The sequence below is a fragment of the Ranitomeya imitator genome, chromosome 6, assembly GCF_032444005.1.
Source record: "Ranitomeya imitator isolate aRanImi1 chromosome 6, aRanImi1.pri, whole genome shotgun sequence".
Taxonomy (NCBI): Eukaryota; Metazoa; Chordata; class Amphibia; order Anura; family Dendrobatidae; genus Ranitomeya; species Ranitomeya imitator.
Window position 1 is genome coordinate 294,375,651 of NC_091287.1, and position 288,358 is coordinate 294,664,008.

A 288,358-nucleotide genomic window follows, 5' to 3' on the forward strand; every position below is an offset into this window, starting at 1 on the left:
GCCCTGCCAGCCTCCCATGACTATTATACAACATGCAAAATATCTGTGAGACTATAGGTCCCAGAACACCACATCGCTTCAGGCTGGCAGCGCAGAGACTTCTCCTCTGCGACACACATATTGGCCGTTCATCACAATGCTGGACTTTGTCTTATTACTGCAGCCATGCATGCAACTGCAATGCACTCTCATGGCCTCCATACACCTCTGTGTGCATACTGGGAAGACCATGCAGCGCCCCCTACCTGTTACAGGGGTCACTGCATCACATACCCCCCCTCTGTTCAAACTTGTAGGGTTGAACATTTGTTTTAACCCAGGGGCCTCGAGACCGGGTACCCAAGTCACCTTGCCCTACTAGTCGAGATGGCCCTCTTAGTCGGGTTTAATAATCCCTCATCAACACACCTGTGTTAAGATTTTCCCGCACCCAGCGGAAGAGTGCCTGACGCCATCTGTCAAGCATGGTTTAGGTAATGTGATGGTCTGGGGTTGCTTTGGTGCTGGTAAAGTGGGAGATTTGTACAAGGTAAAAGGGATTTTGAATAAGGAAGGCTATCAATCCATTTTGCAATGCCATACCCTGTGGACAGCGCTTGATTGGAGCCAATTTCATCCTACAACAGGACAGTGACTCACAGCACACCTCCAAATTATGAAAGAATAATATAGGGAAGAAGCAGGCAGCTGGTATTCTTTCTGTAATGGAGTGGCCAGCGCAGTCACCAGATCTCAACCCCATTGAGCTGTTGTGGGAGCAGCTTGACCGTATGGTACGCAAAAAGTGGACATCAAGCCAAACCAACCTGTGGGAAGGGCTTCTGGAAGCATGGGGTGAAATTTCTCCAGATTACCTCAGCAAATTAACTGCTAGAATGCCAAAGGTTTGCAATGCTGTAATTGCTGCAAAGGGAGCATTCTTTGACGAAAGCAAAGTTTGAAGGAGAAAATTATTATTTCAAATAAAAATCTTTTTTTTCAAACCTTGTCAATGTCTGAACTAGATTTTCAATTCATTTGACAACTCATTTGATTAATAGAAGTATGACTTTTCATGGAAAACACAAAATTGTCTGGGTGATCCTAAACTTTGGAACGGTAGTAGTTGGAGCGCCCCAGACACAGGGCCGCGGGGTACTCAGTACCGGTCCTCTCCGCCTCGGTCCTGTGGTTGGCACGGTGGCTGGACCCGGTCCGTGACCCTGCTAAGGGGCGTCCAATGAAAGGTGATGAAAGTCTGTAAAGGGTTCGTGACGCCACCTGTGGTGTTCGGTCAGGGTGACCGACGCTGCTTGGGGTCCACTGGGGTGGTGTTATGGCAGTTAGATGGTATACCTTCCCACAGGTAAAGTGCTTCCCCAGGGCTTCCCAGTAGTGTAGGTGGCGATGATGTGAGGCGCGGTTAATAACGAGGACACAGGGGTGCAGTCTCTTTACCTTTTTACTGAAGACTTCGGGATCCACAATCCAGAGCACTTCTAACAGGGCTGGCTGAGACCGGCCAGTCTGAAGGCACATCCAGAGTTCCCTTTGTAGGTGGAAATCAGTACCTACCAACTAGCGCCTGTGTGTTGTAGTCCTTCCCTGCTGAGCACCACGGGATAGTCCTCTCAACTTTCGTATTCGTTCGTTCTCTCTCTCCGTCCCCCAGTTTATCTGGCTAGGATGCACCCATATGACGGGAAGGCCTGGAGTTATTCTGGGACCCTAGAGATGCCCCTCTCCCACAATTGCCCCCTATGTCTGCTTAGGTGATTTAAGGTAGACAGCCAACCTATAATCAACTGTCCTGCCGCTGTTTGAAGTAATGCTTGAAGTCTGTTACTTCCTCGGCGTTCCGGCCACGGCTACGCGCCTCAGTAGGATGTTGCTGTTCTCGGGGCACGACTCCTACTGGTTCTATCTCTTTTGTGCTGCGATCTCGTTTCTTACTTCTCCACAATATACTTCGCTTCATGTCCTTCCTTAGGATGCCGCCGCAAGGTAGTGCAGGTGCGGCTCCGTAACGATCTGTCCTTTCTGCTAGGTACCTGCCAGGAACCCACCCCTGACAGGTCCTCCCTGGAGCTCTGCCAGGCTGCTTTCTGTCTCACTTCCTATCCAACCCCCAGTTTTACCAGAGTGTGAGAAGTGGCCTAATACATAGTGCCTTTTGCTCCCCCTGGTGGCCGGAGTGTGAAGTGTAATGTGTTACTGTGATACCTGGTCAGGTGAACTCCTTTAGTGCAATCAGACATAACATCACTCCCCTTAGTGGCAGAGCGACATTACTGCAACGACCAGGACTCTGGGGCGCTGCACTCCCCCCTCCCCCCCCGGTTAAATGCAGTACTCCCGGACTGGGAAAAGAAGAACAACAATACATGTTAGAAAAAGACATACAAAATTTTCGAATGCTATGAACAAGTAAATATTATAATGCTTCCCTTTATGGGAGGTGAGGTTACTTGAACGTTACAAACAGAAACATATTGAAATCTTTTAAATAACATTCTAATCTACTGACTATAAATAATTTCCTTTACCCAGCCGGGTATTCTACTAAGTGCAAATTTTTGAACAATAATTTAACTTTTCCTTTAAGGGCGTATAAGCTGAACCCACTAAAGGCTTACTATAAAACGCTATAGTACAAATTTATTTCTCTGACTTCACATATACAGGACCGCCTAGCTTCTTATCTGGGCCTACTGCATCTCTTCTTCTCGGTTCACAACATGAGACCTATCAACCATCTCTCTATGGTTTTCAGGAGGACTCACTAACCCCTATGGGTTCACTTACTAGCTTTCTAGCTACATGTTATCCGCTAAGTAAACATCATTGCTATCTTACTACTTAAGGCAACATTATCAAAAGGCAACAAGTAACATTCCCTTTAAGAGGAAAAATCAGTCTTCGCTGAGGTAGTGCAAACAATCACCAAGTCACTAATAAACTTTAAGACACAAGAAACATTCACGTCGTCATCAGGAATAGTTTCTTCGCAAAGTCTTCTTTCTTTGTAAAACCAGTAGAGAGCACCTTTAAGAAGGTGCGAACTATTTACAGGACCAATTTGTGAATCATTCACCGTCCATGATTCGGCAGTCTCTTGAAACAATGATGAACGTGTGCAAAAAACGTAATACAATAGGGATCCCGGGTCAACAAAGGGATCCCTTTAGGAATTAACCCTAAATGGGTTTTAAGCATCAATGAGCAGGAAACAGTTAACTATGTACATATTCGGGGTTTCGAGGTTTTTTAGTGCTGTAACTCAGAGGGTAGCACCGGTCGGGGTAGCCCAGCTGGATACTGGCGGCTACCAGGTGCCACATAAGGGGCTCCCTCACTCCACACAGGGGCTGGGTACCCACAGTTCTTGTTTAGGAGCAGCTGGAGCACCGGTCGTCACGGCAGTCAACTCCTTGGCAACTACGGTGGTAGTGGTGGCGACAGTGCAGGTGGTGGTCCTGACAATTGTACATGTCGGGGTGATTATGGTGGTCTTTGTAACCGCAGAAGCCTGGCCACACGGGGACACTGTCACTACAGGAGACGGTTGGGCTGGGGCCTTGGCCTGGTGCGCTACCGGACCCCTTTTCTTATGTACATTTAAGGCAAACCAGCCCTTCTCCCCAAAGTGTCTGGTATACATGACGATGTCTCCCGGGTAAATATCTCGGTCTGGGTGTCCCTCCAGTAGCTGCGCCTCTACATCCCGGCGGTTGATGAACACCTCCGCGTACAGTCCGGGCTCCTTAATAAAGCCCCAACCTCCACGGAGCCGGAAGGCTATGACTTGGCCCTGCTTCCGCGGGGCCGGGTGCGTGCTGCGGTCCTTGAGGGCTTTAGCCTTGACTGCCAGGTCTCTCCGGTCATAGGCCTGATGCTGGGCCTGGTATTCGGCCTCCTTCTCTTCCTACTTCTGGGCAAGTTGGGCCTGGTACCTTTCCCAGCTGAGGACCTCCACTTTCTCTCCCTCCTTCTTTTCGGCCCCGGGGAACCCCATGAAATCTGACCCGGGGTTTACCCTGTGGTATACAGTCCGCTCGGAGTAGAATTCACCCGGCAGGGTAGTGGGCGCAATCGGGGCCTTGAGGAACCGCTCCATACCCATGGCCTGGTCCCAAGGGTCGAGGCGCTGGAGGCGGTGAGTACCACGGGGAGGTGGCGCTGCGACCGGACCCACCAACAGATCCTCCATCACCGGGACAGGGTCAGTGTACTCACCTGCCACCACGGTGTCCTGGGGGCTGGCTGGCTCTGCCGGCGGCGGGCTCTGCGATGGTGTCAGCAGGGGTTCCAGTCGTGGCACAAGGGGTGACATCAGTGTCGATGGATCTTCCGTAGGCACCACCTGGTGTGAGGACTAAGTCTCCACCTGCAGCTGCAGGAGTTGATCGATCAGCTCCTCCATTCCAAGCTGCATGGAGTCAGTATCAGCAGTGAAGGCTCTGCCACGGTGCTCCTCCGGATAGTTGGGGGAGTCTCCGGCTTCGACCCCACACTCCGGCTCCAGGTGACTTGTCATGGCGTCCTCCACGTGACTGCTGTCCTCCTTGTCCTTTTCCCGCTCTCCTCTCCGTGGGCAGTTTCGTTTCCTTGGTCTCTGCCCACCATTGAGGATCAGGAGACGGATCACGGCTGCTGACGGACACGTCCTCAAGGTACAGAAATATTTAGACTGGGTGGCCATTACATTTCACGCTTCTCAGTTCATTCACGCCCACAACTCCACGCCCTTCTTCTTCTCGTGGCGCTATAATGGCGGCAGTTTTGGCGGGAATCTTGGCGGCAAATAGCAATACACAGTCTTTGCAATAAGTCACAGTTCAAGCACAATTCTAACACAGTTCCAAGCCACACGTGACCTGATTCTTCAGTCTTAAGCACATCCTGTTTGTGACACCAAGTTGGAGTGCCCCCAGACGCAGGGCCGCGGTGTACTCGGTACCGGTCCTCTCTGTCTCGGTCCTGGGGTTGTCACGGTGGCTGGACCCGGTCCGTGACCCTGCTAAGGGGCGTCCAAAGAAAGGTGATGAAAGTCTGTCAAGGGTTCGTGACGCCACCTGTGGTGTTCGGTCAGGGTGACCGACGCTGCTTGGGGTCCACTGGGGTGGTGTTATGGCCGCTAGATGGTATACCTTCCCACAGGTGAAGTGCTTCCCCAGGGCTTCCCAATAGTGTAGGTGGCGGTGATGTGAGGTGCGGGTAATAACGAGGACGCAGGGGTGCAGTCTCTTTACCTTTTTACTGAAGACTTTGGGATCCGCAATCCAGAGCACTGCCAACAGGGCTGGCTGAGACCGGCCGGTCCGAAGTCACATCCAGAGTTCCCTTTGCAGGTGGAAATCAGTGCCTACCAACTAGCGCCTGTGTGTTGTAGTCCTTCCCTGCTGAGCACCACAAGATAGTCCTCACAACTTTCGTATTCGTTCGTTCTCTCTCTCTCCGTCCCCCAGTTTATCTGGCTAGGATGCACCCGTATGACGGGAAGGCCTGGAGTTATTCTGGGACCCTAGGGACGCCCCTCTCCCACAATTGCCCCCTATGTCTGCTTAGGAGATTTAAGGTAGACAGCCAACCTATAATCAACTGTCCTGCCGCTGTTTGAAGTAATGCTTGAAATCTGTAACTTCCTCGGCATTCCGGCCACGGCTACGCGCCTCAGTAGGATGTTGCCGTTCTCGGGGCACGACTCCTACTGGTTCTATCTCCTTTGTGCTGCGATCTCGTTTCTCACTTCTCCACAATATACTTCGCTTCGTGTCCTTCCTTAGGATGCCGCCGCAAGGTAGTGCAGGCGTGGCTCCGTAACGATCTGTCCTTTCTGCTAGGTACCTGCCAGGAACCCACCCCTGACAGGTCCTCCCTGGAGCTCTCCCAGGCTGCTTTCTGTCTCACTTCCTATCCAACCCCCAGTTTTACCAGAGTGTGAGGAGTGGCCTAATACATAGTGCCTTTTGTTCCCCCTGGTCGCCGGAGTGTGAAGTGTAATGTGTGACTGTGATACCTAGTTAGGTGAACTCCTTTAGTGCAATCAGACATAACATCACTCCCCTTAGTGGCAGAGCGACATTACTGCAACGACCCGGACTCTGGGGCGCTGCACGTACATCTATAAGATACCCTCATTACTAACTTCATAGTCAAATGTAATAACGAAAGAGACAGAGGAAAGTCCTTTAATTTAAATAAACACCCAGAACTCCTTTATTTGAAATAAAAACTTGCCAACCCTTTTTTACTCATTTATTTACCAAAAACTAAAATAAAAAACAACATTCTACTCACCTTTCCCCCGATAATCCATTAATGGCCATGTCCCATGATGTTCTGGGTGGTTTGGAGAATGGTCACATCGGTGATGCAACCGCTCTACATGCCAGCCAGAAAACACTGAGCAGAGAGTGAGAAGTTCTGCATGTGACTGGCAGTAACCTTAATGACGTCACCACCAGTGACAAGCAGCTGCATTCTCACACTCAGCTCAGTGGATTATCGGGGAAAGGTGAGAATAACTTTGCTTTTTGATGTCATAAAACAGCTGGCATCAACCCCACAAATATTACCCCACTTGCCACCACACCAGGGCAAGTGGGAACAGTGAGGACAAAAGCCAGAATTTGTGCATCTTATGGATGCGCCATTTCTGGGGCAGTTGAAGCCTGATGTGTTTTGGCTGTGAGGAGGCCAATATCCATGACCCCCTCCTAAGCTATTAATATCAGCCTACAGCTGTCTTCTTTAGCCTGTGCTAGTTAGTAATTATAGGGGGGATGCCTTGTCATTTTGTTGGGGGGTGGTCTTTCCTATAATGACCAGTAAAAGCTAAGCTAACAGCTGATATTAATAGCCTGGGAACTTTTATGGCTATTGGCCCCTTCATAAAATTTTAACCCCTTAATCCCATATGACGTACTATCCCGTCGAGGTGGGGTGGGCCTTAATTCCCACTGACGGGATAGTACGTCATAGCAATCGGCCGCGCTCACGGGGGGAGCGCGGCCGATCGCGGCCGGGTGTCAGCTGCCTATCGCAGCTGACATCCGGCACTATGTGCCAGGATTGGTCACGGACCGCTCCCGGCACATTAACCCCCGGCACACCGCGATCAAACATGATCGCGATGTGCCGGCGGTACAGGGAAGCATCGTGCAGGGAGGGGGCTCCCTGCGTGCTTCCCTGAGACGATCGGTACAAGGCGATGTGCTCAACTTGTACCGAGCGTCTTCTCCCTGCAGTCCCCGGATCCAAAATGGCCGCGGGGCTGCATCCGGGTCCTGCAGGGAGTACTTCCGGGTCAGGAACAGGCTGCAGCTGCAGCTCTAATCCTGCACGGCTGTTTGTCAGATCACCGATCTGACAGAGTGCTATGCACACTGTCAGATCAGTGATCTGTGATGTCCCCCCCTGGGACAAAGTAAAAGAGTAAAAAAAAAAATTTCCACATGTGTAAAAAAAAAAAAAAACCTAAATAAAGAAGAAAAGAAAATATTATTCCCATAAATACATTTCTTTATAAAAAAAAACACAAAAAAACAATATAAGTACACATATTTAGTATCGCCGCATCCGTAACGACCCAACCTATAAAACTATCCCACTAGTTAACCCCTTCAGTGAACACCGTAAGAAAAAAAAAACAAAAAACGAACCAAAAAACAACGCTTTATTATCATACCGCCGAACAAAAAGTGGAATAACACGCGATCAAAAAGACGGATATAAATAATCATGATACCGCTGAAAACGTCATCTTGTCCCGCAAAAATAAAGCCACCATATAGCATCATAACCAAAAAAATAAAAAAGTTATAGTCCTCAGAATAAAGCAATGCCAAAATAGTTATTTTTTCTATAAAAGAGCTTTTATCGTATAAAAGCGCCAAAACATAAAAATATGATATAAATGAGATATCGCTGTAATCGTACTGACCCGAAGAATAAAATTGCTTTATCAATTTTACCAAACGCAGAACAGTGTAAACGCCTCCCCCAAAAGAAATTCATGAATAGCTGGTTTTTGGTCATTCTGCCTCACAAAAATCGTAATAAAAAGCGATCAAAAAATGTCACATGTCCGAAAATGTTACCAATAAAAACGTCAACTCGTCCCGCAAAAAAACAAGACCTCATATGACTCTGTGGACCAAAATATGGAAAAATTATAGGTCTCAAAATGTGGAGACGCAAAAACTTTTTTTGCTATAAAAAGCGTCTTTTAGTGTGTGACGGCTGCCAATCATAAAAATCCGATATAAAAAACGCTATAAAAGTAAATCAAACCCCCCTTCATCACTCCCTTAGTTAAGCTAGGTTCACATTGCGTTAATGGGTTAACGCTAACGGACAGCGTTGCACGGCGAAAATGTCGCAATTAACGCCGTGCAACGGGTCCGTTAGCGCACCCATTGACAGCAATGTAATTTTCGGGTGTAGCGCATCGCTAGCGCTTGCAAGGTGCCGTTCTTTTGTGGCGCGCCTCGGACGCTGCTTGCAGCGTCTGCGGCGCGCCCGAGGTCCGATCCCCGATCTGCCAGAGTGGGGACGTTAACGCGACCACTAAACGCGACACCTAAAAAGACAATGCGTTAGCGCAATCCGCTAGCGCTAAACGGATTGCCTTAACGCAATGTGAACCTAGCCTTAGGGAAAAATAATACAATTATAAAAAATGTATTTATTTCCATTTTCCCATTAGGGTTAGGGCTAGGTTTAGGATTAGGGTTAGGGCTAGGGTTAGGGCTAGGCTTAGGGCTAGGGTTAGGGCTAGGGTTAGGGTTAGGATTACATTTACGGTTGGGATTAGGGTTGGGATTAGAATTAGGGGTGTGTCAGGGTTAGGTGTGTGGTTAGGGTTACAGTTGGGATTAGGGTTAGGGGTGTGTTTGGATTTGGGTTTCAGGTAGAATTGGGGGTTTCCACTGTTTAGGCACATCATGGGCTCTCCAAACGCGACATGGCGTCCGATCTCAATTCCAGCCAATTCTCCATTGAAAAAGTAAAACAGTGCTCCTTCACTTCCGAGCTCTCCCGTGCGCCCAAACAGGGGTTTACCCCAACATATGGGGTATCAGCGTACTCAGGACAAATTGGACAACAACTTTTGCGGTCCAATTTATCATGTTACCCTTGTGAAAATACAAAACTGGGGGCTAAAAAATAATTTTTGCAAAAAAAAAAATATATATTTTCACGGCTCTGCGTTATAAACTGTAGTGAAACACTTGGGGGTTCAAAGCTCTCAAAACACATCTAGATAAGTTCCTTAGGGGGTCTAGTTTCCAAAATGGTGTCACTTGTAGGGGGTTTTAATGTTTAGGCACATCAGGGGCTCTCCAAACCAACATGGCGTCCCATCTTAATTCCAGTCAATTTTGCATTGAAAAGTCAAATGGCGCTCCTTCCCTTCCGAGCTCTGCTATGCGCCCAAAAAGTGGTTTACCCCCACATATGGGGTATCGTCGCACTCAGGACAAATTGCACAACAACTTTTGTGGTCTAATTTCTTCTCTTACCCTTGGGAAAATAAAAAATTGGGGGCGAAAAGATCATTTTTGTGAAAAAATATGATTTTTTATTTTTACGGCTCTGCATTATAAACTTCTGTGAAGCACTTGTTGGGTCAAAGTGCTCACCACACATCTAGATAAGTTCCTTAAGGTGTCTACTTTCCAAAATGGTGTCACTTGTGAGGGGTTTCAATGTTTAGGCACATCAGGGGCTCTCCAAACGCAACATGGCGTCCCATCTTAATTCCAGTCAATTTTGCATTGAAAAGTCAAATGGCGCTCCTTCCCTTCAGAGCTCTGCCATGCGCACAAACAGTGGTTTACCCCCACATATGGGGTATCGTCGCACTCAGGACAAATTGCACAACAGCATTTGTGGTCTAATTTCTTCTCTTACCCTTGGGAAAATAAAAAATTGGGGGTGAAAAGATCATTTTTGTGAAAAAATATGATTTTTTATTTTTACGGCTCTGCATTATAAACGTCTGTGAAGCACTTGTTGGGTCAACGTGCTCACCACACATCTAGATAAGTTCCTTAAGGGGTCTACTTTCCAAAATGGTGTCACTTGTGGGGGTTTCAATGTTTAGGCACATCAGGGGCTCTCTAAACCCAACATGGCATCCCATCTCAATTCCAGTCAATTTTGCATTGAAAAGTAAAATGGCGCTCCTTCCCTTCCAAGCTCTGCCATATGCCCAAACAATGGTTTACACCCATATATGGGGTATCAGTGTACTCAGGACAAATTGGACAACATTTTTTGAGGTCCAATTTCTTCTCTTACTCTTGGGAAAATAAAAAAATTGGGGGCGAAAAGATCATTTTTGTGAAAAAATATTATTTTTTATTTTTACGGCTCTGCATTATAAACTTCTGTGAAGCACTTGGTGGGTCAAAGTGGTCACCACACATCTAGATAAGTTCCTTAGGGTGTCTACTTTCCAAAATGGTGTCACTTGTGGGGGGTTTCAATGTTTTGGCACATGAGGGGCTTTCCAAACGCAACATGGCGTCCCATCTCAATTCCAGTCAATTTTGCATTGAAAAGTCAAATGGCGCTCCTTTCCTTCCGAACTCTGCCATGCGCCCAAACAGTGGTTTACCCCCACATATGGGGTATCAGCATACTCAGGACAGATTGTACAACAACTTTTGTCATCCATTTTATCCTGTTATCCTTGGTAAAATAAAACAAATTGGAGCTGAAATCAATTTTGTGTGAAAAAAAGTTAAATATTCATTTTTATTTAAACATTCCAAAAATTCCTGTGAAACACCTGAAGGGTTAATAAACTTCTTGAATGTGGTTTTGAGCACCTTGAGGGGTGCAGTTTTTAGAATGGTGTCACACTTGGGTATTTTCTATCATATAGACCCCTCAAAATGACTTCAAATGAGATGTGGTCCCTAAAAAAAAATGGTGTTGTAAGAATGAGAAATTGCTGGTCAACTTTTCACCCTTATAACTCCCTAACAAAAAAAATATTTTGGTTCCAAAATTGTGCTGATGTAAAGTAGACATGTGGGAAATGTTACTTACCGTATTAAGTATTTTGCGTGACATATCTCTGTGATTTAAGGGCATAAAAATTCAAAGTTGGAAAATTGCGAAATATTCAAAATTTTCGCCAAATTTCCGTTTTTTTCACAAATAAACGCAAGTTATATCGAATAAATTTTACCACTAACATGAAGTACAATATGTCATGAGAAAACAATGTCAGAATCGCCTAGATCCGTTAAAGCGTTCCAGAGTTATAACCTCATAAAGGGACAGTGGTCAGAATTGTAAAAATTGGCCCGGTCATTAACGTGCAAACCACCCTTGGGGCTTAAGGGGTTACCATCAGCCCCTAGCCATGGACTTTACCTCAGCTGGTTATGAAAATTATGTGGGCCTCCTCGCCAATTTTTTTAATTTAATTATTTATTTAAAAAAAAATACAAGTTCAAAAAGCATGCAAAGTACTGATTCAAAATCACACTGACATATTTCTATCTATCATGTTCCTCATCACTATCTATCTCTATCTGTGAACATTTTTAATACATAAAACTCAGAATTTTCTATGCTGCATTTCATTCTATACATGTCACACTGACAGCACATGGACACGGAAACACGCATGTCACACCGTTGCACAAAGATGTCACATACGTACACACAGGTGTCACACGGACACAGAACACGGATTTCACTAGTACTGGTTTTTGCAGTACAGGAACCACCAGGATATGTGACGGAAGCATTCAATTGAGCTTCTACAGTTTATGTGCCCACTACATCATCATAATATACATGTACATGTCAGTTTTCATGAACTCTTTACAAGTTACCTGTCTGCATGAAAACGCATTCTAATCTGCAGATATCATATTAGACATCATGTTATAAAGAAGGCATAGCTCAGTAGATTGATATATAGTTTTGTGAGAAAATATTCAGTAGAACTTGAATATTAATAATTTAAACCTCTGATCTTTCTGGAGTTTTCAGTCCAGTGGGCGGTCCTATCAGTGACTGACAGATTTCTCTCAGTGCATTGTTATATAACGAAAGCTGCCAGTCACTGATAGGCCCGCCCACTGGACCAAAAATCCAGGAAAGAGCAAATGTTTAAATGATTAAAGCACAGCTTACACTTAATCTTTTCTCACAAAACTTTATAAATCTACTCAGCTCCCCCTGCTCTATAGCATGATGCCCACAGATAACATTGTTTCCTGGGTGATGGGTTCCCTTTAAGTATCATGGTATACATGTGCCTTCAATGGTTAAATCTAATCCACAGTCAATTAGTGTTTTTTTCAGAATTTGGACAACGTGTTTTGGTTTTACAGCAAAACGGTTGAATTCTGTGAGATCAATAAAATGATGGTCCTGTAAGTTCCTTCTTAAAGAGGTGATGAAGCATGGATACATGTAATTGTGCAGGTTTAGGTGTAAACATCTGTTCTTTGCAGGAAAACAAGGTGATTAACCTTGTGTAATCAAATAGGTACACACCGTGCCAGCATAACCCCTGACTTATGAGCCTTTTAAGTATACATGACGTGTGGCAAAGTATCATTTATCTCTTCTAAGTTACAGCGTATAAATAAAGCTAAACCTGTTAGCCATTTCTAATTAGCCTGTTTTAGATTATGAAAAGCAAAGATGTTTAAATGGAGTCTGCCGCCCCAAATGACACTGGAGCTGAGCGCATATCCGCTGTATTAAAATCATACCTTTAGTTTATTTCATGCTGTTAAGAATAAAATAAGCTTTATTTCATATATTAATTAGGGTGCTTGGTGTGCCATTTTCCTGGGCGGGCACTTGAGTGCCCTCATCCACCCACTGGTTTAGCATATGCACATGTAGCGTTTGACAGCGCTCATTTTCCCAGTTTGAGTGTCCTCAGAGAAAGATTGTAGGCTTTGTAACTCCTTTTTTAGAATGGCATCTCAATAAAATTGCCCATATAGTAGGTTGCATCTTTTAAGGAATCCCATTAATCAGCTGTAATCTGCAGCAGGTCATGACGTTTTGCAAGATCACCGCAAGGCAGTGACTGTTGTGGAGAGTCGAACCAAGAGGCTTAAATTAATTCTGTTCAACATTAATATCAACATACCGTATTTTGAGGTTTATATGATGCACTTTTTCCCCCCAAGTTGGGGAGGCAAATGGGGGTGCGTCTTATAGTCTGAGATCTCAATTTGCACATGCGTCGCTTCTGAAACGCACCACCTGGAGATCAATGTGCAGGGCGAGGACTCTGCTCCTGCCTGCTCTGCTGACATTTTCTTGAAGCCCACTGCCGGGAGATAAATGGCTCCGGCCTCGCACCGCTCGGACACCCCCTCCTCCCTTCCCAGAGCTCGCAGTATTGCCCCGCTCTACCGCCATTGCCCATCTCCGGTAGGCTAAATTCACCTTCGCCATTTTACATATTAAAATTGTTTTCCTATTTTTCTTCTAAAAATTTGGGGTGTATTATACTCTGCAAAATACTGTATTAAGTATAATTATTTTATATTAATATTAACCTCTTCATGACTCTGGATATTTTCATTTTTTCATTTTCCCCTCCTTCCCAGAGCCATAACTTTTTTATTTTTCCATCAATATGGCCATGTGGGGCCTACTTTCTTTGTGGGACAAGTTGTACTTTTGAACTACATCATTGGTTTTTTGCATGTCATGTACTAGAAAACAGGAAAAAAATTCCACATGCCGTGAAATTGCAAACAAAGTGCAATCCCACACTTGTTTTTTGTTTGGATTTTTTGCTAGATTCACTAAATGCTAAAACTGACCTGCCATTATGATTCTCCAGGTCATTACGAGTTCATAGACACTAAACATGTCTAGGTTCTTTAGTATCTAAGTGGTAAAAATTCCAAACTTTGCTAAAAAAAAATACCTGTAGCGTCTCCATTTTTCGTGATCTTGGGTCGGGTGTGGGCTTATTTTTTGCGTGCCGAGCTAACATTTTTAATGATACCATTTTGGTGCAGATACATTATTGCATTTTAATGCAATGTCGCGGTGACCAAAAAAACGTAATTCTTGCATTTCAAATTTTTTTCTCGCTACGCAGTTTAGCGATCACATTAATCCTTTTATTTAATTGATAGATCAGGTGATTCTGAATGTGGTGATACCAAATATGTGTAGGTTTGATTTTTTTTATTGTTTTATTTTGAATGGGGCGAAAGGGGGGTGATTTAAACTTTTATATTTTTTTTAATCTTTTTCATATTTTTTAAAACATTTGTTTTACTTTTGCCATGCTTCAATAGCCTACATGGGAGGCTAGAAGCTGGAATAGCCTGATCGGCTCTACTACATAGGAGCGAATCTCAGATCGCTCTTATGTAGTAGAATTGCTGCATTTCTATGAGCGCCGACCACAGGGTGGCACTCACAGCAATCCGACATCAAGAGCCATAGAGGTCTTCAATAGACCTCTGGTTGTCATGCCGATGCATCGCTGACGGGGGTCAGCGATGCACTAATTTCCAGCCCGATGGCCGGAAGCGGTAGTTAGATGCCGCTGTCAGCGTTTGACAGCGCATTTAACTAGTTAATAGCAGCGTGTGAATCGCCGTTCCACCCGCCGCTATTGCGGGCACATGTCAGTTGTACAAAACAGCTGACATGTCTCGACTTCGATGCGGGCTCACCACCGGAGCCCGCATCAAAGCGGGGGTTCTGACCTCGGACATACTATCCCGTTCGAGGTCAGAAAGGGGTTAATATTAGTTGTATCACTTAATGTTCAGCAGAATTAAAAATGCATGCCTGTGTCCCACCCGAACATCAAAACCACAAAAAAAGGACTTGAAAATCCTCCAAAAAGGGACCTGTAGCGTGGGTTGTGAGCTTCCGTGTTTTGGCCAGGATATCAACTAATACCTCACATATATTGCTATGTGTTTTTTGCACTTTATATCTTTTCAGGGTGCAGTTGGGCCCAGATGGCTCTGTAAACTGTGGCCTCTGTTCAAACAGGATGCATTTTTGTTAGCACTGGGCAGCCCGCCTGATCTAAGAGTATGGGCGTCATTAATAGGCTGTGAGCCAGATGCTCTGCATCTCCTGTGTGTGAACGTTGCAGACTGTATCTTTTTGTGCACTGGTGTACCAAACGGCTAATCCCTGATTGTAGGCTGGCTGTCTCATCGGTATTACTGCAGCTGTGCAGCCACCATCTTTAATTGGGTTCACTGCACCATGTTAATGCATTTGTTTTGAGGCCTGGGCAGGTGAGCGTATCTGCCTTTTTCTTATGCAGGTCTACAATTCTGTCCCTGGTGTCCTTAGACAGCTCTTTGGTCTTGGCCATGGTGGAGATGCTGGAGTGTGATTGATTGAGTGTGTGTACAGGTGTCTTTTATAAAGGTAACAAATTCAACCAGGTGCAATTAATACAGGCAATGAGTGCAGAGTAGGAGGTCTTCTTAAAGAAAAACTAACAGGTCTGTGAGAGCTAGAATTTTTGCTGGGTGGTAGATGATCAAATACTTATTCCATGCAATAAAATGCGATTTAATTAATTAAAAACCATTCAATGTGATTTTCTGGTATTTATTTTTAGATTCTGTCTCTCAGGCCGGCGTCACACTAGCGTATTGCATCCGATGCGAGAGCATCAGATGCGATATGCTAATGACCCTCGGCTCCTGCTCGCAGCAGAGCAGGAGCCGAGTGTCATCCGTCTGTGCTCCGATTCTCTCGCACAGGGAGGATCAGAGCACAGCTGCGGAGGAGGCGGAGAAATGACTTTCTCCATCTCCTCCATTGCTGGTGTCCGCTTATAGCGCACATCACTCGGATGTTATCCGAGTGGTGTGCGCTGTCTCACTCGCACCCATAGGCTTATATGGGTGCGAGTGAGCCGCGAGTTTTCCTCGGTCCGAGACAATCGCAGCATGCTGCGATTGTCTCGGACCGAGAAAAACGGCCGACAAAAAGTCGGCTGCTGGGAGCGGCCCCATAGCTTAACATTGGTCCGAGTGCAATGCGATTTTTTATCGCATTGCACTCGGCCGTTTTAAACGCCAGTGTGACGCCGGCCTCACAGTTGAAGTGTACCTACAATAAAAATTACATATCTGTCATTTATTTGTGCATGGGAAAACTTGCAAAATCAGATTCACTTTAACTGTAGACATGAACTCATTTACTGGCCATCAATGAGTCCAATGACCTTTGTATAGGCCAACAAACAGACGCCTGTTTTCTGTTTGTACGTTGAAGACAGAATTGACATAAATGTGAAAAAATATTATAGACTAAAGATTTATTGTATGTTATAATAGCATAAGAAAAGCCATCATAATGATGAAACCATTGTTCTGATCTAGGACATGGAGAAACAGGTTAATTGCTGATTTTGTATAGTTTACAGAGATCATTGCATTGGATCAGATTACCAACAGTAATTCAATACACAACATATGATATTACAAGAATTATTACAGAACAAATGGGCAGTTGAAAAAAGAGGAAGTTCTCATACTACAGACATTCTTCAGCCACTGTACTTTCATAATCATTTCTAACAGAGTCATGGTAACCTTGTAATTCACGTTATCAGTAAAAAGGAGAAAATGCAGATAGGGAGTTAACTGCACAGGAAATTGAGGCTTAACTGATATTTCAACCAAACAGTAATTATTCTTCAAGAATGTATAGAATTACTACATGGGTTTGCATAGGGTTCAACGTTAGTACTATATACTCTTCACTAGAGATGAGCAAACTTGTTCGGAAAACATTCGGCAATCTCAAATTCAGCACGAACATCTCAGATTCCGATTTGTGTTCAGGTTCCCAAGCATTTTTCCTAAAAGGTCTGCAACATTCGGTCAAAGAACGGTACATGATCGCGTTTCCACAAATGCTTTTGTTTTGAGTTAGTCTAGGATATTGGTGCTGGGGGGATGTGTTTTATGGAGGGAAGGGGGTGTGTTTAGGTCAGAGGACCGACGGAGTGTAATTTTTTTCTCTTTAATAACTTAATGTGTGTACTTTCCGACAGCCACTCAGGGCTCAGAAACCATCCTCAACATCATGACACAAGGGCTTCTGTGATTGGCTGCTGACGTCACATGTTCCATATAAAAAGTGGACATCTTGCTTTGATGGCGCCATTTTCTGACTGGAACAGTGCAGAGACACTGCTCCTGCTGTTGCAAGTGAACTTGTCATTTAGTTAGCTAGGATCCTGTCCTGTGTGAAATCGATCTTCCAGCATCTAACTAGATTGTGTTAAAACTGTGTTGCAGTCAGGAGGCCCCATGTACTAATCCAAATTGTTTCGGCAAAAACTGTGCTGCAGTGAGGAATCAAGAGTCCACATTTGCTAATCAAATTTGTTAGCCCTAATATTGGGGTTCAGCCAGGAGGCTCTATTTGTTAATCTAAATAGCTTGAGATAAAACTGTGTTGCAGTCAGGAATAAGGAGGCTTCAATTGCTAATTAAATCGTTAGGCCTAATATTGGGGTTCAGCCAAGAGGCCCAATTTGCAAATCCAAATCGTTTGTGCTAAAACTGTGTTGCAGTCAGGAGGCCATATTTGCTAATCAAAATTACTTGGGCTAAAACTGTGTTGTAGTAAGGCAGTTCCTCAACTCCGGTTCTCAAGAGCCACCAACAGTTCACGTTTTCAGTATTTCCTTAGTATTGCACAAGGGATAATTGCATCACCTGCACAAGTAATAATTCACCACCTGTGCAATACTAAGGAAATCCTAAAAACATGACCTGTTGGTGGCTCTTGAGGACTGGAGTTGGGGAACACTGCAGTAAGGTATCAGGAGGCCCCATTTGCTAATCAAAATCATCAGGCCTAATATTGATATTCAGCCAGAAGGCCCTATTTGCTAATCCAAATCATTTGTGCTAAAACTGTGTGGCAGTCAGCAGTCCCTATTTGCTAATCCAAATTATTTGTACTTAAACTGTGTTGCAGTAAGGTATCAGGAGGCCCCATTTGCTAATGAAAATCATTAGGCCTTATATTGGGATTCAGCCAGGAGGCCCTATTTGCTAATCCAAATCATTTGTGCTAAAACTGTGTTGCAGACAGGAGGCCATGTTTGCTAATCCAAATCATTTTGGCTAAAACTGTGTTGCAGTAAGCTATCTGGAGGCCCCATTTGCTAATCAAAATCATTAGGCCTAATATTTGGATTCAGCCAGAAGGCCCTATTTCCTAATCCAAATCATTTGTGCTCAAAAAGTGTTTTGCTTTCAGGAGGCCATATTTGCTAATCCAAATTACTTGGGTTAAAACTGTGTTGCGGTAAGGTATCAGGAGGCCCCATTTGCTAATCAAAATCATTAGGCCTAATATTGGGATTCAGCCAGGAGGCCCTATTTGCTAATCCAAATCATTTGTGCTAAAACTGTGTTGCAGTCAGGAGGCCATGTTTGCTTATCCAAATCATTTGGGCTAAAACTGTGTTGCAGTAAGGTATCTGAAGGCCCCATTTGCTAATCAAAATCATTAGGCCTAATATTGGGATACAGCCAGGAGGCTCTATTTTGTAATCCAAATTATTTGTGCTAAAACTGTGTTGCAGTCAGGAATCAGGAAGCCCTATTTTCTAATCTAAATAATCTAATCTAAATAATTAGGCTTAATTTTGGGGTTCAGTCAGGAGGCCCTACTTGTTAATCCAAATTGTTTGAGTTAAAACTGTGTTGCAGTCAAGAAGCCCCATTTGCTAACCAAAATCATTAGGCCTAATATTGGGGTTCAGCCAGGAGGCCCTATTTGCTCATCCAAATTGTTTGTAAAAAAAAACTGTGTTGCAGTTAGGAGGCCCCATTTGCTAATACAAATTGTTTGAGCTAAAACTATGTTGCAGTCAAGAATTAGGAGGCCCCATTTGCTATCTAAGAAAATAAATACTGATTGTTCATTTAGTGACAGGTCTGGGCCTAAGGTTGTGAAACAGCAGGTTAAAAGAGCGGAAGTGTACATACAACATGAGTGGGGAAAAAGCAAGGTCAAGGTGGAAGGGGGAATAAGCTTGGTGTTCAACATGTACATCGGTTAGGTGTTAATGAAAGATCAGCTGAACAAACACGGGCTACTCGACTCCCTTTCTTTGGCAGCCACACAGAGGTATACCTTGTAGATGAAGGTCAGAAAGAGCATGTGCTCCAGTGGATGGCACGTTCTGCATCAAGTGGCCTCTCCTTCTCTTCCTCCACCTTAACATCACACACAGTACAATCCTCAGAAGTGGCACCGCAATCACCCCTCTTTCCCCTTGTGTCAAAAATTTCCAACCGCCCAACTGACTGTGGGGAACCACAGATGGACCAGGTGCAGAGCTGTTCACACCTTCTATTCTATGAGCATCAGAGGACTGCTCCAAAGATTCACAGAATCCAGAGGAGAAACGCATTTGCACCAATGCCCAAAATTTTTTCATGTTAGATGCGGAGTCGGACGAAGTAGGCTCCAAGCAGAATCCAGACCCTTGTCACCATACGTTAATCCCCAGGGATGGAGTTGATACTGATGAGACTCAGATACCAGATGCTAACGCTGACTGTACTGTGGTGTCAGGGCAGGAAGAGACGGAGGGTAACTCTCGGGGCAAAGAGTGGGAGAACAGAGAGGATGAAGATGAGGTTGTAGATCCCACTTGGTGTGAATCCAGAGGCACGCAGCTGAGTAGCTCAGCAGAGGTGGTGGTGGAGGAGGAAGATGAGGTTACATTGTGGCTTGCCGCACACAAAGTTATGTAACCACAGCAAGCACTGCATCCTCAGCCACAACTGTGACTGTGGCCAGCACCAGTCAAGAGTCAGTCTTGACTGGTCAGCACCAGTCAAGGCAGTTCGCAGGGGGCAAGGGTTGCCTAACCGGAGCCTTCTTTGAGATCGCAAAGGATGGCCCAACTCATGCTAACTGCCAAATTTGCAAAAAAAGACTCAGTAGAAGCAAAAATTGTAATACGTTGACTATTACATATATGAACCGGCACATGCATGATCAACTTGCCTTAGTTTGTGAATCTCACTGTGCTAAAATGTGGACAAGTGGGCCTCGCCAAGCACCAGCCATCATATCAACAACATCTGCTGCTTCTTCCTCCAACATCACCGTGCCAAATGTTCTCACACAGGTCTCCAGCCACAGAAACTCCACTTGTTTACCCCCTACAGTCAGTGTGAGTGAAAGCTTTCAGCTGTTATGGAAGTGGGCATGCCTGCTGTTTTTGTTTCACAAGCACAATACATCTTTCTCAATCCACCATAACATCTATGCCTGCAAATCACTCACAGTTCAGCAGTTTGTCCTGTTCACTCCATGCCCCCCACCCTCTCTCAGCACAGCAGCCAGATCTCAGTCATGCAGTTGTGGTCACGTAAAAGAATGTTTCCTCCTACAGATGCCAAAGCTTAGAGTTTCAAGTCCACCATCTCCAACATGTTGGCCACGGAAATGCCGCCTTTCCGCCTGGTGGATACAGACAGTTTCTGAAAGTTGATAGCCGTTGCAGTTTCCTAGTACCAGCTGCCTAGCCACCATTACTTCTCTAAGAAAGCTGTGCCTGCGCTACGCCAGCATGTCGCAGACAACATCACCTATTCCCTGAAAAAATCAATGTCTGCCAGGGTGCATTTCTCCACTGACACCTCGACGAGCAAACATGGGCAGGGGTGTTACATCTTATTGACTAGGCACTGGGTGACTATGGTGGCTGTGGTATCAGGCGGTCAAGGAGCTGCTGCACAAGTTTTGGAGTCCCCTAGGCTTGCTGGAGAAACCTATGTACGTATACATCACTTTCTCCACTACTTCTGGCTCCTCCACCTACTCTAGGGCCTTCACCTATGCCCTCCACCTCTCCCTTAATGAGACACGCATTCCAACAGTGTAGAGAGAAAACCCCACCTTCATACTGCGCAGCCATGGCTCACTGCAATCAAACAGTGCTTAAATAATTGTGCCTTGGTGATCACAGTCACACTACTCAAGAGTTGCCGGGGGAACCTCACACATGTGCCTTGCATGGCTCACTTCCTCAACCTGGTGGTACAGCAATTTCTCTGCCAGTATCCCCCCGGCCTGGATGCGCTGCTTCAGAAAGCCCGGTCGCTGTGTGCTGACTTCTGATGATCGCACCCCACAGATCATCGACTTGAATTGCAACAGAGATATTTCAGCCTATCAGTTAACCATTTGATTTGTGATGTTCCGACAAAGTGAAATTTCACTCTGCACATGTTGTAGCAACTGTGGCAGCAGTGACGAGCCCTAGTGCAGTATGTCCTTTTGTATAGCCTGGGCCAATGCAGTACAGACGTGGTGCAAATCACACTAGCGGAGTTTGCACAGATGAAGGACCTCTGCACCCTTCTGCACAGTTTCTAAATGGCTACTAAGATGGTTAGTGCTGACAATGCCGTCATCAGCATCACTATTCCGAATAGCTACATGCTGAATCACACTTTGAGTAGTCTGTGTGCGCTAGTGGTGGTCCCAGAAGAAGTGGTGGAAGCAGAGATGGATGCATAAGGGATAACAATATCTAAGTTCCGGACTGTCGTTGCACAAGCGGGTGCCATGGGAGGGTGGTTTACAGCGATTGAGGGGGGCTCATGGTACTAGAAAAGCTGTTAGCTCCACGGTACAAGACTAAATTTTGCCAGATGCTATCTCCCCCTACTCATGCTGGAGTATCAAAACACATATTATAATAGACAATCTTAAGTGTAGTTTTCCCAAAGACATCAGTCAGGCACTCAGCATGCATTGTAGTTATAGACTTCCAACCCTAAGAATGTTGAGTCGTCAACGCAAAAACATTAGCAGCAGTAATAGTGTAAATGGCAGAAGCAATTTCTATGACTCATTTCACACATTTTTTTTGACCAGCACTTGCACCAGCAGAACAGAGAACAAGTCTGACACACATTGTGAATCAAATAAATAAGGCGGCACTCTGTAGCGCCATAGCTTGCAAACATGAAATATGAAAATTGAATTGTATTACTGCACTAGAAATCTGAAAAATTGAGAAAGCTTAGCACATAAATTGGCCAATTCATGTGTACCTGGTAGCCATGGTAAGGCTTTTCTCGTTACCAGGACCTAACAATGCCAATCCTCGCTTAGAATAAAGTCTTCATCTGCATGAGAACCTGTGAGTCCTCTCTTAGACTAAAATCTATATCTCTGTGGAGGGGTAGAGTCCTGCTTTGATTAAAAATGCCTGAAGCTAAGAGAAAGTGCTCAGTCAGAAGGCTAACAAATACAAATTTCAAAAAACTGACCATCACATCGAAACATAGACTAGGAGTGAACAGGTGCTAACCTAAAGTCACCAACTCATATACAATCAAATAAATAAGGCGGCACTCTGTAGCGCCATAGATTGCAACCATGAAATATGAAAATTAAATTGCAAGAAATATGAAAAATTTAGAAAGCTTAGTGCATAAATTGGCCAATTCATGTGTACCTGGTAGCCATGGTAAGGCGTTTCTCGTTACCAGGACCCAACAATGCCAATCCTCTCTTAAAATAAAGTCTTCATCTGTATGGGAAGCTGTGAGTCCTGTCTTAGACTGAAATATGAAAGAAAAAAGGTCCTCCAAACAGGAATCATAAAATGACATCATCTTCATTTAAATTTATAATAAAAAAACAACTTCAAAAACATTTTTGGTTGGAGATGGAAGGGTTGCACCCCTTCTGAGGTAGATGATTATCGAAACGTGCATCAAGGGGTACGCTGGACTATTTCTGAATTTCAGGTATGACTGCCCCTAGCTTTCACCACATTATATAGACAGACTATGTGGTCTTAAAGCTATGGTGTGCATTATTTGTTCCTGATTTCCTCTGTGACTTGTTACTTATCTTCTCGAATCACACTTGTGTTCTATTATGCTTACAAGGAGTTAAATACCCAAAATTAAAGACCAAAAACAGAATGATTCGGTACACTTCCTAAAGTAAGACTACCCAAAAAAAGGGAAGTACAAGACTAAAAGTAAAACTAAACGAAGTTTTTTCAAAATTGATTAAAAGGAACCTGTCACACATCCCCCCCCCAGGCGTTTTTAACTAAAAGAGCCACCTTGTGCAGCAATAATGCTGCATTCTGCCAAGGTGACTCTTTTAGTTCGGGTCTCTTCCACCACTGAAAGAATTGTTTTTATAATTTGTCCCTCATACCTTTAGTTTGTCAGGGGGGCAGGTCTTTCCCCCCTGACACAGACGCCTTACAGCCATCAGTCATTTCCTCCTTTCTTCTGGGCACCGCCTCCTCAGCGTTCAATTATTTACCCGGCGCTGTAATCTTTTTTCTTGGGCATGCGCAGTTAGCGCTGCCCGTCCACTGACATCACATGATGTCTTACTTCTTGCACCTGCGTGAATGCGCGGCCCGCTATCTCACCCCGCAGTCTCTTCTGATTTATTCACACTGCGGGGCTGGGAATCTTGGGCAGTAGTTCCCTGCGGCTCTCCTTCATCCCTTTCCTACTGTGCAGCGTCATAGGAATCATCAGATATCGTCAGATTCCTATGATGCTGCACAGTAGGAAAGAGGCAGAGGGAGATGAGAGAGAGCCGCAGACATCTACTGCGCATGTCCAAGATTCCCAGCCCCGCAGTGTGAATAAATCAGAAGAGACTGTGGGGCGGGATCTTGGGCCACGCGTCCACACAGGCGCAAGAAGGAAGACATCATGTGATGTCAGTGGACGGGTAGCGCTAACTGCGCATGCCCAAGAAAAAAGATTACAGCGAAGGTGCCGGGTAAATAACTGAACGCTGAGGAGGCGGCGCCCAGAAGAAAGGAGGAAATGACTGATGGCTGTGAGGCGTCTGTGTCAGGGGGGAAAGACCTGCCCCCCTGACAAACTAGAGGTATGAGGGACAAATTAAAAACATGATTCCTTCAGCGGTGGAAGAGACCCGAACTAAAAGAGCCACCTTGGCAGAATGCAGCATTAGTGCTGCACAAGATGGCTCTTTTAGTTAAAAACGCCTGGGGGGTGACAGGTTCCCTTTAAAATCAAGGATCATCAGTATAAATAAGGGAGATAAACAAGGCAGAGTGAGCTCCAAAGAACCCACAAAAAATAGTATTAAAAACCACAATAGAGTCATAGAGGCCAATGTGTCTCAAATAAGTCAAAATATTTTGTGGTGTTAGTGTATAAAAATACAGGTACAACAGCAGGCTCTGGGGTATAAAGATAATCTAAACTTCAGAAATACCAATGTAAAGACTAAAGTGCAAGTGCATAGCTAGTAAATATGTCTAAATATCAAGGTCAAAAGAAAAATATCCCAGAAGAGCTAAGAGTGGCTAGTGCCATACAGGGCCGGTTTTAGACAAAGTGGGGCCTTAGGCAAAAATTTAAAGTGGGGCCCCAAATGCTAACATTGTAAAATCACACAAACATTTAAGTTACAATACATGAGTAGGATGCGAATACAGTTGGTGGAGGGGCCTGAAGCCAGTGCTCACACTGTGGCCCCCATATTTAGGTGCCTTATATCGGCCAACAGGTCTGCCACTATTAGCTGTATGCAGGGGTGTTGCTAGGGTCAGAAAAGATTGGGGACCCAAGCCCCAAGACAAAGAGTTACCCCCAACCCCCTCTTAATTTTTTTTTAACACCACAGATAATACAGTGATAACTCTCTGAGTACAGATAATTTAGTATATATCACATGCAGTCCTATGTAACACCACAGATAGTCTTACTCTGAAATGCTATGTCTATGTTCACATGCAGCATTTTTTTCAGTAGCCAAAACCTTTTCTATTAGCAGTAAAAACGTTGCGTTCAAAACACCTGTTTTTCAGCTTGTTCTGTGGTGTTCTTCACACTTTTTTCAGCTTTTTTTTTGGAGTGAGGATGTTTGCTTTGTCTACAGTATGTTTTTAAGACCACATTCATATGATCAGTATTTGGTCAGTATTGGGTCAGTATTTCACATCAGCATATGTAAGCCAAAACCAGGAGGGTGATAAATACAGAAGTGGTGACATGTTTCTCAGGGTATGTGCACACGCTGCGGATTTTGCTGTGGATCTGCAGCAGTTTTCCATGCGTTGTACAGCACCATGTAAACATATGGAAAACAAAATCCGCCATACACATGCTGCGGAAAATACCATGCAGAAACGCTGCGTTGTATTTTCTGCAGCATGTCAATTCTTTGTGCAGATTCTGCAACGTTTTACACCTGCTCCATAATAGGAATCCGCAGGTGTAAAAACGCTGTTGAAAACCGCACAAAAAAAGTGTTAATTCCACCGTAAATCTGCAGGTAAAATGCAGGGCGTTTTACCTGCAGATTTTTAGGAAACTGTGGAAAAATCCGTGGCAGATTCCGCAACGTGTGCACATAGCCTCATTGTTCCACTGCTGTTTCTGCATTACAAATACTGATGTGAAATACTGAACATGTGAACGAGACCTAATTCATCAAAACCACTTAAATTGCAGTGAGAAATGCCTTTGCAATATCTGCAGCTTTTTTATTCTTTCATTGCTTTCTACAGGTGAAAACACACTGAAAGAAGTGACACGCTACAGATTTATAAAGCGCTACAGTTCTGAAATCCAGTCAGAAAACAAACAAGCGCCTGCAGGAGATTTCGGAAATCTCATATGTTTTGCTGGCAATTTGAAAAGCAGCTTTTTGCCATGTTCATATGCAGAATTTTTGCAGCATTTTCTTCTGCAAGTAAGAAGTTTACAGCATTTTACAGCACAAGCAAAAACTGAGATTTTCAGAAATCTCCTGCACACCCTTTTATTTTCCCCTGACTGAATTTCACAACTGCAGTGTTTTTTAAATCTGCAGCATGTCACTTTCAGCAATTTGTTTCACCCGTAGAAAGCAATAAAAAGTTTAAAAAATGCTGCAAACGTTGCAACGTTGTTTTTCGCTGCGTTTTTTGTGAATCACACTAACTTTATTAAACATGTACTAGACAAAATGCATACTGTAAAAAACAAACAGCAAAAGCTCTAAAGGTGTGTGCCCACAATCAGTAAACGCTGCGGGTCGGCTGCTGTGTACTTGTGCAGCGTCCAACCCGCAGCGGCCAGATGTTACAGCATAGGGGATGGGATTTCAAGAAATTCCATCTCTACTATGCGCGCACTGACACCCGCACCTCACCTGCGTAGACGGACATGGGGCGCGTCTCTCCAGACTGCAGCATGCCAATTTATATGGCGTAGACGCGAGTTTCCACCAGAGAAATCTTACCCCTGCAATATATAGGATGCGGTGATTCTGCACGGTGCAATGAACACACACGGAATCACCTGTGTTCAATACATGGCAGCACTTTGGACGCAGCATGATGTCCACTGCGTACAGAGGTTGCCATTTCCGGATACTCTGCACATACCCTAAATAAAGGGTGCTTTGAAAGCAGTGTTTTTACTGCCAAGAGAGCAGACTTTGGCTGCAAAAAAATGCACCAAAAACGCTGATTCCTATGCACACCTGTACTATATGTGTATAGTTTACTCTTATTATTTCACGTGGGAATTTATTTATTTATTTCTATATAATAAATACCCTGATTCAGCAGACAATATTCCTGCCTTGTGTCATCCAGGCAGTAGTGACAGGAGCTCGCCCTGTCAGATTACAAGCAATGATTTAGTGACTGGTCAGAGCCTATGCTACAGAGGTTGCCATTTCCGGACACTCTGCACATACCCTAAGTAAACGGTGCTTTGAAAGCAGTGTTTTTACTGCCAAGAGAGCAGGCTTTGGCTGCAAAAAAATGCACCAAAAACGCTGATTCCTATGCACACCTGTACTATATGTGTATAGTTTACCATTATTATTTCACGTGGGAATTTATTTATTTGTAAATAATAAATACCCTGATTCAGCAGACAATATTCCTGCCTTGTGTCATCCAGGCAGTAGTGACAGGAGGTCGCCCTGTCAGATTACAAGCAATGATTTAGTGACTGGTCAGAGCCTATGCCATTCCCTGCTGTATGTGACTGTGAAACCTGATCCTACAACAATCAGCACAGAACTCCAGGACCACATGAGTAAATCACTGCATTGAGGGGGTCTCAAGGGGGGTTTGGAAGACATGCTCTGGGACTACAGAACAATGCACTGCATTATTCACTGCTGAAAGGGTTGCAGATGCAGGGGGCCCCCTTGTAGGTGGGGGCCCCAGGCATCTGCCAGGTCTGCCTGTGCCAAACGCCGGCCCTGGTGCCATATTGCAAGTGCCTGATGCTAAACAAGTCGTAACACCATGCTGTTTTTACCTGCAGTGTGGAGATTGTAGGGAGATAGAAACCCCGATGTGCGTTTCGCTTGTCGCTTCTTCCTGGGGGGTCGTAGTCGTGCCTGATGAAGACAGGACCGAAATGCGCATTGGGGAGGGCGCGGGAGGACGCACCCCCCCCCCCGGTTCCCTATCTCTAGCTGTGCACTCTGCACTTTAGAGTAAGTATTTGACTTAGAATATACGTGTTGCTTATAGGGAATAATTAACTAAGTGATGGCACATGAGTGCTGGGACATGCAACTTGAGGCATGGTGCAGTGTATAGACTATGGGGGGAATGGACCCTGTGGTGATGTTATTAGATATATTGTGATACCATATCTGGTAATTGGTGTGGAATTTTAGGGGGGTGTTTTGCCTTCATAGTTATAATTTTCATAGTTGTAAAATAACACACACCTGTCAATTTTTTCTTTTTTACTATTTTCAATAAAGATTATATAAATTTTATTAGGACTAGTACATCATTATTTTCTAGTGGAATTGGGCTATGTTTGTAAGCTGTGCAAATTGATGCCACTTTAGTGGTGTGTGGGAATATTTTTTTAAATGTGGAGAATCCAAGTTGGGTCTACCTTCATGTGTGTTGCCTTTAGCATCGGGGCTCCTAGACCGGCAGGTCAGCACTTACTTTCAGTCAACTACCTGTATTACAATTCAAAGCTGTAAATGCTGGCCCAGACCCTGATACCTTATGCATGGCCCAAGGCTGACTGCTTCTGTGTCATTACCAAATTTTTACTGTGGGTCAATTGATTAGTCAACTTCCTGTTTTACTATCCTTACACTTTTCTACCAATAGTAGTCTATGAAACTGATGTAAATTGTTAATTGCGCTCTCCCCACTACAATAATGCCAAATATGTGGCCACTTACTGTGGTTCAATTACAGTGTGGCTCAGAAGGAAAGGGGCATTTGGATTTAGGAGCGCAGATTTCACTGGATTTTATTTGTGGGGGTTGGAGATGTCTCTTTTCCAGATTCTTTGTTCTTCATGTAACGTGGGATTCTCTATATTTTCAGTGACGGACCTGAGTGGGGGCTGGTTTTGTGTAGGATAAGTTAAGGCTTTTGTCGGAAACGTTGTGGAGTACATATATGTTTTGATCATTTCCAGTATAAAGCTGGGATCACATTCTTGTGTTCTATGCTGAGCATTTTTGTTGGACTTTCTGTGTAAACCTCACAAAATTGTGAGTCAGACGAAACCACTGACAGAAACACTCACTCTAATGAGGAAGATGGAGACACTTTGGACTTCATTTGGCATCTGCTCCAGAGGTGTCCATCTTTTTATGAGTGCACAAAATTGTGGTCGTTCACACTTGTGCACTGTAAAGGCTACTTTCCTTAACCCATTATGTGTCATCTTTTTATGAGTGCACAGACTTGTGATCGTTCACACTTGTGCACTAAAAAAACATCTTTCCTTAACCCCTTAACAACCGCTGATATGCATTAAACCTGCGGCCTGATGGCCCCGGGGTATGGTGGCATGCAATGCTGGAGATCTCTCAGTGTCTCACTGACTCAGCATGTTAAGGTACCTTCACACTAAACGATATCGCTAGCGATCCGTGACGTTGCAGCGTCCTGGCTAGCGATATCGTTCAGTGTGACACACAGCAGCGATCAGAATCCTGCTGTGATGTCGTTGGTCGGGGCTAGAGGGCCAGCACTTTCTTTGGTCGCTGGCTCTCCCGCTGACATCGCTGAATCGGCGTGTGTGACACCGATTCTGCGATGTCTTCGCTGGTAACCAGGGTAAACATCGGGTTACTAAGCGCAGGGCCGTGCTTAGTATCCCGATGTTTACCCTGGATACCATCCTAAAAGTAAAAAAAACAAACGCTTCATACTTACCTTCGGCTGTCTGTCCCTCAGCACTGTGCTTTCCTGCACTCACTGTGAGCACAGCGGCCGGAAAGCAGAGCGGTGACGTCACCGCTCTGCTTTCCGGACGCTGTGCTCACAGCCAGTACAGAGAAGCAGAGCGTCGGGGACAGACAGCCGAAGGTAAGTATGAAGCGTTTGTTTTTTTTACTTTTAGGATGGTATCCAGGGTAAACATCGGGTTACTAAGCGCAGCCCTGCGCTTAGTAACCCGATGTTTACCCTGGTTACCGGCATCGTTGGTCGCTGGAGAGCGGTCTGTGTGACAGCTCTCCAGCGACCAAACAGCGACGCTGCAGCGATCCGGATCGTTGTCTGGATCGCTGCAGCGTCGTTTAGTGTGAAGGTACCTTTAGACTCTGAGTAAGTGAGACACTAACAGGTCTCAGGCACTGCAGTACATGAGTAATACAATGCATGAGACCAACAATCAAAGTCAAAAATATACATGTCCCAAAGTGAGACAAAGTCAAAAAGTAAAAAAGTTACGTAAAATATGTAAAAAAGTAAATCACAAAAAAAGCACACAAAAATCCCGAAAAGACAATTTGCCATTAAAAATACAGCCTTTGCAGTAAAACAAAAATAAACAAAAATCTATATATATAATTCGTATTGCTGCTTTCACAATGACCCAAACTATAAATCTGTCATGTCATTTATTCCATACTTCAAAGACCGTAAAAAAAAATTAATAAAATGGCAAAAATGACATTTTTTCATCATACTGACAAACAATAAAATTGAATAAAAAGTTATCAAGTCATATGTAATAAAAATGTCAGAAATGAAAATGACAAATTATCACGCAAAAATCAAGCCCTAATATGTCGCATTCAGCAAAAAAAATTAAAAAACTACTGCTCCATGTCTGCTCCCATCAGCTCAACACGATCGCATCACGTGCTGAGAGTCTCAATGGTGGCCCTATGCCAGAAGATTGCCACAGGGTCTTCTTCAGGGAAGGTGGCATGCTGCACTGATATGCCTCCTTGCCTGTCAGATGCTATGATGCCCTGAAGTGCAGAAGCATTGCAGAGTATCAGATCAGTGTAACGATCATGTCCCATAATGGGACAATGTAAAAAAGCAAAAAAAAAAGTTATTAAAAATTGTAAAAATGTTTAAAAACAAACCAAATAAAGTAAAAAAATAAAAAATATTATTCCAATAAATACCGTATATACTTGAGTATAAGCCGACCCAAGTATAAGCCGACCCCCCTAATTTTGCCACAAAAATCTGGGAAAACTTAATGACTCGAGTATAAGCCTAGGGTGGGAAATGCAGCAGCTACCGGTAAATGTCAAAAGTAAAACTAGATACCAATAAAAGTAAAATTAATTCAGACATCAGTAGGTTAAGTGTTTTTGAATATCCATATTGAATCAGAAGCACATATAATGATCCATAAAGTTTATGATGGGCCCCATAAGATGCTCCATATTAAAATATGCCCCATATAATCCTGCATAAAGGTTAATAATGGCCCCAAAAGATGCTCCATAGACACATTTGCCAATATAATGCTGCACAAATGTTGATTATGGCACCATAAGATGCTCCATAAAGATATTTGCCCCACATAGTGCTGCACAAACGTTGATTATGGCCCCATACAGACACTTGCCCCATATAGTGCTGCACAAACGTTATGGTCCCATAAGATGCTCCATACAGACACTTGCCCCATTATAGTGCTGCATAAACGTTATGGCCCCATAAGATGCTCTATACAGACACTTGCCCCATTATAGTGCTGCACAAACGTTATGGTCCCATAAGATGCTCTATACAGACACTTGCCCCATATAGTGCTGCACAAACATTATGGACCCATAAGATGCTCCATACAGACACTTGCCCCATTATAGTGCTGCACAAACGTTATGGCCCCATAAGATGCTCCATACAGACATTTGCCCCATTATAGTGCTGCACAAACGTTATGGCCCCATAAGATGCTCTATACAGACACTTGCCCCATTTGCTGTTGCTGCAATAAAAAAAAAATCACATACTCACCTTTCCATCACTTAGGCCCCCGGCACTTTCAATATTCACCTGACTTCATTCCGGCGCTGCTCCATCTTCAGCACTGACGTTCAGGCAGAGGGCGTGCACTAACTACGTCACCGTGCCCTCTGACCTGAGTGTCACTGCTGATGATGGAGCGGCGGTGGCTGGAACGAGGAGCAGGTGAATATCATGCAGCGCTCCCCTCCACGTTATACTTACCTGCTTCTGCCGCTGTGCAGTCCCTGCTTCTCGGCGCTGCTGCTTCTTCCTCTACTGAGTGGTCACCGTTACCGCTCATTACAGTAATGAATATGCGGCTCCACCCTTATGGGAGGTGGAGCCGCATATTCATTACTGTAATGAGCGGTACCATGTGACCGCTCACTACAGGAATACGCTGTCGGCTCCAGGGAAAAGACGTGCAGGGACCGTGCCAGGAGCAGGTGAGTATAATTAGACAGCCCCCGCTCACCCTCCCCTGCTGACCCCTGGATATGACTCGAGTATAAGCCGAGAGGGGGACTTTCAGCCCCTCAAAATGGGCTGAAAATCTTGGCTTATACTCGAATATATACGGTACATTTATTTATTTTTAAAAGTACCGTATATACTCGAGTATAAGCCAAGATTTTCAGCCCATTTTTTTAGGCTGAAAGTGCCCCTCTCGGCATATTCTTGAGTCATTGTCCCTGGGGGTCAGCGGGGGAGGGGGAGCGACAGTTGCCACATCATACTCACGTGCTCCCGGCGCGTCTTTGCCTGTCCCTGCTTCTCCGGTGCCCGCAGCTCTTCCTGTGTTCGGCAGTCATGTGGTACCGTTTATTAAAGTAATGAATATGGACGCGACTCCACTCCCATAGGGGTGGAGCGCATATTCATTACTTTAGTGACCGCTGAACACAGGAACAAGCTGCCGGCGCCAGAGACCATCGCAGAGAAGCTGCCAGGGACCACGCCAGGAGGGTGAGTATGACAGGGGAGAGTCATGCAATATTCAACTGTCCCCGCTCCATCTTCCGCGTCCTCTGCCTGTGACATTCAGGTCAGAGGGCACGATGACATGTTTAGTGTGAGCCGTGGTGGAACGGGGACAGGTGAATATCGCAAGTAGCGGTGTCCCCGACTGCTCAGCACAAGAGGTGAGTATGTCATTTTTTTTCATCGCAGCAGCTGCATGGGGGGGCAAATGTTTTTATGGAGCATCTTATGGGGTCATAATCAACTTTTATGCAGCATTATATGGGGCACATTTTCAATGGAGCATCTTATGGGGCCATAATCAACCTTTATGCAGCATTATATTGGGCAAATGTTTCTATGGAGCATCTTGTGGGGCCATAATTAACCTTTGTGCAGCATTATATGGGGCAAATATTTTTATAGAGCATCTTATGGGGCCATAATCAACCTTTGTGCAGGATTATATGGGGCCAACGTTTCTATGGAGCATCTTATGGAGCCATAATCAACTTTTGTGCAGCATTATATGGGGCATATTTTTGCATGAAGCATCTTATGGGGCCCATCATAAACTTTATGGAGCATTATATGGGGCATATTTTATTATGGAGCATCTTATAGGGCCCATCAGGAACTTTATGGAGCATTACATGGGGCGTATTTTGCATGGAGCATCTTATGGAGCCCATAATGAACTTTATGGAGCTTTATATGGGGCTGCTGATTCAATATGGATATTCAAAAGAACTTAACCTACTGATGTCTCAATTAATTTTACTTTTATTGGTAATTGGTATCTATTTTAATTTTTGAAATTTACCAGTAGCTGCTGCATTTCCCACCCTAAGCTTATACTCAAGTCATTACGTTTTTCGAGTTTTTGGTGGCAAAATTAGAGGTCACTGCTTATACTCTGGTCGGCTTATACTCAAGTATATACGGTGCGCATATTTGGTATCGCTGCTTCCGGAAAGACCAAGCCAATAAAACTGTCCCACTATTTAACCCATTCAGTGTAAAAAAAAAATTAGGCAAAAAAGTGCAATAAAAACGCGATAAAAAAGCTAATGTAAATAAAAATGGTACCGCTGAAAACATCATCTTGTCCCGCAATAGTAAAGCTGCCATACAGCTCCATCAACGGAAAAATAAGAAAGCTATAGCTTTCTGAATATAGCAATGCAAAAATAATTATTTTTTTTATAAAATAGTTTTTATTATGTAAAAGTGACAAAATATAAAAAAATGATAAAAATGTGTATCGCTGTAATAATACTGACTCGTAGAATAAAGCTGCCTTATCAATTTTATCATATGCGGAACGGTGTACAAAAAATCCCCAGAAAACAAAGCCTGAATTGGTGTTTTTGTTTTTTTCTGCTTCCTAAAAATCCGAATAGATAGTGGTCAAAAAATGATGTGCGCCAGTAAATGGTACCAATAAAAACATTAACTCGTCAAACAAAAACTAAGCTGTCACATGACTCTGTCAGCCGAAATATGGAAAACTTATTCCTGTCTAAATATGGGGATGCATAAACTAGTTTTGCAATAAAAAGCATCTTTTAGTGTATGACAGCAGCCAAACATAAAAACCCAATATAAACCTAGTATATCTGTAATAGCACTGACCCGAACAATAAAGTCGTCTTCACTTATCACTTATACTACAAGAGGAATTATGTAAAAAAAATAAAACCAATTCTGCTTGTTTCTGGAAAACAACCATGGATTCAAAATCGTCAATACTGTAGATACATTCCCAAGGGGTATAATTTCCAAAATGCGGTCACTTGAGGGTGGAAATCTGCTTTTCTAGCACTTAGGGACTCTGTATATGTAGGTCGCAAACTATTCTAGGAAAATCTGCTCTCCAGGAGGATAACGCTCCGCCCCTCCGAGTCTGGCTGTGTGGCTAAGCAATACTGTACAGCCACATATGGGGTTTTTCTACAGGGTGGTCCATTTATATGGATACACCTAAATAAAATGGGAATGGTTGATGATATCAATTTTCTGTTTGTGGCCCGAAGTGACCTGTGAAGTGACCATTTCCGGTGACTACCTCTTGAAGCTCATCAATAGAATGCCAAGAGACTTCAAAGCAGTCATCAAAGCAAAAGGTGGCTACTTTGAAGCACCTAGAATATAAGACATAATTTCAGTTGTTTCACACTTTTTTGTTGAGTATATAATTCCACATGTGTTAATTCATAGTTTTGATGCCTTCAGTGTGAATGTACAATTTTCATACTCATGAAAATACAGAAAAATCTTTAAATGAGAAGGTGTGTCCAAACTTTTGCTCTGTACTGTATATAGCAAACATATTCAATTTACCCCAAGTAGAACTCACAGTGTTCTATAAATATTTTCCAGGCAATTGGAGGTGTTTTAATTAAGCGATTTATGCAAATTTATTCAATGAGAATCAATCTTTTGGGGAAAATTCAGCAAAGACTTCAAATTTTAAAAAGTGATCTATTTTTTATATTTTTAGTTTACTGGTGAACCTTTTTATCAAGTCCATAGGATAAGTGATAACTGTAATTGGTGGAAGTCCGACTTCTGTGATCACTAGTGATGTGACGTTCATGAAGGAGCCGACTCAACGAGCCGGCTCTTCACTGTGAACGAACGATAAGAGCCGGCACCTATCAGTGAGCCGCTTGTTATCTAGTGGCTCTCTGCTCTCCTCCCTTCCCTGTGCTGCTGACGTCAGCCTGGTGGTGGAGGGGGAGGAGAGGAGCCAGGAGAGACTGTGTGCTGGAGGGGGAGAGAGGAAAGCTGCTGCTGAAAGTACAGAAGCAGGATGTAAATGAAGGCAGAACATGTGACCACAGAGCAGCCAGTCACAGCTCAAGTTTCACTTGTCCTCATGCACTGTCTTCTTACATCTTTGGCTACTTTCACACTAGCATTAACCCCTTCAAGACCCAGCCTATTTTGACCTTAAAGACCTTGCCGTTTTTTGCAATTCTGACCAGTGTCCCTTTATGAGGTAATAACTCAGGAACGCTTCAACGGATCCTAGCGGTTCTGAGATTGTTTTTTCGTGACATATTGGGCTTCATGTTAGTGGTAAATTTAGGTCAATAAATTCTGCATTTGTTTGTGATAAACACGGAAATTTGGCGAAAATTTTGAAAATTTCGCAATTTTCACATTTTGAATTTTTATTCTGTTAAACCAGAGAGATATGTGACACAAAATAGTTAATAAATAACATTTCCCACATGTTTACTTTACATCAGCACAATTTTGGAAACAAAATTTTTTTTTGTTAGGAAGTTATAAGGGTTAAAATTCGACCAGCGATTTGTCATTTTTACAACGAAATTTACAAAACCATTTTTTTTAGGGACCACCTCACATTTGAAGTCAGTTTGAGGGGTCTATATGGCCGAAAATACCCAAAAGTGACACCATTCTAAAAACTGCACCCCTCAAGGTACTCAAAACCACATTCAAGAAGTTTATTAACCCTTCAGGTGCTTCACAGCAGCAGAAGCAACATGGAAGGAAAAAATGAACATTTAACTTTTTAGTCACAAAAATTATCTTTTAGCAACAATTTTTTTATTTTCCCAATGGTAAAAGGAGAAACTGAACCACGAAAGTTGTTGTCCAATTTGTCCTGAGTACGCTGATACCTCATATGTGGGGGTAAACCACTGTTTTGGCGCACGGCAGGGCTTGGAAGGGAAGGAGCGCCATTTGACTTTTTGAATCAAAAATTGGCTCCACTCTTTAGCGGACACCATGTCACGTTTGGAGAGCCCCCGTGTGCCTAAAAATTGGAGCTCCCCCACAAGTGACCCCATTTTGGAAACTAGACGCCCCAAGGAACTTATCTAGATGCATAGTGAGCACTTTGAACCCCCAGGTGCTTCACAAATTGATCCGTAAAAATGAAAAAGTACTTTTTTTTCACAAAAAAATTCTTTTAGCCTCAATTTTTTCATTTTCACATGGGCAACAGGATAAAATGGATCCTAAAATGTGTTGGGCAATTTCTCCTGAGTACACCAATACCTCACATGTGGAGGTAAACCACTGTTTGGGCACATGGTAAGGCTCGGAAGGGAAGGAGCGCCATTTGACTTTTTGAATGAAAAATTATTTCCATCGTTAGCGGACACCATGTCGCGTTTGGATAGCTCCTGTGTGCCTAAACATTGGCGCTCCCCCACAAGTGACCCCATTTTGGAAACTATACTCCCCAAGGAACTAATTTAGATGCCTAGTGAGCACTTTAAACCCTCAGGTGCTTCACAAATTGATCTGTAAAAATGAAAAAGTAATTTTTTTTCACAAAAAAATTATTTTCGCCTCAATTTTTTCATTTTCACATGGGCAGTAGGATAAAATGGATCATAAAATTTGTTGGGCAATTTCTCCCGAGTACGCCGATACCTCATATGTGGGGGTAAACCACTGTTTGGGCACTCGGCAGGGCTCGGAAGAGAAGGCGCGCCATTTGACTTTTTGAATGGAAAATTAGCTCCAATTGTTAGCGGACACCATGTCGCGTTTGGAGAGCCCCTGTGTGCCTAAACATTGGAGCTCCCCCACAAGTGACCCCATTTTGGAAACTAGACCCCCCAAGGAACTTATCTAGATGCATATTGAGCACTTTAAACCCCCAGGTGCTTCACAGAAGTTTATAACGCAGAGCCATGAAAATAAAAAATAATTTTTCTTTCCTCAAAAATGATTTTTTAGCCTGGAATTTCCTATTTTGCCAAGGATAATAGGAGAAATTGGACCCCAAATATTGTTGTCCAGTTTGTCCTGAGTACGCTGATACCCCATATGTGGGGGTAAACCACTGTTTGGGCGCACGGCAGGGCTCGGAAGGGATGGCACGCCATTTGGCTTTTTAAATGGAAAATTAGCTCCAATCATTAGCGGACACCATGTCACGTTTGGAGAGCCCCTGTGTGCCTAAACATTGGAGATCCCCCAGAAATGACACCATTTTAGAAACTAGACCCCCAAAGGAACTAATCTAGATGTGTGGTGAGGACTTTGAACCCCCAAGTGCTTCACAGAAGTTTATAACGCAGAGCCATGAAAAAAAAAAAAAATTATTTTCTCAAAAATGATCTTTTAGCCTGCAATTTTTTATTTTCCCAAGGGTAACAGGAGAAATTTGACCCCAAAAGTTGTTGTCCAGTTTCTCCTGAGTACGCTGATACCCCATATGTGGGGGTAAATCACTGTTTGGGCACATGCCGGGGCTCGGAAGTGAAGTAGTGACGTTTTGAAATGCAGACTTTGATGGAATGCTCTGTGGGCGTCACGTTGCGTTTGCAGAGCCCCTGATGTGGCTTAACAGTAGAAACCCCCCACAAGTGACCCCATTTTGGAAACTAGACCCCCAAAGGAACTTATCTAGATGTGTGGTGAGCACTTTGAACCCCCAAGTGCTTCATAGAAGTTTATAATGCAGAGCCGTGAAAATAATAAATACGTTTTCTTTCCTCAAAAATAATTATTTAGCCCAGAATTTTTTAATTTTCCAAAGGGTAACAGGAGAAATTTGACCCCAATATTTGTTGTCCAGTTTCTCCTGAGTACGGTGATACCCCATATGTGGGGGTAAACTACTGTTTGGGCACATGCCGGGGCTTGGAATTGAAGTAGTGACGTTTTGAAATGCAGACTTTGATGGAATGCTCTGCGGGCGTCACGTTGCGTTTGCAGAGCCCCTGATGTGCCTAAACAGTAGAAACCCCCCACAAGTGACCCCATTTTGGAAACTAGACCCTGAAAGGAACTTATCTAGATGTGTGGTGAGCACTTTGAACCCCCAAGTGCTTCATAGAAGTTTATAATGCAGAGCCGTGAAAATAATAAATACGTTTTCTTTCCTCAAAAATAATTATTTAGCCCAGAATTTCTTATTTTCCCAAGGGTTACAGGAGAAATTGGACCCCAAAAGTTGTTGTCCAGTTTCTCCTGAGTACGCTGATACCCCATATGTGGGGGTAAACCACTGTTTGGGCACACGTCGGGGCTCAGAAGGGAAGTAGTGACTTTTGAAATGCAGACTTTGATGGAATGGTCTGCGGGTGTCACGTTGCGTTTGCAGAGCCCCTGGTGTGCCTAAACAGTAGAAACCCCCCACAAGTGACCCCATTTTAGAAACTAGACCCCCCAAGGAACTTATCTAGATATGTGGTGAGCACTTTGAACCCCCAAGTGCTTCACAGACGTTTACAACGCAGAGCCGTGAAAATAAAAAATCATTTTTCTTTCCTCAAAAATTATGTTTTAGCAAGCATTTTTTTAGATTCACAAGGGTAACAGGAGAAATTGGACCCCAGTAATTGTTGCGCAGTTTGTCCTGAGTATGCTGGTACCCCATATGTGGGGGTAAACCACTGTTTGGGCACACGTCAGGGCTCGGAAGTGAGGGAGCACCATTTGACTTTTTGAATACGAGATTGGCTGGAATCAATGGTGGCGCCATGTTGCGTTTGGAGACCCCTGATGTGCCTAAACAGTGGTAACCCCTCAATTCTAACTCCAACACTAACCCCAACACACCCCTAACCCTAATCCCAACTGTAGCCATAATCCTAATCACAACCCTAACCCCAACACACCCCTAACCACAACATTAACCCCAACACACCCCTAACCCTAACCACAACCCTAATTCCAACCCTAACCCTAAGGCTATGTGCCCACGTTGCGGATTCGTGTGAGATATTTCCGCATCATTTTTGAAAAATCTGCGGGTAAAAGGCACTGTGTTTTACCTGCGGATTTTCCGCGGATTTCCAGTGTTTTTTGTGCGGATTTCACCTGCGGATTCCTATTGAGGAACAGGTGTAAAACGCTGCGGAATCCGCACAAAGAATTGACATGCTGCGGAAAATACAACGCAGCGTTCCCGCGCGGTATTTTCCGCACCATGGGCACAGCGGATTTGGTTTTTCATATGTTTACATGGTACTGTAAACCTGATGGAACACTGCTGCGAATCCGCAGCCAAATCCGCACCGTGTGCACATAGCCTAATTCTAAAGGTATGTGCACACGCTGCGGAAAACGCTGCGGATCCGCAGCAGTTTCCCATGAGTGTACAGTTCAATGTAAACCTATGGGAAACAAAAATCGCTGTACACATGCTGCGGAAAAACTGCACGGAAACGCAGCGGTTTACATTCCGCAGCATGTCACTTCTTTGTGCGGATTCCGCAGCGGTTTTACAACTGCTCCAATAGAAAATCGCAATTGTAAAACCGCAGTGAAATGCGCAGAAAAAAACGCGGTAAATCCGCCATAAATCCGCAGCGGTTTAGCACTGCGGATTTATCAAATCCGCAGCGGAAAAATCCGCAGAGGACCAGAATACGTGTGCACATTCCTAACCCTAACCCTAGCCCTAACCCTAGCCCTAACCCTACCCCTAACCCTAACCCTAACCCTACCCCTAACCCTAACCCTACCCCTAGCCCTACCCCTAACCCTACCCCTAACGCTACCCCTAACCCTACCCCTAACCCTAACCCTATTCTAACATTAGTGGAAAAAAAAAATTTCTTTATTTTTTTATTGTCCCTACCTATGGGGGTGACAAAGGGGGGGGGGGGTCATTTATTATTTTTTTTATTTTGATCACTGAGATAGATTATATCTCAGTGATCAAAATGCACTTTGGAACGAATCTGCCGGCCGGCAGATTCGGCGGGCGCACTGCGCATGCGCCCGCCATTTTGGAAGATGGCGGCGCCCGGGAGAAGACGGACGGGACCACGGCTGGATCGGTAAGTATGATAGGGTGGGGGGGGACCACGGGGGGGGGATCGGAGCACGGGGGGGGGAATCGGAGCGCGGGAGGGGTGGAACGGAGCGCGGGGGGCGTGGAACGGAGCACGGGGGGGCTGGAATGGAGCACGGGGGGGTGGAACGGAGCACTGGGGGGGGGGATCGGAGTGCAGGGGGGGTGATTGGAGCACGGGGGGTGATCGGAGCACGGGGGGAGCGGACACGAGCACGGGGGGGAGCGGAGCACAGGGCGGAGGGGAGCCGGAGCAGTGTACCGGCCAGATCGGGAAGGTGGGGGGGCGATCGGAGGGGTGGGGTGGGGGCACACTAGTATTTCCAGCCATGGCCGATGATATTTCAGCATCGGCCATGGCTGGATTGTAATATTTCACCCGTTATAATGGGTGAAATATTACAAATCGCTCTGATTGGCAGTTTCACTTTCAACAGCCAATCAGAGCGATCGTAGCCACGAGGGGGTGAAGCCACCCCCCCTGGGCTAAACTACCACTCCCCCTGTCCCTGCAGATCGGGTGAAATGGGAGTTAACCCTTTCACCCGATCTGCAGGGACGCGATCTTTCCATGACGCCGCATAGGCGTCATGGGTCGGAATGGCACCGACTTTCATGACGCCTACGTGGCGTCATGGGTCGGGAAGGGGTTAACTGCAATCCATCACAATGCGTCATTTTGCAGAAAAAACGCATCTTGCAAAAGTGTTTGCAGGATGCGTTTTTTCTCCATTGACTAACATTACGCGACGGATTGCCACACGTCGCAACCGTCGCGCGACGGTTGCGCCGTGTTGTGGCGGACCGTCGGCCGCAAAAAAACGTTCCATGTAACGTTTTTTGCAGCCGACGGATCGTCTTTCCGACCGCGCATGAACGGCCAGAACTCCGCCCCCACCTCCCCGCACCTCACAATGGGGCAGCGGATGCGCTGAAAAGCAGCATCTGCTGCACCCGTTGTGCGGCGGAGACAACGCTAGCGTCGGTAACCTCGGCCCGACGCACTGCGACGGGCCGAGCCCGACGCTAGTGTGAAAGAAGCCTTTATTGGCATCCTGCCCTGTGTTCAGTAGCAACATCAGTCCCTTCAGAGAGAATTTTCTCCAAAACAGGGCAGATAATCACAGAGAGAAGAAACCGGATCAGCCCGTCCAAACTGAGGCACTTAGTGTTTCTTAATGCCAATTTGTCCTAATGACCTTCTAAAAATGTTTCACTGTTAAGTTATCCTGCTGTTTTGCACATTTTTTGCATTTGTTTGATGTTCTTATAATGAAAAATAATATAAACAATGTTAATCTGTTAACTAGAAGGTTTTGTGTCATTATATTGGTGAGATTACTGAAGAGCCGATTCAAGAGCCGAAAGAGTCGGCTCTTCTTGCTGAGCCGAGCCGAAAGAGCCGATTCCCAAAAAAAACCCCGAAGTCCCATCACTAGTGATCACTATCTATGGGCAATTTGGGGAACTAATTTATCCTCCCTGGAAAGGAGACTTTGTTCTACCACCATTTTATATATTCCCTATATAACTGCGAGCTTTGTGTTCGTTTTGGGTTTTTTTTTTTGCAGCCCCTTAGAGAATGATTGAAGTGGCAATCAGTCATCCGACCTGTCATTCCATTTTGAAATAGGAAAAAGTGTCGTATCCAGGAGAAAAGTTCCTCATTCCTCTGATTAATGCAGGTCCCAATGGTCGGACACCCACCAGCCACTTGCGTATAGATGATAACTTGTTTTCGCCAAAAAGCCATTTTAACCCTTTACATCATAGGCATTTTCTGCTTTTTCTTTCTCGTGTTTTCCTCCCCTTCTTCCAAGAGCCATAACTTTTTTTATTTTTATGTCAATTTAGCCATAGGAGGGCATGATTTTTGCAGGACAAGTTGTAGTTTTGAATGGCGTCATTCATTTTACCATGTGGTGCACTGGAAAGCAGAAAAAAGTTCCAAATGCATTGAAATGTAAAAGAGTGCAATTTCACAATTGTTTTTTTTAATTTACCTTGTTACTACATGAATTTTTTTTTATTTAAGTGGTGGAAAAAAAATTGGAAATGCGTAAAAAAAAGTTCTCCTGTTGCCATTTTCCGAGACCCATGACTTACTAATTTTTCAGGATATGGAGCTGTGTGAGGGCTTAATCTGAACAGACATTTTTACTTATATCGTTTTGGGGTAGATACAACGTTTTAATCGAATCTTATTGCACATTATTGTAATGTTTTGTGGCTGCCAAAAAAACATAATTCTGGTGTTTTGTTTTTTCTTTTCTCATTAGCTGTTTACTAGTGATAAGCGAGTATAATACTCGTTGCTCAGGTTTTCCCGAGTATTTGTGACTGCTCGGAGATTTTGTTTTTCTTGCCGCAGCTGCATGCTTTGTAACTGTTAGACAGCTTGATTACATGTGGGGATTTCCTAGCAACCAGCCAACCCCGACATGTACTCAGGCTGGCTAGCAGCAGTAAATCATGCAGCTGCTTCAACAAAAACTAAATCTCCAAGCAGTCACAAATACTCGGAGATCACCCTAGCGTGCTAGGAAAAACCCGAGCAACGAGTACACTCGCTCATCACTTGTCACGATCCAATTTTGAATTTGTGGCAGATCTGCTTTCCCTCAGTTTAAGACCTTTTTTCCTTTCTGGTGATTGAGGGTTAATGCAGTTCCCCCCTCCCCCCCCCGGAGGCCGTTGGTGTTATTGCATTGCATTGCTGCTGGGTCAGCTGATGTTGGTGGTGACCACTCCTACCATCCTTTAAGAGGTCACCTGGTACATCAGCTGACTGTCAGTGTTAGTTCATTCTGCAGCGACCAAGCTGGGAGAAGGAGCTTGCTGGGAACAGTTGTTCTTCTGCTTAGTCCGGTGAATCTGGTGTTTCTTCCCGCTGTGCTGTGCTTTGCAGCAATAAGCTAAGTGTTGTTTGCCTATACCTTGTCTGTCTTTCCTTACCCCTTGTTGTATTAGTGCAGCGGTGGGACCAGTGCTCTCATCTGCCAGTTCCCTATGTAGGGATAGGTGCAGGGCAACTGAGGGACTAGGTATCCTGGTCAGCGATGAGGTGAAAGAACCTTTATATGGACAATAGCAAGACCAGGGCACATCTGCAGGCCAGTGCAGGAGGTGCCCATTCCCCCAGTCCCTACCGACAGGGCCCACCGTTGTAATTGTGTTCCCGGTGTTCCTTTGTTTGTTGTGCTGTTTGTGACAGACCTATGGTTGGGTCGTTTCATACTGGGTCAGTCACATCGTGACATTAACACCGACCGTCAAATTTTTTCTGGTGAGCCATGGCTCAAATGCAGGCCTTTGCCCAACTGCTCCAGACTCTCACCACTGAGCTTAAGGATCTGCATGGTGAGGTCGTGCAGCAGCTGCAGCAGTTGTTGGGGTTCTGGGCCTCTCCCTGACAGGTTCTCTGGAGGGAGAGATACAGTTTTGTTTTTTAAGGAGGCCTGCAAGCTATACTTCAGCCTCCACCCTTGTTCATCAGGGAGTGAGGAACAACAGGTGAAAATGTGAAGGAACAAATTATGAAAGATTGTCCATTTTGTGCTTTGACTCCATTTTGTGCTTTGACTCCATTTTCTTGTTGGTTAAAGATAAATTCTGTTATTTAATTAAGTAGAAGGTTACAGCTGCCATGAAGTAATTTTATCTTGTTTTTCACAAGCCTGTTATTCAACTAGGCTATGGTTCATAATTGGTATAAAGACCTTGAGTGTTCTAACTCGAGCCGAGCCAGATAAGAGCCTCGGGGGTGTATCGCTATACAAGACTGAGGCATCTGTTAATATGTTTTTTATGCCAAAAAGACATGATCATATCTGTAGTTTCCATTTTTCCTGTATCCTCATGGGTTAAGTTTTTCCTGCATTCTTATAGGTTAAGAACTGTGAGCGTATTCTTATGCTGATTGGTTGAAGTATAATTTCTATGACTATGAAAACTCATACACAGTAAACGGGGGCCCAGAGATCTGCTCGATCCCCCATACAGAGGCATGCGTCTCCGTCTGGTCATTTTCAGTTGCCGGCAACACCCTGTAGATTAATTTGGAAGTCACTGAGTCAACCGTGAAGGATCAATTTAGATTCTCCCTCAACAAGATAATCATTTCCCTTCTTAAGGATGATCCTTAATCCTGGGCCTTCTCTCTGCCGACCAGTTCTCCATCTCAACGGTCAGTGGACGAGTTTTTTGTGGCTCTGGCGCTGGTATATGGTGATCCAGATGGTGTCTCCTTAGTGGAATCCCTACTCCGGAAGATCAAGCGGGGGGCCGGCTGGCTGAGGAGTACTGTTCAGAGTTCAGGAGGTGGGCCACTGACACACAGTGGAATGACCCTGCCCTTAGGAGCCATTTTGTGCAAGGTCTGTCCCCTAGGTTGCAAGATACTCTGGTGCATTACACCGCCCCCAGGTCATTGGAGGCTGCCATGTCACTTGCCATCTGGGTGGATAGACGCTTGAGTGAGAGGCATACACCAAATGTGCCCCCTGTAGTCCTTGCTAGGGAGGAGGACACACCTGTCCAGGCTGGTGAACCCATGTAGGTGGGAGGAGTTGGTTCTCAAATGGGATTGTCTGTGGTTCACCGTGGTGTGGGGGCATGTTTTTACTCTGGGCAGACTGGTCATTTTATCAATGTCTGCCCAGCTCGCACCAAAATACCTGTTCCACCTAAGAAGCCGCGTCCCCCTGGTCGTGTGGACGGAAGAGACCAGGGAGTGTATATTTCCTCCATTTTCTCATCTGAGTGTACCTTACCTGCTGAGGTGGTTGTTGGTGGGGTAACTGAGGATATTCCGGTGCTTGAGGACAGTAGAGCAGGAGTCAATTTGGTGGATGCTCATTTTGTCCAGACCCATGGCCTGATGAGTAGGGTGCTAGCAAGACCCCTAAGCGTCCAGACCATTGACTCTGCCCCACTTAGCCAGTGGAGCATTATCCAAGTCGTAGACAATATACATCTGCGTACAGGGGCTTGTCATGAAGAGTCCAGGTCATGCTATGTCTTGGAGAGCATACCAACTCCCATGGTCTTCGGACTCCCTTGGTTGAAAAAACACAACCCGGTCATAGACTGGGGGTCCAGGGAAGTAGTCAGCTGGGGGTCAGTCGTGTGAGGACTGCTGCCCGAGAGCTATGATCTCGGCTATGATCTCGGCTGTCCTTCTACAACCTACCCCTTCTTCTCCAGTGGGGGCAGTAGAGGTGCTGCCAGGGAGTAGGGGTAAGACTCTACCCTCACTACATGCTAACCCGGTATGTTAGAGGCCTCTTAGGAGGAGGGATCAGAGGAGGGTTGTGGTTCCCTTGGTGCATAGTGGGGGGGTGAGTTTGGTAACACAGGGGGACGCCTCTGTTGTTTGTTCTGTAAAGATTTCACCATCTTGTGGCAGATGCATGCGTGAAAATAAACGTTCTGGACCTGTGTGCGAATGAATACGTATGGGTGTCCACCAAAAATATCAGGTGGAAGTGTGGTACTGGAATCTGGAGGTCGAGGGTAATCGGGCCATATCGGGTGTCAGCCATTGTCAGCCCAGGGACTTACCAGTTGGAGGTACCCTCAGTAATGCCTATACACAACTCATTCCACAGGTCGGTGCTCTGGAGATTTGTGCCGCCTACATTGTAATCTCCATCGTGCTGTGTCCACCGTAAACCTGAGGGTCAGGTGACTGACGAGGTGAACTCTGGTGATTCGAGACATCCTCACTGTAGCTTGTTTACTGGTGAGGTCCAGTGTTGAGGGTCCAGATGCCCCTCATTGAAAATGGGGTACTGTCACGATCCAATTTTGGATTTGTGGCAGATCTGGTTTCCCTCAGTTTAAAACCTTTTTTCCTTTCTGGTCATTGGGGGTTAATGCAGTTCCCCCCGGTGGCCGCTGGTGTAATTGCATTGCATTGCTCCTGGGTCAGCTGATGTTGGTGGTGACCACTCCCACCATCCTTTAAGAGGTCACCTGGTGCATCAGCTGACTGTTGGTGTTAGTTCATTCTGCAGCGACCAAGCTGGGAGAAGGAGCTTGCTGGGAACAGTTGTTCTTCTGCTTAGTCCAGTGAATCTGGTGTTTCTTCCCTCTGTGCTGTGCTTTGCAGCAATAAGCTAAGTGTTGTTTGCATATACCTTGTCTGTCTTTCCTTACCCCTTGTTGTATTAGTGCAGCGGTTTGACCAGTGCTCTCACCTGCCAGTTCCCAATGTAGGGATAGGTGCAGGGCATGTGAGGGACTAGTTATCCTGGCTGGCGATGGGGTGAAAGAACCCATATAGGGACGATAGCAAGACTAGGGCACATCTGCAGGCCAGTGCAGAAGGTGCCCATTCCCCCAGTCCCTACCGACAGGGCCTACCATTGTAATTGTGTCCCCGGTGTTCCCTTGTTTGTTGTGTTGACAGACCTACTGTTGGGTCGTTTCACACTGGGTCAGTCACATCATGACATCACTACTGTTTACTGATCCGAATAATTTATTTTATATTTTGATAGATCAGACTTTCAAGAACACTAGGATACCAAATATGTGTATTTTTTTATTGTTTTATTTTTAATGGGGCAACCACGGCTGCCTTTTGCAGGAAAATCGCAATGACAGGTACGAGGGCTTTCAGCAAATCCTCAGCTGTCATGACATCCTAACGGTGCACCATGATCATGTCACGGGTGTGTCAATGTGTGGGTGGAATGATGTGCCCGCTTCCCCTGCCAGCGCATGATAAATGCCATAGTCAGAGATTTAGAGTGGGATTTACCATCTTAAAAGTTGTGGATAATTATCATATTATCACACCTCCAAACTGTTCTGGATCCATGGGACAATCCTGAGCTTGGGGAGCTGTCGCTCTGTCCCAGGAAATCAGGGTTATAGCTCAACCCCGGTCGGAACAAGGGGTGGGCAGGGTAGGCACCTGCCTACAGCGTGGAATCCTGCCTACCCGAGGGGGGAACACTTTGATAAAAGAGAATTGCGGACTGTGGCCGCATGGCGCCTTTCTACAGGTGCAGACATTAAGCACAGTGACGGCTGGGTGCAGGCACAGAGGTGAGCGATGTCAGTCACTGTCACTGCTCCACCTTCTCCCTGCCTGCACCCTGGCTGTTGCTCCCTCCCTACTCTCAACTGTCAGACTCAAATTTAATTGCTGTGTGCGCCGCTGTGTGCATAGGAGCAGAGGAGCTGTAATCTCCCCTGCTCCACCGGGGTCTCCAGCAACACAGAGGCCACTTCAGGCCTGCGCCTTGTTGGAGAAAGCACACGCAGAGGACGTTGGATGGCACGACCTACTTTGTCATCGCACTGTCCAGCGTCCACTGCTGCACTAATTATTCTTATATTATTGTGCAGTGTTGCATAAAATGAGGGCTTGTGCTGATAGGGGGGGGGAAATAAAATGATAGGCTTTGCAGAGGGGAGATAGAATAAGGGCTGTGCAGATTGAAGGGAATGAACTGAGGGGCTGTGCAGAGAGGAAGAATTAAATGAGGGGCTATGCAGAAGGGGGAATAAAATGACGGGAATAAACTGAGGGGCTGTGCAGAGGGGGGAATAAAGCGAGGGGCTGTGTAGATGAGGGGGAATAACATGAAGGACTTTGCAAATGGGGTCCCTGCTTCTCCGGTGCCCGCAGCTCTTCCTGTGTTCGGCAGTCATGTGGTACCGTTTATTAAAGTAATGAATATGGACGCGGCTCCACTCCCATAGGGGTGGAGCGCATATTCATTACTTTAGTGACCGCTGAACACAGGAACAAGCTGCCGGCGCCAGAGACCATCGCAGAGAAGCTGCCAAGGACCACGCCAGGAGGGTGAGTATGACAGGGGAGAGTCATGCAATATTCAACTGTCCCCGCTCCGTCTTCCGCGTCCTCTGCCTGTGACATTCAGGTCAGAGGGCACGATGACATGTTTAGTGTGAGCCGTGGTGGAACGGGGACAGGTGAATATCGCAAGTAGCGGTGTCCCCGCCTGCTCAGCACAAGAGGTGAGTATGTCATTTTTTTTCATCGCAGCAGCTGCATGGGGGGGCAAATGTTTTTATGGAGCATCTTATGGGGCCATAATCAACTTTTATGCAGCATTATATGGGGCACATTTTCAATGGAGCATCTTATGGGGCCATAATCAACCTTTATGCAGCATTATATGGGGCAAATGTTTCTATGGAGCATCTTGTGGGGCCATAATTAACCTTTGTGCAGCATTATATGGGGCAAATATTTTTATAGAGCATCTTTTGGGGCCATAATCAACCTTTGTGCAGGATTATATGGGGCCAACGTTTCTATGGAGCATCTTATGGAGCCATAATCAACTTTTGTGCAGCATTATATGGGGCATATTTTTGCATGAAGCATCTTATGGGGCCCATCATAAACTTTATGGAGCATTATATGGGGCATATTTTATTATGGAGCATCTTATAGGGCCCATCAGGAACTTTATGGAGCATTACATGGGGCGTATTTTGCATGGAGCATCTTATGGAGCCCATAATGAACTTTATGGAGCTTTATATGGGGCTGCTGATTCAATATGGATATTCAAAAGAACTTAACCTACTGATGTCTCAATTAATTTTACTTTTATTGGTAATTGGTATCTATTTTAATTTTTGAAATTTACCAGTAGCTGCTGCATTTCCCACCCTAAGCTTATACTCAAGTCATTACGTTTTTCGAGTTTTTGGTGGCAAAATTAGAGGTCACTGCTTATACTCTGGTCGGCTTATACTCAAGTATATACGGTGCGCATATTTGGTATCGCTGCTTCCGGAAAGACCAAGCCAATAAAACTGTCCCACTATTTAACCCATTCAGTGTAAAAAAAAAATTAGGCAAAAAAGTGCAATAAAAACGCGATAAAAAAGCTAATGTAAATAAAAATGGTACCGCTGAAAACATCATCTTGTCCCGCAATAGTAAAGCTGCCATACAGCTCCATCAACGGAAAAATAAGAAAGCTATAGCTTTCTGAATATAGCAATGCAAAAATAATTATTTTTTTTATAAAATAGTTTTTATTATGTAAAAGTGACAAAATATAAAAAAATGATAAAAATGTGTATCGCTGTAATAATACTGACTCGTAGAATAAAGCTGCCTTATCAATTTTATCATATGCGGAACGGTGTACAAAAAATCCCCAGAAAACAAAGCCTGAATTGGTGTTTTTGTTTTTTTCTGCTTCCTAAAAATCCGAATAGATAGTGGTCAAAAAATGATGTGCGCCCGTAAATGGTACCAATAAAAACATTAACTCGTCAAACAAAAACTAAGCTGTCACATGACTCTGTCAGCCGAAATATGGAAAACTTATTCCTGTCTAAATATGGGGATGCATAAACTAGTTTTGCAATAAAAAGCATCTTTTAGTGTATGACAGCAGCCAAACATAAAAACCCAATATAAACCTAGTATATCTGTAATAGCACTGACCCGAACAATAAAGTCGTCTTCACTTATCACTTATACTACAAGAGGAATTATGTAAAAAAAATAAAACCAATTCTGCTTGTTTCTGGAAAACAACCATGGATTCAAAATCGTCAATACTGTAGATACATTCCCAAGGGGTATAATTTCCAAAATGCGGTCACTTGAGGGTGGAAATCTGCTTTTCTAGCACTTAGGGACTCTGTATATGTAGGTCGCAAACTATTCTAGGAAAATCTGCTCTCCAGGAGGATAACGCTCCGCCCCTCCGAGTCTGGCTGTGTGGCTAAGCAATACTGTACAGCCACATATGGGGTTTTTCTACAGGGTGGTCCATTTATATGGATACACCTAAATAAAATGGGAATGGTTGATGTTGAGTCCTCTTCCGTCCCTGGCTTCCTGGATTGAGGAATCCAAGTAAATGACACGCAGCACAAAGGTTGTGTGTTCATAAACAGGGGTAGCCCCGGAGCACGCCTGCCTCACTGGGCGCTGCCCCTTCTTTATATAGTAAGAAGTTAGGCATTTACAGACATGCGCACAATATTTCATAATCACTTACAAAGCAAATCTATACTAGTGAAAAGTTACAATATCTGGTATGTGGGTGAAAGGCTACAATATCAAGGAGAAATGCGCACGTGATTACTTCTATAAAAGGAAATGTCAAGTTTGCTGTGCAGAAGCAGATTTCATCTGGGAGACAAAATGGATCCTTTGGTTCAGTCTGGTCTCCACAATTCCCCCCTTTGACATATTCTTTTATAATTTGTCATAAATTTTTGCATGAAGCTTGTGCATTTTCTTCTTTATGCGGCAGTATACTAAAATATAAAAGAAAATTAGTACGGCAATAATAAACTTTATACTCTTGCATCTATTACACAAAATTTATTTGTGCATACTGAGATACCCTTGAGTACAATCTTGAATAACACATATATGATTACAATAATCATAACTATATGTATTATGCTCTGCATAATCCCGGCAACCCACCCACCGATCCCTCTGAACCAGTTGGCTGGGTTAGGCGTCCTAATGTACAAGTACCCTTTATACCTACGGGAAGCCATTTATATGCTCCTTCTCCACATATCCAAAATGTACCTTCAGGCAGATCCCATAGAGCTGAGTGCTGCAATACCAATCTGTGAGCCAAATCCACAAAACTAGATACATTTTGAAGCATACACCAAGAGGGTTTTTGTCCCAAGGGGCTACAGTACCCGGCTGCGGGATTCCCACACACATGCATTCCGTTGACATACTCATTGGATTCATTACAAACCAGGTTCCCCGGCTTACTTGTACAACTGTTATCTTCACCTTGGGGGAACAACTCAGAATGTTCCCATTTTCTATTATGTATGTATCTTTCCAATACTACAGGTTTGAAAGCATCAGAGGGAGGGGCGGTTGTACTGAAACTGAGCTGTAGATTTTCTGTGGGGACCTGTCCTAAATTAGTTAATCCAGTCTTATTCCTAGGGACCCAGGCTCCACCCTTATAGGCCAAATATTGTAGATGTGTACTACTCCCTGAGAGATTACCCTGCCACCAAGGAAATTCTACCCATCCCACAATTGGTATGGCCATTGTAGTATTCCATAGCCTAGTATTACCAGTTTGGTTGTTGGCCAGGTTGTCTGAACAATTAGGCCAAGCGAATATTTCTTCTGCTGATACGGGAACTGCTAGAAAAGGTATACTTGTGGCTGATACCGGCGAATGGGTACAGATCCAACAATCTGTCAGGGTTTGTGTATTGTTTAACAAGTCGTGCACTAATTTTCTATGATGTTGTACGAATCTATTGTTCAAAGGGGCTAAAGAATTTAGTCTTTCCCATGCCTTCGTTGTGGTTAACATTATTAACATCAATATCATGAGTTTTATACTGCTTTTTTGCAATGGCTTGCATGTATCCATGATGCCTTTCCTTCAAGCTTGACTGATGTAGGTGTTGTCAACAGGACTTGGAAGGGTCCGTCAAATCTTGGTTCAAGAGCCTTTCTGGTGTGTCTTTTTATATAGACTTGATCACCTGGTTCCAACTTGTGACTTCCTTCAGTGTTATCAGGATCTGGAAGGGAAGCAAAAACTTGTGCATGCACCTTAGTTAATTGTTTCTGAAGATTTTGCACATAGGAAGTCAGTGATTCAATATTTAACACAAGTTGCTGTGGAAAGTAACATCCTAAATTGGCAGTCCTGCCAAACAAAATTTCATGTGGAGACAGTTTAGTCTTACCCCTTGGGGTATTGCGTATTGAGTAAAGGGCCAGTGGAAGGCATTCTGTCCAAGGCTTTCCTGTTTCAGCCATGGCTTTCTGTATTTTTAATTTTAAAGTTCCATTCATGCGTTCCACCTTACCAGAACTTTGAGGATGATACGGAGTGTGTAACTGACTTTCAACACCCAACATTTTCAGTACATTTTGAAATATTTCTCCAGTGAAATGAGTACCCCTATCTGACTCGATCACTTCAGGGAGACCATAACGGGGCACCAGTTCGGTAACTAGCTTTACAGCAGTGTTTTTAGCTGAAGCCTTCCGAACTGGATAGGCCTCTGGCCACCCCGAGAACATGTCCACACACACCAACACATACTCATACCCATTACTCTTTGGCAGCTGGATAAAGTCTATCTGCAACCGTTGAAACGGGTAGAGAGGTCGGACGTGGTGCTTCATAGGGGTCTTTGCTGTCTGTCCGGGATTATGTGTCAGGCATATAGCGCATGCAGCACAATAGTCTCTTGCGTAGTTGCCAAAACCTGGAGCCAACCAGACTTGCTTTGCCAGTAGTGTCATTGCATTTGCAGACACATGCGTAGGGTGATGTAATCCACCAACTACTATCGGGTACCAGGCTCTAGGTAGACATATTAGTCCATCTTTCTTCCAAATTCCCTCTTGTTCTTCTGCCCCTTCCTTTTTCCACCTGTCCCTCTCCTCTTCTCCTGCATCTTCCTGTGCTTGTCTCAGTCTATCTTCAGTATTTTCTGTGAGGTTTACAGTATGGACCTGTTGTAAGGGTTTGACTGCTGCTGCTTTGGCTGCTTTATCAGCCCTATCATTTCCCCTAGATTCCCTAGTGTCGAGTCTCACATGTGCAGCTACCTTGATTACTGCTACTTCTTTTGTTTCTTGTGCAGCCTCTAAGATCTGTTTGATCAGAGAAGCATGTTTTACAGGTTGTCCTGATGCTGTCATGTAACCTCTAGCTCTCCAGATTACTCCAAAATCAAACACAATACCATGTGCATACCTAGAATCAGTGTATATATTAGCTGTCTGATTCTCAGCTATTTTTAGAGCTTCAATCAATGCTGTTAGTTCTGCTTCTTGTGCAGATTGTTTCGGTGGAAGCGGTTCTGCTTTGAGAGTTTCAGATTCTGACACAACTGCATACCCTGTATGGAAGTTACCTGTGTCATCTGCAAACCTACTACCATCTATAAACAGCTCTAAATCTGGATTTTGAAGTGGTGTTTCGGATACATTGGGTAAGCCTACCGTTTCTTGTAAAATGAGCTCTGTACAATCATGTGTATCTGTAGGGAAAAAATTTGCGTATGGATCAGTGTCCTTATTCCCCCCTTCAGACTCGAGAGGTAGCAGTGTAGCTAAATTGAGAGTCTGAAGCCTTGCAAATGTGGTAGTAGAGGGGAGCAGCAAAGAACACTGCAGCCGCAAATGTCTGGCCATGGAGATGTGTTTTGGTTGGACCTGGTTTAATATCCCATAAACATCATGTGTAGTTTGAACTGTGAGTGGATGCTCTAGGACAATTTCTGATGCTTTGTCCAACAATAGTGAGACAGCAACAACTACACGTACACAGGTTGGCGCTGCTCTAGCTACGGGATCTAACCTTGCTGAAAGATATGCAATTGGTCTTTGTTTCCCTGCATGCTTCTGGGTAAGAACTCCTGTAGCATGGGAATCAACTTCTGCAGCCATAAGCTGAAATGGTTTGGTGTAGTCTGGTAGCCCTAACGCTGGAGCTGAAACAAGGGCATCTTTTAATTGTTGGAACGAAATCTGACCTTCTTTTGTCAACATGTAAGGTTCACTTTGTACACAGTCATACAGTGGTTGCATTAGTTGACTGGCATGTATAATCCATTGTCTACAATGAGACACTATTCCTAAAAATGCTCGTAGCTGTTTATGATTTCTAGGCTCATTCATCTGTCTTATTGCTTCAGTTCTTTGAGGTGTAAGATGCTTTTTACCTTGAGAAATGCAATGACCTAGAAAGACCACTTTGGTCTGACAAACTTGTAGCTTTTGTCTATTCACTTTACACCCTTCTTTTTCTAGAAAACATAGTAAACTCACAGTGGACCTTTCTGCAGTTTCTAGATCTGGGCAGCAAAGTAGTAGGTCATCCACATACTGCAAAATTACTACCTGTGGTTCGGGTTCAAACCTCTGAAGGACTGTTTGTAGGGCATTTGAATAAAGAGTAGGGGAGTGTATCATTCCCTGTGGAAGGCGTGTCCACGCCAACTGTTTGCCCTTAAATGTAAATGCAAACAAATGCCAACTGTCTTGGTGTAAAGGAACCGAGAAAAATGCATTTGAAAGATCTATTACAGTAAACACTTGAGAACTGGCTGGTATCTGTGATAGTAACGTATGAGGATTGGGTACAACTGGGGTGATTGGATCTAGAACTTTGTTTATTTCTCTTAGATCATGTACCATACGATATTTGGGCATAGAACCCTTATCAAGAGTTCTCTTCTTGACTGGATACAGAGGAGTGTTAGCAGGTGATTGTATCTCTACCAAAACCCCTTTCTCTCTATATCCCTCTATCTGTTTTGTAATCGCTAGTTCCTGCTGGGCACTCACAGGGTATTGTCTGAGCTGTGGGAGAACAGTTCCTGGTTGCACAGATAGTTTTACAGGAGAGATATGCAATAATCCCACATCAGTGTCACCCTGTGCCCACAGTGTTTCTGGGACCGTTGAGAGGTCTAGATCTGTGGTGTACTCTTTTTCTTCAGTATAATCCTCAAAAGCCTGAATTCTGACATATTGTTCTAATGTTTCTGCATCATCAGGGATAGTCAGCATGACTGTGCCATCTTCCCTAAAATTGATGTTAGCTTCTAATTTCTTCAAGACATCAGTTCCCAACAAACATGTTGGGGCACCTCTGGCATACAAAAATCTGGATGCAAAACATTTAGGTCCTAATGAGACCTCTAGGGGCACAGTGTATGGTAGTGTTTGAATTACCCCATCATAACCCTCAGCAAAAGTTGTTTGTTGTGAAATATCTTCCGGGTTTGGAAGAAAATCTTGATTCAAAATTGAGGAAGTTGCACCTGTATCTATCAAGAATGGAATCTCTCTCCCCCCTACATTCACCTGTATTATAGGTCTTCTAGCTGGTAGGGAAGTTTGTAACACATTGAGTCAATCTGAATCTGGTATGGGACCATCCACTATGGATGTCTGTTGGATGTCTGAGGGCTTATTCTTTGGTACAAATTTTCCTGATTTTATGTCTGCCTGCTTCTTTCTACATTCTCTCTGGAAATGTCCTGGTTTCTTGCAGTAATGACAGGGAAAATTATGTCTTGCCCTTCCACCTGTTGTGTTTGCTTGCGCTATTCTGACAGGCTTATGATTTTCTCTTAAATCCAACTCTATCCCTACGGCTTTTTGCCTGGCCAAGTGTGGGTCTTCCAAGGTTCTCCAATCAGGAGTTGCAGCCTTAAGTTTTTCCTTTACTTTTGGAGACAATCCATCTATAAAGGTTTTTGTAATTAACCTCATCATTCCTGGAGTGGTTAGATCTATTCCTTCATCTCTAAAATTATTCTCTACCCCTAGATAATATTCATCTACCGATTGTCCAGGTCTCTGAGCCACCACTCCCGTTGTTCCTCTCTGCCTCTGTTTCTGCCTCATGAAAACTATTAAATGGTCTACAAATTGTGTTCCTGATTCTATCGTTTGTAAGGCACCTTGTCCCGCTTGTCCCTCTTGTAGCTCCTGTCCCACCTGTGGCCTGTGTCCCTGTAGATGTGTTAGCAGTTCCTGGAAGAGACCAGGAGTCATTTTCATTCTACATAATTCCTCTCCATCTGCCCAGACTCCTGCATGAGTCTGCATAATTTGCTGTATATACTGTGCGAATCTAACTGGGTACTGGGTAGGATCTGGTGCATTATGTAGAAGAGACATTCCTTCAGCGGGGGACCAAGGGAAGTATTGTCGGGTTTGGTGATATCTAGTTGCCATTGCTCCATCTACACCAGTTTCTCTGAAGGGTTTCGGTACTATCCTAACAGGAGCTAACAATTGATGACCTCTGGGGGCCCCACAGGCAGAACATTCAGTTCTCCAGTCTGGATTCTGCTGGCCACAATTTTTGCACACCCATCCTTCCACCCCATTTAACCCAGGATATAAATTTGGTTTGGTTTGTCCTCCTTCAGAAGGTACAAATGGTTGAACATTCGGATCTAGGTAAGGAGGAGGAACTGAATGAGTCGTGGCACAACATTTTCCCGTACCCATACTCCATTTGGAAGTGTCTGGATCATACTTCCAATTCTCCTCTTTAGCTGTTTTTGAGACCTTTATCATACAGTGTATGATTTCTTCCCACCCATTGTCTTTGATAATTCCACCTCGTTCTTTACTCAGTCTTTCCCATTCAGTGCTAAACATAAGTGCTTCTGAAATTCCCAATTTTTCTCTTACCCTTCTGATCTGCCTTCTGACTGTCTTTCCACATCTTTCCTGTATGATATCTTTTGCTTCTACTTGTCCTAAGACGGATTTTGTCTGTATATTTCCCATTTTTCTTTTCAATAATAGCTGTATCTACCCTAGGTGACGTTTGGACAACCACCTCTCTGGAGTGATGTCTCGTTGCCTTCTCTCCTAGGGAGCTAAGATATTGAAGGGCTGATCTGCTCCGTTCTTTCTAATGTGCAGAATAAACTTGATTCCTACAATGCACGCAAACAGGATCAGCAACACCAAACAGATCACCAAACTCTCCGTCTCTGTTATCATACTTGTCCCAGGCTCATGGACTCGTGTCCTGGGCTCATTCTATCAAACTCTTATCCAAAAATGAAGGAACAAGTTTCTCAAAGAGAGTCAAGCATGGGCGGAGGTCTCCCCGAAAGGACGCAACCACATTACCCAGTTAGGCTGACTTCACTAATAAGACTTGTCCTAACAATTTCGGCTTATTGTTCTATGTACTTTTATCCTTCTTTCATAACATGCCACAACCTTCACACTTGTTCACACACTGCCAGGGACAGGACTCATAAATCTATACAATATGGTAACCCGAGTTTTATAGGTATCTACTCACTACTAGACTAACCCAGCGTGACACGGCTCGTAGAGATCTTTCGGATAATACAGGGCAGATAAAAGAGAACTAATAATGTCTCTTACCTGGCAAGGTTTTTCAATTCATTTGCCGTCCATTATCCCAGATCTCCGTTGTCCGTATCCGTAGGTGAATCTCGAGTAGACACTCTCGCCTCGGGTCCCTGTTTCGGGCGCCAAGAAATGTTGAGTCCTCTTCCGTCCCTGGCTTCCTGGATTGAGGAATCCAAGTAAATGACACGCAGCACAAAGGTTGTGTGTTCATAAACAGGGGTAGCCCCGGAGCACGCCTGCCTCACTGGGCGCTGCCCCTTCTTTATATAGTAAGAAGTTAGGCATTTACAGACATGCGCACAAGCGCTCATATTTCATAATCACTTACAAAGCAAATCTATACTAGTGAAAAGTTACAATATCTGGTATGTGGGTGAAAGGCTACAATATCAAGGAGAAATGCGCGCGTGATTACTTTTATAAAAGGAAATGTCAAGTTTGCTGTGCAGAAGCAGATTTCATCTGGGAGACAAAATGGATCCTTTGGTTCAGTCTGGTCTCCACAGTTGATGATATCAATTTTCTGTTTGTGGCCCGAAGTGACCTGTGAAGTGACCATTTCCGGTGACTACCTCTTGAAGCTCATCAATAGAATGCCAAGAGACTTCAAAGCAGTCATCAAAGCAAAAGGTGGCTACTTTGAAGAACCTAGAATATAAGACATAATTTCAGTTGTTTCACACTTTTTTGTTGAGTATATAATTCCACATGTGTTAATTCATAGTTTTGATGCCTTCAGTGTGAATTTACAATTTTCATACTCATGAAAATACAGAAAAATCTTTAAATGAGAAGGTGTGTCCAAACTTTTGCTCTGTACTGTATATAGCAAACATATTCAATTTACCCCAAGTAGAACTCACAGTGTTCTATAAATATTTTCCAGGCAATTGGAGGTGTTTTAATTAAGCGATTTATGCAAATTTATTCAATGAGAATCAATCTTTTGGGGAAAATTCAGCAAAGACTTCAAATTTTAAAAAGTGATCTATTTTTTATATTTTTAGTTTACTGGTGAACCTTTTTATCAAGTCCATAGGATAAGTGATAACTGTAATTGGTGGAAGTCCGACTTCTGTGATCACTAGTGATGTGACGTTCATGAAGGAGCCGACTCAACGAGCCGGCTCTTCACTGTGAACGAACGATAAGAGCCGGCACCTATCAGTGAGCCGCTTGTTATCTAGTGGCTCTCTGCTCTCCTCCCTTCCCTGTGCTGCTGACGTCAGCCTGGTGGTGGAGGGGGAGGAGAGGAGCCAGGAGAGACTGTGTGCTGGAGGGGGAGAGAGGAAAGCTGCTGCTGAAAGTACAGAAGCAGGATGTAAATGAAGGCAGAACATGTGACCACAGAGCAGCCAGTCACAGCTCAAGTTTCACTTGTCCTCATGCACTGTCTTCTTACATCTTTGGCTACTTTCACACTAGCATTAACTGCAATCCATCACAATGCGTCATTTTGCAGAAAAAACGCATCCTGCAAAAGTGTTTGCAGGATGCGTTTTTTCTCCATTGACTAACATTACGCGACGGATTGCCACACGTCGCAACCGTCGCGCGACGGTTGCGCCGTGTTGTGGCGGACCGTCGGCCGCAAAAAAACGTTCCATGTAACGTTTTTTGCAGCCGACGGATCGTCTTTCCGACCGCGCATGAACGGCCAGAACTCCGCCCCCACCTCCCCGCACCTCACAATGGGGCAGCGGATGCGCTGAAAAGCAGCATCTGCTGCACCCGTTGTGCGGCGGAGACAACGCTAGCGTCGGTAACCTCGGCCCGACGCACTGCGACGGGCCGAGCCCGACGCTAGTGTGAAAGAAGCCTTTATTGGCATCCTGCCCTGTGTTCAGTAGCAACATCAGTCCCTTCAGAGAGAATTTTCTCCAAAACAGGGCAGATAATCACAGAGAGAAGAAACCGGATCAGCCCGTCCAAACTGAGGCACTTAGTGTTTCTTAATGCCAATTTGTCCTAATGACCTTCTAAAAATGTTTCACTGTTAAGTTATCCTGCTGTTTTGCACATTTTTTGCATTTGTTTGATGTTCTTATAATGAAAAATAATATAAACAATGTTAATCTGTTAACTAGAAGGTTTTGTGTCATTATATTGGTGAGATTACTGAAGAGCCGATTCAAGAGCCGAAAGAGTCGGCTCTTCTTGCTGAGCCGAGCCGAAAGAGCCGATTCCCAAAAAAAACCCCGAAGTCCCATCACTAGTGATCACTATCTATGGGCAATTTGGGGAACTAATTTATCCTCCCTGGAAAGGAGACTTTGTTCTACCACCATTTTATATATTCCCTATATAACTGCGAGCTTTGTGTTCGTTTTGGGTTTTTTTTTTTGCAGCCCCTTAGAGAATGATTGAAGTGGCAATCAGTCATCCGACCTGTCATTCCATTTTGAAATAGGAAAAAGTGTCGTATCCAGGAGAAAAGTTCCTCATTCCTCTGATTAATGCAGGTCCCAATGGTCGGACACCCACCAGCCACTTGCGTATAGATGATAACTTGTTTTCGCCAAAAAGCCATTTTAACCCTTTACATCATAGGCATTTTCTGCTTTTTCTTTCTCGTGTTTTCCTCCCCTTCTTCCAAGAGCCATAACTTTTTTTATTTTTATGTCAATTTAGCCATAGGAGGGCATGATTTTTGCAGGACAAGTTGTAGTTTTGAATGGCGTCATTCATTTTACCATGTGGTGCACTGGAAAGCAGAAAAAAGTTCCAAATGCATTGAAATGTAAAAGAGTGCAATTTCACAATTGTTTTTTTTAATTTACCTTGTTACTATATGAATTTTTTTTTATTTAAGTGGTGAAAAAAAAATTGGAAATGCGTAAAAAAAAGTTCTCCTGTTGCCATTTTCCGAGACCCATGACTTACTAATTTTTCAGGATATGGAGCTGTGTGAGGGCTTAATCTGAACAGACATTTTTACTTATATCGTTTTGGGGTAGATACAACGTTTTAATCGAATCTTATTGCACATTATTGTAATGTTTTGTGGCTGCCAAAAAAACATAATTCTGGTGTTTTGTTTTTTCTTTTCTCATTAGCTGTTTACTAGTGATAAGCGAGTATAATACTCGTTGCTCAGGTTTTCCCGAGTATTTGTGACTGCTCGGAGATTTTGTTTTTCTTGCCGCAGCTGCATGCTTTGTAACTGTTAGACAGCTTGATTACATGTGGGGATTTCCTAGCAACCAGCCAACCCCGACATGTACTCAGGCTGGCTAGCAGCAGTAAATCATGCAGCTGCTTCAACAAAAACTAAATCTCCAAGCAGTCACAAATACTCGGAGATCACCCTAGCGTGCTAGGAAAAACCCGAGCAACGAGTACACTCGCTCATCACTTGTCACGATCCAATTTTGAATTTGTGGCAGATCTGCTTTCCCTCAGTTTAAGACCTTTTTTCCTTTCTGGTGATTGAGGGTTAATGCAGTTCCCCCCTCCCCCCCCCGGAGGCCGTTGGTGTTATTGCATTGCATTGCTGCTGGGTCAGCTGATGTTGGTGGTGACCACTCCTACCATCCTTTAAGAGGTCACCTGGTACATCAGCTGACTGTCAGTGTTAGTTCATTCTGCAGCGACCAAGCTGGGAGAAGGAGCTTGCTGGGAACAGTTGTTCTTCTGCTTAGTCCGGTGAATCTGGTGTTTCTTCCCGCTGTGCTGTGCTTTGCAGCAATAAGCTAAGTGTTGTTTGCCTATACCTTGTCTGTCTTTCCTTACCCCTTGTTGTATTAGTGCAGCGGTGGGACCAGTGCTCTCATCTGCCAGTTCCCTATGTAGGGATAGGTGCAGGGCAACTGAGGGACTAGGTATCCTGGTCAGCGATGAGGTGAAAGAACCTTTATATGGACAATAGCAAGACCAGGGCACATCTGCAGGCCAGTGCAGGAGGTGCCCATTCTCCCAGTCCCTACCGACAGGGCCCACCATTGTAATTGTGTTCCCGGTGTTCCTTTGTTTGTTGTGCTGTTTGTGACAGACCTACGGTTGGGTCGTTTCATACTGGGTCAGTCACATCGTGACATTAACACCGACCGTCAAATTTTTTCTGGTGAGCCATGGCTCAAATGCAGGCCTTTGCCCAACTGCTCCAGACTCTCACCACTGAGCTTAAGGATCTGCATGGTGAGGTCGTGCAGCAGCTGCAGCAGTTGTTGGGGTTCTGGGCCTCTCCCTGACAGGTTCTCTGGAGGGAGAGATACAGTTTTGTTTTTTAAGGAGGCCTGCAAGCTATACTTCAGCCTCCACCCTTGTTCATCAGGGAGTGAGGAACAACAGGTGAGAATGTGAAGGAACAAATTATGAAAGATTGTCCATTTTGTGCTTTGACTCCATTTTGTGCTTTGACTCCATTTTCTTGTTGGTTAAAGATAAATTCTGTTATTTAATTAGGTAGAAGGTTACAGCTGCCATGAAGTAATTTTATCTTGTTTTTCACAAGCCTGTTATTCAACTAGGCTATGGTTCATAATTGGTATAAAGACCTTGAGTGTTCTAACTCGAGCCGAGCCAGATAAGAGCCTCGGGGGTGTATCGCTATACAAGACTGAGGCATCTGTTAATATGTTTTTTATGCCAAAAAGACATGATCATATCTGTAGTTTCCATTTTTCCTGTATCCTCATGGGTTAAGTTTTTCCTGCATTCTTATAGGTTAAGAACTGTGAGCGTATTCTTATGCTGATTGGTTGAAGTATAATTTCTATGACTATGAAAACTCATACACAGTAAACGGGGGCCCAGAGATCTGCTCGATCCCCCATACAGAGGCATGCGTCTCCGTCTGGTCATTTTCAGTTGCCGGCAACACCCTGTAGATTAATTTGGAAGTCACTGAGTCAACCGTGAAGGATCAATTTAGATTCTCCCTCAACAAGATAATCATTTCCCTTCTTAAGGATGATCCTTAATCCTGGGCCTTCTCTCTGCCGACCAGTTCTCCATCTCAACGGTCAGTGGACGAGTTTTTTGTGGCTCTGGCGCTGGTATATGGTGATCCAGATGGTGTCTCCTTGGTGGAATCCCTACTCCGGAAGATCAAGCGGGGGGCCGGCTGGCTGAGGAGTACTGTTCAGAGTTCAGGAGGTGGGTCACTGACACACAGTGGAATGACCCTGCCCTTAGGAGCCATTTTGTGCAAGGTCTGTCCCCTAGGTTGCAAGATACTCTGGTGCATTACACCGCCCCCAGGTCATTGGAGGCTGCCATGTCACTTGCCATCTGGGTGGATAGACGCTTGAGTGAGAGGCATACACCAAATGTGCCCCCTGTAGTCCTTGCTAGGGAGGAGGACACACCTGTCCAGGCTGGTGAACCCATGTAGGTGGGAGGAGTTGGTTCTCAAATGGGATTGTCTGTGGTTCACCGTGGTGTGGGGGCATGTTTTTACTCTGGGCAGACTGGTCATTTTATCAATGTCTGCCCAGCTCGCACCAAAATACCTGTTCCACCTAAGAAGCCGCGTCCCCCTGGTCGTGTGGACGGAAGAGACCAGGGAGTGTATATATCCTCCATTTTCTCATCTGAGTGTACCTTACCTGCTGAGGTGGTTGTTGGTGGGGTAACTGAGGATATTCCGGTGCTTGAGGACAGTAGAGCAGGAGTCAATTTGGTGGATGCTCATTTTGTCCAGACCCATGGCCTGATGAGTAGGGTGCTAGCAAGACCCCTAAGCGTCCAGACCATTGACTCTGCCCCGCTTAGCCAGTGGAGCATTATCCAAGTCGTAGACAATATACATCTGCGTACAGGGGCTTGTCATGAAGAGTCCAGGTCATGCTATGTCTTGGAGAGCATACCAACTCCCATGGTCTTCGGACTCCCTTGGTTGAAAAAACACAACCCGGTCATAGACTGGGGGTCCAGGGAAGTAGTCAGCTGGGGGTCAGTCGTGTGAGGACTGCTGCCCGAGAGCTATGATCTCGGCTATGATCTCGGCTGTCCTTCTACAACCTACCCCTTCTTCTCCAGTGGGGGCAGTAGAGGTGCTGCCAGGGAGTAGGGGTAAGACTCTACCCTCACTACATGCTAACCCGGTATGTTAGAGGCCTCTTAGGAGGAGGGATCAGAGGAGGGTTGTGGTTCCCTTGGTGCATAGTGGGGGGGTGAGTTTGGTAACACAGGGGGACGCCTCTGTTGTTTGTTCTGTAAAGATTTCACCATCTTGTGGCAGATGCATGCGTGAAAATAAACGTTCTGGACCTGTGTGCGAATGAATACGTATGGGTGTCCACCAAAAATATCAGGTGGAAGTGTGGTACTGGAATCTGGAGGTCGAGGGTAATCGGGCCATATCGGGTGTCAGCCATTGTCAGCCCAGGGACTTACCAGTTGGAGTTACCCTCAGTAATGCCTATACACAACTCATTCCACAGGTCGGTGCTCTGGAGATTTGTGCCGCCTACGTTGTAATCTCCATCGTGCTGTGTCCACCGTAAACCTGAGGGTCAGGTGACTGACGAGGTGAACTCTGGTGATTCGAGACATCCTCACTGTAGCTTGTTTACTGGTGAGGTCCAGTGTTGAGGGTCCAGATGCCCCTCATTAAAAATGGGGTACTGTCACGATCCAATTTTGGATTTGTGGCAGATCTGGTTTCCCTCAGTTTAAAACCTTTTTCCCTTTCTGGTCATTGGGGGTTAATGCAGTTCCCCCCGGTGGCCGCTGGTGTAATTGCATTGCATTGCTCCTGGGTCAGCTGATGGTGGTGGTGACCACTCCCACCATCCTTTAAGAGGTCACCTGGTGCATCAGCTGACTGTTGGTGTTAGTTCATTCTGCAGCGACCAAGCTGGGAGAAGGAGCTTGCTGGGAACAGTTGTTCTTCTGCTTAGTCCAGTGAATCTGGTGTTTCTTCCCTCTGTGCTGTGCTTTGCAGCAATAAGCTAAGTGTTGTTTGCATATACCTTGTCTGTCTTTCCTTACCCCTTGTTGTATTAGTGCAGCGGTTTGACCAGTGCTCTCACCTGCCAGTTCCCAATGTAAGGATAGGTGCAGGGCATGTGAGGGACTAGGTATCCTGGCTGGCGATGGGGTGAAAGAACCCATATAGGGACGATAGCAAGACTAGGGCACATCTGCAGGCCAGTGCAGAAGGTGCCCATTCCCCCAGTCCCTACCGACAGGGCCTACCATTGTAATTGTGTCCCCGGTGTTCCCTTGTTTGTTGTGTTGACAGACCTACTGTTGGGTCGTTTCACACTGGGTCAGTCACATCATGACATCACTACTGTTTACTGATCCGAATAATTTATTTTATATTTTGATAGATCAGACTTTCAAGAACACTAGGATACCAAATATGTGTATTTTTTTATTGTTTTATTTTTAATGGGGCAACCACGGCTGCCTTTTGCAGGAAAATCGCAATGACAGGTACGAGGGCTTTCAGCAAATCCTCAGCTGTCATGACATCCTAACGGTGCACCATGATCATGTCACGGGTGTGTCAATGTGTGGGTGGAATGATGTGCCCGCTTCCCCTGCCAGCGCATGATAAATGCCATAGTCAGAGATTTAGAGTGGGATTTACCATCTTAAAAGTTGTGGATAATTATCATATTATCACACCTCCAAACTGTTCTGGATCCATGGGACAATCCTGAGCTTGGGGAGCTGTCGCTCTGTCCCAGGAAATCAGGGTTATAGCTCAACCCCAGTTGGAACAAGGGGTGGGCAGGGTAGGCACCTGCCTACAGCGTGGAATCCTGCCTACCCGAGGGGGGAACACTTTGATAAAAGAGAATTGCGGACTGTGGCCGCATGGTGCCTTTCTACAGGTGCAGACATTAAGCACAGTGACGGCTGGGTGCAGGCACAGAGGTGAGCGATGTCAGTCACTGTCACTGCTCCACCTTCTCCCTGCCTGCATCCTGGCTGTTGCTCCCTCCCTACTCTCAACTGTCAGACTCAAATTTAATTGCTGTGTGCGCCGCTGTGTGCATAGGAGCAGAGGAGCTGTAATCTCCCCTGCTCCACCGGGGTCTCCAGCAACACAGAGGCCACTTCAGGCCTGCGCCTTGTTGGAGAAAGCACACGCAGAGGACGTTGGATGGCACGACCTACTTTGTCATCGCACTGTCCAGCGTCCACTGCTGCACTAATTATTCTTATATTATTGTGCAGTGTTGCATAAAATGAGGGCTTGTGCTGATAGGGGGGGAAATAAAATGATAGGCTTTGCAGAGGGGAGATAGAATAAGGGCTGTGCAGATTGAAGGGAATGAACTGAGGGGCTGTGCAGAGAGGAAGAATTAAATGAGGGGCTATGCAGAAGGGGGAATAAAATGACGGGAATAAACTGAGGGGCTGTGCAGAGGGGGGAATAAAGCGAGGGGCTGTGTAGATGAGGGGGAATAACATGAAGGGCTTTGCAAATGGGGAGAATTAAATGAGCAGCTGTGCAGCTAAGGGGTGAATAAAATGAGGTGCTGTGCAGATGAGGGGGATAAACTGAGAGGCTGTGCAGATGGGGGAATAAAATGACGGGCTGTGCAGATGAGGGAGTAATAAAGTGAGGGGTTATGCAGATGGGGAGGAATAAACTGAAGAGCTGTGCAGAGGGGGATAAAATGTGCGTCTGTGCAGAGGGGCATGAAATGAGAGGCAGTGCGTAGGGCCAGGAAATGAAGGGCTGTGTGGGGGCCATGAAATGAGGAGCTGTGCGGGGGGGCCACGAAATCAGGGGCTGTGCGGGGGTCATGAAATGAGGGGCTGTGCATTTAGGCATTAAATGAGGGGCTGTGTGTGGGACAAAAAATATATGAGAAGCTGTGTTGACAATACTGTATATGGATCTGTTTAGAACATTATGCTGGGGTTGTGGTGACCATACTGGCTATAGGGCTGTGGTGCATGTCATACTGTTTGAGGTGCTGTTTGTGGGCCATAATAAATAATGTATGGGATGCTGTAGGGGCCATCACGGTATACATGGGGGCTGTTTTGGACATCATACTATTTTTGAGCTTCTGTGGTAAATATCATACTGTATATGGGGGCTGTGGTGGTGACCATACTGGCAGCTTGTTGTGAATATCATACCATATGTTCGGCTGTGGTGACTATCATACTGTGTAGGGGGACAGTGTGATGAGTGTTTACAGTTTGAAAAGGGCAGCGTTGTGGGCAATATGATTCCATAGTGTGAAAAGAGGCACAGAATGGATATAGAGAGGGGACAACATGAAATAGAGGCAAAATATGGAGAGGGGTTAGCATTGTGGGGGTACAGTGTCGATATATAGAAAGTGTTCTAGAAAATTAGAGAGGGGACAGCCATGGTATATGCAGTGGTTCATAAGGGCGGATGGTGTGGCAGTTATAGCTGATAATGGTAGACAGTGGTGGGGCCATATACTATAAGAGGCTTATTTAGGTCATAATATCAACAGATATTTTTATGCAGAGAGCATTTTAGTAACACTCTTATTTTAAAGGTCACTGTGTAGAATGTACTGCAAAAGACCAGAGAAGAGGAAGGTCTGCAGATACCAGCTGTGGCTGTGAAAGTCACCATGTGATCTAGATAAGATGGAGATGAAAAGAGATGACTCCAGAGAAGATGTAATCTGTATAGTACCTGGTTGTAAATGTTTATTTGTGATACTGACTAATTCTTATCAGTACAGTGGTTCCCGTATGGTCCACAGTCTGAAGATGGCTGTTAATAACAACTCCCGTATCTCCTTACCAATGTTAAGGACATACTGGGAATTGTTGGCTCATGTGATACAATTGTTTATGGGGCTGACTTGATATTACAGTTGATCGTTATACTAAGCTTAGTTCTTGTATTCAAGTACTCTTGGTTCTGGTCATGTATTCAAGTATTTATGGTGGTTCTGGTGTTGTTTTCATGTATTGATGGAAGTTCTTGTGAAGTATTAATTCACTGATGGTGGTTCTAGTGACGTAGTCAAGTACTGATGGTGGGTCTGTTGATGTATTCATGTACTGATAGTGGATCGAGTGATGTATTCATGTACTAATGGTAATTCCGGCGACGTATTCACGTACTAATGGTGCTACTGGTGACATATTCATGTACTGATGGTGGTTCTGGTGATGTATTTAGTTACTGATGATGTTTCTGGTGTCATATTCATGTACTATTGATAACGCTAGTGCTTTCATTATGTACTGATGATGATTTTGGCTTTGTATTTATGTACTGACTAGCTGAAGACTAGCCGTGCCCATATACCCATCATACATAATCTCCATCCCATAGTCCTGTGCCCATATACCCATCATACACATCCTCCATCCAATAGTCCCATGCCCATATACCCATCATACACATCCTCCATGCCATAGTTCCGTGCCCATATACCCATTATGACATCATCTTCACCATGGCAACTATTCTGACATCATCATCGCCATGGCAATTTATTATGACATCATCACCAAGGCAACCATTATGACATAACCGTCACCATGGCAACCCATTATGACATCATCATCACCATGGCAACCATTATGACACCACCAACACCATTGCAACCTATTATGACATCATCATCGCCATGGCAACCATTATGACATCATCTTCGCCATGGCAGCCTTTTTGATATCATCGTCGATACACACATACACACACATACACACTTTTATATATATATATATATATATATATATTGTGGTTCTGATGACGAATATATCATATAATAAAATGGAGTTACCCAGGCAGGGTAAGTGGTGGTAATAAGTACAAATAGAATAATAAAAGAGACCTCACTCCTCTCATAAATGTTAAGAGCTGAATATACAGATATTAGATGTGTTAATGCACAAAACAATGGATACCAGCGTATATATATCAGACAACAACAGGGCCAGACTGGCCATCTGGCAATTCTGGCAAATGCCAGAAAGGCCTGTCTGGTTGTGGGCCACCTTGTCTGCTACGTTGTTAACAGAGTCGGTGTTCTCAAGACACCCATACTGTTAAGAGTTGTGACGATCACAAAGTCGCTGACTCCGTCACTTACCCCAGCAGGCCACGGGTATCATTAGAAATATTGGTCTTGTAGTAAATCTTGCTTTCCTCCATCCAGGGTAATATTAGTAATGTATCCCATGGGGTGCTTGGGGACGGGGACAGCATGGGCCTGTGTGATTTCAAATGCCAGGGCTGAATTTCAACCACAGTCCGTACCTGGACAACAATAACCAGTTCTGTAGATAATTGACTGGATCTATCTCCGCAAACTCACAAGACACACAAGAGAGACAGCAAGTGACAGCAACACAGGGTATATTGAATACAGATAAATTCACAGTGTTCAAAAAATCATGAAAAGTACAACCCTACTGGAATCACTACATATCAAAAAGTTGCATATGTGAATGCAGGATATAATGAGCATATATTGTGCATATAAGTCCACCCAAATATAACCAAAAATATTAAAATGAAGTGGTCTCACATCTGACCCTTACAATGGAAGCCCTTCACTGTCCCTGTGCTCCCAACGTGTTTCATCAAATGAGATTCTTCAGCTACCAGGGGGTCACAAGGTATAGTCAACCCCAGTGTGATGACATCATCACATCACTCTGCCCTAACTTACCACTGTCTGCTGCTGAACTCGCTGGGTAACGGGCATATATGATGTTTTTTTACTTTAAAATTATGTGATCGCCATTATGTGTGTGGGTTACCAAGGAGGCCCTCATAAATAGAGGGAGCTATTGGGGGTTATTAATGGGCCCTGAAAAAATAGTGGGGGCTACTAAGGAGGCCCTCATAAATATTGGAGACTACAAAGGGGAGGCCATCATACATTGTCAGGGCTACTAATGGAAGGCCATCATACTCATACTTAGTGGGAACTACTAAGGGGGCCATGATACAGTGTGGGGGCTACTATTGGGGCCATGAAATAGTGTGGTGCTACTAAAGGGACCATGTTACAGAGTGGGGGGCGATGTAGGGGGCCACGATACAGTGTGGTGGCTGCTTAGGGGGCCATTATACAGTGTGGGGAGTAGGGACTACTGTGGAAGCTATCATACACTGTGGGGACTACTGTGAGGGCCATTATACTATGAGGGGGGCATCATACAGTATGGGAGCTAATGTGGGGCTATCATACTGTGTGAGGGCATGATACGGTGTGGCAGCTACACTGGGGGCAATCACATGATGGGGCCATCATACAGTGTGGGGGCTGTCATACAGTGTTAAGACCATCAAACAGTTTGGGTGCTACTAAGAGGCCAGTATACTGTGTGGGTGCTACAAAGGGACAATTACACAGTGCGGGGGCCATTATGCTGTGCATTACACTGCGCAGAGGTTAGCTGTGAGGGCATCATATTTTGTATATGGGAGCTGAGCAAAAGAGAGACCCAGGACATTGTTAAATGTTAAGTGGACACGTAATGTTGTAGGGGCACTTAGGGTATTGTGACTGTAACCACACAGAGTGTATTGTTATTTTCTAAGGGGAAAAAAGTGGCCCCTGTTTTTTAGGGCACTTGCACAGGGCATTCATAGACAGGGTGGTCCAAAAGTAGATGGACAGAAAATAATAACATTTATTTTGATTTATATATAAAATTATATTTACTAACACAAGCATAACATTGACAATTAAATTTTATTCTGAACAATAATACAAAAGCCCTTACATTTTATCAATGCAGGTGCTCAAACTGTTTTCCATCACAATTTGCACAGCTTTGAAGTCTGCCTCTTACGCTTCGACAAACAGTTTTGCACAAGTCTCTTTGGGTATTAATTTCTTGAAACGCATCTCTTATGTAATTTTTCAAATCACTGACACTTTTTGGTTTTCAACTATAAACTTTGTCCTTGAGTACTCCCCAAAAGAAAAAATCCATTGGGGTGAAGTCTGGTGAACGTGCCGGCCAATCAAGTGGGCCTCTTCGGCCAATCCATTTATTAGGAAATGTTTCATCAAGATACTTGCGGACTACTCTTGAATAATGTGGAGGGGCCCCATCTTGTTGGATTTGCATTAGGCTGTTGCTGTAACTGGGGAACAACTTGATTCATTAGAATTTCGAGATACTTATCTCCTGTGACTGTTCCATCAAAAAAAAAAAAAAATGGTCCCAAAACACCAAAACTTGAAATATCACCCCAAACATTGACACCAGGCTCATTTAGTTGTTGCTCTAATGTTAAATGCAAGTTCTCATTATACCAGTAAATACAATTATATCTGTTAATATGGCCAGATAATTTGAAAGAAGCTTCATCACTCCACATAATGTTATCTAAAATTACTGGATTTTCTTCAATTTCGTTAAGCATAATCTCACTAAATTGCAGCCGCCTGTCTGGATCATCCTCCAATAAACCATGAACTAGACGTGGATGATAAGCTTTCCACCTAATAGATTTCAGGATTCGCATGATGGAAGCTCATGAAATTTCCAACTCTAAAGATACTCTTCTGGTGACTTTTTTAGACTTTGAACAAATGTTTCAGCAACAAGTTGTTTATTATTTTCTGTGCAGGCTGTTTTGGGTCGACCTGTTTTTGGAGCATTAAGTATTGAGCCAGTGGCATCAAATTTGTCACGAATGCGGTAAATGGTTTGTCTCTTTGGGGCTTCAGTACCAAATGTTTCAACCCAATTTGCTCTAACTCTTTCAGCATTTTGAGATTTCCAATACTCTTTTAAAATCCATTTTATTTGATCTCTATTTAAATTATTTGCCATTATGGGTTATCTGAATTATCTGAAAAGAAAACAGATTTGGGCGAGATTTATCTGTGAAAACTGGATCTGTGAAACTTACTCAGTTGCCCTTAGCAAGCAATCAGATTCCACCTTTAATTTTCCAAAGAGTCTGTGAAGAATGAAAAGTGGAATCTGATTGGTTGCTAAGGGCAACTGAGTCAGTTTCACTTTACACCATGTTTGATAAATCTCCCCCTTCATAACCCTATTACACATACTGTCCACTGACTTTTGAACCACCCTGTATTCTAGAGGTTTGTTTTACCATCTAGAGTGGACAAAGGAGGCATTAATACTATGTAAGGGGCCTAGTGGTGTACATTTCTATGCGGGGCACTAAGAGGAGCTCTGTTTTTGTACCACATAGCAGGTGCAGTAATAGGGATGCATACGGCAGCAGCTCAGTATTGGGGTGACAGCAGGATAAGGAGTAGTGATGAGCGAGTAGCATTGTTGCTAACAAACAGGCATTCCTCACATGTATTCAGCCTGCCTAGTAGCCGTAAATCATGCAGCTGAGGCCACGAAAGCTAATTCTTCGAGCACTGACAAATACTCGGAGACCACCCAAGCAACGAGTATACTTGCTCATCACTAATAAGGAGTTTGTGCAGGTTGGGAATAGATGGTTGGAAATGTGAGAAGTTAGATGTTTCTTTGATGTAATCTCTGCAGACGAGTTATGGCTGAAAGAAATTGTCGGTCTGGGCCAGATGGAAAATACAAGAAAAATGAATGACTTCATCAGAAAGAATGTCACTATCTATAACTGTACTGTAATCTGTTGTATGGTCTGCAGGACTAGTAACTACCACTATATGGTCACCATATGGCGCTAATATCAGTGTTGGTCTTTGTGTAGAGATTGTTTTTTTAGTAACAGCGTGGTAATCTGCTTAGGTTCACCTACATCCATTATTGGGGTGCACCATCGTAGTTGTAATCAAGGTTACTTGGTTAGGGGTCCACTAAGAAATTGTGCTCTCCCTGAACTAAACCCCAAGCTATACCTCTGGTTGTAGGGCATTATGGAAAAGCCCACCCAGTTCTAAGAATTTCAGGAAAATAAACTCCAACTTGATCCTCTTAGGATTAGTCCGCCTATCTCTAATAAGCAATGTGGTTGTGATTTTTCCACATGGAACCTTAACTAGAACTTAATCAGAAGATCATTGTCTAAGTTCCTGTAAAACCTAGCAACCATAGAGGCATTTTACCACTGGATGCCCGCAACTAGTGAGACAATATAATAACTGTTCATGTGCATGCTGGAAAAATGCCATCCAGACATAGTTGACCGGTTTCCGGCATATAGGTACCTTCACACTAAGCGACTCTGTAGCGATACCGACAACGATGTCGATCGCTGCAGCGTCGCTGTTTGGTCGCTGGAGAGCTGTCACACAGACAGCTCTCCAGCGACCAACGATGCCGGTAACCAGGGTAAACATCGGGTTACTAAGCGCAGGGCCGCGCTTAGTAACCTGATGTTTACCATGGTTACCATCGTAAAAGTAAAAAAACCAAACACTACATACTTACCTTCAGCTGTCTGTCCCTGGCGCTCTGCTTTCCTGCACTGACTGTGAGCACAGCGGCCGGAAAGCAGAGCGGTGACGTCACTGCTCTGCTTTCCGGCTGGCCGACGCTGACACAGGATGCAGGAGGAGTGCAGAGAAGCAGAGCGCCGGGGACAGACAGCAGAAGGTAAGTATGTAGTGTTTGTTTTTTTTACTTTTACGATGGTAACCAGGGTAAACATCGGGTTACTAAGCGCGGCCCTGCGCTTAGTAACCCGATGTTAACCCTGGTTACCAGTGAAGACATCGCTGAATCGGCATCACACACGCCGATTCAGCGATGTCTGCAGGGAGTCCAGCGACGAAATAAAGTTCTGGACTTTCTGCAGCGACCAACGATGGCACAGCAGGATCCTGATCGCTGCTGCCTGTCAAACACAACGATATCGCTAGCCAGGACGCTGCAACGTCACGGATCGCTAGCGATATCGTTGTGAAGTTGTTTAGTGTGAAGGTACCTTAAAGCTAAACAAGCAACCATTGGTAACGAAATTACAACAAATGTTGTGCAAGATAGTGGTCTCAGTCACCTAGATACAAGCATCTATAATGTATACCTGAAGTTTTTGATCTATTTATCCCACTCACTTCCTCATTGTGCAGCTCGGAGACAGTCACACTTTAAGCTACCTTGTGCACTCTAGTGGAAGATGTGACAAAATACATTTAGGTTATGAAATTACAATTAAATGGACCTGGAAATCCAGGTATAATCATGTCCCAAAAGCAACACCTGAACTGACCCCTGTATTCAGATGAAGTGTGTGCACATCTAATATTGGACAATTTATGAGCGAGGACAGTACTCAAATTAACCTACAGGTCCCTCTCAAAAAATTTGCATATAGTGTTAAATTTCATTATTTACCATAATGTAATGATTACAATTAAACTTTCATATATTATAGATTCATTATCCACCAACTGAAATTTGTCAGGTCTTTTATTGTTTTAATACTGATGATTTTGGCATACAACTCCTGATAACCCAAAAAACCTGTCTCAATAAATTAGCATATCAAGAAAAGGTTCTCTAAACGACCTATTACCCTAATCTTCTGAATCAACTAATTAACTCTAAACACATGCAAAAGATACCTGAGGCTTTTATAAACTCCCTGCCTGGTTCATTACTCAAAACCCCCATCAAGGGTAAGACTAGCGACCTGACAGATGTCAAGAAGGCCATCATTGACACCCTCAAGCAAGAGGGTAAGACCCAGAAAGAAATTTCTCAACAAATAGGCTGTTCCCAGAGTGCTGTATCAAGGCACCTCAATGGTAAGTCTGTTGGAAGGAAACAATGTGGCAGAAAACGCTGTACAACGAGAAGAGGAGACCGGACCCTGAGGAAGATTGTGGAGAAGGACCGATTCCAGACCTTGGGGAACCTGAGGAAGCAGTGGACTGAGTCTGGTGTGGAAACATCCAGAGCCACCGTGCACAGGCGTGTGCAGGAAATGGGCTACAGGTGCCGCATTCCCCAGGTAAAGCCACTTTTGAACCATAAACAGCGGCAGAGGCGCCTGACCTGGGCTACAGAGAAGCAGCACTGGACTGTTGCTAAGTGGTCCCAAGTACTTTTTTCTGATGAAAGCAAATTTTGCATGTCATTCGGAAATCAAGGTGCCAGAGTCTGGAGGAAGACTGGGGAGAAGGAAATGCCAAAATGCCTGAAGTCCAGTGTCAAGTACCCACAGTCAGTGATGGTGTGGGGTGCCATGTCAGCTGCTGGTGTTGGTCCACTGTGTTTCATCAAGGGCAGGGTCAATGCAGCTAGCTATCAGGAGATTTTGGAGCACTTCATGCTTCCATCGGCTGAAATGCTTTATGGAGATGAAGATTTCATTTTTCAGCACGACCTGGCACCTGCTCACAGTGCCAAAACCACTGGTAAATGGTTTACTGACCATGGTATTACTGTGCTCAATTGGCCTGCCAACTCTCCTGACCTGAGCCCCATAGAGAATCTGGGGGATATTGTGAAGAGAAAGTTGAGAGACGCAAGACCCAACACTCTGGATGAGCTTAAGGCCGCTATTGAAGCATCCTGGGCCTCCATAACATCTCAGCAGTGTCACAGGCTGATTGCCTCCATGCCACGCCGCATTGAAGCAGTCATTTCTGCCAAAGGATTCCCGACCAAGTATTGAGTGCATAACTGAACATTATTATTTGTTGTTTTTTTTGTTTGTTATTAAAAAACACTTTTATTTGATTGGATGGGTGAAATATGCTAATTTATTGAGACAGGTTTTTTGGGTTATCAGGAGTTGTATGCCAAAATCATCAGTATTAAAACAATAAAAGACCTGACAAATTTCAGTTGGTGGATAATGAATCTATAATATATGAAAGTTTAATTGTAATCATTACATTATGGTAAATAATGAAATTTAACACTATATGCTAATTTTTTGAGAAGGACCTGCATATGTTCTTAAATATTCACAGCTGGTTAAAAAATGTTGATAAAACTTAACTTTTCATACTATTCACAAAAATCTCAAAAGTGACCACAAGTGCATAAAGTGCCAGTGCTTTAAACCAAAAAGAATGTGCAGGTAAAAACCAATAGTGCAGTATTTGTAAACCACACGTATGCTTCTACCAGGGCGTAGTCAATAGTACCTCCCCCAGGGAAGAGAGTATACAGGTATGGCAGTTTGCAGAGACCACTCAAATTTATGTTTTGATCCCCCTAACCTCTGCCTATATCCTTAATGGGGTATTAATCAGTACCTTTCCCTTGACAGGGCAACATCCCTCATTATATATACCCCGCGTATACTTAGATGCCGCAGCGAAATCCGTCTGATGGAACCAACAGGAATACGTCCTATTCTAACAGTTGGTGTTCATATAAACAGCGGACCTACCCTCTGTCATCTTAAACGCATATGGTGTTACAATTCGGCAGCAAGCTCAACATAACAAAGAGAGGTCCAGATAGGAGAAAAAGCAGCAGCACTCACCAGTCTTGACAGCAGGTAATCCTTTATTGACACATAGTCTTCAAGGCTCGGGGGTGCATATTTACAGATGAGTGTACAGGTGTGTCGGCTCTGACGTCCTGGTGGTGCGGTCAGCTGTATCTGGATCTACGGGATAACAAAGAGAGGGCAAACCCCATCTCATTATACCTTGCCCATAAGATCCACCAGAATACATATATGCCTCCCAAATAGGGCTGCACACACAGGCATATGTTCAATCAGTGTATCAAATGGGTATTCTCTTTAAACATCAAGGTTTATACTCATCCATGGAACTGGATCTATCAGCGTTGCCTTCTTAGAGAGTTCAGGATCTTATACTCGGCAATGAATCATAGCATTCCGTCCTCTGATCCTTTCTAGTGCTTATGTCTCCCGACGCGTTTCATCTTAACATTCATCAGGGGGGGCATCGACATACATACAGCAGCATATACGAGCATTGCTCGTAAAGAGAATACCCATTTGATACACTGATTGAACATATGCCTGTGTGTGCAGCCCTATTTGGGAGGCATATATGTATTCTGGTGGATCTTATGGACATAATGAGATGGGGATTTGCCCTCTCTTTGTTATGTTGAGCTTGCTGCCGAATTGTAACACCATATGCGTTTAAGATGACAGAGGGTAGGTCTGCTGTTTATATGAACACCAACTGTTAGAATAGGACGTATTCCTGTTGGTTCAATCAGACGGACTTCGCTGCGGCATCTAAGTATACGCGGGGTATATATAATGAGGGATGTTGCCCTGTCAAGGAAAAGGTACTGATTAATACCCCACCAAGGATATAGGCAGAGGTTAGGGGGATCAACACATAAATTTGAGTGGTCTCTACAAACTGCCATATCCGTATACTCTCTTCCCTGGGGGTGGTACTATTGACTATGCCCTGGTAGAAGCATATGTGTGGTTTACAAATACTGCACTATTGGTTTTTACCTGCACATTCTTTTTGGTTTCAAGCACTGGCACTTTATGCACTTGTGGTCACTTTTTGAGATTTTAGTGAATAGTATTAAAAGTTAAGTTTTATCAACATTTTTTAACCAGCTGTGAATATTTAATATTAGACTATTAGAGCAATGGCGTGAACTAAAAATATTTTATCCAGTGCTCACACTTTGGCAGGTAAGCACTTTTAGGATTATGACAATTTCTTGGGAAAAAAATCACTTGCATTTCTCAAAATACAGGAATCACGCTTTCAGTGACACACAAGTTTTGAATTCAAAATTTGGTTCTAGTTGCACAATTAGCAATGAGGGGTTTTATACAGAACCATCTGCTTGTATTGTGCGGACATTGAAAAACAAATTTAGCTAATAATGTACCGTACTTCCACTGCAGTAAATCACAGATTAATCAACTCAACCGCACTGACTGTAAACCCACAGTATAACCCTATAAATAAATTGACTCTCGGATTCCCATTCATAGACTGAAATTCTCTCTCATTTTCAATCTGGTCCATCAGCACTATAGTACACCACAATCACATTAGATCTTTTTCCATTCCTGTTTTCTATGAGCTCTTATCTCTACACAGTACAAATATAAAATGATGTTCCCTGGTTGGCCCCTATCTTTTATAGTTGCTGTGATATATTCACCCTTTTAGTTAGGCTAGGCAATGTAAAGTGATTGCTGCCGGGGCCATTATGGGGAAGTCCATGCAGCCGCACCTAATGCCATTAACCTAATCACTGAGTCTTCAGCAGTGTGTGAGATGGTGCTGGGCATATATATATATATATATATATATATATATTTGCTGATCCTCGCTAATGGAATTGTAGATTGTAACACTTCACATGGAATCATGGATTTAATCAGATGCAAATCAAACTCGATCCTCTGCAGATCGATTGGCTCATCTCTATTAATCAGTTGAGTTGAGATTTGTCAGCATGGGACCTTCATCAGAACTCTATCTAACAATCCTTGTTTCAATTCCTGTAAAACCTAGCAACCATAGAGGCATGCTACTGCTGGATACCTGCTACTACTGAGACAACATAATAACTGTTCGTGTGCATGCTGGACAAATGCCACCCAGCCATAGTTGCCTGCTTTCTGGCAGAAAGCTAAACAAGCAACCACTGGTAACAAAATTGCAACAAATGTGGCTGTGCAATACAGTGGTCCGGTAACCTACATGAATTTCTTCATTTTTCTATCTCTTTATCCCACTAGCTTCCTCATTGTGCAGTTCGGAGACAATCACACTGCATGCTGACTTGTGTGCTTTAGAAACATTAAAATAATTATAATAAAATGAAATGTATCCCCGATTTGCCTCTATCAGCAGAAAAGATCACATATATTGTATTGTATGTGTATATTGTATAAGTATTTTATTATTTAGGAATTATGTATAATAAATACTATAAAGGTGACTAGGGTTGAGCGACCTTTACTTTTATAGGATCAGGTCGGGTTTCACGAAACCTGACTTTTTCAAAAGTCGGGTCGAGTGAAATCGGCCGATCCTATAAAAAAGTCGGGGTCGGGGTCGGCCGAAACTCAAAACCCAATGCAGTGCAATGGGTTTCCAATGGTTCCCAGGGTCTGAAGGAGCGGAAACTCTCCTTCAGGCCCTGGGATCCATATTTAAGTGTAAAATAAAGAATTAAAATAAAAAATATCGCTATACTTACCCTCTGACGCGCCCTGGTACTAACCGGGAACCTTCCTTCCTTCGAATCAGCGCTTCCAGGACCTTGCGGTGATGTCGCGGTGACGTCGCGGCTTGTGATTGGTCGCGCGGCCGCCCATGTGACCGCTCGCGCGACCAATCACAAGCCGCAACGTCACGGCGACGTCACGCAAGGTCCTGCAAGCGCTGATTCTTAGGAAGGAAGGCTGCTGGAAAGAAGCAGGGCGCGTCCGAGGGTGAGTATATTCCTATTAGGTAAGGGTAAGTATAGCGATATTTTTTATTTTAATTCTTTATTTTACATTAAATATGGATTCCGATACCGATTTCCGATATTGCAAACATATCGGAAATCAGGATCGGAATTCCGATACCACATTCAGAAGATCGCCGACTTCATGGCCGACCCCACACAGGGGTCGGGTTTCATGAAACCCGACTTTGCCAAAAGTCGGCGACTTCTGAAAGTGGCCGACCCGTTTCGCTCAACCCTAAAGGTGACCATGAACTTTAGATAGCTGTTGGCTGAATGCTCATTTGACCAACATGACAGCTATTCAGTTCAACTTTCTTCCATTTAGTCACTAGAGTTCAAGTCCTCTTTCTTTCTGAAGAGATAATTTGCATATTATATTTAGTCAAGCATGCATGTGTTTTCACTTGAGAGAAGAGAAAAAGTTGGCAGCATTCTGACTCCATAACTATATTGAGTATGTGTAGCACTTGAGAGACCGTTTCTGTGGCTCTCTATGTACCATTACTCACGAAATTATTTCATCAGATAGTTTGACTTGACTGTAGAGGCACATATGAAGATTCCAGAAGAAAGTATATTTTCCAACTGAATTCTTGTAGTTATGTATTGTTAGAGTAGGTAAAGAGAGCTTATTCTGAACCAGAGATGAAGACACCTATGCTTCTAACATGGCTGACATACACAATAAGGAAGAAAGGAGGGACTACTCACATCAGAACTACATCAGAGTAACATGGAGAGAGGGAGTGTAAATTCTAAAAGGGGAAAACGCTATTGAAAGGCAGTATAACAACAACACAGTACTAATACAATACTCTCTGTTTTCCTAAATCATGGGACATGATAGACAGGATCAAGTAGTGACTTATCCCCCATGGAAATCCAACAAGCTTGTCTCTTTTTCATATCGTCTGCCATAATGGTAAAGTCAGAACATCTCCTCATACAGTGGTATGTAAACGTTTAGGCACAACCTGGTTAAAATACTGTTATTGTGAATAGTTAAGCAAGTTGAAGATGAAATGATCTCTAAAAGGAATAGAGTTAAATATGACACAATTCCTTTGCATTTTAGGCAAAACAAATTCATTTTTTACATTTTAAAAATAAAAAAAAATAGGCTTATGCAAAAGTTTGGTCACCCTTGAAGATTTGTGTACTTAGATAACTTTGACCAAGGATTCAGACTTTAATTACCCTGTTAGGTTTATGGCTTGCTCACTATCATCGTCAGGAAAGGTCAAGTGATGTAAATTTCACAGCTTTATAAAAAACCAGCCTTCTCATACCTTGTGCCAAAAAACAATAGCTATTGGTTCTTCTAAGCAGATGCCTAGCATTTTGAAAATGAAAATGGTGGAGGCCCTCAAAGAAGGAGAATGCTATAAAAAGATAGCAAAGCATTTTTAAGTTGCCCTTTCCTCAGTTCTAATTGTAATTAAGAAATGGCAGTTGACAGGAATAGTAGAGGTCAAGATAAGGTCTGGCAGACCAAACAAAATTTCATTGAAAGCTGCTCATAAGATTGCTAGAGCGGCAAATCAGAATGCCCACTCAACTGCAAAAGAGCTTCAGAAAGATTAAGCAGACTCTGGTGCTGTCGTACATTGTTCTACTGTTCAGAGATACCTACACAAATATGGCCTTCATTGAAGAGACATCAGAAGAAAACTTCTCCTGCATCCTCACCATAAAATTCAGTGTCAGGATTATGCAAAAGAACATCTAAACAAACATTATGTATTTTGGAAACAATTCCTCTGGACTGATGAGGGCACAGAATTTCAGGAAAGAACATCTTGGCAAGCAATAAGCATGGGGACAAAATTGAATGTATGAATACCACCCAAAATAGATTGTTGAGAATAAACAAACAAGACCTACAACATAATAATGAAAAATATAAACTATTTTATATTTGTACACATTTTGCTAATATTTGACATCTTCTTTCCCATGTAAATCAATATGTAAAGTTTTTTATAGTAGTTAAAAGAACCAGCTCGGTTGCAATGCTGTCTTGCTCTGAGATAATGTTTTGCGTCGTATCCTCAGCTCCAGGCACTCCATAGTAGGGGGATAACTAGACAGTTCAAATTTATTGGCAAAAACTCTTGTGGAGTTATATAGCCACGGTAAATCTCCTTCCCCATATACACACACTTGTCTGACATATCGACCTGTAACAGATGAAAGAGAAACAATGCAAAATATCAGTTATTTACAAAGCTATTAGTATAGAATCATTACAACCGGGTCTTGAGAGATTAGAGCTCAGGGATACTCATATATATAGGTAAGGCCCCACCCCGTTTTACCCCCAAAAAGGAAATGTTATGTTATGTTCATTTTGTAGTTTATTAAAATAAAACATTTGGGTTTTAATAACATTTGAAAGTGTAGTTATGAAATAATTAAAAATAAGGTGCAATAAGTCCTGGACCACGCTGACCTTGTGGGACTCACTACCTTGGGCCATTTCAATGTCCATTCTGGACACTGGATAGTCTTTAGCATCCCCATGAATGCAGCAGACACCAACCATCTTCCCAGGAATAGCTGGAGAGGAAGTGTGGCCCTCATGAGGTTTACCAAACTCCCTAAGTCTAGCAATTCCATAGAAAAACCTGCTGAAAGATTCCCTTTACGTATTAGAATTTCTTATTATTTCTGCAACAGTTTACAAAAAAAAATATATATATATTGTAAGGTGGTTATCAGACAAATAATATTATGTAAGTCACATATTCAATTGTGGGATACCACAAAAGAAACAGAAGTGAGGAAAGGAAGAGAAAATATTTTTTATAAAAATTATAAGTTTATTGAAACAATATGTTTAAAATAACACAAAACATTTGAAATGAGAAGAAAGAAAAAGGGGAAAAAAAGGTAAGGGGAGGGGGTTAAACCACCAGACTAGGAGAAACGAATCTACACTGTACCATAACGGGTTAAAGAAAAATATTAAATAAACCCAATGAAAATATGATGGTAATACTAGTACAAGGAAAAGCGATCTAGGTACGCAGAGCAAGGTAAATATCAACACAGGACCTAATATAATCCCCAACAGCCTAAAAAATATATCCTATTCAAGGGTTAATAATCAAGCACAGGATCAGTACATGTCTAACCAGGAATGCAAAGCAAGAGAAAAACCTGCTAATGTCCTGCTGAGTACATCCAGAGTAAAGTGCCAATATAATCAGAGGGTCTGCAAAGAGAAGGATATATTGCCAGGGAGTAAATTACCTGTAATGCCGAGCAAATGGTACCTAGCGCTGGTGGTAAAGTGCAGATGTGGTTCCCATGCGCCCGACAAGCGCTGTTTCGCCGTAGCTTCTTCAATGGGGCGAGGACATTAGCAGGTTTTTCTCTTGCTTTGCATTCCTGGTTAGACATGTACTGATCCTGTGCTTGATTATTAACCCTTGAATAGGATATATTTTAATATTTTTCTTTAACCCGTTATGGTACAGTGTAGATTCGTTTCTCCTAGTCTGGTGGTTTAACCCCCTCCCCTTACCTTTTTTTCCCCTTTTTCTTTCTTCTCATTTCAAATGTTTTGTGTTATTTTAAACATATTGTTTCAATAAACTTATAATTTTTATAAAAAATATTTTCTCTTCCTTTCCTCACTTCTGTTTCTTTTGTGGTATCCCACAATTGAATATGTGACTTGCATAATATTTATTTGTCTGATAACCACCTTACAATATATATATATATTTTTTTGTAAACTGTTGCAGAAATAATAAGAAATTCTAATACGTAAAGGGAATCTTTCAGCAGGTTTTTCTATGGAATCCGAGAGAAGCATGGTATAGTGAGTAGAGAGCAGGATCCAGAGGCGGACATACCGCCGCGCCGGTGCAGGTGGTGAAGCTGCACTGTGGCCCGGTGATGAAGGGTGGCCCCTGCAGGACGGCTAACAATCAGGGCAATCTGGCCTGTTTTTCTGGCCCCGAGGCTTTGGGGGCCCATGGCCAGATCATCATAATTTGCGGCAGGCAATCAGCGATCCCTGCAGCTCCGCTGCCTACAGGACTGATACATCCTCTGCTTCCTGTCCGGAGATTTCTGTCTGACACAGGTGCATGGCTGGAAGAACATCAGCTTTCTGTGCATGCCTGTGTCAGAGAGAAAGCTGTCGGCGACAATGAAGCTGCCGGCGACAATGATGCTGTAGCTGCTGGGGAACGTGCATAGAGGTGAGAGGTGGTGTTTTGTTTAAACAATAAATTGTGGGGAGAACAATGATTGGGGTGGTGGAGTGGACAATGATGGAAGTGGTGGAGAGGGCAATGATGGGGTTGGTTGGAGAGAACAATGACTCGGGTGGTGGAGATGGCAATGATGGATGTGATGGAGAGGGCAATGATGGGGTGGTGGAGAGAGCAATGATAGGGTGATAGGGAGAACAATGATGGAGGTGATGAAGAGGGCAATGATGGAGATGGTGGAGAGAGCAATGATGGGGGTGGTGGAGAGGGCAATGATGGAGGTGGTGGAGAGGGCAACAATGGGGTTGGTGGGGTAGAAGAATGATTGGTGTGGTGGAGATGGCAATGATGGAGGTGGTGGAGAGGGAAAGATGGGAGTGGTGGAGAGGGCAATTATGGATGTGGTGGAGAGGGCAATGATGGGTGTAGTGGAGAGGGCAATGATGGAGGTGGTGGAGAGGGCAATGATTGGGGTGGTGGGGGAGAACAATGATTGGGGTGGTGGAGAGGGCAAAAATGGAGGTGGTGGATAGGGCACTGATAGAGATGGTGGAAAGGGCAATGATGGAGGTGGTGAGGGAGAAAAATGATGGGGTGGTGGAGAGGGCAATGATGGAGGTTGCAGAGAAGGCAATGATGGAGGTGGTGGAGAGGGCAATGATGGAGGTGGTGGAAAGGGCAATGATGGGAGTGATGGAAAGAGCAATGATGGAGGTGGGGAGAGGGCAATGATGGGGTGGTGGAGAGGGAAATGATGGAAGTGGTGGGGAAGGGCAATAATGGAGATGGGGAAGAGAACAATGATGGGATGAAGAAGGGGACAAAGAGGGATGTGCGGGATTGGGATGGGAGGAAGACGTGCTTATAATGGACTTATAAACAGGTGAGGGGGAGGAGGACTTTAGATATGGCTGTAAAATTAATTGGGTGATGGAAAGGGTGCTAAGCCCCTGATAGCTTCCTCCTCCATCTCACAATTTATTGTGATGTTATCGGGGACTTAAAATGTATTGGAGAGTGGGAGAGGAGGCGGTAAGGTGCATAGGAATGAATTAATTGAAAGGTGGGAGAAGACGCTGTCAGGAACTTGTAATGAATTGGGAGGTGGTGGAGGATGCTCAGTACCTGATAGCTTTACTTCTCCCACCACCAAATTCATTATGATGCTAACAAGGACTTCTAATGAATGGGGGGGACACAGGACAGGGACGAAGGCTATGTGCACATGTTCAGGATTTGCAGAAGAAAATTCTGCTGCATATCCTAATATGTTTGCAGGAAAAACACTGAAAAAATACATTTTTTTTGCAATGTTTTTGCCATGCTTTTGTTACATATTTTCCCCATTAGTACGGGTGAAATAAGTTGCAAGAATTGACATTACGTATGCAGATTTTAATCTGCTGCAAATCTGCAAGGAAAAAATTTGAAACGTGTGGATGAGACTTCAGTGATCCCATTCACTTTTCCTGTACTATAAAACCTTACATATTTTCTGTGTGCAAATAATTTATATTAACCCCTTTCTGACCTCGGACAGGATAGTACGTCCGAGGTCAGATCCCCTGCTTTGATGCGGGCTCCGGCAGTGAACCCGCATCAGAGCCGGGACATGTCAGCTGTTTTGAACAGCTGACATGTGTCCGTAATAGGCGAGGGCAGAATCGCTATCTGCCCGCGCCTATTAACTAGTTAAATGCCGCTGTCAAACGCAGACAGCGGCATTTAACTACCGCATCCGGCCGGACGGCCGGAAATGACGGCATCGCCGTCCCCCGTCACATGAACGGAGGTCGGCGATGCTTCAGTATTGTAACCATAGATGTCCTTGAGATCGCTGCTATGTAGCAGAGCCGATCGTGCTGTGCCTGCTTCTAGCCTCCCATGGAGGCTATTGAAGCATTGCAAAAGTTAAAAAAAAAAAGCTAAAAAAAACTGTGAAAAAAAATTAAAAAAATATAAAAGTTTTAATCACCCCCCTTTCGCCCCAATCAAAATAAATCTATAAAAAAAAAAATCAAATCTACACATATTTGGTATCGCCGCGTTCAGAATCTCCCAATCTATCCATAAAAAAAATCATTAACCTGATCGCTAAACAGCGTAGCGAGAAAAAAATTCGAAACGCCAGAATTACGTTTTTTTGGTCGCCGCGACATTGCATTAAAATACAATAACGGGCGATCAAAAGAACGTATCTGCACCAAAATGCTATCATTAAAAATGGCATCTTGGCATGCAAAAAATAAGCCCTCAACCAACCCCAGATCATGAAAAATGGAGACGCTACGAGTATTGGAAAATGGAGCAATTTTTTTTTTATAGCAAGTTTGGAATTTTTTTTCACTTAGGTAAAAAATAACCTAGTCATGTTAGATGTCTATGAACTCGTACTGACCTGGAGAACCATAATGTCTGGTCAGTTTTAGCATATAGTGAACCTAGCAAAAAAGCCAAACAAAAAACAAGTGTGGGACTGCACTTTTTTTTGCAATTTCACCGCACTTGGAATTTTTTTCCTGTTTTCTAGTACACGACATGGTAAAACCAATGATGTCGTTCAAAAGTACAACTCGTCCCGCAAAAAATAAGCCCTCACATGGCCAAATTGACGGAAAAATAAAAAAGTTATGGCTCTGGGAAGGAGGGGAGTGAAAAGCGAACACGGAAAAACGAAAAATCCCAAGGTCATGTAGGGGTTAATGGGTGGCGGAAATTATAATTAATGGAGGGAACAATGCTGCTTATCACTTTACATTTTTAATGGTGGTGTACATATCTGTAGTCAGGGGGGACACACATGTATGTATACACATGTATGTATACAATGTATGTGACCTTGTTATTTTCGGGTTGCGATGATCATCGTGACAAAATGAGTCGTGGCCGTGAAATATCGACATGAAGGTCTGACCAGATGGAGATGAAATAGCAGAAAACGGCTCTAATTAGCGGTAAGTTCCTGGATGAAAATATTATTCTGTATCTGCACTGTGTGATATTGTTATCTGTAAAATCCCTTATTCCACAATTGTGTGAAATGTCCCTATGCTTCCAGATTTTTTATCAGACTGCGCGCAGACTTGTAGAGTTTTATAGATCCATTCACACAATCATGAAAATCACGGATCTGAGAATGAGATCCATGAGGGTCAGAGAATGTTCTGTTCTGATCCCATTTTGAGGATCAGAATAGGACCTGCTCAATGCATCTGTAAAAGCGTGCAGCACACCGTCACTGTACATGGAATGTAGCCTTTTAAATGTATAACACAATTAGTATATAATGTACTCACTTATTATACTTAGCACAGTCACTTATTATGTATAGCACAGTCCCTTAGTATATAGTGTAATAATAATAATCTTTATTTTTATATAGCGCTAACATATTCCGCAGCGCTTTACAGTTTGCACACATTATCATCGCTGTCCCCGATGGGGCTCACAATCTAATAGTGTACTCACTTATTATGTATAGCACCACTACCTAGTGTTATTTATGACGTTGTTTACTCTTGATTGTATGCATCTGGTCCACTCTTAATTCTCTGACCAAGATGAACAGACACCACTCCTCTCTGCTTCACACCTGAATGCACTTAGTTGTACATATATTTCATAGCTCAAGTCTGCATAGACTTCAGTCTGCAGTGTGATTCCTAGAAGTGTGTCCTAGAAGTGTGAAGATTATGTAGAATTAAAACCAGAATTGAACCAGAAGGGAACTGAAGGTAACTGGCCAGTCACTGTAAACAATGTTTCTGTTTTCACTTTCACCCCTATAATCCTTCACTTTCTGCTAACTCCCTACACCAAGTAAGGAACTGTTCATCTCTTCTTCAATCCTCCCCATCCACCTCACCTCCTCTTCAAAACTGTTCCTTAACATACAATTCTCTGTCTCCAAACAGAGACAGCCCCCTCATGCCCTCTCCTGCTCCCACCTGCTAACATTTTCTCTGCTCCTTCTCACTGTTGGTGATATCTCTCCAAATCCTGGTCCTCCTCACCACATTCCCACAGTCATTTCTACCTCCCATCCACGATCTATCACAACCTTCCGTAACCTCTCTAACCTTATACCCATTCACCCAGCCCCTGCTTCCCCAGTCCCACTAACAGGAGCTCTGTGGAACGCTCCCTCTGTCTGCAACAAGCTTTCCTACATCCATGATATTTTTGTTACTACCAAACTTTCCTTCCTCGCCATCACCGAAACCTGGCTCACCGCTTCTGACACAGCCTCTCCTGCTGCACTTTCCTATGGTGGCTTCCACCTTTCTGACACCTCCTGCCCCAGCAGAAAACATGGCGGAGGAGTTGGTTTTCTCCTTTCAGATACCTGCTCCTTCACCCCAATCCCACTGCCACCCTCTGTTACCCTCCCTTCCTTTGAGGTGCACTCCGTGAGCATCTACACCCCCTCCAACCTCCAACTGTCATCTACCGCCCCCCAGGGCCAGCCACCACCTTCTTTGACCACTTCACCACCTGGCTACTTCATTTCCTTTCCCCGGACTTCCCTACTGTCATCATGGGCGACTTCAACATCCCCATTGACACTTCCCTCTCAGCTGCCACTAAACTTCTATCTCTTACTTCCTCCTTCGGCCTCACTCAATGATCTTCTGCAGCCACCCACAAAGATGGCCACACACTGGACCTCATCTTCACCCGCCTCTGCTCCCTATCTAACCACTCTAACTCACCTCTTCCTCTCTCTGACCACAACCTTCTCACATTTTCTTCCCTCTCCACTCCATGTCTACAATCCCCACCCCACAAACTTTCACACCCTCGCAGAAATCTTAAACACCTTGACCTACACTAATTCTCTGAATCCCTCCTCCCTCTCACATATATAAGTTCCTTACACAATGCGGAAGATGCTGCCGCTCTATGTAACACCACAATAGCTGTAGCTTTGGAATCTGCTGCCCCACTTACACATACCAAAGCTCGCAAAATCAACAGACAGCCCTGGCACACCAGCCTGACCAAAGAACTGAGACGAGCTTCCAGGGCTGCTGAGCGCAGATGGAAAAGATCCCAATCCAACGAGCATTTCATCACATTCAAACAGTTCCCTCACTACTTTCAAGACTACACTCGCCACAGCTAAACAAACCTACTTCTCATCTCTCATATCCTCCCTGTCTCACAACCCTAAATAGTTATTCAACACCTACAATTCTCTCCTCCGTCCCCCAGCACCTCCTCCCTCCCTGTTATGATCAGGTGACCTTGGAGCAGAATGAAAACTTTCACTGGAGTAGGTGGTAACTATACTGACTGCAAACCCTAATCTTAACACCGCAACTAGAAGTAGCCGTGGGGTGTGCCTAACAAAACCTAGACACCTCGACACAGCCGGAGGACTAAATACCCCTATAGATGGAAATAGGAATTTCTACCTTGCCTCAGAGCAGAACCCCAAAGGATAGGCAGCCCCCCACAAATATTGACTGTGAGTAGTAGAGGAAAAGACACACGCAGGCAGGAAACAGGATTTAGCAAATGAGGCACACACTAGCTAAATAGGAAAGGATAGGACAGGATACTAAGCGGTCAGTATTAAAAATCCTTCCAAAAATATCCACAGCAGAAGATACAAAAACTCCACCATTTAACTAAAGATGTGGAACGTATATCTGCAACTCCAGAGAATCGAACAAGACTGAGAATACCCTGACACAGTCTAAGCTGGACAAGAGAAAAACAAAAGAATAGCACAGAATATAAGCACACTGCATGTGTGCCACAGAAAAAGAAACAGACACTTATCTTTGCTGAATTGGCAGCTAAGCAGGAGAAGCCAGAAAGTGATCCAACACTTCACAAGAAACATTGACAACTGCCAAGGACTAAAGAATCCCGCACACCTAAATATCCCAGTCAGAACTGCAATCAGCAGATACACCTGGCCAGGACTGCGACTCAGAGACAACTGCATTCCCACCTACAACCACTGGAGGGAACCCAAGAGCAGAATTCACAACACCTCCCCACTCATCTCAGCTGAAGACTTTGCCTCATTTTTCAAGCAGAAGATTGATAACATCAGAGACAGTTTTGGTCAACAACCCCCAGAGCCCTTCCTCCTGATTTCCCAGCCGTCCACCTCCAAAACCAACGTCTCCACCATTACAGAAGATCGACTCTCCACTCTACTCTCAAGATCACATCTCACCACCTGTGCACTTGACCCGATCCCATCCCACTTCATCCCAAACCTCACCACAGTCTTCATCCCAACCCTAACCCATCTCTTCAACCTATCACTAACAACTGGTGTTTTCCCCTCAAGCTTTAAACATGTCTCCATCACACCTATCCTCAAAAAGCCCTCTCTTGACCCATCCTCTGTATCTAGCTATCGCCCTATATCACATCTCATGCCTCCAAGCTACTGGAACAACACGTCTACCTTGAACTGTCCTCCCATCTCTCTTCTTGCTCCCTCTTCGACCTCTTACAATCTGGCTTCCGGTCACACCACTCCACTGAAACTGCCCTAATTAAGGTCACCAATGACCTCTTAACCGCCAAGAGCAAGCGACACTACTCTGTCCTCCTCCTCCTGGACCTGTCGGCTGCCTTTGATACAGTGGACCATTCCCTATTATTACAGACCCTCTCATCCCTTGGCATCACGGACTCGGCCCTATCCTGGATCTCATACCTAACAGACCGGACATTCAGCGTCTCCCACTCACACACCACCTCCTCACCTTGCCCCCTGTCGGAGTCCCACAAGGTTGAGTCCTAGGGCCCCTGCTCTTCTCCATTTACACCTTTGGCATGGGACAGCTCATAGAATCTCATGGCTTTCAGTATCATCTCTATGCTGATGACACACAGATCTACATCTCTGGACCAGATATCACCTCCCTACTAACCAGAATCCCTCAATGTCTGTCCACTATTTCATCCTTCTCCTTCGCTAGATTTCTGAAACTTAACATGGACAAAACAGAATTCATCATCTTTCCCCATCTCATGTGACCCCCCCCAACGAACCTTTCCATTACAGTACATGGCTGCCCACTCTCCCCAGTCCCACAAGCTCGCTGCCTTGGGGTAATCCTTGATGCTGATCTCTCCTTCAAACCACATATCCAAGCCCTTTCCACTTCCTGACGACTTCAACTCAAAAATATTTCACAAATCCGTTCATTCCTCAACCAAGAATCTGCAAAAACCCTAGTCCATGCCCTCATCATCTTTCACCTTGACTATGGCAATCTCCTGCTCTGTGGCCTCCCCTCGAACACTCTTGCACCCCTCCAATCTATTCTAAACTCTGCTGCCTGACTAATCCACCTGTTCCCCCACTATTCCCCAGCTTCTCCCCTCTGTCAATTCCTTCACTGGCTCCCCATTGCCCAGAGACTCCAGTACAAAACCCTAACCATGACGTACAAAGCCATCCACAACCTGTCTCCTCCATACATCTGTCACCTCATCTCCCGGTACCTAACTACACGCAACTTCCGATCCTCACAAGATCTCCTCTATTCCCCTCTTATCTCCTCTCCCCACAATCGTATACAAGATTTCTCTCGCACATCACCCCTACTCTGGAACCCTCTACCACTACACATCAGACTCTCGCCTACCATCGAAACCTTCAAAAAGAGCCTGAAGACCCACCTCTTCCGACAAGCCTATAACCTGCAGTAACCACCGATCGACCAAACCACTGCATGACCAGCTCTACCCTCGCCTACTGTATTCTCACCTGTCCCTTGTAGATTGTGAGCCTTCCTGGTCAGGGTCCTATCTCCTCCTGTGCCAGTTATGACTTGTATTGTTTAAGATTATTGTACTCATTTTTATGATGTATACCCCTCCTTACATGTAAAGCGCCATGGAATAAATGACGCTATAACAATAAATAATAACTAGCTATTGAATCCGTTCTACGCCCGGGTGGTGAGCATTTATATGGTCTCCATCCTGTCATGTGCTGCACCATCCTGCGTCCCCATCCTGACATGTGCTGCTCCCATCCTGCGTCCCCATCCTGTCATGTGCTGTTCCCATCCTGCACCCCCATTCTGTCATGTGCTGCTCCCATCCTGCGCCCCCATCCTGTCATGTGCTGCTCCATCCTGCGTCCCCATCCTGTCATATGCTCCCATCCTGCGTCCCCATCCTGTCATGTGCTCCCATCCTGCGTCCCCATCCTGTCATGGGCTGTTCCCATCCTGCACCCCCATCCTGTCATGTGCTGCTCCCATCCTGCACCCCCATCCTGTCATGTGCTGCTCCATCCTGCGTCCCCATCCTGTCATATGCTCCCATCCTGCGTCCCCATCCTGTCATGTGCTCCCATCCTGCGTCCCCATCCTGTCATGTGCTCCCATCCTGCACCCCCATCCTGTCATGTGCTCCCATCCTGCACCCTCATCCTGTCATGTGCTCCCATCCTGCACCCCCATCCTGTCATGTGCTCCCATCCTGCACCCCCATCCTGTCATGTGTGCGCCCCCATTCTGTCATATGCTGCTCCCATCGTGCACCCCCATTCTGTCATGTGCTGCTCCCATGGTGCGCAACCATTCTGTCATGTGCTGTCGCCATCCTGTGCCCCCATTCTGTTGTAATGTGCTGCACCCATTCTGCCTGTTCCTGTTTCCATTCTGCCATATGTTGCTCCCATCTTTCTCTCTCCGGCTCTACTGCTCGAGTGCGGGTGGCTATGCTGGGGGCGGCTGTGCGTGGCTGTGCTGGGGGCGGCTGTGCGTGGCTGTGCTGGGGGCAGCTGTGCTGGGGGCGCTGTGTGTGGCTGTGTTGGGGGCGGCTGTGCGTGGCTGTGTTGGGGGCGCTGTGTGTGGCTGTGCTGGGGGAGGCTGTGCGTGGCCGTGCTGGGGGCTGCTGTGCGTGGCTGTGCTGGGGGCGGCTGTGCGTGGCTATGCTGGGGCGGCTGTGCGTGGCTGTGCTGGGGGCGGCTGTGCTTGGCTGCTGGGGGCAGCTGTGCGTGGCTGTGCTGGGGGTGGCTGTGCGTGGCTGTGCTGGGGGCGGCTGTGCTGGGGGTGGCTGTGCGTGGCTGTGCTGGGGGCGGCTGTGCGTGGTGGGGGCGGCTGTGCGTGGCTGTACTGGGGGCAGCTGTGCGTGGCTGTGCTGGGGGCGGCTGTGCGTGGCTGTGCTGGAGGCGGCTGTGCGTGGCTGTGGCTGTGCTGGGGGCGGCTGTGCGTGGCTGTGCTGGGGGCGGCTGTGCTGGGGGCGGCTGTGCGTGGCTGTGCTGGGGGCGGCTGTGCGTGGCTGTGGCTGTGCTGGGGGGTGGCTGTGCGTGGCTATGCTGGGGGGTGGCTGTGCGTGGCTGTGGCTGTGCTGGGGGCAGCTGTGTGTGGCTATGCTGGAGGCAGCTGTGCGTGGCTGTGCTGGGGGCAGCTGTGCTGGGGGCGGCTGTGCTGGGGGCGGCTGTGCGTGGCTGTGCTGGGTGCGGCTGTGCGTGGCTGTGGCTGTGCTGGGGGCGGCTGTGCTGGGGGCAGCTGTGCGTGGCTGTGCTGGGGGCGGCTGTGCGTGGCTGTGCTGGGGGCAGCTGTGCGTGGCTGTGCTGGGGCGGCTGTGCGTGGCTGTGGCTGTGCTGGGGGCGGCTGTGCATGGCTGTGGCTGTGCTGGGGGCGGCTGTGCGTGGCTGTGGCTGTGCTGGAGGCAGCTATGCTGGGGGCGGCTGTGCGTGGCTGTGCTGGGGGTGGCTGTGCTGGGGGCGGCTGTGTGTGGCTGTGCTGGGGGCGGCTGTGCGTGACTGTGGCTGTGCTGGGGCGGCTGTGCGTGGCTGTGGCTGTGCTGGGGGCGGCTGTGCGTGGCTGTGCTGGGGGCAGCTGTGCGTGGCTGTGCTGGGGCGGCTGTGCGTGGCTGTGGCTGTGCTGGGGGCGGCTGTGCATGGCTGTGGCTGTGCTGGGGGCGGCTGTGCGTGGCTGTGGCTGTGCTGGAGGCAGCTGTGCTGGGGGCGGCTGTGCGTGGCTGTGCTGGGGGTGGCTGTGCTGGGGGTGGCTGTGCTGGGGGCGGCTGTGCGTGGCTGTGCTGGGGGCGGCTGTGCGTGGCTGTGGCTGTGCTGGGGGCGGCTGTGCATGGCTGTGGCTGTGCTGGGGGCGGCTGTGCGTGGCTGTGGCTGTGCTGGAGGCGGCTGTGCTGGGGGCGGCTGTGCATGGCTGTGCTGGGAGTGGCTGTGCTGGGGGCGGCTGTGCGTGGCTGTGGCTGTGCTGGGGGCGGCTGTGCGTGGCTGTGGCTGTGCTGGGGGCGGCTGTGCGTGGCTGTGGCTGTGCTGGGGGCGGCTGTGCGTGGCTGTGGCTGTGCTGGGGCTGGCTGTGCGTGGCTGTGCTGGGGTGGCTGTGCGTGGCTGTGCTGGGGCGGCTGTGCGTGGCTGTGGCTGTGCTGGGGCGGCTGTGCTGGGGGCGGCTGTGGGTGGCTGTGGCTGTGCTGGGGGCGGCTGTGCGTGGCTGGGGTGGCTGTGCGTGGCTGTGCTGGGGCAGCTGTGCGTGGCTGTGCTGGGGCGGCTGTGCGTGGCTGTAGCTGTGGCTGTGCTGGGGCGGCTGTGCTGGGGGCGGCTGTGCGTGGCTGTGGCTGTGCTGGGGGCGGCTGTGCGTGGCTGGGCTGGGGTGGCTGTGCGTGGCTGTGCTGGGGCGGCTGTGCTTGGCTGTGGCTGTGCTGGGGCAGCTCTGCTGGAGGCGGCTGTGCGTGGCTGTGGCTCTGCTGGGGTGGCTGTGCGTGGCTGTGCTGGGGCGGCTGTGCGTGGCTGTGGCTGTGCTGGGGGCGGCTGTGCTGGGGCGGCTGTGCTTGGCTGTGGCTGTGCTGGGGCAGCTGTGCTGGAGGCGGCTGTGCGTGGCTGTGGCTGTGCTGGGGTGGCTGTGCGTGGCTGTGCTGGGGCGGCTGTGCGTGGCTGTGGCTGTGCTGGGGGCGGCTGTGCTGGGGGCGGCTGTGCGTGGCTGTAGCTATGCTGGGGCGGCTGTGCGTGGCTGTGCTGGGGCGGCTGTGCGTGGCTGTGGCTGTGCTGGGGGCGGCTGTGCTGGGGGCGGCTGTGCGTGGCTGTGGCTATGCTGGGGCGGCTGTGCGTGGCTGTGCTGGGGTGGCTGTGCGTGGCTGTGCTGGGACGGCTGTGCGTGGCTGTGCTGGGGGCGGCTGTGCTGGGGGCGGCTGTGCGTGGCTGTGGCTGTGCGTGGCTGTGGCTGTGCTGGGGGCGACTGTGCGTGGCTGTGCTGGGGTGGCTGTGCGTGGCTGTGCTGGGGCGGATGTGCATGGCTGTGCTGGGGCGGCTGTGCGTGGTGGGGGCGGCTGTGCTTGGCTGTACTGGGGGCAGCTGTGCGTGGCTGTGCTGGGGGCGGCTGTGCGTGGCTGTGCTGGAGGCGGCTGTGCGTGGCTGTGGCTGTGCTGGGGGCGGCTGTGCGTGGCTGTGCTGGGGGCGGCTGTGCTGGGGGCGGCTGTGCGTGGCTGTGCTGGGGGCGGCTGTGCGTGGCTGTGGCTGTGCTGGGGGGTGGCTGTGCGTGGCTATGCTGGGGGGTGGCTGTGCGTGGCTGTGGCTGTGCTGGGGGCAGCTGTGTGTGGCTATGCTGGAGGCAGCTGTGCGTGGCTGTGCTGGGGGCAGCTGTGCTGGGGGCGGCTGTGCTGGGGGCGGCTGTGCGTGGCTGTGCTGGGTGCGGCTGTGCGTGGCTGTGGCTGTGCTGGGGGCGGCTGTGCTGGGGGCAGCTGTGCGTGGCTGTGCTGGGGGCGGCTGTGCGTGGCTGTGCTGGGGGCAGCTGTGCGTGGCTGTGCTGGGGCGGCTGTGCGTGGCTGTGGCTGTGCTGGGGGCGGCTGTGCATGGCTGTGGCTGTGCTGGGGGCGGCTGTGCGTGGCTGTGGCTGTGCTGGAGGCAGCTATGCTGGGGGCGGCTGTGCGTGGCTGTGCTGGGGGTGGCTGTGCTGGGGGCGGCTGTGTGTGGCTGTGCTGGGGGCGGCTGTGCGTGACTGTGGCTGTGCTGGGGCGGCTGTGCGTGGCTGTGGCTGTGCTGGGGGCGGCTGTGCGTGGCTGTGCTGGGGGCAGCTGTGCGTGGCTGTGCTGGGGCGGCTGTGCGTGGCTGTGGCTGTGCTGGGGGCGGCTGTGCATGGCTGTGGCTGTGCTGGGGGCGGCTGTGCGTGGCTGTGGCTGTGCTGGAGGCAGCTGTGCTGGGGGCGGCTGTGCGTGGCTGTGCTGGGGGTGGCTGTGCTGGGGGTGGCTGTGCTGGGGGCGGCTGTGCGTGGCTGTGCTGGGGGCGGCTGTGCGTGGCTGTGGCTGTGCTGGGGCGGCTGTGCGTGGCTGTGGCTGTGCTGGGGGCGGCTGTGCATGGCTGTGGCTGTGCTGGGGGCGGCTGTGCGTGGCTGTGGCTGTGCTGGAGGCGGCTGTGCTGGGGGCGGCTGTGCGTGGCTGTGCTGGGAGTGGCTGTGCTGGGGGCGGCTGTGCGTGGCTGTGGCTGTGCTGGGGGCGGCTGTGCGTGGCTGTGGCTGTGCTGGGGGCGGCTGTGCGTGGCTGTGGCTGTGCTGGGGGCGGCTGTGCGTGGCTGTGGCTGTGCTGGGGCTGGCTGTGCGTGGCTGTGCTGGGGTGGCTGTGCGTGGCTGTGCTGGGGCGGCTGTGCGTGGCTGTGGCTGTGCTGGGGCGGCTGTGCTGGGGGCGGCTGTGGGTGGCTGTGGCTGTGCTGGGGGCGGCTGTGCGTGGCTGGGGTGGCTGTGCGTGGCTGTGCTGGGGCAGCTGTGCGTGGCTGTGCTGGGGCGGCTGTGCGTGGCTGTAGCTGTGGCTGTGCTGGGGCGGCTGTGCTGGGGGCGGCTGTGCGTGGCTGTGGCTGTGCTGGGGGCGGCTGTGCGTGGCTGGGCTGGGGTGGCTGTGCGTGGCTGTGCTGGGGCGGCTGTGCTTGGCTGTGGCTGTGCTGGGGCAGCTCTGCTGGAGGCGGCTGTGCGTGGCTGTGGCTCTGCTGGGGTGGCTGTGCGTGGCTGTGCTGGGGCGGCTGTGCGTGGCTGTGGCTGTGCTGGGGGCGGCTGTGCTGGGGCGGCTGTGCTTGGCTGTGGCTGTGCTGGGGCAGCTGTGCTGGAGGCGGCTGTGCGTGGCTGTGGCTGTGCTGGGGTGGCTGTGCGTGGCTGTGCTGGGGCGGCTGTGCGTGGCTGTGGCTGTGCTGGGGGCGGCTGTGCTGGGGGCGGCTGTGCGTGGCTGTAGCTATGCTGGGGCGGCTGTGCGTGGCTGTGCTGGGGCGGCTGTGCGTGGCTGTGGCTGTGCTGGGGGCGGCTGTGCTGGGGGCGGCTGTGCGTGGCTGTGGCTATGCTGGGGCGGCTGTGCGTGGCTGTGCTGGGGTGGCTGTGCGTGGCTGTGCTGGGACGGCTGTGCGTGGCTGTGCTGGGGGCGGCTGTGCTGGGGGCGGCTGTGCGTGGCTGTGGCTGTGCGTGGCTGTGGCTGTGCTGGGGGCGACTGTGCGTGGCTGTGCTGGGGTGGCTGTGCGTGGCTGTGCTGGGGCGGATGTGCATGGCTGTGCTGGGGCGGCTGTGCGTGGCTGTAGCTGTGGCTGTGCTTGGGCGGCTGTGCTGGGGGCGGCTGTGCATGGCTGTGGCTGTGCTGGGGGCGGCTGTGCTGGGGGCGGCTGTGCGTGGCTGTGGCTGTGCTGGGGTGGCTGTGCGTGGCTGTGCTGGGGCGGCTGTGCGTGGCTGTAGCTGTGGCTGTGCTGGGGCGGCTGTGCTGGGGGCGGCTGTGCATGGCTGTGGCTGTGCTGGGGGCGGCTGTGCGTGGCTGTGCTGGGGCGGCTGTGCGTGGCTGTGCTGGGGCGGCTGTGCGTGGCTGTAGCTGTGTTGGGGCGGCTGTGCTGGGGGTGGCTGTGCGTGGCTGTGGCTGTGCTGGGGGCGGCTGTGCTGGGGACGGCTGTGCGTGGCTGTGGCTGTGCTGGGGTGGCTGTGCGTGGCTGTGCTGGGGCGGCTGTGCTGGGGACGGCTGTGCGTGGCTGTGGCTGTGCTGGGGCGGCTGTGCGTGGCTGTGGCTGTGCTGGGGGCGGCTGTGCTGGACGTGTAAAACACGTACCGCACATGGACATTGTCCGTGTGTAGTCCGTGTGCCGTGCAGGAGACAGCGCTACATTAAGGCTACGTTCACACTAGCGTTGTGCGCCGCTGTGTTTAAAATGCAGATCCAGGTCCCCCCCCCGCCGGTACGCACCCCCCCTGGTGTGCCCCCCCCCCCCCCCCCGCTGTGATTAAAATACTCACCTAGCTTCCGGATCCCTCGCCGCAGCGTCCTCTTCTGGCCGCAGCCTTTCCTGTATGCGGTCACGTGGGGCCGCCGATTAAAATCATGAATATGCGGCTCCGCCTCCCAAAGGGACGGAGCCGCATATTCAGTACTGTAATCGGCGGCCCCACGTGACCGCATACAGGAGAGCCTGCGGCCAGAAGAGGACGCTGTGGCGAGGGATCCGGAAGCTAGGTGAGTATTTTAATCACAGCGGGGGGGGGGGGGGGGCACATGGGGGGGGCGCACAGGAGGTGGGAGGGGGGTGCGCACAGGGTGTGGGTGGGGGGTGGAGCCCCCACGGCCGGTATATTATGGGGGGAAAATTAAGTTCGGCTGCGTCACTCTGGTCCAGACTGCGCAGGTGCGGTGCGTCGCGCTTGCGCAGTCTATAAAGGCTTCGGACAGAGTGACGCTCCCACCGTTATATTATAGATAATATAGCACAGTCCCTTAGTGTATAGTGTACTCACTTATTATGCATAGCACAGTCCCTTAGTACAGTGTACTCACTTACTGTATTATGTATAACACCATCCTTTATTATGTATCATCCTCTCTAGTTATATATGGTGCTGTCATTTATTATATAGCTTCCTCTGCTATGTACAGCACTGTCTCTTACATAGGGTATTCTTATTATATTTGTTATTCACAGTGCCATCTTTAATTACATAATCCTCTCTTGTTAGATATAAGATGACTGCTGATGGAGCACTCCTGTGTACACTGTGAATTGTCAGCAAGCTGTCAATAAGTTGTGAGGGTGAGGTTACACAGATTATCTGGACTGGTTTGCACACAACAACTAGTCCTCTAATGATAATCTCCTGTTTATAAAACACTGATTGTTTTGAAACTGCAGCACACAGCCTAGTTAGTGCCACATTCCTGGAATCAGGGTTGCTGCACCTACATTATGTCGCTCTCAGATTAAATAGCAGAGCCCTGCTGACAGATTACCTGCAGATTACCTGCATCTCAAAAACATTTCTAGAATTCGCCCTTTTCTTACTTTCGACTCTGCAAAAACTCTTACTGTTTCACTTATTCATTCTCGTCTGGACTATTGTAACTCTCTACTAATCGGCCTCCCTCTTACCAAACTTTCCCCGCTCCAATCTGTCCTGAATGCTGCTGCCAGGATCATATTCCTCACCAACCGTTACACCGATGCCTCTACCTTGTGCCAGTCATTACACTGGCTACCCATCCACTCCAGAATCCAGTACAAAACTACTACCCTCATCCACAAAGCACTCCATGGCTCAGCACCACCCTACATCTCCTCTCTGGTCTCAGTCTACCACCCTACCCGTGCCCTCCGCTCCGCTAATGACCTCAGGTTAGCATCCTCAATAATCAGAACCTCCCACTCCCGTCTCCAAGACTTTACACGTGCTGCGCCGATTCTTTGGAATGCACTACCTAGGTTAATACGATTAATCCCCAATCCCCACAGTTTTAAGCGTGCCCTAAAAACTAATTTGTTCAGACTGGCCTACCGCCTCAATGCATTAACCTAACGATCCCTGTGTGGCCTATTTAAAAAAACAAAAAAACAGGTTCCTCGCATCATGTTCTCATACACTTTATGCAGTTAATAGCCCTCTGTGTCTGTACTGCTACATACTTAGGCAGTTAACTGGTTCATGCAGCTTTACATGAACTCCCGAGCCTTACACTATGGCTGGTCCGAATAACTAAAGCAATTGTTACCATCCACCTCTCGTGTCTCCCCTTTTCCCCATAGTTTGTAAGCTTGCGAGCAGGGCCCTCACTCCTCCTGGTATCTGTTTTGATCTGTATTTCTGTTATGTTGTAATGTCTATTGTCTGTACAAGTCCCCTCTATAATTTGTAAAGCGCTGCGGAATATGTTGGCGCTATATAAATAAAAATTATTATTATTATTATTATTATAGCAAAGTCAGCGACTTATTTTAAAAGCCCAAAATTATATTGCCTTTGTATGTGTAATGCCATTGTTCAAGTGTAAGGCAATGTTCAATACACATCTCATCTTCAGTAGGAGATTTATGGTGTGCCAAGAGGAAACAGATGGGTTTGCATCATGTATGCATTTGCATATGTTATTTGTTGTAATTTAACCAATCTGACTCTTATGCAAGGAATGAAGTCCAATGGTGCATGCTGCAATTTTTCGACACAGTCACATTGTTCGTGTGGAAAATTAGTCATGTACATAGCACCACTGACTATTGTGGATATTTTGTGGATTAAGACAAAACATAGATGGAAAATATGGTAAATTCAGCCTGTGTCTCAGTAATTCCTCATGTATGTCCAATGTCCGCCTGAAAGCTACAATGTATGTCACTCGCTAGTCAAACAATATATTCCCTGGAGGGTTTCATTGTAAAATCAGATGAAGTGGAATGGATGGGTATTTATAAGAGAATGAAGCAAATCCGGCTTTCCTAAACACAAAAAAACAAAACAAGCCATGCATATAGACTACTCTGAAACTACACTTTTGAGGGATTTGTAGGCTAAATGAGGTCCTCTGGATACATTTAGATTATTCTCTGGAGTGCATGCTCCAAATGTGGTGACAATATAAGATGTAATATAAGATTTACGCTCACTGGGAAATAAGATGGATGAACTGCTAGCCCTGTGTAAAACCCAGACGGGGTTCAAAGAATGCAGTCTCATGTGCTTTACAGAAACCTGGTTACATGGGGAGGTCCTTGATTCAAGTGTCTCGATTCCAGGGTTTCACACTGTCTGGGCTGATAGAGACAAAGCTAAGTGTGGTAAGAAGAAGGGTGGTGGGTGATACTATACATTAATGGTGACTGCTGATTGCAGCAGCATATTGCTGTTAAGGAAAGTCACTGCAGTCAAAATATTGAACTCTTAGCAGTTGGCCTCAGGCCCCACTATCTACCTAGGGAATTCTCCATTTGCATTACAGTAGTCATGTATATACCTCCATCCGCAAACCAAGAGGCAGCTGGGGAAGTATTGTTTGGGGTGTTAGATCGCATTCAGACAAAGCACCCAAACTCGTTAACTGTAATCTCTGGGGACTTTAACAGATTCATGATCTCAAAGGCTCTTGAAAAGTTCTATCAATACGTAAAATGTGCCACAAGGGACAACAGTATATTGGATCTGCTCTATGCGAATGTTAAAGATGCCTATTCATCGTCTGCACTGCCCCCCCCCCGGGGAAATCAGACCACAACCTCATACTATTGACTCCATCATACCAAACTGTTGTTAGTAAACAACCAGCGACAATAAAACTAATCAGGAAGTGGACTCCAGTGGTGGAGGCAGCTCTACAAGACTGCTTTGAGCTCACAGACTGGGAGGTGATATGCGACAGGGAAGAGCATGATGATGTAAATCATATTGTCAGGCAAGTAATGGATTATATAACTTTTTGCACTGACACTGTTGTACCAGCTAAAAAGATTTGATGTTACACAAATAACAAACCTTGGATTACAAAAGAATTGAAACATTTACTAAACAAGAAAAAAAATTGCATTTAAAATTAAGTATACAAAGAAACTGAAATTGATACAAAGGGATTTAAAAGTGAAAATGCCTGTGAGGTGTTCCGAATTAAATGAGAAAATAAATTGTCACATAACAATTCCAGGGAGGTGTGGTCTGGCATGAAACAGCTAACTGGGTTCAAGGCAAAGCCGGAGCTTGGGGAAGTGGATCTGCCCTTGGCTAATGATGTGAATGAGTTTTTCAACAGATTCGCAAACACAAGCACAGCGTCATCAGGAATGGGGGATGAAGCTGCGAAAGGATTGGCAGCATTGACATTGGGCATAAACTGCCTGCTTTCACTGTCTCCCAAAGCGACGTGAGAAAACAGTTTAGTAGACTTGTTATTGGCAAAGCAGCTGGGCCCGATGGCCTCAGCCCACGTGTCCTCAGAGCATGTGCAAACCAACTGTGTACTGCCTTCCAGGAGCTGTTTAACTGGAGCCTTCAATCACAGGGTGTACCAGAACTGTGGAAGACCACCTGCCTGGTGCCGGTTCCTAAGACCACTTTTCCAACTTCCCTACAAGAATATCGTCCTGTGGCCTTAACATCACATGCTCTGAAGTCGTTGGAGAGAATAGTACTCGCCTACTTGTGCCCAAGGGTTAGGGCTTTTACTGACCCCCTGCAGTTTGCGTACCAGCAGAGATTGGGGGTGGATGATGCTGTTATGTCTCTGCTACATACAGTTCATTCATTCTTGGACAATGATGGATCTGTAGTTCGCGCCATGTTCTTTGACTTCTCAAGTGCTTTCAATACCTTACAGCCGCCCTTACTACGTAATAAGTTGACTGATATGGCGGTAGATGAGGGGAGGGTGAACTGGATAAGCGACCACCTGACAGGCCGCAATTTGTAAGGATAGGGGAGGTGGTATCTGGCAGTGTACGGAGCAGTGTTGGAGCCCCTCAGGGTACAGTGCTGTCGCCCTTCCTCTTCACATTGTATACAGCTGACTTTCAGTATAAATCAGATTTTTGTCACCTACAAAAATTCTCAGATGACTCAGTGATTGTAGGGGGCATTGTGGGGGGCCGGGGGGAGGAGGAATATAGAAGGGTGGTTTCTGACTTTGTGGATTGATGCCGGACTAACTGTCTAGAACTAAATGTAAAGAAAACCAAGGAGTTGGTGGTAAGTTATAGAAAGAAAAAGGAGGATTACATACTGATCAATATTGCTGGCCAGGAGGTTGAGATTGTTGAGATCTACAAATATTTGAGGGTTCACCTTGACAGTAAACTCGATTGGAGGTGTCATACAGAAAAGGTTTACAAGAAGGGAATGAGCAGACTGTACTTTCTTCGGAAGCTCAGGTTGTTCAATGTGTGCAGTAAAATGCTGGCAATGTTCTACTAGTCCGTTGTGGCAAGCGCCATTTTTTTTGCTATCATATGCTGGCAGGGCCGCCATCAGGGCATTACAGCTGTGACTGGCGTATGGGGCCCGGTGAGCAGAGGGCCCCCTCTTACCTGCTCACCGGGCCCCTACCGGCAGCCGCAGGCTGAACCGGGCCCTTAGCGGCGGCCGGCGCTACAGCTGTTTAACCCTATTGACGTGCGGGCCCGCGCCCGCACGATAGTTAACAGCCGCCAGCCGCAGTGTGCAGGTCGCCGGCGTCTGACGTCATTGTCAGTCGCCGGCGAGTGCACGCTGCAGCTGCGTGGAGAGAGCAGGAGCGCGGCAGGTAAGCAGAACTTTTTTTTCTTTTATTGAGAGTGGCGATCCTGGGGGGGCCAGGGCAGTAAAGCTGGACACGGGGGGGCAGAAAGCTGGACACAGGGGGGGCAGAAAGCTGGACACAGGGGAGGCAGAAAGCTGGACACAGGGGGGGCAGAAAGCTGGACACAGGGGGGGCAGAAAGCTGGACACAGGGGGGGGCAGAAAGCTGGACACAGGGCGGGCAGAAAGCTGGACACAGGGGGGGCAGTAAAGCTGGACACAGGGGGGGCAGTAAAGCTGGACACAGGGGGGCAGAAAGCTGGACACAGGGGGGCAGAAAGCTGGACACAGGGGGGGCAGAAAGCTGGACACAGGGGGGGCAGAGTGCTGGACACAGATGGGGCAGAGTGCTGGACACAGATGGGGCAGAGTGCTGGACACAGATGGGGCAGAGTGCTGGACACAGGTGGGGCAGAGTGCTGGACACAGATGGGGCAGAGTGCTGGACACAGATGAGGCAGGATTGGAAACAGATGGGGCAGAGTGATGGACACAGATGGGGCAGGATTGTACACAGATGGGGCAGAGTGCTGGACACAGATGGGGCAGAGTGCTGGACACAGACGGGGCAGAGTGCTGGACACAGATGGGGCAGAGTGCTGGACACAGACGGGGCAGAGTGCTGGACACAGATGAGGCAGGATTGGAAACAGATGGGGCAGAGTGCTGGACACAGATGGGGCAGGATTGGACACAGACGGGGCAGAGTACTTGACACAGATGGGGCAGGATTGGACACAGATGGGGCAGAGTGCTGGACACAGATGGGGCAGGATTGGACACAGATGGGGCAGAGTGCTGGACACAGATGGGGCAGAGTGCTGGACACAGATGGGGCAGAGTGCTGGACAGAGATGGGGCAGAGTGCTGGACAGAGATGGGGCAGAGTGCTGGACAAAGATGGGGCAGAGTGCTGGACAGAGATGGGGCAGAGTGCTGGACAAAGATGGGGCAGAGTGCTGGACAGAGATGGGGCAGAGTGCTGGACAGAGATGGGGCAGAGTGCTGGACACAGATGGGGCAGAGTGCTGGACACAGATGGGGCAGAGTGCTGGACACAGATGGGGCAGAGTGCTGGACACAGATGGGGCAGAGTGCTGGACACAGATGAGGCAGGATTGGAAACAGATGGGGCAGAGTGATGGACACAGATGGGGCAGGATTGTACACAGATGGGGCAGAGTGATGGACACAGACGGGGCAGAGTGCTGGACACAGATGGGGCAGAGTGCTGGACACAGATGGGGCAGAGTGCTGGACACAGATGAGGCAGGATTGGAAACAGATGGGGCAGAGTGCTGGACACAGATGGGGCAGGATTGGACACAGACGGGGCAGAGTACTTGACACAGATGGGGCAGGATTGGACACAGATGGGGCAGAGTGCTGGACACAGATGGGGCAGGATTGGACACAGATGGGGCAGAGTGCTGGACACAGATGGGGCAGAGTGCTGGACACAGATGGAGCAGAGTGCTGGACAGAGATGGGGCAGAGTGCTGGACAGAGATGGGGCAGAGTGCTGGACAAAGATGGGGCAGAGTGCTGGACACAGATGGGGCAGAGTGCTGGACAGAGATGGGGCAGAGTGCTGGACAGAGATGGGGCAGAATGCTGGACAGAGATGGGGCAGAGTGCTGGACAGAGATGGGGCAGAATGCTGGACAGAGATGGGGCAGAGTGCTGGAAAGAGATGGGGCAGAGTGCTGGACACAGATGAGGCAGGATTGGAAACAGATGGGGCAGAGTGCTGGACACAGATGGGGCAGGATTGGACACAGACGGGGCAGAGAGCTGGACACAGATGGGGCAGGATTGGACACAGATGGGGCAGGATTGGACACAGATGGGGCAGAGTGCTGGACACAGATGGGGCAGGATTGGACACAGATGGGGCAGAGTGCTGGACACAGATGGGGCAGAGTGCTGGACACAGATGGGGCAGAGTGCTGGACACAGATGGGGCAGGATTGGAAACAGATGGGGCAGAATGGATACAGATGGGGCAAGATTGGAGACAGATGGGGCAGGATGGATACGATGGAGACAGATGGGGCAGGATGGGGAGATCATATGGGGCAGAATGGATACTCATGAGGGCAGGATGGGAGAACATATGGCTGGAGCCTGGAATGAGACACACGGGGGCTAGGATGGCGAATATTACCATAGGGGCTAATTAAGGGATATTATTATTGCAGTGATGTATTTATTTTATTTTTTGAGTATACTGTTTTAAATAGGGGGGCGGTCCTGTTACTGTCTAGAGTGATACTATGTTGCCTTCTTCATGTGGTGTAATGTAGAAGTTGGGAAAATTAAGTAATGTATTCTACAAGCGGAACTCGAGATAACTGTTTCATTTCCTGCAGAGACGAGTCCTGGCTGGATGAAGTGATGGCGGTCTGTGCTGGATGAAAGATGAAGGACTTCACCTAGGGACGTCACTGGTGAGTCAGTGTTACTTATACACTGACACTATACACTGTATACTATATACAGAGGTCCTGTGTACAATGTCACCAGTGATCACTGTATTACCTATACATTATATACGGAGCTCCTGTGTGTAATGTCACCGGTGATCACTGTATTACCTGTACACAGACACTGCTTACTAATTACAGATCTCCTGTGCATAATGGCACTGATGGTGATAGTATTGTGGGTTTTTTTTTTTTATTACTGATCAGTATTGTAGTATTCAGTCATTGGTGGTAATATGTGGTCTGGTCATGGTGTAGCGGTATTTGTTCCTTGTATTTTATATTATTCGATCACTGTGTTGGTATTATGTCATCTGGTCATAGTGCTGTGGTATTTGTTCCTTGTATGTAGTATTATAGGTCATTTTAAAAATTGAAAAATAAATAAAAATATACCTAAATTGTATTGCATATTTTAACAAATATTTAATAGGTTACAGTAGAGTAGGGCCCGGCCAAAAGTGTCTACCGTGTTATGGTGGTGGCTTAAAAAAATTTTGGCCAAAACAAAAGCTGCCGGCTATATGTGCAATCTGGTGATGGGAACTGTGAATGTGTGATAGGTGAGAAGTGGAGATTTTCCAAGAGAGAGCGGTGGGACTGTGGACAGTTTGTGGGGTGGAGCCTGGAGGCGGGGCTGGGGTGGAGCCTGGGCGGAGTTTAAAGGGGGCCCCGAAAATTTTGCCAGTATGGGGCCCCAAAATTTCTAGTGGCAGCCCTGTATGCTGGGGCAGTAGTGTGCAAGTATCTGAAGCTAATAAACTCAACAAACTTATCAAGAAGGCAAGTGCGGCTGCTGGCCTCCATCTGGACCCTTTTGAGGAGGTATTGGAGGATAGAATTCAGAAGAAGGGTAGGGCTATAATGATCAATAAAACACACCCACTTTACGAGCTGTTCTTGAAGCAGAAGAGCACATTCAGCAGCCCCTTAGGGTATGTGCACACGTCAGGATTTCTTGAAGAAATTTTCCTGACAAAAAACGGACATTTCTGCCAGAAATCCGCATGCGTTTTTACCGCGATTTTACCGCATTTTTCATGCGTTTTGGCTAGTTTCACACTAGCGTTTTTCTGATCTGCGGAGGGCTGCGGACTTCCTCCGTGAAGCCCCGCCCTCGGCCGCACCTCCGCCGCTATCTCCGCCTACTTCTGCATGCGGCCCACGTACCTATCTTTAACATTAGGCATGCGGCTGTATGCGGATGCTTCCGCATGCGTCGTTTTGACGATGCGGAGAAAAAAAAATTGCTACCAGCTGCGTCCTACGCTGGTTGCCGTACCGTCAAAACGACGCATGCGGAAGCATCCGCATACAGCCGCACGACCTGCGTACCTAATGTTAAAGATAGGTACGCAGGCCGCATGCGGGCCGCATGCAGAAGTAGGCGGAGATAGCGGCGGAGGTGCGGCCGAGGGCAGGGCTTCATGGAGGAAGTCCGCAGCCCTCCGCAGATCAGAAAAACGCTAGTGTGAAATCGGCCTTTGACGCGTTTTTGGTGCGTTTTTTGTGCGTTTTTTCCAAATGCATAGAATAGCGGGAAAAACGCAGAAAATCCGCAAAATTAATGAACATGCTGCTTTTTTTTTTACTGTGATGCGGTTTTTTCGCAGTAAAAAACGCATCATGTGCACAAAAATTGCAGAATGCATTCTAAATGATAGGATGCATATGTCTGCGGTTTCTAATGCGGTTTTATCGCATTTTTATCATGGAAAATTGCAAAAAAAATTGCAAAAAAACCTGAACGTGTGCACATACCCTTAATCCTACTAAGGTGTAAGAAGGAGAAATTCAGGAAATCGTTTGTACCTACTGATATGAGGATGCATAATAATTTCCTAAGGGTGGTATACAACAATGACTGATTGCTGGTGTACTAATGTCAAATAACAGTGACTAATATACCTGAACTACCCACAGTTATTTGTTATGCAATGTTGGTATACTTGTGCAAGATTTGTGTCCCAATATTTTATGTATTGCTGTTTGAATTGCTGCTGTAATACCGTAATTTCCCCCGGGATCAATAAAGTGTATCGTATCGTATCGTATCGTAAAGCCCAAAAATTAAATATTACCATAAAAAGACAATATAATAATCACATTTTATTGTCCTGGAGTTTTATCAGTTATAAAGCAATAATGACTTTTTAAGAAATTGAGTGATGACCAATGTAATATTGTAATGGAAGACAGTTGTCAATCAGCATCGCACCAGCAGGTGCACATCGGTAGCTGAAATTTTAAATAGGCATTTCAAAAAGAAGCCACTGCTCCACCCGGAGGATCAGTGATATCCTGTTCTGCTTTAGTATCAAGTGTCCTGTTATCTTTGACTTTCAAACTACTGTAATAACAATGAAAGAACATTACCATGGCAACCATCGTGACTACTGTCATCGCTCCACTTTATCGCTCTGAGATTACCTTCCCATTTAGCGTCTGGCATGGACCCTGGAAAATCTGTTGGAAAAGGAAAGTAGAACATTGTCTCAGGAAGAGTAAATCACCAGTGCATATAAATTAAATGTGTGAGGAAGGAATTTCCTTTTTCAGAGCAAAAATTATTTCATGTGATAGAGAGTAACGCTGTAGATGCCAACTATTTGTCACAGTCCACATCTGTGTCTTACAGCAGGGGCTGGAGCTGAGCTGTAAAAGTTAAATTAATGTGTTTACTTTAACTAAATTAAGTTAACAAGGTGAATCTCTAACAGTGATGTTTTAATGGAAATTGTGCCGTGGTTATGCAACAGAATTTCAGGACCTTGATTGGTTACCTGTAGATGGGTTTACCTGAACAGTAAAGTTCGGGGTCCGTACCAGACACCTAGTGTCAGTGGACAAACCCCAAACACGGACTTCTCCAGGAAGTCAGTGTTATACTGTTTGGCGTTCGGTAGCCCGAACATTGGCTGTTTCCCATGCTGTCAACTGCGATAAGTTAGTTACCTGCCTGTCAGAGCACTGCAGTTCCCATGTTGTCAGAAAATAGCATGTGAGACAACAGTAAAAAGGTTACTGCCGGTCACAGGCGTCAGATGATGAAAAAGTGCTATTCTCATCAGTGTACTCCTGCTGTCGCTGATAGCAAAAAATGAAGTGGGGTCTCTTCTATTTTTGGCAACCAGTGCAGGCAAAACTGACAGCTTAGGACTGCAACCCACCGTTGTCAGCTTTATCGTGGCTGGTTATCAAGAATAGAGATGTCCAACGCCATTTTTTAAAATTATTTAAATAAATAGATTTGTAAAAAATTTTATTGGGTCCACCTCCATTTTTGACAACAAGACAAGCTAAAGCAGACAAAACACCTAAACAATAGTGCCCTCTCGGCCAACAGGGGGCATACCTCTAGGCCAAACCATATAAACTTAAAACTGCCTTAGACGCACCAGACCTGTCTAATGATAATAAGTAAAACTAGATCTAAAAGATCATACTCAATAATGGAATAGTCATTGACCAAAGGTCTGTGCCGAAAAAATAGAGGTATAGAAATAAATATGCAAAAGTCATTTATTAAAGTATTAAATATACAGAAACATACTATAAGTAAACACAGTATATTGATAAAAGGATGTAAGAAAAATGCAACAGCTAAAAGATAGCATGTATAGATGGCAAAAACAATGCTAGAGATAACATGAAAAATTCGAGCACCCTACTCTGACCACATGCCAACATGTGGGTGCTGGTATTCTCAGACTGGGAAAGGGCCATGTATTTTGACCCTCCCCAGCCTAAAAATAGCAGTTCACAGTCACTCTAGAAAAGGAGCATCTATTAGAGGCATCAATTCTGGCACTATGTCCGGCTTCTTAGCCAATTAACTCCATTCACCTCACTGATGTCACCACTAGCATGAGAAAGTTTGCATGCCCTAGTGGTGACATCAGTGAGGTGAGCAGAGTTAATTGACTATGAACTCCACTCACCTTATTCACTTCATCATGAGACACTGATGTTGTGCTATTGTGTGCAGTTCAGTGTCTCTGCTAGCTACCAGGCTGAACTCTCGCATCATGCCAATATTCAGCATGGCATCTAGATGTAGCAGAGGTAGATTTATAATGAAACAACTGGATTATGTTCTTGTGGAACAGGTAAGGAATATTTACCGGGGACATGGGCATCAATGGATTAGGCATAAAGGTAAGTATAACTTAACTTTTTTCTTTTTATTTCAAATAAAGCAGTCAGTGTTTATTTCAAATAAAGGATTTTTATTCTTGCTGTGTGTTGATTTCAAAACTTACTATGGGGTTAGTAATGGGGGCGTCTTATAGATGCCTCTCCATTACTAACCCCTGTGTTGTGAATTCCGCTCTTGGGCTCCCTCCGGTGGTTGTAAGTGGCACTTTTGTGAGTTCTGCTCTTGGGCTCCCTCCGGTGGTTTAAAGTGGAATGGCTGCTCCTTGGATTTAGCTGTCAGCAGCTGCTTCCACTGATTGTCTATTCTGCTCGGCTAATTAGCCTGGCTCTTTCCTTCAGCTTGTGCCACTTGTCAATGGTTCCTGGTTGGATTCACATCTCTTTGGATTTCCCTGTTATCCTGACCAGTTCAGCAAAGCTAAGTCCTTGCTTGCTCTTTTCTGTCCACAGGTTGTGGACTTATCCGTTCTGTGCTTTTTATGTTTGTCCAGCTTTTCAGTATGAATTAATTCAGTGTTGCTGGAAGCTCTGGGAAGCAGATTTACCCTCCACACCTTTAGTCAGGTGTGGAGATTTTTGTAATACTGACCGCACAGTATTCCATCCTGTCCTATCTATCTAGCTAGACTGGCCTCCTGTGCTCATCCTGGTTTCATTCTGTGTATGTCTTTTCCCTCTCCACTCACAGTCATTACTTGTGGGGGGCTATCTATCCTTTGGGGATTTTCTCTGAGGCAAGATAGTTTTCCTGTTTCTATCTTTAGGGGTAGTTAGTTCTCAGGCTGTGACGAGGTGCCTAGGGAGTGTTAGGAGCATCCCACGGCTACTTCAGAGCTCGTCCCATGTTGCTCCTAAACCACCAGATCATAACACCCCTGGGCTTCATGTCAGCTGGCAACACAAAGCTGACATTAACCCCAACCCTATTACCCCACTTGCTACCACCACAGGGCAAGTGGGAAGAGCAAGGCTAAAAGCCAGATTTGGTTTATCTTATGGATGCACCATTTTTGTGGTGGCTGAGGGCTGATGTTTTATTCTGGGAGGGGGTCATTCTCCATGGCTCTTTCCTAGGCTAATAATAACAGCCCCCAGCTGTCTGTCTAGCCTTTGCTGGGTATTGAGCATAGGGGGACCCCAAATAATTTTTTGGGGAGAGTCTCCACTATAATAACCAGTAAAGACTAAAAAAAAGAGCTACTGTATAAACTGATATTAATAGCATGGGAACCTTTATGGATATTGTCTCCTGCTCAGAATATTAACATCAGCCCCCAGCAGTTGACTTTCCCTCTGCTGATTTTGAAAATTATGGGGAACTCGCACACAATTTTTAATGATAATTGTTTTTATTTATTAACAAGAAGAGTAAGGTCACATGAGTTCATAACAGATGTTTCTCTTGCTTTGCAAGTGCCAGTGTCAGACCGAACAACGTCCGCAAGTTCAGCACTTGACACTCCAACATTCAACAGTATGGCACTGTAGCTACCGTGGGATTTGATGGCTTGAACTCAGATAACCTCAGGTTACCAGAGTTCACAACCACCGGTTTTCCTGGCAGCTGCGAGACTCTGAAACCTCATGGGAAAATTTGAGGGACCTTTTAAGGTTACTGAAGTTTCCAGCTGCTGGAACATCTGGAGCCTGTGAACTAAGGTTACTTTGGGTGTGTATTTTACTGTACTTAATAAATAAAAAGTAAATGAAATAAATGGTGTGGGGTCCCCTGTAACTGTTATACAAAGCTGAGGGAAAGCCGATGGCTGATCCTAACATTCTGGAACAGGCCAATATTCATAAAAGTTCCCAGGCTATTAATATCAGCTCCCAGCTGTTTGCTTATTCTTTGCTGGTTATTATAGGTGAAACCCCTCAAAAAATGATGTGGGTCCCCCCTGTATTCAATAACCAGTGAAGGCTAAACAGACAGCTGCAGACTGATATTAATAGCCTAGGGGCTATCATAGGGGCCATGGCTATTTTTGTCCACCTCCAGAATAAAAATATCAGCTCTCAGCACACCTAGAAATGGCTCATCCATCCAATTATTTTTACCAAGAAGAGAAGAAACCCCAAGTCATTTTTTAATTAACTAATTTATTTATAGCACTGGCGCCGGCTGATGAATACTCTCCTCAGCCTCGCCTGCTCTCGCTGCTATCAGCAATAGCAGGCATACGCTGATGATAGTAGTACTTTCTCATCAACCAATGCCTGTGTCCAGCAGTAACATTTTTACAGCCTGTCACAGCTGATGGCTCACATGCTGTCACCTGACAGTGTGGGAACCACAGCGCTCTGAGCATCAGTAACAATATTACCACCTATCAGAGCCCGTGTTTGCCGTGCTGTCACACAGATGACAGCATGGCAAACAACAGATGTTCGAGCACCCCTTTTATTTGAATGAGGTCTGGGTTCAGGTTCTGGTTTGGGTACTGTTCTAATACCCGAACCAAACTTTTTTTAAATTATTGGCGGGACCTAAACATCCATGTGTTTGCCCATCACTAGTTACCTGCTGAAGAATCTGCTGCTATCTTGGTACTCTTGTGCAGATCAGCCACAGGCTAAGCTTCATAGGATTTTTACTATATACTGCAATACATAGTGTTGCAGTATATAGTATAAGGCTACTTTCACACATCAGTTTTGTGTCGTCAGGCTCAATCCTTCGTATTTTGGAAAAAACGGATCAGTCGCAAATTGTCAAAAACTGATTCGACAGATCTGTTTTTTTGGTGGATCCGACTAGGTGATCTGGCTATTTGAATCCTGGGGAGGAGAGAGAGATGCCAGAATGTAAAATGCTAATGCACATACCCTAAAATAATTAGAGCATGCTCATGCTCAGTTTAAAAAAAAGGAATCCATCGCTGGATTCCTTCATTTGACGGATCCGGCGCCATAGGCTTCCATTCTAGCAAACACCAGGTGGCGCCGGATTCATCGCTGTCCTTTTTTTCGACTGACACAAAAACATTACTATGCTCGTTTTCTCCAGCTGCCGGAAAAACAATTTTCGACGAATCCAGCGAAAAACGGATGAAACGTGAGGCCACCCATCACAATCCGCCGCTAATACAAGTCTATGAGAAAAAAACTGATCACGTCAACTTTTGCAGGATCCGTTTTTTCAAAATACGCCAGATTGAGCCTGATGGCACAAAACTGATGTGTGAAAGTAGCCTAAGCAATCGTCTCAACTTTAGCAATCAGTGCCAGGCAACTGTTGCCAAAGTAAATAACAACATGGGATTCAGGTCCAGGTAGAAAAGGAGAACTAGGGTTATCAAGGGAATTGGTGGACTGCAGAATCACGACAGGTTAACAAACTAGGAATGATTCAGTTTGGAAAAAGACAGCATAGGAGCATAATCATATTACATGTACAAAAAATGAATGGACTGTATGTAATTATCTTTTTACAAGGGGGAATCCTCAATATCTTGAGGAAAGAAAGTATTACCATCATCACAGTCTGGAATTCTTAACTATAAGAGCAGTGAGATTATGGAACCTTCTGGTAGATATTGTTGTGATGGATGATTCATTGAAAAACTTCAAGTAGGACCTGGGTGCCTTTGTAGAAAAACATAATATTACATGTTATGGGCACTAGAATTCTGGTGAAGGGATATGGATACAGTGAAATAGTCTGACTGCTGTATTTGGAGTCGAAAAATATATTTTCCCCCAGTTGGGACAATTATCATCTGCCTCATGGGATTTTTGCTTTCCTTTGAATCAACACTTTCGGATTAAAGGTTGGATCGACAGACTTGTGTCTTTTTACTCCCTTATTAACTATGTCATTATGAAGCTCAGATATATTTTAAATGTATGGGATTTGTGAATTTTTATAGAAAATTGAATAATTGTGTAAATGCATCGCAGTTGAAATTAGATTGTGAGTTCCTTGCTTTTTGTATTTTTGCGCAAAGCTTGCTTTGGTGATGTAAGAAAATGGAAAATTATCTTATTCTCACAAACTGGAGTGTAGAACAGGATATTGTATTATAGGACCTCAGCTAATGTTTGTAAACGTCACTTTTTAATGTAATTTCTGTGAGTGTATATATACAGTGAAGGAAATATTTATTTGATCCCTTGCTGATTTTGTAAGTTTGCCCACTGACATGAACAGTCTATAATTTTAAGGGTAGGTTAATTTTTACATTGAGAGATAGAATATCAAAAATAAAATCCAGAAAATTACATTGTATAAGTTACATAAATTTATTTGCATTTGCAGAGAAAAATAAGTATTTGATCCCCTACCAAAAATTAAGAGTTCTGGCTCCTACAGACTGATTAGACTCTCCTAATCAACTTGTTACCAGCATTAAAGACAGCTGTCTTACATAGTCACCTTTATAAAAGACTCCAGCCCACAGACTCAATTAGTCAGTCAGACTCTAACTTCTACAACATGGGCAAGACCAAAGAGCTTTATAAGCATGTCAGGGACAAGATCATAGACCTGCACAAAGCTGGAATGGGCTACAAAAAAATAAGTAAGACACTGGGTGAGAAGGAGACAACTGTTGGTGCAATAGTAAGAAAATGGAAGAAATACAAAATGACTGTCAGTCAACATAGATCTGGGGCATCATGCAAAATCTCACTTCGTGGGGTATCCTTAATCATGAGGAAGGTGAGAGATCAGCCTAAAACTACACAAGGGGAACTTGTTAATAATCTCAAGGCAGCTAGGAACACAGTCACCAAGAAAACCATTGGTAACACATTACGCCATAAAGGTTTAAAATACTACAGTGCCTACAAGTTCCCCCAACTCAAGAAAGCATATGAGCAGGCCCATCTGAAATTTGCCAGTGAACACCTGGATGATTCTGTGAGTGAAAGGGAGAAAGTGCTGTGGTCAGATGAAACAAAAATTGAGGTCTTTGGTATTAACCCAACTCGCTGTGTTAGGAGGAAGAGAAATGCTGCCTATGACCCAAAGAACACTCTCCCCACTGTCAAGCACGGAGGTGGAAACAATATGTTTTGGGGGTGTTTCTCTGCTAAGGACACAAGACTAATTCACCGCATCAATGGGAGAATGGGTGGAGCCATGTACCGTAAAATCCTGAGTGACAACCTCCTTCCCTCCGCCGGGACATTAAAAATGCGTCGTGGCTGGATCTTCCAGCAAGACAATGACCCAAAACATACAGCCAAGGCAATAAAGGAGTGGCTCAAAGAGAAGCACATTAAGGTCATGGAGTGGCCTAGCCAGTCTCCAGACCTTAATCCTACAGAAAACTTATGGAGGGAGTTGAAGCCCCGAGTGGTCAAGCGATAGCCTCAAAATCTTAATGATTTAGACATGATCTGCATAGAGGAGTGGACCAAAATTCCTCCTGACATGTGCACAACCTTCATGCCAGCAAGGGTTTTGCCACCAAGTATTAGGTCCTGTTTGCCGGAGGAATCAAATACTTATTTCTCACTGCAAAATGCAAATACATTTATATAAATAATACAATGTGATTTTCTGGATTTTATTTTTGATATTCTATCTCTTAAAGTTAAAATTAACCTACCTTTAAAATTATAGCCTGTTCATGTCTTTGTCAGTGGAAAAGCTTACAAAATCAGCAAGGGATCAAATAATTTCATTCACTGTATATATACATATGTGTGTGCCTAAATAAATATATATACACTGCTCAAAAAAAAAAAGGAAATACTAAAATCCCACATCCTAGAAATCACTGAATGGAATATTCCAGTTGTAAATCTTTATTCATTACTAGTGATGAGCGAGTGTACTCGTTGCTTGGATTTTCCCGAGCACCCTCGGTGACCTCCGAGTATTTACGACTGCTCGGAGATTTAGTTATCGTAGCGGCAGCTGAATGATTTACAGCTACTAGCCAGGCTGAGTGCATCTGGGGGTTGCCTGGTTTCTAGGGAACTCTCACATGTAATCAAGCAGGCTAGTAGCTGTAAATCATTAAGCTGCCGTGATGAAAACTAAATCTCCGAGCAGTCATAAATACTCGAGAGGTCACCCGAGCATACTCGGGAAAACCCGAGCAATGAGTACACTCGCTCATCACTATTCATTACATAGTGGAATGTGTTGAGAACAATAAAACCTAAAAATGATCAAAGTAAATCACAACTAATATCCCATGGAGGTCTGGAATTTAAATGATGCCCAAAATCAAAGTGGAAAATGAAGTTACAAGCTGATCCAATGTCAGTGGAAATGCCTAAAGACAAGGAAATGATGCTCAGTAGTGTGTGTGGCCTCCACGTGCCTGTATGACCTCCTTACAATGCCTGGGCATGCTCCTGATGAGGCGGCGGATGGTCTCCTGAGGGATCTCCTCCCAGACCTGGACTAAAGCATCCTCCAACTCCTGGACAGTCTGTGGTGCAACGTGATGTTGGATGATGGTGCGAGACATGATGTCCTAGATGTGTTCAATCGGATTCAGGTCTGGGGAACGGGTGGGCCAGTCCATAGCTTCAATGCCTTAATCTTGCTGGAACTGCTGACACACTCCAGCCACATGAGGTCTGGCATTGTCCTGCATTAGGAGGAACCCAGGGTCAACCGCACCAGCACATGTTCTCACAAGGGGTCTGAGGATCTCATCTCGGTACCTAATGGCAGTCAGGCTACTTCTGGCGAGCACAGGGAGGGCTGTGCGGCCCTCCAAAGAAATGCTACCTCACACCATTACTGACCCACTGCCAAGCTGGTCATGCTGAAGGATGTTGCAGGCAGAAGAACGCTCTCCTTGGCGTCTCCAGACTCCAGACATTGAATTTGCCAATCCTGGTGTTCTGTGGCAAATGCCAAGAGTCCTGCACGGTGTTGGGCTGTGAGCACAATCCACATCAGTGGACATCGGGCACTCAGACCATTCTCATGGAGTCGGTTTCTAACTGTTTGTGCAGACACATGCACATTTGTGGCCTACTGGAGGTCATTTTGCAGGGCTCTGGCAGTGCTTCTCCTGTTCCTCCTTGCACAAAGGCTGAGGTAGCGGTCCTGCTGCTGCATTGTTGCCCTCGTACAGCCCCCTCCATGTCTCCTGGTGTACTGGCCTGTCCTGGTAGTGCCTCCAGCCTCTGGACACTACGCTGACAGACACAGCAAACCTTCTTGCCACAGCTCACATTGATGTACCATCCTGGATGAGCTGCACTACCTGAGCCACTTATGTGGGTTGTAGAGTCCGTCTCATGCTACCACGAGTGTGAAAGCACAACCAACATTCAAAAGTGACCAAAACATCAGCCAGAAAGCATTGGTACTGAGATGTGGTCTTTGGTCCCCACCTGCAGAACCACTCCTTTATTGTGTGTGTCCTGAAAATTGCCAATAATTTCCATCTGTTGTCTATTCCATTTGCACAACAGCATATGAAATTGATTGTCAAACAGTTTGATTTCACAGAAGTTTTATTTACTTGGAGTTATTATTCTGTTGTTTAAGTGTTACCTTTATTTTTTTGAGGAGCAGTGTATATATATATATATATATATATATATATATATATATATATATATATATATATATATAGTGTATATATATATATACAGTTAGGTCCATATATATTTGGACAGAGACAACATTTTTCTAATTTTGGTTATAGACATCACCACAATGAATTTTAAACAAAACAATTCAGATGCAGTTGAAGTTCAGACTTTCAGCTTTCATTTGAGGGTATCCACATTAAAATTGAATGAAGGGTTTAGGAGTTTCAGCTCCTTAACATGTGCCACCCTGTTTTTAAAGGGACCAAAAGTAATTGGACAGATTCAATAATTTTAAATAAAATGTTCATTTCTAGTACTTGGTTCAAAACCCTTTGTTGGCAATGACTGCCTGAAATCTTGAACACAAGGACATCACCAGACGCTGTGTTTCCTCATTTTTGACGCTCTGCCAGGCCTTCACTGCGGTGGTTTTCAGTTGCTGTTTGTTTGTGGGCCTTTCTGTCTGAAGTTTAGTCTTTAACAAGTGAAATGCATGCTCAATTGGGTGGAGATCAGGTGACTGACTTGGCCAATCAAGAATATTGCACTTCTTTGCTTTAATAAACTCCTGGGTTGCTTTGGCTTTATGTTTTGGGTCATTGTCCATCTGTAGTATGAAACGACGACCAATCAGTTTGGCTGCATTTGGCTGGATCTGAGCACACAGTATGTCTCTGAATACCTCAGAATTCATTCGGCTGCTTCTGTCCTGTGACACGCCATCAATAAACACTAGTGACCCAGTGCCACCGGCAGCCATGCATGCCCAAGCCATCACACTGCCTCCACCGTGTTTTACAGTTGATGTGGTATGCTTTGGATCATGAGCTGTACCACGCCTTCACCATACTTTTCTCTTTCCATCATTCTGGTAGAGGTTGATCTTGTTTTCATCTGTCCAAAGAATGTTCTTCCAGAACTGTGCTGGCTTTTTTAGATGTTTTTTAGCAAAGTCCAGTCTAGCCTTTTTATTCTTGATGCTTATGAGTGGCTTGCACCGTTCAGTGAACCCTCTGTATTTACTTTCATGCAGTCTTCTCTTTATGGTAGATTTGGATATTGATACGCCGACCCCCTGGAGAGTGTTGTTCACTTGGTTGGCTGTTGTGAAGGGATTTCTCTTCACCATGGAGATTATTCTGCGATCATCCACCACTGTTGCCTTCCGTGGGCGCCCAGGTCTTTTTGCATTGATGAGTTCACCAGTGCTTTCTTTCTTTCTCAGTATGTATCAAACTGTAGATTTTGCCATTCCTAATATTGTAGCAAATTCTCAGATGGGTTTTTTCTGTTTTCGCAGCTTAACCCCTTAGTGACAGAGCCAATTTGGTACTTAATGACCAGGCCAATTTTTGCAATTCTGACCACTGTCACTTTATGAGGTTATAACTCTGGAACGCTTCAACGGATCCCGCTGATTCTGAGATTATTTTTTCGTGACATATTGTACTTCATGTTAGTGGTAACATTTCTTCGATATTACTTGCGATTATTTATGAAAAAAAATGAAAAAAAACGGAAATATGGCGAAAATTTTTAAAATTTTGCAATTTTCAAACTTTGTATTTTTATGCCCTTAAATCAGAGAGATATGTCACGAAAAATAGTTAATAAATAACATTTCCCACATGTCTACTTTACATCAGCACAATTTTGGAAACAAAATTTTTTTTTGTTAGGGAGTTATAAGGGTTAAAAGTTGACCAGCAATTTCTCATTTTTACAACACCATTTTTTTTTAGGGACCACATCACATTTGAAGTCATTTTGAGGGGTCTATATGATAGAAAATAATGAAGTGTGACACCATTCTAAAAACTACACCCCTCAAGGTTCTCAAAACCACATTCAAGAAGTTTATTAACCCTTTACGTGCTTCACAGGAACTGAAACAATGTGGAAGGAAAAAATGAACATTTAACTTTTTTTTGCAAACATCTTAATTCAGAACCATTTTTTTTATTTTCACAAGTGTAAAAACAGAAATGTAACCATAAATTTTGTTATGCAATTTCTTCTGAATACGCCAATACCCCATATGTGGGGGTAAACCACTGTTAGGGCGCACCGCAGAACTTAGAAGTGAAGGAGCGCCGTTTGACTTTCAATGCAGAATTGGCTGGAATTGAGATCGGACGCCATGTCACGTTTAGAGAGCCCCTGATGTGCCTAAACAGTGGAAACTCCCCACAAGTGACACCATTTTGGAAACTAGACCCCTTAAGGAACTTATCTAGATGTGTGGTGAGCACTTTGAACCCCCAAGTGCTTCACAGAAGTTTATAACGTAGAGCCGTGAAAATAAAAAATCTCTTTTGTTTACACAAAAATGATCTTTTCGCCCACAAATTCTTATTTTCACAAGGGTAACAGGAGAAATTAGACCACAAAAGTTGTTGTGCGATTTCTCCTGAATAAGTCGATACCCCATATGTGAGGGTAAACCACTGTTTGGGCGCACCGCAGAGCTTGGAAGTGAAGGAGCGCCGTTTTACTTTTTCAATGTAGAATTGGCTGGAATTGAGATTGGAAGCCATGTCGCGTTTGGAGAGTCTCTAATGTGCCTAAACAGTGGAAACCCCACACAAGTGACCCCATTTTGGAAACTAGACCCCTTAAGGAACATATCTAGATGTGTGGTGAGCACTTTGAACCCCCATGTGCTTCACAGAAGTTTATAATGTAGAGCCGTGAAAAAAAAAAATCGCATTTTTTCTACAAAAATGATCTTTTTGCCCACAAATTTTTATTTTCACAAGGGTAACAGGAGAAATTAGACCACAAAAGTTATTGTGCAATTTCTCCTGAGTACGCTGATACCCAATATGTGGGGCTAAACCACTGTTAGGGCGCACCGCAGAGCTTGGAAGAGAAGGAGCGCCGTTTTACTTTTTCAATGTAGAATTGGCTGGAATTGAGATTGGACGCCATGTCGCGTTTGGAGAGCCCCTGATGTGCCTAAACAGTGGAAACCCCCCAAAAGTGACACCATTTTGGAAACTAGACCCCTTAAGGAACTTATCTAGATGTGTGGCGAGCACTTTGAACCCCCATGTGCTTCACAGAAGTTTATAACGTAGAGCCGTGAAAAAAAAATTGCATTTTTTCTACAAAAATTATCTTTTTGCCCACAAATTTTTATTTTCACAAGGGTAACAGGAGAAATTAGACAACTAAAGTTGTTGTGCAATTTCTCCTGAGTACGTCGATACCCAATATGTGGGGATAAACCACTGTTTGGGCGCACCGCAGAGCTTGGAAGAGAAAGAGTGCCGTTTTACTTTTTCAATGTAGAATTGGCTGGAATTGAGATCGGACGCCATGTCGCGTTTGGAGAGCCCCTGATGTGCCTAAACAGTAGAAATCCCCCACAAGTGACCCCATTTTGGAAACTAGACCCCCCATGGAACTTATCTAGATGTGTGGTGAGAACCTTGAATGCCCAAGTGCTTCACAGAAGTTTATAATGCAGAGCCGTGAAAATAAAAAATATTTTTTTTTTCCACAAAAAAGATTTTTAGCCCCCAAGTTTTTATTTTCACAAGGGTAACAAGACAAATTGGACCCCAAAAGTTGTTGTCCAATTTGTCCTGAGTAGAGTTGAGCGACCTTGACCTTTTTAGAGTCGAGCCGGGTTTCGCGAAACCCGACTATCTCAAAAGTCGGGTCGAGTGAAATCGCCCGATTATGACGTAAAGTCGGGATCGACCGAAACACGAAACCCAATGCAAGTCAATGGGGCAGCATAGTCGGCAGTGAGTGGGGGCCAGGAAAACACCTAGAGTGCCCATTTTAATGTCAAAACCATCCATTCTTCTTAATGAAGCTTGTCAAGCGTAATTTACCTTATAATAATTGGAAGGCATTTGAAATTGGGGGTCATTTGGCTAAAGTTGTGGTGGGTAGGGCTGGTTCAAGTAATTAGTGGGCCCAGGAAATCTGGACCACGTCACGGCAGTGGAGCAGGGAGAGGTAAGTATTTCAACTTTGCAAGTGCTGTGAACCTGAGCAAGCAGGGGGGGCCCACTCGTTGGCATTGGCACTGGCACAGGGCCCCTCAAAGTACAGCGGTGTGTTTGCACGGCGGGGGCGCCTCCCACCGGCAGCAACACTTTTGCGTACCATGAGAGGCCCTGTGCCAGTGACGTCGCCAACTAGTATTCCTCCCCCCACCTGATGAAGGAACCTGCACTTTCATCTGCACCTTCCTGTTTGTCCCCGTGTAAGGTGGTATGGTATGCGGGAAGGGGGACCTGACTTTCAGCAGGGTCACAATCTTGCAGTGTAGCGTGCACGGGAAATGTTGCGTTATGGGTCAATGTACCAGCAGACTCATCTATCACTGGCTGGGCAATGGGCAGGATGAGGAGGAAACACAGATATAGGCCCAAAGAATAAAGTGGGCTAAATGCAGTTCAAAATTGGTAACACAGGACTAATCAGGGGGCATTGCAGTGGAGGACAACTGGAATGAGAGGCTGACACAGAGAGTAGGCCCAAATCAGTAAGTAGTCGAAATGCAGTTCAAAATTGGCAACAGTAGTAAACAGGCGGCACAGCTTTGTTCAGTGGAGGAGAACAGCAAGGAGTGGCAGACACCGATAGTAGGCCCCAACCCAACTAGTAGGCCAAATGCAGTCTAACATTAACAACTACTTAACGAGCGCCTGAAAACGGAATTTCAGGACAGGAAACCAGGAGAACAATAAGGAGCGGCAGACACCGATAGTAGGCCCCAAACCAACTAGTACGCCAAATGCAGTTGTTCCATTTAACCACAATTTAATGAGAGCCTGAAGATAGAAGTTCAGGAAAGGCAACCTGGAGAACACCTTGGAGTGGAACACACCATCTCTCTACACCCCATACCCAATTTGTAGGCCTAATGCAGCGTAGTTTCCAACAACTACTAAACAAGAGCATGATGATCGAAGCATTGGCGAGGAAACCTGGGGAACACCTTGGAGTGGAACACACCATCTCTCTACAGTGAAACACACCATCTCTCTACACCCCATACCCAATTTGTAGGCCTAATGCAGCGTAGTTTCCAACAACTACTAAACGAGAGCCGGAAGATCGAAGCTCAGGAAAGGCAACCTGGAGAACACCTTGGAGTGGAACACACCATCTCTCTACACCCCATACCCAATTTGTAGGCCCAATGCAGCGTAGTTTCCAACAACTACTAAACGAGAGCCGGAAGATCGAAGCTCAGGAAAGGAAACCTGGGGAACACCTTGGAGTGTAACACACCATCTCTCTACACCCCATACCCAATTTGTAGGCCTAATGCAGCGTAGTTTCCAACAACTACTAAACGAGAGCCGGAAGATCGAAGCAATGGAGAGGAAACCTGGGGAACACCTTGGAGTGTAACACACCATCTCTCTACACCCCATACCCAATTTGTAGGCCTAATGCAGCGTAGTTTCCAACAACTACTAAACGAGAGCCGGAAGATCGAAGCAATGGAGAGGAAACCTGGGGAACACCTTGGAGTGGAACACACCATCTCTCTACAGTGGAACACACCATCTCTCTACACCCCATACCCAATTTGTAGGCCTAATGCAGCGTAGTTTCCAACAACTACTAAACGAGAGCCGGAAGATCGAAGCTCAGGAAAGGCAACCTGGGGAACACCTTGGAGTGGAACACACCATCTCTCTACACCCCATACCCAATTTGTAGGCCCAATGCAGCGTAGTTTCCAACAACTACTAAACGAGAGCCGGAAGATCGAAGCTCAGGAAAGGCAACCTGGGGAACACCTTGGAGTGTAACAAACCCTCTCTCTACACCACGGAAGGGCTGATTCTTAGGAAGGAAGGCTGTCGGAAAGAAGCAGGGCGCGTCCGAGGGTGATTATATTCTTATTAGGTATATACTCGCCCTCGGACGCGCCCTGCTTCTTTATTTGTAATGAATGTTTATTTGCAATGTGGTTTTGACTTACTCTATTTTTTTGGTAAATAATGATTTTATTATTTTCATTGTTTTGCATCTTCTTGGCAATAATATAAAGAAGACGCGACAGGACAACACTCGGTGGATGCCATATCTGTGTTTAAAATTGAAAAAACCTTTCAGTTAACTACTTGCAGGAGAAAGTTATTGTAGCTGGTGGCCATTTTTAGTACTGTACCAGATTTTTGTTGTATGTGTTTGTTTTTAATGTTAAAATGTCTGCATTTGATATCTCTCCAGTATTTTCTTTTTTATAAGCAAAATACTTATTTTTATATTTTCTGATGTTGGTTCCAGGGGTACACGGGCAGCAGTGGTGTGGTCAGTGGAGGCCTAGTGGAAGGAGTGACCGCAGACAGGCATCGAAGGCCTAAAATAATAACACATGGCTGTAGGCAATTTTAAATTGGTTACAGGGGTACACGGGCAGCAGTGGTGTGGTCAGTGGAGGCCTAGTGGAAGGAGTGACCGCAGACAGGCATCGAAGGCCTAAAATAATAACACATGGCTGTAGGCAATTTTAAATTGGTTCCAGGGGTACACGGGCAGCAGTGGTGTGGTCAGTGGAGGCCTAGTGGAAGGAGTGACCACAGACAGGCATCGAAGGCCTAAAATAATAACACATGGCTGTAGGCAATTTTAAATTGGTTACAGGGGTACACGGGCAGCAGTGGTGTGGTCAGTGGAGGCCTAGTGGAAGGAGTGACCGCAGACAGGCATCGAAGGCCTAAAATAATAACACATGGCTGTAGGCAATTTTAAATTGGTTCCAGGGGTACACGGGCAGCAGTGGTGTGGTCAGTGGAGGCCTAGTGGAAGGAGTGACCGCAGACAGGCATCGAAGGCCTAAAATAATAACACATGGCTGTAGGCAATTTTAAATTGGTTCCAGGGGTACATGGGCAGCAGTGGTGTGGTCAGTGGAGGCCTAGTGGAAGGAGTCACCGCAGACAGGCATCGAAGGCCTAAAATAATAACACATGGCTGTAGGCAATTTTAAATTGGTTACAGGGGTACACGGGCAGCAGTGGTGTGGTCAGTGGAGGCCTAGTGGAAGGAGTAACCGCAGACAGGCATCGAAGGCCTAAAATAATAACACATGGCTGTAGGCAATTTTAAATTGGTTCCAGGGGTACACGGGCAGCAGTGGTGTGGTCAGTGGAGGCCTAGTGGAAGGAGTCACCGCAGACAGGCATCGAAGGCCTAAAATAATAACACATGGCTGTAGGCAATTTTAAATTGGTTACAGGGGTACACGGGCAGCAGTGGTGTGGTCAGTGGAGGCCTAGTGGAAGGAGTAACCGCAGACAGGCATCGAAGGCCTAAAATAATAACACATGGCTGTAGGCAATTTTAAATTGGTTACAGGGGTACACGGGCAGCAGTGGTATGGTCAGTGGAGGCCTAGTGGAAGGAGTGACCACAGACAGGCATCAAAGGCCTAACATAACAAAAATGTCAATACAATGGTATTGTCAGTGGCAGGCATTGAAGGATGTCAGCGCATAGACTAAACATTGGTGGAGCTGTGAGATAATTTTGCAAGTGGTAGAGCACTGTTTGAGCTGGGGTGGGGGGAAACTGTCTTGTGGCCGGCGGTACAGGCCCAGGGCCCCTCATATTACAACGGTGTGTCTGACGTTGGGTGCGCACCACCACCGCCAGAGACACTTTATTGTACTAGGAGGGACCCAGTGGCAGTGCCGTCGACCAAAAGCGGGCTCACCCACCTCTTCAGACAAACTGCACTCTCACGGGTGCTGTTGCCAAGTGTCGATACCACGGCCCCGTGTGGGGAGTTTGGCCATTTAGTGAGGTGTAAACATGTCGTATGCTGGACAATCAGGTGCAGAAAATTACGAGATTGGAAAAGGCATTCAGAATAGTCCACAGGCAAGACCTTTTCATAGGAAAGCTAGGTGTCAGCCGGGCAAGGTGGGGCAAAAGATTTCGAAATCCAGTTGTGGTTCATTTTAATGAAGGTTAGATCATCTACATTTTGGGTAGCCAGACGAGTCCTTTTTTCTGTTAGTATTGAACCTGCAGCACTGAATACTATTTCTGATAGGACACTAGCTGCCGGGCAAGCAAGCTCCTGCAATGCATATTCTGCCAATTCTGGCCAGGTGTCTAATTTTGATGCCCAGTAATCAAATGGGAATGACGGTTGAGGGAGAACATCGATAAGGGATGAAAAATAGTTTGTAACCATACTGGACAAATGTTGTCTCCTGTCACTTTGAATTGATGCTGCAGTACCTGTCCTGTCTGCGGTCATAGCAAAATCACTCCACAACCTGGTCAGAAAACCCCTCTGGCCAACGCCACTTCTGATTTCTGCCCCTCTAACTCCTCTGGTCTGCTGGCCCCTGCAGCTCGTGTGAGAACGATCACGGGCGCTGTGTGCAGGGAATGCCAGAAGCAAACGGTCAACAAGAGTTGATTGTTTGGTTGCTAATATTAGTTCCAAGTTCTCATGTGGCATTATATTTTGCAATTTGCCTTTATAGCGAGGATCAAGGAGGCAGGCCAAGCAGTAATCGTCATCATTCATCATTTTAGTTATGCGTGTGTCCCTTTTGAGGATACGTAAGGCATAATCCGCCATGTGGGCCAAAGTTCCAGTTCTCAAATCTGCGGTTGTGCTTGGTTGAGGGGCAGTTTCAGGCAAATCCACGTCACTTGTGTCCCTCAAAAAACCAGAACCCGGCCTTGCCGCGCCACCAATTTCCAGTGGCCCCGGAAAAGCTTCCTCATTAAAAATATAATCATCCCCATCATCCTCCTCGTCCTCCTCCTCCTCTTCGCCCGCTACCTCGTCCTGTACACTGCCCTGGCCAGACAATGGCTGACTGTCATCAAGGCTTTCCTCTTCCTCAGCTGCAGACGCCTGATCCTTTATGTGCGTCAAACTTTGCATCAGCAGACGCATTAGGGGGATGCTCATGCTTATTATGGCGTTGTCTGCACTAACCAGCCGTGTGCATTCCTCAAAACACTGAAGGACTTGACACATGTCTTGAATCTTCGACCACTGCACACCTGACAACTCCATGTCTGCCATCCTACTGCCTGCCCGTGTATGTGTATCCTCCCACAAAAACATAACAGCCCGCCTCTGTTCACACAGTCTCTGAAGCATGTGCAGTGTTGAGTTCCACCTTGTTGCAACGTCTATGATTAGGCGATGCTGGGGAAGGTTCAAAGAACGCTGATAGGTCTGCATACGGCTGGAGTGTACGGGCGAACGGCGGATATGTGAGCAAAGTCCACGCACTTTGAGGAGCAGGTCGGATAACCCCGGATAACTTTTCAGGAAGCACTGCACCACCAGGTTTAAGGTGTGAGCCAGGCAAGGAATGTGTTTCAGTTGGGAAAGGGAGATGGCAGCCATGAAATTCCTTCCGTTATAACTCACTACCTTGCCTGCCTCAAGATCTACAGTGCCCAGCCACGACTGCGTTTCTTTCTGCAAGAACTCGGACAGAACTTCCGCGGTGTGTCTGTTGTCGCCCAAACACTTCATAGCCAATACAGCCTGCTGACGTTTGCCAGTAGCTGCCCCATAATGGGAGACCTGGTGTGCAACAGTGGCAGCTGCGGATGGAGTGGTTGTGCGACTGCGGTCTGTGGACGAGCTCTCGCTTCTGCAGGAGGACGAAGAGGAGGAGGAGGGGGTGCGAACGGCTACAGCCAATTGTTTCCTAGACCGTGGGCTAGGCAGAACTGTCCCAAACTTGCTGTCCCCTGTGGACCCTGCATCCACCACATTTACCCAGTGTGCCGTGATGGACACGTAACGTCCCTGGCCATGCCTACTGGTCCATGCATCTGTTGTCAGGTGCACCTTTGTGCTCACAGATTGCCTGAGTGCATGGACGATGCGCTCTTTAACATGCTGGTGGAGGGCTGGGATGGCTTTTCTGGAAAAAAAGTTTCGACTGGGTAGCTCGTAGCGTGGTACAGCGTAGTCCATCAGGGCTTTGAAAGCTTCGCTTTCAACTAACCGGTAGGGCATCATCTCTAACGAGATTAGTCTAGCTATGTGTGCGTTCAAACCCTGTGTACGCGGATGCGAGGCTAAGTACTTCCTTTTTCTAACCATAGTCTCATGTAGGGTGAGCTGGACTGGAGAGCTGGAGATCGTGGAACTAGCGGGGGTGCCGGTGGACATGGCAGACTGAGAGACGGTGGGAGATGGTATTGTTGCCACCGGTGCCCTAGATGCAGTGTTTCCTACTACGAAACTGGTGATTCCCTGACCCTGACGGCTTTGGCCTGGCAAAGAAACCTGCACAGATACTGCAGTTGGTGCGGAAAATGGTGGCCCTACACTGCCGGAAGGGATGTTGCGTTGCTGACTAGCTTCATTGGCCGAGGGTGCTACAACCTTAAGGGACGTTTGGTAGTTAGTCCAGGCTTGCAAATGCATGGTGGTTAAATGTCTATGCATGCAACTTGTATTGAGACTTTTCAGATTCTGTCCTCTGCTTAAGGTAGTTGAACATTTTTGACAGATGACTTTGCGCTGATCAATTGGATGTTGTTTAAAAAAATGCCAGACTGCACTCTTTCTAGCATCGGATACCTTTTCAGGCATTGCAGACTGAGCTTTAACCGGATGGCCACGCTGTCCTCCAACAGGTTTTAGCTTTGCCACGCGTTTTGGGCAAGATACGGGCCCGGCAGATGGAACCTGTTGCGATGTTGATGCCTGCTGCGGCCCCTCCTCCTCCGCTTCAGAACTGCTGCCGCCTGCACCCTGTTCCCCCAATGGCTGCCAATCGGGGTCAAGAACTGGGTCATCTATCACCTCTTCTTGTAGCTCGTGTGCAACTTCGTCTGTGTCACCGTGTCGGTCGGTGGTATAGCGTTCGTGATGGGGCAACATAGTCTCATCAGGGTCTGATTCTTGATCAGCACCCTGCGAGGGCAATGTTGTGGTCTGAGTCAAAGGACCAGCATAGTAGTCTGGCTGTGGCTGTGCATCAGTGCACTCCATGTCAGATTCAACTTGTAATGGGCATGGACTGTTAACTGCTTCACTTTCTAAGCCAGGGACGGTATGTGTAAAGAGCTCCATGGAGTAACCCGTTGTGTCGCCTGCTGCATTCTTCTCTGTTGTTGTTTTTGCTGAAGAGGACAAGGAAGCGTCCCTGACCGTGAACATCCACTAACGACGCGCTGCTTTGACATTTACCAGTTTCACGAGAGGAGGCAAAAGAGCTAGAGGCTGAGTCAGCAAGATAAGCCAAAACTTGCTCTTGCTGCTCCGGCTTTAAAAGCGGTTTTCCTACTCCCAGAAAAGGGAGCGTTCGAGGCCTTGTGTAGCCAGACGACGAACCTGGCTCCACAGCTCCAGACTTAGGTGCAATATTTTTTTTCCCACGACCAGCTGATGCTCCACCACTACCACTACCCTCATTACCAGCTGACAATGAACGCCCCCGGCCACGACCTCTTCCACCATACTTCCTCATTGTTTTAAAAACGTAAACAAACTAACGGTATTTGTTGCTGTCACACAAATTACACGGTGAGCTATAACTACAGTATGATTTAGCTACCCCTTTACAGGTGAGTGAGACCACAACGAAAATCAGGCACAATGTTACACACTCTGTTGTTGGTGGCAACAAATGAGAGAGATGCCACACACGCAGGACTGTCACTGAAGCACAAATGTAAATATTAATCTCCCACTGATTTGATTTTTTTTTTTTTTCAGGGAGACTTTAGGAAAAAAAAAAATAGAATAAAATGATTTTTTCAGGAAGAATTTAGAAACCAAAGAAAATAAAATGATTTTTTCAGGGAGAATTTAGAAAACAAATAAAACAAAAAAAGGCTTTCTATGGCCCACTGAGTGAGAGATGACGCACACAGGAGTCAGGAGTGGCACACAAGCCCAGAGGCCAATATTTATCTCCCACTGATTGATGTAGTGATTTTTTCAGGTAGATTTTGGAACCCAAATCAAGCTAAAAAAAATAATAGGCTTTCTATGGCCCACAATTGGAGAGAGAGAGATGGCACACCCAGGAGTCAAGACTGGCACACAAGCAGAAAGGGCAATATTAATCTCCCACTGATTTGTTTTTGTTTTTTGTTTTTTCAGGGAGACTTTAGGAAAAAAAAAATAGAATAAAATGATTTTTTCAGGAAGAATTTAGAAACCAAATAAAATAAAATGATTTTTTCAGGGAGAATTTAGAAAACAAATAAAACAAAAAAAGTCTTTCTATGGCCCACTGAGTGAGAGATGACGCACACAGGAGTCAGGAGTGGCACACAAGCCCAGAGGCCAATATTTATCTCCCACTGATTGATGTAGTGATTTTTTCAGGTAGATTTTGGAACCCAAATCAAGCTAAAAAAATAATAGGCTTTCTATGGCCCACAATTGGAGAGAGAGAGAGATGGCACACCCAGGAGTCAAGACTGGCACACAAGCAGAAAGGGCAATATTAATCTCCCACTGATTTGTTTTTTTTTTTTTTTTTTCAGGGAGACTTTAGGAAAAAAAAAATAGAATAAAATGATTTTTTCAGGAAGAATTTAGAAACCAAATAAAATAAAATGATTTTTTCAGGGAGAATTTAGAAAACAAATAAAACAAAAAAAGGCTTTCTATGGCCCACTGAGTGAGAGATGACGCACACAGGAGTCAGGAGTGGCACACAAGCCCAGAGGCCAATATTTATCTCCCACTTTTTTTTTTTTTCCAGGGAAAATTTATAAACCCAATAAAAAAAATAATAAATAGGCTTTCTATGGCCCACTATCTGAGAGACAGAGAGAGATGGCACGCTTAGGACTGGCACACAAGCCCAAAGGCCAATATTAATCTCCCTTTTTTTTTTAAGGGAGAATTTATAAAACCAAAAAAAAATAAATAAATAGGCTTTCTATGGCCCACTATTTGTGAGAGAGATGGCACGCTCAGGACTGGCACACAAGCCCAGAGGCCAATATTAATCTCCCACTTTTTTTTTTTTTTCCAGGGAAAATTTATAAACCCAATAAAAAAAAAATAAATAAATAGGTTTTCTATGGCCCACTATCTGAGAGAGAGAGATGGCACGCTTAGGACTGGCACACAAGCCCAAAGGCCAATATTAATCTCCCACTGATTGATTTATTGATTTTTTCAGGTAGAATTTAGAACCCAAATAAAGCAAAAAAAAAAAAAAATGGCCTTTCTATGGCCCACTGAGTGAGTGATGATGCACACAGGAGTCAGGAGTGGCACACAAGCCCTGAGGCCAATATTTTTCTCCCACTGATTGATGTAGTGATTTTTTCAGGTAGATTTTAGAACCAAAATCAAGCAAAAAAATAAATAGGCTTTCTATGGCCCACTGAGTGAGTGATGATGCACACAGGAGTCAAGAGTGGCACACAAGCCCTGAGGCCAATATTTTTCTCCCACTGATTGATGTAGTGATTTTTTCAGGTAGATTTTATAACCCAAATCAAGCAAAAAAATAAATAGGCTTTCTATGGCCCACTGAGTGAGAGATGACACAGACAGGGATGGCACTCTAGCAGAAATGTCAATCTTAATCTCCCACAAAAAAAAAAAAAAAAACAGGGAGTGTCCTTCAATTACTATCTCCCTGCAGTAATCTCAGCCAGGTATGGCAGGCAGCAATAAGGAGTGGACTGATGCACAAATTAAATAAAAAGTGTGTACAAACCAAAAAGATAGCTGTGCAGAAAGGAAGGAACAAGAGGATTTGTGCTTTGAAAAAAGCAGTTGGTTTGCACAGCGGCGTACACACAGCAATGCAGCTATCAGGGAGCCTTCTAGGGCAGCCCAATGAGCTACAGCGCTGAGGGGGGAAAAAAAAAAAAATGTAGCTTCCACTGTCCCTGCACACCGAAGGTGGTGTTGGGCAGTGGAAATCGCTACAGCACAAGCGGTTTGGTGGTTAATGGACCCTGCCTAACGCTATCCCTGCTTCTGACGAAGCGGCAGCAACCTCTCCCTAAGCTCAGATCAGCAGCAGTAACATGGCGGTCGGCGGGAACTCCCCTTTATAGCCCCTGTGACGCCGCAGACAGCAAGCCAATCACTGCAATGCCCTTCTCTAAGATGGTGGGGACCAGGACCTATGTCATCACGCTGCCCACACTCTGCGTTTACCTTCATTGGCTGAGAAATGGCGCTTTTCGCGTCATTGAAACGCGACTTTGGCGCGAAAGTCGCGTACCGCATGGCCGACCCCGCACAGGGGTCGGATCGGGTTTCATGAAACCCGACTTTGCCAAAAGTCGGCGACTTTTGAAAATGAACGACCCGTTTCGCTCAACCCTAGTCCTGAGTATGCTGGTACCCCATATGTGGGGGTAAACCACTGTTTGGGCGCACGGCAGAGCTCGGAAGGAAGGAGCGCCGTTTTGGAATGCAGACTTTGATAGAATGGTCTGCGGGTATTATGTTGCGTTTGCAGAGCCCCTGATGTACCTAACCAGTAGAAACCCTCCACAAGTGACCCCATTTTGGAAACTAGACCCCCCAAGGAACTTATCTACATGTGTGGTGAGAACTTTGAATGCCCAAGTGCTTCACAGAAGTTTAGAATGCAGAGTCGTGAAAATAAAAAAAAAAATTTTTTCCACAAAAAAGATATTGTAGCCCCCAAGTTTTTATTTTCACAAGGGTAACAGGAGAAATTGGACTGCAATAGTTGTTGTCCAATTTATCCCGAGTACGCTGATGCGCCATATGTGGGGGTAAACCACTGTTTGGGCGCACGGCAGAGCTCGGAAGGGAAGGAGCGCCTTTTTGGAATGCAGACTTTGATAGAATGGTCTGTGGGCATTATGTTGCGATTGCAGAGCCCCTGATGTACCTAAACTGTAGTAACCCCCCACAAGTGACCCCATTTTGGAAACTAGACCCCCCAAGGAACTTATCTAGATGTGTGGTGAGAACTTTGAATGCCCAAGTGCTTCACAGAAGTTTAGAATGCAGAGTCGTGAAAATAAAAAATATTTTTTTTCCACAAAAAAGATATTGTAGCCCCCAAGTTTTTATTTTCACAAGGGTAACAGGAGAAATTGGACTGCAATAGTTGTTGTCCAATTTATCTCTAGTACGCTGATGCGCCATATGTGGGGGTAAACCACTGTTTGGGCGCAAGGCAGAGCTCGGAAGGGAAGGAGCGCCTTTTTGGAATGCAGACTTTGATAGAATGGTCTGTGGGCATTATGTTGCGATTGCAGAGCCCCTGATGTACCTAAACTGTAGTAACCCCCCACAAGTGACCCCATTTTGGAAACTAGACCCCCCAAGGAACTTATCTAGATGTGTGGTGAGAACTTTGAATGCCCAAGTGCTTCACAGAAGTTTAGAATGCAGAGTCGTGAAAATAAAAAATATTTTTTTTCCACAAAAAAGATATTGTAGCCCCCAAGTTTTTATTTTCACAAGGGTAACAGGAGAAATTGGACTGCAATAGTTGTTGTCCAATTTATCTCTAGTACGCTGATGCGCCATATGTGGGGGTAAACCACTGTTTGGGCGCAAGGCAGAGCTCGGAAGGGAAGGAGCGCCTTTTTGGAATGCAGACTTTGATAGAATGGTCTGTGGGCATTATGTTGCGATTGCAGAGCCCCTGATATACCTAAACTGTAGTAACCCCAAACAAGTGACCCCATTTTGGAAACTAGACCCCCCAAGGAACTTATCTAGATGTGTGGTGAGAACTTTGAATGCCCAAGTGCTTCACAGAAGTTTAGAATGCAGAGTCGTGAAAATAAAAAAAATTTTTTTTTCACAAAAAAGATATTGTAGCCCCCAAGTTTTTATTTTCACAAGGGTAACAAGAGAAATTGGACCCCAGAAGTTGTTGTCCAATTTATCCCGAGTACGCTGATGCCCCATATGTGGGGGTAACCCACTGTTTGGGCGCACGGCAGAGCTCAGAAGGGAGGGAGCACCATTTGACTTTTTGAGCGCAAAATTGGCTGTCGTGTTTGGAGACCCCCTGATGTACCTAAACAGTGGAAACCCCCCAATTCTAGCTCCAACCCTAACCCCAACACACCCCTAACCCTAATCCCAACCTGATCCATAATCCTAATCACTAACCCTAACCATAATCACAACCCTTACCCCAAAACAACCCTAATGTCAACCCTAACCATAACCCTAATCAAAACCCTAAATCCAACACACCCCTAATCCTAATCTCAACCCTAACCTCAAACCTAACCCTAATCCCAATACACCCCTAATCACAACCCTAACCTTAACCCTTATCCCAAACCTAACCCTAATCCCAAGCGTAACCCTAATACCAACCCTAATCCAAACCCTAACCCTAATCCCAGCTCTAACCCTAACTTTAGCCCCAACCCTAGCCCTAACTTTAGCCCCAACCCTAACCCTAGCCCTAAGGCTACTTTCACACTTGCGTCGTTTGGCATTCCGTCGCAATCCGTCGTTTTGGACAAGAAACGGATCCTGCAAATGTGCCCGCAGGATGCGTTTTTTGCCCATAGACTTGTATTGCCGACGGATCGTGATGGATGGCCACACGTCGCGTCCGTCGTGCACTGGATCAGTTGTGTTTTGGCGGAGCGTCGGCACAAAAAAAGTTCAATGAAACGTTTTTTTATACGTCGCATCCGCCATTTCTGACCGCGCATGCGTGGCCGTAACTCCGCCCCCTCCTCCCCAGGACATAGATTGGGCAGCGGATGTGTTGAAAAACTACAGCTGCTGCCCACGTTGTGCACAATTTTCACAACGTGCGTCGGTATGTCGGGCCAACGCATTGCGACGGCCCCGTACCGACGTAAGTGTGAAAGAAGCCTAACCCTAAATTTAGCCCCAACCCTAACCCTAAATTTAGCCCCAACCCTAGCCCTAACCCTAGCCCTAACCCTACCCCTACCCCTAACCCTACCCCTAACCCTACCCCTAACCCTACCCCTAACCCTACCCCTAACCCTAACCCTAGCCCTAACCCTAACCCTACCCCTAACCCTACCCCTAACCCTAACCCTACCCCTAACCCTACCCCTAACCCTAATTTTAGCCCCAACTGCTGTTCTCCTGCCGGCCGGCAGATGGAGACAGATGGTGGGCGCACTGGGCATGCGCCCGCCATTTTCTTCTGCCGGCGGCCAGGAGGAGCAGCAAGAGGATCCAGGGACCTAGGTGAGTATGCTAGGGTCCCCGAATCCCCCAATTTCTCTGTCCTCTGATGTGCGATCACATCAGAGGACAGAGAATTACACTTTACTTTTTTTTTTTTTTGCGGTCGCCAGTAAACAGTTAATTACCGGCGATCGCAAATCAGGGGTCGGTAATACCGACCCCGATCATGCTCTTTGGGGTCTCGGCTACCCCCGGCAGCCGAGACCCCAAAGATTCTCCCGGTGCCGGACGGCGGGCGCACTGCGCATGCGCCCGCCATTTTGAAGATGGCGGCGCCCACCGGGAGACACGAGGAGCATCGGGGGAGCTAGGTGAGTATTGGGGGGCCACCTGGGACCCCTTTTCTCTGTCCTCCGATGTGCGATCACATCGGAGGACAGAGAAATTAAAGAAATCGCGTTTTTTTTTTTGTTTTTTTTTGCGATCGCCGGTAAACGGTTAATTACCGGCGATCGCAAATGCGGGGTGGGTTAAAAACCCCCCGAATCATGTTCTCTGGGGTCTCGGCTACCCCCGGCAGCCGAGACCCCGGAGAAAATCGGCCTCTGGGGGGCGCTATTGACTTTTTCCACAGCGCCGTTAATTAACGGCGCTGTGGTTTAAGTACCCTTAGCGGCCGCAGTTAAAAGGCATATCGGCGGTCGCTAAGGGATTAAGGATGGCTTGTTTCACCTGCATGGAGAGCTCCTTTGACCTCATGTTTACTTCACAGCAAAACCTTCCAAATGCAAGCACCACACCTCAAATCAACTCCAAACCTTTTATCTGCTTAATTGAGAATGAAATAACGAAGGGATTGCCCACACGTGTCCATGAAATAGCCTTGGAGTCAATTGTCCAATTACTTTTGGTCCCTTTAAAAACAGGATGGCACGTGTTAAGGAGCTGATACTCCTAAACCCTTCATCCAATTTTAATATGGATACCCTCAAATGAAAGCTGAACGTCTGAACTTCAACTGCATCTGAATTGTTTTGTTTAAAATTCATTGTGGTAATGTCTATAACCAAAATTAGAAAAATGTTGTCTATGTCCAAATATATATGGACCTAACTGTATATATATATATATATATATATATATATATATATATATATAGTGTATACAGTGCCTACAAGTAGTATTCAACCCCCTGCAGATTTAGCAGGTTTAATAAGATGCAAATAAGTTAGAGCCTTCAAACTTCAAACAAGAACAGGATTTATTAACAGATGCATAAATCTTACAAACCAAAAAGTTTTGTTGCTCAGTTAAATTTTTATAAATTTTAAACATAAAAGTGTGGGTCAATTATTATTCAACCCCTAGGTTTAATATTTTGTGGAATAACCTTTGTTTGCAATTACAGCTAATAATCGTCTTTTATAAGACCTGATCAGGCCAGCACAGGTCTCTGGAGTTATCTTGGCCCACTCCTCCATGCAGATCTTCTCCAAGTTATCTAGGTTCTTTGGGTGTCTCATGTGGACTTTAATCTTGAGCTCCTTCCACAAGTTTTCTATTGGGTTAAGGTCAGGAGACTGACTAGGCCACTGCAACACCTTGATTTGTTGCCTCTTGAACCAGGCCTTGGTTTTCTTGGCTGTGTGCTTTGGGTCGTTGTCTTGTTGGAAGATGAAATGACGACCCATCTTAAGATCCTTGATGGAGGAGCGGAGGTTCTTGGCCAAAATCTCCAGGTAGGCCGTGCTATCCATCTTCCCATGGATGCGGACCAGATGGCCAGGCCCCTTGGCTGAGAAACAGCCCCACAGCATGATGCTGCCACCACCATGCTTGACTGTAGGGATGGTATTCTTGGGGTCGTATGCAGTGCCATCCAGTCTCCAAACGTCATGTGTGTGGTTGGCACCAAAGATCTCGATCTTGGTCTCATCAGACCAGAGAACCTTGAACCAGTCAGTCTCAGAGTCCTCCAAGTGATCATGAGCAAACTGTAGACGAGCCTTGACATGATGCTTTGAAAGTAAAGGTACCTTACGGGCTCGTCTGGAACGGAGACCATTGCGGTGGAGTACATTACTTAATGGTATTGACTGAAACCAATGTCCCCACTGCCATGAGATCTTCCCGGAGCTCCTTCCTTGTTGTCCTTGGGTTAGCCTTGACTCTTCGGACAAGCCTGGCCTCGGCACGGGAGGAAATTTTCAAAGGCTGTCCAGGCCGTGGAAGGCTAACAGTAGTTCCATAAGCCTTCCACTTCCGGATGATGCTCCCAACAGTGGAGACAGGTATGCCCAACTCATTGGAAAGGGTTTTGTACCCCTTGCCAGCCTTGTGACCCTCCACGATCTTGTCTCTGATGGCCTTGGAATGCTCCTTTGTCTTTCCCATGTTGACCATGTATGAGTGCTGTTCACAAGTTTGGGGAGGGTCTTAAATAGTCAGAAAAGACTGGAAAAAAGAGATAATTAATCCAAACATGTGAAGCTCATTGTTCTTTGTGTTGTGAATTCTGTGGCAGAGCTCCCTCCTGTGGTCACAAGTGGTACTTCGGCTGATTCTCTCTGGGAGCTTCCGTTTGTGGAGGAAAGTGGTACTGCGGCTTCTGAGTTTCCTCCCTCAGGTGATCTGGTGAGGTCGTTAGGTGCTTCTCTACTTAACTCCACCTAATGCTTTGATCCTGGCTTCCTGTCAATGTTCCAGTGTTGGACTTGTTTTTCCCTGGATCATTCCTGTGGCCTGCTGCTCTGCATAGCTAAGTTCTTCTTTGCTATTTGTTTGCTATTTTTTCTGTCCAGCTTGTCTAATTGTTTTGCTGGAAGCTCTGGGACGCAAAGGGTGTACCTCCGTGCCGTTAGTTCGGTACGGAGGGTCTTTTTGCCCCTTTGCGTGGTTTTCTTTAGGGTTTTGTGTAGACCGCAAAGTTATCTTTCCTATCCTCGCTCTGTTAAGAAAGTCGGGCCTCACTTTGCTGAATCTATTTCATCTCTACGTTTGTCTTTTCATCTTTACTCACAGTCATTATATGTGGGGGGCTGCCTTTTCCTTTGGGGTATTTCTCTGAGGCAAGGTAGGCTTATTTTCTATCTTCAGGCTAGTTAGTTTCTCAGGCTGTGCCGAGTTGCATAGGCAGAGTTAGGCGCAATCCACGGCTGCCTCTAGTGTTGTTTGGAGAGGATTAGGGATTGCGGTCTGCAGAGTTCCCATGTCTCAGAGCTCGTTCTATGATTTTGGGTTATTGTCAGATCACTGTATGTGCTCTGACCTCCATGTCCATTGTGATACTGAATTGCCTTTCATAACAGTACAGGAAGCCAAAAGTGCTAATGATTCTCAATAGAGGGAAAAAAGAAGTTCTGAGACCATTTTTTTTTCTTTGAACTGTGTTTTGCCTTTTTTTTCCCCTAGACATTTGGGTGGTTCAGGACACAGGTGTAGCAATGGACATTAAAGGTCTGTCTTCATGTGTGGATCAGCTCACGGCAAGAGTTCAAAATATTCAAGATTTTGTGGTTCAGAATTCTTTGCTAGAACCGAGAATTCCTATTCCAGATTTGTTTTTTGGAGATAGAACTAAATTTCTGAGTTTCAAAAATAATTGTAAACTATTTCTGGCTTTGAAACCTCGCTCCTCTGGTGACCCAGTTCAACAGGTTAGGATCGTCATTTCTTTTTTGCGTGGCGACCCTCAGGACTGGGCGTTTTCTCTTGCGTCAGGAGATCCTGCATTGAGTAATATTGATGCGTTTTTCCTGGCGCTTTGGTTGCTGTACGATGAGCCTAATTCAGTGGATCAAGCAGAAAAAAAATTGCTGGCTCTTTGTCAGGCTCAGGATGAGATAGAGGTATATTGTCAGAGATTTAGAAAGTGGTCTGTACTCACTCAGTGGAATGAATCTGCGCTTGCAGCTATATTCAGAAAGGGTCTCTCTGAAGCCCTTAAGGATGCCATGGTGGGATTTCCTATGCCTGCTGGTTTGAATGAGTCTATGTCTTTGGCCATTCAGATCGGTCGACGCTTGCGTGAGCGTAAATCTGTGCACCATTTGGCGGTATTACCTGAGCTTAAACCTGAGCCTATGCAGTGTGATAGGACTTTGACCAGAGTTGAACGGCAAGAACACAGACGTCTGAATGGTCTGTGTTTCTACTGTGGTGATTCCACTCATGCTATCTCTGATTGTCCTAAGCGCACTAAGCGGTTCGCTAGGTCTGCCACCATTGGTACAGTACAGTCAAAATTTCTTCTGTCCGTTACCTTGATCTGCTCTTTGTCATCGTATTCTGTCATGGCATTTGTGGATTCAGGCGCTGCCCTGAATTTGATGGACTTGGAATATGCTAAGTGTTGTGGGTTTTTCTTGGAGCCCTTGCAGTGTCCTATTCCCTTGAGAGGAATTGATGCTACGCCTTTGGCCAAGAATAAGCCTCAATACTGGACCCAGCTGACCATGTGCATGGCTCCTGCACATCAGGAGGTTATTCGCTTTCTGGTATTGCATAATCTGCATGATGTGGTCGTGTTGGGGTTGCCATGGCTACAAGCCCATAATCCAGTATTAGATTGGAAATCCATGTCGGTGTCCAGCTGGGGTTGTCAGGGGGTACATGGTGATGTTCCATTTCTGTCAATTTCGTCATCCACCCCTTCTGAGGTTCCAGAGTTCTTGTCTGATTACCGGGATGTATTTGATGAGCCCAAGTCTGATACCCTACCTCCGCATAGGGATTGTGATTGTGCTATCAATTTGATTCCTGGTAGTAAATTCCCAAAAGGTCGACTGTTTAATTTATCCGTGCCTGAGCACGCCGCTATGCGCAGTTATGTGAAGGAATCCCTGGAGAAGGGGCATATTCGCCCGTCATCGTCGCCATTAGGAGCAGGGTTGTTTTTTGTAGCCAAGAAGGATGGTTCGCTGAGACCTTGTATAGATTACCGCCTTCTAAATAAGATCACGGTTAAATTTCAGTACCCCTTGCCATTGTTATCTGATTTGTTTGCTCGGATTAAGGGGGCTAGTTGGTTCACCAAGATCGATCTTCGTGGTGCGTATAATCTGGTGCGAATCAGGCGAGGCGATGAATGGAAAACTGCATTTAATACGCCCGAGGGTCATTTTGAGTATCTAGTGATGCCATTCGGACTTGCCAATGCTCCATCAGTGTTTCAGTCCTTTATGCATGACATCTTCCGAGAGTACCTGGATAAATTCCTGATTGTGTACTTGGATGACATTTTGATCTTCTCGGATGATTGGGAGTCTCATGTGAAGCAGGTCAGAACGGTGTTTCAGGTCCTGCGTGCTAATTCTTTGTTTGTGAAGGGATCAAAGTGTCTCTTTGGTGTGCAGAAGGTTTCATTTTTGGTGTTCATCTTTTCCCCTTCTACTATCGAGATGGATCCTGTTAAGGTCCAAGCCATCCATGATTGGACTCAGCCGACATCTCTGAAAAGTCTGCAAAAGTTCCTGGGCTTTGCTAATTTTTATCGTCGCTTCATCTGCAATTTTTCTAGTATTGCCAAACCATTGACCGATTTGACCAAGAAGGGTGCTGATGTGGTCAATTGGTCTTCTGCTGCTGTGGAGGCTTTTCAGGAGTTGAAGTGTCGTTTTTCTTCTGCCCCTGTGTTGTGTCAGCCAGATGTTTCTCTTCCGTTCCAGGTCGAGGTTGATGCTTCTGAGATTGGAGCAGGGGCTGTTTTGTCGCAGAGAGGTTCTGATTGCTCAGTGATGAAACCATGCGCTTTTTTTTCCAGGAAGTTTTCGCCTGCTGAGCGTAATTATGATGTGGGCAACCGAGAGTTGCTGGCCATGAAGTGGGCATTCGAGGAGTGGCGTCATTGGCTTAAAGGAGCTAAGCATCGCGTGGTGGTATTGACTGATCATAAGAACTTGACTTATCTCGAGTCTGCTAAGCGTTTGAATCCTAGACAGGCTCGTTGGTCGCTGTTTTTTGCCCATTTTGACTTTGTGATTTCGTACCTTCCGGGCTCTAAAAATGTGAAGGCGGATGCTCTGTCTAGGAGTTTTGTGCCTGACTCTCCGGGTTTGGCTGAGCCGGCGGGTATCCTCAAGGAAGGAGTAATTGTGTCTGCCATCTCCCCTGATTTGCGGCGGGTGCTGCAAAAATTTCAGGCTAATAAACCTGATCGTTGTCCAGCGGAGAAACTGTTTGTCCCTGATAGGTGGACGAATAAAGTTATCTCTGAGGTTCATTGTTCGGTGTTGGCTGGTCATCCTGGAATCTTTGGTACCAGAGAGTTAGTGGCTAGATCCTTTTGGTGGCCATCTCTGTCGCGGGATGTGCGTACTTTTGTGCAGTCCTGTGGGATTTGTGCTCGGGCTAAGCCCTGCTGTTCTCGTGCCAGTGGGTTGCTTTTGCCCTTGCCAGTCCCGAAGAGGCCTTGGACACATATCTCTATGGATTTTATTTCAGATCTTCCCGTTTCTCAAAAGATGTCAGTCATTTGGGTGGTCTGTGATCGCTTTTCTAAGATGGTCCATCTGGTACCCTTGTCTAAATTGCCTTCCTCCTCTGATTTGGTGCCATTGTTCTTCCAGCATGTGGTTCGTTTACATGGCATTCCAGAGAATATCGTTTCTGACAGAGGTTCCCAGTTTGTTTCGAGGTTTTGGCGAGCCTTTTGTGGTAGGATGGGCATTGACTTGTCTTTTTCCTCGGCTTTCCATCCTCAGACTAATGGCCAGACCGAACGAACCAATCAGACCTTGGAAACTTATCTGAGATGCTTTGTTTCTGCCGATCAGGATGACTGGGTGTCCTTTTTGCCTTTGGCTGAGTTCGCCCTTAATAATCGGGCCAGCTCGGCTACCTTGGTTTCGCCATTTTTCTGCAATTCTGGGTTCCATCCTCGTTTCTCTTCAGGACAGGTTGAGTCTTCGGACTGTCCTGGTGTGGACACTGTGGTGGACAGGTTGCAGCAGATTTGGACTCATGTAGTGGACAATTTGACCTTGTCCCAGGAGAAGGCTCAACGTTTCGCTAATCGCAGATGCCGTGTGGGTCCCCGACTTCGTGTTGGGGATCTGGTTTGGTTATCTTCTCGTCATATTCATATGAAGGTTTCCTCTCCTAAGTTTAAACCTCGTTTCATTGGTCTGTATAGGATTTCTGAGGTTCTTAATCCTGTGTCTTTTCGTCTGACCCTCCCAGATTCTTTTTCCATACATAACGTATTCCGTAGGTCATTGTTGCGGAGATACGTGGCACCTATGGTTCCATCTGTTGACCCTCCTGCCCCGGTTTTGGTGGAGGGGGAATTGGAGTATATTGTGGAGAAGATTTTGGATTCTCGTGTTTCAAGACGGAAACTCCAGTATCTGGTTAAATGGAAGGGTTATGCTCAGGAAGATAATTCCTGGGTTTTTGCCTCTGATGTCCATGCTTCCGATCTTGTTCGTGCCTTTCATGTGGCTCATCCTGGTCGGCCTGGGGGCTCTGGTGAGGGTTCGGTGACCCCTCCTCAAGGGGGGGGGTACTGTTGTGAATTCTGTGGCAGAGCTCCCTCCTGTGGTCACAAGTGGTACTTCGGCTGATTCTCTCTGGGAGCTTCCGTTTGTGGAGGAAAGTGGTACTGCGGCTTCTGAGTTTCCTCCCTCAGGTGATCTGGTGAGGTCGTTAGGTGCTTCTCTACTTAACTCCACCTAATGCTTTGATCCTGGCTTCCTGTCAATGTTCCAGTGTTGGACTTGTTTTTCCCTGGATCATTCCTGTGGCCTGCTGCTCTGCATAGCTAAGTTCTTCTTTGCTATTTGTTTGCTATTTTTTCTGTCCAGCTTGTCTAATTGTTTTGCTGGAAGCTCTGGGATGCAAAGGGTGTACCTCCGTGCCGTTAGTTCGGTACGGAGGGTCTTTTTGCCCCTTTGCGTGGTTTTCTTTAGGGTTTTGTGTAGACCGCAAAGTTATCTTTCCTATCCTCGCTCTGTTAAGAAAGTCGGGCCTCACTTTGCTGAATCTATTTCATCCCTACGTTTGTCTTTTCATCTTTACTCACAGTCATTATATGTGGGGGGCTGCCTTTTCCTTTGGGGTATTTCTCTGAGGCAAGGTAGGCTTATTTTCTATCTTCAGGCTAGTTAGTTTCTCAGGCTGTGCCGAGTTGCATAGGCAGAGTTAGGCGCAATCCACGGCTGCCTCTAGTGTTGTTTGGAGAGGATTAGGGATTGCGGTCTGCAGAGTTCCCACGTCTCAGAGCTCGTTCTATGATTTTGGGTTATTGTCAGATCACTGTATGTGCTCTGACCTCCATGTCCATTGTGATACTGAATTGCCTTTCATAACATCTTTGTGCCTGAACTACTTCTTAATACTTTAGGGGAACCAAACAGAATTCTGGTGGGTTGAGGGGTTGAATAATAAATGACCCTCTGAAAAGACTTTTCACAATTTAAAAAAAAAGTAAGCAAAGAAATAACATTCTTTTTTGCTGCAGTGCATTTCACACTTCCAGGCTGATCTACAGTCCAAATGTCACAATGCCAAGTTAATTCCAAATGTGTAAACCTGCTAAATCTGCAGGGGGTTGAATTCTACTTGTAGGCACTGTATATATATGTATATATATATAGAGAGAGAGAGAGAGAGAGAGAGAGAGATATAGTCATGCACAGAAATATTTGGACAGTGGCACAAGTTTTGTCATTTAGGTGTTTACCAAAGCATATTCAAGATAAAATTCACATCCTAACTGGAGTTAGGCTGTGTGCACACATTGCTGTTTTTTCGCGTTTTTTTCCAATAAAAACGCTATAAAACCGCAAAAAAACAGCATACGATAAGCATTCCATCATTTAGAATGAATTCCGCATGTTTTGTGCACATGATGCGTTTTTTTCCGCGAAAAAAACGCATTGCGGTAAAAAAACGCAGCATGTTCATTAATTTCGAGGGTTTTTTTGTGGATTTCCCACTACAAAATGCATTGGGAAATGTCCGGAAAAAAACGCATCAAAAACACGGCAAAAATGCGGCAAAAACGCATGCAGATTTCTTGCAGAAAATTTCAGGTTTTTCTCAGGAATTTTCTGCGAGAAATCCTGAACATGTGCACATAGCCTAAAGGTTTGGGAATTACTCCTCTTTAATATGCTGCTGCCAGTGGGTTCTTCCCGCTTTAATCCATCATTAATTAAGCAGATAAAAGTTCTGAAGCTGATTCCAGGTGTGGCATTTTTATTTGAAAGCTGTTACTGTGAACCCATAACATGCGGACAAAGCAGCTCTCAATGGTAGAGAAACAGACCATCAGGCTAAAAAAGAAGAAGAAATCCATCAGAGAGACAGAGGAAGTGTTAGGAGTTGCGAAATCAGCAGTTTGGTACATCCTGCCAAAAAAGAGTGCACTGGTGAGCTGGTGAACTCACAAAAGCCTTCACATTGAAGACCACTGTGGTGGATGATTGTAAAATTCTTTCCATGGTGAAGGAAAACTCCTTCACAGCATCCACCCAAGTGAAGAACACTATCCAGGAAGTTGGTGATTCAGTATCTAAGTCTGCCATAAAGAGAAGGCTTTCAGAGAAGAAGAGAAGGAGTTCAGTTTTCACAGTGGTATTGCCTTCCTCGCAGGGAGGGTGATGCCATGCTTGGAAGCGACAAAGATCCCTTTAACAGGTAACATGCCCATAGAACACAGTTCTGCCTCCAGGCCAGAAGGGAGAGCTCAAGACCCGGATTCAGGGGAACTTCCCTATATATGTTCTGGCTTGGAGGAGGAATTAGATTAGTTTGTAGAGAGTGTGAAGGAGGAAGGAGCACAGGAGAAGTCAGGAGCTGGAAGGGTGCTATGACTGGGCTCCATCCATGCTGAAGTGCAGGAACCGGACACCGGGAGTCTGAGGCTGTGTGAGATTGCATGCCCCACAGCAGAAACCAGAAGGCAGGAGATTAAAAGTCACTTGTCCGCAACTACACCCGAAGACACAGCAGCATACAGAGCCCGGAGTCGCCGCAACCAGAGACACCTGTAAAACGGCTCGAGTTGCCTGTTATGCGGGTACTGCCCTAGGACAGAGAGAGATTACCATGAGAGAAGCCTTAGGCAGCAAGGGACTACAACACAGCGTGGTGAGGAAGGCTCCCAATCTCACCTGGCTAAGGGGATTTCTAATCGTTTCCAGGCTGCCCGGACCTCACATTCACCTGTGATTCATACCCGGGACTGTGGCAGGCTACCACCGGTAAAAGGTAAACAGACTGAAACTTTGTATCCTTTGATTCTTTCTGGCACCACACTATCTACCATCTGTGCCCACTACACCGGGAGCCCTGGGGATTCAACTTCACCTGAGGGAAGCCATACCATCCCTGCTGCAGTACCATCATTCCCAGTGGACCCCTTTAAGCAGCGGTCATCCCTGACAGAGTACCACAGGTGGCGTCACAAGCATTCTTTATTTAAACAACCCCTTTAATGTCCTTCCCTTTATCTTGGACGCCCAGGGCCATGGACCGTGTCACTGCCACTATGACCGCCCCTTTAACGACCACCAGACCCGGCCCGAGTACTCCAAGGACCTAGTGGGTGTTCCATATAGTATAGAGGGTTCACCACAAGATGCAAACCATTGATCAGCCTTTAAAACAGAAAGGCCAGATTAGACTTTGCTAAATAACATCTAATGTCCCAGGGCTCACGTGAGGTTGCTATGTCACTTGATCCCTGTGTCCAATTAGCACCATATTCATTGTCCCCGCCTTCAGACATATTAGTAATCATTAGGGGGTGAGAGAGCAAGCGCAGCTCTGACTTCCCTCATGCCTCAGCAAGAGAACGTACTGTCAGTGCACATTGTAAGGGGAGAATGCAGCAAGCAGAGACCAGTCTGGCTCCTGAAAGTGACATCTGTTTGGGGGATGGTCCTGGTCTCTCCTCTCCCTGCATGCTGTGTTCTTTCCTTACAATTTGCACTGACAGTGCGCTCTCTTGCTGGCTCCTCACTGCTCATTAATGCCAGCGAGAGAGCACACTGTCACTGTGCACTGAAAAGAATATTGCACAGTGAAAATGGAGCTAAGCTGGAGCAGAAGATGGAATTGGCATCTGGCGCACGCTCACAAGAGCAGACACTAGCCAAGTCCCAGAAATATATGTCATTGATGTTTCATTTCAGGGTCGGGAAAGAGGCTCCGAGAGTGAATAGGCATCAGAATGGAAATAGGCAAAACAAATCAAATAAAACAGATAGATTAAAGAGGGAATGGTGGGACTTTCTAATTAAAGTATATTAGAAAATCAATCAGATTATTACAATAAATAGATAATTAGGATTAAAATCAATATTAGTTTTGGACCACCCCTTTAATAGTGTCCTCAATGATTACATGAATAGACCAACGGATTTGAGCAAGCCTATATCGGCAGAAGATCTGAGTTTTTTTCTCCAAAATGTTTGGAACAACCTTCCTGATCAATACCTTCAAAAAGTGTGTGCAAGCTGTGAGATCTAACGGTGTCGGACCACATTCCTGGAGCTTCCCTGTCTTCAACAGTCACACCTTTGGTCCCCTCTGCCAAGTCCCAGAGTTGGTCAGACCCACACTTCCGTCCAGTCATACTTTCTGGTATGGCTACCACAGTCATCCTGACTTCACCTTGTGGAGCACTGTCGTTCCACTGTGTCAGTGCTTCTGTCAGCACACCATTGTACTCAGCCCTAGCGGTTGGTACTGGAAATGTCACATCACAGTCACCCCCGGAATCTGTGTCACACCCCACAGTATGGTTAACCCTCAAGTTCCCCTATATCTGGGTGCCAGCTTCGCTCTTTTTAACTACCACATCATTATCAGTCATCTGGTGGTACATGTCAGGTGTCACCATGTCCGTAAGTTGGGCAGACGCACCCTTCCCACTGGTCAACCCGAAGTCTGACCTGCCAATTTTGGGAAGTATTACTGCCTTAATGTATGCCCCCGCAACAGTAAAGAGACATCCATCCTCCTGCTGTAGAGGAACGCCCTCCTCCCATAAGACTGATAATAGCCTAGAGTCCAAGCCCAGTATCACTGGATGTTAGGGTTGGCGGAACGCACTGAGTATATATATATATATATATATATATATATATATATATATATATACCGTATATACTCGAGTATAAGCCGACCCGAGTATAAGCCGAGCCCCCTAATTTTGCCACAAAAAACTGGGAAAACTTATTGACTCGAGTATAAGCCTAGGGTGGAAAAGCAGCATTTACCGGTGAATTTCAAAAATAAAAATAGATCATTCTTGCCCCATAGCTGTGCCATATAGTGCTCTGCACCGTTCATTATTGCCCCATAGCTGTGCCATATAGTGCTCTGCACCGTTCATATTTCCCCATAGCTGTGCCATATAGTGCTCTGCACCGTTCATATTGCCCCATAGCTGTGCCATATAGTGCTCTGCACCGTTCATATTTCCCCATAGCTGTGCCATATAGTGCTCTGCACCGTTCATATTGCCCCATAGCTGTGCCATATAGTGCACTGCACCGTTCATATTTCCCCATAGCTCTGCCATATAGTGCTCTGCACCGTTCATATTTCACCATAGCTCTGCCATATAGTGCTCTGCACCGTTCATATTGCCCCATAGCTCTGCCATATAGTGCTCTGCACCGTTCATATTTCCCCATAGCTCTGCCATATAGTGCTCTGCACCATTCATATTGCCCCATAGCTCTGCCATATAGTGCTCTGCACCATTCATATTTCCCCATAGCTGTGCCATATAGTGCTCTGCACCGTTCATATTGCCCCATAGCTCTGCCATATAGTGCTCTGCACCGTTCATATTGCCCCATAGCTGTGCCATATAGTGCTTTGCACCGTTCATATTTCCCCATAGCTCTGCCATATAGTGCTCTGCACCGTTCATATTGCCCCATAGCTCTGCCATATAGTGCTCTGCACCGTTCATATTTCCCCATAGCTGTGCCATATAGTGCTCTGCACCGTTCATATTGCCCCATAGCTCTGCCATATAGTGCTCTGCACCGTTCATATTGCCCCATAGCTGTGCCATATAGTGCTCTGCACCGTTCATATTTCCCCATAGCTGTGCCATATAGTGCTCTGCACCGTTCATATTTCCCCATAGCTGTGCCATATAGTGCTCTGCACCGTTCATATTTCCCCATAGCTGTGCCCCATATAGTGCTCTGCACCGTTCATATTTCCCCATAGCTGTGCCCCATATAGTGCTCTGCACCGTTCATATTTCCCCATAGATGCTCCACATAAATCTCTGCCATTGCTGCTGCTGCTGCAATAAAAAAAAAAAAAAGCCATACTCACCTCTCTTGCTTGCAGCTCCCAGCATCCGGTCCTGGCGTCTCTCCGCTCTGACTGATCAGGCAGAGCTCGCCGCGCACACTATATGCGTCATCGCGCCCTCTGACCTGCACAGACAGTGTAGATAGACGCCGGGAAGATGGAGCGGCGCCCGGCGGCTGGAACGAGGACAGGTAGCTATGCGATACTTACCTGGTCCCGGCGTCCGGCTCCTTCCCCCGGACAGCTGTCTTCGGTGCCGCAGCTTCTTCCTCTATCAGCAGTCACCGGCACCGCTGATTAGAGAAATGAATAGGCGGCTCCACCCCTAAGAGAGGTGGAGCCGCTTATTCATTTCTCTAATGAGCGGTCCCACGTGACCGCTGAACAGTGGAAGAACTGCAGCACTGAAGACCGTGGGACGGCAGGGGGAGCGTCAGGATCGCTGGAAGCAGGTAACTATGCCTCAGCGACCTCTCCCCCTCACCCGCCGACCCTGCCACCCACCTTGACTCGAGTGTAAGCCAAGAGGGGCACTTTCAGCCCAAAAATTTGGGCTGAAAATCTCGGCTTATACTCGAGTATATACGGTATATATATATATATATATATATATATATATATATATATATATATATATATATATATATATATTGAGTAGTAGGTGCGTTCGCAACACGGGGTCCACCGTGCAAGAGACAACCTGCTGCTAGTAAAAGACAGTACTATATGGCGGTACAAGAGAACTCTGTTACTTCACAGATTCGCTTGAGAAAGAGAATGCTGTGCCATGTTAACGTCACAGGGGAACAGCTAACTAATAGAGCCGACAGTGGTCATGCAGTCAGCATAGCACACACAAAACTCCTCACCAGAGGAGCTGGTATTCTAAGGGCTTATTTCAGCCAAACCCTGAATCCACATACACAAACTCCTCACTGGAGGTGACGGTATTCTAGGGGCTTATTTCAGCCAAACCCTGACTACATGCAAGCATGACCACACTGGCGCTGAGCTCATAACTTAGGTTAATACAAGCGCATGGCCGTGCGGCCATATGAACCTTTTATAGCTGCAGCAACTTCAGGACCTTCCTATGGGACCAATGGGAGCTGCTACAGTACCTGAGCATGTGACTCTCGACCTCCAATGAAAGGTCTTACCCTGGGCATGCTCAGATGGGGAAAAAGCAGAACTTAGTCCCAGAGACGTCTGCTCGCCGCTGACCAGTACTGGCTACAATGGCTGAGCCTGGAAAGGCAGCAGTAATCATCCGCATTGTATCAGGCTGAGCCAGACACTGGGACCGACGTCTCCGCTGAGCAGGCTCCACTGCGGCTGGAGAAGAATGGGAGACTGCAGCGGAGATGGTTTGAGATTCCCCCTGTGCAGAGGCGGGAACTCGACCCCTAACACAAGACAGGTTAAGTTTGAGACTATGGCGGCCTCACTTGTATGGCCCCTGACCGTCTCGAGTTGCACCTAGGCAACTGAATAAACTTTAGAGTCCCCATGGATGCAGGTGACCTCGATCTTCCTTTCGGAAATTACAAATTTTCTTCCACAGCCCCTACAAGAGTCACCGAGCTCCCCGAATCGGCCAGACCAAATACATTCTCTACCTCTGCATTCAACTCCAGAACACATCCACGTAGCCTCTTGCCTGGAGGGTAGTTCTTATGGCAAATTGGACACACATAGTACCATTGTCCCTGGCAACCATCCGTCTGTGCCAACCCTTTAACGTCAGGAGGCTCCACCCCTTTTTGGGTAACTACCACTTCCAGGGACTCCTTATTAACCGAGCAATCCACAGCACAGCATGGACCTACATAGCATGAACTGTTCCCGGCTACAGTCCAATGGTGCATTCACCGCCGCCTCTCTTTTTGGCACCACTCCTCTTTGGGTTACTGCCCTCTTTTGGGACTCCGCCCCTTTAGGGTCATCTCCCATTTTGGGACACCACCCCCTTTTGTGCAACTACTCCCTTTTGGGATACCGCCCTCTTTTGGGACTCCATCCCTTTTTTGGCAACCATTCCTGTTTGGGTTATTGCCCCCTTTTTTGGGACGCAACACCATTTTGGGACACAACACCACTCTGGGGTACACCCTGTGGACTCCCCCACGGCCTTCTCAGGCACCAGTTCGCAGAGTACAAAAAAAAGTCTCTTCAGCCGGGACCAGCTGCTTCGAAAGCATCACCAAACCAGGGATTCAAGCTTCAGGAGGCTAATTTGCATATTCCAGGTGCCTTCTGGGAGAAGCGAAGTCTCCCTAAGCTAGAAGATCGTTGGATACAGCCGGGACCAGCTGCTTCGAAAGCATCACCAAACCTGGGATTCAAGCTTCAGGAGGCTAATTTGCATATTCCAGGTGCCTTCTGGGAGAAGCGAAGTCTCCCTAAGCTAGAAGATCGTTGGATACAGCCGGGACCAGCTGCTTCGAAAGCATCACCAAACCAGGGATTCAAGCTTCAGGAGGCTAATTTGCATATTCCAGGTGCCTTCTGGGAGAAGCGAAGTCTCCCTAAGCTAGAAGATCGTTGGATACAGCCGGGACCAGCTGCTTCGAAAGCATCACCAAACCTGGGATTCAAGCTTCAGGAGGCTAATTTGCATATTCCAGGTGCCTTCTGGGAGAAGCGAAGTCTCCCTAAGCTAGAAGATCGTTGGATACAGCCGGGACCAGCTGCTTCGAAAGCATCACCAAACCAGGGATTCAAGCTTCAGGAGGCTAATTTGCATATTCCAGGTGCCTTCTGGGAGAAGCGAAGTCTCCCTAAGCTAGAAGATCGTTGGATACAGCCGGGACCAGCTGCTTCGAAAGCATCACCAAACCAGGGATTCAAGCTTCAGGAGGCTAATTTGCATATTCCAGGTGCCTTCTGGGAGAAGCGAAGTCTCCCTAAGCTAGAAGATCGTTGGATACAGCCGGGACCAGCTGCTTCGAAAGCATCACCAAACCAGGGATTCAAGCTTCAGGAGGCTAATTTGCATATTCCAGGTGCCTTCTGGGAGAAGCGAAGTCTCCCTAAGCTAGAAGATCGTTGGATACAGCCGGGACCAGCTGCTTCGAAAGCATCACCAAACCAGGGATTCAAGCTTCAGGAGGCTAATTTGCATATTCCAGGTGCCTTCTGGGAGAAGCGAAGTCTCCCTAAGCTAGAAGATCGTTGGATACAGCCGGGACCAGCTGCTTCGAAAGCATCACCAAACCGCGCGCCTTACGGCGCGCGAATTTTTGCCTGTAGGACATTATTGCAAGAGAGCTTGGCTGAGTAGATTACACAAGAAGGAAAACACACAGCAAGTCAGCAGGATCTAGGAGCAACATGGCAGATGTGACAACCTACATGGTGAGCTGCAGCATGTGCTACATGTTCACAGATCGACCAGAAGAAGAATCCAATTTCACCTGTCAGAAGTGTAGACTAGTGGCCCTTTTAGAAGAAAAGGTGCGGGGTCTGGAAGAAAGAATAGCAACTTTGAAACTCATCAAAGAGAATGAAGACTTTCTAGACAGAACAGAAGCATCTCTACTGGTCACAGAAGGTGCAAAAAGTGTCAGAGAACCTCCAAAAGCAGATGAGTGGAAGCATGTGACCAAAAGAAGCAAGAAGACCATGGAGAAATCACCAACCACACAACTGAAGAACCGATATCAAATCTTTGTAGAGGATGAAGATGGCACACCTAAGAATGAAGCAATACCAGCAAGCAAAAAAGAAAAGGGCACACAGCAACAAGTGACAGCAAAAAGTACAGCCAAGAAGCAACGAAGAGTGGTGGTGGTGGGAGACTCACTACTGAGAGGCACCGAAGCAGCCATCTGCAGACCGGACATAACTGCAAGAGAAGTATGCTGCCTTCCAGGTGCGATGATCAAGGATGTGACCGATAGGATACCAAAGCTCTTCAGCTCCAAGGACGTCCACCCATTTCTTCTGATACATGTTGGCACCAATGACACGGCAAGGAAGGACCTACCGACAATCTGCAAGGACTTTGAAGAGTTGGGGAAGAAAGTAAAGGAACTGGATGCACAGGTAGTTTTTTCTTCTATCCTTCCAGTAGACGGGCATGGCACCAGGAGATGGAACAGGATCCTTGATGCAAACAACTGGCTAAGACGATGGTGCAGACAACAAGGATTTGGATTCCTGGACCACGGTGTGAATTACTGGTATGATGGACTCCTCGCCAGAGACGGACTACACCTCAACAAACCTGGGAAACACACATTCGCCAGAAGACTCGCTACACTCATCAGGAGGGCGTTAAACTAGAAGAAGAGGGGACGGGAAGAAAAACATTAGACTCGAACAAAGACGACCCAGGAAAACATACTCAGAAGGGAGGTAAGAACATTTCTAAAACAATCCACAGTGAGGAGATTGGAACAAAACAAAATCCTCTAAACTGCATGCTCGCAAACGCCAGAAGCCTGACAAACAAGATGGAAGAACTAGAAGCAGAAATATCTACAGGTAACTTTGACATAGTGGGAATAACCGAGACATGGTTAGATGAAAGCTATGACTGGGCAGTTAACTTACAGGGTTACAGTCTGTTTAGAAAGGATCGTAAAAATCGGAGAGGAGGAGGGGTTTGTCTCTATGTAAAGTCTTGTCTAAAGTCCACTTTAAGGGAGGATATTAGCGAAGGGAATGAGGATGTCGAGTCCATATGGGTTGAAATTCATGGAGGGAAAAATGGTAACAAAATTCTCATTGGGGTCTGTTACAAACCCCCAAATATAACAGAAAGCATGGAAAGTCTACTTCTAAAGCAGATAGATGAAGCTGCAACCCATAATGAGGTCCTGGTTATGGGGGACTTTAACTACCCGGATATTAACTGGGAAACAGAAACCTGTGAAACCCATAAAGGCAACAGGTTTCTGCTAATAACCAAGAAAAATTATCTTTCACAATTGGTGCAGAATCCAACCAGAGGAGCAGCACTTTTAGACCTAATACTATCTAATAGACCTGACAGAATAACAAATCTGCAGGTGGTTGGGCATTTAGGAAATAGCGACCACAATATTGTGCAGTTTCACCTGTCTTTCACTAGGGGGACTTGTCAGGGAGTCACAAAAACATTGAACTTTAGGAAGGCAAAGTTTGAACAGCTTAGAGATGCCCTTAATCTGGTAGACTGGGACAATATCCTCAGAAATGAGAATACAGATAATAAATGGGAAATGTTTAAGAACATCCTAAATAGGCAGTGTAAGCGGTTTATACCTTGTGGGAATAAAAGGACTAGAAATAGGAAAAACCCAATGTGGCTAAACAAAGAAGTAAGACAGGCAATTAACAGTAAAAAGAAAGCATTTGCACTACTAAAGCAGGATGGCACCATTGAAGCTCTAAAAAACTATAGGGAGAAAAATACTTTATCTAAAAAACTAATTAAAGCTGCCAAAAAGGAAACAGAGAAGCACATTGCTAAGGAGAGTAAAACTAATCCCAAACTGTTCTTCAACTATATCAATAGTAAAAGAATAAAAACTGAAAATGTAGGCCCCTTAAAAAATAGTGAGGAAAGAATGGTTGTAGATGACGAGGAAAAAGCTAACATATTAAACACCTTCTTCTCCACGGTATTCACGGTGGAAAATGAAATGCTAGGTGAAATCCCAAGAAACAATGAAAACCCTATATTAAGGGTCACCAATCTAACCCAAGAAGAGGTGCGAAACCGGCTAAATAAGATTAAAATAGATAAATCTCCGGGTCCGGATGGCATACACCCACGAGTACTAAGAGAACTAAGTAATGTAATAGATAAACCATTATTTCTTATTTTTAGTGACTCTATAGCGACAGGGTCTGTTCCGCAGGACTGGCGCATAGCAAATGTGGTGCCAATATTCAAAAAGGGCTCTAAAAGTGAACCTGGAAATTATAGGCCAGTAAGTCTAACCTCTATTGTTGGTAAAATATTTGAAGGGTTTCTGAGGGATGTTATTCTGGATTATCTCAATGAGAATAACTGTTTAACTCCATATCAGCATGGGTTTATGAGAAATCGCTCCTGTCAAACCAATCTAATCAGTTTTTATGAAGAGGTAAGCTATAGACTGGACCACGGTGAGTCATTGGACGTGGTATATCTCGATTTTTCCAAAGCGTTTGATACCGTGCCGCACAAGAGGTTGGTACACAAAATGAGAATGCTTGGTCTGGGGGAAAATGTGTGTAAATGGGTTAGTAACTGGCTTAGTGATAGAAAGCAGAGGGTGGTTATAAATGGTATAGTCTCTAACTGGGTCGCTGTGACCAGTGGGGTACCGCAGGGGTCAGTATTGGGACCTGTTCTCTTCAACATATTCATTAATGATCTGGTAGAAGGTTTACACAGTAAAATATCGATATTTGCAGATGATACAAAACTATGTAAAGCAGTTAATACAAGAGAAGATAGTATTCTGCTACAGATGGATCTGGATAAGTTGGAAACTTGGGCTGAAAGGTGGCAGATGAGGTTTAACAATGATAAATGTAAGGTTATACACATGGGAAGAGGGAATCAATATCACCATTACACACTGAACGGGAAACCACTGGGTAAATCTGACAGGGAGAAGGACTTGGGGATCCTAGTTAATGATAAACTTACCTGGAGCAGCCAGTGCCAGGCAGCAGCTGCCAAGGCAAACAGGATCATGGGGTGCATTAAAAGAGGTCTGGATACACATGATGAGAGCATTATACTGCCTCTGTACAAATCCCTAGTTAGACCGCACATGGAGTACTGTGTCCAGTTTTGGGCACCGGTGCTCAGGAAGGATATAATGGAACTAGAGAGAGTACAAAGGAGGGCAACAAAATTAATAAAGGGGATGGGAGAACTACAATACCCAGATAGATTAGCGAAATTAGGATTATTTAGTCTAGAAAAAAGACGACTGAGGGGCGATCTAATAACCATGTATAAGTATATAAGGGGACAATACAAATATCTCGCTGAGGATCTGTTTATACCAAGGAAGGTGACGGGCACAAGGGGGCATTCTTTGCGTCTGGAGGAGAGAAGGTTTTTCCACCAACATAGAAGAGGATTCTTTACTGTTAGGGCAGTGAGAATCTGGAATTGCTTGCCTGAGGAGGTGGTGATGGCGAACTCAGTCGAGGGGTTCAAGAGAGGCCTGGATGTCTTCCTGGAGCAGAACAATATTGTATCATACAATTATTAGGTTCTGTAGAAGGACGTAGATCTGGGTACTTATTATGATGGAATATAGGCTGAACTGGATGGACAAATGTCTTTTTTCGGCCTTACTAACTATGTTACTATGTTACTATGTAGGTCAGCACTGGCCCTTTAAGAGTCTGCACGATTTGGACTAATGTCCTCTCATGACTGCTCACCAGCTCCTGCTGGTGCTACCAGGTCCTGCTGCATTTAGAAACCGCCAGAACCTCCGTGTGCTGATCACAAGCCATTGCAACTGCCACTGCAGCTCCTGCTGCAGAACCTCTTGCTGCAACTGCAGCTCCTCTTCACAAGGCTCTGCATGGCTCCGCACCACAGACTTCGTGGACCCGCTGATCCACAGCAATTCTTCATAACCCCGCTGAGTTACCGCCAGACGCTTGTAAGCTTCGTGGACCCGCCGATCCACAGCAAACTTCGTAACCCTGCAGAGTTATAGCAATCACATCCACATCTGCTTCTCTTCCTGGACCATTGCCCGCAGTCTAGCACCATTTGTGAGATAGCGCTCCCTGAGTGTGTTGGGGACACTACCTTGGCAACACTAATAAAGAACTCAGGCACGGTTTCACACAAAAAACAGTCTATCCGGTTAATTAAACATCATAAAGAGCACCACGAACAGTTCATTATTTACATCAATGGAACATCATAAGCACTGACAGTCTGTTCCAATGCAATGGCAGATACTTCTCTGCCTGAAACCCCCTTTATCTGGAGTTACCTTACAGGACACACACTGACTCCTGTCATTCCTGGTTCACAGGGAAGCTGCTGAATTGGGATCACCGTCCTTGTGACCAGGGCAATTTAGATAGTCCAGACCCACAAACGGAACTGTAGCTTCTCCAACACAGTAGCCATCACAGGCTCTGCAGATACAGCCTCTCCTTGCGCTATTCAGGAAGTCCAGTCCCAGCTATTTACAACACACAGGCCTTCAGTCCATGGTCTCACCATGTGCTTTCAGGAATCCAGTCCACTCCAGGACATTCCAACACAGACCATCCAGGAATTTACACACTGACCATTCTAGTCCATAAACTCTGAACATGTGACCCAACCCTGGTCACATGTACCTGTAACCACCCCTATAGTGGGAGGTGTGTGTGATTAGCCAGTCCCGCCCAGCTCTCTGACTAACCCTGCAAGCCTCCCTTTTAACTATACAATTACTTGTGGGACTACACGTCCCAGTGCAACAATACTACAGGCTTACAGCGCAGACTCCCTCTGCGACACATACTGTACCAGCCATTTACAATCATGCCGGACACTGTTTCATTATTACCATTACAGATACGCCTCCATGCGTATACTGAGGAGCACATACAGCGCCCCCTGGCTGTAACATGGGTCACTGCATCACAAAGCGTACATAAAAGCATTGATTATTTGATGCTGTTTTGAGGACAACAAATATTGATTTGAATTAGATTTTTCTTTGGTTCACTCACTTGCATTTTATTTGATTTAATAGGAACTATTTACAATTCTATTTTTTAATGTGTTTTTACTTTGCAGCATTTTTCCACACCTGCCTATAATACATATGATACCACCCCATAGCTGATATACAAAAATTATACAGTGCATTCCCTCCATTGTGTGTGGTTAGCATGCTTTGCAGTTATAGTACTCATACATTTAAGTAAAGCTTTGAGGTTCTGCTACATGATTACACAATTCTGAATGACACTATATGAGTTTCAAGAGGATTTTCTCGCTTCAACACATATTTGCCTTCTTACTGAAAGAATGTCATTTAACTGGTAAAAGGTAATTTTTATGCTATTCTTGATATTTTTAGGTATATAGAAATATATATTTTTCTATGATAGCTTCACTAGAAAACTGTGTGAAATCCTTGCAAAAACAACAGGCAAATACATTTCCCTGAGTGGCTTTCCTACAAAATCATGTATTTGCATGATGTTGCCTAGCATTGTGACTTGGTTCCATTTACGGATGATACTTTTATTCCTAGTTATAAACTTATAAAATGTATTCTTCTGATCTAATCAAAAGCAGAAGTAGACATAAAAAGGTCTGACACCAATAGGCGTGAACCTGGGCTGAAGGTAGAGCCCCTCGATAGCTGGGGCCCTCTACGTTCATGTTACAATTGGTGATATCAGCTGAACATATAAGATAGAAGTGCGTACTGCATGTATGGAGAGGATTCCAAAGCTAATTCTGTTTGCAGCAATTTAACCCTTTAGATGCCACTTTCGTTTCAAAATGTCAAATGTGTGCCAATTATAACATCTAGCATGAGCCAGTATGATAAGTATAGTGCATATGTACACTGCCTAGTCTAAATATACTCTAAATATTTGAACTTATGGATTGAGTCATGAATCAGATAAATCAAAATTCTAAATAACTGAGGAATCTTCCCGGCGTGTAGATAAATTAATATGTGAGTAGCTAACAGTTTCTGGAAGGGCAAACTTTTACCTTGTACTTCCTCGTTAGCATGAAGCCGCGAAAATATGTGGGAAGAAATAATGGCCCCTAAAGTAGACAGTACATCGATAGCATACCAGGCATATCACATTGCAAAGGAAATACAATATTTACGTGCCTTATCAATAATAATATTATATCAACACCATCCTCAGATATATCTGTGGTCAGAGGACATAATCAATTCTGCAGGTTCAAACACCAGGATTTTCGGCCTTGGGGAACCAGAACACAGAACTGTAGTATTAGCACAACTTAAAAAAAGTCATAGTTGTACTTGGTGTATCTATGATGATAAAAAAAATTCTGAAGCAAAGCGGTAATATTATTCTTTTATTCTTTTATTGTTTTGCTTACCTCGAATTCTTCAGCAAATGGGAGAATGTGATTTATAAATGCATCTGCAACCTGTTTTACGAGAATGTGAAGCAGAGCGTAAGTTTACAGAATGACAGGCCAAGTGAGAGGCTGCCAAGTGAAAGTCTAAGTGAGAGACAGCAGAACCTCAGGCCAAGCGAGCTGATCCAACAGGCCAAGTGAGAGGCTGCAGAGTGACAGGCTTAGGCCAAGTGGGGGTACAAACTGGACATAGGATAACTCCAAATGGAATGTACTCCCCCCCAGAATAAATAGTCTTGTAAACTCTCAAGCTGATACCCTATTTAGAGCACTTTTGCATAATGGAAAAATACTGGGACTTGGAGACTTTTCTTAGAGGAGTTAAAAAGACTCTGCACAAAGCATCAACTGTCCATTGAGCAACCGAACACCAAGTGTAAGATGCTAAGCACTGCCAATCTCCTCTGAGACAATGATGGAGTCTATGAGACCTTCAAACAGGCCTTAGTGCACAAATATAATCTCCCCATGGAAGTATACGACAAAAGATTGCAGACCATTCAATGTGGACCTAACAACGGGTACTCTGCAGCAGTGGACTCAAGCACTATCCATTTCCACCTTTGAGGACCTGAAACACCTGATGCCTAAAAGGTGAATTTTGAACATTTACCCCTTGGAAGTGCAACAGTTTGTCATGGATCAAGAGGCCAAAGGGGCAACCTGAGCAGTTAAGATTGCAGATGTTTATGTTGCCAATCGAACGCCCAAGATGCAGAAGCCAGCAGTTTCCAGTTGGAAAGGGGTTGTACTGAAATCCAACACCCTTATCTATGCCATATGACCCTTCAGAGTTCTTGCCCCTGCTCCCATCATTAGGCCTGCATTTGTTTCCCAATAATGTTTTGCGTGCAACAAAGTGGGTTATATTAGCACTATCTGCCCATATAAAATGAAAAGAAACCCTCACCCAAACCCCCTGTCATTTCTCCACCTTATTTGTTTGTGGGTGGTAGACAGTCTAAATCCAGTGATAATTTACAGTCAGTTGCTTTAGGCAATATTGTTACATTGGGTATAAGATACACTGGTGTCGAGATGATGACTCAAGTCTGTCCAGAACTTGTTTTGTCAAGAATATTATCCTTGGAAAAACTCTGACTGTGACAGGAATTGGGTGAAAGCTTCAGAAAGCTGACATGAGCATCATCGGGAGCATACTGTTTTTTGGCAAGCCAGACAGTACATATATTGGAAGTGTATCACACATTAATTCAAGCAGAAAACAGGCACCACTGTCAAACTTTCAACTTTCCTAACTGCAAAAAAGTCAGGAGTGCCAGTATTTGTAAGAAACCGGATGTGGAAGATGACAGTCAAAGAGCCTGGAACATCAGACTGTAAGGGATATGGACAGTTCAGAAATGGTTTCTATACAACAGGTAACCTGTTATGGTTATATATGTTATATATATATATATACATATATATACATATATATATATATATATATATATATATATATATATATATATATATATATATGTTATACAGTGGGGCAAAAAAGTATTTAGTCAGTCAGCAATAGTGCAAGTTCCACCACTTAAAAAGATGAGAGGCGTCTGTAATTTACATCATAGGTAGACCTCAACTATGGGAGACAAACTGAGAAAAAAAAATCCAGAAAATCAGATTGTCTGTTTTCTTAACATTTTATTTGCATATTATGGTGGAAAATAAGTATTTGGTCAGAAACAAACAATCAAGATTTCTGGCTCTCACAGACCTTTAACTTCTTCTTTAAGAGTCTCCTCTTTCCTCCACTCATTACCTGTAGTAATAGCACCTGTTTAAACTTGTTATCAGTATAAAAAGACACCTGTGCACACTCTCAAACAGTCTGACTCCAAACTCCACTATGGTGAAGACCAAAGAACTGTCAAAGGACACCAGAAACAAAATTGTAGCCCTGCACCAGGCTGAGAAGACTGAATCTGCAATAGCCAACCAGCTTGGAGTGAAGAAATCAACAGTGGGAGCAATAATTAGAAAATGGAAGACATACAAGACCACTGATAATCTCCCTCGATCTGGGGCTCCACGCAAAATCCCACCCCGTGGGGTCAGAATGATCACAAGAATGGTGAGCAAAAATCCCAGAACCACGCGGGGGGACCTAGTGAATGAACTGCAGAGAGCTGGGACCAATGTAACAAGGCCTACCATAAGTAACACACTACGCCACCATGGACTCAGATCCTGCAGTGCCAGACGTGTCCCACTGCTTAAGCCAGTACATGTCCGGCCCATCTGAAGTTTGCTAGAGAGCATTTGGATGATCCAGAGGAGTTTTGGGAGAATGTCCTATGGTCTGATGAAACCAAACTGGAACTGTTTGGTAGAAACACAACTTGTCGTGTTTGGAGGAAAAAGAATACTGAGTTGCATCCATCAAACACCATACCTACTGTAAAGCATGGTGGTGGAAACATCATGCTTTGGGGCTGTTTCTCTGCAAAGGGGCCAGGACGACTGATCCGAGTACATTAAAGAATGAATGGGGCCATGTATCGTGAGATTTTGAGTGCAAACCTCCTTCCATCAGCAAGGGCATTGAAGATGAAACGTGGCTGGGTATTTCAACATGACAATGATCCAAAGCACACCGCCAGGGCAACGAAGGAGTGGCTTCGTAAGAAGCATTTCAAGATCCTGGAGTGGCCTAGCCAGTCTCCAGATCTCAACCCTATAGAAAACCTTTGGAGGGAGTTGAAAGTCCGTGTTGCCAAGCGAAAAGCCAAAAACATCACTGCTCTAGAGGAGATCTGCATGGAGGAATGGGCCAACATACCAACAACAGTGTGTGGCAACCTTGTGAAGACTTACAGAAAACATTTGACCTCTGTCATTGCCAACAAAGGATATATTACAAAGTATTGAGATGAAATTTTGTTTCTGACCAAATACTTATTTTCCACCATAATATGCAAATAAAATGTTAAAAAAACAGACAATGTGATTTTCTGGATTTTTTTTTCTCAGTTTGTCTCCCATAGTTGAGGTCTACCTATGATGTAAATTACAGACGCCTCTCATCTTTTTAAGTGGTGGAACTTGCACTATTGCTGACTGACTAAATACTTTTTTGCCCCACTGTATATGTTATACAACAGGCTGGCCAACCAGTAATCGTCATCGGTCATAATTTTGATAATGCGGGGGTCCCTTATTAGGATACGCAAGGCATACTCAGCCATGTGGGCCAATGTTCCAGGTGTCAATTCACTGCTTGTGCTGGGTTGAGGAGCACTTTCTTGCAAATCAACATCACTTGTGTCCCGCAAAAATCCTGTACCTGACCTTGCAGCGCCACCAGTTTCTATTGCCCCCTGTGAAGCATCCTCCTCCCATAAATATTCATCCCCATCATCCTCCAACTCCTCCTCTTCATCCGCCACCTTGTCCAGGAGAGTTCCCTGAGCAGACAATGGCTGACTGTCATCAAGGCTTCCCTCCTCCTCGGCTGCAGACGCCAGCTCCTTAATGTGCGTCAAACTTTGCATCAGCAGACGCATTAGTGGGATGATCATGCTTATGATGGCGTCGTTTGCACTTACAAGCCGTGTGCATTCCTCAAAACACTGAAGGACTTGACAGAGGTCTTGGAGCTTCGACCACTGCACACCAGACAACTCCATGTCTGCCATCCAACTGCCTGCCCGTGTATGTGTATTCTCCCACAAATTAATTACAGCACGCCTCTATTCGCACAGCCTCTGAAGCATGTGCAGTGTGGAGTTCCACCTTGTTGCAACGTCGATTATTAGGCGGTGCTGGGGAAGATTCAGCGATCGCTGATGGTTCAGCATATGGCTGGAGTGTACAGGTGACCGGTAGATGTGCGAGCAAAGCCTTCACACCTTCAGGAGCAGGGCTGGTAACTCCGGAAAATTTTGAGGAAGCACTGCACAATTAGGTTCAAGGTGTGAGCCAGGCAAGGTATGTGTTTATGTTCTGAAAGGGCTATGGCAGCCATACCACTAGCTGTTCGATAATGGGACACCTCGTGTGCAACACTGGCAGCTGCGGATGGAGTGGTCGTGCGACTGCGCTCTGTGGATGAGCTTTCCCTTCTAGAGGAGGAGGAGGAGGGGTGGCGAACGCCTACAGCCAACTGTATCCTAGACCGTGGGCTAGGCAGAACTGTCCCACTATGGCTGTCCCCTGTGGACCCTGCATCCACCACATTAACCCAGTGCGCCGTGATGGACACGTAACGTTCCTGGCCATGCCTACTGGTCCATGCATCTGTTGTGAGGTGCACCTTTCTGCTGACTGATTGCCTCAGTGCATGGACAATGCGGTCTTTGACATGCTGGTGGAGGGCTGGGATGGCTTTTCTCGCAAAGAAGTGTCGACTGGGTAGGTCATAGCATGGTACTGCGTAGGCCATCAGGGCTTTGAAAGCTTCACTTTCAACCAACCAGTAGGACATCATCTCTAACGAGATTAGTCTAGCAATGTGGGCGTTCAAACCCTGTGTACACGGATGAGAGGATGAGTACTTTCTTTTCCTAATGAGAGTCTCTTGTAGGGTGAGCTGGACTGGAGAACTGCATATGGTGGAACTAGCGGGGGTGGTGGTGGACATGGCAGATTGAGAGAGGGTTGGTGATGGTGTTCTTGATGTTGGCCTACATACAGTGTTTCCTACTAAGAACCTTGTGATTCCCTGACTGCTTTGGCCTTGCGACGATACCTCCACATTTGCTGCTAGTGGTATCCTAACGGGTGGGCTTACAGTGAGGGAAGCAATGTAGCGTTGCTGACTACCTTCATTCTGAGCAGGTGCACCAACGGTACGGGACGTTTGGTAGTTAGTCCAGGCTTACAAGTGCATGCTGGTTAAATGTCTAAGCATGCACATTGTATTTAAATTTTGGAGATTCTTCCCTCTGCTAAAGGTCTTTGAGCATTTCTTACAGATAACTTTGCACTGATCATTCGGATCTTGGTTAAAAAATTGCCACACTACACTCTTCCTACTATGGAACACCTTTTCAGGCATTAGACGCTGTGCTACTCTCACCGGATGGCCACGCTGTCCTAAAACTGTTTTTGTTTTTGACACACGTTTTTGGCCAGATATGGGCCTGCCAGATGACAGCTGTTGCGATGTAGATGGCTGCTGCGGATCATCCTCCTCCGCTTCTGAGCTACTGGCAGCGGCACCCTGTTCCCCCAATGGCTGCCAATCTGGGTCAACAACTGGGTCATCTATCACCTCCTCTTCAATGTCATGTGCACCTTCCTCTGTGTCACCGTGTAAGGTGCTATAGCGTTCGGGACGGGGCACCATAGTCTCATCAGGGTCAGATTCTAGCTCAGTACACTGCGAGGGCAATGTAGTGACCTAAGTCAATGGAACAGCATAATAATCTAGCTGTGGCTGTGCATCAGTGCACTCCATGTCCGATTCATCTTGTAATGGGCTGTTAGCAATTTCTCTTTCTAACCCACGCACAGTATGTGTAAAGAGCTCCATGGAGTAAACTGTAGTGTCGCCTGCCGCATCCTTCACTTTTGGTTTGGGTGAAGAACACAAGGAAGCGACTTGTTCCTGACCGGGAGCATCCACTGACGACTCGCTGCTTTTATATTTGGAACTTTCTGAAGAGGAGGCGAAAGAGCTAGAGGCTGAGTCAGCAAGGAAAGCTGCTCCGGTTTTAAAAGCGGTTTTCCTTCTCCCAGATAAGGGAGCCTTCGAGGCCTTGTGTAGCCAGATGATGACGCTGGCTCAACACCTCGAGCCTTAGGTGCTATTTTGCTTTTCCCACTACCACCAGATGCTCCACCACCACCACCACCATCACTACCAGCTGCAACGACCGCCCACGGCCTCTTCCACCAGACTCCCTCATTTTTGAGAAAATCTAACCAAAATAACAACCGTTATATGGTACTGTAAAACAGGGTAGAAGGTGTATATAAACTTGTTGAGTATTTAAATCTCCCTTTTTTTTTGGGGGGGGGGAGACTGCACCAAAACTCAGGCCCAGTGTATAACACTACACAATGTAAGTGGCAGAATGTGGCTGGAAGATATACGACAAACTAACAGAACTGACGTAGATCCACTTTGTGACAATTTGAATCTCTTCTTTTTGGGGGGAGAATGCACCAAAACTCAGGCCCAGTGTATAACACTACACGATGTAAGTGGCAGACCGTGGCTGGAAGATATACGACAAACTAACAGAACTGACGTAGATCCAGTTTGTGACAATTTAAATCTCCCTTTTTTGGGTGGGGGGAGAATGCACCAAAACTCAGGCACAGTGTATAACACTACACAATGTAAGTGGCAGACCGTGGCTGGAAGATATACGACAAACTAACAGAACTGACGTAGATCCACTTTGTAACAATTTAAATCTCCCTTTTTTTGGGGGGGAGACTGCACCAAAACTAAGGCCCAGTGTATAACACTACACAATGTAAGTGGCAGAATGTGGCTGGAAGATATACGACAAACTAACAGAACTGACGTAGATCCAATTTGTGACAATTTGAATCTCCTCTTTTTGGGGGGGAGAATGCACCAAAACTCAGGCCCAGTGTATAACACTACATGATGTAAGTGGCAGACAGTGGCTGGAAGATATACGACAAACTAACAGAACTGACGTAGATCCACTTTGTGACACTTTGAATCTCCTTTTTTTGGGGGGAGACTGCACCAAAACTCAGGCCCAGTGTATAACACTACACAATGTAAGTGGCAGAACGTGGCTGGAAGATATACGACAAACTAACAGAACTGACGTAGATCCAGTTTGTGACAATTTAAATCTCCCTTTTTGGGTGGGGGGAGAATGCACCAAAACTCAGGCACAGTGTATAACACTACACAATGTAAGTGGCAGAACGTGGCTGGAAGATATACGACAAACTAACAGAACTGACGTAGATCCACTTTGTGACAATTTGAATCTCCTTTTTTGGGGGAGACTGCACCAAAACTCAGGCCCAGTGTATAACACTACACAATGTAAGTGGCAGAACTTGGCTTGAAGATATACGACAAACTAACAGAACTGACGTAGATCCACTTTGTGACAATTTGAATCTCCCTTTTTGGGTGGGGGGAGAATGCACCAAAACTCAGGCACAGTGTATAACACTACACAATGTAAGTGGCAGAACGTGGCTGGAAGATGTACGACAAACCAACAGAACTGACATAGATCCACTTTGTGACAATTTAAATCTCCCTTTTTTTTTGGGGGGGGGGGGAACTGCACCAAAACTCAGGCCCAGTGTATAACACTACACAATGTAAGTGGCAGAACGTGGCTGGCTGATGTACGACAAACTAACAGAACTGACATACAGTAGATCCACTTTGTGACAATTTAGAACTCCCCTTTTTTGGGGAGGGAGACTGCACCAAAACTCAGGCCCAGTGTATAACACTACACAATGTAAGTGGCAGAATGTGGCTGGAAGATATACGACAAACTAACAGAATTGACGTAGATACACTTTGTGACAATTTAAATCTCCCTTTTTTGGGGGGGAGACTGTACCAAAACTCAGGCCCAGTGTATAACACTACACGATGTAAGTGGCAGAATGTGGCTGGAAGATATATGACAAAATAACAGAACTGACGTAGATCCAGTTTGTGACAATTTAAATCTCCCTTTTTTGGGGGGAGACTGCACCAAAACTCAGGCCCAGTGTATTACACTACACAATGTAAGTGGCAGAACGTGGCTGGAAGATATACGACAAACTAACAGAATTGACGTAGATACACTTTGTGACAATTTAAATCTCCCTTTTTTGGGGGGGAGACTGCACCAAAATTCAGGCCCAGTGTATAACACTACACAATGTAAGTGGCAGAACGTGGCTGGAAGATATACGACAAACTAACAGAACTGACGTAGATCTATTTTGTGTCAATTTAAATCTACCTTTTTTAGGGGGGAGACTGCACCAAAACTCAGGCCCAGTGTATAACACTACATAATGTAAATGGCAGAACGTGGCTGGCTGATATACGACAAACTAACAGGACTGACGTAGATCCACTTTGTGACAATTTAAATCTCCCTTTTTTGGGTGGGAGACTGTACCAAAACTCAGGCCCAGTGTATAACACTACACGATGTAAGTGGCAGAACGTGGCTGGAAGATATATGACAAAATAACAGAACTGACGTAGATCCAGTTTGTGACAATTTAAATCTCTCTTTTTTGGGGGGAGACTGCACCAAAACTCAGGCCCAGTGTATAACACTACACAATGTAAGTGGCAGAACGTGGCTGGAAGATATACGACAAACTAACAGAACTGACGTAGATCTATTTTGTGACAATTTAAATCTACCTTTTTTAAGGGGAGAGACTGCACCAAAACTCAGGCCCAGTGTATAACACTACACAATGTAAATGGCAGAACGTGGCTGGCTGATATACGACAAACTAAGAGAACTGACGTAGATCCACTTTGTGACAATTTAAATCTCCCTTTTTTGGGTGGGAGACTGTACCAAAACTCAGGCCCAGTGTATAACACTACACGATGTAAGTGGCAGAACGTGGCTGGAAGATATATGACAAACTAACAGAACTGACGTAGATCCAGTTTGTGACAATTTAAATCTCCCTTTTTTGGGTGGGGGGAGAATGCACCAAAACTCAGGCCCAGTGTATAACACTACACAATGTAAGTGGCAGAACGTGGCTGGAATATATACAACAAACTAACAGAACTGACGTAGATCCACTTTGTGACAATTTGAATCTCCTTTTTTGGGGGAGACTGCACCAAAACTCAGGCCCAGTGTATAACACTACACAATGTAAGTGGCAGAACGTGGCTTGAAGATATACGACAAACTAACAGAACTGACGTAGATCCACTTTGTGACAATTTGAATCTCCCTTTTTTGGGGGGGGACTGCACCAAAACTCAGGCCCAGTGTATTACACTACACAATGTAAGTGGCAGAACGTGGCTGGAAGATATATGACAAACCAACAGAACTGACGTAGATCCACTTTGTGACAATTTGAATCTCCCTTTTTTGGGGGGGAGACTGCACCAAAACTCAGGCCCAGTGTACAACACTACACAATGTAAGTGGCAGAACGTGGCTGGAAGACATACGACAAACTAACAGAATTGACGTAGATACACTTTGTGACAATTTAAATCTTCTTTTTTTTGGGGGGAGACTGCACCAAAACTCAGGCCCAGTGTATAACACTACACAATGTAAGTGGCAGAACGTGGCTGGAAGATATACGACAAACTAACAGAACTGACGTAGATCCACTTAGTGCCAATCTCAATCTCCCTTTTATTTGGGGGAGACTGCAACAAAACTCAGGCCCAGTGTGTAACACTACACAATGTAAGTGGCAGAACGTGGCTTGAAGATATACGACAAACTAACAGAACTGACGTAGATCCACTTTGTGACAATTTGAATCTCCCTTTTTTTTGGGGGGACTGCACCAAAACTCAGGCCCAGTGTATAACACTACACAATGTAAGTGGCAGAACGTGGCTGGAAGATATATGACAAACCAACAGAACTGACGTAGATCCACTTTGTGACAATTTGAATCTCCCTTTTTGGGGGGGGAGACTGCACCAAAACTCAGGCCCAGTGTACAACACTACACAATGTAAGTGGCAGAACGTGGCTGGAAGACATACGACAAACTAACAGAATTGACGTAGATACACTTTGTGACAATTTACATCTTGTTTTTTTTGGGGGGAGACTGCACCAAAACTCAGGCCCAGTGTATAACACTACACAATGTAAGTGGTAGAACGTGGCTGGAAGATATACGACAAAATAACAGAACTGACGTAGATCCACTTTGTGACAATTTACATCTCCCTTTTTTGGGGGGGAGACTGCACCAAAACTCAGGCCCAGTGTATAACACTACACAATATAAATGGCAGAACGTGGCTGGCTGATATACGACAAACTACCAGAACTGACGTAGATTCACTTTGTGACAATTTGAATCTCCCTTTTTTGGGGGGGAGAGTGCACCAAAACTCATTTCAAAAACCTGACCGGCATATCCAAACATAGACTAAGTGTGAACAGGTGCTGAACCTAGAGTTGCCAACTCGTATATAGTTAAGTAAATAAGGCAGCACACTGCAGCGCTGAAACATGCAAACTTGAAGCACGAAATTTGAACTGCATTACTGCACTAGAAATATGAAAAATGAGAGCGTTTAGCGCATAAAAATGGCCAATTTTATGTGTACCTGGTAGCCCCTTTACGGCATCTCTCTTATACCAAGTCCTACGCTTGCCTTACCTCGCTGAGAATAAACGTCTCCATCTGAATGGGTACATGTGAAACCTCTTCCTAGACTAAAATTCTCTCTCTCTGTGGAGGGGTATTGGACCTTCTGTAATTAAAACACCTGTGGCTAGGAGGCGGAGTGCACGATCAGAAGGCTAAAGAATACATTTCAAAAACCTGACCGGCACATCCAAACATAGACTAAGTGTGAACAGATGCCGAACCTAGAGTCGCCAACTCGTATATAGTTAAGTAAATAAGGCAGCACACTGCAGCGCTGAAACATGCAAACTTGAAACACGAAATTTGAACTGCATTACTGCACTAGAAATATGAAAAATGAGAGCGTTTAGCGCATAAAAATGGCCAATTTTATGTGTACCTGGTGTTAAGGACCAGCAGAACGCACCAAGTATAGATGATATGAAACTAGGTGCGTTCGCAGTCCGAGGTCCACCGTGCAGGTAAAAGACCCTGCTACTATATGGCAGTACTAAGAATACACACATGGGTTAACTTCAACCTGCGTGAAGGAAGCGATCCCGTTGCGTTACAGGAGCGCAGTACCGCACATAGAGCGCGAGCAAGAAGTCAGCAAACTCAACCCCTACACAGGATTGAAGTCCGATTAGACACTTGCTGGCACAACACCGCAACTGGGTGTGTAAGGAAACTTATAAAATAGAATCTATAGGCACGAGAGTGCGTGCGGTGCCGCACTGACGGACGCCACTAACCACCCAGGCTTGGGTAAGGAAAGCGCAGAGGAAGCGCACGGCGCCGTACTGGCGGACACAGCAACAGGACGCTGTGATGTGTGTTACGTGCAGATGGCTAGTCGGGCGCTAGATAGCTACCATCATCCGCAAGCAGTCAACAACTCTAGGGAGGGATACTTAGGAGCTTTCATCCATCGACATACATCCATCTACACACACACATAATATCAAGACAATACTAGCGCATGGCCGTGCGGTCATGCGCAGTTTATATAGTTGCAGCACAGGAAGCTGCTACAGAAGTTTTGCCCTTTCAGGACCTGCCAGGAGGACCAATAGGATGTGCTGCAGTACCTGAGCATGTGACCCTCGATCTCCAACGGGAGATCTTGCCCTGGGCATGCTCAGTGTGTGCAAATAAGGACTTAGTCCCAGAGAAGCCCGCTCGCCACAGATCAGTGCAGGGTACAACAGAAGAGCCAGAAACGGCAGCAGTAACCTCTTGCACAGAATCAGTCCCAGCGAGACGCTGGGAGCGACGCCTCCGCTGAGCAGAGCCCACTGCGGCTGAAGCAGAATGGGAGACCGCAGCAGACACGGATCGAGATTCCCCCTGTGCAGCAGAGGAAACTTGACTCCTAACATTACCCCCCCCCTCCTAGGGCCCCCCCCTGGGCCTCGCTACGTTCGAAGGCAGCAATAAGCTGCGGAGCCCGAATGTGCTCAGCAGGCTCCCAGGACCTATCCTCAGGACCGTAAGCCTTCCAGTCCACCAAAAAAAATTTGTTGCCACGTACCACCTTGCACCCCAAGATAGCGTTCACCTCGAAATCGTCCGTAGGCGAACCCGATGTCTCGGCAGATGACTCAGAAAACCGGGACATGTATACGGGCTTAAGGAGGGACACATGAAAGGTGTCGGTAATACCAAAGCGTGGAGGAAGGGCCAGACGGTAGACCACAGGATTAACCTGTTCAAGGACCTTGAAGGGACCCAAGTAGCGAGGAGCAAACTTAGTGGACTCAACTCGCAGCCTGATGTTACGGGCGGAGAGCCACACCAAGTTGCCAGGAGCAAAGGTCGGAGCGGGGCGCCGATGAGCATCGGCGGAGGACCTCATTCTCTCCTTAGAGGCCCGAATGGCATCCAGAGTGCGGTCCCAAATATCCCGTACCTCCACAGCCCAGTCTGCCACCCTGGAGTCTGCGGAAGACACGGGCATAGGCACAGGTACCCGTGGATGCTGACCATAGTTGAGGAGGAATGGGGTTTGTCCAGTGGAGTCGGCTACGGCGTTGTTCAGCGCAAACTCTGCCCATGATAGCAAGGATGCCCAGTCATCCTGCCTGGCTGAAACAAAATGTCGCAAGTATGTGACCAAGGTCTGGTTGGCCCTCTCTACCAACCCATTCGTCTCGGGATGATAAGCAGAAGAGAGATTCAACTCAATACTGAGAAGACGACAAAGCTCTCTCCAGAACCGAGACGCAAACTGGGCACCCCGGTCACTGACAATTTTGTCAGGCATACCATGTAGGCGGAAGATGTGTTTAATGAACAACGCTGCCAAGGGCCGTGCAGAAGGTAACCGTGGTAGCGGCACCAAATGCACCTATGGCCTATCTGCCACCGGCAAGGGATAGAGCAACCCAGCTGGCCTTTGACGCGGAGATTTATTTTTGGCGCAGGAGACACACGCCAGAATATAATCCCTGACATCCCGGACCATATGCGGCCACCAGTACGTCCTCGCCAGTAGCTCAGATGTCCTTTTTGTCCCAAAGTGTCCACCCACCCTGGACGAATGAGCCCAAGAGAGAACCTCCGGTCGCAAATTAATGGGCACAAAAGTCTTGCCCGGAGGCACAGACTCTAGCGAAACCGGCGCGACGGTTCTCAGGCTCTCAGAAGGGACAATAAGCCGAGGCTCCTCTTACTCCTCCTCAGTTGACATAAGGGAGCGAGAGAGAGCGTCAGCACGAATATTCTTCTCCCCGGCGAGATAATGCAGAGTAAAATGGAACCGGGAGAAAAATAAGGACCATCTGGCATGACAAGAATTCAGCCGCTGGGCTGTGTGTAAATACACCAAATTTTTGTGGTCCGTGAAAACCTGGAAGGGAAACCGTGCACCTTCCAGAAGATGTCTCCACTCTGAAAAGGCCAACTTCATTGCTAGCAACTCCCTATCCCCGATGGAGTAATTTCTCTCCGCTGATGTGAAGGTCTTAGAGAAGAAGAAGCATGGATGCTTCCGACCTTGAGCGTCCTTTTGATAGAGGACTGCTCCAGCACCAACGGATGAGGCATCCACCTCCATTAGGAATGGCTTATCCACATCGGGGCGATGTAAGATGGGAGCGCTAGCAAAATGAGACTTAACAGAAGTGAAGGCCTTGGAGACCTCTTCCGACCACAATTTGGGATTCGCTCCCTTCTTGGTGAGGGCCACCAAGGGAGCTACCAGAGTTGAGAAGTGGGGAATGAACTGGCGGTAATAATTAATGAACCCCATAAAGCGCTGCACCGCCTTAAGAGAATGGGGCTCTTGCCAGTCCATCACAGCCTGTAGTTTGGCAGGATCCATAGCCAATCCCTGGGCGGAGATGATATAGCCCAGGAATGGTAAAGACTCCTGCTCAAACATACACTTCTCCAACTTTGCATAGAGAGAATTTGCCCATAAGAGGTCGAAGACTCTGCCAACATCTCTCCGGTGGGAGTCAATATCTGGAGAAAAGATGAGAATATCATCCAGATAGACTACAACCGAGGTGGAAAGCATATCCCGGAAGATGTCGTTGACAAAGTCTTGGAAAATGGCTGGGGCATTACAGAGCCCGAAGGGCATCACCAGATACTCATAGTGCCCATCTCTGGTGTTAAACGCCGTTTTCCATTCGTCCCCCTCACGGATGCGAATCAGGTTGTAAGTACCCCGCAGATCTAATTTAGTAAACACTCTAGCTCCCCGAAGCCTATCGAAGAGCTCGGATATCAAGGGCAAAGGATACTTGTTCTTAACGGTGATAGCGTTAAGACCCCTGTAGTCTATGCATGGACGTAGTTCCCCATTCTTCTTCTGCACGAAGAAGAACCCTGCCCCAGCAGGTGACACTGACTTCCTGATGAACCCTCTTGCCAGATTCTCTTGAATGTACTGAGACATGGCCTCCGTCTCCGGGAGAGATAATGGATAAACTCGACCCCGGGGAGGCTCTGCACCAGGCAAGAGATCGATAGGACAGTCATAAGGGCGATGGGGCGGAAGGGTCTCCGCCGCCATTTTGGAGAACACGTCTGCATAAGACCAGTATTGCTTGGGGAGAGAGGAAAGATCTGCGGGTACCTCAGTAGTAGCAACCTGAACGCACTCTCGGTGACACTTACCCCCACATGATTCACCCCATCCCAGAATTCTGCCTGAGGACCACTCGATGTGAGGAGAGTGGAACCGTAACCAAGGTATCCCCAACAGGACCTCATCAATCCCCTCGAGAATGATGAGCAGAGATATAATCTCCTGATGGGATGGTGACATGGACAGAGTAAAAGGGATGGTCTGATGTGTTATCTGTGCGGGGAGTGTCGACCCATTCACCACTCGTACCGTTACTGGTTGAGGTAGCATAACCAGGGGTATTGCGTGACGTTGGGCGAAGGCAGAAGACATAAAATTGCCTTCCGCCCCAGAATCCACGCAGAGCTCTACCGAGTGGGAGGATGAGCCAAAAGTTATTGTCCCCTTAAAGGACAATTTGGAGGCAAACGTCGCCGTGTCTAGTGCACCTCCACCTACTACCACTAGACGCTGACGTTTCCTCGACCGCTGGTGACATCTGGTGGCAAGATGTCCTGACTGTTGACAAACATGGCAAACCTGGAGTGCACGAGCAGTCCGGGACTTAGATCCCGCTCGAGACACTACCTTAGGTTCATGGGACTCAGGAGCCTGGACTGGAGATTCCAAAGGTTTGGCGAAGGTGGGAGCCAGCCGAAACCTCTGCCTACACTGGGCTCGCTCTAACCTCCGCTCGTGAAAACGGAGGTCAATACGAGTAGACACTGTTATTAATTCTTCCAGTGTGGCGGGAATCTCCCTAGTGGCCAGGGCGTCCTTAACGTGGTCAGCCAGCCCCCTTCAAAATATAGGAATAAGAGGTTTATCCGACCACTCCAGCTCAGATGCTAGAGTGCGGAAGCGGACGGCAAAATGGCTGACCAAGGACGAGCCCTGAGTCAATGCCAACAGTTGGAGCGCCGTATCATGGGTGACACGAGGTCCTAAAAAGAGCTGTTTCAGAGTGCTCAGGAATAACGGAGCACTCTGCACCACATGATCGCCACGCTCCCACAGCGGCGTAGCCCACTGCAACGCCCTGTCCGACAGTAAAGATACGATAAAGCCCACCTTAGCCCGCTCTGTAGGGAAACGAGAGGCCAGAAGCTCGAGATGTATTGAGCACTGACTCACGAAACCCCTACAGGACTTACTGTCACCAGAAAATTTCTCTGGTAGCGGGAGGCGAGATAGCGTCGGTACAGTGGTGGCAGTGGACAAGGTAGCTGCAGCCACACTTGCAGCCTGAACAGCGACAGCAGTAACATCCACAGCTGAGGTTGAACGCTCAAGAGCCGCGAACCTTCCCTCCAGCTGCTGGATGTACCGCAGTAAACGCTGATCGTCCGTCATTACTAGCCAGACCTTGGCGCTAGTATTATGTTAAGGACCGGCGGAACGCACCAAGTATAGATGATATGAAACTAGGTGCGTTCGCAGTCCGAGGTCCATCGTGCAGGTAAAAGACCCTGCTGCTAGTAAGACGGACTATATGGCGGTACTAAGAATACACACATGGGTTAACTTCACCCTGCGTGAAGGAAGCGATCCTGTTGCGTCACAGGAGCGCAGTACCGCACATAGAGCGCGAGCAAGAAGTCAGCAAACTCAACCCCTACACAGGATTGAAGTCCGATTAGACATTTGCTGGCACAACACCGCAACTGGGTGTGAGGAAACTTATAAAATAGAATCTATAGGCACGAGAGTGCGTGCGGTGCCGCACTGACGGACGCCACTAACCACCCAGGCTTGGGTAAGGAAAGCACAGAGGAAGCGCACGGCGCCGTACTGGCGGACACAGCAACAGGACGCTGTGATGTGTGTTTCGTGCAGATGGCTAGTCGGGCGCTAGATAGCTACCATCATCCGCAAGCAGTCAACAACTCTAGGGAGGGATACTTAGGAGCTTTCATCCATCGACATACATCCATCTACACACACACATAATATCAAGACAATACTAGCGCATGGCCGTGCGGTCATGCGCAGTTTATATAGTTGCAGCACAGGAAGCTGCTACAGAAGTTTTGCCCTTTCAGGACCTGCCAGGAGGACCAATGGGATGTGCTGCAGTACCTGAGCATGTGACCCTCAATCTCCAACGGGAGATCTTGCCCTGGGCATGCTCAGTGTGTGCAAATAAGGACTTAGTCCCAGAGAAGCCCGCTCGCCGCAGATCAGTGCAGGGTACAACAGAAGAGCCAGAAAAGGCAGCAGTAACCCCTTGCACAGAATCAGTCCCAGCGAGACGCTGGGAGCGACGCCTCCGCTGAGCAGAGCCCACTGCGGCCAAAGCAGAATGGGAGACCGCAGCAGACACGGATCGAGATTCCCCCTGTGCAGCAGAGGAAACTCGACTCCTAACACCTGGTAGCCCCTTTACGGCATCTCTCTTATACCAGGTCCTACACTAGCCTTACCTCGCTGAGAATAAACGTCTCCATCTGAATGGGTACATGTGAAACCTCTTCCTAGACTAAAATTCTCTCTCTCTGTGGAGGGGTATTGGACCTGCTGTAATTAAAACACCTGTGGCTAGGTATTCTTTAGCCTTCTGATCGTGCACTCCGCCTCCTAGCCACAGGTGTTTTAATTACAGCAGGTCCAATACCCCGCCACAGAGAGAGAGAATTTTAGTCTAGGAAGAGGTTTCACATGTACCCATTCAGATGGAGACGTTTATTCTCAGCGAGGTAAGGCAAGTGTAGGACCTGGTATAAGAGAGATGCCGTAAAGGGGCTACCAGGTACACATAAAATTGGCCATTTTTATGCGCTAAACACTCTCATTTTTCATATTTCTAGTGCAGTAATGCAGTTCAAATTTCGTGTTTCAAGTTTGTATGTTTCAGCGCTGCAGTGTGCTGCCTTATTTACTTAACTATATACGAGTTGGCGACTCTAGGTTCAGCACCTGTTCACACTTAGTCTGTGTTTGGATGTGCCGGTCAGGTTTTTGAAATGTATTCTTTAGCCTTCTGATCGTGCACTCCGCCTCCTAGCCACAGGTGTTTTAATTACAGCAGGTCCAATACCCCTCCACAGAGAGAGAGAATTTTAGTCTAGGAAGAGGTTTCACATGTACCCATTCAGATGGAGACGTTTATTCTCAGCGAGGTAAGGCAAGTGTAGGACTTGGTATAAGAGAGATGCCGTAAAGGGGCTACCAAGTACACATAAGATTGGCCATTTTTATGCGCTAAACGCTCTCATTTTTCATATTTCTAGTGCAGTAATGCAGTTCAAATTTCGTGTTTCAAGTTTGCATGTTTCAGCGCTGCAGTGTGCTGCCTTATTTACTTAACTGCACCAAAACTCAGGCCCAGTGTATAACACTACACAATGTAAGTGGCAGAACGTGGCTGGAAGATATACGACAAACTAACAGAACTGACGTAGATCCAGTTTGTGACAATTTAAATCTCCCTTTTTTGGGGGGGGAGAATGCACCAAAACTCAGGCCCAGTGTATAACACCACACAGTGTAAGTGGCAGAACGTGGCTGGAAGATGTACGACAAACTAACAGAACTGACGTAGATCCACTTTGTGACAATTTAAATCTCCCTTTTTTGGGGGGAGACTGCGCCAAAACTCAGGCCTAGTGTATAACACTACACAATGTAAATGGCAGAACATGGCTGGCTGATATACGACAAACTAACAGAACTGACGTACATTCACTTTGTGACAATTTAAATCTCCCTTTTTTTGGGGGGAGACTGCAACAAAGCTCAGGCCCAGTGTATAACACTACACAATGTAAGTGGCAGAACGTGGCTGGAAGATATATGAAAAAAAAGAACTGTAGTACAATTTCAATCTCTCTACAATGATCTCAGGACAAATATGGCAGCAATAAAAAGGACTGCTGCACACAAAAGTGTGGACAAATAAACAAGATAACTGTGCAGAAAGGAGCAACAGGATTTTTGCTTTTAAAAAAGCAGTTGGTTTGTACAGCGGCATGCAAACTGCAATGCAGCTATCAGGGAGCCTTATAAGGCAGCCTAATAAGCTACAGAGCTGATGCACAAAAATATAAACTCCACTGTCCCTGCAAACAAATGGTGTTGGACAGTGGAAATCGCTACAGCACAAGCAGTTTCGCGGCTTAATCTTCCCTCCCTAACTATATACCTTCTTCTGATGCAGCTGCGGCAACCTCTCCCTATGCTACGATCTGCAGAAGTAAGATGGTGGTCGGCATGCACACCCCTTTATAGCCCCTGTGACGCTGCAGAAAGCAAGCCAATCACTGTCATGCCCTTCTCTAAGATGGTGGGGACCGAGACCTATGCCATCATGCTGCCCACACTCTGCTTCCTCCTTCATTGGCGGAAAAACGGCGTTGAAAGCGTCATACGAAACGCTACTTTGGCATGAAGATCGCCGACCTCATGGCCGATCCCACACTAGGATCGGGTCGGGTTTCACAAAACCCGACTTTGCCGAAAGTCGGCGATTTTTGAATTTGTCCGATCCATTTCGCTCAACCCTAATCTTGACGAGAGGTTCCTTTTAAGAACCCATATATTCATTTCAGGCAGAAAGGAGCATTTATCATTACAGCTCAAATATAATTCTCAAATAGTCTTTCGGATTGATGAAAAAAAGATATAGCTTATTCTGTTTTATTGCACGTTATTCACAAAAATAAAATAACATCCCATATTATTGCATGAAATAAATGGCAATTACATGAATGAAACTTGATAACTGTGTCTCAACTCTGAGGACCCTATCTATTAGGATAATCCATGGCTCATGACACCTATATAGTCTGTAAAAATTAGGAGTATGCAGAAAAACAAGGAGGAAGAAATGATCTTTTGATTACTGTATATCGAAGTTGTTGCAGATTAGAGATGAGCGGTGTTCGAGTCGAACTGTTAGCTAATTTAAAATTCGAGCTGTTTTGGGCGGTGTTCGAGTCGTTCGACCAACTCGAGCAATTTGCTTAAAATTCGGCAGTTCGTGTTTCTGTTCGATAACTGTTCGTTCACCAAAATCCTAACTTGATTTGCACATTAAAACTGTTTATCATTGTCAATAGACTGTTTCAGTGTATAGTTGGATAGATCTGTGCTGAAATAACGCCGATCTCCATTTTTTTTCCTTCCTGCATTTACAATGGGGCGGTGCAGTCCCTCAGCATATCAGCAGTGCACACACACACACAGCAATGTGCATGTGATGCACACAAGCAAGGGCATGTGTCATTGGCTGTGCATGTCACATGTCCTTGCCCTATAAGAACCAGCCATTTGCCCCGTCGCCACCATTTCCTCACTGCTGCAGCTTAGTGTTAGATGGCACCGCTGCTGCTGTGGGCGCTATACAGTCTAAGAGTGTTTTTTGGAGCAAATTTTCAGAGAGATAGGTTTAGGGAGTCGGGAGGAGTCGGGACTAGTTGTAATATCAGCCCTTTTCAGGGTAGGTTACAGCAGTTCATAGCACTGTTTGCCAGGCAGGTCTGTGCCAGTGCTGTGCAAGTGTTTGTCACAGCATTTGGTGTAATCTAGCTCAGCCAATCATTTTGGGCTAGTTGTATTGTCTGATAGTCATCTGAGTAGCCCGCCTGTGAAGCTAGCTATACCGCCTGTGTATATCAATTTTTACTGCATCTAATCCAGTTAATAGTTTTGGGCCTAGGAGCAGTGTCTGCACGTCAGCAGAGTAGCCCGCCCATGAAGCAAGCTACACCGCCTGTTTACCTAAATACTGTTTTGTAACGGCATCTAGCCCAGGAAATCCTTTTAGGCCTAGTAGAATTTAGTGCTACTCAGCAGCACACCCCACCCATGAAGCAAGCTACACCGCCTGTTTACCTAAGTACTATTTTTTAGCGGCATCTGGACCAGGAAATCCTTTTGGGCCTAGTAGCAATTTCTGTTACTCAGCAGAGTACCCCACCCATGAAGCAAGCTACACCGCCTTCTTTCTTTCTCAATCTAACCCCTCGGCTCTGGGGTGTCCACTCTCCCTCCAGCTCTCTGCTTCTCACAGGTGGACTACCACGTGTTTTCACACTGGGGCGAATCTTTTGGGCCTAGGCATAAGAAGTCATCGAGGTAATGGATAATATGTGCCGCCTTACAAATGTCCATGACGACACATTCGAGGAAGCAACTAAACGCCTCAAATAGTGAGCAGGATATGGAGCACCCCATGGGCAAACAGCGATCCATATAGTATGCTCCTTCACAGAAGCAGCCCAATGGGAGGACACTATTCGGAGTCACAGGTAGTAACCGAAACTGTTGTGAATTCTGCTCTTGGGCTCCCTCCGGGGGTTATGAGTGGTAGTGCTGCTGTCTTTGGATTGCAGCATTTATCAGGTGTGTCCACTTATTGCAATTTGGACTGGGCTATTTAAGTCTTGCTTGATCCTTTAGTCAGTGCCAGTTGTCCATTGTTTTTGGAGGATTCACATTCCTGACTGGTCTCTCCTGTTTTGCTGTTCTTTTCAACAAAGATAAGTTCTGGCTTTGTTTTTGCTGTCCACATGCTGTGGACCTTATAGTTCTGTGCATTTTCATGTTTTGTCTTGTCCAGCTTTGTCTGTGTAAGGATTTTTTGCAGCCAAGCTGTATCTCTGGAGATGCAGATATACCCTCCATGTCTTTAGTCAGATGTGGAGATTTGTATTTTCTGTGGTGGATATTTTCTAGTGTTTTAATACTGACCGCATAGTACTCTGTCCTATTCTTTCTTTTTAGCTAAATCCTGATTTCAGTCTGCGTATGTCATTTCCCTCTCCTCTCACAGTCAATATTTGTGGGGGGCTGTCTATCCTTTGGGGATTTTCTCTGAGGCAAGATAGTTTTCCCGTTTCTATCTTTAGGGGAAGTTAGTCCTTAGGCTGTGTCGAGGTGTCTAGGGAGTATTAGGTACATCCCACGGCTACTTCTAGTTGCGGTGCTAAATTCAGGGTCTGCGGTCAGTACAGGTACCACCTTCTCCAGAGTACGTCACATGCTGCTCCTAGGCCACCAGATCATAGCACGGAACGCCCCCTCAATGTCTGTTTTGGCCATTAGGGTGCCCCTTACCAACTTCTTGACCTGCCTGATTGCCTCGTCAAAGGAGGTACAGTACATAGTACTGTACTTGGTTCCGCGTTGATGTTGTCGTTTACTGACCTCCCCCTTGGATATGACAAATGGTGCATTAGTCTGAATGTATTGGGTTCATTTTTTGGCACAACTCCCAACGGGGGTACCACTACATCTTCTAAGGAAAGTGTTCTGAATGGACCCGCTGCCATTCTACCTAAAGATATTTCTTTTTTTATTTTTTCTGTCAAGACGTCTGGGTGTTGGTAGAGTGATATTAGATTTTTACTCCAGCCTTTCTTGATTTTAGAAGGGTATGACATGCCTATATCTGTGTCTCCTCCTCCTTTTACTCCTCCACCTCTTTTCTTTTCGCATGACTATATGTAGTTGTGACTTTTCCGTGTGTTTGTTGTGTCTTCGTAGCAGTTTGTCAGCCTTTGGACACATTTTAAGGTGTTTTCTATGTGTTTTCCATGTGTTTGTATGTGTTTGCCTGCCATTGGTTTCAATGGGGTTCGACGGTGTTCCTCGAACGTTTGACAAACATTCGTTGAACACGTCCCTGTTCGACGAACCGAACCCGAACACTAGGGAGGTGGCTCAACACTATTGCAGATATGTGCAGGCAGCCCTACTTGTTTTATCTCTTTATTTCCTTTATTTTACTTCATTCTAATATATGTTCAGTTTCCTTTAAATGTTATCACCTTTATTTATTTGCACTTCAGCAAAACCAAACATTGTTTTCATTCCAACCAAGCCTTACTTGTGGTCAGACATCAGAACATTTGGCTTCTTGAAAGTTTTAAAGTGTTTGATTAATGATTAGTAAGAATAGGGAGATAAATAATTAACTCCTCCATTTTGAATAGACTTATGATAATCTTTTTGTTATTGAACGTCCTCTCCCAGTCATTGGGTACTAGACATTAAAATCAGTTGTCTGGTGGTACTGACACTTCTTTAAAAGGAATCCATCTGCAGGATTACACCCCCAAAAAGAAGTTTCCGACCACACGTAGGGTATTGGCATATTCAGGAGAAATTGAACCCTGCTTTCCATTGTGAAAAATTCTCGTTACCCTTTTAAAAAATGGACAATTTGTGGTTAAACATTTTTTTTGAAAAAAAAGTAACATTTATTTTGATGCCCCAATATTATAAAATTCTGTAAAACACCTGTAGGTATAAGATGGTCATCACACCAGTCTATGAATTCATTGAAGGGTGCTATTTCTAAAATGTATTTGTGTTTTTTTTGTTGCTATTTTGCAATGTGAGGGGCTCTAAAATTGCAACATGGCATCCACAATCTATTCCAGACAAATTTACACTCCAAAAATCACACTCCGTCACACCCAAGCCCTGACTTGTGCTCAAACAGTTGTGTCCAACCACATATAGGGTATCTGTGTAGTCAGTAAAAACTGCATAACAAATTATAGTATGCTTTTTATCATTTTACAACATTTGGGGATCAAACAACATTTAGTTAAAAAAAAAAAGAAAAATTTGTCATTTCTGAATTTGGTTTTGAATATGTTGAAGGGTGCAGACTTTAAAATTGACCATTGTTTCAGGTATTTTAGCATATAGGCTCCTCAAAGTCGCTTCATAAGTGAAGTGATCCCTAAAAATATAAATTTTTCTAATTTTCATTGAAAAAATGAAACATTTCTGCTAAACTTTTAACTATCCTATCATCCTAACAAAAAAAGAAATTTATTTCAAGAATGACGCTGATGGAAAATAGACATGTGGCAAATATTATTTATTAATTATTTTGTGTGGCATGCCTATCTGATTTAAATGGAATCTGTCAGCAGTTTTTTTGCTATGTAATCTGAGGACTACATGATGTAGGAGTTAAAAAATGGAATTGAACCATGTGTTACTTATTAGGCTGTGTGCTGTTATTTATTTACTCTGAAGGTATTACCACTAGGACATTAATATTGCTGGGATTAGCAGGCGCGTGGATACTTATCTGACTCTGCCCCCTCCTGTGATAAGCAGCCCACTGTCTATGGACACTATATATACAGAACCTGGTGTGGGTGGAGTTAGCTTTCTCAACCCTGTTTCATTCTAAATCTAGGAACTCTGATTGTGCCATAACTACTGAACTCAGTAAACTAAGTTATACATAATCGGATTCAGTGTCTCTTTGTCTACATCATACTGCGAATCATATTGATCTACATATACTACTATCATGAAATACAACTTGTCCCAATAAAATTATTTCAGAATCACTGGGATGTGTTGAAGTGTTCCAGTGTTACTACCACAAAAAGGGACACAGATCAGATAGAAAAATTTGGCTTTGTTCCAAAACTTAAAACAGGCTTCGGCGTTAAGGTGTTAGTCACTTCATGACATTTGCGGTTAAAGGGCTTCGTCCAGAGCCAACCCCACATACTTTATAACTTGGGGATTTTGATCCCCCTCCCTATCCTTAAAAAGCCAACCCTCGATGCAACTGCTATGTCCAGCTATCGCCCAATATCGCTGCTCCCATTCGCTTCCAAACTCCTGGAGCAGCACGTCCACGCTAAACTTTCCTCCCACATCTCATCTAACTTGTTCTTTGACAATCTACAATCTGGTTTCTGCCCCCATCACTCAACTGAGACTGCCCTGACCAAAATTACCAACCACCTACTTACAGCCAAAGCTAACGGACAATACTCTATACTCCTCCTCCTAGACCTGTCCTCTGCTTTCGACACAGTTGACCACTGCTTCCTACTACAGATCCTCTCCTCCTTTGGCTTCAAAGACCTTGCCCTATCCTGGATCTCAAAGATCAAAACCAAAAAACTGACAAAAGACCTAAAAAATATATTTTAATATAATGATTAAAACCAGACAACGATAATATCATATAGACCAAGAGTTTAGAGTCTGCGGGATTAAGGGTCTCCGGTATATACTGAAATGCCGGAAAAAATGTAAATAGAAATATATAGGAAAGGGCTAGGGAAGATAGACGTGCCTATCCCTAAAGAATTCCCTTCCTGACAGCGGAGGTTGGCACCCTGGGATACGATATGGCGCCCCCGCTCAACAGCTGTCCAGAATCTCGGAGTGTCTATCAGCCATATCCTCATTCTTCTCCTATCGCTTCCTCACACTCAATCTGGACAAATCTGAACTCATCATCTTTCCTCCATCTCACAGATCTTCCTTACCTGACCTATCTATCGCAATTAACGACATCACGCTTTCGCCCATACCGGAAGTCCGCTGCCTCGGAGTAACCCTTGACTCTGCCCTATCCTTCAAACCGCACAGCCAAGCTCTTTCCACCTCCTGTCGCCTTCAGCTCAAAAATATCTCCAGAATCCGTCCTTTCCTCAACCTTCAATCTAGTAAAATGCTTGTACATGCCCTCATCATCTCCCGCCTCGACTACTGCAACATCCTTTCCTGTGGCCTCCCTGCTAACACCCTTGCACCTCTCCAGTCCATCCTTAACTTTGCTGCCTGACTAATTCATCTCTCTCCTCACTGCTCCTCCGCTTCCCCCTCTGCAAATCTCTTCACTGGCTCCCATTCCCTCAGCGTACCCAGTTCAAATTACTAACACTAACCTACAAAGCCATCCATAACCTGTCTCCTCCATATATCTCTGAACTAATCTCCTGATATCTTCTCTCATGTAATCTCCGGTCCTCCCAAGACCTCCTTCTCTCCTCCACACTTATTGGCACCTCACCCAACCGCCTCCAAGACTTCTCCCAAATAGCCCCATCCTCTGGAATTCTTTGCCCCAACACGTCCAACTATCAACCACATTCGGATCCTTCAGACAGAACCTGAAAACCCACCTTTTCAGGAAAGCTTACAGCCTGCACTGACCCCACTGCCTCCTCATCCCTACCGGAGCTACCGCCTCACCATCACCAGAGCTGCTGCAACCCTCAACCTATTGTCTCCTTCCCCACCATCCTGTAGACTGTAAGCCCGCAAGGTCAGGGTTCTCTCCCCTCTGTATCATTTTGTAATTGCTAGTTTGCTTACTGTAAGTGATATCTGTAATTTATATGTAACCCCTTCTCATGTACAGCACCATGGAATCAATGGTGCTATATAAATAAATAATAATAATATCCAGGGCCTAGCTCTAGGGAGATACAGAGCTTAGGTTTCCTGCTTGGCGATTGGTGAGGACCCATTTAGGGTAGGGCAGGTGAGGTGTAATCAGATCTGCCTAGGGGTCTCCACTCACCCTTTCCCTAGTGTCGGGGCTTCCTTCCCCTCATCCCTTTATTCTGCATTTAGTCTTCCCACACTGTGTGTGACACAAACTTTACAGGGTAATTTGCCTCACAAAATGCTGTTTCTCCTCTAATCTTCGGTCCGTGAGAGATCAGAGGAAAAAGAGTGTGACAAGTGCTGCTGGCAACAGCAGTGTCAGTCAGTGATCATGTCATACAGTAAAAAAAAACACAAAGCAATAGCTTAAAGTTAGTGTTAGACTTAAAATTAGGGCTAAGGTTAGGGTTAGGCTTAAAGATAAGGTTAGAGCTATGCTTAAAGTTAGGGTTAGGCTTGATCGCAATCCTATTTTCCAATAATTTATTAGTAGTCACGTCAATTAGTCACATCAATTAGTTTGTTAATTATATAGTATAGATATAGTATACTATATACAAGGTGCGTTCATTAAAGATTTCCCCTGACTCTGACCCACTTCTATTTATCACAGGACGCTGAAACTGCAGACATATCTACTATATAATTGTCTAAGGGTCACTTCTGTCTGTGTGTCTATCTGTCTGTCGTTCACGGATAATCATTGGTCGCGGCCTCTGTCTGTCATGGAAATTCAAGTCCCTGATTGGTGGTGGCAAAATCCCCACGACCATTGCCACGACCAGTCAGCGACGGCCATAGTCTGGCAGCGAAATGGCCGCTGCTTTACTGCCCTGCAGTCAGCGCTGAGCGCTCACACAGGGTTAATGCCAGTGTTAACGGACCGCGGTATAACGCAGCTATTAACCCTGTGTGACCAACTTTTTACTATTGACGCTGCTTATGCAGCATCAATAGTAAAAAGATCTAATGTTACAAATAATAATAATAAAAAAAAGGTTATTCTCACCCTCTGACGTGGCGCGCTGTCCTCGGCAGTGCAAGCGGCAGGTTTCGGTGCCAAGGATGCTATGCGAGAAGGACCTGCCATGATGTCACGGTCATGTGACCATGATGTCATCACAGGTCCTGCGCTCATACCAACCCTGGGACCAGAAGCTGCTGCGTGCACCGCACACAGGCGCCAGGACGTCAAGTGGCCTTCGGAAGGTGAGTATATGATTATTTTTTATTTTAAGTCTTTTTTAACCACGCATATAGTGCTCACATTGCTATATACTACGTGGGCTGTGTTACATACTGCGTGGGCTCTGTTATATACTACATCTCTGCTATATACTATGTAGCTGGGCAATATACAACGAGACTGTGCAATGTACAACGTGGCTGTGCAATATACTATGTGCTCTGTGTTATATACTACGTAGCTGTACAATATAATATGTGGCTGTGTCGGTTCTGTTATATATTACGTCGACTGTGCAGTAGTGTTGAGCGATACCGTCCGATACTTGAAAGTATCAGTATCGGATAGTATCGGCCGATACCCGAAAAGTATCGGATATCGCCGATACTGATATCCGATACCAATACAAGTCAATGGGACACCAAGTATCGGAAGGTATCCTGATGGTTCCCAGGGTCTGAAGGAGAGGAAACTCTCCTTCAGGCCCTGGGATCCATATTAATGTGTAAAATAAAGAATTAAAATAAAAAATATTGATATATTCACCTCTCCGGCGGCCCCTGGACATCACCGCGGGTAACCGGCAGGCTTCTTTGTTTAAAATGAGCGCGTTTAGGACCTGAGAATGACGTTGCGGCTTCTGATTGGTCGCGTGCCGCTCATGTGACCGCCACGCGACCAATCAGAAGCCGCGACGTCATTCGCAGGTCCTAAATTCCTAGAATGAGGAGTTTAGTGCCTGAGAATGACGTCGCGGCTTGTGATTGGTCGCGTGGCGGTCACATTAGCGGCACGCGACCAATCAGAAGCCACGACGTCATTCTCAGGTCCTAAACGCGCTCATTTTAAACAAAGAAGCCTGCCGGTTACCTGCGGTGATGTCCAGGGGCTGCCGGAGAGGTGAATATATCAATATTTTTTATTTTAATTCTTTATTTTACACATCACTATGGATCCGATACAGATTCCCGATACCACAAAAGTATCGGAACTCGGTATCGGAATTCCGATACCGCAAGTATCGGCCGATACCCGATACTTGCGGTATCGGAATGCTCAACACTACTGTGCAGTATACTACGTGGCTCTATTATATACTACGTGGCTGTGCAATATACTATGTAGCTATGCAATATACTACGTGCCTCTACAATATACTATGTGGCTATGTTATATACTACGTGGCTCTACTATTTACTACATCGCTGACCAATATACTACATAGCTGTGCAATACACTACGTAGCTGTGCAATACACTAAGTGACTGTGTTATATAGTACATGGCTGTGCAATATACTACGTGCCTGTGCGATATACTACGTGGCTCTACAATATACTACGTGGCTATGTTATATACTACGTGGCTCTACTATATACTATGTGGCTGACCAATATACTACATACCTGTGCAATACACTACGTGGCTATGTTATATATTACGTGGCTGTGTTATATACTATGTAGCTCTGCTTATATACTACGTACGCCGTGTTACATACTACGTAGCTCTGTTATATACTACATAGCTATGTTAGATACTACGTAAGTTGTGTTATATACTACGTCACTGTTCCTTATAGTATGTAGCCTGTGCTGTATACTACCTACATATTCTTGAATACACGATACGTTATAATCGGGCCTCCATCTAGTAATGATATAAGTCTCTATAGGTTATGTGCCAATTTGCAACTCAGAATTGATAATGGTCTTGATTTTATAGGTGCTGAAGTGGTTTGATAATGGACCCAGTGGAATACAGAGCAGTCATCAGGTTCTTTAACTTGAAAGGTTGCACACCAAAGGATACATTTGATGAGATGAAAGAGGTTTATGATGATGATTCCCCATCATATGATGAGGTCAAGAACTGGCATCGTCAATTCAAATGTGGCCGGACTTCAGTGCAAACAGCTCCAATTCCAGGGCGACTCCACTCTGCTATTGATGAACATACCATCCAGCAAGTGGAGGTCGCCATTTTGGAAACTGGCATCATAAACATTCGCCACCTAGCCCAAAATATCAAGATTAGTCTGAGGTCCGTGGAAAAAATCATCCAAGACCATCTTCACATGCATAAGGTATCTGTTCGCTGGGTTCCCCAGCTGCTTACACCTTTACAGAAGCAGCAACGAGTCAAATATTCTCAGGCTCTATTGATAATGTGCAATGGAAATCAGGAAGACTTTTTCAACAGACTGATTGCAAAGGATGAAAGATGGGTCCATCACTGTGATCCTGAGACTAAAGTGCAGTCGATGCAATAAAAGTATTATGACTCACCGCCTCCAAAGAAGGCACGTGCCCAACCTTCGGCAGGCAAGGTCATGCTCACAGTATTTTTGGACCAGCATAGAGTAGTATTGATGGATTTCCTAGCAAAGGGAAACCTTGATCATTGGGGCATACTATGCGTCACTGCTGATTAAATTGCTGGAGGCCATCAAAACCAAGAGTCATGGCATGCTCACCAAAGGTGTCTGCATTTTGCAATACAATGCACCAGTTCACAACTCGCATATTGCCCAAATGGAAGAATGCTCCTGTGGCTTTGAAATTCTACCACATCCCCCTAATTCACCCAACCTCGCACCATCAGACTTCCACCTCTTTCTAAAAATGAAGTTATTTTTGAAAGGCAAGCATTTTCCAGATGATTAGACTCTGATTTCCAAAGTCACAATGTAGCTTTTGGAGAAACCTATCGACTTCTACAAGTGAAGTGTTTTTAGTTGCTTCAAGAGATGGAAGAAGTGTGTGTCCTTAGGTGGCACCAATGTAGAGAAGGACTAATAACCGTGCCATGTTTCATTGCTCTCAGTCCACAGGAAGAGGGTCAGGGGACATCTTTAATGAACCCCCCTCGTACATAATTTGATAGGAAAATGTTAGGAGTCGAGTTTCCTCTGCTGCAAAGGGGGAATCTCGATCCGTGTCTGCTGTGGTCTCCCATTCGGTATCGGCCGCAGTGGGCTCTGCTCAGCGGACACGTCGCTCCCAGCGTCTCGCTGGGGCTGATTCGGTGCATAGGGTCACTACTGCCTTTTCTGGCTTTCCTATGGTACCCTGCACTGATCTGCGGCGAGCGAGCCTCTCTGGGACTAAGTCCTTGTTTACTCACACTGAGCATGCCCAGGGCAGGGTCTCCCATTGGAGGTCGAGGGCCACATGTTCGGTCACATGCTCAGGTGCTGCAGTACATTCCATTGGTCCTTCTGGAAGGTCCTGAAAGGGCAAAACATGCTCAGGTACTGCAGCACTTTCCATTGGTCCTTCTGGAAGGTCCTGAAAGGGCAAAAACTTCAGTAGCAGCTTCCTGTGCTGCAACTATATAAACTGCGCATGACCGCACGGCCATGCGCTAGTATCGTCTTATGCTATATGCTTTGCGCCAATGTGGTTATGTGTTTGAATGTGTTCAGGGACCCGGCTGAAATAAGCCCCTAGAATGCTGGCACCTCCGGCGAGGAGATTGTGTTTAAGTGTGTTCAGGGACCCGGCTGAATTAAGCCCCTAGAATGCTGGCATCTCCGGCGAGGAGTTTTGTATGCATGCATGACCACTGACTGCTAACATCTGGGTAGTTGGCCTGTGCCTCTGTGAAAGTCTAACAGGGCACAGAGCTTTCCTCTCGCGGTTACTCTGTGAAGCTAACAGAGTTGGTATATACCGCCATATAGAGCCGCCATTATTTAGCAGCAGGTGCTTTCCTGCACGGTGGATCCCGGGTTGCGAATGCACCAATTCTATTTAATAAATTATATATTTGGTGCGTTCCGCCAACCCTAACAGAATGTAGTTTGTACTAAAATAAAACCAATAATGTTCAGTGTTCTATTAGTTCAGGAATTCTGAAATTTTATATACATTGATAAGCAAATATAAAAAGTAATAAAATGACGAAGAAAGTCTGTCAGATGGAAATGTGGATTTCAAGGACTTTGATTGCAGCAACAGTGATAGCTCAGAAATTAACGGTGATTCTGGTCCATCCTCAAACACAAGGACCAGTACAACAAGAGGAGCAAATAGCGCTACTGGAGAAACTGGGAATAATGCCTAGTACAAGCGGTGTCCCTAGCACTAGTGAATTGGCACATGCCAATGTACAAGGGGTTTTGCCACATGATGTGGCATTTCCAAGATGGGATACTTTGGAATCAACTACTCCATTCATCCTGATTTTAATACCAATCCAGGTATAAATGTGAAGGTGGAAGATTTTGAACCAATTAATTTTTTTAATTTGCTTATGACAGATAGCTTGCTAGTTGAGAATACAATGAAGGAGTATTGTAAATTGTATTCTAAACGGCTGGTCCCTCGTGGATCTGTGGATCTGCAGCAGCGCAACTTTCCAATGCTTGTCTTAAGCTACGTCTGGTGAGTGTTTTTACCATGCATTGACTGCTCAATCTCGGATAAAACCCTATTGTGCTATTTTCCTCCAACAGTTGTCATATATAGCTTGCTGGAACATATTGTCCTGCAAACAAATTTATACTCTTCCCAATTTATCAATCAGAATCCACAATCCTATTATGCTAGGTCAAGTTTATGGATGACAGCTAATCTTCCGGAAATGAAAAACTTTTTAGGACTTTTATAGTTGTACTCAAAAGTTTACATACCCTGGCAGAATGACACTGATCAAAAGTTTACATACCCCATTTCTTAATACCATGTATTGCCCCCTCTAACATGAATGTCAGCTTGAAGTTTTTTGTGGTAGTTGTGGATGAGGTTCTTTATTTTCTCAGATGGTAAAGCTGCTCACTCTTCTTCCAAAAAGCCTCCAGTTCCTGTAAATTCCTAAGCTGTCTAGCATGAACTGTGCACTTGAGATCTCCCTAGAGTGGCTCAATAATATTGAGCACAACTGTATTTGCCATTTGACTTGTTATAAAAAAGAGCATTCTGTCCTACTGGTCCAACAGCCCCGTTCAAACCACCCCTATGTTTTCTATAGTTCTTCCTAGGACATGCTGCAAAATGCTTCATGAAATTTTGGCATTTTAACAAAAATAGTCAATGCCTGACTAGAAATGCTTCAGAACATGACAGACTTTATAAAATAAGACATGACAGAAAAGACTCGTAAGGCTCTACACCCCAACACAAAACATTTCTATTGATGATCCCTTGTAAAATTCAGGAACACTGCAGCTCAAGCAATTTAGTTGCATCTAAGAGGGCAAGGTTTGGAATAAAACTCTATCATATGTGCGAGAATTAAACAGGATATACAATATAAATCAGCTTTTCGCATTTATGAGGGGAAAGACAGCCAACTAAACACACCAAGATGCCCTACTTATCTGGGGACATCTGGAAAAATTGTTTAGAAGCTGATATGTCCATTTTTACAAAAAAGACTACGACCTGTAGACAATCACTACACCGGCATATCCCTATTTAATAGTCTGGTTGAACACAATATTGGAGTTTGTTGGACCATTCGTAAAAACCGTCAGTAGTTTCTATAATCATTAGTCAACAAAAAGTTTCAAAAGGGCAGTCAGAGGCTATGCACAATGGAGAGCTGCTTGCCCTTAAGTATAAGGATAAGAAAGATATTTTTTTACAAAGAGTTTTTTGGTGTTAAATATATATTTTTTAAAATCAGTGGTTATATTGTTTTCTTTATCCCAAACTTTTTTGTTTCTTTTTAGACTCTGATTTTCTGTTGTTTCAGTAAATCCACATGTGCATAGCCACAATTAACTGACACAATGTGAAGAGAGATGGGACAGGTGGAGCTGTGACATCCCCTATTGCGATTGGCGGATCCTGTGTTATCTGTGTATAATGGTGTTACCTGTCTTTGTAAATCTTGCCTCTAGTTATAAAAAAAACTGTATGAAATTGCAAATTTATTCATTTTGTTTTTTAATAAATATTTTTATATAGAAATAAATTGTCATTTTATTTTTAAACACATGTCAGACAAAAACATGACTTATTAAATAGGTAATTTCCTATTGACACATTCTCTCTAAGGAGATGAGCTGAGTATGGACTTCTATTGTGAATGTTCCAAGAGAAGAACATACGGTATATACATTTTCTCTCTGATAGAATGAAAGAAAACAATCTTGCAAGTTCCCATTGGTGAGGTAGATACCTTTTAAGCCAATAACCCTTTAACAAGTTTTGCAACATGACATGGATAAAATAGCCAAGCCTGAAAGTGACTTACAGGTTGCTACTTTGGGGTGCTTGCTTTGTAGTGTAGGCGATGACAGGCTTCTCAAGTTTGGAAGTTATCTACTATCTAAAGAGTCTCCATTATAAATGAGCTGTGGTGAATCTTCCACCCAAGCAGTCTAAATAAGAATGAATGGAGCTGCAGTGCACTTGATTGACCACTGCTCAATTCACACGGGGCTCCTCAGAGCTCTGGTTCTTAGCATTGTTGGGTGTCCCGGTGGTTCAGAAGTTATCCTTTATCACATGGATAGGGGACAACTTTCAAACTTGAAAATATCCCTTGTACGGTATCATTTGATTGTTTTATCTTTTCTCCTCTTCCCCTTGTTGTTGGGCTCCCTTAGTATTCAACCTTAGGTCCTCATCTAGTTTCTTTCTGCACAGCCTTTATTGGGCAAACTTTTAAGCGGTTTCGAAATTGGAACAACATCTATGCTGATGAGACCCAATTATACAAACCCACCTCTACAAAAGACAGCAACTGCTGAATCTAACACGTCCTCTCTCTGGCTTAAAAAAAAATCTTTGAAAAACTGTAATACTTGTGCTTCCACCATTTTCTAACCTATCGTTATATAACATTTTCATCTCAGTATGTAGCACTGCCTTAATTTATAATCATCTGTTTGAGGATTAAAATCCATTATCCAATATGCTTTTTGGAAATTGTACCTAAAAAAACTCTCTAGAATCAGCCTTTTTTTATTGAGGAAACCGCAAAACACTTTTTTAGTTGCCCTGATTCACTCTCATCTTAAAGATGATGGCCTCTTCCTCTTCTTAGTGCAGCTTTCCTCACAAACTGTCCAGCACTTCTGTCCATACAATGGCTGCTGGTGGAGGAACAAGTGACCAGACCTACCTATCAGCCTCCTCCAATTGTAATAGCTTTCGTATAGTATAGAAATGTAGGGTTCGGTGTGCATTGGTGTCCATTCAATAAAGTACTATTCTCCTGAGAGCCTGTAGTACAAGTTATTTTGTCAAAACAGTGGAGCAGCAAAGCATTCCAAACCCAATATCTTTTCACTCCATGAACACTAGTTGATTGACAGACCAGGGTGGATCCAGACTTGGATCACCTGTACAACTCCCATATTGAATACCTTTACCCGGTGCTTATAGGTGTTGTTGTCTAAACACAACAATATAAGGTGAGAATTGATATTTTAGGGGACAAGAGATCTGAACAACTTAAAGAAGTTGTCCACTACTTGGACAACTACTTATCATACCCCATTCTTGGACCCGATAAAATAAAATAGTTTATATGCACCTCCCGTGCCACTGCCATTCCCTTGGTGTTGGTACTTGCTCTCCTCTGGGCTCCCGTACTGTTGTTGTGACACGTGACTCCGGTACCCAATCAGCACGGGCATCACTGTCTCCACTTTCTGTGCAATTGAACATGAAGAATAACTCAGAGATCGGCTGCAGGCCGAACATCTTGTTCATGTTCAATTTGTACGAAGGCAGGATAATGACGCCAGCGCTGACTAGAGTCCGGGGTTATGTGTCACAACGAGAGCCCCGGGACTGCTAGTGCTGACACCACGGAAACGGCGTTGGCAAGAGAGGTGAATATAAGGGTATTTATTTTATTGGGGCCAAACATTTAGATCAAGAAGGGGTTATTCTAGTACTTGACAACCTCTTTCATACACAGATGCTTGTCCTATGAAGCGATCCCCTCTTCCTTTTTTTCTAGTACATTTCCTTCAATTGTTAAACACATCACAGGGGAAACCTGCTTTTCCATTGGAGGAGGCTGATGGACTCATTTGGTCACATGCTCCTCCACCAGCAGCCATGTTATGGGCAGAAGTATTGGTCAATCTGAGAGGAAAGCTGCACTAAGAAGCCACCCATTAGTTACTGTAACTCTATACTAATTTGGCTTCTTCTCAGTAAACGCTCTTCTCTTCAATCTATCATACATGCAATGGTCAAGATAATGTTTTTGTCCAATCACTACACCAATACTTCCATCATGTGTCAGCCACTGCAATGGTTGCTCGCCATATATTTTTTTAAACGACCACTCTCACCCACAAAGTTTCTGCAGTGCTGCACTGCCCTATATTTCCTCCATCTTCTCCTTCTGCACCTTACTAATGTTCTTATTTCTGTTACTTTAAGACAGGCCTCCTCCATAATCTAAACCCCCAAATTCCATCTCAAAGCCGGTTCTTGTGCTGCACCAGTTCTCTAGAATGCCCTATCCCTCTCCCACATCCACACATGCCGTGAAAACACATCTTTTCAAGTGGATCTATCACATTTCATAAATTAACTCCTGTTTTTTGTCACCATTATTCTTCAGAAACTCTTCTCTTCTTTAAATAGCATCCCCCCGTCCATGTACCCTAATGTACTAAAAGTTGTGCTTCGGTTTCGGCAAACATCTCTTTCTTGGCCGCAGTTTGTTTTATACAAACAGGCTGTGCTTTACTCTACCTTCCTGGGTCCAGCACTGGATCTTCACCACTGACTCCAGTGCCTGTTATTGTCTGCAGCACAATAGGCACGTGGACAGTACCGAAGCCAATCTGTGAGCTCAGCAGCTCGTGACGTCACCTTGGGAAGATCCACTGAGATCAGTTATTGATTGCAGCCGCGGGACAAGATTTTTCTGAAGCTGGAATATCTCTTGAAAGATAATCTTTCTCCAGGTTTTGCCATCGTAATCTAATAGCAAAGACTGATTCCAGCAATGCGTCAATTACTTGGCTTCTTGCTGTAGTTTTGATAAAATTACTGTTTCATCAGCAGTAGATTCTCACCAGTAAACCTGCTGTCATGTAGTCTTCCATTTTCATGAAATCTGTATAATCTTGCCCCCACCACAGCTTTCTGCCTATGCACAGTGCACACAGGAAACTGCCAATCAGTTATTTTGGTGGGGTTATACAGTGCTCAGCATTCAGGGAACTGGTAGATCGACAGCAGATAAAACAGTGATTTTATTTAAAAAAAATACATTGAACACCACAGTATGTGATAGGTCATTGGAATAAGGGTCTCAGCCCTTACGTTATACTGATAACAAATGGAGTAGTAAAAATCTGATCACAGATTCCTTTTAATTTCAGTGCATATAAAAATACTGAATGGATGACTGGCTGTTGTAGCTTCTAGTAATAATTTTCTGTTTGTCAAGGAAATTGTATTGGCACAGTGCTTTGAATGCAACAGAGAACTATTCATGTGAATATCTACATGTGTCCCATGTATGGTATAGCCACATTTTAATCACAATTTTTTAAAACAGGAATCAAATTCCATTGCCATATCTATAACAAACCGAGGGGATCCAAACCCCCTACTGTCTTAGCCTTAAAGTATTTTACAATCTATAGGAAGCTACTTGGTAGAGCCTTTTATTACGCTTACCTGGGATTCTATTCAGCGTCACCCAGTAATGCTCATCTGGGCTGTAAGTGTCCTTAGACCATTTCAGTAGATCCAAGGCTCTCTGATCTTCTAGAATAAATTTTGTAAATTCCCTTGTCAGGGCGACATATGCAGACCCAAAGTATATGGTGATATTGTGAGGAGGAGGAGGCTTTACAATGTTGGTCCTCAGCACATGTGAATGTACTATATCCTCGCGATGAACATATTTGGTCCGGGGGACGGCATGATCTGGGGGCAGGACCCCGGGAGTGATATTTTTCCCATTACATTTTTTTAAATGTCGCACAATCTCCTTGTTTGTCTTCAATGGGAAATCCTGGCCACAGGTATTGATCACATACTTCCACTGCACCTCTGATTTCAGCAGATCTTTCATGCAGTTCAGATCCGCCTGCAGTCTGGATATTCCAGCATAAACCACAGGCTCCATTTTCGAGGCGAGAAAAGCATTAGGAAAGCAATTTATAAAATTATCTACTGCCTGCAGGTAATCGGCACTGGACTTCTCATCCACATGGATGCAGTATATATTTTGGGGCATATAGATAGCCCTAAACAATCTCTCGAATGTATCGAATTCCTTGTGCAGTACAATTATGTAGGCTAGAGGAAAGCCCGCTTCTTCGTCCGAGAGAGGAGCTGTGATGTAATGGTTGTGGATTAGGTATTCTTTCATACATTCCATTCTTTTCAGAGGAGTTGTAAAATAATTTACCCAAATAAAAGAATTTTTTCGTTTGGCTAAATTGTCACAGGCGATCTGTAATAGAGAGGCATCGTGGGAAAACTGAAGTCTGTGTAAGTTATTCTGTCCATTGAATTGACTGAAATTACAAAGGAACAATAGCACGACTCCCAACGTCACCACAAAGAAGAATAAATGAAAATACAGACTCATTCTCCCGTGGGTCAAGTAGACGTAGAGCTTGTCATGGTTGATCATAAACCTCATATTTGTGTTCCAGGTGTCATCATTTTCTTCCTCTTTGCCTGGGAAGGATGTTTATCAGCTTGTATCACAGTGTGTCTGTTTCCTCGGAAAGCTCTGCTATAACACTGCCCAGGCTTCTGGGACCGGCTACTTGCATATTAATTCATGACTCCTGCTATTGGTGACGCTAGTATGAATGACCGGCAGATGTTTCCTCCTTTTCTTTTGCAATAAGGTCAGATTACATGCTAAAACCATGACAAACACTACTGCACAAATCCCTTACGGTACACCGGGCGTATAGCTGATATGATTTTTCTGTCCAAATATTGATACATGTCCTCTTTATTATACTATTTGGTAATTTTTCAGGAGCTTTATACTCAGCATTTGGAAACATGAAGGGTGATCCAGTTTGATTACTTTTGATATTTATACTGAGCAAGGAAAAATTCTGATTAAGAGGGGCGCGCTATAACTGACTATGATATGAGTCACTGACGGTTGATATTAAGAGTAAACATTACCTACACTGTTAAAATGTAACTGCAGGAACATTTGATCAGGTTTAAAGTTGCACACTTTGGATCTACTTCCTTGAAGAAGAAAGTCGTGAAAAAAACTTAAAGAATCTGAAGATGCATTAATTTCTTTTTTGTTTTTAGCATAAACAGGGGATAATTCTGTTCTACTCCTATTTTATTCTAATCTAACGCAATCGGAAAAATCATAATTATATTATTACATTACTGGTTGTTATTAGTGATGGGCGAGCTTGGTCAGCAGGCACTGCTCGATACTCAATCGAGTATCGGGGTGCTCAATCGAGTAACAAGCAGTGCAGAGTATCACGTGGTGCTCATGTGTGCCGATCCCTGTAAGCTAATTATCTGATCCGGGGAGAGAGAGAAGAGAGAGAGATTCCATCATCTCTCGAGTTTGCCATGAATTTGCATTATGCTCACTACTTGAGTCCAACGTTCCACAAAAATTTAAAATAAGCAATAAATTTCATTGAACTTCACAATTGTGTTCCACTTGTTGTTGATTCGTCACCAAAAATTTACATTTGGTATCTTTATGGTTGAAGCATAATATGTGGGGAAAGGTTGAAAAGTTCCAGTGAGCCAAATACTTTCTCAAGGCACTGTAGCTGGAAGGTTTGACTGCTGGTTTCTCCAAAGATGTCGAGATCAGGGCTCCAAAATTCTGAGAAGGAGTGACCCATCTTGCATGGAGCGCAGATGCGCATGCTCAATCACTGCTCCAAACTCTGTCAATGGAACAGCCAAAAGTAGCCGATTTATGAGTTCCTGTGCCTATATTCAGATCTGTTGGGGTTCACAGTGTTTGGCCCTTCAGTGTTGAACAAGTTTTTCCCTATCGAACACATAGGGAATAACCTCAGACTTTGGGAAATCCCATCTAAGGTAGAGATTCATATACTAATTGACTGCAATATATCATTGTAGCATACAACAATGCTAATCAAAAGGTCAACTTTCACAGACCAACCAGAAAGGAGCATCTGAAATATCTAGTTTATGGCAGTAGGCAAGATTCTAGGAAATCTGAAAACTATCATACTGTACTATGGTGGTGGAAGGAATTGTAGGTAAAGAAATTGTAAGTATATTAAAGGGAACCTATCAATATGAAAATACCGTCTAATCTGCAGACATCATGTTATAGTGCAGTTGGAGCTGAGCAGATTGATATATAGTTTTATGAGAAAAGATTCAGTATAACTTGTGCTCTGCTCTTTCTGGGAGTTTTAGTCCAGTGGGAGGTCTGGTAAGTGACTGACAGCTTTCTTGTGACTGATAGTCCCACTGGACCAAAAATCCCATAAAGATCAGAGGTTTATATGATGAAAACACAGGTTATACTGAATCTTTTTTCACAAAACTGTGTATGAATCTGCTCTGCTCCCCTGCTCTATAACATGGTGTCTAAATATTGGACGGCAGTTTCTTTGTGTCAGGTTCCCTTGAAAGCATAAATGCCTTTAACCAAAACACAAGAAGTGCAGGGCAAAATAAATAGGTCTACATTTTTCTATTATAGTATAAATATTTTGGCGCTCCAGATAATGATGCAAAATTAATTTATTTAATGTAGTAACAACTCTGTTGCAAAAAATTGATGTTTCGGCCACAAAAAGCCTTCTTCAGAACAGCATAAGATCATACAGGCCAAATGGATGTAGAAACAGAGCAGGAGAATGGCATCATGGTGCACAGGGGAGAAGCTTCTCCCCTATGCACCTTGATGCCAGGTAATACCACATTATTATATGGATTCATCAATGATATTTTCTATTCAGGGCTAATGCCACGGATATCATGTTGCCTCTCCATCTATACAAATAACTGATTCACATGAGCATTTTTGTTTAGCATGTATTCCCTGACTTCCTACAATTAATAATTCCTGTGCTACTCTTATTTTACTTAGACTCTAAGCACTCTAGCACCTTAGCATGTGGTTTTTGGATACTCTGATTTGTGCCCTATAATTGTTTATTGTTTGATGTTGTCATAATATACTACTTTTGTATTTACCTGTTACCTGGCTCTCATTCTTTTCATCATTTTTACTTACTTAAAGTCCCCCTTTTTTAATTAATGTAATTTATTGCATGACTTGAAACGATCCTTTTTCTTGCTGTTTGTATGTTCAGGCACCCCTTGTTTGTTGTGCCACCACTTCACCATCTATAATATAATGCTAGGAGCGTCACTCTGTCTAAAGCCTTTATAAACTGTGCATGCGTGACGCGTCTGCGCAGTCTGGACCCCACAGAGTTATGCATCCGGGGATGAGGATTGTGGCCCAGGAGGGTTGTGGATTCCGGCGCCTGCGCAGTCTGCGCTTTCTGGCGCCATTTTTATGGCAGGATGAGAGCAGCACATTACAGAATGGGGGCGCAGGATGGAAGCAGCACATGACAGAATGGAGGTGTAGGATGGGAGCAGCACATTACAGAATGGGGGCACAGGATGGGAGCAGCCCATGACAGAATAATAGGGGTGCAAGATGGCAGCAGCACATGACAGAATGTGAGAACCACATGACAGGATGGGGATGCAGGATGTGAGAACCACATGACAGGATGGGGATGCAGGATGAGAGCACCACATGACAGGATGGGGGTGCAGATTGGAGTAGCACATACCAGGATGGGGGCAGCACATACCAGAATGGGGGCACAGGATGAGAGTAGCACATGACAGCATGGGGGTGCAGGATGGGAGCACCACATGACAGGATGGGGGCGCAGGATGGGAGCACCACATGACAGGATTGGGGCACAGGATGGGAGCACATGAAAGGATTGGGGTGCAGGTTGGGAGCACATGACAGGATGAAGGCACAGGAAGAGAGCAGCACATGACAAGATGGAGGCGCACAAAACAGGATGAGCTCGCAGGATGGGGGCTGCACATGACAGGAAGGGGGTGCAGGATGGAGGCTGCACATGACAGGAAGTGGGCGCAAGATGGTAGCAGCACATGACAAGATTAGGGCGCAGGATGGAAGCAGCACATACCAGGATGGAGACCATATACTAATATAAATGCTCACCACCTGGGCAAAAAATGGGTTCAATAGCTAGTGTATCTATAATAAAGGTGTTTTAATACATAATATCTTGTTTCACTTATCCTTTATTTATCTCTATTTCCCCCTTTTGACCTTTAGTTGTTTTTTTTCTCTATTGGGTTCTCACTTTGGTATGTATACAGCTTTTTCTTCAATTCTACCCACAAGTGTTTGATTGAGTTGAGGACTGAGGACTGGGGGGACCATTCCAGGACCTTTACTTCATTGTCATTGAACCATTTCTTCACCAATCTCGACATATGCTCGAGGTGTTGTCCTCTTGGAATGCTGAATGATACAAAATACAACCTATTCATACATTCCTTAATAGCTCAGTGTATTATTAGTTTCCCAAGTGAAAGGTTATTGGTTTGAATCGAGTAGCTGGCCATGAAGACTGACGGTTGGAGAAATACAAAATGAAGTCCATCCATCCATTCAGAAGCCAAAAGGTGTACATTCAGGTAAAATATCGGAATCAACAAGTCATCTAATCCCAAGGTTTCTGGTTGTGGAGGTGGCTCGTATGCTTTATAATACTGAGATCACAGACATCGATGCAAGCACCGCGCAACACACATTGCGCAAGTCTGGAATGGCGGCCAGAAAAAATGTGAAGAAACCTCAACATCAATATTGTCATAAGAAGCGTCGGTTCAAGTTTGCAAACAAGTACGAAAGTGGACATTTAAAGATTTAAAACTGGTGATTTGGAGCGATGACACGAGTGATGACAAGTCAATAGATGTTGTGAATTCTGTGGCCAAGCTCCCTCCTGTGGTCGAGAGTGGTACTTCGGCTGGTTCTGTCTATGAGCTTCCTTTGGTGGATGAGAGTGGTACTGCGGCTTCTGAGTTTCCTTCCTCAGGTGATGACGTTAAGTCGTTAGGTGCTGCTCTATTTAACTCCACCTGGTGCTTTGATCCTGGCCTCCAGTCAATGTTCTAGTATTGGTCTTGCTTCCTCCTGGATCGTTCCTGTGGCCTGTCTATCCTGCATAGGCTAAGTTTTGCTTGTGTTATTTTTGTTTGCTATTTTTTCTGTCCAGCTTGCTATATTGGTTTTTCTTGCTTGCTGGAAGCTCTGAGACACAGAGGGAGCACCTCCGTACCGTTAGTCGGTGCGGAGGGTCTTTTTGCCCCTCTGCGTGGTTGTTTGTAGGTTTTTGTGTTGACCGCAAAGCTATCTTTCCTATCCTCGGTCTATTCAGTAAGTCGGGCCTCACTTTGCTAAATCTATTTCATCTCTGTGTTTGTATTTTCATCTTACTCACAGTCATTATATGTGGGGGGCTGCCTTTTCCTTTGAGGAATTTCTCTGAGGCAAGGTAGGCTTATTTTTCTATCTTCAGGGCTAGTTAGTTTCTCAGGCTGTGCCGAGTTGCATAGGGAGCGTTAGGCGCAATCCACGGCTACCTCTAGTGTGGTGAGTTAGGATTAGGGATTGCGGTCAGCAGAGTTCCCACGTCTCAGAGCTCGTCCTTTGTTTTTGGTAATTGTCAGGTCACTTTGTGTGCTCTGAACTTCAATGTCCACTGTGGTTCTGAATTACCTGTTCATAACAGTACTGGAGGCCCAAAGTACTAATGCTTCTCAATAGAGGGAAAAGAGAAGTTCCGAGACCATTTTTTTTTCTTTGCACTGTGTTCTGTCTTTCTTTTCCCCTTTACATCAGGGTGGTTCAGAACACAGGTGTTGACATGGACATTCAAGGTCTGATCTCTTTGATGGATAATCTCGCTGTAAATGTACAGAATATTCAAGATTTAGTGGTTCAGAATCCTATGTTAGAACCTAAGATTCCTATTCCTGAGTTATTTTCTGGAGATAGAGCAAAGTTTTTGAATTTTAAAAATAATTGTAAACTATTTCTGGCTTTGAAACCCCGCTCCTCTGGTGACCCAGTTCAACAAGTTAAGATCATTATTTCTTTATTACGTGGCAACCCTCAAGACTGGGCATTTTCCCTTGCGCCAGGAGATCCTGCATTATGTAATATTGATGCGTTTTTTCTGGCGCTCGGATTGCTGTACGACGAACCTAATTCAGTGGATCAGGCAGAGAAAAATTTGCTGGCTCTGTGTCAGGGTCAGGATGAGATAGAGATTTATTGTCAGAAGTTTAGAAAATGGTCCGTGCTCACTCAATGGAATGAATGTGCGCTGGCAGCTATTTTCAGAAAGGGTCTCTCTGAAGCCCATAAGGATGTCATGGTGGGATTTCCCATGCCTGCTGGTCTGAATGAGTCTATGTCTTTGGCCATTCAGATCGGTCGATGCTTGCGCGAGCGTAAATCTGTGCACCATTTGGCGGTATTATCTGAGCATGAACCTGAGCCTATGCAGTGCGATAGGACTTTGACCAGAGCTGAAAGGCAAGAACACAGACGTCAGAATGGGCTGTGTTTCTACTGTGGTGATTCCACTCATGCTATCTCCGATTGTCCTAAGCGCACTAAGCGGTTCGCTAGGTCTGCCACCATTGGTACGGTACAGTCGAAATTTCTTTTGTCCGTTACTTTGATCTGCTCTTTGTTTTCCTATTCTGTCATGGCATTTGTAGATTCAGGCGCTGCCCTGAATTTGATGGACTTGGAGTTTGCTAGGCGCTGTGGGTTTGTCTTGGAGCCCTTGCAGTGTCCTATTCCATTGAGAGGAATTGATTCTACGCCTTTGGCCAAGAATGAGCCTCAGTATTGGACCCAGCTGACCATGTGCATGGCTCCTGCGCACCGGGAGGATATTCGCTTTCTGGTGTTGCACAATCTGCATGATGTGGTCGTATTGGGGTTGCCATGGCTACAAGTCCATAACCCAGTATTAGATTGGAAATCAATGTCTGTGTCCAGCTGGGGTTGTCAGGGGGTACATGGTGATGTTCCATCTCTGTCTATCTCATCATCCACCCCTTCTGAGGTCCCAGAGTTCTTGTCTGATTACCGGGATGTATTCGATGAGCCCAAGTCCAATGCCCTACCTCCGCATAGGGATTGTGATTGTGCTATCGATTTGATTCCTGGTAGTAAGTTTCCTAAGGGTCGACTGTTTAATTTATCTGTACCTGAGCACGCCGCTATGCGGAGTTACGTGAAGGAGTCTTTGGAGAAGGGTCATATTCGCCCGTCATCGTCGCCATTGGGAGCGGGGTTCTTTTTGTGGCCAAGAAGGATGGTTCGCTGAGACCTTGTATTGATTACCGCCTTCTAAATAAAATTACGGTCAAATTTGAGTACCCCTTGCCGCTGCTGTCTGATTTGTTTGCTCGGATTAAGGGGGCTAGTTGGTTCACCAAGATAGATCTTCGTGGTGCGTATAATCTTGTGCGTATTAAACGGGGCGATGAATGGAAAACAGCATTTAATACGCCCGAAGGCCATTTTGAGTACCTGGTTATGCCATTCGGACTTTCTAATGCTCCATCAGTGTTTCAGTCCTTTATGCATGACATCTTCCGAGAGTACCTGGATAAATTCCTGATTGTATACTTGGATGATATTTTGGTCTTCTCGGATGATTGGGAGTCTCATGTGAAGCAGGTCAGAATGGTGTTCCAGGTCCTGCGTGCTAATTCTTTGTTTGTGAAGGGGTCAAAGTGTCTCTTTGGTGATTAGAAGATTTCATTTTTGGGGTTCATTTTTTCTCCTTCTGCTATCGAGATGGACCCTGTTAAAGTTCAGGCCATTTATGATTGGACTCAGCCAACATCTCTGAAGAGTCTGCAGAAGTTCCTGGGCTTTCCTAATTTTTATCGTCGCTTCATCGCTAATTTTTCTAGCATTGCTAAACCGTTGACTGATTTAACCAAGAAGGGTGCTGATGTGGTCAATTGGTCTTCTGCTGCTGTGGAAGCTTTTCAGGAGTTGAAGCATCGTTTTTCTTCTGCCCCTGTGTTGTGCCAACCAGATGTTTCGCTTCCGTTCCAGGTCGAGGTTCATGCTTCCGAAATTGGAGCAGGGGCTGTTTTGTCGCAGAGAAGTTCTGATTGCTCGGTGATGAAACCATGCGCCTTCTTTTCCAGGAAATTTTCGCCTGCTGAGCGAAATTATGATGTTGGCAATCGAGAGTTGCTAGCCATGAAGTGGGCATTTGAGGAGTGGCGTCATTGGCTTGAAGGAGCTAAGCATCGCGTGGTGGTCTTGACTGATCACAAAAACTTGACTTATCTCGAGTCTGCCAAACGGTTGAATCCTAGACAGGCTCGTTGGTCGCTGTTTTTCTCCCGTTTTGACTTTGTGGTTTCGTACCTTCCGGGCTCTAAAAATGTGAAGGCGGATGCCCTGTCTAGAAGTTTTGTGCCCGATTCTCCGGGTTTGCCTGAGCCGGCGGGTATTCTCAAAGAGGGGGTAATTTTGTCTGCCATCTCCCCTGATTTGCGGCGGGTGCTGCAAAAATTTCAGGCTAATAGACCTGACCGTTGCCCAGCGGAGAAACTGTTTGTCCCTGATAGGTGGACGAATAAAGTTATCTCTGAGGTTCATTGTTCGGTGTTGGCTGGTCATCCTGGAATCTTTGGTACCAGAGATTTGGTGGCTAGATCCTTTTGGTGGCCGTCTCTGTCGCGGGATGTGCGTTCTTTTGTGCAGTCCTGTGGGATTTGTGCTCGGGCTAAGCCCTGCTGTTCTCGTGCCAGTGGGTTGCTTTTGCCCTTGCCGGTCCCGAAGAGGCCTTGGACACATATCTCTATGGATTTTATTTCGGATCTCCCCATCTCTCAAAGAATGTCGGTCATTTGGGTGGTTTGTGATCGCTTCTCTAAGATGGTCCATTTGGTGAACTTGTCTAAATTGCCTTCCTCCTCTGATTTGGTGCCGTTGTTTTTCCAGCATGTGGTTCGTTTACATGGCATTCCAGAGAACATCGTTTCTGACAGAGGTTCCCAGTTTGTTTCGAGGTTTTGGCGAGCCTTTTGTGCTAGGAAGGGCATTGATTTGTCTTTTTCCTCGGCTTTCCATCCTCAGACAAATGGCCAGACTGAACGAACCAATCAGACCTTGGAAACACATCTGAGATGTTTTGTTTCTGCTGATCAGGATGATTGGGTGTCCTTTTTGCCTTTGGCTGAGTTCGCCCTTAATAATCGGGCCAGCTCGGCTACTTTGGTTTCGCCGTTTTTCTGCAATTCTGGGTTCCACCCTCATTTCTCTTCAGGGAAGGTTGAGTCTTCGGACTGTCCTGGTGTGGATACTGTGGTGGATAGGTTGCAGCAGATTTGGACTCATGTAGTGGACTTTGTCCCAGGAGAAGGCTCAACGTTTCGCTAACCGCAGGCGCTGTGTGGGTCCCCGACTTCGTGTTGGGGATTTGGTTTGGTTGTCATCTTGTTATATTCCTATGAAGGTTTCCTCTCCTAAATTTAAGCCTTGTTTCATTGGTCCATATTGGATTACTGAGGTTCTTAATCCTGTGTCTTTTCGTTTGACTCTTCCAGCTTCTTTTTCCATCCATAACGTGTTCCATAGGTCATGGAACCAGGGATTCAGGCTAACCAGGGATTCAGGCTAACCAGGGATTCAGGCTTGAGGAGGCTAATTTGCATATTCCAGGTGCCTTCTGGGAAAAGCGAAGAGTCTCCCTAAGCTAGAAGATCGTTGGGTACAGCCGGGACCAGCTGATTGGAAAGCATCACCAAACCAGGGATTCAGGCTTGAGGAGGCTAATTTGCATATTCCAGGTGCCTTCTGGGAAAAGCGAAGAGTCTCCCTAAGCTAGAAGATCGTTGGGTACAGCCGGGACCAGCTGATTGGAAAGCATCACCAAACCGCGCGCCGTAGGACATTATTGCAAGAGAGCTTGGCTGAGTAGATTACACAAGAAGGAAAACACACAGCAAGTCAGCAGGATCTAGGAGCAACATGGCAGATGTGACAACCTACATGGTGAGCTGCAGCATGTGCTACATGTTCACAGATCGACCAGAAGAAGAATCAAATTTCACCTGTCAGAAGTGTAGACTAGTGGCCCTTTTAGAAGAAAAGGTGCGGGGTCTGGAAGAAAGAATAGCAACTTTGAAACTCATCAAAGAGAATGAAGACTTTCTAGACAGAACAGAAGCATCTCTACTGGTCACAGAAGGTGAAAAAAGTGTCAGAGAACCTCCAAAAGCACATGAGTGGAAGCATGTGACCAAAAGAAGCAAGAAGACCATGGAGAAATCACCAACCACACAACTAAAGAACCGATATCAAATCTTTGTAGATCATGAAGATGGCACACCTAAGGATGAAGCAATACCAGCAAGCAAAAAAGAAAAGGGCACACAGCAACAAGTGACAGCAAAAAGTACAGCCAAGAAGCAACGAAGAGTGGTGGTGGTGGGAGACTCACTCCTGAGAGGCACAGAAGCAGCCATCTGCAGACCGGACATAACTGCAAGAGAAGTATGCTGCCTTCCAGGTGCGATGATCAAGGATGTGACCGATAGGATACCAAAGCTCTTCAGCTCCAAGGACGTCCACCCATTTCTTCTGATACATGTTGGCACCAATGACACGGCAAGGAAGGACCTACCGACAATCTGCAAAGACTTTGAAGAGTTGGGGAAGAAAGTAACGGAACTGGATGCACAGGTAGTTTTTTCTTCTATCCTTCCAGTAGACGGGCATGGCACCAGGAGATGGAACAGGATCCTTGATGCAAACAACTGGCTAAGACGATGGTGCAGACAACAAGGATTCGGATTCCTGGACCACGGTGTGAATTACTTGTACGATGGACTCCTCGCCAGAGACGGACTATACCTCAACAAACCTGGGAAACACACATTCGCCAGAAGACTCGCTACACTCATCAGGAGGGCGTTAAACTAGAAGAAGAGGGGACGGGAAGAAAAACATTAGACTTGAACAAAGAAGATCCAGGAAAACATACTCAGAAGGGAGGTAAGAACATTTCTAAAACAATCCACAGTGAGGAGATTGGAACAAAACAAAATCCTCTAAACTGCATGCTCGCAAACGCCAGAAGCCTGACAAACAAGATGGAAGAACTAGAAGCAGAAATATCTACAGGTAACTTTGACATAGTGGGAATAACCGAGACATGGTTAGATGAAAGCTATGACTGGGCAGTTAACTTACAGGGTTACAGTCTGTTTAGAAAGGATCGTAAAAATCGGAGAGGAGGAGGGGTTTGTCTCTATGTAAAGTCTTGTCTAAAGTCCACTTTAAGGGAGGATATTAGCGAAAGAAATGAGGATGTCGAGTCCATATGGGTCGAAATTCATGGAGGGAAAAATGGTAACAAAATTCTCATTGGGGTCTGTTACAAACCCCCAAATATAACAGAAACCATGGAAAGTCTACTTCTAAAGCAGATAGATGAAGCTGCAACCCATAATGAGGTCCTGGTTATGGGGGACTTTAACTACCCGGATATTAACTGGGAAACAGAAACCTGTGAAACCCATAAAGGCAACAGGTTTCTGCTAATAACCAAGAAAAATTATCTTTCACAATTGGTGCAGAATCCAACCAGAGGAGCAGCACTTTTAGACCTAATACTATCTAATAGACCTGACAGAATAACAAATCTGCAGGTGGTCGGGCATCTAGGAAATAGCGACCACAATATTGTACAGTTTCACCTGTCTTTCACTAGGGGGACTTGTCAGGGAGTCACAAAAACACTGAACTTTAGGAAGGCAAAGTTTGACCAGCTTAGAGATGCCCTTAATCTGGTAGACTGGGACAATATCCTCAGAAATAAGAATACAGATAATAAATGGAAAATGTTTAAGAACATCCTAAATAGGCACTGTAAGCGGTTTATACCTTGTGGGAATAAAAGGACTAGAAATAGGAAAAACCCAATGTGGCTAAACAAAGAAGTAAGACAGGCAATTAACAGTAAAAAGAAAGCATTTGCACTACTAAAGCAGGATGGCACCATTGAAGCTCTAAAAAACTATAGGGAGAAAAATACTTTATCTAAAAAACTAATTAAAGCTGCCAAAAAGGAAACAGAGAAGCACATTGCTAAGGAGAGTAAAACTAATCCCAAACTGTTCTTCAACTATATCAATAGTAAAAGAATAAAAACTGAAAATGTAGGCCCCTTTAAAAATAGTGAGGAAAGAATGGTTGTAGATGACGAGGAAAAAGCTAACATATTAAACACCTTCTTCTCCACGGTATTCACGGTGGAAAATGAAATGCTAGGTGAAATCCCAAGAAACAATGAAAACCCTATATTAAGGGTCACCAATCTAACCCAAGAAGAGGTGCGAAACCGGCTAAATAAGATTAAAATAGATAAATCTCCGGGTCCGGATGGCATACACCCACGAGTACTAAGAGAACTAAGTAATGTAATAGATAAACCATTATTTCTTATTTTTAGGGACTCTATAGCGACAGGGTCTGTTCCGCAGGATTGGCGCATAGCAAATGTGGTGCCAATATTCAAAAAGGGCTCTAAAAGTGAACCTGGAAATTATAGGCCAGTAAGTCTAACCTCTATTGTTGGTAAAATATTTGAAGGGTTTCTGAGGGATGTTATTCTGGATTATCTCAATGAGAATAACTGTTTAACTCCATATCAGCATGGGTTTATGAGAAATCGCTCCTGTCAAACCAATCTAATCAGTTTTTATGAAGAGGTAAGCTATAGGCTGGACCACGGTGAGTCATTGGACGTGGTATATCTCGATTTTTCCAAAGCGTTTGATACCGTGCCGCACAAGAGGTTGGTACACAAAATGAGAATGCTTGGTCTGGGGGAAAATGTGTGTAAATGGGTTAGTAACTGGCTTAGTGATAGAAAGCAGAGGGTGGTTATAAATGGTATAGTCTCTAACTGGGTCGCTGTGACCAGTGGGGTACCGCAGGGGTCAGTATTGGGACCTGTTCTCTTCAACATATTCATTAATGATCTGGTAGAAGGTTTACACAGTAAAATATCGATATTTGCAGATGATACAAAACTATGTAAAGCAGTTAATACAAGAGAAGATAGTATTCTGCTACAGATGGATCTGGATAAGTTGGAAACTTGGGCTGAAAGGTGGCAGATGAGGTTTAACAATGATAAATGTAAGGTTATACACATGGGAAGAAGGAATCAATATCACCATTACACACTGAATGGGAAACCACTGGGTAAATCTGACAGGGAGAAGGACTTGGGGATCCTAGTTAATGATAAACTTACCTGGAGCAGCCAGTGCCAGGCAGCAGCTGCCAAGGCAAACAGGATCATGGGGTGCATTAAAAGAGGTCTGGATACACATGATGAGAGCATTATACTGCCTCTGTACAAATCCCTAGTTAGACCGCACATGGAGTACTGTGTCCAGTTTTGGGCACCGGTGCTCAGGAAGGATATAATGGAACTAGAGAGAGTACAAAGGAGGGCAACAAAATTAATAAAGGGGATGGGAGAACTACAATACCCAGATAGATTAGCGAAATTAGGATTATTTAGTCTAGAAAAAAGACGACTGAGGGGCGATCTAATAACCATGTATAAGTATATAAGGGGACAATACAAATATCTCGCTGAGGATCTGTTTATACCAAGGAAGGTGACGGGCACAAGGGGGCATTCTTTGCGTCTGGAGGAGAGAAGGTTTTTCCACCAACATAGAAGAGGATTCTTTACTGTTAGGGCAGTGAGAATCTGGAATTGCTTGCCTGAGGAGTTGGTGATGGCGAACTCAGTCGAGGGGTTCAAGAGAGGCCTGGATGTCTTCCTGGAGCAGAACAATATTGTATCATACAATTAGGTTCTGTAGAAGGACGTAGATCTGGGGATTTATTATGATGGAATATAGGCTGAACTGGATGGACAAATGTCTTTTTTCGGCCTTACTAACTATGTTACTATGTTACTATGTTACTATTGTTGCGGAGATACGTGGCACCTGTGGTTCCATCTATTGATCCTCCTGCTCCGGTTTTGGTTGAAGGGGAATTGGAGTATATAGTGGAGAAGATTTTGGATTCTCGTGTTTCGAGACGGAAACTCCAGTATCTGGTTAAGTGGAAAGGTTACATAGTTACATAGTTATTAAGGTTGAAGGAAGACTATATGTCAATCTAGTTCAACCCATAGCCTAACCTAACATGCCCTAACATGTTGATCCAGAGGAAGGCAAAAAAAACCCATGTGGCAAAGAGTAAGCTCCACATTGGGGAAAAAAATTCCTTCCCGACTCCACATACGGCAATCAGACTAGTTCCCTGGATCAACACCCTATCAAGGAATCTAGTGTATATACCCTGTAACATTATACTTTTCCAGAAAGGTATCCAGTCCCCTTTTAAATTTAAGTAATGAATCACTCATTACAACATCATACAGCAGAGAGTTCCATAGTCTCACTGCTCTTACAGTAAAGAATCCGCGTCTGTTATTATGCTTAAACCTTTTTTCCTCCAAACGCAGAGGATGCCCCCTTGTCCCTGTTTCAGGTCTATGATTAAAAATATCATCAGAAAGGTCTTTGTACTGTCCCCTCATATATTTATACATTAAAATAAGATCACCCCTTAGTCTTCGTTTTTCCAAACTAAATAGCCCCAAGTGTAATAACCTATCTTGGTATTGCAGACCCCCCAGTCCTCTAATAACCTTGGTCGCTCTTCTCTGCACCCGCTCCAGTTCAGCTATGTCTTTCTTAAACACCGGAGACCAGAACTGTGCACAGTATTCTAAGTGTGGTCGAACTAGTGACTTGTATAGAGGTAAAATTATATTCTCCTCATGAGCATCTATGCCTCTTTTAATGCATCCCATTATTTTATTTGCCTTTGTAGCAGCTGCCTGACACTGGCCCCTGAATATGAGTTTGTCATCCACCCATACACCCAGGTCTTTTTCATTGACGGTTTTGCCCAGAGTTTTAGAATTAAGCACATAATTATACATCTTATTACTTCTACCCAAGTGCATGACCTTACATTTATCCCCATTAAAGCTCATTTGCCATTTATCAGCCCAAGCTTCTAGTTTACATAAATCATCCTGTAATATAAAATTGTCCTCCTCTGTATTGATTACCCTGCAGAGTTTAGTGTCATCTGCAAATATTGAAATTCTACTCTGAATGCCCCCTACAAGGTCATTAATAAATATGTTAAAAAGAAGAGGGCCCAATACTGACCCCTGTGGTACCCCACTGCTAACCGCTACCCAGTCCGAGTGTGCTCCATTAATAACCACCCTTTGTTTCCTATCCCTGAGCCAGCTCTCAACCCACTTGCACATATTTTCCCCTATCCCCATTATTCTCATTTTATGTATCAACCTTTTGTGTGGCACCGTATCAAAAGCTTTTGAAAAGTCCATATACACTACATCCACTGGGTTCCCTTGGTCCAATCCGGAACTTACCTCTTCATAGAAACTGATCAAATTAGTCTGACATGAACGGTCCCTAGTAAACCCGTGCTGATACTGGGTCATGAGGTTATTCCTCTTCAGATACTCCAGTATAGCGTCCCTTTAGAATGCCCTCCAGGATTTTACCCACAGTAGACGTTAAGCTTACTGGCCTATAATTTCCGAGTTCAGTTTTTGTTCCCTTTTTGAATATTGGCACCACATTTGCTATATGCCAGTCCTGTGGCAGAGACCCTGTTATTATGGAGTCTTTAAAGATTAAAAATAATGGTCTATCAATGACTGTACTTAATTCCTGCAGTACTCGAGGGTGTATCCCATCCGGGCCCGGAGATTTATCAATTTTAGTGATTTTTAGACGCCGCCGCACTTCCTGCTGGGTTAAGCAGGTGACATTTAATTGGGAATTTTTATCACTAGACATTTTGTCTGCCATGGGATTTTCTTGTGTAAATACTGATGAAAAAAAAGTCATTTAGCATATTGGCTTTTTCCTCATCCTCATCCACCATCTCACCCAGACTATTTTTAAGGGGGCCAACACTATCATTTTTTAGTTTCTTACTATTTATGTAGTTAAAGAATATTTTAGGATTATTTTTACTCTCTCTTGCAATGAGTCTCTCTGTCTCAATCTTTGCTGCCTTGATTTGCTTTTTACAGAATTTATTTAATTTTCTGTATTTATTTAATGCCTCCTCACTACCTACTTCCTTTAATTCTCTAAATGCTTTCTTTTTGTCACTTATTGCGCCCCTTACAGCTCTATTTAGCCATATTGGTTTCCTCCTATTTCTAGTATGTTTATTCCCATACGGTATATACTGTGCACAGGTCCTATCCAGGATGCTAATAAACGTCTCCCATTTTCTTTGTGTATTTTTGTGTCTCAGGATATCGTCCCAGTTAATTGCACCAAGATCCTCTCTCATCCGTTGGAAATTTGCCCTCCTGAAGTTTAGTGTCCTTGTAACCCCTCTACTACACATCTTTTTAAAGGATACATGAAAACTTATTATTTTGTGATCGCTATTTCCCAAGTGACCCCCAACCCTTATATTTGATATGCGGTCTGGCCTGTTGGTTAATATTAGGTCTAGCAGTGCCCCCTTTCTTGTTGGGTCCTGAACCAGTTGTGAAAGGTAATTGTCTCTCATAGTTGTCAAAAACCGATTACCTTTGCTGGAACTGCAGGTTTCTGTTCCCCAATCTATTTCAGGGTAGTTGAAGTCCCCCATAATAATGACTTCTCCTTGAGTCGCAGCTTCATCTATTTGCTTTACGAGGATATTCTCCATTGCTTCCATTATTTTTGGAGATTTATAACAAACCCCTATCAGTAATTTATTATTTTTTCCCCCTCCCCTTATCTCCACCCACAGGGATTCTACATTTTCATTAAATTCACCTATATTATCGCGCTGGATGGGTTTTAAGGACGATTTTACATATAGACACACCCCTCCCCCTCGCTTATCTGTATGGTCATTTCTGAAAAGGCTATAGCCCTGCAAGTTAACAGCCCAGTCATGGCTCTCATCCAGCCACGTTTCAGATATCCCCACCATGTCATAATTATGCTCCAACAACATTAGTTCTAATTTGTCCATTTTGTTGGCGAGGCTTCTGGCATTAGTATACATGCACTTTATGTTCCTCTCTGTACTTCTATTTCTTAAATTATTAACTGTTCTGACCCCACCCCCCATGCCACCGCCACCCCCAACTTCCTTATTTGTGCCCAGGTCTCTGTCTGCACTATCTTCCCCTCCTATAAAATGAATACCCTCCCCCCCAATTCCTAGTTTAAACACTCCTCCAACCTTCTAGCCATTCTCTCCCCCAGCACAGCTGCACCCTCCCCATTGAGGTGCAGCCCGTCCCTAGCGTAGAGCCTGTAGCCAACTGAGAAGTCGGCCCAGTTCTGCAGGAACCCAAACCCCTCTTTCCTACACCAATTCTTGAGCCACTTATTAACCTCCCTAATCTCCCGTTGCCTCTCTGGCGTAGCACGTGGTACCGGCAGTATTTCGAAAAATACCACGTTGGAGGTCCTTGCTTTCAGCTAGCAGCCTAATTCCTGGGTCTTTGCCTCTGATGTCCATGCTGCCGATCTGGTTCGTGCCTTTCATGTGTCTCATCCTGGTCGGCCTGGGGGCTCTGGTGAGGGTTCGGTGACCCCTCCTCAAGGGGGGGGGTACTGTTGTGAATTCTGTGGCCAAGCTCCCTCCTGTGGTCGAGAGTGGTACTTCGGCTGGTTCTGTCTATGAGCTTCCTTTGGTGGATGAGAGTGGTACTGCGGCTTCTGAGTTTCCTTCCTCAGGTTATGAGGTTAAGTCGTTAGGTGCTGCTCTATTTAACTCCACCTGGTGCTTTGATCCTGGCCTCCAGTCAATGTTCTAGTATTGGTCTTGCTTCCTCCTGGATCGTTCCTGTGGCCTGTCTATCCTGCATAAGCTAAGTTTTGCTTGTGTTATTTTTGTTTGCTATTTTTTCTGTCCAGCTTGCTATATTGGTTTTTCTTGCTTGCTGGAAGCTCTGAGACACAGAGGGAGCACCTCCGTACCGTTAGTCGGTGCGGAGGGTCTTTTTGCCCCTCTGCGTGGTTGTTTGTAGGTTTTTGTGTTGACCTCAAAGCTATCTTTCCTATCCTCGGTCTATTCAGTAAGTCGGGCCTCACTTTGCTAAATCTATTTCATCTCTGTGTTTGTATTTTCATCTTACTCACAGTCATTATATGTGGGGGGCTGCTTTTTCCTTTGGGGAATTTCTCTGAGGCAAGGTAGGCTTATTTTTCTATCTTCAGGGCTAGTTAGTTTCTCAGGCTGTGCCGAGTTGCATAGGGAGCGTTAGGCGCAATCCACGGCTACCTCTAGTGTGGTGTGTTAGGATTAGGGATTGCGGTCAGCAGAGTTCCCACGTCTCAGAGCTCGTCCTTTGTTTTTGGTAATTGTCAGGTCACTTTGTGTGCTCTGAACTTCAATGTCCATTGTGGTTCTGAATTACCTGTTCATAACAATAGACTAGGCTCTGATAGGTGCAAATGACACTGAAAAAAACAAGGAAAAAAGGAGCTAATGGTTGAGAAATTGAAGGAAATGTTAAGTTCGATGAAGGAAGTCTAATGATATGGGGTTGTTTTGCAGACAAAGTCATTGGATACTTAACCAGGATCAATGGTGGTCTCAATGCTGAGCTATATGTGAGTATCATACAAGATGAGCTACTTAGTACGCTCAAGTACTATTGGTATGAATATTACCACATATTGGTCCAAAAAGACAACAACACAAAGCATACACTGCGATTGGCAAATAAATGGTTGAAGCAGGGGTCCTGAAATGGCCTCCATAAATCCCAGACCTCAACCCAATGAAACAATTGTGAGTAGAATTGAAGAAAAAACTGTGTACATACCCAAACGAGTTGACCAGTATGAACCAACTTTCGGAACGTGTAAAAGCAACATGAGATCAAATTTCGGTTGACACATGTTTGAATATAATCGAGAGCATGCCCAGAAAGATTCAGGTAGTGTTGAAAGCCAAAGGTGGATTTACAAAATACTAACAAAATAAATAAAATTAAAATTTAGATTATTAAGAGCCAAACAGTAACAATGCAGTGACATGACAAGAATTTGCATAACTAATCATATGCTAAAGAGTTTAAAGTAAAATTTAAGCATGAGCTATCCAAGATGATTGTCTATAAAAGGATTGCAGTCTCAAGTTCAAACCAGAAGTGGATAATGAGATATAGAACAAGAAATTCAGAAGTTCAAAACATTGTTATCCTTTTGATCTTCACTGTAAATGGGTGTTCTTAAGTTTGAAAGTTATCTCCTATCTAAAGGATAAGAGATAACGTTCCCATCGCTGGGGTTCCAACCTGTGTGACCTTCACTGATCCAGATGGAGGTTGATCATGCACACTGCCTCTCAATTCATTCTAATAGGAGCACCAAAGATCGGTGATTCACTGATCCAGATGGAGGTTGATCATGCACACTGCCTCTCAATTCATTCTAATAGGAGCACCGAAGATCGGTTGAGCGCTATTCTCAGCAATCTTCGGCACTCCCATTAAGAATGAATGAAGCAGCAGTGCACATGATCGACCTTTGCTGCATTCAGACAAGGATCTTTAGAGCCCCAGTTCTTGGGATCACTAGTGGCCATAGCATTTGGACCCCACGCAGTGATTGGAAAGTTATCCCCTATCCTATTGATAGTGTCTAACTTTTAAACTTGAGAGCAACCCTTTAAATAGCACTGCTGTCCCTTCATTGTAAGAATCGTGGGGGTCTGGGTAGAAAGGAAGTTGTGGAATTTCCTCTGAAAACCTCTTTAAAGCAATAATGAACCTGATTATTAGCAAATTTTAATCTCCATTTTTGGGTGTGCATCAAGCTGACATAGTGTAACAATGTGCACTACCTTGAAAAAATATTCATACCAGTGAATTTTTCCACATTTTTCCACATTACGCCCACAAACTTAAATATATTTTATTTAGATTTTATGTGATATACCAACACAAAGTAAAATATATTTGTGAAATTTAAAGGAAATGATACATGGTTTTTAAATGTTTTAAAACTATAAATCTGAAAATTGTGACGTGCATTGGTATTCAGCCCCCTGTACCGCTAAATAAAATACTGAGTGAAAAATTGCCTCAAGAAGTCACATAATTAGTAAATTGAATCCATCTGTGTGAAATTTATTCTCCGTATAAATACAGCTGTTCTGTGAAGGGGTTAGAGGTTTGTTTGAAAATATTAGGGATCCACAGCATCATGAAAACCAAGGAACACATCAGACAAGTGAGGGATAAAGTTGTGGAGAAAAGTAAAGCAGGTTTAGTTAATAAAATAATAGCCTCAGCTCTGAACATCTCATGGAGCAATGTTCAATTCATCATCCAAAAATGTATTGAGTATGGCACAATTGCAAACCTGGAAAGACATCCCAAGCAAGGGTTCACTAATTAGAGAAGCAGCCAAACGGCCCATAGTCACTCTGAAGGTGCTGCAGAGATCCACAGCTCAGGTGGGAGAATCTGTTCACAGGACAACTATTCGTATACTCTGCAAAACTGGCTTATATAGAAGAGTGTCAAGAAGAAAGCCAATCTGTTAGTGCAGTGTGTTGTTAAACAGATTATTACCACCTGTGGCATAATTACTAGTGACGAGTGAATATACTCGTTACTCGAGATTTCTTGAGCACGCTCGGGGGTCCTCCGAGTATTTTTTAGTGCTCGGAGATTTAGTTTTTCTTGCCGCAGCTGAATGATTTACATCTGTTAGCTAGCTTAACCTTCCTCTAGTGTTAGCTTTCTGTTACTCTTTCTTATGTTAACGGGTCGGTTTTGACCCGTGTCTTAAATCACCCCTACGATACCCTAAAAACAGTTATTTATGATCCAATTTGTTTCTTACGTCTTAGTTACCTTGTTAGGGTTTCTCATCCATGGAAGGATTCATTTTAATACTTTTGTTGTGGCCCCCTGGGCCTTTCATTTGAGAACATACCCTTCATTTTCAATATAAAAATATTGTCAAATGAACCTCAAGAGAATAATATAAACTTTAAAAAGTTTGTTATATTACCTGACTATTACTGAAGGGTTTTAGAACACATTTCTTAAATGTAAAAAAAATATACATATATATTTTATATTATTAACTCTAGTAATATCTATGATGTTACGGGTCAATTTTGACCCATATCTAACTACTTTATGAAAAAGGCAAAAAACAGATTTTTTTTTTTATGGACCTTTAATACAAATAAAAGATGAAAATTATATTAACATTAATAGCAATAATAATAAAAAGTAGCTTTTCTAGGTCAAACAAACAAACAACAATCAATCAAGCAAATCAAATCAACAGAAATCAAGTACTAGTTTTTATATGCATTAGTATTTAGATGCATGGTGGCAAAAAGTTACACTTTTTGTGTGTTCTTTGCAGAGGTATTTTTTTGCAGGCGAAGCACGATGTTTTTGTCTTTCTGTCCTTATTGCTAGGGCAGACCTAACACCTCTTTCTTTTAGAATCAGGTGGTCTCACTGGGGTTGTGGCTGTTGTGGTTGATGTTGAGGCAGGCCTGGTTGAGGAGGATGCTGGTGATGATGCTCTTTGTGTTGCTCTGGGTGTGGACGAAGCACTTGTTGAGCCCTGGAGTTGTCGGACCAAGGCTGCAGCGGCTGGGTCTCGGGCACTCATTCCCTTTGGTCAATGTGCGCCTTGACAAGGGATCTTCCTAGTTCCTCAAGAAACATCCTCCGCTTGTTTTTTTTCTTTGAATTCCATCCTTGGTGAATGTGGGTCCACAACACAAATGAATTGCATACTGACACATCAAGGATGTTGTAAAATACAAACATTGGCCATCTCCTAGTCATTCGCTGGCAAATGTAGGTGGCAGTCAGCTTGTCCAGGTTGTCCACTCCTCCTTTGTTTTTGTTATAGTCCAGGATGATTCTGCTCTTTTTGTCACTTCCCGATGACACAGCTGCATCTTTGTGAAGTGTGGACATCAGTACCACATTCCGTCGTTTTTTGGGGCAGTATGAAACAGCAGTGGTGGTGTCTGTATAAACAAACTTTGAGGAAAGTGGAGCCCTGTCCTTCATCTGCAACAATTCAGCAGGCAGCTCAGGTTTGTTTTTTTTCACTGTGCCCACCATGGTGATTTTCCTCCTGAGAAGTTCTTGTCCAAGGTCATAGCTGGTAAAAAAATTGTCACAAGTAATGTTGTGACCCTGCAGTCCAGTAGTCATATCGAGGACTACATGTTTTCCTAGGTTTTTTTCAGGGATGCCGCTTGCAGACTTGCCTGTGTAAATCTGTAGATTCCATGCATAGCTAGTTTTTGCATCACAGGCTGCCCAGATTTTTATGCCGTATTTGCCTGGCTTACTTGGCATGTATTGCCGGAAGGGGCATTTTCCGCGGAAAGGGAGACAATGTTCGTCTACTGTCACCTCTGTCCCTGGGTTGAACATCAGTGGAAGGAGCTGCACCCATTTCTCCCAAACATCCCTGATGGGAGCAAGTTTGTCAGATTGTGTTCTGGTGTCTCTGTTGTCAAATCTGAGGACTCTTGATATCATTTGAATCTTTTGAAGTGACATTGTTGCCCGAAAATATTCCTGCCTGCCGATGCGTCCCAGAGACTATCAGTTGCCTTATTGCAGGATATGTATACTCCAGCAAGGAGAAGAACACCAACGTAGGCATCCAGGACATCATCATGAAGGTCATTCCACATGTTGCCGTGGACTTTTTTTCCTTCAAGGTTTGTCATAGCAATAATGACTACTTTTATTGACAATGGCATAAACAGATGAAAACATGTCTTGATGTCACTCACTCTTGTCACAGCAAACCTTGTGATCACAGGGGTCATTTTTATGACATTTGCAGCATCTATCCTGCCATGTACATCTGGAGGTACTGAGCTCCAACTGATCTTGCCACTTTTGGATTTGAATCTTTCAGCGGGAGCAGCTTCAGCACCTGTGACCTCCTCATCAGACTGATCAGAACTGTCTGTGTTTTCCGGTTGATACTCCACATCATCTTCCTCCTCAGAAACCTGTTCATCTGTATCAGTTTGCTGCTGTGTGTCTGATTCATTATCATCTAAGATATAATCCAGAATTTGTCTTACATCAAATCTTCTCGTCATTGTTGCATGTGTAAACTGGAGATGTATACTCTGCAAAGTACCAACTCTAAGCTGATTTGGCCATACATGCCTGGACATGTCCCTAACTCAAGTTGTTGGAGGTAGAGCTGGCTGTGGGCTGTTGTCTGTTTTTTGTTTATGAGTTTTGTTTATGAGTTTTGTTTATGAGTTTTGTTTATGAGTTTTGTTTATGAGTTTTGTTTATGTTTATGAGTTCAGTTTTGGGACTTATTATTGTTTTTTTACTCTTATATTAGACCTGGGTCAAAATTGACCCCAACAACACAAATGTTATAATTTTGAATAAGAGCATTTTACAATTTAGTAAAATAGTTTTATTTTATTGTATTTTGTTTAACAATAAGTTCCTGAAAAAGTCAAAAAGTCTTGATGCAATAAACAAATGTATGTAGAATTTGTATGCATTTAAAACCTAAAACGGGTCGGTCACAACCCTAACACTAGAGGAAGGTTAATTAAGTACATGTGGGGGTTGCCTGGTTGATATGGAATCCCCACATGTACTCATGCTGACTAACAGATGTAAATCATTCAGCTGCGGCAAGAAAAACTAAATCTCCGAGCACTAAAAAATACTCGGAGGACCCCCGTGCATGCTCGAGAAATCTCGAGTAATGAGTATATTCGCTCATCACTAATAATTACCCATAGCCATACATGCTAAGGATACACGTTGACATTAAAGGGGTGGCCAGGCACCTAAAATTTATTTTCTAACTATTGCACAGGTTTTAGCTGTCTGGTTGTCGCTTGGATATGACGCACAAACACAGGGTTTTTATATCAAAACAGAATAAAAAATTTTTGACTTCATAAACCTTACAGCTCCAAAAATTGAAACAGCCTTTCTTCAGCACATATGAACAACAAAACAGTCCTTTTTTCAGCACAAATGAATAACAAAACAGTCCTTTTTCTGGGTAAGGCAACTTTGCATTACATGCACTTTTCAGTAGTTATCCACCACTGTCTTTCTCCAGCTCCAACACAACAAACTCTGCTAAGCTATTCCAACCTGCCTGTTATTAGACCTGTAAAACCAGGACTGCATACAGAAGTGACCCTTCCCACCCAGGCTCTTTTGGTCACTCCTAACTCCCGGACCCAAAATCCAGTCAAAATAAATCCACATCAGTAACACACATCTGCCATAGGACCTTGCCTCCTGTTTTCTTACATATTTCCCTGCAAAAGCCGGTGTTGGGTACTATCTGCCAATAAACATTGTACTTTTGACAGAGCATCCACATTTCCATGTAGCCATGTAAGTCTATGCTTTATAATTGAGTAATTCTTTTTGCATGAGAAATCTTTCTACTCAAGAGTATCAGGTGTTCCTCCTCATTTATCCTCTTGGACATGACAGCTCCTATCCCGCCATCCAATGCCTCTGTCTATGTTATATTGTTTTGGAGAAATGCGGAGTTACCACCACTGGTTTCCTATAGAAGGCCTCTTTAAGCTCCTGAAATGCCCTGCTACCACTGGAGACCCCATAAGCATAGCTGATTAGTTCCCTTTTGGAGATCAGTTAGAGACGATACTATTGCTGCAAAGTTCGGTACAAACCACCCTTATAGCCTACAATTCCTAGGAATGCTCTGCCCTACTTTTTGTGGGTGTCGAGGCCAGCTCTGTAGCCCATCCAGGGGTGGATTAAGGGTAGCCAGGGCCCTGGGCTGTTCAGACACTGTGGGCCCCCCGGTCATGTGATGGGTCATGTGACGGGGTCATGTGATGGGGTCGTGACAGGGTCATGAGACAGAGTCATCATATACCTGAACCAGATTCTTCCAGAAAAATAGTTGCTGTGTGAAACTATAACCTGTCAAACATCTATTGATCTAGTCAATTTACCCTTCAGTTCAGTATATAGTATACAGTGTATAGTGTCAGTGTATAGGTAACACTGACTCACCAATGACATCTCTAGGTGAAGTCCTTCATCTTTCATCCAGCACAGACCGCCATCACTTCATTCAGCCAGGACTTGTCTCTGCAGGAAATAACACAGTTATCTCAAGCTCCGCTTGCAGATCACATTACTTAATTTTTCCCAACTTCTACATTACACCACATGAAGAAAAAGAGGCAACATAGTGTCATCAAAAAATAAGATAAATACATCACTGCAGTAATAATATCCCTTAATTAGCCCCTATGGTAATAATAATATCCCCCATCCTGGCCCCATGTATCTCATTCCTGGCTCCAGCCATATGTTCTCCCATCCTGCCCTCATGAGTATCCATCCTGCCCCATATGATCTCCCCATCCTGCCCCATCAGTCTCCATCGTATCCATCCTGCCCCATGATCCTGCAAGATCTGTCTCCAATCCTGCCCCATGTTTTTCATTCTGCCCCGTGTCTCCAATCATGCCCCGTATCTACATTCTGCCCATGTCTCCAGTCCTGCCCCCAGTGTGTCCAGCATCTCTGCCCCCAGTGTCCAGCATCTCTGCCCCCAGTGTCCAGCATCTCTGCCCCCAGTGTCCAGCATCTCTGCCCCCAGTGTCCAGCATCTCTGCCCCCAATGTGTCCAGCATCCTGCCCCCAATGTGTCCAGCATCCTGCCCCCAATGTGTCCAGCATCCTGCCCCCAATGTGTCCAGCATTCTGCCCCCAATGTGTCCAGCATCCTGCCCCCAATGTGTCCAGCATCCTGCCCCCAGTGTGTCCAGCATCCTGCCCCCAGTGTGTCCAGCATTTTGCCCCCAAAATGTCCAGCATATTGCCCACAGTGTCTCCAGCTTATTGCCTCCAGTGTGTCCAGCATATTGCCCCCAGTGTGTCCAGCAATCTGGCCCAGTGTGTCCAGCATTGCCCCCAGTGTGTCCAGCAATCTGGCCCAGTGTCTCCAGCAATCTGCCCCAGTGTCTGACTCCAGCATATTGATATCATATTGATATGATATATCGTGAAGGACTTCTTTTTTCCTGTTCCTTATATTTTATAGTTGACCTCTCACACCTTTTTCCACCACCTTATAGGAACCCTGCCACATGGCAAGGAACTTGCTCTCCACTGTGGGTACTAACGCAAGTACCCAACCCCCTGGCCTAAATTGTCTCACATGAGCCGCCCTATTATACCCCCTGGATTGTTACTCTTGTGCCTTGAGGAGCACTTTTTTACCTGGCCCCTCACGTTTGTCCCTCTATACAACAGATAATTTTGCATGGCAAAATACGGAAAGCGCTTATCGGTTTCCGGCTCCGGAGGAACACCATTGAACACAATTACATTTTCCAGAGCACCTTTACATGTTAGGGCCCTGAGCTGGTCAGTCCCAAAGTTATTCTGGGACAATTCCAGGTCAGGAATATTGGCTTCAGGGGATGATTCCTTATCCTGCTCTCTAGCCAATACAGTGCAAGAAAATTCACCGGTTCCATCACGTGACCTTGTTACCCTAGCCTACGCCTGATAGTATACTGGACTACTGGATGACTACTTGATTAGCCCATAAGTCCCAAAACAACAGAAAATTTTGTCCAATAGCAATAGCATGCAATAATTCCTCAACAATTCCTACTTTGTGGGACATAGAACCACAATCTGTGTATGTCAACCTGGGCCATGGGATAGTTCTTGGTGTCTCCATGGATACACCTCAACCTCCACCCCTTTCTAGGGAATAGCACATGCAGAAGAGTTGATAAATGGGTCCACTACCACTTTTCTTACCATCTCTGCCTGAAAGCAGGTCTCAGGCTGCAGCCATTTTTGCACCAGGTGTAACAGGTCAAACATCTGGGACCTGGGAGGCCTGTCCTTGTAGTAGTACCAGAGGTGCACCCATTGTACCCTGACTGCCAGCATTACACCCAAATGTGCTAGAATCTACACCTTCAGCTTTCAGTAATCCTTGGCATCCTGTAGGGCAAAGTTGTAGTACACTTTCTGTGGTTCCACTGTAAGGTGCAACGCTATGACCATCATCTCATTGCTCTTGGGACAGATTCTCCCTGTCCACTGTCCTCTCAAAAACAGTCAGGAAAGCCTCGACATCATCCTTCACAGTCATTTTCTGTAAGGCCTGCCGTACTGTTCGCTTCACACGATACTGTCATTTTGGCTTGCAGAAGATGTCTTCTCTCTGACCTGGACAATTTCTGTCAGGAGAGTCATCTGCTGCTGATACTTCTGTTGCTGCTGAAATTGCTGCAACTGCGGCTGAATCAATTGCTTAACAAGCTCCTCCATGCTTTCAGACCGTATTTGCAACGCTGCCTTTACCCAGGACATTCAGATTTTAAACTGTAATCACCTCTGCTCTTTGGGACTATGACCGCATTCAAACATCAATTTCGGAGGTTTCAGCTCTCAGGTAGGGGCTTGGATTAGCACAGGCACATGGTTTCTATGTCAAAACAGAATAAAATATATTGTCCTTTAATATCTTTACAGCCCACAAAATGAAAAAAGTCTTTCTGAAGCACACATGAAAAACAAAACAGTCCTTTCTTTGGTAAGTATATAGAAAATGAGGTGCTCACTACCCTTTTTGATTAGGTGCTCAGGAGAAAAATAGAAAACCTCGCACGGCCGGATCCCCGTCACTGATACATGTACAGGTTTTCTTGAAAAAGGCTCATAAGCCGAAACAGAAATAATTACCTGTGAAGTGATGAATACTATTGCCTCTCTTTTTCTACGTATGCGGTGTTGATCTCCCTTTTTTTTCTCTAAACGGATATACGTCAGTTGAAACGTCATTTACAATGTTATGGGAATTTCCAATAAATTCATATGTGAAATATATTGACTCTTATTGTGTGCCGGAGTTACTTTTCTGGATAGTCCTTTCTTTGGGTTAGGCAAAACAAATCAAATGTTCTCAACAACTTGGTATTACAAGCACTTTTCAGTCACTAGCATAGACTATACACCATGTTTTTCTCCAGCTCCAACACAACATATACTCTGCACAGCTGCCTGTTATTAGGCTTGTAAGATCCAGACTAGTGTATGGGAGTGGATTTTCCCACTCAGGCTTTTTTGATCGCTCCTAAATCCCAGGAACAAAATCCAGTGAAAATATAAACCATTTCAGTAACACATACAGTACCTTCTGCTTCCTTAGGGTACCGTCACACATAACGATATCGTTAACGATATCGTTGCTTTTTGTGACGTAGCAACAATATCGTTAACGAAATCGTTATCCGTGACAGCGACCAACGATCAGGCCCCTGTTGGGAGATCGTTGGTCGCTGGGGAAAGTCCAGGACTTTATTTCGTCGCTGGATCACCTGCTGACATCGCTGAATCGGCCGCGCTTAGTAACCCGATGTTTACCCTGGTTACCATTGTAAAAGTAAAAAAAAAACACTACATACTTACATTCCTGTCACGTTCCTCAGCGTCAGCTTCCCTGCGTCCCCCAGTGTCAGCGCCGGTCGGCCATAAAGCAAAGCACAGCGGTGACGTCACCGCTCTGCTTTCCGGCCAGCGCGCTTACACAGTGCAGGGAAGCTGAGGCCGGGGGACGCGACACGAATGTAAGTATGTAGTGTTTTTTTTTTACTTTTACAATGGTAACCAGGGTAAACATCGGGTTACTAAGCGCGGCCCTGCGCTTAGTAACCCGATGTTTACCCTGGTTACCAGGGGACTTCGGCATCGTTGGTCGCTGGAGAGCTGTCTGTGTGACAGCTCTCCAGCGACCAAACAGCGACGCTGCAGCGATCGGTATCGTTGTCTAGATCGCTGCAGCGTCGCTTAATGTGACGGTACCTTAAAGGGAACCTGTCACCTGAATTTGGCGGGACTGGTTTTGGGTCATATGGGCGGAGTTTTCGGGTGTTTGATTCACCCTTTCCTTACCCGCTGGCTGCATGCTGGCTGCAATATTGGATTGAAGTTCATTCTCTGTCCTCTGTAGTACATGCCTGCACAAGGCAAGATTACTTTGCGCAGGTGTGTACTATGGAAGACAGAGAATGAACTTCAATCCAATATTGCAGCCAGCATGCAGCCAGCGGGTAAGGAAAGGGTGAATCAAACACCCGAAAACTCCGCCCATATGACCCAAAACCAGTCCCGCCAAATTCAGGTGACAGAGTCCCTTTAATTCTATCTATATTTACACCCTAACGACTTTTGTAATTTGTTTTATTGGCACAACACCCTACACTTTTCCTTATCTAGATAATTTCTAAATGTGTTTTTTTCTGCACTTCCTGTGATGTTTCATTTGATAGGAGTCTCAAGTGTGATGCCACAGTAGGCTGGGGCTGCACTCAATTTCCTCAGCATCCTTCGCCCCTCCTGGAACAGGATGTCACAGGGCTGGTACTACAAATACTTACTAGTTTCTTGCTTCACCACCCTCTGTAGATACATCCTGGGTGATGGACTCTCTGGAGGGATGTGAGCTCCGGCACTCTGCTTCTATCTGTGCTGCCGCCGTAGCTTCTAACAGCATTTTTGTAATATACTAATCAATAAAATCAATAAAATTTCCTTCTATTCCCCTTATAGTTTTATATTTTACTGTCTACAGCTTGTTACCAAAAGGAGTAATAGTGGTGGCCGGTCTCATCTGCTTAGAAGCACCTTGAATTATAGTCTCTAAACACAGAACTCAATATTGCACTGCAGTGCATTAAGTCACGATCTCAGCTAGTCACTTTTCTTTTGTTGGTCCAGATTCATAAATTTGCCTCATATTGCAGCATCAGTAGTGCACATATTGAGGCATCGGTAGAGCACTCTGTAGGCCAGCAGTGCAAGAATGCCACTGGTTCAAGCAATGTCAATCAAGCTGGGCCACTGGTTAGGTAGTGGTGTGCACGTAAAAATTGGGTAGTGGTGTGCACGTAAAAAGATGTGGGACTTATCCTTTACCTCCTTCCTGACAGGGCTATTTTCCTTTTTTTTTATTCCCACCCCCCCCCCCCCCACACACACACACACACACACACACACACACACACACACATACACACACACCTTCCAAGAGTAGTAACTTTTTTATTTTTCAGTCCATATAGTCATAGGAGGGCTTTATTTTTGCTGGATGAGTTGTACTTTTCAATGATGCCATTCATTTTATGAAAGGATGCACTGGAAAGTGGGAACAAAAATCCAAGTGCATTGAAATTGCAAATAAAGTGCAATTCAACAATTGTTTTTTGAGTTATTTATTTACCATGTTCACTATATGGTAAAATTCACTTTGTGATATGATTTTCCAGGTCAATACGACTACTCGGATACCAAACATGTATAGGTTTTTTTTATTATTAAACCATTTTGGGGTAGACACGATGTATTGCATTTTATAATTCTGATGTTTCAATAACTTTTCTCGTTACGCAGTTTACTTATCAGATTAATTTATTTTATATTTTGATAGATCCGGCTCTTAAGAATGCAGTGATACCAAGTATGTGTTTCTAGTTTTCATTGGGGCAAAAGGGAAGTGATTTGAACGTTTGTGGTTTTTTTAATATTTTTTAAAATCTTTTTTCTAATTTTTACTATATTTGTTAGTTCCCTTAGGAAATTTGAAGTTTTGATCGTATGACTGATCGTGCTATACATGGCAGTGCATCAACTAAAATCACAATATCCTATGAACACCAGCTGGCTTTCACAGTAGTATCATAATGGCAGGCAAGGGGTCTTCAGTAGACCCTTGACTGTCATAGCAACCCATCGGCGCACCACCGTCATGTCAAGGGCACGTCAATGGGGACATGGAATGATGCGACCCTCCTGCGAGTTAAATGCCACTAACAGAGATTGAAAGTGGGATTTATCAAGTTAACAGCTGCGGGAGGAGAGATTTAATCAACCGTCATCTGCCAAAAAAGATATGGCCTCAGCTTTTAAGCCGGCATCAAAGTCAGGGAGTCGGCATATGATGTACCAGTATATCATTTGTCAGTAAGAGATTAAAGGGCATTTGGGAGAAAGTGGCAATATTTTGAGGAGGCAGTCTTAGCAGACATTCATTTTCACTTCGCAGAGAAGTAAAGAGGCACCAACATTTTGATCTGCAAATATTGGTATGGATGGCTGTCCATATACATCTTCTTACAGGATATGTCTGGGTGGTCCACAGTTCAAATTCTAACATGAATTCAACAAGTAGGAATAGAAATGCAGCCATCACCCATATCCTTTGAATTGAGAGTCCTTTATTCCACACGCATGGACATCATTCTTCGCGGCGACTAGGTAGAAACAGGGGTTAGGGTATGTGCACACGTTCAGGATTTTTCACGTTTTTTTAGCGGTTTTTTGTGATACAAATGCGATAAAAACGCATAAAAAACGCATATGTATGCATCCTAGCATTTAGAATGCATTCCGCAATTTTTGTGCACATGATGCGTTTTGTTCCGTGAAAAAAAAGCATCGTGGTAAAAAAAGCAGCATGTTCATTAATTTTGTGGATATTTCGTGGTTTTCCCGCTATTTAATGCATTGGTAACCTCCAGAAAAAAACATGAAAACGCGTAAAAAACGCATGCGGATTTCTGGCAGAAATGTCCGTTTTTTTGTCAGGAAATTTCTGCAAGAAATCCTGAACGTGTGCACATGCCCTAAAAGTAGGGGAGAGGAGAAACAATGGACTGCGGCCGTTTTGCATCTTAACTGACACTTCTGTGGGTCCATTCCTACTTTTTGAATTAATTTACACTTCCCTGCCACAGAATTCTAGTCCTGTGCTGTTTTTGAGGTGTGATTTAAGCATTATACACTGGATTCTGTTTAGTGCATGTTGCCTTTCATTGAAAAGTAGATGGAAGAACATACAGTTGATATAAAAAGTTTACATAATCCTGTTAAAATGTCAGATTTTGGTCATGTAAAAAAACTTACCAAGATGAATTGTTTCAGTACTTTTTCCACCTTTAATGCAACCTATAATAATGTGTACCGATCAGTTGAAAAATAATCTGAAATCTTCTCAAGTGCAGTTCCTCATTGTTCTGACTGCAGCATGTGGCTGGTCAAAAGCAGCAATTTGAGATGATGTCATCGTGCCACCTGATTTTCTCCAGATACTCCCAACCTTTGTTAGGCCTTAGGCCTCGGACCCAGGGCTGCCACTAGAAATTTCGGGGCCCCATACTGGCAAAATTTTCGGGGCCCCCTTGAGACTCCGCCCAGGCTCCACCCCAGCACCGCCTTCAGGCTCCACCCCTCGAACTGTCCACAGTCCCACCGCTCTCTCTTGGAAAAACTCCACTTCTCACCAATCACACATTAACAGTTCCCATCACCAGATCACACATATAGCAGGCAGCTTTTGTTTTGGCCAAAAGATTTTTTAAGCCGCCACCATAACACGGTAGACACTTTTGGCCGGGCCCTACTCTGCTGTAACCTATTAAATATTTGTTAAAATATGCAATACAATTTAGGTATATTTTTATTTATTTTTCAATTTTTAAAATGCCCAATAATATCACATAGAAGGAACAAATACCACAACACCATGACCAGATGACATATTACCACCACAGTGATCGAATAATATCACATACAAGGAACAAATACCACAACACCATGACCAGACCACATATTACCACCACAGTGATCGAATAATATCACATACAAGGAACAAATACCACAACACCATGTCCAGACCACATAGTGACTGAATACTACAATTCTGATCAGTAATTTTAAAAAAAGCACCATACTATCACCATAAGTGCCATTATACACAGGAGATCTGTACTTAGTATGCAGTGTCTGTGTACAGATAATATAGTGATCACTAGTGAAATTATACACAGGAGCTCTGTATACAGTGTATAGTGTCAGTGTATAGGTAACACACTGACTCACCAGTGACGTCTCTAGGTGAAGTCCTTCATCTTTCATCCAGCACAGACCGCCATCATTTCATCCAGCCAGGACTTCTCTCTGCAGGAAATAACACAGTTATCTCGAGCTCCGCTTGCAGAACACATTACTTAATTTTTCACAACTTCTACATTACACCACATGAAGAAGGCGACATAGTATCACTCTATACAGTAACAGGACCGCCCCCCATTTAAAACAGTATACTCAAAAAATAAAATAAATACATCACTGCAGTAATAATATCCCTAAATTAGCCCCTATGGTATTAATAATATCACCCAGCCTGGCCCCGTGTGTCTCATTCCTGGCGTCAGCCAGATATTCTCCCATCCTGCCCTCATGAGTATCCATTCTGCCCCATATGATCTCCTTATCCTGCCCCATATGATCGCCCCATGTGATCTCTCCATCCTGCCCCATCTGTCTCCATCATATCCATCCTGCCCCATGATCCTGCACGATCTGTCTCCAATTCTGCCCCCAGTGTCTCCAATCATGCCCCATGTCTCCATTCTGCCCCCTATGTCTCCAACCATGCCCCCATGTCTGCAATCCTGACACTTGTCTCCAATCATGCCCCCTGTGTCTCCATTCTGCCCCATCTGTCTCCAATCCTGCCCCATCTGTCTCCAGTCATGCCCCCATGTCTTTCATCCTGCCCCGTGTCTCCAATCATGCCCCGTATCTCCATTCTGCCCCGTGTCTCGCATTCTGCCCCTGGGTCTCACAGTCTGCCCCTGTGTCCAGCATTCTGCCCCTGTCACTGTGTCCAGCATTCTGCCCCTGTCACTGTGTCCAGCATTTCTGCCCCACTGTGTCCAGCATTCTGCCCCAATGTCCAGCATTCTGCCCCTGTCACTGTGTCCAGCATTTCTGCCCGTCTCCAGCATTCTGCCCCACTGTGTGTCCAGCATTCTGCCCCACTGTGTGTCCAGCATTCTGCCTCACTGTGTGTCCAGCATTCTGCCCCACTGTGTGTCCAGCATTCTGCCCCACTGTGTGTCCAGCATTCTGACCCACTGTGTGTCCAGCATTCTGCCCCACTGTGTGTCCAGCATTCTGCCCCACTGTGTGTCCAGCATTCTGCCCCACTGTGTCCAGCATTTCTGCCCCTGTGTCCAGCATTTCTGCCCCTGTGTCCAGCATTTCTGCCCCTGTGTCCAGCATTTCTGCCCCTGTGTGTCCAGCATTCTGCCCCACTGTGTCCAGCATTCTGCCCCACTGTGTGTCCAGCATTTCTGCCCCTGTGTGTGTCCACCATTCTGTCCCACTGTGTCCAGCATTTCTGCCCCTGTGTCCAGCATTTTTGCCCCACTGTGTCCAGCATTTCTGCCCCACTGTGTCCAGCATTTCTGCCCCTGTGTGTCCAGCATTCTGCCCCACTGTGTCCAGCATTCTGCCCCACTGTGTGTCCAGCATTTCTGCCCCTGTCTCCAGCATTCTGCCCCACTGTGTGTCCAGCATTCTGGCCCACTGTGTGTCCAGCATTCTGCCCCACTGTGTGTCCAGCATTCTGCCCCACTGTGTGTCCAGCATTCTGCCCCACTGTGTGTCCAGCATTCTGCCCCACTGTGTGTCCAGCATTCTGCCCCACTGTGTGTCCAGCATTTCTGCCCCACTGTGTCCAGCATTTCTGCCCCACTGTGTCCAGCATTTCTGCCCCAGTGTGTCCAGCATTTCTGCCCCACTGTGTCCAGCATTTCTGCCCCACTGTGTCCAGCATTTCTGCCCCACTGTGTCCAGCATTTCTGCCCCACTGTGTCCAGCATTTCTGCCCCACTGTGTCCAGCATTTCTGCCCCACTGTGTCCAGCATTCTGCCCCAGTGTCCACCATTCTGCCCCACTGTGTCCAGCATTTCTGCCCCTGTGTCCACCATTCTGTCCCACTGTGTCCAGCATTTCTGCCCCACTGTGTCCAGCATTTCTGCCCCACTGTGTCCAGCATTTCTGCCCCACTGTGTCCAGCATTTCTGCCCCACTGTGTCCAGCATTTCTGCCCCACTGTGTCCAGCATTTCTGCCCCACTGTGTCCAGCATTTCTGCCCCACTGTGTCCAGCATTTCTGCCCCACTGTGTCCAGCATTTCTGCCCCACTGTGTCCAGCATTTCTGGCCCACTGTGTCCAGCATTTCTGCCCCTGTGTGTCCACATTTCTGCCCCACTGTGTCCAGCATTCTGCCCCACTGTGTCCACCATTCTGCCCCACTGTGTCCGGCATTTCTGCCCCTGTGTCACTGTGTCCAGCATTCTGCCCCACTGTGTCCACCATTCTGCCCCTGTGTGTCCAGCATTCTGCCCCTGTGTGTCCACCATTCTGTCCCACTGTGTCCAGCATTTCTGCCCCACTGTGTCCAGCATTTCTGCCCCACTGTGTCCAGCATTTCTGCCCCACTGTGTCCAGCATTCTGCCCCACTGTGTCCACCATTCTGCCCCACTGTGTCCGGCATTTCTGCCCCTGTGTGTCCAGCATTCTGCCCCACTGTGTCCACCATTCTGCCCCTGTGTGTCCACCATTCTGCCCCTGTGTGTCCACCATTCTGCCCCACTGTGTCCAGCATTTCTGCCCCACTGTGTCCAGCATTTCTGCCCCTGTGTATCCACCATTCTGCCCCACTGTGTCCACCATTCTGCCCCACTGTGTCCAGCATTTCTGCCCCACTGTGTCCGGCATTTCTGCCCCTGTGTGTCCAGCATTCTGCCCCACTGTGTGTCCAGCATTCTGCCCCACTGTGTGTCCAGCATTCTGCCCCACTGTGTGTCCAGCATTCTGCCCCACTGTGTGTCCAGCATTCTGCCCCACTGTGTGTCCAGCATTCTGCCCCACTGTGTGTCCAGCATTCTGCCCCACTGTGTGTCCACCATTCTGCCCCACTGTGTCCAGCATTTCTGCCCCACTGTGTCCGGCATTTCTGCCCCTGTGTGTCCAGCATTCTGCCCCACTGTGTCCACCATTCTGCCCCTGTGTGTCCAGCATTTCTGCCCCTGTGTGTCCATCATCCTGCCCCCCGGGCCCCCCTGGATCGCAGCAGCTCTCAAAGAAAAAAAAAACACAACTTCTTACCTGGCCAAGCTCCAGCGCCGGGTGAAGCTCCCTCTCCAGGCTCCACACAGACGCACTCGCCGCCGGGCCCGGCGGCTGACAATGACGTCAGACGCCGGCGACGCCGGCGAGTGCGCACTGCGGCCCTATTCAGCCACCAGCCTCAGACTGGCTGGCGGCTGTTAACTATTGACGTGCGGGCACGGGCCCGCACGTCAATAGTGTGCCGCTGCCGCAGCGCCTGCAGGGGGGGCCCGGTGACCAGATGAGACGGGGCCCGATGCGGGCCCCCTCTGCTCACCGGGCCCCATATGCCAGTCACGGCTGTCATGCCCTGATGGCGGCCCTGCTCGGACCTCAAGCAGGCTGTTACTCACCAGAGCAAGTGGCAGAGCAGGGAGCCAAGGCTCTCTTTTCTGGCACACTTTTTAACTCTATCTGCTTCTTAAAAATGCAGAAAATTGCCTACTGTGAATCTGGGTTGGTCCCTTTCACCTGAAGGTCCATTTGCAGTCACAACCCTTACAGTCATGATTGTACGCTACTTATCATGGCTACTACCAAATTAGTGCATTTTTTGGAATTAGTGCTTTTTTCCAAATCATCTAAAATAGAATTGGCAAATCTTGCAAAACACATATGTGACTCACACAGAAGGTAGCACACCCTGTCCACAAACAAAAGCTTTTCAGATTGTTGCTTAACATAATTCATTGTATAACATTTACATAATAGCTAATAAAACATTTTACATATAAAAGTAAACGCTATATAGATCTGGAATCTATCTGTCTTTATATATCTATCTGGCTTTATATAGGACTGTCTTAAAATGCAAGTGTTATTTTGCTACTGGTTCTTTTGTGATATATTGCATTGCTGCCATTGCAAGGAGAAGCAACTTGAAAAAGTTATAGACATGTGCCAATAGTTGCTGTGGCAACAGGGAGGCTTGACAAAGTCTTCCCTGACTGCCATGTTTCTCGGCTAATCAGATGCCGCTGGGGCGGGTGGATTGAAGCCGGTGGGACCCAACTGTCTGACTAGTCTACAGCGCAGTCTGGGTCCCCGATCACTTTTAAAGTATGTTTTAAATGTCACATTGCTTTTTGATGATTCAAGCATACCTGGCTGAGATCATACAGCCAATACCTGATACATGTTGTGCAAGGATTGGGCATTATGTATCAGCTGATAGGTTCACTGTAATAAAACTTTGTTAATACTTTATATGCACCTCACAATGATGCATCTGACAAATACAACTCATCCCAACAAAAAAGCCTTCATATAACTATTTTGCAGAAAAAATAAGAAAGCTATGGCTCCTCAAAAGCAGTAAGTAGAAAACTGAATAAAAAAAATTGCATGGCATTAAGGCCCAAAGTGGCTGGGTTGCCAAGGGGTTAATCCTCGTTCCCTTTCCAGTCCACCACATCCTTGATCTCCACATCCAATGTTCCTCCTGAGGAAGGAGCTGTTTTGTCGCTCCGAAACGCGCGTCGGGGTGGGCTTGGGGTCCCCCATTTGCTGCACATACCAGGTATGACATACTGTTTACATTTATTTAAGTACTGGATATTGGGCCTCTAATATTACTATTTATTGTAGCATACTTATTTGTCCTTATGGGTCAATATCCGAGTGGATTCTAATATGGTGTGTGTCGGCTATGGGTGGTACCTTAGGCCCTTTGCTGTACAGTGTACTGTTTATTAGTGCTTTATCATCCCTACCATTGTCTTCTGTACCTGTTTATATGTACTGATTTTAGTCTGATTTAATAAAAGTGATATCTTATGGGACTCATCTGCGTTGTGTGGTGATTAGGATCCAATGTGTTTAGCAGTGGGTTTGCACAGGTGACATAAGGCAGCACAATGATAACACCTGCATCAAATTAAATCTGCTGGTTAGTCTGCATCTAAAAAGGAGTGATCACACCTTGGAAAGCTGTTGCACCAAATGGACTGACATGAGTCATGGCTCCAACATGAGAGATGTCAATTGAAACAAAAGAAAGGATTATCAAACTCTTAAAAGAGGGTAAATCATCACGCCCCCCGAGGAAGCAACGATTGCGAAACGCGCGTCGGGGCCCCTCTTTCCACGCACGGCATCAGGTTGGTTCTTCTTACTAAGTTCTTACCCAATCTCTTTTTTGAATAATGTATGTGTAGCCTTGGTTTAATTATATTTCACATGGGACTTCCCGGTATATCGTAGGCTATGCATTACTCTTATTGATTTATATTGGGTACAATAACTTTCATATAATGATTGCACTATGCACTTTATTATAAAACTATCTACTTATAAGAACCTTCCCTAATCCGGGTATAGCCTTGGGGCTTATCTACAGTTGTGGTTGCATCTCTTGCTTTTTGGCCAAGTCTGTGTACAGATGGTCTGGTAATATTAAATCTTTGTTGGATATTATATATTTATTGGCATATTAGATAATCATTCGCTGTGTATATACAATGTAACCACTTAATTTTTGCATGGTCAGCTTTGATGATTTGCTCCATAAGATAGTTTGGTATGATATTATTCATACACACATGTACCTCATGACTATATCTGGTTATAGCATTCGTGCGTGGTACTAGTGTTGCCTCTCTTTTCTCATTGTGTCTTTTTACTCTTTGTTCTTATTGTTGTACTTATATATTTTTTAAAGGTTTCTTCAATAAAATTTGTTTAATTTTAGCTCAAGTGTCCATCTTCATTTTTGGTTTTCTGTATATATATTATGGCGGAGCATTTACTCTGGTTGCCATCTTAGTTGGTTTACACATCACACAATGTTGCAAAAGATGTTGGTTGTTAACAGAGTCAGCTGTGTCTAAAATCTGAACCAAATACAAACAACATGGGAAGGTTGTTAAAGGCAAACACACTGGTAGACCAAGGAAGACATCAAAGCATCAAGACCAGAAACTTCAAGCAATATGTCTCAAACAGGAAATGCACCACAAAACAAATGAGAAACGAATAGGTGGAAACTGGAGTCAACGTCTGTGACCGAACTGTAAGAAACCGCCTAAAGGAAATGGCATTTACGTGCAGAAAAGCTAAACGTAAGCCATCATTAACATCTAAACAGAAAAACACAAGGTTACAACGGGCTAAGGAAGAGCAAACATGGACTGTGGATGACTGGATGAAAGAAATATTAAGTGATGAATCACGAATCTGCATTGAGCAAGGTGATGATGCTGGAACTTTTGTTTGGTGCAGTTCCAATGAGATTTATAAAGATGACTGCCTGAAGAGAACATGCAAATTTCCACAGTCATTGATGATATGGGACTGCATGTCATGTAAAGGCACTGAGGAGATGGCTGTCATTACATCTAATATATAATTGCCTAGAATACTACTTCCTGCAATTTGTGCCAACTTCCGTGGCTTTGTCCGGAGCTAATGTCCGGAGCTAATGTCCGGAGCTAATGTCCGGAGATAAGTGACGTCAACAGTGTCCAGTGTCTGATTGGTTGCCGCCTGCTGCGAGCGACCAATCAGAAACGTGCCGTACTGTGACACACTCCGCCCGCCATTTTGGTGTGATTTTTGAATTTTTACCTCACAGCAAGTTTCTACTGCGTGGAGGCGGGCCCAGTGACGTTGCTCTTCAAGCTCCTGCCGAATTTCGTCAAAAAAATTATAATACCATTTACCAAAACTATATATATTTAGTTGTGAAGTGGTTCAGTGACATTTTCACACCAATTTTGAACTTTTGTTTGGTATTTTCTCCATATACTGCCTATTATTTTTGTTCTTTCTTACTATTATTTATTAATTGTATTATTCTTACATTTGAATAAATAAAGTATATATGGATTCTAGACTCCCGATTCTTTAGAATCGGGCTGCCATCTAGTCTTCAATAAATGCACAAGTTAATGTTGATATTTTGGAAACTTTTCTTATCCCATGAATTTAAAGGATGTTTGGGGATGATGAAATCATTTTTCAAGATGATAATGCATCCTGCTATAGAGCAAAAACTGTGGAAACATTCCTTGAAAAAAGACACATAAGGTCAATGTCATGGCCTGCAAATAGTACGGATCTCAATCCAATTGAAAATCTTTGGTGGAAGTTGAAGAAAATGGTCCATGACAAGGCTCCAACCTGCAAAGCTGATCTGGCAACAGCAATCAGAGAAAGTTGGAGCCAGATTGATGAAGAGTACTGTTTGACACTCTAAAGGCCCCTTCACATTAAGCGACGCTGCAGCGATACCGACAACGATCCGGATCGCTGCAGCGTCGCTGTTTGGTCGCTGGAGAGCTGTCACACAGACCGCTCTCCAGCGACCAACGATGCAGGTAACCAGGGTAAACATCGGGTAACTAAGCGCAGGGCCGCGCTTAGTAACCCGATGTTTACCCTGGTTACCATCCTAAAAGTAAAAAAAACAAACAGTACATACTTACCTAACGCTGTCTGTCCTCCAGCGCTGTGCTCTGCACTCCTCCTGTACTGTCTGTGTGAGCACAGCGGCCGGAAAGCAGAGCGGTGACGTCACCGCTCTGCTTTCCGGCTGACCAACGCTCACAGCCAGTGCAGGAGGAGTGCAGAGCACAGCGCTGGAGGACAGACAGCGTTAGGTAAGTATGTACTGTTTGTTTTTTTTACTTTTAGGATGGTAACCAGGGTAAACATCGGGTTACTAAGCGCGGCCCTGCGCTTAGTTACCCGATGTTTACCCTGGTTACCAGTGAAGACATCGCTGAATCGGTGTCACACACGCCGATCCAGCGATGTCAGCGGGAGAGCCAGCGACCAAAGAAAGGTCTAGCCCTCTAGCCCCGACCAACGACATCACAGCAGGATTCTGATCGCTGCTGTGTGTCAAACTAAACGATATCGCTAGCGAGGACGCTGCAACGTCACGGATTGCTAGCGATATCGTTTAGTGTGAAGGTACCTTTAGTCCGTGCCTCAGAGACTGCAAGCTGTTATAAAAGCCAGAGGTGGTGCAACAAAATACTAGTTATGTGTTGGAGTGTTTTTTTGTTTGTTAGTTTTTCACGATTCCATAATTTTTTCCTCAGAATTGAGTGATTCCATAATTTCCCCCTTATGCTTGAATAAAAAAGTAACCATTAGTGACTACCACATTTTTTGTTCTTGATTTCTTTTAGTGTTACTTAAAGCCAGAAAGTTGCCATTTGAAATGACTTTAGTTTTGTGCCATTTCTGTGATCTGCTTTTTTTCTACAAAATTAAACAACTGAATGAGCATCCTCCAAGGCCGGTGATTCCATAATTTTTGCTAGAGGTTGTATTTCTGCCGGGAAGTTTACTGCTAGCAATACCAGAGGTACTGCTGCTACTAGTGGCTAGCACATTTTTATTAGTTATATTAGTTGTTTTGTTTTATCACCTTGCAATGTTTGTTGCTTGTTTGGCTTTAGCATATATCTTGGACACAACCCTAGAAAAATATATTAACCAGTGACAGCATTGATTTACTGTAATAGTATTATTCCAAATTTGGGGTTAAAGGACATGCATTATCCCTAGCCAAAATGACCATATAAAAATAAAATTCTGCTACAGACCACAGTATGGTTTTTTGGTGCAATGTTGACAAACTGGAATTTTGAAATAGGTTGACAAAAAGTAAAATGTGTGTAAATGTGTTTATTGTTTCCCACTTTTTTATATTTTGGTGGGCAGATATTCTTGGTTTAATCCCTTCCTGACCTTTGACGCATACGCTGTGTCATGAAAGTCGGTGCCATTCCGACCCATGACGCAGCATATGCGTCATGGAAAGATTGCGTCCCTGCAGATCGGGTGAAAGGGTTAACTCCCATTTCACCCGATCTGCAGGGGGGGGAGTGGTAGTTTAGCCCAGGGGGGGTGGCTTCACCCCCCCGTGGCTACGATCGCTCTGATTGGCTGTTGAAAGTGAAACTGCCAATCAGAGCGATTTGTAATATTTCACCTAAAAAACTGGTGAAATATTACAATCCAGCCATGGCCGATGCTGCAGTATCATCGGCTATGGCTGGAAACACTTATGTGCACCCACCCCACCCCACCGATCGCCCCCCCAGCCCTCCGATCTGTGGTCCGCTCCCCTCCGTCCTGTGCTCCGCTCCCCCGTCCTCCTGTCCGCTCCCCCCATGCTCCAATCACACCCCCCGTGCTCCAATCAAACCCCCCCGCACTCCGATCCCCCCCGCACAGCGATCCCCCCCCCGCACAGTGATCCCCCCCGTGCTCCGATCCGCCCGCCCGCACAGCGATCCCCCACTCCGTGCTCCAATCCACCCCCCAATGTTCCGATCCACCCCCCCATGCTCCGATCCACCCCCCTGTGCTCCGACGCCCCCCCCTGTGCCCTGATTTCCCCCCTTATACTTACCTAGCCTCCCGGGGTCCGTCCGTCTTCCTTCCTGGGCGCCGCCATCTTCCAAAATGGTGGGCGCATGTGCAGTGCGCCCGCCGAATCTGCCGGCTGGCAGATTCGCTCCAGAGTGCATTTTGATCACTGAGATATAACCTATCTCAGTGATCAAAATAAAAAAAATAGTAAATGACCCCCCCCCCCCTTTGTCACCCCCATAGGTAGGGACAATAAAAAAAAATAAAGATTTTTTTTTTTTTTTTCACTAAGGTTGGGGTAAGAACTAGGGTTAGGGTTAGGGTTAGGGTTAGGGGTAGTGTTAGGGTTAGGGTTAGGGGTAGGGGTAGGGTTAGGGTTAGGGGTAGGGTTAGGGTTTCGGTATGTGCACACGTATTCTGTTCCTCTGCGGATTTTTCCGCAGAGGATTTGATAAATCCGCAGTGCTAAACCGCTGTGGATTTACCGCGGTTTTTCTGCGCATTTCACTGCGGTTTTACAACTGCGATTTTCTATTGGAACAGTTGTAAAACCGCTGCGGAATCCGCAGAAAGAAGTGACATGTTGCGGAATGTAAACCGCTGCGTTTCCGTGCAGTTTTTCCGCAGCATGTGTACAGCGATTTTTGTTTCCCATAGGTTTACATTGAACTGTAAACTCATGGGAAACTGCTGCGGATCCGCAGCGTTTTCCGCAGCGTGTGCACATACCTTTAGAATTAGGCTATGTGCATACGGTGCGGATTTGGCTGCGGATCCGCAGCAGTGTTCCATCAGGTTTACAGTACCATGTAAACATATGGAAAACCAAATCCGCTGTGCCCATGGTGCGGAAAATACCACGCGGAAACGCTGCGTTGTATTTTCCGCAGCATGTCAATTCTTTGCGCGGATTCCGCAGCGTTTTACACCTGTTCCTCAATCGGAAACCGCAGGTGAAATCCGCACAAAAAACACTGGAAATCCGCGGTAAATCCGCAGGTAAAACGCAGTGCCTTTTACCCGCGGATTTTTCAAAAATGATGCTGAAAAATCTCATACGAATCCGCAACGTTGGCACATAGCCTTAGGGTTAGGGTTGGGTTGGAATTAGGGTTGTGGTTAGGGTTAGGGGTGTGTTGGGGTTAGGGTTGTGATTAGGGTTACGGCTACAGTTGGGATTAGGGTTAGGGGTGTGGGGGGGTTAGGGTTGTGTTGGGGTTATGGCTACAGTTGGGATTAGCATTAGGGGTGTGGGGGGGTTAGTGTTGGAGGTAGAATTGAGGGGTTTCCACTGTTTAGGCACATCAGGGGGTCTCCAAACGCAACATGGCGCCACCATTGATTCCAGCCAATCTTGTATTCAAAAAGTCAAATGGTGCTCCCTCACTTCCGAGCCCCGACGTGTGCCCAAACAGTGGTTTACCCCCACATATGGGGTACCAGCATACTCAGGACAAACTGCGCAACAATTACTGGGGTCCAATTTCTCCTGTTACCCTTGAGAAAATAAAAAATTGCTTGCTAAAACATCGTTTTTGAGGAAAGAAAAATGATTTTTTATTTTCACGGCTCTGCGTTGTAAACATCTGTGAAGCACTTGGGGGTTCAAAGTGCTCACCACATATCTAGATAAGTTCCTTGGGGGGGTCTAGTTTCCAAAATGGGGTCACTTGTGGGGGGTTTCTACTGTTTAGCCACATCAGGGGCTCTGCAAACGCAACGTGACGCCCGCAGATCATTCCATCAAAGTCTGCATTTCAAAACGTCACTACTTCACTTCCGAGCCCCAGCATGTGCCTAAACAGTGGTTTACCCCCACATATGGGGTATCAGCGTACTCAGGAGAAACTGGACAACAACTTTTGTGGTCAAATTTCTCCTGTTACCCTTGGGAAAATAAAAAATTGCGGGCTAAAAAATCATTTTTGAGAAAAGAAATTTTTTTTTTATTTTCATGGCTCTGTGTTATAAACTTCTGTGAAGCACTTGAGGGTTCAAAGTGCTCACCACACATCTAGATTAGTTCCTTTGGGGTCTAGTCTCCAAAATGGGGTCATTTGTGGGGGATCTCCAATGTTTAGGCACACAGGGGCTCTCCAAACGCGACATGGTGTCCGCTAATGATTGGAGCTAATTTTCCATTTAAAAAGCCAAATGGCGTGCCTTCCCTTCTGAGCCCTGCCGTGCGCCCAAACAGTGGTTTACCCCCACATATGAGGTATCTGCGTACTCAGGACAAACTGGACAACAACATTTGTGGTCCAATTTCTCCTATTACCATTGGCAAAATAGGAAATTCCAGGCTAAAAAATCATTTTTGAGAAAAGAAAAATTATTTTTTATTTTCATGGCTCTGCATTATAAACTTCTGTGAAGCACCTGGGGGTTTAAAGTGCTCAGTATGCATCTAGGTAAGTTCCTTGGGGGGTCTAGTTTCAAAAATGGGGTCACTTGTGGGGGAGCTCCATTGCATAGGCACACAGGGGCTCTCCAAATGCGACATGGTGTCCGCTAACAATTGGAGCTAATTTTCCATTCAAAAAGTCAAAAGGCGCGCCTTCCCTTCCGAGCCCTGCCGTGTGACCAAACAGTGGTTTACCCCCACATATAAGGTATCACCGTACTCGGGAGAAATTGCTCAACAAATTTTAGGATCCATTTTATCCTATTGCCCATGTGAAAATGAAAAAATTGAGGCGAAAAGAAATTTTTTGTGAAAAAAAAGTACTTTTTCATTTTTACGGATCAATTTGTGAAGCACCTGAGGGTTTAAAGTGCTCACTAGGCATCTAGATAAGTTCCTTGGGGGGTCCAGTTTCCAAAATGGGGGTCACTTGTGGGGGAGCTCCAATGTTTAAGCACACAGGGTCTCTCCAAACGCGACATGGTGTCCGCTAACGATGGAGATAATTTTTCATTCAAAAAGTCAAATGGCGCTCCTTCCCTTCCGAGCCTTACCATGTGCCCAAAAAGTGGTTTACCCCCACATATGAGGTATCAGTGTACTCAGGACAAATTGCACAACAACTTTCGTTGTTCAGTTTCTCCTTTTACCATTGGGAAAATAAAAAAATGGTTGCTGAAATATCATTTTTGTGACTAAAAAGTTAAATGTTCATTTTTTCCTTCCATGTTGCTTCTGCTGCTGTGAAGCACCTGAAGGGTTAATAAACTTCTTGAATGTGGTTTTGAGTACCTTGAGGGGTGCAGTTTTTAGAATGTTGTCACTTTTGGGTATTTTCAGCCATATAGACCCCTCAAACTGACTTCAAATGTGAGGTGGTCCCTAAAAAAAATGATTTTGTAAATTTCGTTGTAAAAATGAGAAATCGCTGGTCAAATTTTAACCCTTATAACTTCCTAGCAAAAAAAAATTTTGTTTCCAAAATTGTGCTGATGTAAAGTAGACGTGTGGGAAATGTTATTTTTTAACTATTTTGTGTCACATAACTCTCTGGTTTAACAGAATAAAAATTCAAAATGTGAAAATTGCGAAATTTTCAAAATTTTCGCCAAATTTCCGTTTTTATCACAAGTAAACACATAATTTATTGACCTAAATTTACCACTACCATGAAGCCCAATATGTCACAAAAAACAGTCTCAGAATCGCTAGGATCCATTGAAGCGTTCCTGAGTTATTACCTCATGAAGGGACACTGGTCAGAATTGCAAAAAACGGCAAGGTCTTTAAGGTCAAAATAGGCTGGGTCATGAAGGGGTTAATCCCTTAGTGACAGATCCAATTTGCAGCTTAATGACCAGGCCAATGTTTACAATTCTGACCACTGTCATTGTTTGAGGTTATAACACTGGAACACTTTAACGGTTTCTGCTGATTCTGTTTTTTCGTGGCATATTGTACTTCATGTTAGTAGTAAAATTTCTTCAATATGACTTGCGTTTATTTAAGAAAAAAATGGAAATATAGTGAAAATTTGTAAAATTACACAATTTTCAAATTTTAATTTTTATCCCCTTAAATTGGAGAGATATGGCACACAAAATTGTCAATAAATGACATTTTTCACATGTCAACTTTTTTTTTTTGTTAGGACGTTATAAGGGTTAAAAGTTGACCAGCAATTTCTCATTTTTACACCAAAATTTACAAAACCATTTTTTTAGGGACCACCTCACATTTAAAGTCACTTTGAGGGGTCTATATGGCAGAAAATACCCAAAAGTGACACCATTCTAACATTTGCACCCCTAAAGCTGATCAAAACCACATTCAAGAAGTTTATTAACCAGTTACGTGCTTCACGGGAACTGAAGCAATGTGAAAGGAAAAAATGAACATTTAATTTTTTTCACAAAAATTTTAATTCAGAACCAATTTTATTTATTTTCACAAATGTAAAAAGAAAAAATGAACCAGAAAATTTGTTCAGCAATTTCTCCTGATTACGTTAATACCCCATATGTGGGGGTAAACCACTGTTTGGGTGCACGGCAGAGCTCAGATGGGAAGGAGCACCATTTCACTTTTTCAAAGTAGAATTGGCTGGAATTGAGATCTGATGCCATGTTGTGTTTGGAGAGCCCTTGATGTGCCTAAACAGTGGAAACCACCCCAAGTGACACCATTTTGGAAACTAGGCCCCCTAAGGAACTTATCTGGATGTGTGCTGAGCACTTGGAGCCCTCAAGTACTTCACAGAAGTTTATAACATAGAGCCGTAAAAATAAAAAATCATATTTTTTTTCAGAAGATTGATATTTTCACCCCCATTTTTTTTATTTTCCCTAGGGTAGCAATAGGAATTAGACCACAAAAGTTGTTGTGCAATTTGTTCCGAGTATGTTGATTCCCCATATGTGGGGGTAAACCTCTGTTTGGGTGCACGGCAGAGCTCGGAAGGGAAGGAGCGCCATTTCACTTTTTCAACTCAAAATTGGCTGGAATTGAGATCGGACGCCATGTCGTGTTTGGAGAGCCCCTGATGTGCCTAAACAGTAGAAACCCTCACAAGTGACACCATTTTGGAAACTAGACCCCCTAAGGAACTTATCTAGATGTGTGGTGAGCACTTTGATCCCCCAAGTCCTTCACAGAAGTTTATGACGTAGAGATGTAAAAATAAAAAATCATATTTTTTTCACAAAAATGTTTTTTTGCCCCCAATTTTTTATTTTCACAAGGGCAGCAAGAGAAATTAGACCCCAAAAGTTGTTGTGCAATTTGTCATGAGTATGCTTATACCCCATATGTGGGGGTAAACCACTGTTTGGGTGCACAGCAGAGCTCGGAAGGGAAGGAGTGCAGTTTGACTTTTTAAACTCAAAATTGTGAGAGCGGATGCAATGTCGGGTTTGGAGATGTGCCTAAACAGCAGAAACCCCCCAAAACAGACCCCATTTGGGAAGCTACACCCCTCAAAGATTTTATCCAGGGGTATATTGAGCAATTCGAACCCACAGGTACGACACAGAATTTGATAACATTAGGCCGTCATATTGAAAAACTTCATTTTTTCAGAAAAATCTTGTTTTAGACCTGAATTTCTCACTTTTGTCAGACATTACACCAAAAAGTGGACCACACAATTTATTACCCACTTTCTTATGAGCGCAAAGATATCCCAAATGTAGCCAAAAAGTTCTGTTTGGACAAACGGCAGGGCTCAGACTGGAAGGGGCACAATGTGACAAATTTTCTTTATTTGAAACTAGCTGAAAAGCCCAGCGTTGTCCAGGCATAGTAACTAACTGTGGTTAGTTATAACAAATTATAATGATTATCCTCTAGCCCATAGTCCAGTGCCCATATACCCATCACACATCCTCCATCCCATGGTCCCGTGCCCATATACAAATCATACATGTCCTCCATCCCATAGTCCCGTGCCCATATACCCATCACACATCCTCCATCCCATAGTCCTGAGCCTGGTGGAGCTGAGCAGGGAGTTCTTGGAGATGTGCTGTTATGTAATGTGGCAGTGTGGCTCTGTGTGTGGCTCTGTGTGCGGGCGCTGATGATGCGATTTTCCACGTATCTTCATACATATCCTCCATTCTATAGTCTATTGCCCATATACCCATTGAACATCCGCAATCCCATAGTCCCGTGACCATATACCCATCATACATATCCTCCATCCCATAGTCCCATGCCCATATACCTATCACACATCCTCCATCCCATAGTCCTGAGCCCATATACCCATCATACAATAATGTATGTGTAAGGTACTAACACAGGACGCAGTGATGAGCAGGAGGCAGAGCAAGAGTTAATGGGTTTTTTATATATAGTTATCACAGCAGTAAATACTCCACGCAGGGAGTAAGGGAGTGAAAGTAGACAGGCCCACTGTCACGATGTGACCGAAGCGATGTGACGTGACCTCGTGATTGGTCGGTCACCAGACCGCACAACACACCATGGGACACCAGGGAAACTTCAGCAACGGTGGGCCCTGTCAGTAGGGAATGGCGGAATGGACACCTCCTGCACTCACCTGAGGATGAGCTCTGATCTTACTATCGTCTCTATACGGGTTCTTTCAGGATACCTAATCCCTCACTTGCCCTGCTCCTATCCCTAAGTAAGGAATTGGCAAGTGAGAACACTGGTCCCTCCGCTGCACTAAGACAACAAAAGGTAAGGAAAAACAGACACTGAAAGGGACAGGGTATTAAAAATACCACACTTAGCTTTCTGCTGCAAAGCACCACACAGCAAGATAACGACACAGATAAGCCTGGTCTTCCTACATGTGGTCTTGTGATCCTGGAACGAGGTGCTGATCAGGGAAAGGTCTGCTGCACAGCTGATGATGTACAAAGTCTCGAAGTGGAGGCCACGGTTTCACGGCTGTGAACCGTGTTCAACGCTGGATCAGCATTGCAAAGAGAGTGGGTAGAAGTCAGATACATTGACCAGTTAGTACTGTAAGGGTCAGAGAATAACGGGTAGTTGGTCTCAAGAGATGCACAGTCTGTATGCGCGGGGGAAGGAACGATGCAATCTGGGACTGTCAGTTGGTGTCGGTCAGTGGAGAGGGAGTCAACCTTCTCTTGTAGCACACGCTGGGTACCCGCGAAAAACGCCCCGTTCCCATGCACTCAGTCTCTTGTATATCACACCCACCCCCAACAGTCAGGTGCAAATGTCTAGTCTGGTCAGAACATGCTTCCCCTGGCAACAATAGTGACAACCCTGTCAGTTCTGGCCTGGACACGCAAGAGAGACCACTATTCTGGTCTATCTTCCTACATATGTGAAGCACTGTGGAATTAATGGGACTATATAAGTGAGTAAAATAAATAAATACATATCCTCCATGACATAGTCCAGTGCCCATATATCCATCACACATCCTCCATCCCATAGTTCCATGCCTATATACCCATCATACATATCCTCCATCCCATAGTCCTGTGTCAATATACCCATCATATATATATCCTCTATTCCATAGTCTTGTGCCCATATACCCATCACACATCCTCCATCCCATAGTCCCGTGCCCATATACCCATCACAAATCCTCCATCCCATAGTCCAGAGCCTGGTGGAGCTGAGTAGGGAGTTCTTGGAGATGTGCTGTTATGTAACGTGGCAGTGTGGCTCTGTGTTCGGCTCTGTGTGCGGGCGCTGATGATGCGATTTTCTAACAATAGAGCTCAGCAGTAATAGAGGAGGGGGTGATTCATTTCTGTCATGTTCTCTCTGCTCCTTTCTGGGGGGCAGACAATGGCTGGGAGCTTATGTTCCCGGGGATGCTAGATTTCTCCCACCCAGTCTGTGTCTGCTGAGGTGTTGTGGAGTGGGAGAACCGTGCTTATAGTAACCAATCACAGCTCAGCTTTCACCTTTTAAACAGCTCTGTGATACGAAATATGCTTAGTGATTGGTTGCCATGGGCAACACAGGCAGTGTAACCTGTTGGGGTCAAGAAGATGTGCCTATGAAATATATATATTAGATATTATATATGCAGCGCCCCCACGGGAAGGGCAATGGGGTACTCGGTACCGGGTCCTTCAGTTCCCTCAGCTGGGATGTCACGGTGGCCCAACCCGGACCGTGGCCCTATGAGGGGTGCCCAATAAAAGGGGGTGATGAAAGTTTGTCAAGTGTTCGTGATGCCACCTGTGATATTCGGTCAGGGTGACCAACACTGCTTAGGGGTCCGCTGGGGTGATGGAATGGCAGCTAGATGGCATACCTTCCCACAGGTGAAGTATATCCCCAGGGCTTCCCAGAAGTGTAGATGGTGATGGTTAATGGTGCAAGGCGTGGTGAATAACGAGGACACAATGGGTGCAGTCTCTGTACCTTTACTGAAGGCTTCAGCATCCACAGTCCAGGGTGCTGTATCACAGGGTAGGCAGAGTCCGGCCGGTCTGATGGCATTTCCAGAGTCCCCTTATCCAGGTGGAAATCAGTAGCCTTCCCCTTGCGCACAGTAACGTAGTAGGTCCCTACGTGCATTAGCCCTCTGTTATGACCTGGTGGTCAGGACAATAATGGACCTGGTGGTTAAGAGCACACGGAATGACCTGATAGTTACTGATAATAAAGGACGAGCTCTGGGACGTGGGAACTCTGCTGACCGCAATCCCTAAACCTATCAAACACACTAGAAATAGCCGTGGATTGCGCCTAACGCTCCCTATGCAACTCGGCACAGCCTAAGAAACTAGCTAGCCCTGAAGATAGAAAAATAAAGCCTACCTTGCCTCAGAGAAATTCCCCAAAGGAAAAGGCAGCCCCCCACATATAATGACTGTGAGTAAAGATGAAAATACAAACACAGAGATGAAATAGATTTAGCAAAGTGAGGCCCGACTTACTGAACAGACCGAGGATAGGAAAGGTTACTTTGCGGTCAGCACAAAAACCTACAAAAAGACCACGCAGAGGGCGCAAAAAGACCCTCCGCACCGACTCACAGTGCGGAGGCGCTCCCTCTGCATCCCAGAGCTTCCAGCAAACAAGACAACAAATTAAATAGCAAGCTGGACAGAAAAATAGCAAACCAAAGAAATACAAGCTGGAACTTAGCTTCTGATGGGAAGACAGGTCACAAGAACGATCCAGGAGAGAACTAGACCAATACTGGAACATTGACAGGTGGCATGGAGTTAAATAGAGCAGCCAGCTAACGAATTAACCTCGTCACCTGTGGAAGGAAACTCAGAAACACCCACCAGAGGAAGTCCATGGACAGAACCAGCCGAAGTACCATTCATGACCACAGGAGGGAGCCCGACAACAGAATTCACAACAGCCCTCATAGGATCCTCACTCTTGTTACTCTTCTCTCTGTCCCCCAGATGGATAGGACAAACCCGTATGACGGTGGTGGCCTGAGGCTATTTTATAGGGACCCTAGCGTCGCCCCTCCTCCGCGTTGCCACCTTGCCTGCTTAGGTTCTTAGGTCGGGCAGCCAACTTGAAGATGACTGTCCTGCCGGTCTCTGAAGTAAAGCATAGAGTCTATTACTCCCTCGGTGTTCCGGCCACCGGTACTGTGCTCAGTGGGAGGCAGCCTGCTTCTAGCTGGTCTCTCGCTGGTGTTATACTCCTGTTGCTACGACTTCGGTGCTCACTCACTACGACACACTTCCTTTCTTGTCCTTTCCTTGGAAGCTGCCGCAATCAGGTGCAGACGCAGTTCCGTGTCCTTCTTTCCTTCCTGGGCCGAGCCCAGGCTGCTCCTCTCCTTCTGACTATCTCCTCCCTCCAGTCAGCTTTTGCCTCCGTCTACAACTGACTAACTTCCTAACCAAACCCCCAGTTTTACTCAAGTGTGAGGAGTGGCCTAATAGATAGAACCCTTAGCTCCACCTAGTGGCTGGTGTGTGAAATGTGTGTGTGGCTGTGATACCTGGCAGGGTGAACTCCTTTGGTGCCATCAGACGTAACATCGCTCCCCCAGGTGGAAGAGCGACATTACTGCAACAACCAGGACTCTGGGGCGCTGTATATATATATATATATATATATATATATATATATATATAATAGATATTTATTATATATATATATATATATATACAGTATATATATATATATATATATTAGACTGGATGGTGGCCCGATTCTAATGCATCGGATTTTCTAGAATATGAATAGTAGTATATAGCACAGTCCACGCAGTATATAGCACAGCCCACGCAGTATATAACACAGCCCACGCAGTATATAACACAGCCCACGCAGTATATAACACAGCCCACGCAGTATATAACACAGCCCACGCAGTATATAACACAGCCCACGTAGTATAAAACACAGCACACATAGTATATAGCACATACGTATAGACGTATATAACACTGGAGGGGAGTATGGAGGGGGCGGTGGCGGCAGTTTTCTGGAGACCGTCAACGGCCTGTCCATCCATGAGAGGAGCAGATGTACGGGCAGTGGTGAGAGCGGCGGATGCGCCATCTCTGGCAGTGCAGGAGCAGCACACGGTCCGCGCATAACAATAACAGGACATGTGTGTAGATGACGGAGCAGCTGAGGGCCCAGCCGGGAGTGTGGCTCACACGGGGCGCCCTGCAGGACTCCACAGTGCCAGCACATGGGCTGGCTCCGAAAAGCTGTTCACGTGCGGGGTGATAGTCCGCCCTGGCACGGAGGCCGCTGCTGGCGGAGGACATCATGGCTGCTCCTGGGAGTGTGCGAAGCCCCAGGCACAGGTCAGATGATGGCGGCTGCGGTGATCTTTCCGTTGTATTTCCGAGTCCCGCATTGTGAGCGCTCGCTGCTTCCTCCCCATAACCTCGTGCACCATGTGCGGGTCATGTGTCAGCAGTGACGCAAGCAGGGGGCACTGACTGGAGGGGAGCAGGGAGGGGGCAATTCGTGACTGTGACTGTCACTGATTGGTCGCAGCCGGCCGCGACCAATCAGCGACCCGGGATTTCCGTTACAGACAGACAAACAGACGGAAGTACCCCTTAGACAATTATATAGATAGATATTTATTATACGAGGCTTTGCATGTGGAGTGAGTGGCTGTGCAAAGTGGGCGGGGCTATGTGGATTGGGCGTGGCTTGATACACACACACACATACATACACTCAACTTTATATAGATAGATAGATAGATAGATAGATAGATAGATAGATAGATTGTCTTCTTTGCAGAGCCTGTGTGGTTCAAGAGCAACAGAAATTCCCCATAAGGGTAAGTTCACACAGGGCGTTTTTGCTGCATTTTTCTGCAGCAAAAACTAATCATCGTGGCAGGAAAGAAAAAAACACAGGTTTAGGTGTGTTTTTGGTGCATTTTTTGCAGCGTTTTTGCCGCTTTTTTCATGTTTTTTTTCTCTTTGTGCATGCCAAAAAAGTTGAGTGCACACAGAGAAAAAAACAACTTCCTGTAGATAGAATGTATATATAGAATAGATATATTGCTAGAATAGATAGAATGAATAGATAGATTGATAGATTGATAGAATAGAATAGAATATAAAGAATAGATAGAATAGAATAGAATGGATACGTTAGCTGCTGTATCCTCTTCCCTGGCATTTTCCCACGGTCCAGAGGATACCTCAGGTCAGGCTGTGAGGGACCGCAGGCTCGGTGACGTCACCGCTAGTTACTGAGTTTGTGCCCGCTCTGTCTCCTTCATTCCCCAGTCGCTTACAGCCGGGAGCAGTCGCATTAGCAGCGCTCCCGGTTGTAAGCTTTATGTCCCCCAGATTCTGCATGGGACACTCGTTATATCGGACTACGACGGATCAGGGAGTATACTTTTGCTTTTTTATTTTATTTTTATTACTGAAGCTTCACTTTGGAATGGCAGAATAATAAAAATATGGTCAAAACTGTGTGGTGTTTTATCTCATTAAAAGATTTTTTTTCTACATGTGTGAGTTTTTACTTAACCCTTTAATTACTATAAGATTAGTAATGGATAGGTGTCTTATTGACGCCTCTCCATTACTAACCCGGCTTAATGTCACCTTACAATAGCAAGGTGACATGAACCCCTTATTACCCCCCTTGCCACCACTGCAGGGCAAGTGGGAAGAGCCGGGCAAAGTGCCAGAATTGGTGCATCTCATAGATGCACCTTTTCTGGGCAGCTGCAGGCTGCTATTTTTAGGCTGGGGGCTTATATCCATGGCCCCTTACCAGCCTGAGAATACCAGCCCCCAAGGCTGGTTGTCAAAAATGGGGGAGAGCCCACGCCGTTTTTTAAATTATTTATTTAAATAATTTTTTTTAAAGCGTGAGGACCCCTCTATTCTTGATAACTAACCTTGCTGAAGCTGACAGCTGGGGGCTGCAGCCCCCAGCTGTGAGTTTTGTCTGGCTGGTTATCAAAATTATGGGGGAACCCACAATGTTTTTTTTTTTAACCCCTTCCCGACCCATGACGCCACGTAGGCGTCATGAAAGTCGGTGCCAATCCGACCCATGACGCCTATGTGGCGTCATGGAAAGATCGCGTCCCTGCAGGCCGGGTGAAAGGGTTAACTCCCATTTCACCCGATCTGCAGGGACAGGGGGAGTGGTAGTTTAGCCCAGGGGGGGTGGCTTCACCCCCCCCGTGGCTACGATCGCTCTGATTGGCTGTTGAAAGTGAAACTGCCAATCAGAGCGATTTGTAATATTTCACCTATTATAACGGGTGAAATATTACAATCCAGCCATGGCCGATGCTGCAATATCATCGGCCATGGCTGGAAATACTAATGTGCCCCCACCCCACCCCTCCGATCGCCCCCCCAGCCCCCCGATCTGGCCGGTACACTGCTCCGGCTTCCCTCAGTACAGGGCTCCGCTCCCCCCCGTGCTCTTGTCCGCTCCCCCCGTGCTCCAATCACCCCCCCCGTGCTCCAATCACCCCCCCTGCACTCCGATCCACCCCCCTGGTGCTCCGTTCCACCCCCCCCGTGCTCCATTCCAGCCCCCCCGTGCTCCGTTCCACGCCCCCCGTGCTCCGTTCCACCCCTCCCGCGCTCCGATTCCCACCCCCGTGCTCCGATCCCCCCCCCCGTGGTCCCCCCCCACCCCATCATACTTACCGATCCAGCCGGGGTACCGTCCGTCTTCTCCCTGGGCGCCGCCATCTTCCAAAATGGCGGGCGCATGCGCAGTGCGCCCGCCGAATCTGCCGGCCGGCAGATTCGTTCCAAAGTGCATTTTGATCACTGAGATAGATTATATCTCAGTGATCAAAATAAAAAAAATAATAAATGACCCCCCCCCCTTTGTCACCCCCATAGGTAGGGACAATAAAAAAATAAAGAAATTTTTTTTTTCCACTAATGTTAGAATAGGGTTAGGGGTAGAGGTAGGGTTAGGGGTAGGGTTAGGGGTAGGGTTAGGGTTAGGGGTAGGGTTAGGGGTAGGGTTAGGGCTAGGGTTAGGGTTAGGGTTAGAGCTAGGGTTAGGGGTAGGGTTAGGGTTAGGGCTAGGGTTAGGGCTAGGGTTAGGGTTAGGGGTAGGGTTAGGGCTAGGGTTAGGGTTTCGGTATGTGCACACGTCTTCTGGTCCTCTGCGCATTTTTCCGCTGCGGATTTGATAAATCCGCAGTGCTAAACCGCTGCGGATTTATGGCGGATTTACCGCGTTTTTTCTGCGCATTTCACTGCGGTTTTACAACTGCGATTTTCTATTGGAGCAGTTGTAAAACCGCTGTGGAATCCGCACAAAGAAGTGACATGCTGCGGAATGTAAACCGCTGCGTTTCCGTGCAGTTTTTCCGCAGCATGTGTACAGCGATTTTTGTTTCCCGTAGGTTTACATTGAACTGTAAACTCATGGGAAACTGCTGCGGATCCGCAGCGTTTTCCGCAGCGTGTGCACATACCTTTAGAATTAGGCTATGTGCACACGGTGCGGATTTGGCTGCGGATCCGCAGTGGATTGGCCGCTGCGGATTCGCAGCAGTGTTCCATCAGGTTTACAGTACCATGTAAACATATGAAAAACCAAATCCGCTGTGCCCATGGTGCGGAAAATACCGCGCGGAAACACTGCGTTGTATTTTCCGCAGCATGTCAATTCTTTGTGCGGATTCCGCAGCGTTTTACACCTGTTCCTCAATAGGAATCCGCAGGTGAAATCCGCACAAAAAACACTGGAAATCCGCAGAAAATCCGCAGGTAAAACGCAGTGCCTTTTACCCGCGGATTTTTCAAAAATGGTGCGGAAATATCTCACACGAATCCGCAACGTGGGCACATAGCCTTAGGGTTAGGGTTGGAATTAGGGTTGTGGTTAGGGTTGGAATTAGGGTTGTGGCTACAGTTGGGATTAGGGTTAGGGGTGTGGGGGGGTTAGTGTTGGAGTTAGAATTGAGGGGTTACCACTGTTTAGGCACATCAGGGGTCTCCAAACGCAACATGGCGCCACCATTGATTCCAGCCAATCTCGTATTCAAAAAGTCAAATGGTGCTCCCTCACTTCCGAGCCCTGACGTGTGCCCAAACAGTGGTTTACCCCCACATATGGGGTACCTGCATACTCAGGACAAACTGCGCAACAATTACTGGGGTCCAATTTCTCCTGTTACCCTTGTGAATCTAAAAAAATGCTTGCTAAAACATAATTTTTGAGGAAAGAAAAATGATTTTTTATTTTCACGGCTCTGCGTTGTAAACGTCTGTGAAGCACTTGGGGGTTCAAAGTGCTCACCACATATCTAGATAAGTTCCTTGGGGGGTCTAGTTTCTAAAATGGGGTCACTTGTGGGGGTTTCTACTGTTTAGGCACATCAGGGGCTCTGCAAACGCAACGTGACACCCGCAGACCATTCCATCAAAGTCTGCATTTCAAAAGTCACTACTTCCCTTCTGAGCCCCGACGTGTGCCCAAACAGTGGTTTACCCCCACTCATGGGGTATCAGCGTACTCAGGAGAAACTGGACAACAACTTTTGGGATCCAATTTCTCCTGTAACCCTTGGGAAAATAAAAAATTCTGGGCTAAATAATTATTTTTGAGGAAAGAAAACGTATTTATTATTTTCACGGCTCTGCATTATAAACTTCTATGAAGCACTTGGGGGTTCAAAGTGCTCACCACACATCTAGATAAGTTCCTTTCAGGGTCTAGTTTCCAAAACGGGGTCACTTGTGGGGGGTTTCTACTGTTTAGGCACATCAGGGGCTCTGCAAACGCAACGTGACGCCCGCAGAGCATTCCATCAAAGTCTGCATTTCAAAACGTCACTACTTCAATTCCAAGCCCCGGCATGTGCCCAAACAGTAGTTTACCCCCACATATGGGGTATCACCGTACTCAGGAGAAACTGGACAACAAATATTGGGGTCAAATTTCACCTGTTACCCTTGGGAAAATTAAAAAATTCTGGGCTAAATAATTATTTTTGAGGAAAGAAAACGTATTTATCATTTTCATGGCTCTGCATTATAAACTTCTATGAAGCGCTTGGGGGTTCAAAGTGCTCACCACACATCTAGATAAGTTCCGTTCGGGGTCTAGTTTCCAAAATGGGGTCACTTGTGGGGGGTTTCTACTGTTAAGCCACATCAGGGGCTCTGCAAACGCAACGTGACGCCCACAGAGCATTCCATCAAAGTCTGCATTTCAAATTATCACTACTTCACTTCCGAGCCCCGGCATGTGCCCAAACAGTGATTTACCCCCACATATGGGATATCAGCGTACTCAGGAGAAACTGGACAACAACTTTTGTGGTCAAATTTCTCCTGTTACCCTTGGGAAAATAAAAAATTGCAGGCTAAAAGATCATTTTTCAGAAAATAATTTTTTATTTTTATTTTCATGGCTCTGCGTTATAAACTTCTGTGAAGCACTTGGGGGTTCAAAGTCCTCACCACACATCTAGATTAGTTCCTTTGGGGGTCTAGTTTCCAAAATGGTGTCATTTCTGGGGGATCTCCAATGTTTAGGCACACAGGGGCTCTCCAAACGTGACATGGTGTCTGCTAATGATTGGAGCTAATTTTCCATTTAAAAAGCCAAATGGCGTGCCATCCCTTCCGAGCCCTGCCGTGCGCCCAAACAGTGGTTTACCCCCACATATGGGGTATCAGCGTACTCAGGACAAACTGTACAACAATATTTGGGGTCCAATTTCTCCTATTATCCTTGGCAAAATAGGAAATTCCAGGTTAAAAAATCATTTTTGAGGAAAGAAAAATTATTTTTTATTTTCATGGCTCTGCGTTATAAACTTCTGTGAAGCACCTGGGGGTTTAAAGTGCTCAATATGTATCTAGATAAGGTCCTTGGGGGGTCTAGTTTCCAAAATGGGGTCACTTGTGGGGTTGCTCCAATGTTTAGGCACACAGGGGCTCTCCAAACGCGACATGGTGTCCGCTAACAATTGGAGCTAATTTTCCATTCAAAAAGTCAAATGGCGCGCCTTCCCTTCCGAGCCCTGCCGAGTGCCCAAACAGTGGTTTACCCCCACATATGAGGTATCGACGTACTCGGGAGAAATTGCCCAACAAATTTTATGATCCATTTTATCCTACTGCCCATGTGAAAATGAAAAAATTGAGGCGAAAAGAATTTTTTTGTGAAAAAAAAGTACTTTTTCATTTTTACAGATCAATTTGTGAAGCACCTGAGGGTTTAAAGTGCTCACTAGGCATCTAAATAAGTTCCTTGGGGGGTCTAGTTTCCAAAATGGGGTCACTTGTGGGGGAGCGCCAATGTTTAGGCACGCAGGAGCTATCCAAACGCGACATGGTGTCCGCTAACGATGGAAATAATTTTTCATTCAAAAAGTCAAATGGCGCTCCTTCCCTTCCGAGCCTTACCATGTGCCCAAACAAGGGTTTACCCCCACATGTGAGGTATTGGTGTACTCAGGAGAAATTGCCCAACACATTTTAGGATCCATTTTATCCTGTTGCCCATGTGAAAATGAAAAAATTGAGGCAAAAAGAATTTTTTTGTGAAAAAAAAGTACTTTTTCATTTTTACGGATCAATTTGTGAAGCACCTGGGGGTTCAAAGTGCTCACTATGCATCTAGATAAGTTCCTTGGGGCGTCTAGTTTCCAAAATGGGGTCACTTGTGGGGGAGCTCCAATTTTTAGGCACACATGGGCTCTCCAAACGTGACATGGTGTCCGCTAAAGAGTGGAGCCAATTTTTGATTCAAAAAGTCAAATGGCGCTCCTTCCCTTCCAAGCCCTGCCGTGCGCCCAAACAGTGGTTTACCCCCACATATGAGGTATCAGCGTACTCAGGACAAATTGGACAACAACTTTCGTGGTTCAGTTTCTCCTTTTACCATTGGGAAAATAAAAAAATTGTTGCTAAAAGATAATTTTTGTGACTAAAAAGTTAAATGTTCATTTTTTCCTTCCATGTTGCTTCTGCTGCTGTGAAGCACCTGAAGGGTTAATAAACTTCTTGAATGTGGTTTTGTGCACCTTGAGGGGTGCAGTTTTTAGAATGGTGTCACTTTTGGGTATTTTCAGCCATATAGACCCCTCAAACTGACTTCAAATGTGAGGTGGTCTCTAAAAAAAATGGTTTTGTAAATTTCGTTGTAAAAATGAGAAATCGCTGGTCAAATTTTAACCCTTATAACTTCCTAACAAAAAAAAATTTTGTTTCCAAAATTGTGCTGATGTAAAGTAAACATGTGGGAAATGTTATTTATTAACTATTTTGTGTCACATATCTCTCTGGTTTAACAGAATAAAAATTCAAAATGTGAAAATTGCGAAATTTTCAAAATTTTCGCCAAATTTCCATTTTTATCACAAATAAACGCAGAATTTATTGACCTAAATTTACCACTAACATGAAGCCCAATATGTCATGAAAAAACAATCTCAGAACCGCTAGGATCCGTTGAAGCGTTCCTGAGTTATTACCTCATAAAGGGACACTGGTCAGAATTGCAAAAAACGGCAAGGTCTTTAAGGTCAAAATAGGCTGGGTCATGAAGGGGTTAATTATTTATTTATAGCACAGGAGCGGAAGATGAAAACTCCCATCCGCCGCTCCTGCTGTCACTGTAATTAGCAGCTGTATGTGTCAGATGATGGGATCAGTAGTCCCATAAGCTGACACCAGTGATCTGAGGTGAGTTTACACCTCCCATCACAGCCTGAGCGTTCTCCGCTGTCTTCTGACAGCGGGGAGCCGCACTGTCATGCACATGACAGCGTGTCAAACACTAATGTCGGACTTGTCACTTGAATGGGGATGTCCGCTGCTGGATGACAGGCTGCATGATGCCGTCTAGATCAGGGGTCCCCAACTCCAGTCCTCAAGGCCCACCAACATGTCATGTTTTCAGGATTTCCTTAATCTTGCCCAGGTAATAATTGCATCACCTGTGCAATGCAAAGGAAATATTGAAAACATGACCTGTTGGTGGGCCTTGAGGACTGGAGTTGGGGACCCCTGGTCTAGATGTATCAGAGGCCAATGTGATGTCACATCCGGCTCTCCTTGACTTTTCTGCTGTAAATACGCTGCAAGAAAAGTCAACCTAGCGTATTTGCAGCGTTTTTTTCACCACCCATTCAAGTCAATGGGTGAAAAACGCTGAAAAAAGCTGAAAAAGGCTGAAAGAAGTGACATGCCCTATGTCAAAAAAATGCTGCAAAGCACAAAATAGTGACCACACAAAAACCCAATGTGTGTGCATGAGATTTCTGAAATCTCATAGGCTTTGCTGGTACTGTAAAAAGCAGCTGAAAATTAGCATTAAAAAACGCAGCAAATAAAACAGCAAAAATGCCCTGTGTGAACTTACCCTCAGTGTCCTTTTTATAAATTGAACCCTCTAATTTATTTATCTAATCATAATAATATCTAGGGAGGTAGTGAGAAGTTTGATGCCACCATTTTCTTATGCAGTTGATGCAACACAAGTTTGAAAATTTACAAATTGCATTTTTTCACTGTCTCTTTTATGATTCTTATTTGTACGTTATGAGAAACACACCTCAAATTTTATTGCACTAGTTTTTATGTGTTCAGAAATATATCCAATATGGCACCAATGTGTGTACTGGACACACAGCTTTTCCTATAAGATGGCACACCATTTGGTCTTTAGGGTAAAATTGAAGTTCCAGGACCCATTCAAAGCTTCTAGGGACATTGAGCAAACAAGAAAATCCTTCCAGGAATTATTACTCACAAAGGGAGGCATGCTCCTAAAACACATTGGCTGATCATAAAATTTTGTCTTGCTAGCTAAACAGTTGTCCCGCATTTGTGTATATTGGAGCAGGAAAAATAAACTGTACTGGAATGAAGAGCAAAATGTGGAGGAAAATGCAGCTAACTACTGTATATGGCTAAGCTGAGTTTGTTCCAAAGATGAAGGAACACCGGAACACCAGCAGGGCTAGAATGGCAGACACTTTCAGAGACTGGTCGTACAACATCCTTTTAGCTCCATCAATCCCTATATGAGAGACGAACGTGTCAATAGACGTGGTACAACATAGCAAGCTCATACCCGCGAAGGTCAGAACCGCTATATGCACAAAACACTATAGAATGTATTGTCTGGTACCAGAGGTTCGGCAAGAACCATAAAGCAAAGACCATAGTGTATAAGTATGAAACTTCCTCATTTTTATACATGCTCCAATAAAATGATCATGCCCGTATCACCAACATAAATATAAGTAATATAAATGGAAGCCAAAGTTTTGTGTAGCAAGACAGTCGTAAAAACATTCAAAATTAGATAAATGTTCAAAAATGGTTGTGACTGAATAATCAAGTCCTAGAATTAATTTTCAGATGACCTGACTTTTCAGGAACATTTGTGGGGTCCACACTCTGGAGCGTACAGACGTGGGTGCTTGGACGAGAATTTGTTGGAATAGTAGTTTGGTATGTGATTGAACAGGTCCAAGAATTAATTTTCTGATGCCCTGACTTTTCAAGAACATTTGTGGGGTCCACACTCTGGAGTGTACAGACGTGGGTAAGTGGATGAGAATTTGTTGGAATAGTAGTTTGGTATGTGATTGACCAAGTCCTAGAATTAATTTTCAGATGACCTGACGTTTCAATAACATTTGTAGGGTCCACACTCTGGGGTGTACAGACGTGGGTACGTGGATGCGAATTAGTTAGAATAGTAGTTTGGTATGGGATTGACCAATCCTGGAATTAATTGTGAAATGGGGTAAAATGGGATCTACTAAAGAAAATATTCTCTATTACTTGTTCCAAATTACTCTCCTGGGGCCACTAAGCAGAAAATAAAAAATTATTAAGAAAAAACAAACTAATAATTGTAGGTGGTGTGGTATGTCTCAAAACAGAGGGAGATACAGAGGCCTGGTTGGGATGGACATGTGGGGCAATAGTACCAAGAATCACTCCATTTGCCATGCTTCCTGCAAACCTGGCATGTTAATTGAGGATTCCTTTGGGTGTGAGTGACAGGGACAGGGTGAAAAAAATGGCGCTCTGCAAGTCTCTGGGAATCCTCAGACTCGAAGGCTTCCCCCTATGCCATTGACTCAAACATGAGGCCCTCCACAACTTTTTCCAGAAATTGGAGGAATGTAAGCGGTCCTTGGGACTTTTTATACAGGACCAAGCTGTTGTATGTGGCAGGCCCTGATCTTCCGCTTGACCAGGTATGGTTGCAAAACCTGGTCTAACTGGTCAACGCCACCCATGAATTTGTTATAATATGTGATACAGATTTGTTTTTGTTTGTGCCTCATAGCGACCCAGTCTCTGACATCACAGTGGTGTCCGCATGCAGTGTGGTCAGCATGTAGACGTCCTTCCAGTCATTCCACTTCACTGCAAGAAGTTGGTCACTTGCGAGTGAGAATAACGCCCCCTTCTCCTAACGTGTGGACACCAACTGTGATGGAAACCCCACTCTGTTTCTCCTGACTGTCCCACAGGCCCCTCTATTTGCAGCGTGGAAAGATTTTTATAGGGGGATGCTTGTGTAATATTTGTCCATATACAGATGGTATCCTTGATGGAGAAAGGGCGTCATTAGCTCCCAGACAATTTTGCCTGGGATGCCAATTATCTGGGGACAGTTTGGGGGGAGTTATTTGGAGGTCCCTACCTTCATAAATTAGGAAGGTGGAAGTGTACCCTGATGAGCTTTCACAAGTTTTGTGTAATTTTATGCCGTATTTTACTCGATTGGAGGGGATAAATTGGCGGAATGACAGACGACCCTTGTACCTCATCAAGGACTCGTCGACTGCCACATTTTCTCTAGGGTACAGGAATTTAGAAATTAAGTTTGTAGGAGGGAAATTAGGGGATTCAAATTATTTCGCCGATCATAGTTGGGGTCAGTTCTTGGGGGGGCTTGGGAATTATCACTGAAATGGAGGAATCTCATCAGGGCTTTGAAATGGACTTGGCACATGACAGCTGCAAATTCAGGGGTGCTGTGGACAGCTTTTGTTGCCCAGTAAGAGCGGAGTGTGGGTTCTTTTACAAAACCCATACTCAGGGTAAGGCCTAAAACATTTTTTATTTTGGGGACATTTGTGGGGATCCAGGAACGAGAATGAAAGGCAGTGGGTTTTTGGGAAATGTATTGAGGGCCATATAGGTTTGTTTGGTGGGCAATTCATTCTAGGACTTCGGGGCTAATGAAAATTTGGAAAACATAAATGGGGGTAAAATTGGCGACATCTACTCTTATTCCAAAGACTGCAGAAAAAGGGGGAATTTGAGGGAAAAATGAGGTGTCATTATGCCACAGCGGTGGGGGGACTGCCATACTCGGTCCTGCCTCTGAAGCTTCAGCAGTGATGGCTGACTCTGCTACCATCGGGCTGGGGGATCCCGTGGAGGAACAATTGTCGTCACTGTCTGAAAGCTGTTCAGCTTCAGGGGCAGATTCTGTTTCACTGCCGGAGCAAAGCAGGCTGTACACCTGTTCCGTGCTGAAAGTTCTGTGGGCCATTTTATTTATTTCCCTGCCTAACGAAAAACTAACCCTAATCTAACTCTAGTATTTTTTTTCCTGCTAACCCTAACCCTAATATGTGTAACCCTAACCCTAACTGCAAAAGATTATTTAATAAAAATTATTTTAAAAAATTTGAAACAAAAATATTTTTTTTATAATCCTCTGACAATGATTATGCCGGGATTATGGAAAATGGGGTGGGTACATAGGATGCTTGCAGATGCATAAATTATGTTTTATGACTCTGACAGGGCAGCACTTCAACTGTAGTCTATCTCTCTTCTCTCCCAGAACAACTACAAGGAGAGAAGAGAGAGGTACAGCCCAAGTGCTACCATATTTATCAAATATTGGGGGTTTTGATCACTGTGATAGGGTCTATTACAGTAATCAAAACCCAGCAGCCAATGAGAAAATTCTCATTGGTTGCCGGGTGCCGACTAGCAGATCTTGGCGGGCGCACTGCATATGCGGAACAAAGGAAAAAAGTTCCAGCTTCCAAAAATTCCAAATTTATTGTGAATAAAAAGCAAGATCCAGTAAGATAAAATCACATAATTGCGTTTCGCCCACCATTTTCTTTCTGCAGGAGGAAGGAGGGTGGCCGGGGGACAACTTATCCGGTACATAAGGTACAGTGGGGGGATCGGGGGACCCTATTTCTCTCCCGATCCCCCCACTGCGATAACATCAGAGGAGAGAGAAAGTAAATGCAAAATCGGACTTTTTTTGCGGTCGCCGTTATATGGTTAATAACGGCGATCGCAACCCCGGGGTTGGTAAAAACCGACCAGAATAACATAGTAACATAGTAACATAGTTAGTAAGGCCGAAAAAAGACATTTGTCCATCCAGTTCAGCCTATATTCCATCATAATAAATCCCCAGATCTACGTCCTTCTACAGAACCTAATTGTATGATACAATATTGTTCTGCTCCAGGAAGACATCCAGGCCTCTCTTGAACCCCTCGACTGAGTTCGCCATCACCACCTCCTCAGGCAAGCAAATAGTAACATAGTTAGTAAGGCCGAAATCATGTTCTCTAGGGTCTCGGCTACCCCAGGCAGCCAAGAACCTGGAAAAAATCTAACTCTGGAGGTCAATATATACTTTTTCCTCAGCGCCATTAATTCACGGTGCTGTGGTTAAATTACCCTTGACTACCGCCGTTAAAAGGTGTATCGGTGGTCAATAAGGGGTTAAAATTCTCCAACCCATCACAAAAAAATTCTTAAAGGGGTTTTCCCATGAACAAAAGTACATTTTAGTAGATAGATCTTATAATAATAATAACTTCCACAACTGGATGTATTTAAATAAAATGTCCCTATGCTGAGAAAATCTTATAAATGTGCTCCCGCTGTGTACTGTGTAATGGCTGTGTCTGGCCATGCAGGAATATGGTCTAATCATACCACAGCTCCTGGACAGGGGAGGAAGCAAAAGACTATACAGACATTAAAGCAGGGGATCACATTATTTGAATTAAAACAATGTTTAAAAACCAGCAGGAAAACGTTTTAACTCACAGCAGGGCTGTATTTGCCACTAGGCACTTGAGGGCATGTGCCTAGGGCGGGGACGATGTGGGGGGGTGGCACCTGAGCAAGGTTTGTTTTTCTTTGTGTTTTTTTTTTAAAGTCCTGGGTCACCTCCCAACCGCCCTCCTTGAAGACGATACTCACCCTGCTCCAGCAATGCCTGGTCTCAGCGTCTGTAGCGCGTCCTGAGTGAGCGGTCACGTGGTACCGCTCATTAAGGTCATGAATATGCACATATTCATGACCTTAATGAGCGGTACCACATGACCGGTCACTCAGGAAGAAGGTGCGGCGCCGGGAGCCGGGACAGAGCCAGAGGGATGTCGGCGCGGCCGCGCGGTGTGGGACAGGTGAGTATGAGGGACGGGGGGAAGAAAGAGGATGGGGAGCAGAGCCATGGGAGAAGGAGAGGGGGGTGGAGAGATGAGCCATGCATACGGGGGGATTATGAGCCATGCATACAAGAGGTGGGGGGGAATTATGAGCCATGCATAGAGGAGGGGGGGAATATGAGCCATGCATACAGGGGGGGAATTATGAGCCATGCATACAGGGGGGAATTATGAGCCATGCATACAGGAGGGGGGATATGAGCCATGCATACAGGGGGGGGAATTATGAGCCATGCATATAGGAGGGGGACGGTGGTGGAATATGAGCCATGCATACAGAAAGTGGGGGGGAATTATGAGCCATGCATACAGGATGGGGGGATTATGAGCCATGCATACAGGGGGGATTATGAGCCATGCATTCAGGAGGGGGGATATGAGCCATCATACAGGAGGGGGGGAATATGAGCCATGCATACAGGAGGGGGGGAATATAAGCCATGCATACAGGAGGAGGAGGGGAATATGAGCCATGCATATGGGATGGGTGGGAGATGAGCCACGCATACAAGATGGGAGGGGGGCATTATACAGTATTGAGCCTCATGTGGGGTCATTATACAGTATGGAGCATCATGTGGGGTCATTATACAGTATGGAGCATCATGTGGGGCCATTATACAGTATGGAGCATTATGTGTGGCCATTATACAGTATAGAGCATCATGTGTGGCCATTATACAGTATGGAGCATCATGTGTGGCCATTATACAGTATGGAGCACTGTGTGGCCATATTTATTTTTGTTTATAATTATTGTATATGAAACAGTGTGATCAGCAGTGCTAAATGGGTGTGGTTGGGACGTGGATATGGGTGTGTCTAGTTGTGAAATGGGTGTGTTCATACGCGTGGCCTAAACTTTAGACCTCTTTCCCTTCTTCAAAAGTTGGGAGGTATGGTACCACATTTGCCAGATCACGGCAAGTGCCACAAATCCCATGGGCTATGAATGAGGCCAAACGCAGTGTTGCCATAAGTGATCCATTACACGGCAGATGCAGAAAAACTGCCCGATCTGCTGCAAAAGGCTACTTTCACATCAGCGATTCTTGCCAAAAGTCTATGCCGATAGTGTCATACTCACCAATGGGGGAGGCAGCACTAAAAATGCCTAGGGCAGCAGAAACTCTAAATACGGCCCTGACTCACAGAAAGAATCAGCTGTGATCCAATTCTGTAATGTCTGTATCCTCTTTTGCTTCCTCCCCCGCCCAGGAGCTGTGGTATGATCAGATCATGCTCTTGCCCAGTCTGACACAGCCAGGGCCGGACTGGCCATCGGGCATTTCTGGCAAATGCCAGAAGGGCCGTGGCAGTCGTGGGCCGCTCGCCAGCGCCGACTTACCCCCCGCCGCCGACTCACCCCTTCCAGCGCCTATGATTCCGATACAGTTGAATGCAATGATGGAGGAGAGAGCGTCCGCTGTTGCTCCCTCTCCCATCATTCCCCGCTCTGCCTCTGACACTGCGGGTGCGTGATGACGTCATATCATCGCGCACCTGCTATGTATCGAGTGGGAAGACTGCAGCGCGGCTGCTGAGACCGGGGCAGCAACGGCACAAGGAGAGGTGAGGAGAGTGTTTTTTTTTTCTCTTTTTAAATATATCAATGAGTGATAACTGGATTGTGGGGCTATTGGGGGGCTGTATTACATTCTATGAGGGCTGTGCTGTATCACATTCTATGGGTGGTGTGCTGCATTACATTCTATGGGTGCTGTGCTGCATTACATTCTATGGGGGCTGGCTGCATTACATTCCATGAGGACTGTGCTGCATTACATTCTGTGGGGGCTGTGCTGCATTACATTCTATGGGGGCTGTGCTGCATTACATTCTATGGGGGCTGTGCTGCATTACATTCTATGGGGAGCTGGCTGCATTACATTCTATGGGGCTGTGCTGCATTACATTCTATGGGGGCTGTGCTGCATTACATTTTATGGGGGGCTGGCTGCATTGCATTCTATGGGGGCTGTGCTGCATTACATTCTATGGGGGCTGTGCTGCATTACATTCTATTTGGGCTGTGCTGCATTACATTCTATGGGGGCTGTGCTGCATTACATTCTATGCGGGCTGTGCTGCATTACATAATATGGGGGCTGTGCTGCATTACACTCTATGGGGCTATGCTGCATTACATTCTATGGGGGCTGTGCTGCATTACATTCTATGGGGGCTGTGCTGCATTACATTCTATGGGGGCTGTGCTGCATTACATTCAATGGGGGGCTGGCTGCATTACATTCTATGGGGGCTGTGCTGCATTACATTCTATGGGGGCTGTGCTGCATTACATTCTATGGGGGCTGTGCTGCATTACATTCTATGGGGGTTGTGCTGCATTACATTCTATGGGGGCTGTGATGCATTACATTCTATGGGGGCTGTGCTGCATTACATTCTATGGGGGGCTAGCTGCATTACATTCTATGGGGGCTGTGCTGCATTACATTCTATGGGGGCTGTGCTGCATTACATTCTATGGGGGCTGAGCTGCATTACATTCTATGGGGGCTATGCTGCATTACATCCTATGGGGGCTGGCTGCATTACATTCTATGGGGCTGCGCTGCATTACATCCTATGGGGGCTGCGATGCATTACATTCTATGGGGGGCTGGCTGCATTACATTCTATGGGGGCTGTGCTGCATTACATTCTATTGGGCTGTGCTGCATTACATTCTATGGGGTCTGTGCTGCATTACATTCTATGAGGGGCTAGCTGCATTACATTCTATGGGGGCTGTGCTGCATTACATTCTATGGGGGCTGTGCTGCATTACATTCTATGGGGGGCTAGCTGCATTGCATTCCATGGGGGCTGTGCTGCATGACATTCTATGGGGGCTGTGCGCATTACATTCTATGGGGGCTGTGCTGCATTACATTCTATGGGGGCTGTGCTGCATTACATTCTATGGGGGGCTAGCTGCATTACATTCCATGGGGGCTGTGCTGCATTACATTCTATGGGGGCTGTGCTGCATTACATTCTATGGGGGCTGGCTGCATTACATTCTATGGGGGCTGGCTGTATTACATTATATGGGGGCTGTGCTGCATTACATTATATGGGGGCTGTGCTGCATTCCATTCTATGGGGGCTGTGCTGCATTACATTCTATGGGGGCTGTGCTGCATTATATTCTATGTGGGACTGGTTGCATTACATTCTATGGGGGCTGTGCTGCATTACATTCTATGAGGGCTGGCTGCATTACATTTTATGAGGGCTGTGCTGCATTACATTCTATGGGGGCTGTGCTGCATTACATTCTATTGGGGCTGTGCTGCATTACATTCTATGGGGGCTGTGCTGCATTACATTCTATGGGGGACTAGCTGCATTACATTCTAAGGGGGCTGTGCTGCATTACATTCTATGGGGGTTGTGCTGCATTACATTCTATGGGGGTTGTGCTGCATTACATTCTATGGGGGCTGGCTGCATTACATTCTATGGGAGCTGGCTGCATTATATTCTATGGGGGCTGAGCTGCATTACATTCTATAGGGGCAGTGCTGCATTACATTCTATGGGGGCTGGCTACATTACATTCTATGGGGGCTGGCTGCATTACATTCTATGGGGGCTGTGCTGCATTACATTATATGGGGGCTGTGCTGCATTACATTCTATGGGGGCTGTGCTGCATTACATTCTATGAGGGCTGTGCTGCATTATATTCTATGTGGGACTGGCTGCATTACATTCTATGGGGGCTGTGCTGCATTACATTCTATGGGGGCTGTGCTGCATTACATTCTATGGGGGCTGTGCTGCATTACTTTCTATGGGGGCTGTGCTGCATTACATTCTATGGGGGCTGTGCTGCATTACATTCTATGGGGGCTGTGCTGCATTACATTCTATGAGGGGCTGGGCTGCATTATATTCTATGGGGCTGTGCTGCATTACATTCTATTGGGGCTGCGCTGCATTACATTCTATGAAGGCTGGCTGCATTACATCCTATGGGGGCTGGCTGCATTACATTCTATGGGAGGGCTGTATTACATTCTATGGGGGAGGGCTGTATTACATTCTATGGTGGGCTGTATTACATTCTATGGGGTCTACATTATATTCTATGGGGGCTGTATTATATTCTATGGGGAGGTGGGCTGTATTACATTCTATGGGGGGTTATATTACATTCTATGGGGGCTGTATTATATTCTATGGAGGGGCTGCATTATGCTCTATGAGGGGGCTACCATATATTATATATGCAGGGGCTGCATTATACTATATGAGGGGACTGCATTATATTCTCTGGGGGGTTACATTATACTCAGGGAGCTACAATATATTCCATGGGGTGGCTGCATTATACTCAGGGATTCATTATACCAGGGATTCAAGCTTCAGGAGGCTAATTTGCATATTCCAGGTGCCTTCTGGGAGAAGCGAAGTCTCCCTAAGCTAGAAGATCGTTGGGTACAGCCGGGACCAGCTGCTTCGAAAGCATCACCAAACCAGGGATTCAAGCTTCAGGAGGCTAATTTGCATATTCCAGGTGCCTTCTGGGAGAAGCGAAGTCTCCCTAAGCTAGAAGATCGTTGGGTACAGCCGGGACCAGCTGCTTCGAAAGCATCACCAAACCAGGGATTCAAGCTTCAGGAGGCTAATTTGCATATTCCAGGTGCCTTCTGGGAGAAGCGAAGTCTCCCTAAGCTAGAAGATCGTTGGGTACAGCCGGGACCAGCTGCTTCGAAAGCATCACCAAACCAGGGATTCAAGCTTCAGGAGGCTAATTTGCATATTCCAGGTGCCTTCTGGGAGAAGCGAAGTCTCCCTAAGCTAGAAGATCGTTGGGTACAGCCGGGACCAGCTGCTTCGAAAGCATCACCAAACCAGGGATTCAAGCTTCAGGAGGCTAATTTGCATATTCCAGGTGCCTTCTGGGAGAAGCGAAGTCTCCCTAAGCTAGAAGATCGTTGGGTACAGCCGGGACCAGCTGCTTCGAAAGCATCACCAAACCAGGGATTCAAGCTTCAGGAGGCTAATTTGCATATTCCAGGTGCCTTCTGGGAGAAGCGAAGTCTCCCTAAGCTAGAAGATCGTTGGGTACAGCCGGGACCAGCTGCTTCGAAAGCATCACCAAACCAGGGATTCAAGCTTCAGGAGGCTAATTTGCATATTCCAGGTGCCTTCTGGGAGAAGCGAAGTCTCCCTAAGCTAGAAGATCGTTGGGTACAGCCGGGACCAGCTGCTTCGAAAGCATCACCAAACCAGGGATTCAAGCTTCAGGAGGCTAATTTGCATATTCCAGGTGCCTTCTGGGAGAAGCGAAGTCTCCCTAAGCTAGAAGATCGTTGGGTACAGCCGGGACCAGCTGCTTCGAAAGCATCACCAAACCAGGGATTCAAGCTTCAGGAGGCTAATTTGCATATTCCAGGTGCCTTCTGGGAGAAGCGAAGTCTCCCTAAGCTAGAAGATCGTTGGGTACAGCCGGGACCAGCTGCTTCGAAAGCATCACCAAACCAGGGATTCAAGCTTCAGGAGGCTAATTTGCATATTCCAGGTGCCTTCTGGGAGAAGCGAAGTCTCCCTAAGCTAGAAGATCGTTGGGTACAGCCGGGACCAGCTGCTTCGAAAGCATCACCAAACCAGGGATTCAAGCTTCAGGAGGCTAATTTGCATATTCCAGGTGCCTTCTGGGAGAAGCGAAGTCTCCCTAAGCTAGAAGATCGTTGGGTACAGCCGGGACCAGCTGCTTCGAAAGCATCACCAAACCAGGGATTCAAGCTTCAGGAGGCTAATTTGCATATTCCAGGTGCCTTCTGGGAGAAGCGAAGTCTCCCTAAGCTAGAAGATCGTTGGGTACAGCCGGGACCAGCTGCTTCGAAAGCATCACCAAACCAGGGATTCAAGCTTCAGGAGGCTAATTTGCATATTCCAGGTGCCTTCTGGGAGAAGCGAAGTCTCCCTAAGCTAGAAGATCGTTGGGTACAGCCGGGACCAGCTGCTTCGAAAGCATCACCAAACCAGGGATTCAAGCTTCAGGAGGCTAATTTGCATATTCCAGGTGCCTTCTGGGAGAAGCGAAGTCTCCCTAAGCTAGAAGATCGTTGGGTACAGCCGGGACCAGCTGCTTCGAAAGCATCACCAAACCGCGCGCCTTACGGCGCGCGAATTTTTGCCTGTAGGACATTATTGCAAGAGAGCTTGGCTGAGTAGATTACACAAGAAGGAAAACACACAGCAAGTCAGCAGGATCTAGGAGCAACATGGCAGATGTGACAACCTACATGGTGAGCTGCAGCATGTGCTACATGTTCACAGATCGACCAGAAGAAGAATCCAATTTCACCTGTCAGAAGTGTAGACTAGTGGCCCTTTTAGAAGAAAAGGTGCGGGGTCTGGAAGAAAGAATAGCAACTTTGAAACTCATCAAAGAGAATGAAGACTTTCTAGACAGAACAGAAGCATCTCTACTGGTCACAGAAGGTGCAAAAAGTGTCAGAGAACCTCCAAAAGCAGATGAGTGGAAGCATGTGACCAAAAGAAGCAAGAAGACCATGGAGAAATCACCAACCACACAACTGAAGAACCGATATCAAATCTTTGTAGAGGATGAAGATGGCACACCTAAGAATGAAGCAATACCAGCAAGCAAAAAAGAAAAGGGCACACAGCAACAAGTGACAGCAAAAAGTACAGCCAAGAAGCAACGAAGAGTGGTGGTGGTGGGAGACTCACTACTGAGAGGCACCGAAGCAGCCATCTGCAGACCGGACATAACTGCAAGAGAAGTATGCTGCCTTCCAGGTGCGATGATCAAGGATGTGACCGATAGGAAACCAAAGCTCTTCAGCTCCAAGGACGTCCACCCATTTCTTCTGATACATGTTGGCACCAATGACACGGCAAGGAAGGACCTACCGACAATCTGCAAGGACTTTGAAGAGTTGGGGAAGAAAGTAAAGGAACTGGATGCACAGGTAGTTTTTTCTTCTATCCTTCCAGTAGACGGGCATGGCACCAGGAGATGGAACAGGATCCTTGATGCAAACAACTGGCTAAGACGATGGTGCAGACAACAAGGATTTGGATTCCTGGACCACGGTGTGAATTACTGGTATGATGGACTCCTCGCCAGAGACGGACTACACCTCAACAAACCTGGGAAACACACATTCGCCAGAAGACTCGCTACACTCATCAGGAGGGCGTTAAACTAGAAGAAGAGGGGACGGGAAGAAAAACATTAGACTTGAACAAAGACGACCCAGGAAAACATACTCAGAAGGGAGGTAAGAACATTTCTAAAACAATCCACAGCGAGGAGATTGGAACAAAACAAAATCCTCTAAACTGCATGCTCGCAAACGCCAGAAGCCTGACAAACAAGATGGAAGAACTAGAAGCAGAAATATCTACAGGTAACTTTGACATAGTGGGAATAACCGAGACATGGTTAGATGAAAGCTATGACTGGGCAGTTAACTTACAGGGTTACAGTCTGTTTAGAAAGGATCGTAAAAATCGGAGAGGAGGAGGGGTTTGTCTCTATGTAAAGTCTTGTCTAAAGTCCACTTTAAGGGAGGATATTAGCGAAGGGAATGAGGATGTCGAGTCCATATGGGTCGAAATTCATGGAGGGAAAAATGGTAACAAAATTCTCATTGGGGTCTGTTACAAACCCCCAAATATAACAGAAACCATGGAAAGTCTACTTCTAAAGCAGATAGATGAAGCTGCAACCCATAATGAGGTCCTGGTTATGGGGGACTTTAACTACCCGGATATTAACTGGGAAACAGAAACCTGTGAAACCCATAAAGGCAACAGGTTTCTGCTAATAACCAAGAAAAATTATCTTTCACAATTGGTGCAGAATCCAACCAGAGGAGCAGCACTTTTAGACCTAATACTATCTAATAGACCTGACAGAATAACAAATCTGCAGGTGGTTGGGCATTTAGGAAATAGCGACCACAATATTGTGCAGTTTCACCTGTCTTTCACTAGGGGGACTTGTCAGGGAGTCACAAAAACACTGAACTTTAGGAAGGCAAAGTTTGACCAGCTTAGAGATGCCCTTAATCTGGTAGACTGGGACAATATCCTCAGAAATAAGAATACAGATAATAAATGGGAAATGTTTAAGAACATCCTAAATAGGCAGTGTAAGCGGTTTATACCTTGTGGGAATAAAAGGACTAGAAATAGGAAAAACCCAATGTGGCTAAACAAAGAAGTAAGACAGGCAATTAACAGTAAAAAGAAAGCATTTGCACTACTAAAGCAGGATGGCACCATTGAAGCTCTAAAAAACTATAGGGAGAAAAATACTTTATCTAAAAAACTAATTAAAGCTGCCAAAAAGGAAACAGAGAAGCACATTGCTAAGGAGAGTAAAACTAATCCCAAACTGTTCTTCAACTATATCAATAGTAAAAGAATAAAAACTGAAAATGTAGGCCCCTTAAAAAATAGTGAGGAAAGAATGGTTGTAGATGACGAGGAAAAAGTTAACATATTAAACACCTTCTTCTCCACGGTATTCACGGTGGAAAATGAAATGCTAGGTGAAATCCCAAGAAACAATGAAAACCCTATATTAAGGGTCACCAATCTAACCCAAGAAGAGGTGCGAAACCGGCTAAATAAGATTAAAATAGATAAATCTCCGGGTCCGGATGGCATACACCCACGAGTACTAAGAGAACTAAGTAATGTAATAGATAAACCATTATTTCTTATTTTTAGTGACTCTATAGCAACAGGGTCTGTTCCGCAGGATTGGCGCATAGCAAATGTGGTGCCAATATTCAAAAAGGGCTCTAAAAGTGAACCTGGAAATTATAGGCCAGTAAGTCTAACCTCTATTGTTGGTAAAATATTTGAAGGGTTTCTGAGGGATGTTATTCTGGATTATCTCAATGAGAATAACTGTTTAACTCCATATCAGCATGGGTTTATGAGAAATCGCTCCTGTCAAACCAATCTAATCAATTTTTATGAAGAGGTAAGCTATAGACTGGACCACGGTGAGTCATTGGACGTGGTATATCTCGATTTTTCCAAAGCGTTTGATACCGTGCCGCACAAGAGGTTGGTACACAAAATGAGAATGCTTGGTCTGGGGGAAAATGTGTGTAAATGGGTTAGTAACTGGCTTAGTGATAGAAAGCAGAGGGTGGTTATAAATGGTATAGTCTCTAACTGGGTCGCTGTGACCAGTGGGGTACCGCAGGGGTCAGTATTGGGACCTGTTCTCTTCAACATATTCATTAATGATCTGGTAGAAGGTTTACACAGTAAAATATCGATATTTGCAGATGATACAAAACTATGTAAAGCAGTTAATACAAGAGAAGATAGTATTCTGCTACAGATGGATCTGGATAAGTTGGAAACTTGGGCTGAAAGGTGGCAGATGAGGTTTAACAATGATAAATGTAAGGTTATACACATGGGAAGAGGGAATCAATATCACCATTACACACTGAACGGGAAACCACTGGGTAAATCTGACAGGGAGAAGGACTTGGGGATCCTAGTTAATGATAAACTTACCTGGAGCAGCCAGTGCCAGGCAGCAGCTGCCAAGGCAAACAGGATCATGGGGTGCATTAAAAGAGGTCTGGATACACATGATGAGAGCATTATACTGCCTCTGTACAAATCCCTAGTTAGACCGCACATGGAGTACTGTGTCCAGTTTTGGGCACCGGTGCTCAGGAAGGATATAATGGAACTAGAGAGAGTACAAAGGAGGGCAACAAAATTAATAAAGGGGATGGGAGAACTACAATACCCAGATAGATTAGCGAAATTAGGATTATTTAGTCTAGAAAAAAGACGACTGAGGGGCGATCTAATAACCATGTATAAGTATATAAGGGGACAATACAAATATCTCGCTGAGGATCTGTTTATACCAAGGAAGGTGACGGGCACAAGGGGGCATTCTTTGCGTCTGGAGGAGAGAAGGTTTTTCCACCAACATAGAAGAGGATTCTTTACTGTTAGGGCAGTGAGAATCTGGAATTGCTTGCCTGAGGAGGTGGTGATGGCGAACTCAGTCGAGGGGTTCAAGAGAGGCCTGGACGTCTTCCTGGAGCAGAACAATATTGTATCATACAATTATTAGGTTCTGTAGAAGGACGTAGATCTGGGGATTTGTTATGATGGAATATAGGCTGAACTGGATGGACAAATGTCTTTTTTCGGCCTTACTAACTATGTTACTATGTACTATGTTACTATGTTACTCTGGGGTGGCATCATTATACTATATGTGGCCTGCATTATACTGTATCATGGACTATGGGGAATACATTATACTATATGAAGATCTATGGGGTGCATTATACTATAGGAAGTGAATTGTACTACATGGATGACAATGGCGGGGCATTATACTATATGGAGCACTATGAGGAATGTATTATACTATTTGGAGGACTGAGGAGTGTATCATACTATATGGAGGACTATGGCAGTACATTATACTATATGGAGGACTGAGGAGTGTATTATACTATATGGAGGACTATAGGGAGTGTATTATACTATATGGAGAACTGAGGAGTGTATTATACTATATGGAGGACTGAGGTGCACGTTATAATATATGAAGGACTATGGGGTGTATTATACTAAACAAGTAAAGATAAAAGCCCACGACGACCAAACCACTTTCCAGGAAACTGTTCAGGTAGGAATGCTCGGACCTGACACCCAAGATGGTGCACCACTACATTATGGGTGTCCGAGCATTCCTACATGTACAGTTTCCTGGATAGTGGATTGGTCATCGTGGGCCAGTTGAATGGCCACCAAGGTCTCCCGATCTGACCCCCTTAGACTTTTATCTTTGGGGTAATCTGAAGGCAATTGTCTATGCTGTGAAGATACGAGATGTTCAGCATCTGAAACAACGGATACTGGAAGCCTGTGCTAGCATTTCTTCTGCGGTGTTGCTATCAGTGTTTCAAGAGTGGGAGAAGAGGGTTGCATTGACAATCCAAGACAATGGGCAGCACTTTGAACACATGTTATAAGTGGTCATAAACTTGTAAATAACTCATGAAGGAATAACGTTACGTTAAACCAAGCACACCATTGTCTTTCTTGTGAAATTCTCAATAAGTTTTATGTATCACATGACCCTCTTCCCATTAAAAAAGATAAAGTTGGATCCAAAATGTCCGATTTCAAAATGGCCACCATGTCCACCACCCATCTTCAAAAGTTTTCCCCCTCCTATATACTAATGAGCCACAAACAGAAAGTTGATATCACCATTCCCATTTTATTTAGGTGTATCCATATAAATTGCCCACCCTGTATAAACATAAAGCGGCATGCATTGGCCGACTCTTATTCTTTATACTGGCTGTGATATTCATCCTGAATAACTCTAGACCATGTAAAGTGATTGCAAGACACTATGGGGAAAAGTGTCTGCACTGGAGTCCATTAGCACACTCAATGAGACTTCAGAAGTGTGTGAAACAGTGCCAAGCATTTATTCTTGACAATCCTAGCAGATTGAATCACACAGTGTTCTAATTACCATGAAATCACAAATTTCAAAATTTTTTACTCAAACTCAATCTTCTGTGGATCGATCCACTTATCACTAATACTAACAATTGAAATATTAACCCTTGGTCCTGGGAAAGAAAGTAACTAGATATTGAAAAAGAATTGTGCTTTATCTCAACTGTGCAAAATAGAAAATCTTACAAAATCTTAAAGTACTTTGGAAATCATAGTAACATAGTAACATAGTTAGTAAGGCCGAAAAAAGACATTTGTCCATCCAGTTCAGCCTATATTCCATCATAATAAATACCCAGATCTACGTCCTTCTACAGAACCTAATAATTGTATGATACAATATTGTTCTGCTCCAGGAAGACATCCAGGCCTCTCTTGAACCCCTCGACTGAGTTCGCCATCACCACCTCCTCAGGCAAGCAATTCCAGATTCTCACTGCCCTAACAGTAAAGAATCCTCTTCTATGTTGGTGGAAAAACCTTCTCTCCTCCAGACGCAAAGAATGCCCCCTTGTGCCCGTCACCTTCCTTGGTATAAACAGATCCTCAGCGAGATATTTGTATTGTCCCCTTATATACTTATACATGGTTATTAGATCGCCCCTCAGTCGTCTTTTTTCTAGACTAAATAATCCTAATTTCGCTAATCTATCTGGGTATTGTAGTTCTCCCATCCCCTTTATTAATTTTGTTGCCCTCCTTTGTACTCTCTCTAGTTCCATTATATCACCATTAAAAAGTTTACCATTAAATCAATGGTAAACTTTTTTATTATGTTAAATATGTGAATGACATCATTTTTTAAAGAACACTACTGAAATAGCATTAACATTAAGTGCAACAATTGACATGTTTTTGTTGCTTTTTGACACAAACTGAAGCATAAGCGGTCACAGAAAAAAAAAAAAAAAAGGAAATGAATGCCCTGCACTAATGCTTCTAATATTGATAAAACACTACCATCTAGTGGTAGTATCTATGAACAACATACAGCAGACATTGAAAGATTAGCTACAAACAGGAGGAATTTGATATATTATATGATAGGCATAAAGAGCTTCGTCCAGTCAAATAATATTGATCACATTTCCCTATATCACTCATCTCTCTCACCAATCAGCTGTTACAAACTCTGTCAGCTGGAGGTAAACGCTGATTGGAGCTGCATGAAGCTGCATTGTGAAGCTGCCAAATACCGCACATCAACTTTAAGGCCGGCGTCACACTTGGCGTAAGACAATACGGAACGTATTATACGTCCGTACTACGCGTTCAATACGCCACAATATCTCCGTAATCGACTTCCGTAGTTAATGCGTTTCTTAGGTGTGGTCGCGTATTTTGCGCATGTGCTTGTGCGTGTGTAATCCGTATGTAATCCGTATGGCGTATTTTTCACGCACCCTCACAAAATGGACATTTAACGGTTTTCTGGCCTGCAAATCATTTAAATCATCATTAAACACACTATTTAAGCCCTCTACAACAGGTGGACCCCTCCCATCTGCCCTATATGTTCTCTAGCATATTTTGGCTGTGTTGCTTGGACCTTACAAACATGTCTGACCATGTGTATTTAAGCACAACTCAGCGGGTGTTTCTTCACTGGGTGTTGTCTCGTCACTTTGGACAGCCATATCCGGTCAATGTTGATCCGCGAAGGAGGAGACGAAGATTGTGGATCCATCCTCTATTGACCCAATGCCAGAGTAAAGGACATTTCCAGAGACTATATTCTGCTTTGAGGGCACATCCTGACAAGTTTTTCCTGTATAGTCGCATGTCCATCAGGACTTTTGACATGTTGTTGGAGATCTTACGTCCTGGGATCACCTATCAGGACACCTGGATGAGAAAAGCCATCTCTGCTGAGGAGCGTCTGCTCCTAACCTTACGGTATGTATTCCACATTCGCCCATACTGGTTTTTGTTTGTTTGTTCAAAACTGTGCGGTGTCCTACTATGTTTCAGTAACTTAACTTGGACATGAAGCCACAAGCACATATAAAAGAATGTTGTAAATATGATATTATTTTAAGATAGTAAAATTAACCTTTTTCTATTTTAAATAATGTCCTAGTAAATGAAATATACACTTGTGCTTATTCCTGTTTTCGTAGTCATCATGTTAATGTTTTTTTTTACCTTTTTCTTGTATTGCAGCTTCCTGTCCACAGGCTTGTCCTATGCGGGTCTACACCTGGAGTTTCTGATTGGGCGGTCGACAATTTCAGGCATTGTTAGGACAACCTGTTCCCAAATATGGCAGAAACTTCAGGAAGTTGTGATGCCTGAGCCCAAACAGGAGGATTGGCTCAAAATTGCCACTGGTTTCAAAAATACTTGTGACTTCCCTAACTGCATTGGAGCTGTGGATGGGAAACATATCAGGGTGCGTAAGCCGCCGAACTCTGGTTCCCAATTCTACAATTACAAGCAGTTTTTCTATGTAGTTCTGTTAGCAGTTGCTGAAAGTAACTACAGGTTTATAATTGTAGACATTGGGGCCTATGGGCGAACTGGAGACTCTAGGGTCTTCAATTCATCCATAATGGGTCGGCGGCTACGTGACAACCAGTTGAACCTCCCACCACCACAACAACTCCCAGGCTCCAATGCGGAAGCAGTGCCTTTTGTTTTGGTTGATGAGGCCTTCCAACTGACGAGGCACGTCATGAGGCCTTACCCCAGGCGCAACCTTGACCACCAGCGGAGGGTGTTTAATTTGAGACTTGCAAGGGCACGGAGACTGGTTGAGTGCACCTTTGGGATTCTTGTTGCCAAATGGCGTGTTCTTCAGTCTGCCATCCAGCTGAGTGAGGCTACAATCAATGAAGTGATCAAAGCCTGTGTAATTCTACATAATTTCACAAGAATACATGATTGTTCCTCTCCACATTTTGAAGATCACCTCATGAACAATGTTAGTAGGCCTACCCCATATGTCCCTCCTTCGCGCCGTCCACTTTCTGGTCTTAAAGTTCGTGATGTCTTTACAAATTATTTTTTGAATCCTCAAGGTGCTACTCCCTGGCAAGACTATGCATTTTTGCATGTTTAATTATTTGGATCTATGAAGTATGTGTTAACAATTTTATAAACTCGGTCTGTTGTATTTAATTATTTCACATATGGTTGTCAGCATATCATGTGTGTGTGATGGAAGAATGATTCGAGCGCATCCAGACTTTGATTGTTAGTAATATAACTTTTTACTGTAGAACATTTGTTATGGTTTTTTTTTTTTTTTTTTGCCCATAACCAGATTTTGGCATCAAAATGGCCTTTTTTTAGTGACCACAAAATTATTTACAACATCCACAATTAAGACTGCTATGTATGCACAATCTAAACCAATATTGTGGATAAAAGAATATAAACCACAAAAAAATAACAAGGAAAATTAAAAAAAAAAAAATTACAAGTCCTGGTAGGTTGGTGCAGGAGATGTAGCTTGCTCAGGGTCAGCATCAGGTGGCCTTTGTAGGCCCAATTGTCCAGCACCCTGTGCAGATGTTGTAGTGGCCTGAGGGACATTAGCCCAGCTATGATGCTGGAAAGTTTGAAGAGTGGGCCGAGGATTTGGGACATACCCCTGCTGTTGCTGACCATATGTCCGGGAATCATACCCCAACCCAAAATGACAATATTGTCCATACCCAGGTTGGGACCAGCCTCCAGCACTAGGTGAGGACAAGTGGCCATATTGGGATGTTTGATGATATCCTGCCATATGTTGCTGAGGTTGCCATTGTGGGTTCGTTGTGGGTTGGGGTTGAGGGGTTGGCTGACGTTGAGGGGGTGCATCAGATCCTTGTTGAGCAGCCAGGCCTTGTAATCTCTGAGGCCGCAGAATATTTTCAGGTGACATCTGCCACTGTTCAATCATCTGCAAGAGATTGTATGGGTTATTTGGGGGGGGTGCATGCGTCAATAAGGATCTGAAAACACCCTCTCAAACGCAGCCTCAACTCCCGCTCTATGGACCTTAAGTACTGGGCAAGGCTCCTTGTAAATCCCTCCTCCCCATCATCCTCTCGAACCCGTGCCAAATAGTTCATGACCCCAGCATCAACGTTTCGCCGGCTTTGGATCAGCTCTCTCCTGCGGCGTGAACGCTGTGGTCTGACTGCAGCCTGTGGGGATGGATCCAGGGCAACAGTTGGGCTGCTGCTATTTCCAGGGTCATCCTGGCTAGGTGGTGGTGCTGCTGCTGCTGATGATGCTGCGGCGGAAGATGCAAACTCTGGGGCCTCTTGGTGTGGTTCTGATGCAGATGGAGCTGCCTGGCCAGATGTGGAGGATCCATGAGGGATGGAGCCGGAGGGAGCAGCAGATGGACTAGCCACCTCTTCACCTTCCCCAACTGGGTCAATGACCAGCTCTGACTCAGACCCTGTCTCCCTGTCAGTGAGGTTAGACTGAGTTCTGAAAAAGAAAAATTTATATTTATTCAAAATTTTAATTAAAATTTGTATCAAAAGACTTAATAAAAACAGTGAGTGATGTTTGTACTTACGGCTTGAGGTCCATGCTGGGGTTAAGGAAGGTTAGGCGGTCGAAGTAGACGTATTTTCGTTTTTTAGGAGGTGCCCCGGCTCCACTTTTCTCCCGCTGCTGCCTCTCCCTCCTATACTGGTCACGGATACTCCGCCACCTTGTTGTAACATCACCCACTAAAACAACAAAAAATAAACACATTCATTAGACCATTATGCAGAGTGCTCACACAAGGTGAAATTGAATACACAGATTTAAGTGTAGCATACAAATAGGCATTTGTGGAGCACATTTAATATTAAATTTACAAACCACACACACAATTATCAAGCAAGGCCACAAGGACAGAGTCCCCTAACCTCTATCACAGAAAGGACAATTAATGTGAAACACTGTTAGTAAGGGACACCTATTCCAAACATTAATGAAATCCTTTTATCAGATACAACACCATGTATCTACTGGTGTGCTTTCTAGTTCTTTCATTAATATTTAAGACATTCTTGATGAAAAATTCAAAGTAGAAAAAGGCCTGCTGTTTCACAAGAACATTACATTTCAAACATGGGTGTACTTACTTATCTGTCGCTGTGCCTCACGTGGCTGCTGGTCATAATGTGGGAAGAGGGACCCACACACACTCCTCCATGCAGCCTCTTTTTGTGCCCTGTTGGCATAATTTGGGTCTCTTTGGTCCCAGATGACAGGCCTCTCTTGGACCAAAATTATCAGCATGTCCGTATTGACAATGTTTGCCATGCTGAATATCACTCCGTGGAGGCGTGCAGCAGACTTCCGGGTTCACTGTCTGGCTTTTTCAGCTAATTAGCATGTCTCACCTGCCTGATTGAGTCCTTTGGACATTTCCGGACATCTGCCAGTAAGTTGCGTATTTCTCGCAAGGCACACGCATGGTCCGCATGCATTCCGTATTATACGCTCTCCCATAGACTTGCATTGGCGTATTTTTTGCGCGATACGCTGACAAACGCAGCATGCTGCGATTTTGTGCGGCCGTATAACGCCGTATATTACGGATCCGTAATATACGGCTGATAGGACTAGACCCATTGAGAATCATTGTGCCGTATGTTATGCGAGTTTTACGGACGTAGTTTCTGCGCTCTTACGTCCGTAAAACTCGCAAGTGTGACGCCGGCCTAACAGCTAGTTGGCAGACCCACACTCGGACTGGCTCACAGGAGAACAGCTAAATAATCCCGGAAAGCCCATATATATGTGGATCGCCCCCAGTAGGGCAGTGGGGTACTCGGAGCCGGGCCCTTCGGTTCTCAAGGGGGATGTCACAGTGGCTGACCTGGTCTGTGGCCCTAGGGACGTCCATTAATAAATGGGGGAAAGGTCTTTAAAGGGATAATGTTCATGACGCCACCTGTGGTATTCGGTCAGGTTGACCGACGCTGCTTAGGGGTCCACTGGGGTGATGTTATGGCAGGTAGATGGTATACCTTCCCACAGGTGAAGTGTATCCCCAGGGCTTCCCAAAGTGTAGATGGTGGATGGTGTGAGGCGCAGTGAAGAACGAGGACACAAGGTTGCAGTCTCTTTACCTTTTTACTGAAGGTTCAGCATCCACAGTCCAGAGCACCAGATCACAGGGCAGGCAGAGTCCGGCCGGTCCGAAGGCAAATCCAGAGTACCTTTATCCAGGTGGAAATCAGTAGCCTTCCTCTGGCGCCTGAGTGTTGTAGTCCCTCCCTGCTGTGCATCTCGGTAAGGTCCTCACAACTGTTGTAGATGTTCTAGATGTTATGTCTCTTTCACTCTCCGTCCCCTTGATGGATAGGATAGGACAAACCCGTATGACTGATGGCCTGAGGCTTTTTACAGGGACACTATCATGCCCCGGCCCCCACAATTGCCACCGTGCCTCCTGGGTATAAGGTCGGGCAACTAATATGGAACTAGCTGTCCTGCCGGTCTCTGGAGCCAGGCTTGGAGACGATGACTCCCTCGGTGTTCCGGCTACCGGCTTCTGTGCCTCAGAAAGGAGGCAGCCTTTTACAGGGCAGAACTCCTTCTGGTTTCCTCTCCTTTTGCTATGACTTCGTTTCTCACTCTCAGCAATGCAATTCCCTTCAATGTCTCTTTCTTTGGATGCTGCCGCATTGGTAAGCAGGCGCAACTCCATGTCCTTCTGTCAAGGCCTCTGACAGGATCCCACCCCTGTCCGGGACCCACTAACTGAGTGGAGCTCAGATAGCAGCTTACTGAGTGTAGTCCAGCCAGCATTCGCCAGACTGGTGCTGCCTCGGTGAAACCCAGCTCGCTTCTCCCTACTTCCTGTCCAGCCCACCAGTTTTACCTGACTGTGAGGAGATAGGAGATAGATAGGAGCATAGCTCCCCCTGGCAGACTGGAGTGTGAAGTGTGTTGTGTGGTTTGTGATACCTGGTAAAGTGATCTCCTTTATTGCCTTCAGACGTAACATCACTCCCCCTGGTGGAAGAATGACATTACTGCAACGACCAGGACCCTGGGGCGCTGCATATGAATGGGCCAATTACCCAATTATATGAGCAGTAATTGTGTTGCAACCAACCCTGAGGTGGATTTGTGGACCCACTGTGCCACAGGGCTGGACCTTCCCAGGAAGGGGCATAACTATGCAGCTACCTTGATGTTCACTGCAGCCTCCAGTGGTGAGGTCATGCTTGTGCAACAGGTAGCTGCCAGGTACCACTCTTGGGCAAAACCCGGTACTGCAGCTGCTGACCCCCGGGGTCAGGTATGCTGATGCTGATTTAGGGCTTAGTTCAGACATGCTGATCTAGGATACCGGATAAGGGTTTGGCCACTCATGGACTGGGAAATAATGCTTGATGACTCCCTAGAAGAGAGGGAGACTTTTATACAAGATTCCTTCCAGCTATTGATTGGGAGCCATCTTGGAGGTGCACTACATTATACTAAATGCCTCTCAGCAACAATATGAGAGCATTTAATTTATGTGCATGTGTGATGCCCCAGGGTCGTTGTCGTGGGTGGCACCTTGAGGAATGGTGCGAAAACCATGGCCACCCCTCATCAGTATTACTGTGTGAGAGAAATATGCCCATCAACAAGAGAGGTCAGCCTCCTAGTCTGGGATGGCAGGGAGAAGAGAAAGAACAGCAGAGGGAGATGGGCGTGGTGCAGAGAAACCGCGGGAAATGAGACCGAGGAGGAAGTGCTGGAAAGCTACATGGTGGAGAGAGGTGAGTAGACACCAGAGTGTGGGGTGGAGCAGGAGGACTCTCCCAGCCAGGACCTGCAAGAGCTGTACCTGTCACCGATGATGATCCGGACCTCCTGCAGAGAGAGGTAGAGGAACTCACCCGGCAGCTCATGAGGATGTAGCAGGAGACCATGACCGAGTGGAGAGAGGCCTTCATCGGAAGTCTTGCCGGATGACCACAAGCCGCCCTGATTGACCCGGAGCTGAAAAGAAGTTCCGGCGCTCCGGAGGCAGAGGTAAGGTGCATGTCCCTGACGACCCCAGTGGCAGAAGGCCTGACAGACATTCCTGACTCACCTCCACCGCTATACACACCCAACCAGGGTTTTGAGGCCCTCGGTGACACGCCACCGCACCTAGAGGGTATCCTGGTGGCCAGCTCTGCAACTCCTGTGCATGATGACACGCTACTGGGCTCCTTCCCAATTCCACCAACTCCGAAGCTCGGAGAGGTACGTTACCGACTACCCCGGGACGACAGCGGCCTGGGTCAGATGACAGCCCCTCTTATCCCAACTTGTGGACCCCAGGCTAGCTCTCCGGAACCCATGGTGTTCGCAGAGGGACTCACAGAGGAGGACATGATTGCACTCTACGGGGAGATCCCCATGATAACCTGGAGGGAGCATTGCAGATGTCAGGAGGAACAGGAGAGACAGCAATTTCTGGCCCAGCGGGCAGAGTATGAGAAAAGAGATATGCAGAGCCATCACTCCCCAGATACTGGACTAAAACCATTTGAGTCACCTGTTGTGACATTTGCAGAAAGCTTTTCCAGGTCAGGAAGTAACAGCCATTCAGAGCTACCCTGGCAAAGGAAATAAACAGTTTGCTTTCTAGCTTAAATATGACTGAAAAAAGTTAAATTAACCCTGTTGGATTATGCCTTTGTTGTTCAAGTTTAAAAGTTTCATTTAACCTGGCCAGGTTTCCTTTAACAGTTCTTTTGTTTGAAAAGTTACTGAGGCCATGGACAGTAAATGGTCCACAAACTTACTTGTATACAGTTGGCACCTCTTTAGGTGCTTTCTACTGGTTTTACATGGAACTCTTAAAGGAGCTGTGTACTAATGTTTACCTTAAAGTTTACATTTGTTTACAGACCTGAAGAATAAAACCATGTGGCGTGGCTGAACACCGGGTCTGAATATACGCCTTGTAGCCCGCCCAAGCCTACGTTGGGGGTTTATGATGGGTCCCTCGCATCGATGCTGCTGTTCAAAAATGTTATCTATTGACTTGAGTATTAATTGCACAATTAAATGCACTACCTCCGTGTTAAGAATGTTGAAATTGTTGCACTTTAATAGTGAAAATGCTTTGTAGATATAGAACGTGTTTGATAGTATAAAATATTAAAGTGACAGTTTCATAGTATAGTATGTATCAGATAGTTAAAATATGTAGTCAGAGAAGTTACCCTGTAAGGGAGGCAAGTAATGTTTTGTATGCAAGATAAAATATGCAGATAGAGCTGAACATTAAAGTGAGCTAGTAAATGAAAAGTAAAAGTTGATGTTTTGCATTTTGATTAAAGAGAGTCTTAAAGTAGTATACCCGTGAGAGTAGTCATCGTTCCATAGTATAATACAGTAAGGTTCTATATTCTTGAAAAGTTACTTATACCATGTATATATGTTCTTGTAACGTTAAAGTATCAATTACCTCCCATAAAGGGAAGCCAAAGTTTACATTAATTAACCTGTTTTACTCGTTTACAGCATTTAAAAATGTGTACGTCTTTTTACTAACTTGTTATTGTTGTTCTTTTCCCAGTCTGGGAGTACTGGATTTAACAGGTGGGAGTGTGATGCCCCAGGGTCCTGGTTGTCACAGTGGCATTGCTTTCCTCTCAGGGAGACTGTGTCCTCCGTTCTTTACTACACGTCTCACCATCCTCTTCTACACACCGGAAGCCCTAGGGACCTACTTCACCTGTGGGAAGTCACTCCATCTTAGCTGCCATAACATCACCCTAGAGGACCCCTTTAAGCAGTGTCAGTCCCTACTGACCGAATACCACAGGTGGCCTGACGAACACAAACTTTATTCAATTCCCTTTTGCATGGGCGCCCAGAGCCATGGACCGGGATGCCGCCGCCGTGACACATCCCCTTAAGTACCGGACCCGGTACCGAGTACCCCACGGCCCTGGTGGGCGTTCCACATGTGTGTACTAGGCATGCTGTCGGAACTGCACATAGTACCAGAAAGTGACAAGGAGCAGGAGCACGCCGAGGACCGCGCCGAGGGCCAGGGCATTGAGTAAGCCAGCATCTTTTGCATGGAGGGGGAAGAGGACATAATTTGAGGTGCTGGCAATAGTGCTTCAGTACCCCCTTATGCCCCATCTTTTTCAAGACCACGAGGACTCTCTGCAGAGAAGTTAGGCTACGTTCACACTAGCGTTCGGCCAGTGTGCGTCGCGCTAGCATCGGGCGACGCAGCGGCGACGCACGCGTCATGCGCCCCTATGTTTAACATGGGGGACGCATGCGTTTTTGCTTGTTGCGTTTTCCGACACGTGCGTCTTTTTTGACGCTAGCGTCGGACCAAGAAAATGCAACAATTTGCATTTTTCTTGCATCCGATTTACGTCAAAAAACGACGCACGCGTCGAAAAACGCAGCGTTTTTGCGTGCGTTTGCGCGCGTTTTTCGGTGCGTTGTGTGTCGCGTCGCCGACGCAGCGGCGCACAACGCTAGTGTGAACGTAGCCTTAGAGGCCAACACTTTTAAACAGATTGCCATGACTTCTTTTCAGGACCACAGCTTCTTCTGTCCACTAGAAGAAAAGTGACATCTCTCACCAACTTCACAACTAGAATGCTTCTCTCCACCAAGCCATCCTCAGCATAAGACAAAGCAGTGCAATACCAGGAAATCAGCATTGGGAAGTCTCTCTCTGTACGTTGAGATCAACTACCACCCCGGAGGATTTAAGAACTGACTGAAGTTCCTTGGCCTGGTTGGTGGATTGCAGAGACATGTAAGATGCCAGCGCCTTGACATTCTCTCCACCAGACCTACTAGAGACTGAAGATACCTGCTCTGGGTCTCTTTTCAGTCTTATCTCCAAGACGACATGTGCATGAGGCAGGGAGTTTCCTGGAACAGGTCATTGGCACAATTGTCAAGACTGTGTGGGGACATCGCCTGCGAATCCCTTGCTTCAGAGACACCAGCACAGAGATTCAGTGACTAACAGACCTGATGGAGAATATGGCGACCCCGCTGGCTGACCTGGACGTATGGGGACCATCCAAATCTTATGACTCGGCTGTCCCCAATGAAGCACCACATAGGGACTCCAGACTAAGCACCTGAGTTCTCAGCTCTGGACAAACGATGGTTGCAGCACATGGAAGTCGATCTTCTCCATGTATAACACACCGATCTGGATCTTAAGCTGTACATGACTTGACTGCTTCTGAGTAGGACTTGTTCTTCACCTGACAACACCCTTACCAGATTCTGGAGCTGTCGGAAGGGAATCTGACACCAACTCTTTACGGCTTGCAACACAAACTCTCCCGCCAACCTGAAACCTCCACTTGCCACAGATACAGTTACAGCCATTTGCAGAGAGGGACTATTCCCACTAAGGGCAGAATCTTCCACTGACCCAACCTTTCGGATTTTTTGTTAGACTTCACTGGACAAAAACCATCATGATGTTCGGGAACCGCAATCCTATCACACAACTGAGTTCCAGCTTGTGCCAAACACGGTCCACCTTCATGGATTCTGCAAAGGTAGCTGCTTCAACAGGCTGGGGAAACTGTGGTCTTTGAAAGGACAGTGTCAGACAAGACAGTTTCCTCACACGTGTCACCCATCTGGTCTGCTCTTGGAAGCTGTTAAGGGAAGATTTTTCAGGATTTTTCATGGTTCAGCTCATTGAAGACCACCAGAAAGGCCTGCAGGTCCAAGCTGATAGGAGCCCCTTTCTCTCATAGGAAAATGAGCCATGCCAGGGCATCTTCTGCTAGGTAGGACCTTAGGAATCCCACTTAGGCCTGATATTAAGCAAACTGCAGGCTGAAAACTTCAAAGTGTCACATATACTGCTCCAAGAACCCCAGCACTGTTTCAAATCCCCATAGTATTGAGGCAGATCAGACAGGAAGGGTTCCATTACAGGAGCACAAGTTTCAGATTGTCCAGATGTAAACACTTCCAGTTGGGCATCTAGTGTCCTAAGATGGTGAAAAAAAATTTCCAGGCTTTCTCGCTTGTGCCTCAGCTGCCGACACAGATCCGAGCTTAGAGAAGAATCGGGATTAGAGGGTTACATAGCCAAGCGAACTGTTATGGACGCACGTGGCGCAGGTGGTTTGTGGACTCACTGTGCCACACACGGGACTTTCGCTTGAGGGGCGTAACTAAGCAGCTACTTTGTTGTTCACTGTAGCCTATATAAAAAGACACATACAGTGGGTACGGAAAGTATTCATACCCCTTTAAATTTTTCACTCTGTTTCTTTGCAGCCATTTGGTAAATTCAAAAAAGTTCATTTTTTTCACATTAATGTACACTCTGTACCCCATCTTGACTGAAAAAAAACAGAAATGTAGACATTTTTTCAAATTTATTAAAAAGGAAAAACCGAAATATCACATGGTCATAAGTATTCCATACCAAATGGCTGCAATGAAACAAAGAGTGACAAATTTAAAGGGGTCTGAATACTTTCCGTACCGAACCTTTCCGGTCATTTTGGTCTGCATTGCCATTCTGTATGGCACACTATCATCTGGACACAAAAATACTGGTCTGTGTTTGGCTGCTAAAATGAAATTTCCATGACTGAAAGAAGAGGCGTGAAAAAAGAAAAAAAAATACGGATTCCTATTAAAAAAAGTATTAAAAAAGGCTCTGGCTGAACTTTTATCCTGAAAAGAAAATATTAAGGATAAAATAAAGAATGCCAATCCACCCACTTTCTGTACACCATTAAGCCCCCAGCTTAAGCTTACAAAACAAATTACTTATTTTACATCAAGATAATATTTATTTTTTAATTTCTAGATTATGGATAAAGAATGGTAGCATTTTCAATTATGTTAAGGAGTGGTAACAAGGAAAGGTCTGTCTTTGGGAAAGCTTTTATCACCTAGTATGTACAATGAATCTAAAAAAGAAAATACACATAATTCTCCCAAAAAGATTTTAATGGTTGTGCCAGTTAAAAATGCAATATATCAGTTTATTGAAAAGAAAAAACTACACTGCTCAAAAAAAATAAAGGGAACACTAAAATACCACATCCTATATATCACTGAATAAAATATTCCAGTTGTAAATCTTTATTACCTACATAGTGGAAAGCGTTGAGAACAATAAAACATAAAAATTATTAATGTAAATCAAAATTAATATCTCATGGAGGCTTGGATTTGGAATGATACTCAAAATCAAAGTGGAAATGCCTCAAAACAAGGAAATGATGCTCAGTAGTGTGTGTGATCTTCACGTGCCTGTATGACTTCCATACAATCCCTGGGCATGCTCCAGATGAGGCGGTGAAACGCTCCAGCCACATGAGGTCTGGCATTGCCCTGCATTAGGGGGAACTCAGGGCCAACCGCACCAGCATATGGTCTCACAAGGGGTCTGAGGATCTCATCTCGGTACCTAATGGCAGACAGGCTACCTCTGGCGAACACATGGAGGTGAGGCCCTCCAAAGAAATGCCACCCCACACCATTGCTGACCCACTGCCAAACCGGTCATGCTGAAGGATGTTGAAGGCAGCAGATCACTCTCCACGGCATCTCCAGACTCTGTCACGTTTGTCACATGTGCTCAGTGTGAACCTGCTTTCATCTGTGAAGAGCACAGGGCACCAGTGGCAAATTTGCTAATCCTGATGTTCTGTGGCAAATGCCAAGCATCCTGCATGGTGTTGGCTGTGAGCACAACCCCCATCTGTGGACGTCGGGCACTCAGACCATCCTCATGGAGTTGGTTTCTAACCATTTGTGCAGACACATGCACATTTGTGGCCTGCTGGAGGTAATTTTGCAGGGCTCTGGCAGTGCTCCTCCTGTTCCTCCTTGCACAAAGGGTGAGGCAGCGGTCCTGCTGCTGGGTTGTTGCTCTCCTACAGCCCCCTCCACATCTCCTGGTGTACTGGCCTGTCTCCTGGTAGCACCTCCAGCCTCTGGACACTATGCTGACAGACACAGCAAATCTTCTTGCCACAGCTCACATTGATGTGCCATCCTGGATGAGCTGCACTACATGAGCCACTTGTGTGGGTTGTAGAGTCCGTCTCATGCTACCACGAGTATGAAAGCACAACCAACATTCAAAAGTGACCAAAACATCAGCCAGAAAGCATTGATACTGAGATGTGGTCTGTGGTCCCCACCTGCAGAACCACTCCTTTAATGAGTGTGTCTTGATAATTGCCAATAATTTCCCTCTGTTGTCTATTCCATTTGCACAACAGCATGTGAAATTGATTGTCAAACAGTGTTGCTTCCTAAGTGGACCATTTGATTTCACAGAAGTTTGAATTACTTGGAGTTATACTCTGTTGTTTAAGTGTTCTCTTTAATTTTTTGGAGCAGTATATTTCTTTACCACAAAACAAAGAATGCAATATACTGTATATACATTCATTAACTAAGACATACTGTACATCATATCATTTATTGCATTGAATGTATAATTTACCATCTATGTTATGTAGTATGCACAATAAGAAAATGCATAGCAGAACATACTGCATGTAAAATATCAACAAAAGCAATAACATTTATTTTGGCACAGCAAAACATTTTGTAGATATACATAAAAATAATACAAACTAGTTGGCCCGTGCAAAATTTTCGCACATTGGTTGTTGGGGCGCAGGCAATTTCAGGAGAATTAAGCTGGTCAAATGTAAATGTTTGTAATGAGAACACAGAGAGGTATGTGTGTCACTGACATATATATATATATATATATATATATATACTAGCTATTGAACCCGTTCTACGCCCGGGTGGCTAGCATCTGTATTGGTATATGGTCTCCATCCTGGTATGTGCTGCTCCATCCTGCGTCCCCATCCTGACATGTGCTGCACCCATCCTGCACTTCCATTCTGACATGTGCTGCTCCCATCCTGCACCCCCATTCTGACATGTGCTGCTCCATCCTGCGTCCCCATCCTGTCATGTGCTGCACCCATCCTGCGCCCCCATCCTGCCATATGTTGCACCCATCTTGCGCCCCCATTCTGTCATGTGCTGCTTCCATCCTGCGCCCCCATTGTGAAATGTGCTGCTCCCATCCTGCGCCCCCATTCTGACATGTTCTGCACCCATCCTGCGCCTCCATTCTGACATGTTCTGCACCCATCTTGCGCCCCCATTCTGTCATGTGTTGCACCCATCCTGCGCCCCCATTCTGTCATGTGCTGCTCCCATGCTGCGCCCCCATTGTGACATGTGCTGCACCCATCCTGCGCCTCCATTCTGACATGTTCTGCACCCATCCTGTGCCTCCATTCTGTCATTTGCTGCTCACATCCTGTCATGTGCTGCTCCCATTCTGTGCCCCCGTTCTGTCATGTGCTGCTCCCATCCTGTGCCCCCGTTCTTTCATGTGCTGCTCCCATCCTGCACCCCTGTTCTGTCATGTGCTGCTCCCATCCTGCGCCCGTTCTGTCATGTGCTGCTGCCATCCTGCGCCCCCGTTCTGTCATGTGCTGCTCCCATCCTGCGCCCCCGTTCTGTCATGTGCTGCTCCCATCCTGCGCCCGTTTTGTCATGTGCTCCTGCCATCGTGCTCCCGTTCTGTCATGTGCTGTTCCCATCCTGCGCCCCTGTTCTGTCATGTGCTGCTCCCATCCTGTGCCCCCGTTCTTTCATGTGCTGCTCCAATCCTGCGCCCCTGTTCTGTCATGTGCTGCTCCCATCCTGCGCCCGTTCTGTCATGTGCTGCTCCCATCCTGCGCCCGTTCTGTCATGTGCTGCTGCCATCCTGCGCCCCCGTTCTGTCATGTGCTGCTCCCATCCTGCGCCCCTGTTCTGTCATGTGCTGTGTTATGAACTGGTGGCTTAGGAGCAACATGGGACGAGCTCTGAAGGAGGTGGTACCTGTACTGACCGCAGTCCCTAAGCTCAACACAACACTAGAAGTAGCCGTGGGATGCTCCTGTCACTCCCTAGGCACCTCGTCACAGTCTGAGAACTAACTACCCCTAAAGATAGAAACAGGAAAACTATCTTGCCTCAGAGAAAATCCCCAAAGGATAGATAGCCCCCCACAAGTAATGACTGTGAGTGGAGAGGGAAAAGACATACACAGAATGAAACCAGGATGTAGCACAGGAGGCCAGTCTAGCTAGATAGATAGGACAGGATAGAATACTGTGCGGTCAGTATTAAAAACTACAAAAATCCACACAGAGTTTACAAAAATCTCCACACCTGACTAAAGGTGTGGAGGGTAAATCTGCTTCCCAGAGCTTCCAGTTTAACTGAATTAATCCATACTGACAAGCTGGACAAAACATAGAATGCACAGAACGAATAAGTCCACAACATGTGGACAGAAAAGAGCAAAGCAAGGACTTATCTTTGCTGAACTGGTCAGGATATCAGGAAAATCCAAGAGAGATGTGAATCAAACCAGGAACCATTGACAAGTGGCACTGGCTGAAGGGAAGAGCCAGGCATAAATAGCCGAGCAGAAAGACAATCAGTGGAAGCAGCTGCAGACTGCTAAATCCAAGGAGCAGCCATACCACTTAAAACCACCGGAGGGAGCCCAAGAGCAGAACTCACAAAAGTGCCACTTACAACCACCGGAGGGAGCCCAAGAGTGGAATTCACAACAGTACCCCCCCCACCCCCTTGAGGAGGGGTCACCGAACCCTCACCAGAGCCCCCAGGCCGATCAGGACGAGCCAAGTGAAAAGCATGAACCAAATTGGCGGCATGGACATCGGAGGCAACAACCCAAGAATTATCCTCCTGGCCATAACCCTTCCACTTGACAAGATACTGAAGCCTCCGCCTCGAAAAACGAGAATCCAAAATTTTCTCAACCTCATATTCCAACTCTCCTTCAACCAACACCGGGGCAGGAGGATCAACCGAGGGAACAACGGGCACCACATATCTCCGCAACAAAGATCTATGGAAAACATTATGAATGGCAAAAGAGGCTTTACAGTATTTCACACATTATCATCACTGTCCCCAATGGGGCTCACAATCTAGAATCCCTATCAGTATGTCTTTGGAATGTGGGAGGAAACCGGAGTGCCCGGAGGAAACCCACGCAAACACGGAAAGAACATACAAACTCTTTGCAGATGTTGTCCTGGGTGAGATTAGAACCCAGGACTCCAGCGCTGCAAGGCTGCAGTGCTAACCACTGCGCCACCGTGCCGCCCAGAAATCTTATAAGGACCAATAAACCGAGGCTTAAACTTAGGGGAAGAAACCTTCATAGGAACATGACGAGAAGACAACCAAACCAAATCCCCCACACGAAGCCGGGGACCAACACACCGACGGCGGTTAGCAAAACGTTGAGCCTTTTCCTGAGACAACGTCAAATTGTCCACCACATGAGTCCAAATCTGCTGCAGCCTGTCCACCACAGAATCCACACCAGGACAATCAGAAGGCTCAACCTGCCCCGAAGAAAAACGAGGATGAAAACCAAAAT

General features: G+C 45.3%; 1 protein-coding gene across 1 annotated transcript; it reads right to left on the reverse strand.

Annotated features, from left to right (window-relative positions):
- Positions 1 to 80,002: 80,002 nt before the first annotated feature.
- Positions 80,003 to 193,831, reverse strand: LOC138642486 (N-acetyllactosaminide beta-1,6-N-acetylglucosaminyl-transferase-like). The gene is made up of 3 exons (XM_069730670.1): positions 192,750 to 193,831; positions 106,684 to 106,773; positions 80,003 to 80,291 (listed from the first exon to the last, which is right to left on the reverse strand). Exons 1-3 carry the CDS (start codon positions 193,723 to 193,725, stop codon positions 80,101 to 80,103), a joined length of 1,257 nt encoding a protein of 418 aa, XP_069586771.1. The 5' UTR covers positions 193,726 to 193,831; the 3' UTR covers positions 80,003 to 80,100.
- Between the last annotated feature and the right edge of the window lie 94,527 nt (positions 193,832 to 288,358).

Coding starts and splice junctions, on each gene's coding strand:
- LOC138642486 (XM_069730670.1), bottom strand. CDS start 193,725: ATGAGGTTTATGATCAACCATGACAAGCTCTACGTCTACTTGACCCAC. Junction 106,774..192,749: donor GACGCTGAATAGAATCCCAG/GTAAGCGTAATA, acceptor CTTTTCCAACAG/ATTTTCCAGGGTCCATGCCA. Junction 80,292..106,683: donor TAGTCACGATGGTTGCCATG/GTAATGTTCTTT, acceptor CATCTGTTACAG/GTCGATATGTCAGACAAGTG.